The sequence below is a fragment of the Asterias rubens genome, chromosome 20, assembly GCF_902459465.1.
Source record: "Asterias rubens chromosome 20, eAstRub1.3, whole genome shotgun sequence".
Taxonomy (NCBI): domain Eukaryota; kingdom Metazoa; phylum Echinodermata; class Asteroidea; order Forcipulatida; family Asteriidae; genus Asterias; species Asterias rubens.
In genome coordinates this window covers 4402895-4691252 of record NC_047081.1, presented here as the reverse complement: position 1 = coordinate 4691252, position 288358 = coordinate 4402895, and the positions used below count along the sequence as shown (strand labels likewise).

Here is a 288358-nt window from a genome sequence, read left to right as displayed (position 1 = left end):
CATTTATGATAAGATAAAACCATTCAGCCCCAGCTAGCTGGTTGGATGGCTAAACACCGATACCATACCTTCAAACTTACTCAACTCACTTGCAGTGAGCTACATTTATGATAAGATAAAACCATTCAGCCCCAGCTAGCTGGTTGGATGGCTAAACACCGATACCATACCTTCGAACTTACTCAACTCACTTGCAGTAGCGTTCAGTTTCACTCAACATGTACTAATATATTTACGATAACAACAATATTTAAACAGGTGCAAAGGAGGTGGCATTAGGTAAAAACTTACATCTCAAAATCATACGTCAGTCCAGTTGAAGAATTGTATCATAACGTAGTAACAGCTTCCAGTTTTAGTCTCCCTGGTCATCAAGTTGCAGGGCAAGAATAAAATAATACCATCGTTATTGTTAAAGCAAGCAACATTTGAACCGTAGAGGGCGGCATTCCTCTCATTACAACCTCCAGTGGGCGCACCATACGAAATAAACTCCCTAATAGTATCCAATGCAAAATGCTTAATTGTACGTATACAAACTCACAAAATTATTGAAGTCTCGCAGCCTTTTGAAATTCATCAGATACATTTTCAGATAAATTAACTTCAGATTTCCTTTTCAACTTTTGGTAGGTCGGACATTTGGATTTTTTGGCTAGTTCCCCCAGAAAAAAGGGAAACAAACCGAAACGCTTATTTATTTTTCCGAAACAGAGTTGCTGCCAGTTTTTATGAAAAACTCCTCCAATTCCCAAAGAAAATACAGACCTACCAAGTCTCACGCATTAGGCGTGAGAGACTCACGCATTGGGGCTCTGTCTCACGCTCACACGCACAGCAACCTTTTTCTCACGCATTGGGGACAGACTGGGAAAAAAATAAAAACTAACGACAATGCATTGCCAAATCGCGCTCGTGTGTACAAAAACGCAATCTACAATGTTTGCACAATCTCAGATTGCACGCAGTTTATCAGAGTCATCAACTTGAGCTGCCGTACAAACAGAGCGCAAACTTGCAGATTGCACACACTTTCGCTCTCCCAGCAGGTGAACAGCTTAAATTCGGCAGAGCGCAAACACGGTGGTGAGCTATAAAAAATCTCACGCATAGCTGGCCTCTGGACTTGGCATCTCTGCAAATAGGACCAACCAAATCAAAATGTACCAAATCTCCTCAAAAGTCGAAGCACAGAATCCATAGGGCACACTAATTATGATTATCAGTTTGCCGCTTGAATTTTTGCCTAGTTATTGTGGTATGCCAAGCAGCAGCAATGTCAGTTTCTAGCGTTACCTGTGATTAGACACACACAAAATGTACCAACAGGGTTCACAGCAAGCCTGTCAGTAGTCTTGGTTCCAAGACCATTGGTGTTGCGCGGTCACACACAACCAACGTTCCGATTATGCACGGCAAAAACTGTACACGCTTGTAATGAACGAACGCTAGCGGGCGCTCTGTTTCTCTGTTAGATCTCGCCAGAAACAGAGCGCCCGCTAGCGTTCGTTCATCAATACAAGCGTGTACAGTTTTTGCCGTGCATAATCAGAACGTTGGTTGTGTGTGACCGCGCAACACCAATGGTCTTGTAACCAAGACTAGCCTGTCAGATGAGTAATGAACCGTAACAGTTCATAGTTGTATGACAATGCTCTGGAATCGCAAAGTTCGTGGGTTCGAGTCCCACCCAAGTAACATGCCTGTGATATTTTTTTCTCAGGACTTTGGAAAGTACTGATTATACAGTGTGATAACGCATATCGGTGTATGGGTCAAATCAAAAATCATTCTCAAAATGCTTTATACTATCAAAAGCTGGTGTTCTTCTAAGCAAGCAAGTTTTGATTTCCATTATTTTTTAGAGTGATTTCCAACAAAGTTCCCTTTAAATATGGCATGAATCTTGATTTGTCTATGGCATAGAGCTTGAATTGTCCGAGTCAGTGTCATTCACTATTGAATAACAGTATACTGAGCTGTTACAGCACTGTAGTCATTGCTAAGAAAACGGACAAACCAACCAAAACATTACAAAACTCTATAAATTGTGGGCAATTTGTATGATGAAATTTGGATGTACATGTACTTGTAGGCCTATATCACAATGTTTGACTAAAACACAAACACACTTCAAACTGATCAAACAATCATGACACAATTTGTAATGGATGTCTACAGAACCTTTTGTTTTTATTATACTATTGGCAACTCAGTAAAGCACGTATGGCATTACATGTCATAGAAGGTTCTACAAAGACCAGCCACTCAAGTGGCTGCTGGTTTAAGGAAGTTTGTCCCGATAACTAACGTAAATTATGTTTCCAAAAAATGTTCACCATCAGTTTTGATTTTTAAATAAAATGTTACAGGGGTAAGATTAGAGGCTTGTGCATTAGGCGCTTTACAAATGTTTTATTATTATTATTACTATTATATCTGAAATTTGAATACACAATCTGAAAAACGTTTCATGCAGAAACGTTTCTCAGATTGAAATGTGCTAGAATCCCTCTCTTCTTTTCTTTCTAAAACTGCCTTCCCTTGAAAGGAATTATTCCTCAACATGTTTTAGATTATCAACAGCTTACCAGATGTGATATTTTAGTTACCAAAGGTATACCTATCCCTTTGTAAATTGGTCAAACTTTTTGGGAAAGTCTTGAATGACAAGTAACCCTGAAATTTCAAAAATACAGATTCCTCTTTAACTGAATGATTCCTTAAGATAATACAAATTCAGTGACGTCAACATAATGATCAGGTCAGGGGTTAAACATTCCAAAAACCAGCACCAGGCTAACTCGACATCTTTTAGTCTCCCCCAAACGTTTAGTTGGAATCACGACACTGAATTGACACTAGGGGCGTCCTTTGTTCTTCATAACAAGGACCTTTTTATCAAAAGCATCTGTGGGACATAGAAACAAAAACTTAAATCTTGGGTAACATATAATAATGACTATCAACAAGATGTTGGGATTTTAAAGGGAACAAAAAATTAAGGAAATTTGAAACTATTTTGATTAAACTAAAGGTAGAAGTTGAGGTATCCCCAATAAGAAGGGGGAACAATGCTTGGTCTATTACATTTTCAGTAATGATTAGGCACGGAATGTCATGACGAAAATGTAGGAAAACTAAGTTAGTATCTTGTTTTCGCTGCCAACAGTTTCTCAGATTATTTTTGTTTTTGTTCATTTAATAATTTTAACAAAATTTTCAACGTACAATAACAAATGTGATATACCGATATTATGTCGGCAAACGCTTCACCCTGATCAAAACAGCAGACGGATCTAACCAAGACATTATGTGCTTCTCAAATTTTAACCAAAACAATAAGACTTATTAAATAGCTTATTCTTCCCTATTTTCTTAAAAACAACTTATACAGACTGAGCCCAATCGGAACTTTGAGCTTCAACATTACATTAACGTCAACTGGTCTAAATATCGCCACGAAAACCATGGGACAAAACATCACTTCAACAATTCATCAATCTTAATTAACAAAATGTTTACCCAGCAGTGGTGTTGATTGGCTAGGGCCATAAAGCAGTTGAACACTTGACCAATCACTGTCGTCATAAGTGTTCTCGCTGAAATTTAACTCTTAACCAATCATTTCCACTGCTGTACGAGATGTTTGTGTGGATTTCACTGTTCTATTTTACCAGTGCAGTACAGACCATCAAATTAAAGAAACAACACTTTTTTTAAACTTACATTTCTCATCTAAGCCAGCTGCACTAAATGTTTGACAGTTTTCTGGAGTTGACTTACGATTTGTAATAAATGTGATTAAAAATTCACAGTATGTTTATTATGATTCCTGAATGCTGCAAAGTTAACTAGAGTCGGCAATGTTAACCCACAAGTAATTCACAACAACCCATACAAGTAGAACTACAGTTGAAGTAACTGTTTGTTTTGTTCATGGTAAGGGGTCTTTCATTTCACAGGAGAGACATTTGAACATTCCCTACTGTCAGAGTGCAGTCCAAACAGATAAGTGCAGCTTGCTTTGCATTTACCCCCTTCTAAATTAAACAGTTTACTAAACCAGTACAAACAACAAACAAACAAACAATTACAGAAATGTTACTTTGGTAGAGTGACAACACAGACTAATGTCTGACATACCTCTGAGATCTTAGACCAGCATCAAGAAATTTTCCATCGTTGGTGATTTTCAGTTTTGTAAACAGCTTTCCTTAGAGCTTGGTAATTTAAATCAACCACCAATAGTTCACCTACAACTTGTTTTTTCCTTGTGAATAAATGTGTTCTTAATTTAATTTTCTCACTAGTGTCAATAACTGACACCACATTTGAAAACTTGGGAATTCAGCCATGTGATTGATTGTCATCAATGATACTATTCCTTGAAGCAACATGCTTTCACCAACTAAGAACTCTCTTGAGAACAGAGTCAATAAACATCCCAAGACATGTCCACATACAACCTGTAGAACAGTTCAAGGTATAGAGTGCAACTACAATAGGTGTATAAATAACAAATCCATCAACATTTGTGTGACATGGTATATAACCTGTACCAGATAAACACAGTCATTAAGTAACAACTTCACTTCCTTCTGTTCAATTGTCACATCAATACCCAACAAAAAATTACTTTTTTTTATCATACAAAATGAGTTTGTTTACCATGACCAATCTTGATTGTTTCCTGTTCTTGTGTTTTTAACAAACTTTACAATAGTGCCATAACAAGCCAATCCCTCCGCTGGGATCAAGTCATGTGTAACTCTCTGACGATGCTCCCCTGTGCACAAATAAAATTTCCAGCCGTTTATTAACATTGTTTCTAGCCGAAAGTAAGAACAGAACAAAGGTGTAGATGTCCTTGCCCCCTGACTTCAATTTCCCCGCCCCTTACAAAACCCCACCCTTTCACAAAATAGAAAAAATGAAATTTACCATTTGACTGCAAAGATGCTACCACAGCAAAAATGTTCCACTCAACCAAAATGATACCCCGTTGGGTTTGTCTTAAACCCCCATCCCTTGATGTTCATAAATTAACCCCCAAGTTACTCTCCCCATCCCAACCGACTTCAGGCTTGCCTGATTTCTAGATTCCCCTAACCTTACCGCCAATAACAGGCAAAAAGGTAAGCCAACACGTTGCTCATATTTTGTCCACCACCCTCCCCCTGCAGTTTTCTTCACATCCATTTTCTAAGCACCAGAAATACATTACACTTCATCATTACAAAATAATTCTAGAACAAGGAAATCCTTGCCAGCATACAAATCAGAAGAAAAACAAAACCTTCCAAATATATACTTTAAAAATGCTTTGTGTGAGCTGAATATTTAAATCATCTTTCAGGGGAAGATACAACATCAAACATTTGTTATCTTGCCCTTCCCAATTCTCTAGTGTTCATCGTCGTTAATAAATAATTACAGAGCAACAGGCTTTGTAAAACAACTAGGGTCTCCGATTTTTCCACAACTATTGACACATATTTGCTCCTTTTCATTGAAGAAAAGTTCAAAGATATCTTCTACAGAAATACGAGCGACCAGAATTTGTTATATCTTCCCCCGTTACCCCTTTTAGTCCATGTACTCTTATCCCGTCTGTATAATCTACAACCCAACACAAGTCCCGTCTGATCTTGCAATTTGTGTACCTTAATATAAACTTCAATTTTTGGTTCTAAGAAACTGAACAACTGTACACAGACTTTATAGCTGCTACACAGCTGAAAGTATATCCAGTGCACACACACATCACATGTTGGTTGGGTAAGGTTGACTTGGTTAATTTCAGTAGCATGCAAAACATCAAAAATATACTTTTATTTTTAGGGGATCTGTATCGTCGTTAATAGATAAACTGCTATAGCGATGACAGCATGCTTGATTGAAAGTATCTGCTTAACAATTGCTGAATGTACAGTTCTGAAACAAAGTTAACCCACCTACTTATTCCAGCATCATTTAGTCTATGACATTAGTGCAAGTAACCAAACCAACCCATCTCAGTCATAGTTCAAAAACAAAGTTAACATGCATTTTTAAAGTCTTTGTCTTATATTTATAATAGAAAAAACAAAAACAAAAACAAAAAACCATATTACTGACAATTTGACACGATCACTCTACTATAGATTTCATCCTGAACAACTACACTGTGCATCTGAAATCCAATCAAACTATTGGATTTGCCAGAAACTGATTTAGTTTTTACTTTAACGTTGCCTTTGAAAAGCCTTAAGAGTAACAATAATGTCTTTAGAAATCTGCAGGAGCAGACAACTCTTGTTGCTAGAAAAATGTATTTGTCAGGAATAAACAAACAAAAATATGTTATCACTATCTAACAACTGTGCTGAAAACAGTACAGCATGTACAAAAAGAGAACAAAAATCAAGAAAAGGATAGGGTTCTAAGTGTACTTTAAGGCATGCAATTCTGAATGCACAATAATATGAGAAAACACAATGCTCTCTCTCCGAACATAAGTGGTTCGCATAATTTGCATTAAAACAGTGTAAGCAAGTAAAAGCAAGGTATGTTACATTCAGCAAATACTTCAGAATTTGCATTTTAAGTTTCCCTAAAAAAAACCTGAATAAAACATCTGATATGAGAACCCCAAACTGATACAACTGTTTCTATTTATAAATACTCAACTCTTGCAACCAATCTTTTGTCCCGATGTTTTGTCCCTTTCTGCAAATCATCAGTGACCTCTGAATGTATAAATATCTTGTATAAATATGTTCATTGAATCTTGAAGGTTTCCAGTCAATGATAAAGAAGGCACTGTAATACATGTACAACCCATCGTCATGGATATGTAGTGTCAGGGAGTTCATCCAAATAAATTACACAAGAGAAACTCAAAGAAAAGCTTCCAAAATAAACATCTTTTCAATTTGTCTGGATCTTTTTAAGTGTGAGAAACACAAATCGAGAACACTTTTTATGTAATAATTAGTAGTGCTTTCAGAATTGCATACAATGATGTAGATACTCAATATCACAAAATTCTACTCCTTCCAACAATGGACCAAAATCAAAACAGATCGTAACAAGTATGGATTAATATTGTACATGCAGTTTGGACAGATAAACATTCCTTTGCATAGTGAACGGTAAAAGCAACTGAATGCAACTATGCGAAAGTGAGGTTAGTTATTTGGTTTCATGTTGTTTGCTCCTCTCATTCGTCCATCGTGTTTTGATTTTGGTCCAGTCAGTTAGATACCACCAACACACATAAAGCCTTTGCCATTAACGTTGAGGGTTGTAGCCACGTCCAGGTCCGCCTCCTTTATTGACTCCGCCTCCCATTCCACCACGAGAACCCCCTCTCCCAGAAGCTCCACCCCTAGGTGGGCCACCACTTCCTGGCCTGGTGTTCCTTGGGCGTACTTCTGTACCCCTAGCTTTCTTCTCCTCCACATTAAGTCGATGTTCACCTCGCAACAAGATGGGCTGCATGCATAAAACCATTCAAATAATTCAATCTCAAAATGTAATTCTTTTCTAGATTTAGTAACATGATTTTTTTGTGCTCCATATTTACTTTGCAATTTTTTCTGAATCAATTATTACTAGGCAAGCTTTAAGAATTGACAATGCTGTAGTCGAGTTCCTGTAAGTCCAATCCAAGTCCAAGTCTCTTATGTCTATGGAAAGGTACACCCGTTTCACACAGATGCGCAAAGAGTAGGAGCGACTCTAAGTTGACCCAAATCAATTTTGGCTTCAGACAGGAGAACTTATCTTAACATTAATCAATTAGGTTCGGCTCATAACAAGATCGACGTCTGAAACCAAGCAAGATTCATTCCTATTGGCTGCACCAGTCGAATTTTTCGAATTCTAGCACGTTCAGTCGCTCCTAACTGTTTCAGTAGTTGAACTTTTTATGTACTTAACTAAGGATTTGGTTGGGCGCGACTCTGGAGCGCCTGTCTGAAACGGGTGTTAGTGCTGTTGGTAAGTCATTGCATCACAAGTTAGCCATCTGATGCATGTCGTTACTTGCAGCTCCAAAGCTGGCAGAGTGTAATTTTGTACTGTTTAAAATCACCCATTTCATCATTTTAGATCAAAAGCATTTCTAAATGAGAAGCTTTTAACTGTGACGAAACTAGCTCACTCCTAAATGTTCCTGGTAATCAGTGAAGCCATTTTCTGTTAATAAGGCGTGATTAACAGTAAATCTTAAATCCAACAGCAGGGTTTGTGATAACTCTAACTGTCAATCCTCACAACTGACACTCATATGGATCATTTCTGAGATACAATTTCAGCTATTTGTTGGACTAGTGACCAGATTAGCTCAATTTGTACCGTTTAAAAAGTCAAAACACCAGGAAATGAGATTGATCTCCATTGATGAATACATTTGTTCATTTTAAACATCTGGCATGAAAAAAGGGGAACAAAACACGCAAAAGCTACAAAAACCTGGCCATTAGGCCTATCTTTTGGCAATCAAAAAGACAAATATTTGTTGATAAATTTCAAACTGTTTAGAAATGACTAGATGAAATACATACCCCTTTCCTCTTGAGAGCTAAGATCTTCTGCACAGGGATATGATCCGCGAAGACGATGAATCCAAAGTAGGGTAGAGGCTTTGGTCCAGTACTCCTGTTAATCCGCATCTCTACAACTGAACCATACACTGTAACCAAACATACAATATCCAGCAATCAATCAATCAATCGGGACGTTGGCTCCACAAATATTCACTCTCCACTCTTGCATATCTTGTGCCCTTTGGTAATGTCGTTTTCCCATCTCTTCCGACAACACTATTAGTTAAGTCATTCATAATCTATCACATGGTATTCATGAACAATAGGTATTAAGTCTGATCCCAAAGGGACACAATGTCATCGTTGACAGACTTGTATGCTTTTTAACCAACTCAGATCGCATTACTTTTGGAAACTTTTCAGAGCTTGTAGAGTTTATCACTTTCTGCTCTGACAACATTGTCATAGTGAAACCCTGACCGACAAAGGAAAAACAACAAGGGTTCTTTTAATATGCACCAAGGTTACTTTGAGAAAACGTGAAAAGGCATAAAAGGCCAGCCACAGTATGCTGGTATCACAGAAGACTCCAACTTCAACATTGGTGAAAGTCTGTCCATTCTGGTAAGCCTTATTTGTAAAACAAAAAGGTCTGGAACCGGGAAAATGAGGCTTAGAATGGCCTTTACACACTACACCATTTGATAAAAACAAAACGCGACCGTGGATTTCAGTCGAAAAAGGGCAATAAAAAGTTTTTTGTTTTTTTAAAAGGGAATCAATGTGTGGTGAAGAGGTTTTCAACTAGTGGTTTGATCCCAACGAGGCCTGGTTCTTGATAATTTACCGAGGCGAAGTTGAGGTAAATTATAAAGAACCAGGCCTCAGCGGGTTTAACCCACTAGTTGAAAACAGATTCAACACACTTTGATTCCCATTCATAAATCCCTTTTTCGGTCAAAAACATCATCAATTTTTGGTCAAAAAGTAAAATGAATGCAAAAATTATAATTGTTAAATGATTTCTTTCAACACAACACCCCTCCAGCTATGAAGTGGTAGAGCCTTTCGCTGCCCTCGCGTAAACAACTCCTTATAAGGGAATGCTGTACGCGTCGCGCATATCGCGTGATGTGGCACAACTATTTCAGCCGTTGCTCTCGACCAATAGGAATGAAGAAACTGTCTTATAAGAACAGGTGCAAGGTTGCGTGTCACGTCCATGAATTAACACTTTTTACCGGTCATTAACAAAAGGTTTATGCACACCCACGTGACACGCTCTCGTTTAACATTCATAATAATTTACCTGAAAAGAATTCTCTCAGCTCCTCATCATTGACGTCCTGAGGCAGGTTACCCACAAATAACTGATGACTGTCAGGAATCTGAGATGCGCGTGGTCGATTGCCAAGCTCTGGACCCTCCATTGGTCTGCGCCCTCCAGTAGGACGACCTCTCTCCCCTGGTCTCTCACGTTCACGATCTCTATCCCTTCTTGGTTCTCTCTGGGGCAGGGGTTCTGTGTTTCCTCTTGGAGCCACACCCGGAGCATTGACGGAGGCAGAAGGTTCAGCCTGCTTCTGAATGGGGACTGGTTGTGACTGCAGAGAACACACAACAATCATTTTTCATTACAAACAGACAAGAGCTACTTGGAGTACAGTTCATCAGTTTTAACTATTGTTGTCATTGGAGTGAAGTTTCTTAACCATGACAACCGATTATGGTGCCAAAGTGCTTCACTAACACTGCTTTAGCCTTAAGAAGTGTCAGGTCTCATGGATTTTGAAAAGCACAAAAGAGAATCAAAACAATATTCATGCTGCTCTACATGTGATAGCATTGATCCATTGCACTGATGATACATAAGGTGAACTGTCTGCCCATGTTCAGATACTTAGGGAGTCAAATTAATCTCAAAGATATAGTGAGTTTGTTCCGAAGTGCTTTACTTTGTACCGAAAGGTTTACGGTTGCGATAAAATCACAACAAAGTTTCTAAATAAAGCAATACTACATGTATTAAAGGAACGTTACAGAATTGGTAAGAAGAAACAAAATTGTGAAGATCACAGATTTACATGAAACTTACACGGTCTAATGATGATGATAGTAGAAAACATGCCTTGAAATATTTCTGTCTGAAATGTCATATTTGATGAGAAATAAGTCATCTAACTTCACCTTTGGAGTTTATCGCTCAGTGAGCGTTTTATTCATTTTTAGTTTGGCATTGATGCAATGCGAAATTTGTTATTGGTTTTTCTCTATTCTCTCGTGACCCAGATGGCTGATTGATCTCAATCTTCTACAGGCGTGTCAGTTTATGTATATATGGTGGATTACATAAAGTGCTTACACTACCAGCAACTGTTTTGTCAGCAAAAACCAATTCTGTAATGTTCCTTTTAAGGAAAGAACCAGAAATAACAAGACATGATGGTTACCTGCATTGGCTGATAGGTAGCTGCTGGTGCACTGGATGAGGCAGTAGGCACACTCCTAGCTCGATCAGCCCATGATGGTACTTTAGGACCTGCAAGTGCAAATACAAATAAAATCATTTGAACACAATTTTGTACTAAAAGTCATTGATATATTTGATCTGGATGGGAATGTTTCGAAAAAGAGTAAAATCTTCCTGGTCTTTGCTCCAAGGTAAAAACATGACCTAATGGGTCCAATAAAAGAGATTACCTGTGCCAAGATGGATGATTTTTCAACCCTTTAGAACTCATACACTATTAAACATAAGGTCCTTCACACTACAGAATATCTGTGTTGGACACAGAGCAGATCCGTGTTAGTTTCAATACAGATTGAATATCCATAGCATTCAGCAGAGGGTGGGTTCGGGAGTCGTGACACTTGCGTCTCTGAGCACGACACTCAACTACATGCTTCTCTCGACCCAGGAGTAAATGGGTACCTGTGAGGGCAGAGATGGTTCTTGTGATTGCCAAGTAGCGCATATTTTAACAGGCTGTATACTCCCCAGGGAGCTGAGATGGTTTAAGGAATGAATTAAGGCCCAGTGACCAGGGGTAATAATGTCGCTTAAGAAAAAGCGCTATATAAAAACAGGTTAATATTATTATCATTAACAGGACTAAGTATTCATTTACTCAGTTTGCATGCAGATATTGAAACTATCCACTAGGCTTAATGGTACGTTACCTTTGTCCACTGGTTCCTCAGGTTCAGGTTGCTCTTCCTCAGGTTCAGGTTCTTGGTCTTCAATAACAGGAGCAGGAGGTTGAACAACCTCATCACTAATTGGAGAATCCCTTGTTATCTCAATCCCAACCTCTACTCTCTCTGGAGCCTTAGTTGGAGTGGTCTCAGGGGACTCCAGATGAGCAGTACCATTACTAAGCAAAAATAGACAGAAATACATCTCAAACAACTTCTCTAATTATTCACAAGGGAATAAATGAGTTCTTAAACAGCTCATTAAAGCCGGCAGGGCCTTTGTCTCACGGCCACAACCTAGCAAGGTTTTTAACAGCCCGGGCAGGGCTCGAATTTGGGGAAAAAATCCACAAGACCGCAGGGCTTGTTGCTCAGAATTTTTACTGGACCGGAAGATTTTTTACAAGACCAAAATTTTATTAGAAAAAAAAAAGTTAACACGATAGAACAGCAGGCCTTTTTCATCTTTTAGGAGGCTTTTTTTTTGCTGTGAAACCCAATCAATAAAGTTCCATATACCTACTTCACGTCATTCTCGCCGCCTCAAAAAAAAATCCGATTTGACAGGCAAATCACCAACAAACACTACAACGTGCAGCATTCATAAAAAGACCGTAATAAAAAAAGATTGACCAAAAATTTGACAGCAGTAGTCAGAAGCTCATCACTGTTGGTAGCCATACTAAGCAAGACGTTTGGCAACAAGACCTTACTTTTAATCCATGCAACACAGGGATGTGTGGTATTGCAACCAGACCTTCTTAATGCAAGTTCAACACTCCTTTGTAAGGTAACAGACTTTACACATGGTCAGTGGTAAACAAACATCGCTGTACTAAGGTGTGCCGCCGCGCCGGGTACCAACACATCACTCCCTCGTCCCCGCTCGCTCAATCCCCGGGTGCATAAACATAAATGGTTTGAGACTACATGTACAAGGTGTGGGCATGAGTAAACTGAATGGAAAACTTGTATGCAGCCTGATGCACGTGAAAAAAGGACGGATTGACATTCCGCAAGGGTGCTCAGAACACTGATTTGACGACAAGTTTCTAAATGAGATTGAAATACATTTTTTAATGAAAGATAATATATTTCATATAATTATTTGTAAAAGTAACTATATTAGTATGCATAAAAAAAACACAAGACCACCGGACTTGTTCGGCATAAAGTTTACTGGACCGAAGCTAAAATCACTGGCCTCGGGCCTGCGGTCCAGCGTGAAATTCGAGCCCTGAGCCGTTTAAGAACAAGTCACTACTCTTTTATTCCCATTCAAAAATGCCCTTTTTGTTAAAAGGCGTAGGAAACTCTGTAAAACCTTATCTGAACCGTTAGAATTTGCACACGGAGTAATGCATGGGCTAACCCGCACAAATGAAATACGAAAGCAACCGGTTATTAACAGACGCGCTCTCCAATATTAGGAATAGCGAAACTGTCTGGGGTATTTATGAATACTATTTTATATTATAAGCAGCATTTGTAAACTGCTTTTCCACCCTTAAAAAAGCAAATGAAAGCCACAGAGTAAATGTATCACACAAGTGAGATTTAAGATGCTTTTTAAACTGGGAAGTGGAAGTCACATTAGCTAATAAATGAGGATTGAGTTCCAGAGTGTTGGAGCAGTGCATGAGAGTGAATGGTCTCCAGGCTTCTTATTTCACTTTGGCCAATCCAGGGTATTCCGCCATGATGAGTGCAGATTGAAGGCAGAATAGTAACTCTGTGAGGTATAGTGGATCCTTGTTTCAAAGAGAGTCTTCTTACGATTTGTTAATTATGATCAAATTATGCATTCATGAAAAGATAAATACTACCCTTCAGTTGTCGTTTAACACTCTTGCAATACCATTCACTGTGGTTTTAAATGATAGATGGAACTATGCCAGCCTGCAATATGATACCATGAGGGAATGCATGTATACAGAACAGTTAGTTCTGTGCAGAGTGGAGCCACCATACACAACCTTGGCAGTCAAATGGTTTCAAATGGTTGGTCAACTCACTGGAAAATGTTGGCAAGAGTCACTGACGGTAGGAGGGTTAATTTAACATATTACCACATCACAGACCAAGGTAAACAAGTGGTGAAGCCTGATAGTTACCTGACAACAGTTGAAGGATGCTCATAGTAGGTTGTTACAGAGGGCTCTGGAACCGTGATCTCAGCAGGAAGTACTGGCTCCGACACTACATCATCACCATCAGATGCTGATAGAAACAACAGACAAATAAGGATAAACTAGGATTGAGTACGATTGCATAGACAACATCTAGGCCCAATGTCATGGCTCTGCTTACCGCCAAATACTGCGCTTATGATTACGTTTCCCCGCTTATGTGCAAGTGACGTATTTCTGCGGTAGCCTTGTAAGCGTAGAATGCCCAGTAATGTGGAGTGCGCATGCGCAGAAGCCAAAATTCCCCGCTAACCACTCAAATATGCTTGCCTTAAAGGCAGTGGACACTATTGGTTATTACTCAAAATAATTACTGGCATAAAACCTTACTTGGTGACAAGTAGTGGGGAGAGGTTGATGGTATAAAACATTGTGAGAAACGGCTCCCTCTGAAGTGCCATAGTTTTAGAGAAAGACGTAATATTCCACGAATTTGATTTCAAGACCTCAGATTTAGAACTTGAGGTCTCGAAATCAACCATCTAAACGCACACAACTTCGTGTGACAAGGGTGTTTTTTTCTTTCATTATTATCTCGCAAGTTCAATGACCGATTGAGCTCAAATTTTCACAGGTTTGTTATTTTATGCTTATGTTGAGATACACCAACTGTGAAGGCTAGTCTTTGACAATTACCAATAGTGTCCACTGCCTTTAAGCCCAGAATTATCTGCTACCGTAAGCACAGAATCCCGATTCTGTGCTTACGGTAAGCAGAGCTATGAAATTGGGCCACAATCAACAGATTTGTTTTTATGGTAAACACCATCATTCAGTGCATTGCTCCGATACATCTTTATTTTTTTAGCAATTTTCGATGCATCTACTGATGTAACCAGACATAATATCTGATCCTCAGAAAAAGTAGGAACATTTTATTGAGTACATGGACAGACCTACATAACCAAAAATTATATTAGGCAATTCCAGACAATTTTCCTCCTAAAGTCGATGGTCCCACGTCTTGTATAACGCATGTAAATGAACCCAGTGCACTTTTCAAAAAGAAAAGGGGTTCGCCACGGTGGTCCTGGCTGTGACTGCTAAAAGCGCCATTGCTACATAATTGGGTCTTAACTTTCAATAACCTCTCTTTCTGTATAAATGTATATTTCTAACTAAATTTACTACCTTGTTGTTAGAAATGCGTGCTATAAAAGACTTTGATATTCTTATTATTAGCTTGAAAAATTATTTGCCGAGGGCATAAACACCAGATATCAGACTAAAGTAGAAAAAATATCTATGAAGTACAAGAGGTTTTACAATTACATTACCTACTTCCTATAATAAGTGTAACAACTTCAAATTTCTACAAGTACAGGCTCATGTTTAATGTTAACATACCACTTGCACACAAGTCATTCTCAGGCTCAGAATCAGTATCGTTGAAGACTTCATCCTGGTAACGAAAGATGTCATTGCGCACGTAGTACTTCTTAGCAGACTGAGGTGCCAGCACGAATGTCTGCATGAAGCGGCGCATTGGCTCTCCATTGTTAGACAGCTCTCCTGTCACCTGCATCAAATCAATCATTACATCATCAACTAATAATATTAATAACAAACTATTATAAAGCGCATTTCACAATAACCGTCTTAATGCGCTTTACATTAGTCCCCTGGTCATTGGGCTAATAACAACCTGGGCTATTGTTTAAAGCGCTCTAAAGGTTTTTTCATTCACAATATCAACCTCAAGCCTTGCAGGCATTACTGGGTGAAGAGAAACAATTATAGTAGAGCATCTTGCTCTAGGACACAAGTCTTACAACAGGGAATCAAACCCATACTCCGGTGACTTAACCACCAGAACTTGAATTCGACAACTACAGCAAAGACTCTAGTGATGGGGGACAGGCAGAGGAAACAGCTGATCATATCCTAACCGAGAGAAAGAGTCCACTTAACTGTAGAAAGGGTCATTAACAATGCTTGCTTTAAGGGCTCAACCTTTGTGGGGGGAATCCACAAGACCACAGGACTTGTAGCTCAGAATCTTTACTGAACCAGGATTTTATTTACAAGACCAAAGTCAAAATGAGACTAGAATCAAAATGAGAACACAGCTTAATCATCTAAATTGTTTCATTTGAACAAAACACTTAGAGAAGATTATCTTTTCTGTTTTACATGTATTGGTGACACTCAACTTAAACTCAACTAAAACATCATTATTTTGAGACAGAGAAGTTGAATTGAGAAAAAACTAAGACCACCATCCTTGTAGTTACATACTTGTCCTGTCTGGAGCCTACTGACCCAATGCTGAAAACCACTGGCCTCTAACACTGTCTATGTTGGATGTGTCTGTCAGATGACAAGAGTATGTGTCGTTAAAGGTCAGCGTACTATACAATCTCAGATTCCATAACATACCTGAACCACAACACCATCTCCCAGGGTGGCATGGCTATCCACCTGCCTTATCTTGGCGTGACAGTCACAGAAACAAAGGGACAAAATCTTCTCATTGATGTCCTGTAAAGAAAACGGAAAGACACCAAATAACAATGGGGCTTAACTTCACAAGATTTGGTCCAATAAGTTAGCTTGTACATGTACAAAAGAAGAACACTGTTGTGATCAACTTAAAGCATCAATGAAAATAAAACCCAACAGTTTGAGGCTGCAGAAAATCCAGGTCATAAACAAGACATTTGTTTTGTGTGGCCCAACCAAGTTAGTGGGTTATGGCAGAACATTGTGCTAATAGTAACACCTGTTTTGCCTACTTGCTATTATATGAGCATACATGGTTCTTTCTTTATACAAGTGCAATAAACACTTTGAAAATTTGAAAATAGGAATTTTACATTGTTTTTGTTTACAAACAAAGTAGGCTATAGCAAAAAAAGCTTCTTGATACATACCCTTATCTGTACCCATATTGAAAGCCACTTCCAAGTTGACATGTTGCTTTTACGAACTACTAGGACAATATAATTTGTTTATAAGATAAAGAAGAAAAGTGCTCATACCATTTGACCATAGACAGGCTCCTCTGGGTTGCCATCAGGGTCCACACCACCATGCACAAAGGAGGAGTTATTCAGATAAAACCTGAAACATAAATACACATCATATTATTACAAGAATCTGTTGGAATTCAGATAGGATAGCCTCAAATATGTAAGAAATTTGTTTAAAGGCAGTGGACACTATTGGTAATTACTCAAAATAATTATTAGCATAAAACCTTTCTTGGTAACGAATAATGGGGAGAGGTTGGTATAAAACATTAATAATAATAATAATAGTAAGACATTTGTAAAGCGCCTAATGCAAAAGCCACTAAGCGCATTAAAGAAACAATAAAATAAACAATTAGAGAAAGATACAAGATACAAATAGGCAAATTACAAAAAAGAAGCTTTAAACAAATGAGTTTTCAACAAGGACTTAAAACATTGTTAAGTATTAGCTTGGCGAATATGCACAGGAAGACTATTCCAAAGAAACGGTGCGGCGTAAGAAAAAGATCTGTGGCCATAAAAAATGGAAGAAGCTCTAGTAGCAGAAAGCAATGACTGTTGAGATGATCATAAAGTCCGAGTAGGGGAATAATGATGAACAAGTTTAGATAAATAAGCAGGAGATTGACATGTTTGAGCCTTGAAAGTTAACAGAAGAATTTTGAAAACTGTTCGAAACTTAACTGGGAGCCAATGCAATTGCATTAGTACAGGTGTAATATGGTGAGAACCAAGCAGACAAGAAACGAGGCGAGCAGCAGTGTTCTGTACACGTTGAATTTTAGCAAGATCTTTATCGGGGAGTCCATACAGAAGTGAATTGCAGGAATCAAGTCTAGTAGTGACGAAGGCATGAACAAGACGAAGAGTAGTTGCTTCATCCAGGTAGCGGCGAATTTGTGATATTTTCATTGAGAGAAACGGCTTCCTCTGAACGACGTAGTTTTCAAGAAAGAAGTAATTTTCCACAAATTTGATTTCAAGACCTCAAGTTTAGAATTTGAGGTCTCGAACACAAACATCTGAAACCACACAACTTCTTGTGACAAGGGGTTTTTTTTTTCTTCAGGTTTGTTTGTTATTTTATGCATAAGTTGAGATACAGCAAGTGAGAAGACTGGTCTTTGACATTTTACCAATAGTGCCCACTGGCTTTAAAAGACACTGGACACTATTATTGGTTATTGTCAAAGACCAGTCATCTCTCTTGGTGTATCTCAACATATGCATAAACTAACAAATCTGTGAAAATTTTAGCTCAATTGGTCGCTAAAGTTGCGAGATAACTATCAAAGAAAAAACACCCTTGTCAAACGAAGTTGTGTGCTTTCTGATGCTTGATTTTGAGACGTCAAATTCTAATTCTGGGGTCTCGAAATCAAATTCGTGGAAAAAAAAGTTCTTTCTCAAAAACTACTTCACATCAGAGAGAGCCGTTTCTCATACTGACTTATACTACCAACCTCTCCCCATTACTTGTTACCAATTATTATTTTGAGTAATAACCAATATTGTCCACTGCCTTTAAAACTCTACCTCATTCATCCCTCACCCAGAGTTGAGTTCGGACTGGTCCATTCTTTGTCACCTGCCAGGTGCTATCTTTATTATTTACCAAGTACACACTAGAGTATTCAGGCACATGGTAAATGCGCATGACAAGTAGACTTACGCCCGAGTGTTGTACATGTACATCTTGTCACATCGCTCTAGCGACATTCGACACATGCACAAACTTATCATGGTGCACTTTATTTCACAGTCGTTATTTCCCCTTGCTCCAAATAACATTGTTCTGGTAACTGAATAAGTATGAAGTATAGTAAAGCAAATAAAACTTCTTCTTTTTTTCCAGTGAATAGTCGATATGAGCTCCCCTCCATTTTCAAAGTTGACAGACTAGTTCCCTTCTCCTCAGGAACTAGTTCGCCAACTTCCAACATGTTCAATAACCTATCTGCGTAGTATGTTGTCCAATATACAGAGATGCCAACATTGAATTTTAAAAAAGAGTAGCATCTCCCAAATGTTAAGGGCGAGCGCAGCTTGGGCTCCCTAAACCGATCTTTCTATTACTCTCTACAATGCTAATTAGCTCATTTTCAGGCATTGTTGTGAAATAACACTTACCTGTATGCATCAACAGAACAGCTACAAATGTTTATAATGGCCAGTGAAAAAAAACTTGAAAAAACCCTGATTTCCCTCATCTTCTGACTATGTTTCAAAAATAAATGTAACATAAAAAAGGGTGGCCTTACTTAAATGTATGATAAAAAAGGGTGGCCTTACTTAAATGTTTTTGTTGTAATGATCAGAAACGCAACAACAAGCTATTGGGAGAGAGAGAGGGAAAAAAAAAAAAAAAAAAAAAACGTGTCCGGATTTTGGGCAAAAAATACGTGTCCGTATTTTGGGCATTGTCTGGACATCGGCGCTACAATTACTGGTAGGAAAACATGACAACTGTCTAGCTTAGACCTCACAGGCCACTCAGTTGAAGGTATTTTTGTTCAGAAGGTCTCCTTTTTTTGTTGCCATTATTTCGTACTTTTTTTGCCAAGCTTCGATACAGTACATGTACAGCCAGCGTGGGCACAATAATAGTGGATACATGAGGAATGAGGTTACTGTGACACGTTAGCTCACACACAACCTCAATTCCCCACGCACGTGTGCACTATTCCCCATCGTGTAATAGAGATCAATGGGTACGATCTTGCAGAAATGCACTAGCGTAAAAAATGCACACTCAGCCGGCCAGCCAGCGGGGGAGGGGACGCAACAATCATTATGTCGAGACACGTACATTGTTCGAGTGAATTCGCCGCTATTATTCAACACTGCGTTCTAAAATTAAAAGTGTCTTTTTCTTTTGTTACAATTGTTTTGATATTTTTCTTAATTTTTATTTCCACTTAATAGTTCATTAGTTGTTTGCATGTATTGTACAATTTAATAAAATTATATTGGGCGGCTTGTTTAGCGTGTTTTATTGAGTATTATCGTAGCGTCGTAGTCACGGCTCGAAATCGTATTTGCTACGCCCAAATCGTGTATGTTGGTATCTCTGAATATAGGACAACATACTACTTATATCTCTACTGTTGAGCTGGAGGTTATTACATGTACCATAAATGAGCAGTGTAGAAATGTGTTACATTTGGTGTCACACATTGAAATGTTCAAGGAATGCTGATACACGTATTTAGTTTGACGTGACAATTTCTATCATTTCATTAACTTCCCCTCCAAATAATCGACTTCCCTTCCTCTTGGTTAAGTCAAGGCATAAAAAGAGTCAACCTACATGAAGTATTTAACACTCTCAAATGAGCCTGCATGCTACATGTATGTATTTAGAACCATGAAATCATGACGCTTTAAAACCAAAATGTATATCAGCCACAAACTTTTCAAACCAAGGTGTATATCAGCCCTACCTGTGTAAATGCTCCGGCCCACGATTCAGCAACGTGTAATACTGGCGCACAAACTCACGGCCGACGGACTCGGGACTGACCACGGCATTATTTCCTATAACAGTAACATCTGAGGTGTTGGGCGCCGCAGATCTATGCGCACTCGAGGGTGCAGCCAAAGGCGCAGGCTGAGGGTTGGTGGCCATTACCATGACTGTCCAACTACAGAGGGAAACATAACAAAGGAAACAACATTTAGTTAAAATCTGTATCAGTATCATACATGTACCTTGGGGTATGTACACCAATCATGCCTCAATAGAGAGCTTCATTTCTTTACCGTTTCATCACGTAGTTGAGAAGCCTGATCATTACGAGTACATGAAATTGCTATGATTCAGAACAACCATTTAGCAGTAACCTTTTATTTATTCAAGTAAACTTTTAACCTGTTATTCAATCTTTGTGTTCAATTACATTCATAAATACCTCAGACAGTTTCGCTATTCCTATTGGTGGAGAGCGCATCACGTGGGTGTGTATAAACCTTTGTTTATGACTAGTAAAAAGTGTTGAAACATGGGCGTGACACGCGAGCTTGCACCTGTGCTTATAAGACAGTTTCTTCATTCCTATTGGTCGAAAGCAACGGCTGAAACAGTTGTGCCACATCACACGATACGCGCGAAGCATTCCCTTATAAGGAGTTGTTTACCTGAGGGCCTTACCATTTCATAGCTGGGGGTGTTGTGTTGAAAGAAATCATTGAACAATTATAATTTTTGCTTTTTTTTTTACTTTTGACCAAAGTGTTCATGTATTTTGACCGAACAAGGTATTTATGAATGGGAATCAAAGTGGGTTGAATTGGTGTTTTCAACTAGTGGTTTAAACCCACCGAGGCCTGGTTCTTGACAATTTACCTCGACTTTGTCTCGGTAAAATTATCAAGAACCAGGCCTCGTTGGGGTTAAACCTCTAGTTGAAAACCTCTTCACCATACATTGATTCCCTTATTTATGTACCTCTAGGTGTGTACAAATAAGAAGGTCAGAGGTAGTCAGGGCATGGTCAGGGGACCAGCAGGGCTGTAACTACTTGTTTTAATAAGATCTACATGTAGTTTAAGTGAAAACTGTGCCTTCGGTGCAAGTATTGTGGAAAGGTTCCTTAATTTTATGTAACAAAACCTTTCTATGGAAATGATACATTAAATACAAAATTAGTTGATACAATTAAGTTTACACCATACATGTACATGTACATAATGTCAAGGGCCATTACAAATGTAAACTAACCATACAGTAATAGTTGTTTCTACCTTTAGCAGAAACCCACATACTGAACTATTCATCTGAACATCACCACAGCAATGACTGGACAACACATCTATACCAACTGTGTGTAGCTTCATGCTTAGTTACCTTTTCCTCAAATATTGAGGGGAAAAAACACAAATATGCTGCTCATGCCTCATAAATCAAGGACTTCTCTTTGTTCTCCCATTGTTTTTGTTTTTCAGTGCCATTCCCTATGGTTTTGAAAGCAAAGTAAGGATGTTCTCTTTCTGTCCAAACACCTGGATCTTTTTGTTCACCCTTGATGACAATGGGTAGACAGGCTCACAGTCCACACACACAAACGGTTTTAAAACAACTACTCTTGTGAAATGTATTCAAGAATTATTTTTTCTGCTGAAATAGTTTGTGTTCTTTTTATATATATTTAAAATCACTAGACAGTTTGAGAAACAACCTTGCGGATAATTAGCTGGCATGTTTGTGTGAATCTGCGATTGAACTCTTAGTCTACACTGTAACGTTGCGTTTATTTACAAAGATTTTGTTCACGCCATGTAATAAAATTGTGCTTTGTTTTGCATATAAAAAATTTCGTATGTAGTATGGAAAATGAATACAGCTTGGCAAACCTGTTGCACACCTGTCCAAAACAAAATATGGATGCAATGACTTGAAAGGACCTGATTTCTCTGACATGATGATGAAAACACAAATAAAATTAAAATGCCGGGACATTCTCAGCTTTTTGGATGAATTTGTAGCACTCATTACAAATGACATTCCGAAATAACTCAATTTTCATCTGAGCTACTGGCTCAATATTGAAGCCACTAAGTCTCTGCACTAAGCTTTAAGCAATTCATCATCGTAGTCCATCCTGATATAATTTTATTTCATCCTGAGGCCACACTCACTTCCTTCATAACGATGCTTAACACCAATTCCATAACAACGCATTTGATTATACTCAACACAGAGCTGAACTTCAACAAATTTTCATGTCGCGATTTCTTAACTGGATATCCGCAATGGGCGCGAATACCTATTTATAAACCGGATAGTCATGTAATTACAACCAAGTAACCGGATATTCTTTAATATCCGAAGATCCTCGGACGTCGGGCGACAACTGAGAGGAATGTTTTGTCTGAATCCTGATGTAATTTGTTCAAAGAATACGAAAGTTTTCCTTCACGTAGAGTCAATCACAATGAAAAGAATAAGCAAATCGCCATCTTTAAATTAGATCCGGTTATTTTTCATGATTGAACCGAGTGACACTGTCTAAAACCAATATCAATCCGCCCATAAGGTCTCATTCACAAACGAACAGCACCCTTTTTTTTTTTTTTTACTAGCGCCCTATAGCAGTGAAAAAAGACTATTCGAATATCCGGTTAATTTCGGATAGTTGGCCAGCAGTAACCAAATACCAAAATTTCACTATTCGCCCAGCACTACTTTGAATGGTCGCAACAGCGCAACGTTTTGCACTCAAGGGTTGTCTTTTTAACCCTTTTTGCAAATTGAGTGATTTCCTCAATCATCTTCACACTTCCTAGACAGGAGAATACAAAATTATGTAGAATATATACTTTAATTAAAGAATTTGATATTAAACAGACAGTGAATACTGAAATTCTGTTGAAAAACCTTGCCGATGTAACACATTTCAGAGACCATAAAACTGTGTAGTTCCAGCGTCTATTTCATTTATTGTCTGCTCAGTTTTCAGGATTCAGTTCCGCTTAATGTTTAAGCAAATATTTGTGGTCTGACCATCAGTAGAGCCTATTTAATACATCTTAATGTCATGCTGTCCTGTCAGTGTCACGAAAATTGCTTAAAGAGTAAAAACACAGCGATTTGTACATGTGAATGTAGTGTCATAAAACATTCATGACATTGTGCAACCGCGATCCATCCATGGTGACGCAACATCTAGCAGTGTACAGCACCTGCGGCTGCGGGCTGAAATAAAAGACTTAATAATAAAAGTAAAACCATACAAATTATGGTATAAATGAAAAAAAACCATCATCAAATAAATTTCCCCGCAGAAAAAAAGACAAAAAAAACAACAACTTTTTGGACATAAAAATAGAATGACAAAGCTGCAAAACTATGGAAAAAAGGTGATGTTGTGGTCACTTAGTCCGGTTGCCACTTCATCCTGACGTGCCGACAGCTTTTGGCTAAAATATTCTCTTTGTCACACACAGAGATTGACCAATCATGAAAAAAGAAGACTGCCAACAAAATAGTTTTTTGAAACATTTTGCAATCGCCGGCTAAATAAATTATTTTTACATTAAAAAATGCCCTTTTTGTAAACATTCATGACATACAGAAGTTCAGAAACAAACATGTTAAATAACAATCACAATAAATATACTTTTTTTAGTTCACTTTCAAGTCAAGTCCAAATAACTTAATACAGGGGGTATTTTTAACAGAGAAAATAAACTAAACAGGTTCGAACATGCAGCATGATGATCAGAAAGTGGACCTGAATTATTGTTGAGTGAAGTTATGGAGTGAAATTATGGATGATTTTGCAGTCATTGTCTCAACAGGAATGCAGTTTTTACATACATTCTTCTTATTATAAAAGATAGCCTAGATAAAATTAAAATGCGACACGAACAAACATGGTAAAGTTAAAAAGACAAGATCGTTATGACGTGATTATTATTATGACGAGTAGGAAGTGTTTCACGTCTCGGCACAATGGTTTAAGAGACAGAAGGTTCCAACAATTTGGGTTTTAAAAGAACCTCAAATTTCTTCTTTTCCAACTCCGATTTACATCACCTACCTTACACAAGTTTATCAGGTCCTCTTTTCCCCTACTGTATTAAAATGTCATCGGCATACGAAAAGAAGTCCAATTTTAAAACGAATTAAAAAAATCTTGGCTTTTATTTTCTTTTTCGTCAGTGGGAATCCCGCGTGCACATGCACACATAATGCATGACATGCATGATGCGCAATGTCAAACGCGATCGCAACAGGTTTGCGCAGTTTTTGCTCCTTAGGTACCAATCGTGAAACCCATCTTATGCTTATTATTCAAAGCACGCCCTCTACTATAACCTCTCCGATCCATGGACGGTTGTTAAAAAATCTTTGGGCCGCAGGCGTGTATGGTGGGATTGTTCTGCTCTGTGTATCATAAAGTTATTTCAAGGTGCAAACTGTGTATTAATTTTGATATAATAAAAACATACATTTTGCGCAATCTTAGGGAATAATTCTCTACCATTCGTAAAGTGTCATATGTATGCAGCAGCGTAACAGTTACTTTTTTAGGGGGGAAGGGGGGGGGGGGGGGGCGGCACACATTTTTCTAGGGGGCACTTCAGAAAATGGCCTATCCAGACCAAGCTTTTAGGGGGGATCTGTCCAAGATAGAACGCGTAGCCTTTGCGGCTAGGGCTCCGCGGTTGCATTCTAGTGCTCTGGCGCAATCTAAGAACAGAAAAAAAAATCCAAATTAATTGAGCTTGATGTGGTCGTTTTTATTTGAGCAATTCTTAATTTTTGTAACAAAACATAGAGCAGTATCAGATTCTTTCAAATGCATGAATCACACAATGAAAACAAGTTGAGTATCCGTTTACATCACCAAAGCATTCAAATGCATGAATCACACAATGAAAACATGTTGAGTATCCGTTTACATCACCAAATCATTCAAATGCATGAATCACACAATGAAAACAAGTTGAGTATCCGTTTACATCACCAAAGCATTCAAATGCATGAATCACACAATGAAAACATGTTGAGTATCCGTTTACATCACCAAATCATTCAAATGCATGAATCACACAATGAAAACAAGTTGAGTATCCGTTTACATCACCAAAGCATTCAAATGCATGAATCACACAATGAAAACAGTGAGTATCCGTTTACATCACCAAAGCATTCAAATGCATGAATCACACAATGAAAACAAGTTGAGTATCCGTTTACATCACCAAAGCATGTTTTGCAACCCCCGCCAAAAGATACTACAAAATAATCTCAGAGCAATGAGCGGTTTGCCAAATTTCGTCTCCGATCACGCTTAGATTTTACCAGGCAGAGAAAAGTCCAATATTTTTAGCTAATAATAATTCAAAAAACTATTGCCCTTTAGTCTCGCGTGCACTTTTTGAATGAATTTGAAAAATGTTCATCTCCGATCACGCTGATTTCAACCAGTAGCAACCAGTAGCTTCAAAAGCCCCACAAAAGTAATGTTTACAGAAATAATCTCAGAGCAATACAAAAAATTAATGAGCGTTTTCAAATGTGTTCATCTCCGGTGACGCTGAGATTGAACAAGTACCTTCAGAACACAGTTTCAATCATTGAGTTATCCGCCGCCAGTGCGTTCCATAAAAGTTTATAAAACTTTACTTAATATTAATAACTTAACTTAAAATTCAAGGGGGGCGGGGCACCCAAGGGGCAGTTGCATCGGGGGCCGGGGTGACGTTAAGCTAGCTGCCGTCATGATACACAGCCGGGGGCTTTGCCATACTCTTCGGGTGTCACCATGATGTCACCCACTTAAGCGTAGACACATCTTGAAATCATGCAGTCCACAATAGGCACTGCTTTGTTCCGTCTCTACTTCAAGTTGACGGCCCATGAACCAGTCCGGTTTTTAGACATCGTAATGGCCCAAACCGGATCAATTCGAGCGCCTGCTGTGGTCTAAGCTCGGTTAAAGGCAGTGGACACTATTGGTAATTACTAAAAATAATTATTATCATAAAACCTTTCTTGATACGAGCAATGGGGAGAGGTTGATGGTATAAAACACTGTGAGAAACGGCTCCCTCTGAAGTGCCATAGTTTTTGAGGAAGAAGTAATTTTCCACGAATTTGATTTCAAGACCTCAAGTTTAGAACTTGAGGTCTTGAAATCAACCATCTAAACGCACACAACTTCGTGTGACAAGGGTGTTTTTTTCCCCATTATTATCTCGCAAGTTTGATGACCGACTGAGCTAAAATTTTCACAGGTTTGTTATTTTATGCATAATTATATTGAGATTCACCAACTGTGAAGGCTAGTCTTTGACAATTACCAATAGTGTCCACTGCCTATAAGGCTTTCCCCAAGTCCAGGCTCTCCCTAACTTCAGGATGTCACAAAACCCAAGCTGGCAGAGATGGGAGGTTATGTTGAAACATAGAGAAAGGGTTGAAGAGGCGACCACCGCCGCCCCGCGTGTATGACCCGGTCATTCAACATGTAGTTTTGTTTGTTTTGGTTTTTTTTTTTTTTGGGGGGGGGGGCAGCTTCCGTATCCGGTGTGGCGGTTTCAACTTTCCGCCGTGTTCAGTTTTCCGAATGACCAAATACGGTAACATTACGTCATGCGATGCCTGTGCACAGCAAGCGAAAGTAGTCCATTTTTAGTGCCGTATTGAGTCATCCGTGTTACTCTCCGGTAGCTGTCATGGCGGCGTCCACGAGTACAACGAGCGGCGAACGCGTGGATCGTATGAGAGAATTTGGTGTGAAGACCAAGCAAATTATCCTGTATTTATACCGAACGAGCGTCAGAGAATCAGAAGAATTTTTTATTATTCTGGTTTAGTTTATTACATTTATTTATTACCGTTTTTTATTTTATTTTATTTGTTTAGTTATTTTTTTTATTTCACTGAACTACAATACTTGCCAGGGTACTCGCGGCGGTATTTTTGTCTGGCTACGTCACCCGGAAAACTGAACACGCCGGAAAGCTAAAACCGTTCGAACAACGTGTTGAAATGTCCGGCAACGTCACCCGAACACGGCGGACGACTGAAACCGCCACACCGGCCACCACGGTGACTTTCTAAGGAGTTTATTTGATTAATGTGCATGATGGAAGTTTGACTTTATTTCTCTTTGTTTAATATTCATCTTGAGGAATTGGTAGCTAAAAACACTTGACATTTAAACAGGTAAATAATTCAAGGGCATAATCGTGTGTATTATACGGAATGGAACTCTCAATACTCATGACAAAGGAACTTATAAATGGAACTTGTAGCGAATAGTGTTGTCAAGACCACATACCCGAAAGTTGCTTATTTCACATGAATTCGAATCTGTAAAAGTTAAAAGCAAATTGTATAATAGAGAGCGTGTGCCTCTGCTACATTCTGATGGCAACCCTTCTGGACAGGGTAAGGATACAAGTTTTGACCTAAATAAATCAAGGGAGACAAAGTGATGGGCGGATACAGAAAGTATCAATGGCGGGAAAAAAATTCTATTAAAAAACGTTTTCGCTGATTTTGAAGAAAATTCCTTTACGGATTAAGTGTTTTGTTGAAAGAGGTTAGAATTGTTAACGGTTGCCGACACTATGAAAAGAGCGTATATTTTGGGGCAGTGATTTAAGAACATAGTTGATGCAGAAATATTGGATGGTTATGTTGGGGAAAAATCTATCAATGTAGATGACATTTCAGATTAGACAACTATTTGCAGCTAGTTTAGTTGGAGCAAAATTTTATTTTTAAAAGGGCTCAAGAGTTAGAACTGTTTTAACTGAAACAGGAGCAGTGGCATACCTAAGGGGCACGGGGGCGTGCCCGCCATCCATTTCGATGTACAAGCACCCTTCCTGCCCAATTCGAATTTCTTGACTTTTGAGAATGCACAATTCAAGAGCATGTTACATTTTTGTTGAAAGCACGAATGTTATAACTTCAACGTTTTAACAACGATTATTAACGTTTACTATACAAGCAGTCAATGCTTTCTTGTTTGTCTTCACGTCAAAATTATATTAAGAAAGAGTAGTACATAGGCCTTAGATATGATGTGCAGCCCCTTATTGAAGTTTCGGCGTTGACAACCAACCACACCCAATATTTAGCGATCAGGCGCTATTTTTTATACCGTTCAAAGTCTAAGCAAAAGCAACGAAGTTAAACAAAGAAAGAATTAACAGATTTTGAAGGAAGCAAGACGAGGCAATCCGATGCATCAAGTCACAATGGAAGCAAAACAAGCCAAGTCAAGGCATCACGTCACAAGACGCAAAGCGAGGCAAGCCGGGCATCAAGTCACGAAGAAAGCAAGACGAGGCAAGCCGAGGCATCAAGTCACAAAGGACGCAAGACGAGGCAAACTGAAGCACAAAGTCGAGGCAAGCCGAGGCATCAACTCACAAAGGAAGCAAGACGAGGCAAGCCGAGGCATCAAGTCCAAACGCAAGACGGGCAAAAAAATCATGAAGGACGCAACACGTGGCAAGCCGAGGCACCAAGTCACAAAGAAAGCCGAGGCAAGCCGAGGCAGGCAAGCCGAGGCAAGCCGAGGCAAGCCGAGGCAAGCCGAGGCAAGCCGAGGCATCAAGTTTCGAAGGAAGCAAGCAAGGCGAGCCGATGCATCAAGTCATGAAGAACGCAACAACAGAGCATAGCTACTCACAGATCTGTACTCACCGGAGTGTGAGGAGGAGGAGGACACAATGTTGGCGAATCTTGGACTCAGACCGGTGCATGGGGGACTTGGTTTTCAGTCCCATACACTGCCTTATTTCATGTGTGGGTTTTTGAAACAAAATAAATGCTCAAGATTACATGTACACAGTAGTAGTGAGTAGGAAGGTACGGTGAGTAGAGTAGTGGATGAGTACTGGCTCACTCAGTTTTGCGTCGATCAGGTAGGGCCATGAACGTTTTAACGGCAAAAAAGAGCCACTATCACTGGCGGCTGGATAAATAGCGCCCTCCATTGCCTAAGTCGCATCATAAAGTATCTTGTAGGTCGAAGTAGTTCATCACAATAAGTTAATTTTTCTTTTACTGATATTTATAGCATAAACATCCAATTTAATATCTTCTAATTTAAAACCACGTTTTTTAATACAATAGTTTCATACCGTCGGGTTTATTTATTGTATCCAGAGCGTTAAAAGCGGTGCCACAAAGCATCAAATCTGTAACACCAACTGTACGCTTAAAAATAGTTACTGGTTGCCATAGAGAAAGTCGCCGATCTTCGCGCGACACATCACACAATGTACACGTAAACACCAAAAAAGTCGCCCCCAAAAAACCGGCCATACACGTTAACACAACAACACACCGAATACACACTACACTACGTTTTCATACTGTATTTTCATGTGCGTTGATTTATTTACAGGATTGAATCACGAAATAGTTTGATGCGGCCTTGGCGAGTGCGAGTTTGACTGTTCTCCCCCTTGCTTGGGATATAGTGCAGCGTGCTGCAAAAAGCAATACAGCAGTGACCCCAAGTGTCTGAGTTATATTTCAAGTCTCTCCTTCCGCACCACTGCTGTGATTGTGAGTTTTAATTTGATCATTTTAATAACATCAAAATGAGTCAAATGGCGTACCATTGGGAGGCAAGATTCCGCCAGCGTCAAATGGACAAGACGCACGCATTTAAACAACGAGAGGCTGAGAAAGAGGTGAGTGCAATTAGATAATAACAATTTCAATGCGATGGTGATTGACTTGTTGAGGTGGCTGGAAAATTGAAATAAAAGTTTTGTCATCATGAACATCATGAATGCCCAAGAACATGTCACATTTGTACACGTTTTTTTGGACCAATTTTCAAATCAATCACATCTGGACAAAGTCATCATTTAGTAACCCCTGTTATGTGTTATAGTAATTCCACAGATGTAAGGAATAAAATGAGGTATGTTGGAGTAGTATAGGACTTTTTTAAATGGGAGAAATTTGCAATCAAACTACCTCGCATTTTGCGTCTTTGAAAACTTAGCGTTTAAGACATGTATCGAAGGTGGGCTGTAATGGTGACAGTGATGAGACCGATGTTAAAAATAAAAGCGGAGCCATTAACAGCTCAACAAGGTGGGCTACATGAATGCCCTTCGGAAAGATTTCCGTACACATAACCTGCCACCACCTTTTCAGTTTCACGATTGAAAAAGTGGTGGCAGGATACAGACATTTTTCCAAGCTCAAGCTGGGTTAATAAAAAAACACCATTCATTTTGTATTTATTTTGTTTGTTTGACCATGGAGTTCTTCCTCGATGGTTTGACTCATTATTTAAATTTTGTAATTGACATCTCTAGCACCTTTGGGTTGGGCTTTCGTTAACTTTGTAATGTTGGGATGTACCAGGTATAATTTATAAATAAAGGGTGAATGATTAGGGTAACTAATAGGAAGAATAGTAAAGGTAGACAAATGACAATGTAAAAGAGAGCCACACATTACAGCCTGCTGACAGCCCAAACGAAGTTGGGCTCAATATGTACATTTTGCACTATACAATCTGGAGTTCTGATTTTAAAAGTATAAAGTTGAAGGGAAATGAGAAAAAAAAAAAAAAAAACTGTAGGAGTGTATGGCCTTTAATTACTCCTCAAACTATTTCGGTTTCGTTCCGCTATCGTCTCGTGGAACGAAACTGAAATAGTTCTAGGAGTAGGAGGGCATATAGTACACTGAGCAAAGGAAAAAAATAGAAGGAGGTGGATCCAAACTTAATAAATACTTTGTGTGTTGTTTGTTTAACTACTTGAGTTAGATTTCAATTTGAGGTACCACAGCATCTATTCTGAAGTTTTTATCCCGATATTTGACAAGAATATTAAATATTTAGGATTTGAAACTTTGCATGGTGGAATACGATATAGAAAGGATTGCAGTAACACCATAATGATAATCTCTAAATGAGTTGGGGTGGTTCTGAAAAGAACCATGGTTTCAACTCGACGTTTCGATGCTCTGATCGTCTTCTGGAGAAAGCTGGACTCTGATGATTTAGCTGCTTTTAAGTACTGTGGATGGTGGTGAACGAAGACGGGAAATGCGTGGTAAAACAAATATTAAAAAAATGTTTTGAGAAATTCGTTTTTTGACTAACTTTGCAGGCTGCTGAAGAAGCAGCAAAGGCCGAGTTGGCAGCTCGCCATGCGAGGGAGAGACAAGATCTAGATGATGCTCGAAAAAGAGCTCTGGATGAACAAATCCGAACAAGAGATAAGAGTGGAATGAAGAAGTCTTACAAGGAAAGAGAACAGTAAGTTCCAAACGTTGATGCAAAGCACCCATAATTCTCACCTCTAATAAAACATCCATCCATGGACACTAATTTTGTTTTTGAGTAGAGAAACATTTATGGAATATAACATTACATGTATTTAAAAATGTGGAATCACTGGGGGGGGGGGGATAAATGGGGGGGGGGGGGGGGGGGTGGGGTCTTGACATTTGAAGGAAACATTAATAAAATGAAATGAACATTCAACAAAATTGAACATTTATAACTTAAAGGACTAAGACACAAACTGAGTGTAAACTGTTTGCAAGGAAGTGGTAAAAGGATGTCAAAATTTGCTGAAAATTTTAATTCTTATAAAGTAAAAGACTGATAAAACAGGGTGTTTAATCATCAAATCAGCTTAAAGGAGCACGTTGCCTTGGATCGGACGAGTTGGTCTATAAAAAGCTTTTGAAAACATTTGTTATGAAAGTGCATGGTTAGAAAGATGTTTTAAAAGTAGAATATAATGATCCACACAAGTATCACTCAAAATTGCATGGTTTTCCTTTTACATCGGGAACTAACATGAACGGCCACTTCCATAAATGGCCGACCGTGTTAGTCGACGAGGTAAAAGGAAAACCATGCAATTTCGAGGCATAATTGTGTAGATCATTGTATTCTACTTTTACAACACCTTTCGACCCATATGCATTTTATTACAAACGGTTACAGAACGCTTTTTAGAGACCAACTCGACCGATCCAAGGCAACGTGTTCCTTTAAAAAACACCCTCTTGTAAAATTTAACAACGAAGAACTTTGCCCTAAGAAGACTGCATCTCAACTATATAAAAAAAATGTTATGAGGTAATTTTGTGTAGTCCATTTACTTCCGGGAACACTATTTTGAGTTCACAAGCTTATAAATACATTAATCAGCTGATAAAACACAAATAAATAATCAAACAAGAGGGTATGGGTATAACTAAACCTCTCACCAAGTCCCTTCACCAAACCCAAACCATCCACTCTTTTACTTCACCCTCTGACTGACACACACTTTCTCCCCTTTCCTCTCTCCTTTCTCTCTCCCATTTCAATAGGTCATCACACAACAAAGGGATATACCACTATCAACAAGGGAACAAAACTCTTACCTTGGAGATGTAGTAACACCATGCTATCTGTAACCAACAACTAATCAAACACTCTTCCATTACTGACAGTGAGCCTTGAACATTTTTAAATTCTACAACAGAGAACTATTTGTAATGTTTGTTGCTTACAATTAATTTGTCCTGATGATCAAAACAGATTCTGAACTTGTCAAGGACCAAACTGTCTGAATTTCAATTCGTTTTACAGTATTTAAAAAACCAAGAATACCCAATCCATTTAGCATCATGACAAGTATTATAATAATTTTGTAAATAAAACAATGTGTCTTTTTAAATCCTAAAAGGATTGTACAACTTCCATTTATATCCTATTATTAACTGCTCCTTTTGTGTAATTGTAGTTTTTTATATTATATTAACTGATAAATTAACTCATTGGAAACATAAATTATTATGACAATCGATCATGATTTTGACAACACTCAGGCAACTCTTTTGATGTGAACAAATAAAAAGTGAATCATTAATTAGAATGAACTATCAAGTTAAATGAGAAATATTGACTTGTTTGTACTTTTGTATGCATTACTGTACATAACGGCACCCCCTCTAAGCACATTCATCATCAAGGATTCACACATGAAACAGTTATTGCCTCATGGGTGAGTGTTCCTTTATCCATACTTAAAGACACAGGACACCTTTGGTACTTGTCAAAGTCTTCTCACTTGGTGTATCTTAACATTTACATGCACAAAATAACAAATCTGTAAAAATTTGAGCTCAATTGGTCGTCAAAGTTGCGGGAAACGGCTCCCTCTGAAGTGGAGTAGTTTTCGAGAAAAGAAGTAATTGTTCACAAATTTGATTTCGAGACCTCAAGTTTAGAATTTGAGGTCTCGAAATCAAGCATCTGAAACCACACAACTTCTTGTGACAAGGGTGTTTTTTTCTTTCGCAACTCCGACGACCAATCGAGCTCAAATTTTAACAGGTTTGTTATTTTATGCATACATGTATATATGTTGAGATAAAGCAAGTGAGAAGACTGGTCTTTGACATTTTACCAATAGTGTCCACTGGCTTTAAAAGACACTGGACACTATTATTGGTTATTGTCAAAGACCAGTCATCTCTCTTGGTGTATCTCAACATTATGCATAAAATAACAAACCTGTGAAAATTTGAGCTCACTTGGTCTTCGAAGTTGCGAGATAATTATCAAAGAAAAACACCCTTGTCATACGATGTTGTGTGCTTTCAGATGCTTGATTTCGTGACCTCAAAGTCTAATTCTGAGGTCTCAAAATCAAAATTGCAAAAAGTTACTTCTTTCTCGAAAACTATGATACTTCTGAGGGAGCCGTTGGTCACAACGTTTTATACTACCAACATCTCTCCATTGCTTGTTACCGTGTAAGTTTTTATGCAAACAATTATTTTGAGTAATTAATAGTGTCAAGTGCAGTGCCTTTAACTCTCTTAACATGTCTGTCCTGATTTTCAAACGGGGTCAATTTCTCCTAAATTATCCCAATATGGATCTACATTTTGAACATTTCAATTTTAAATTCTCTTGTGTGATGATGATTCTCATTCTCAATCTATCATCATTAATCTATCACTTTTGTCTCCACACAACCATTCTTTCCTCGCCTTTCTGACTTGGGCCTAATTTCATAGAGCTGCTTAAGCAGAAAATATTCCTTAACATTTTTCTAGTAAGCAGAAATGAGCAGGATACCAGTCACAAATTGTACTTATGACATGGTATTTTAGCTGGTAACCTTTTTCTGATAAGTGTAATTTTGTATACTTTCTGTGCTGGAGCAGCTCTATGAACTAGGGCACATTGAGTGCTTGTTCAAGATGTATGCATTAACATAACTAAAGGCAGCACTGCACTGAAACTTGAGTATCCCATCTCAGCTTGTCTAAGTTTACCTCGTAGGCAACTAGTTAGAGTGATTTCATTTTCACTACCATGTGGAACACAAAAGGTCTCCACAAGACAGGGTTGCTCCACAAAAAAGTTTGTGTACATGAAGGCTACGAAGGTTCTTAATAAGGAAAGAACAAAGATGTCTCCACAGGGATGCGAGAAACATGTTCATGCCAGTAGTTTTAGGAAACTGGCTCAATGAACATGTTAACAATACCTTCCAAATGAGACGAATTGGGAGGTATAACTAGAATGAAATAGACAAGGTTTAGTCCCATAGAGCAAACACAAATAATATGTCATTTCAGAAAAAGATGAGTCAACTCACAGCAACTTTTTAGTTTGATAGTTTAAACATATATGAGAAAGTTTTCTTTCCATTTCCCTTTGTATTAAAATTTTGAACGTACTCTGTTTTTTTTATTTTTTTTTATTATTATTTTCTTTAACAAAAACGGCAGCATTTGTCCATTTATCTTTTTTTTATGAAAGGGGTGCATTGCAATTAGCTGATCCATCAACAAGTATTTGTCACATTATTAACAATTAGTTTCTAGATTTCTTTCAGAGTAGCCTTTTTTTGAGAACCTTCATTTCATAAAAAAAAATGAGACAATTGTTTGTAACTATTTTTTCAGACAACTTCAGCGCTTGATGCAGGAGCGTCGTTGGCACAATGAGATGATAGGGAGGATGGAGAAAGATGACAAAGAGCGTCTGTATACAGATGCCATGAAAGATCATAAGAGTAAAGCTAAGGTGTTACGAGACCATGGGCTATATCGTGGAGACGCAACCTTCTTTCTTGACCCTGAGTACTCTTAAGAGGTTCCTGCATCAAGCAGGACAGATAATTCTAAGATGAATCTTGTTGGGGATGGGTGTCAAAGATAGATTTTTTTAGCCGGTATGATCAACATTATGTTAACAAACAACAGCTGATACGCAGTGTTAGACTCCACAAGATATAATTCCATATAATTTGTGCTAACGGTGTGCCGATAAATATTCAAGACTTTCATGAAGTGATGTGTTCTGTAGTCTTTTGAATTTGTGTGAAATGATACTCTTGTTTTGTGGTAAACCACAATTTTAGCACTGTAACTCACAAAGTGTTCCAGTCTTGATTTTGATTTTGTTTGTTGTAACTCACGACTGTAAATTAAAAAACTATTGAGTATTGTTTGTGTGTACTATGCACTATCACTTTTATATGACATTATGAAAACCAGGGAAAGCAATTAGCAGGCATGTATGCACTTTTATAGAATGTTCAAGATTGTCACTTTTCCTAGAAATTATACATAATTAACTGTTTATTATTTGCAACTAGTTTTGCACTGTTTTTATACTTGAATTAATATCATCTGGAATGATTATTGAACATAATAATTGGTTCCAAAGGACAAACCTTCCAAGTTTTTACAAATTCATAAATATTCCTGTTGACTGACCCAATTGGCAATTTGATTTAGAAATACCCTTTCCTGGTCCTTGCGTTTGAGTGGAATGTATTTAATCTGTATTAAAGCATAATAGGATTTTAATTTCACAGCTTGTTTCGGAGAGTTTGAATTTGCTGAAACAATTTAAGACTGGGTTGCTGTAAAAATCCAAGAAGTAGTGGCAGACTTTCAAAAATGGATTTCGTTTATACTTTGCACAAGTGAAGGCCATCAACCAAAATGTAAAAATAAAGCATAATGTTTGCTTTTACACATTCGTTTAGCTCTTTTCATGAGTAAAAATTACCGAAAGTTGAGGGCTTCACTGTGTGAAAACCAAATAGTGGACCTACCTCTCAGCTGGATATGGTAAATATCCATCCATAATCTTTCCAAAAATGCATTTGAGAAAAGTACAGTTAATTGTGAATGGAAGATTCCATTATTTCAAAAAGGGGTGTTTTGAGGAAAAGTCAACTTGGGAAATATAGGGGGTTGCTAAAATTGTCCCAAAGTCCCAAAGTAGCATATTTAGGAAAGTTTTGCTTTTAGGCTTGAAAGATAAAATACTGGTCTGTAAGAATTAAAAAAAAAATTTTTTGGTATTTATTGTACTGGGGAGCAGTGCTGCCTCAAACTTTTGGGGGAAAATTTTTCAAATTGTATAACAAAAAAATATTATTTGTTTTAAAGGATCTTGTTTACTTTTTGCACATGTTAATTCTTTCAACCAAAGTGTAAAAAGAAAGCATAGTTTTTGCATCCGCACTTTGGTTGCCATGGCAACGGTTAAAAATAAGAAAATTGCCATATTTCACCTAATTTAGCTATTTTCATAAAGTAAAACTACCCAAAGTTGAGAGCTACACTGTGTAAATACCAAATTATATGACCTGCCTCTCAACTGAATATGGTAAATATACATCATTGGTATTTCAAAAAATGCACCTGACACAGGTACAGTTAATTGTGAATGGAACAATCCATTATTTCAAAAAGGGGTGTTTTGAACAAAGGGCAATTTGGGAAATAGAGGGGGTTGCTAAGTTTGTCAGAAGTCCGAAAGTAGCATATTTAGGAAAGTTTTGCTACCAGGCTTGAAAGATAAGATACTGGTCTGTAGGAATTTCGAAAAAATGTTTTGGTATTTGTTGAGCAGTGTTGCCAGAGCTTCATGCTTATTGGCAATTGTATAGATATAAAGTTGTAAAATAATGCTCTTTTTTATGAGTTTCTACATGCTTAACAATGATTGAAGACTGACAAAATATAATAAAGCATTTTATGACACTCTAACTCTCAGTTGTATAAACATGCATCACAGAATTAAAAAAGAAAGTTTTTGTATTTTCTGAACTGTGGAGCAGTGTTGCCAGAAACTTCATGCTTTTTTGAAGAAAACAAATTTGCAAATTTCATAATCATATGAAAAAAATAATGCTCTTTAGTTACTTTTTACATGCTGAACAATGATGTTGATTGAAAACACAGGCACACAAAATAGCAAAGCAACTTACAAGTATACAGATATAACTTTCAATTGTATAAACATGCATCACAAAGACATTCTGTTGTATGTTTGTGGTCATTTACGTTTGGCTATAGCAGCTACAATCATCACTAAAAATGAAATATCAAAAATGTCTTACACGTCATTAACGCGGCGCACGCTATCACATAATCAGTGACTGTTCAACTAATGGTTACGAATATCAATTAATTTCCAAGTTCCTTAAAGACACTAGACACTATTGGTACTGTCAAAGACAAGTCTTCTCACTTGGTGTATCTCAACATATGCATAATATCAAATTCGTGGAAAATTACTTCTTTCTCGAAAACAATGAGGGAGCCGTTTCTCACAATGTTTTATACCTTTAACCTCTCTCCATTAATCGTTACCAAGTAAGGTTTGGTGCAATAATTATTTTGAGTAATTACCAATAGTGTCCATTGCCTTTAATGGAACATGGCCGGATAACACTATACCAGCCGAATTAGCTGGGGAGAGTCTTCGAACTATACACTGTATACAATTGAGAGTTGCTTTATTTTATCCTGTTTTTTTTTAATCAACATCATTGTTCAGCATGTAAGAAAATGCCATTTTAGAGAATTATTTTGATCTTGTTTTTGCAAATATTACCATGTTTAAGACCGTGTCACTACATGATACAGTTGCCCATTTTGTGCTCCCCAGACATGAAAACACAAATAACCGCCCAATCACAACCGAAAGGGAAATATTCTCTGAAGGAAACTGAAGACACTTCAAACTTTCCTACTACTAATTATGTGCAATTGGAATTTAAAAAGGGACTTTCAACAAAGGAAAGCGCTGTTCACAGCGCTTTGTAATGCATTGTCAACAAAGTTGAGGGGGGGGGGGGTGTATAAAATCCAAAACTTAGGTCATTCAAAATATTCTTGGTCAATGTTGGCTAGTCCACAAGGCTACAGGGTGCTAATGAAAGGTACCCGATTGATGGAAAACTTAAAAAATAAAAGTATTATTTTATTAATGTTATTATTTCAATCTGAAGAAAACAACTTCAAAATGCATGTTTTTAGGCTGTACTGTTACAACAAAATACAATTGTAATTCTCAAAAGTTTTTCTCAAAATGGAAGGACCAATGTTGGCCCAAAATACAACCGAAAGGACAACATTTTGAGAACCCTGGCAAATTGTCATTTAGAATGTTGAAATGCTGATTTTGCAATTTTCTAAAGACATGCGCTAATGCTGTTCTAAAAATAGCATAAGGGTAAAAGTTAAAGCAATTATTGTTTGTCTCAACTAAAACAAAGGACGACTCGTTGTATTGACGTGAACGGTTTTATAAAAATTTATAAAAAACAGTTTTTCAGACACAAAATCGGCAAAAAATTGCCAAAACACAAAATGAGCTGTTACCATGGCAACGGGCTATGTGGTGATTTCAAAAGGTTTTTTTTTAATGTACCTCAAAGCCCTTCCACCCATAAGGTTAAAAAAAAAAAAAAAAAAGTACCTGATATTTTCCACTCATTTATTTGGTCATTTATTGCGTTTTTTCCCCTGAAAAAGTGCTAACTTTCCGGCAAAACTGTGTTCGCGCACTTAAAATACCAAAACATTTTATTGCATTTTTATGTAGGTCGGTACCTTATCTTCCAACTATAAAAGTGGCAAAATCCACAAAGTGCCACTTTCTGACTTATGGCCCAATTCAACACCCCTATTTTTCGCTATTAGAAAATATGACAAAAACACCCCTATAAATAGTGGTTCGATCCAAAGTTGATCACACACTTAATTTTTAAAAACATTTTCTGAAAGAGTAAACATGGTTGTGCAATGTGTGTGAAAGAAAAACTTCAACGTTTCCCCATTTAGACGTACCAGTACTTTCAATTCACCTATATTTCAACACTTCACCGTAACCATGGCAACCAATGTCTGATATAACTTTTTTTCGATTTTTGCGTTTTGTGTAACCATACCTACTCGTACATGGAGTTTTGCCAAAATCCATTTTTTGAAGTCAACATTTCAAAAATATCTTTGATTTTTACAGCAACCCAGTCTTAATACCAATACGATCCACAGTACCCATAGTCTGTCTTCACAATGAGCGCTTTAACCGATCGCAACTACACGCGATTTTTATGACGGCTGTCGAAGTTAGACTCCTAATATAATAATGTTGAGCCGACTAAATTGTTATACGGGGTAATAACAGAAAGGATAAAAACCTTAAAGCGATTTCCCTATAGCATGTTTTATATTGAAAGAGTATGTGTGTGCAAAATAATTGAAATAAAAAAGTCAGAATGTTTAATAATATCGAGTGCTCATGTTCACTTCTTTATCGTTTTTTTGCAGTATGTAACTTTTTATTAGATCAACAAATTTGTGTGTATGCCATAGAGCTATAGCTCTATGGTGTATGCACATTGTTCTTCTATACATAGTGGGGTTAAAAAGGGAAGGGGTGGGGCGCTTTGTCAGGTGAACCTTATTCAAAATGCATTATTTTTTCCTAAAAACAATTTGAACAACCTGAGAAGGATTTGGGTACTTCTTCTAACACAAAACACAATGTCCACAGATTTACATTAAACTTACACAGTTTGAAGATAAAGATAATACAAAGCTTCATTAGTTGCTGAGGTGCTGTAGTTTTTGAGAAATAAGTAAAACAATGGCATAATTTTCGTCTCAAGATCAGTGAGACGAAAATTATCTTCATGACATTGTTAACTCATTTCTCAAAAACTACAGCTCCTCGGCAACTAATATTTTCAGGGAAGCTTTTTACTATCATCGTCTTCAAACTGTGTTAGATTAGTGTTAATCTGGGGGTTTTTTTTTTTTTGGGGGGGGGGGGTAGTGTGGGGACGGTATACCGGCTGTAGCGCCAGCGGTGCTTTATTCGATTGTCTCCAAAGTATAAGACCGTCGCTTTAATCAAATTGTTTGTGATTTACCCAGTGCTGTGTAAAGTCAGGCTGAATACTCAATATCCAACTCATTTTGAACAAAATGTAGCCTTCGAGTTTAAATAAAGGCGCAAATAAAGTTGATTTACAAATAACCTCTGAGCCTTAAAGTCGAATTAAATTGGAAAAATGACCCAAGGTAGCGAGTTTCTATCCCGATTCAATTGCGTTGGGCCGGGTAGTTTCTTCCATTTGGTTTGTGGTACTTATAGTAGTTTGCGGGGAGGCCTTGAAGTTGTTGAAAAGCGATGGACTCTGTTGGAGTACTCATCGGCTGAAGTCAGGAAACATACAATTTTTGTGACCCCAATCACTCCGTGGTCATTATTCCAACTGATATAAAAACGTATCACAGAAAAACACACACACCAAGTGTCGTCGTTCACATAGGCCTAATGACACTTTTTTGTTTTGAGGGGCCAACCATGGAGGAAGACAAATTTTCTTCCTCCATCGGGCCAACTTAAGATTTTTGGAGTATAACGATTTCAGATCGAGCTTCATTCACCATCCCGTGTGCCAGCTCCCCCCAAAACGTTGTTTGCATGCAGTTTGGAGTGTTTGAAAATAATTGCTTCAGAGGGTGTGGCTCATTAAAAATTCTAATTTTCTAAAAGTTTCGTCAGCGCCCGTTTTTCGGGCTCAGAGACCGGTATAGGCACGGGGCGTAATTGTGTTATCCCACATTCATATGCGATTATCGTCCCATGTTTACCATACGTTCTGTTACTCTATTTGCATGTAAACAGACACAACACGGATCGATCAGTACCATTATGTCTGGCTTTAAGTGGCACTCATCCGTAACTTGAATGGACTTTTCATTGCAACTGATCTGGCCACGGCGGCATTTGAAAAACAGTTTTATATCTGAATCATAATCGTAACCCGATGAACATTATTGTGGATAAAGATACATGTTAATGAACTGTAGCCAATTGAATTAACCTTATATTCAGTATATTAACTGATAATTATGTTTTAATGTTTATAAGTTTGTAGAACGGTTTTCAAGCAGTCCGCCATGCGTTAAATACACTATCTAGTTATTGATGCATGTTGCCCCTAGCAACTGCGTAATGGACGCACAGTGCATGAATGGTTGATCATCGTTTGATCGGTGGCGGCGCTGGCTCCCCGCACTGCATGCAATCAACGAAACCATAGTACACGTATGTATGGTGTGTGTGACGTGCGTAACGAAGAATCTCATCAAACGGGGGTACACCGTTGTTACACACTATGTAAAGTTTGCACACGTTTGTTGTGACACTCATATTATTATACTCATAGTACCCGTCAATCAGTCACCATAGAACGTGGAAAGATAATTTATTTTTGAAGTAAGACTTTTGTTAGTATCGTCATGATTCTAGTTGAGTTCTCCCTTCGTGGTCTGGGTGAAGATTCGAGGCCGTTTAAACAGTGACAACGTTCGAAAAGTTGGGTCCAAATTTAATCGGCACCGACCGGTAAGTGATTAAAGTTTCGTTTGCAAATTACATGACTTACGTACTGTATATCAATCGGATCATGGGTCACACGTTGGACCTACTAGAGTTTGTAGTTTACCTCAAGCTTGTTTCGGAAAAGTTTCCGTATGGCGCCACCACTTTTTCATTCGAAATAAAATAATATAGTATCTAATTTACCTGATTGATATATCCCTTTTTGTAAAAATGAGTGAAAAAGTGGTGGCGGCATACGGAAAGTTATCCCTTGTTTCTTTCATATTGTGTTGTTAATTGTATGTGTTGAATGAATGTATATGTTTTTTTATATTAATTAAATCGAAGCTAAGTGTAACTGTTAGTGTTATTGTGTTACACTGCACTGTCCCTGTGTTTTTATACTGAGTGTATCAAACTTTGCACATTTCGTATTGAACTCAAAATCCAATCTCTCTCTACTGACTGTCCTGTACAGTACGACATGGTATGACCTTGCAGCCCCCACCAGTACCGTGCGATTGGGGCAGGCATGTCCATTTTATTTATAGCCTTTAAAGGAACACGTTGCCTTGGATCGGACGAGTTGGTCTATAAAAAGCGTTTGAAACCGTTTGTTATAAAATGCATATGGTTAGAAAGATGTTTTAAAAGTATGGATAACTTTCCGTATGGCGCCACCACTTTTTCACTCATTTTTACAAAAAGGGATTTATCATTGAGGTAAATAAGATACTATATTATTTCATATCGGATGAAAAAGTGGTGGCGCCATACGGAAACTTTTCCGCACGGTCGGCCATTTACGGGAGTCCAAATTTTGACTCCCATAAATGGCCGACCGTGTTATTGGACGAGGTAAAAAGAAAACCACGCAATTTCAAGGCATATTTGTGTAGATCATTGTATTCTACTTTTACAACATCTTTCCAACCATATGCATTTTATAACAAACAGTTACAACACGCTTTTAAAAGACCAACTCGACCGATCCAAGGCAACGTGTTCCTTTAATTATTTTGTCTGCTAAATTGTCTTGTAAAGTTGTGCTTGTAACTCTTTTGTACTAAGAATTTAAGATCATAAATTAATGAAGACATTTGAGTTGGTGAACATCTACTCTCATAATTATAGGGCATAGAATCACATGCAATTTTTTTGTCAGTCACATGCCAAATAAAAATTAACTCTAAGTCAATAGGTTATGATCTTTGGGGTTTTTTTTCTTCAAAAAAATACGGGAGCATGAGGGAATTTAGTTTTTTTACTATTTTGTTTGAAGGGGCAAGAGAGTCAGACTATTCAGTGGAATGTTCTTTTTTAGAAACCATGGTAGAACTTGCTTGTCTAGAATATGGTGATTTAATAAAAGTTGGTGCCAAGGCCAAGCTCAAATTAAAATACATAGCAAATAGTATTTTTTGTTGCAGGGGACAAAACATAAAATATATTACTATACTATTAGGATGCAGCCTAAAAAAGGATCAGAGGGCAAGGACGATCAAGTGATTTTTGCTGTTAGTTTTTGTACTTTAAATTTAATACTTGCTTTATTTATTTAAAATTATATGTTTATTTATTGATAACCTATGCTGGCTTAAAACCGGTATCATCAAATAAGATCCCATTAAAAGCATTACATTAAGGATAGGCCTATTGATTGTGAATATGTTTGTTGGGACATGTTGGGTTTAATAGGCCTACTTGAAATTAAAAGTCAGTTGCATCTCGTATCGATCCCAGGTAGGTATGGTGACACTGGGATTTTATTAGTTGCGATAACGTAACCCTCCTCCCGACCGACGGCAGGACTGTGCGGCTGTCCTGTAGAGGGTTACATTATCGCAACTAGGATTTTATAAGCCAGTGCTGCTCACCTGTGCAATCTGAGGCATTCTTAATGATTATTGTGGGGGAAAAAAAGAAGTGTGGTCTCTGATTATATGGATATCACAAAATTCACAAGTTAAATGACTTCTGACTGCAGCACCCAAACAAAATTTATTGACAAATTTGAGAGACTACTAACATAGGGCTACATGTAGATCCCAGCACTACGAGGTTCGTCCCGATAATCAACTCTTTTGGAGACTTTTGTCAAATGAGCGCACCTCATAGTACTAAGAGTAAGGGCTAGATAAAACTGCAACTTACGACAGTGTGTGAAAATAGATTCAGAGCTCATAATATTTAGAGAACTTGAAGATTAAACATAGGCCTAGAGTTTTACTGAACCAATAATTGAGCGCACTTAGCTAACTATTAAAAAAAATTATTAGCATAAACCCTACTTGGTTACGAGTAATAGGGGGAGGTTGATGGTATAAACATTGAAACAAGCGGCTCCCTCTGAAGTAACGTAATTTTTGAGAAAAAAATATGTTTGCCCTGATTTTCATTTCGAGACCTCAGATTTAGAGGTCTCGAAATCAAGCATCTGAAAGCACACAACTTTGTGTGACCATGGTGCAACAAGGGTGTTTTTTCTTTCATAATTATCACACAACTTCGACGACTGATTGAGTTCAAACTTTCACAGGTTTGTTATACACCAACTGTATATAAACATTGAGTGGCTCAGAGTGGAATGGGAGGAATAATATCTCAAGGTAAAATTTGGACTGTTCCATTTCAGGAGGCGAAGGTGAGTGAAATGGAACAGTCCAAGTTTTACCGAGCGATAATATTCCTTCCATTCCACGAATTAAAGCCTCTCAATATTTGTATTTTATATATAACTGACACATTATAGATCCTTGTCATTTGATGTATTTTAGTATAACACTATGAAAAATCACACAAATTACTGACAACCACCAAAAATCAAAATGCTCCTTTGTTTTAGCAGCGGCGCGGCGGCGCTGTACTGCTCATAAACATTGGGAACAAGGATGATCATTGGGAACAAGGATGATCCTAACTGTTGAATGGGAAATGCTATTCCCCATGGGCAAATAGGTTCTTTTGATCGCCGGTGCGGATGGGAATAATAGTGAATGTCACGTGAAGTAGGTTCCACCAATCAAATGACAAGGATCTGTATGTTATATAATGAGCACTAGTCTTTGACAATAACCAATAGTGTCCAGTGTCTGTAAAAGAACCTTTTAAAATAAATAAATAAAAAACACACATGGTCTTGGACTTGCTTTTGAGTGTACCTGTTTAATTATATTTCATTTCTTTAACAGAATTGCGAAGGTGGCTTTTCCTACGCCAGGAGATCATCATGTGACGTGTGGGAGATCTGATTTGCTTTTGAAAATCAATCACATCATAGGTTCAACGCTCACTGGAAGGATCCATTTATATGACCACATTAGATGTTATCAGACAATGTTGGAGAAATTGTGTTGTTGTTCAACTAAATTTTCCATCACAGAGTATCAACTTGGTGTTACTTGTGCATGGTTTGGAAAACTTTAATTAAAGGTGAGTGGGGTGGCTACATGTATGTTGGGCGCAAACTTCATTTCTCACGAAAAACTTCAGCCTCCACTGAATTTACATTTGTGCACGCATGTTTAGGCCTGTGCACATTATTCCACACAAATTTCAAGCCTTGCCTAAATTTGGTGAGTGTCAAAATCCTTATTTTTTTTCCGGCTTTTGCAGTTTCGAACCATGAATCAAAAGTCATTCCTGCATCTTTTATTCCACATCATACTTTTTCAAAACAGGGTTCTTGAGAATTTAAAAAGTTTTTTTTTAGTTAAGACCGAAACTAAGGTACAAATGGTGATGTCCAGGAACTGGGAAAGAAAGCGTACCCATACGCGGCACTGTATCTGTTAATTTATGCTGTGAAGTTCATATTGAGCTAGGGGCAATTTAGCGTTCAAACTTCATCCGCATGTGCAAATTTGGAGCCCGCAAGTTTCGCTCACAAAAGCTTAGAGTTTGTGCGGCGCATCTTGAAGATTGTTTCATATGTGCGGTCAGCTAGTTTGCGGAATAGTTTGCGCTCAACAGCTATAAGGACTATAGACACAATGTATGCTTGTTATTGCAAATCCAATGCTCTTGGTCACATTCCTATTCAACTATTGTAGTTGAACCATGTTAAAACTTGGCAAAATTATTGACGGCTTAAGCAGTTTCTCAATGAAGGATTAAAAGGAAGTTTTTGCAATCAACAATAAAATGGTTCGAAAAACCAATAAGTTAAAACTAATCAGTAAAATTCATTCTAAAATGTTGTAGTTTTGTTATAGATATGTTCACGCAGCAGCCGATTTCACAAAACTTTACGCAACTGCTTAAGTTCACTTGCGCAAGTTGCTCCATAAACGTTGCTCAAGAAGAACAATCGGTAATACTGGAACTTCCAATCTGAGATGCTACCGTCAGTAACGCTTCTCAGATTCAATTGGGGGATAAAAACTGAGTTTTGTTCCATATATAACCACATTAATTCAAAGGGAAATGATTCTCAAAATACTTTATCCTTTCTAAACCTGTCTTACTTTAAACCAAGTAAGTTTTAATAGCCATGAAGAGTGATTACCAAATGTATACCTTCCCTTTAATCCTCAGATATTAATTTCAGTAGGCATATTGTATGCCTGTCTGCCTTTGAACCTACATTGCATGTGTGATCACCATCACTTAAAGGGAAGGTACACGTTTGGTAATTACTCAAAACAAATATTAACTTAAAAACTGACTTGGCAACGAGCATTGGAGAGTTGTTGATAGTATTAAACCTTGTGAGAAATGGCTCCCTCTGAAGTAGCATTGGGATCATTTTTGAGAAAGAGGTAATTTCTTACTAAAATAATAAAAGACTTCTAGCTAGAAGTCTTTATTCCTATCTGAAAGCACACAAATTCAACCAACAAGGGTGTTTCTCCTCTCATCATTTTTTCGCAACTTTGATGATCATTTTAGCTCAAATTTTCACGGCTTGTTGTTTTATGCTTATGTTTGGATACACCAAGTGAGACGACTGGTCTTTGACAAGTACCAAACGTGTACCTTTCCATTAAAGGGACACGTTGCCTTGGTTCTGGGGAGTTGGTCCATAAAAAGCATTTGAAACTGTTTGTTATAAAATGCATCTAGTTAGAAAGATGGTGTGAAAGTAGAATTTAATTATCCACAAACATGCCTAAAAATTGCATGGTTTCTTTATACGTCGTAAAAATAACACGGCACGCCATTTTGTGGAGTCAAGTTTTTGACCCCTGAAAATGGCCGACCGTGTTTGTGTTTGTTTACTAGCTAATAAAAGGATAACCATGCAATCCGAGGCATTTGTGTGGATCATACATTCTACTATTTAAATATCTTTGTAACCACTATGATTTTATAACAAATGGTTCCAAACGCTTTTCATGGACCAACTCGATTGATCCAAGGCAGCAAGTTCCTTTAACTGCATAACAAATCCATGTCTTTTTTAAATTCTTGTGATACCTTAGCCAATGGTATCTTTGCACAAAGTTGTCTGTAAAGGCACTGGACACCTTTGGAAATTGTCAAAGACCAGTCTTCGCACTTGGTGTATCTCAACAATGCATAAAATAGCAAACCTGTGCAAATTTGAACTCAATTGCTTTTGGCGAAGTTGGTAGAGAATAATGGAAGAAAAAACACCCTTGTCGCACAAGTTGTGCTTTCAGATGCCTTGAATTCAAAGAAAAAAAAGGTCTCAAATTCAATTCAAATATTTTAGTGAGAAATTACTTCTTTCTCAAAAATTACGTTACTTCAGAGGGAGCTGTTTCTCACAATGTTTTATACTATCAACAGCTCTCCATTGCTCGTTACCAAGTAAGTTTTTATGCTAACAATTGTTTTCAGTTATGGGAGACTTTGGAACGCTAGGTGGCAGCAGACTTTCTAGGTAAATTTCCATTGTCTACGTAGTTCTGAGTATGTACACATTAACGAAAACAATGGATTTTACCCAGCAAATCTGCTGCCACCAAACGTCCCAAAAGTCTTCCATTACCAATAGTGTCCAGTGCCTTTAAGCATATTTTTGGCAAGGTTTGGTACCCACAATATTATACTCGCTATGTGTTTCATTACACATGCTGCACGTAAATCACGAACCAAACATAACAGCTGACTAAACAAATTGACTTCGAGTGGAACAAGCTCAGTGTGCTCTGTGAATGCATTACATATAGATGTGAATAATTAGGTAGACGCTGATAATTTTAATAATGATTTGCAAATGTAGATAAAAACTTCCGGTAATTCAAATGATAGAAAGGGGAGAGAAAAAATTAAGACAATAAAAAAATGAATCATCTGTACATCCCTCAATAATACTGGAAAGCGTATGTGTTGTAATTGGGAAATTTGTTATTTTAAAGAAGCTGCTAGATTTTAATGGCATGCATATCATCATGTTTCCCTGAATCTTTCATTTGATTGATGATTATTATTTGATTGAGCTTTGCATGGCTTTGCCTGTCAAACATGGTCCAGGTTGTCTTGTATACAATTGTTTAGGGTCATGTTTGGACGTCCTCAATATCACTGAAAGGTACACATATCTCCACTGGGGCTCACTCCTATCCAATCATAGTTAAAGTGTATTGTTGGTACTTTTGGTACAAAACACAAAAACACCGTTTGAAGATAATGACGGTAGAAAGCTTCCTTTTAAAGGGTACTTGCTGAGGTGCTGTACTTTTTGAGAAATGAGTAAAACAATGTCATGAAAACGAAAAATCATTTTAGCAATGTAACAACGTATTACATGACTCTCGTGAAAACATGGCTCTGTGGTTTTTTTGATTTTTTTTTGGTTTACAAAAGGTACCAAACCCTATGACATGTTTAAAAGGAGGTGAACCTTTGGTTATTACTCAACAATTATTCTTTCTGCGTGAACATAACCATTCCAGGTATTAAAAGCACCATCTCAAACAACTTACCAACCAAATGGCCTGATGGTATAATGGCCTGACGTTTCGACCCTAGTGGAGTGTTTGTCATCGTGTCTATAGGTTTAAAATAAATGGAGCACTTCCAAAATACAAATGTACCGTTAAGGTCCCTACATTCAGCATGGTTGATATCCCTTTAAATGACATTTAAAGGGATATCAACCATGAATGCTGATATCAAAAGCCTTCAAACAATATTATTTAAGCGTCTCTCAGTCTTTTTGAAATTAAAATCAGAAGTACTTTTCTGTTCTTTTCACCTTTTGAATGGTTACGTTGAAGTTTTTAGCTGCATGTTGTGTGCCTATTCAAAATACAACCATCTCTGAATGAATAACTACTATACATGTAGGCCAGACTCCATCTTGGAAAAAGGACAAACAAGGAGCTATTTTTTGAATGCGGGTTTTATTTGGAATGGTGCCAAAATGCCCTATAAAGTCAAACTTATTGTAGGCCAACAGATTTGATCCCTAAAAGCCATGACCTTTAAATCTTTGATTTACAGATAAAGTTGTGAACATTACTTAGCGTTCTCTTTTTCATTTGACTTGGTGTTTGCCGCATGATTGGGTCGCTATATTGTTGGGTTCAGATAAATAAAAAACTGTATTTTCAGCGCAAACCTAGCAACGAAAAGGGAATGAAGCAAACAGTGTATGTTTTAGATTATATCTAATACATTTCTACCCACTTTTTTTCGCGCTTATTTCATCAGTTTAACATTGTAGCTAGCTTGCAAAACATGCAGGAATTACAGAATTTGTAGGTCTCCATAGTGTGCGATTTTGCTGTTAAAAGCTACACATTTTACTGTTTTTAGCTCAAGAACTACATTAAAATTAGCATGGACAACCTTCAATGCGTACTGTGGTTCATTTTGGCAGCATTGATTTTATAAGTGATAATTCATGACTCATTACATTGACCAGAATCAAGGATTCATGACCAAAAGTTCTCAAAAATGAGGATTCAAGTTTGGATTAAAAATTGTATTGAAATTTGCATGTACACCAGGTTACACTATGGTACATACATTCATAAATACCTCAGACAGTTTCGCTATTCCTATTGGTGGAAAGCACGTCGCGTGGGTGTGTATAAACCTTTTGTTTATGACCAGTAAAAAGTGTTGAAACATGGGCGTGACACGCGAGCTTGCACCTGTGCTTATAAGACAGTTTCTTCATTCCTATTGGTCGAGAGCAACGACCGGGACAGCGTGTCATCATCACGCGATACGAGGCCTGGTTCTTGATAATTTACCTCGACTTCGTCTTGGTAAAATTATCAAAAACCAGGCCTCGTTGGGAACAAACCACTAGTTGAAAACCTCTTCACCACACATTGATTATCTTAATAATATGCACACAAAATTACATGAATCCCCAGGATCATTACAGCTTGAAACATACGTGTACATATATTGTATAATGTATTACCCTTTTTTTTACTGAATATTCACCCTGCCTAGTGCCTACTGAATCATCATGAATGTCTTGTTTGTGTAAATCTCAAGACACACTGCACACAATATGGTTACTAAGGTAACCCATTCCATGGCCCAGAATGAAGGACCCTACAAATGACCCCCAGGCCCCAATAACCAGAAGCAATACACACTTGAAGCAACAATCCGACAATCAAACCCCCATGCACTGTGTGGTCCAAGATTCAGAACATACAATACACAAAGCTTTTCACTCATTATTCACAAGGGTCTTCTAATTCTTGGGGGATGAAAGTTGCTGGATTTGTTCAGAAGCTTTTGAAGAGGATTTGCTATATTTGGATAATGAGAACCCATTGAGATAGGCATCACAATGTTTGCATAGTTTATTTTCATTTGCGTTTATTGGGTAAACGATTTGTAAACAAAATTGATATTTAAACAGCCATCAAACTTTACTTTTAAACTGATCGTGATAACTGACTGGTCTATGTATAAAACTTCTTAGTACAGCTAAGCACGACATGTAGAACATGTACCAACCTTGATACTTACCAAATTTATCTAACAAATTTATAAAACAAGTTTTAGATGTTTTAAAATGTGACTGGGGAAAATTGCCTATTTTGTTTAAAGGCACTGGACACTATTGGTGATTACTAAAAATGATTGCTAGTATAAAAACTTATTTGATTTTGAGACCTCAGAATGAGATTTTTAGGTCCCGAAATCAAGCATCTGAAAGCACACAATTTCGTGTGACAAGGGTGGTTTTTCTTCCATTACTATCTCGCAACTTCAACGACCAATTGAGTTCAAATTTTCACAGGTTTGTTATTTTGTGCATATATGTTGAGATACGCCAAGTGAGAAGATTGGTCTTTGACAAACCAAAGGTGTCTAGTGTCTCGTACAAAATGTACCCTGTTGTAAGCTTTTGTACACATTTTTTGTAGGCACCCCCCCCCTTATTTCTTGCTTTTGTTTTGTACACAAATACTCTTGATGTAGTAGGCCTACCATGTAAGTGAACAGAAATTTTATGGCCCTTTACTAGTTTGATGAACACCTGTCTTTTATTGATTTTTGGTTCGCTGTACAATTAGGTTTTTAATAGCAGGAAATTAATTTGAAAATCATCAGCACCCTCAAGCAGTAACAATTCTGAAATGTTTACTCAGTGGTCAGTGTGTGCTATGGGTTTCTATTTCAAGCTAGGCGAAGCAGTTAATCAATTCAAATTGGTCTGTATGTAATTCTATTAAATATTAAATGCATTTTTATTTTATTTTTCGGTTCTTCAGCTTCTCTGTGTAAAAATTGAGCTGTCAAAACACTGAATTTTATTATAAAAAAAACAGTCATTTAAACCAATTGCACAACATGGGTTCAGAAAGTGTCCAATGGCTTTAATAGAATGTGGTATCTTGCCAACTTTATCATTAGGTCTTAAAGTTAAAAATTATGAATTTTATCAATCTATAGGCCATTTTGTACAATCAATTAATAAAAAGTTGCTGCTTGGTAAATGGTTCATTAAACTTGCTTTATAAAAGTGTCATGGTAACATCGTTTAGTTTTGTCAATGTAGTAGGAAAAAATATCAAGAAAGATTTGCTGAGTAAATAACAAAGTATTTTCACACAAGCGTTTAATGAACTCGGGTTTAGCATTGAGGTAAGTGTGATTCCCACCCACGTCTCTTGCTGCAGTATTCTGGAATGGACATCAACGCTCAAAGTTGTGAGAAATGATTCATGCATAAATCATCGCAGATTCAAAAGTGTTTATTGTTTTATTTCTAATCAACGAAATCATTTTAGACAAATTAATTTTGCAGGATGTTTTTACTACTAGTACCATACCATGGTTATAGCGAGTACAGTAAGCATTCATGATACAATTTCATTTCAGGGTCATTACCAAAGTTTTATTCTACCTTCAAGGACGCATTTGTACCCAAAATAGCTTCTCCTTGAGATTCCAACTCAAGTTTAACAAACTAATAGGCCCTTAGCTAAGTAAACAGTGAAACCTGCTAGATGTAGATGCAGCAGTGAATGGTTCTGTTAGCTCGAGCAAAGTTGAATGCAAAGCATATTTTGTTTGCACAAAATTATAATTTTTTAGTAGCAACTTTATTAATAATAATAGTAATAAAAAACACACCTTTTCCCAAGGTTGCAAGTGCTCCGAAAATGATAAGTAAAAAAACAACAACAAAGGGGAACTATGACCAAGCAAAGCCCGCAGCATTGAGGCAAAGAAAGTCCAGCAAAAGCCACTCTCTCTAGAAGCCGCTCTCTCTAGAAGCCGCTCTCTCTAGACGAGAATGTGCTAGGCAAGCTGGGCGAGAGTTAATTGGGAGGTTTAGCTGCACATTACACGAGCAAATATTTGAACGTTTACGTAAAAAAATGGTTTTGTAAAAATCTCACCATTTTAGCATAATGTGAAGTTACCATTTTTCACGTCGGGTATGTTTGTGCAGGCGTCATACGTGATACGAAATAAGCCCAAAGTGGTAATACCACCTAGAAACACGCACTTTTTTGGCAGCACATTCTCGAATTTGCTCCCATAACGTGCAACTAAACCTCCCTACTTATTATAAAGGTATGTTTTCAATGATGTCCTTTTGAACACAGTAACAGAGCTAGGACTTTGATGAACTAATTGCTTATATTGTCTTCCACTCTGCAGTGAAAGTAGCTTGCCATTGGTCCCATGAGGACCCTCACAGCTATGGAGAAGTATGAAAACCTCGGTTTGGTCGGGGAGGGCAGCTATGGCATGGTCATGAAGTGTCGTCATAAGGAGACCAATCAGACTGTGGCTATCAAGAAATTCATTGAATCTGAGGACGATAAAATGGTCAAAAAGATAGCCTTGCGAGAGGTTCGAATGCTCAAGGTAAGGCAAACGGCTCTGATCAATAATCGATAATTATATAGACATTGTTAATTATTGTAAATAATTAATTGTAGTGAATTGTATAATTTGTCATGTGCTGCTGGTAAATTTCATTTTAAAGGATTGGGGTACTTTTTGTATTACAAGCACAATGTCCACAGATTTACATTAAACTTACACAGTTTCAAGATAATGATAGTAGATTTATAATGTAATAGAGTAGATGGTCAAATTAGGGGAATCCACACAGAATGGAATTTGCAAGGGGCAGTTTAATCCACTTGCAGCAAACCTGTTAAAAATTGTCTGAGTGTTTGTATCTTCTTTTGTTTGTCTGTTGGTCATTGTGGTGCTTGGGCCAACAGGATTCCAACTGCCTCTAGCTACCCGGCATTATCGTTAGTCTAGGGAGACACTGCTTTAGAATTGCAAGGGTCATGGGTTCGATTCCCACTCGAGTAACATGCCTGTGATATTTTTTTCACAGGACTTGGGAAAGTACTGAGTATACAGTGCTCACACACAACGGTGTATGGGTAAAAACAAAAATTAATACTATTGGTTTTTGTTATTTTATAACAATCATTCTTATAATTATTACAAATTCATAAATATTTAGTCCTGTAAGCACTTGATTCGTTGTATTGAAGACTAATTATTTCTGAAATGAACAGACTCAATACAGCCAAGCAAATGAGAGAGCATTGTTGGTTGTCATAGCAATTAATGTCTAAGTGAGGTGAATGTGTATGAAGACTGAAGGCTTACTTTTATAGGCCGGGATCGACTGATGTCATGAGAAATGATTGAAAGAATTGGTGCTTATAGTCGTTCATAGTCGTTTGGAGTAGTTTACCAGAATGAACATGCCACATGTTGATGAGTTTCAAAGAGAAATAGAGTATTCAATAATCAAGATGGCCATTCCAGTAGTCTAAAATGGGAATGCTAAATGCTGCAATCTATAAATGTAAGGCATTTTCATTTCCTGCGCTACTGAAATTAATTGATTAAAGCCGGGGGGGGGGGGGGGGGGGGTGAAATGCCGGTATAGCCTGCAACAAGACTCTACCCTGAAATTTACAGCTGGACTTTTAATATTTCGTGTTTGATAGCACGGCTGGCTAGTGGGCGAAGCAAAAATGCATTCATAAGAAGTAATAAACTGTGTTTTAACAATGCATTCATTGTAAAATAAAACACTTTTGGGAACCAATTTGTGATCGCAATGTATGACAATGCACTCACTCACCGTCACACTCAATTAGGCTGATGATGTAACAATGAACTCACTCACAGTCACACTCAATTACGCTGATGATGTAAACAATAAACTCACAGAGCACTCACGTACTCACCCATAACGCGCTGCGGGTGTGGTTAGTCAGTTCCAATAAATGGGCTATAAATCTTCATTATCCGCTAATTTGCATACATGATATACAATACAGGCAACACCATTAAAGCTAAAAAAGAAAGAAAATATACTTGTTTAAAATACACATATTTTTAGTGCATACATATTTGACAGAAAATGATGCCTTAGAATTAATATTTTAAAATGTATCGGGCCAATCCATTCGATTAAAGTTCAGATTTAAAGGGGGGGGGGGGCTGGAATTCACAATTTTTTAAATTCAATTCAAAATATTTTCTTTTTTAGCATGGTACATACACATTTTTCACAATACAAAATTGAAAGATGCACATGTACTGTAGTTAAGTTCCGTTGTCCAAGTATGCATCAGTTGGTGTTCTTGCTAGGGGAAGTTGGTGTTCGATTAGATCATCTCGGGGGCTTACATGGATGAGTAGGTTACAATGGGGTTGACCCAGGAAAGCTAATTGAGCGCACCCACAACTGTCTTGAAGTTGAAGTTCACTCTGGTCCTCTGTACTTTGATTTCCATGGCAATAAGAATGTACTAATGGATTTAGATTGACCTTGTGCTCAAATGGTGTTGGAATATTATTATTCTCGTATTTATGAAAGATTAGATAGTCATTAGTGGTATGAATTATAATATTTCGCACTCATTTGATCCGTCATTAGGACCAACTTGCACAATAGTTTTCAAAGTAAACATGAGATAACAGTACAGAATTGTGTGGATACGTGTATTAATGCAGACACAAAGAAACAAGAAAATCACACTTTAAGTGTAGACAAACTTATCATGAAGTGCAAATATGTATTTTGATAAAGTAATGTTAGACATTTGTACAATTTAGCTGAAAACATCTTTTGTTGAGGACATTATTTGAGTCATAGATTGTTGAGGGTCATATCTACACTTGAGATGATGTTAATGATTAAAGAAGTTACTATAGAGATATAAGATTCTCAAGGATTCAATCCAGTGATGACTGTGTTAGGCTTGACACTGACGCTGGGCCAAAGCCAAAAGTATCGTTTGTGTGACAGGACGGAATTTGATGTAGTATTTTCAGTGCATCTAATAATAGAACCATTAAAACACAAATTAATTTATGGTGTGTAAACAAGGGACCAACTGACCCAAGCAAGCGCCAATTTTTTTTTTATAGTATTTAGTTTGTTGCCATAGTAATACAAATTATTCGCGCGACAGGACGGATCGATAGAAACATGTGTTTGAAACATTCAATTATCTTTTAAATTATTAGCAAATTTAATGCAACTAAATACATTGTTTTATTTTATAATCAAGTATACCCTCATATACTCTAACCTACAGAAAAAGAAATTTTTGCATGTTTCTTTCTTTCAATTACTTTAGGATTAATTATGATATACATGCGACAGGACGGAATTTCATTCACATGGTTTTAATCAACTATAACCATTATAAAAATGGGTCTAATTAAATGTTTTTTATCCATTTTAAGCCAGTGTATAAATAACCATATAAAAACAAAACATACAATGGGAAACTGACTTAATAATTCTGTCCTGTCGCACTTGTTTTCCGTCCTGTCGCACTTGTTTTTGTCCTGTTATGAACACTACGGATTGCCTCATTAAGTTAATTGGAGGAGTTAATTGAAAGCAAAATATGCTTAAAGTGTCAAACACACTTGTCATTGATAGTTTGGAAGAATTCATAAAAATAAATACAAAATTAAGCATTTGAATATTAATTAATAGATTAAAAAATGCGACAGGGCGGAATTGATACCTTTAGATTTACATTTTCGCATAAATTAAAAAAATTATTTTAAGTATTTGGTTTAGATACATGTGCTCTACTTGAAAATTTAGAGCTCAGGATGACCACTTTTGGCCTTTGCCCTGCTCAGGTACAGGGCTCTCCCAGGGCAGCCGGGATTTTTCAATACTGTGGAGTCTAGACCCAACTTTTGGGAAGTTTGGTCAAAGGATGCTGAATAGAAAACAGGGTCTTTGGAAATTGTTCTACATGGTTTTATTAGCCTCGATGCTTATCTTGAGCAACAATTAAATGGTAAAATTTTGATGTTTTTTGTGAATTAGTACGTGTTTTTTTTTTTTTTTTTTGCTTATTGGCCAAGTTTTGCTCACATTGGCAAACAATTTTTATGTGCCATCAATACACCTAAGCTTGTTCATATTATAAGGAGAACTCTGATGTAAATACAAGCCCTGTCTGTCATGTCTGAACATTCCATACCAGTCAAGGAATTGATTATTTACCATGTATAAGTTTTAATAGTTTGCAAATCATGTATGTAATCGGGGGTGGATTTCACAAAGGTAGTCCTAAGAGATAGGACCAGTCCTAAGTTAGGACCAGTAACTCATCCTAACTTAGGACTGGTCCTATCTCTTAGCATTGCCTAGGACTAGTCCTTAGTTAGGACTACCTTTGTGAAATCGACCCCTGAAAACATTTCATACACTTTGTACAGGTAACTGCACTTTAACTTGATTGCATATAAATAATAACGAGCTGCGTCTGTGCAAAAACATTGTATCTTGATTTTGAAAAAAGCATTGTATCTTGCATGGAAATGCTCCATGCAAAAATGAAAACCTCCTCCGAGTGTCAGGTATGTGTACACGTACATCCAGGCTATTTATTTAAAGCTAAGATACAATGTTTCTACAATTTCCTCCACCATGCTGTTTTTGGAGGAAGATGTTTTTGAAATTGAAACAACGTAATGCAGATCTATAATATATTTTTACAGTAATGAAAAGAAATGAATGGGATGTCATGGCTCAGTGGTTTTAAAGCATTGAATTCAAGTTCTGGTGGTTCAGTCACCAGAGTGTGGGTTTGGGTCCAGAGATACTACATGGCTCCTCTTCACTTAGGGGTATAAATGGGTACCTGTGAGGGTAGAGGTTGATAATGTGAATGGAAAAAACGCTTGCGGAGCACCATGGCAGGTCGGGGCTGTATACTCACTTGGGAGCTGAGAAAGATTAAAGGAATGTTATCAACCCAATGACCTGGGCACTAATGTAAGGCGCGCTTAGACGGTTATTGTTTATTGCGCTTTAAAGGAACGTTACAGAATTGGTAAGGAACAAAAATCGTGAAGATCACAGATTGACATAAACTTACACGGTCTAATGATGATGATAGTAGAAAACATCCCTTGAAATATTTCTGTCTGAAATTTCATATTTGATGAGAAATAAAAAATCTAGTTTCGTGTTTTGAGTTTATCGCTCAGTGAGCTTTTTATTCCTTTTTGTTTTGGCATCGATGCAATGCAAAATTTGTAATCGTTTTTTTTCACTATTCTCTTGTGACCCAGATGGCTGATCGATCTCAAACTTCTGCAGGTTTGTCAGTTTATGTATATGGTGGATATTGGAGTTCTTGCACTGCCAGCAACTTTTTTGCTAGCAAAACCAATTCTGTAATGTTCCTTTAAGAACTAACTTTATTATTTATATGATAATGACTAACTTTATTTCTTATTTGTTTTCATCTTCTGTTTCCTATTTCAGCAATTGCGACATGAAAACCTTGTGAATTTAATCGAAGTCTTCCGACGTAAGAAGCGCTTGTACTTAGTCTTTGAGTTTGTCGATCACACAATACTGGATGAGTTAGAGCGCTATCCAAATGGACTGGAAGAAAATGTTGTTAGACGCTGTATGTGGCAGGTCTTGAAAGGAATTGACTTCTGCCATAATCACAATGTAAGTATAAAAGGATTAGAGACTTAACAGAGACATTGGAAGTGGAAGTGTCGTGGAATTGTCGTGGCCGAGCAGTTAAGAGCACCGAATTCAAACTCTGGTGTTTCTGATCAGCAGACTGTGGGTTTGAATCCCCCAGCCGTGACACTTGTGTCCTTTAAAAGCAAGACACTTAAACATTGCTTCGTCCTTCGGATGGGACGTAAAGCCATTGGTCCCATGTGTTGTGTAATGCATGTAAAAAAAAAAACAGTGCACTTATCAAAAAGAGAAGGGGTTCGCCCCGGTGTACCTGGCTGTGGCTGCTGTACGCACCGTAGCACCTTGTAAACCCTTATATGAGGTGCTACATAATTGGGTCTCAGAATTCATCACTTCAATAACCTATCTTTCTGAAAGTTTGTATATATACTCAGCGCCTTGAGTACCTTGTTGGTAGATACGTCTGCTATATACATGTAAGACTTCAATATTATTATTATTATTTGTCAGATTGTTTTTGATCAATTAATGAATATAAGTTTACACACGTCTACGATAGTCAAGTGATGGACCTTGCTCTATGATTCATAAATCTACGTTTTTCTATTTCACAAACTTTTGCAACAATATTACAATGTGTTCGAGGTACACTTATGTACATGTACACTAATTTTTGTTTATGTAAACGTGAGGCGTATCCTGTACGAGGAATTCTAAAGAATTCTAATGCATTGACGTTAAGATAGATTGTTTCTTGCCAATTTAAGATTGATTCATAGGCAAAATTATATAGAAAGGTAGAGAAAATCACAGGTGAAACAGAGTTGGTGTCTACTAGCTGTATTTTGACATGACTGCCATATTCTTATTGTGAAGTGAGGTGACTGCGGATACCATTCGCCTGTTCACAGCATTCACAAACCAACACCAACCTTCAAATATCTGAGAAATGATCTGATGCAATAAATCAGTTCTCAGATTCAAATGTTTTAGGATGAACAACTAATACATTTGAAGCATATTACAGCAATGGGATTCCTTTCTCAAACTAGTTGCATGGTACATGTACATGTATATGCAGCTGCAGTGCTTTTCACCAAGTAAGTTTTTATGGTAATTTATTTTTGGAGTACTTAGCAATCTATACGCCTCTCTTAATATTTATGCATACGTCATAATTCTTACCCAAAATGAGATATGGCGCCTGTCCCCCATCACTTGCAGTGGCTGCGCCCATCGATTAGCGTTGTGACGTTGCATAAATATTAAGAGAGGCATATGACCCTACGATTAAGGGACATAAGATTTTTTGTAATGTGTTTTCTGATGAATATTCAAAAGTTGTTTTAAATGGCAGTCTTCTCTCCAGTGTAAAGTTGGTCAGCCTATAGATGTAATTGACATAATCTTGAAAAGTGTTTAATCTACCAGAGTAAAAAGGTTGTCAGCTTTTTGTTTTTTGTTTCTTGCAGATAATTCACAGAGACATTAAACCAGAGAATATTTTAGTTTCTAAATCTGGTATTGTGAAGCTGTGTGATTTTGGGTTTGCTCGGACGATAGCAGGACCGGGTGAAATCTACACAGATTATGTTGCTACTCGGTGGTATAGAGCACCAGAGCTGTTAGTGGGAGACACTAAGTATGGCAAGTAAGTATCATAAGTCAGTTTAGTTTCACTTTTGTTGTTCAAGGCACTGAACACGTTTTGGTAATTGTCAAAGACCAGTCTTCTCACCTGGTGTATCTCAACATGCATGGTTGTCGAAGTTGCGAGATAATGATGGAAGAAAAAACACTCTTGTTGTACAAAAAAATGTGCTTTCTGATAGGAATACAAATCTTCTGGCCAGAATTCTTTTGATATTTTACTGGGAAGTTACCTCTTTCTCGAAAACAACGTTACTTCAGAGTGAGTCATTTCTCACAATGTTTTATACTATCAACAGCTCTCCGTTGCTCGTTACCAAGTAAGGTTTTATGCTAATTTGAGTAATTACCAAATGTGTATCATTTATGTACAGTGCCTTTAATTTGAAGTGTTGTTGCAACCTTGTCAGGCTCCTCTAGAATACATGACTTGACTTCTTTACTCGTTCAGTTTCCTCTTTTTGTTTTGCGTTTTAAACTTAAATGCCAAGCTTTTTCAGGTTTTCAAAGTTTTGTATAACAAATAAACAAATATGTGTTTCTAATCAAACAAACATGTATCTTGTTGATTTGTGTTGCCTTGGTACATCCCAAAGCCAATAGTATACTTGAGTATATCTTGTGACTATGTGAAGTATGGGTTGTACAATAGACCCTTCCCGTGAAATATGTAAATTGCACGTAGCGTGCGCGCACTAAAGTTTTGGTTGCCAAAATGAGGGAACATCGCGCTGTTTTGTACGCGGCTAATTGGTGCGTGACGCAGACACGACTGCGCGTCTGCTTAGTGCACAACTCTATGGCGTTTGCCAACCAACAGGGTCTGTACGCATGGGTGAATGTAATTAGCATATTTGATGGGAAGGGTCCATTGTACCATTGATGACACTTTTCAAGTACATAAGAAAGATTGTAATGTACAACTATTTGTTATTGAATCCTCTATATATATACACTATCCAATGTTCCTACAGAGCTGTAGATATCTGGGCGCTAGGTTGTTTACAAGCTGAAATGTGTACAGGAGAGCCTTTGTTTCCAGGAGATAGTGATATAGATCAGCTCTACCACATCATCAAATGCTTTGGTAAGTCACAGCTACTACTCCTAGAAAATCCTGTTCTATCACACCCATTCTGAAACAACTACACTGGCTCCCTATCTCTCAACGAATCATCTTCAAGCTGCTGCTCATTCTCCACAAAGCTCTTAATGGCAAGGCTCCCCACTATATTTCTGAACTGCTTCAAGTTTACACTCCTTCAAGGAATCTTTGATCAAGTTCCATGCTTCTCCTCATTGAACCCAAGTCTCGACACTCGTGGGGTGACAGGTCTTTTTCTTCAGCTGCGCCACGCATCTGGAAATCTCTACCACTTAATCTTAGATCTTGTCTTTGTATCACAAAATTCAAATCTCTTCTCAAAACTTATCTTATGTCACAGGTTTTCAAGGGCTAATTTTGTTGTGTCTTCTTTTTTTTTTTTTTTACCCAGCAGGGTGGATATGTGCTGCGCCTTGAACACCGAGCAGGGTGGATATGTGCGCATTACAAGTCTTATTATTATTACTCAAATGACAGTTTATGGGGGTTGATATTGGTAAAGCCCTCAAAAAGGGTTTAAAGATAATATACAGCATGAAGATGAGAATTTTGTTTGTCTTGGATACACTATTTATTGTCCTGTGCTTGAAGCGAGACTTAGAGAGTACAGTGCCATATAACGCAAAATATTACACCTTTCTTTAAAGCCTATCTCCTGTCTAAAGATCTGAACTTATGCATAAATATATTCCTGTTCGTGCTTTTTGTTCTGCTGGCCAATCCCTACTGACTCAGACTACTTTTTCAACTAAATGGTCAAAGACCCTTCCACTTTATTGCATTGCCTTCATGAAAATTGATTCTTCAGATTTTCAAGGGACGTTAAATGACTCATTTGTTTGAATCTTTAGTTTTGTAACAGTTGCTTTATATATTTGATTTAATTGTTTGGTGTTTTGTGTTGCTCATAGAGGCTCTTGCATTATGCACTATATAAATGTTTCATATTATTATCATTAATATAAAGGAGGGGGGGTATGTAAATACACCCGTCATGGAGTATCTTGATTTTTCAGTGTCGGTACTGGTGATCTCTCTTGTCCATCTCTTAATTTTTTTTTGTATTGCCCAAGGCTGTCTTATAGCATTACTATTTAAAAAAAAAAAAAAATTAAAACCCAATTTTTATGCCCTAATGCAGATTTTCTCCTTTTGTATAGAATGTGTAATTAATCTTTTATTTTGTGTGATTTGAATGTCTTATAGAATTTTAAATTCATCATGCAATTCGATCGTTTGACTGCAAATTTTTGAATGTTTTTAAATAAACCTGAAACTTTTTTTTTTTCATTTTTTTTTCTTCATGTATTTTTAATAATGTAGTGAATGCTTTTTGTTTGGCAGGTAACTTGATTCAGAGACATAAGGAAGTGTTTATGAAGAATCCTTTGTTTGTTGGGATGCGTCTTCCTGAAGTTCGGAATGTAGAACCATTAGAAAAGAGATTCCCAAGACTGACGGGTCTGTCAATCAAAGTCATGAAGGTACGTCAAAGCAATTCATGTATCTCTTGATGCGTGTCGAGTCTGAGCTGTCATGTACATGTAGGTCACAGGACTCTGTTGTTGTCAGCAGCAGAGTGTGAGTTCGAGTCTCGGCCATGACACTTGTGCACTTGAGCAAGACACTTTACCAAATTGCTTTGTAAAAAGTTTGGAAGGTAGTGCAATCTGCTCTACCAGCCAGGCTCCTAGTGGATGATACCCATGCCTACATCCTAACAGACTGTGAAGAGGGTAACCCTGTTTCAGCCCCAGGAGTAGGTGGCTCCTAGTGGATGATACCCATGCCTACATCCATACGGACTGTGAAGGGGGTAACCCTGTTTCAGCCGCAGGAGTAGGTGGCAACGTGCCCCTGGTGGCAGTTTCAGCCCTAGGAGTAGGTGGCAACGTGCCCCTGGTGGCAGTTTCAGCCCCAGGAGTAGGTGGCAACGTGCCCCTGGTGGCAGTTTCAGCCGCAGGAGTAGGTGGCAACGTGCCCCTGGTGGCAGTTTCAGCCCCAGGAGTAGGTGGCAACATGCCCCTGGTGGCAGTTTCAGCCCCAGGAGTAGGTGGCAACGTGCCCCTGGTGGCAGTTTCAGCCCTAGGAGTAGGTGGCAACGTGCCCCTGGTGGCAGTTTCAGCCCTAGGAGTAGGTGGCAACATGCCCCTGGTGGCAGTTTCAGCCCTAGGAGTAGGTGGCAATGTGCCCCTGGTGGCAGTTTCAGCCCAAGGAGTAGGTGGCAACGTGCCCCTGGTGGCAGTTTCAGCCCTAGGAGTAGGTGGCAACGTGCCCCTGGTGGCAGTTTCAGCCCTAGGAGTAGGTGGCAACATGCCCCTGGTGGCAGTTTCAGCCCCAGGAGTAGGTGGCAACATGCCCCTGGTGGCAGTTTCAGCCCCAGGAGTAGGTGGCAACGTGCCCCTGGTGGCAGTTTCAGCCCTAGGAGTAGGTGGCAACGTGCCCCTGGTGGCAGTTTCAGCCCTAGGAGTAGGTGGCAACGTGCCCCTGGTGGCAGTTTCAGCCCCAGGAGTAGGTGGCAACGTGCCCCTGGTGGCAGTTTCAGCCCTAGGAGTAGGTGGCAACGTGCCCCTGGTGGCAGTTTCAGCCCTAGGAGTAGGTGGCAACGTGCCCCTGGTGGCAGTTTCAGCCCCAGGAGTAGGTGGCAACGTGCCCCTGGTGGCAGTTTCAGCCCTAGGAGTAGGTGGCAACGTGCCCCTGGTGGCAGTTTCAGCCCTAGGAGTAGGTGGCAACGTGCCCCTGGTGGCAGTTTCAGCCCTAGGAGTAGGTGGCAACGCGCCCTGGTGGCAGTTTCAGCCCTAGGAGTAGGTGGCAACGTGCCCCTGGTGGCAGTTTTAGCCCTAGGAGTAGGTGGCAACGCGCCCTGGTGGCAGTTTCAGCCCTAGGAGTAGGTGGCAACGTGCCCCTGGTGGCAGTTTCAGCCGCAGGAGTAGGTGGCAACGTGCCCCTGGTGGCAGTTTCAGCCCTAGGAGTAGGTGGCAACATGCCCCTGGTGGCAGTTTCAGCCCTAGGAGTAGGTGGCAACATGCCTCTGGTGACAGTTGATGTGGGCTGTTGGCCAACAGCCCACATCAGTTAAGTGTAGCCTTCATCTTGAATATGCCGTCCATGGCCATTCCAGGCTAATCCTATCTGCATTCAGCCAATATCTTATTATTTTTTGAGAACAAAATATGTCATTCAAAAGGAAAAATGTATTTTTGTCAAAAGCATTTTTTTCCCCTTCATTTTTACTTTTCCTGTGTGTTGAAATGATCTAAAATCTGAAACATTTTTGTTGACATTCTTTATTTCATTGACATTTGGAACATGTATAAAGTACTTTAATATAGCCTTGGACACCTAAACATTTCATAGTTTTGTTTTAGTATGATTCTTAAATATTAAGAAGGTTAACAATTAGGACACAAATAGAGATTATTAACCAGGGTCTTAGCGGTGGAAGGAGAGAAAAGATACCACCACACTAGCCTGTCCACCCTGGAGAACAATGACTACTCGGTATCTTCCCTCGTTACCTCTCTAAGATATAGTAGGCATCTGTCCGTCAATACTGACAATGGACTGCGCCCGGGGGGGGGGGGGTGTAATTGTCCTCTCTCTTGCAGCTGCGGCTGTGGCTGAGAAGTCTGATTCTTGCATGGCAGTCTCTGCCACTGTTGTTGCAGACAAACAGGGAGGGGGGCTGCTACTCACAATTTCCCCCCTTTGCCTTTTCCCCCGTACCAAGGAAGATAATACATTTCCACTTCTTCTATTCCCATTCACACCTACAGAGCTGTCTCCATTTAGACCCTGATGAGAGGCCAACGTGTTCTCAACTCATACGCCATGAGTTCTTTCAGAAAGATGGCTTCCATGAGAAGTTCCCAGCAGAGCTGAGAATCAAGATTGCAAAGGAGTTTGATTGTAATCCACTTCTCAAGTCTGGGTCCGAAGAGAAGGAAGGGGGTGGGGAGGAGAAGAAAAAGAGTAAAAAGAGCAAGAAGGTAACGACAAACTCATGATCTTTATATACACCAGTCCACTTGTGACTGTTAACCTGGTGTGTCATGGCTGAAAGGTCTTAGAGCACTGGATTCAAGCTCTGGTGTTTCTAATCGTCAGAGTGTGGGTTGGAGTCCCTGTCATGACACTTGTGTCCTTTACCTTTATTGCTGCGTCTTTTGGATTGCATGAACTTAACGCTGTTGGTCGCGTTTGGTGTGTAATGAAAGAACCTAGTTACACTTAGCGCTAAGAGAAGGGGGTATGCCCCGGTGTTTCTGGCAGTAGCTGCTGAATGTGCCGCAGCACCTTGTAAACACTCACAGGTTGTTACCAGGGATGTGATTTCTTTGTTTTAAACCACAAATCTGATTTGTCTTTGTATCTCTTAATTGTGTGCTACTAGAATATCACATTTTAACGTTGTGCAGTTGGTTGCTCCAAAATTGTCTGTACATATTTTAATCTAATTTTTGATTTCTTTGCTCGTGGAAAAATCTGAAAATTGTGATGAAGTAGCCTGAAAAGTCTTCTAAAGTATACATCATGTGTACATTATACAATTGTTGCACGCTGTGACGGGGTCTGTTTGTTTGTTTGTTTGTTTGTTTGTTTAGATGATCTTCCCCTCAAGGGAACTCGGTCCATGGCGTTTTGTACACTCTAAGGGGGAAAATGGAATGCGAGGTGAAGCCGAGGGTGCCATTTTCCCTCGAGGGTGTACAGAACTCATAGACCCCAGTCACAATGGCAACAATTGTTTTGTTATACCTTTGTATAATTGTTATTCCTCTTCTCGAAGTTCTGTTGTCATCTTCAAACATTATTATTACTCCGGACTATTCATTGTTTAATAAGCAGACAAACAAGAAACAATTCCCTCGAACCCGCGGTTGTTTGGTACACAGCGCGAAATCGACCAACGCTGGGAACGATCAAGGTGATGTACACCGGTGTACATCACTTTTCATGTTACCCGGCCCCCCGTCGAGCCATGTAACATGCGTTTTTGTTGCGCGTCACATGATTGGTTCTCGACCAATCAAACTTCACAGTTTGTTACCGAGGTAAAACAACATCCCTTGTGCTCCATTAAATGTTCCTATTTTTCCATGGACGCCTTGCCACATGACCCTCAGAGACAATTTGAAAATTGTAGTTTAAACATAACAGTGGAACTAATGTTGATATTTTTTGTCTATAGGAGAGTCACAGTCACTCCGAAAAAGAGAAGAATAGAAAAAGACATTCTGATGCCGATAGACACAAACCATCAACAACACCTCCAGAGACGAGTGATAGACATATTAAAGCTGCATCAGATACAACAAGGAAGGTACAGGTACTACCAAATCAAAACTAAGTATAACTGCTAAGTAATGACTGGAAATTATAGGATGGGTTCACAAAACACTTCAATCAGGGCCCAATTTTATGGCCCAATTGGTGCTTACGGAAGCAGGGTAATCTGTGCTTACATTAAGCGTATTTCTTAAGTGAGCAGGGAAATTTTGCTTGCACATGTGTGTAGTCCATGTTACTAGGCATTCTTCACTTACACAGCTAGCACAGAAATTCTGGACTTGCCTTGAAAGCCAAGAATGGTGATCGCAAGCGTAGAATGCGCCAGGTAAGCAGAGCCATGAAATTGGGTCCAGATCTTTTAAATATAGCTGATGATTAATTTCGAATGTATGAATTTTTTTTTTTAGTGAGTATCGGTTTTTATTCTTTCTCATTCACTAATTAATTTTCCTTTTCTCCCTCTTTCCATTGTATCTTTTGTCTTTCCAACCTCTGGTTAAACCAGCCCCTTTCCTCTAAACCCCCGCCCCTTTGTCTTCTTCTTCATTGTTCATCCCTTGTTGCATCCCTGGTTATTTGCAACTTTCTCTCTTTTCATTTCTGTGCACTGACTGCTTCATAAACACCAGTATGCCTGTTTATTGTTGTGTGGTCATTTAACCTTAAAGCAGGACTCTAATGGTTGAAGTGTCTGGCTATTAACTATTTTTTTGTTAATAAATGTTCAACAAATGTATTGTAAACTATTATACAGTGAATTACCTACATGTTCATACCTTTACCTATGCATATCCGAAAACTGTCTCATAAAAATGAACCACAAGTACAGAGCTCAAGAGCGTCGAAAAACAGATAATTTGTTTACAGAGTTTCCTACTTTATTACGCCTGTTAACCAAAAAGGCATTTATGAAAGGGAATAAAGGAGTAGTGACTTGTTCTTATACCGCCGTTTAAAACCTAGCAGGGTCATAGCCGGCTCAGGCCTTTATCACATTGCCATGACCCTGTCGGTTTTTAATGGCCGCTTAAGACCTCACCACTACCCTTTTATTCCCTTAGCTAATGCCTTAACAGAGGCTTCATTGCGAATTTGTTTCTTTCTTTCCCAGAAGCAGTTTTTGTAGCTTATTAAATTTGTTGCAAAAGTATTGCTTATAAAATATTAATATTTGAATGTTTCCTTCAGTTATCTGATGCATCGGAGTCTCATAAGAAGTCATCTGGAAGGACCGGCTCTCCTAATCCTACAAGTAAGATGCTCCCATCTACTGTCAGTCATAATGGTGCATCAAATGCAACATCACAGTCACATTTAAGCCAGACGACCCCAGCGCCCATCAGTACCATAACCATGGGTAGTATAGGTGCATCATCCAAATCAAGTCACTTATCCAGTAATACGTCAGGCCCATCTCCTTTAAGGTATGTCAGATATTCCTAATTACCTGAATTAATGGAATCAATATTTGTTTGTTGTTCTCATCATCCATCAATGTGAGGGTAAAGCCCGGTTTATACTTCCTGCGAATTTGACGTGAATTTGACGTCACAACCCTCCTTTCGCAGCGATATTCGCAAGTGAGTTGAGCAGAGTTGAACTGCTGCAAATTTTTCGTTGCGAATTTGTGACGTCAACATTCGTATGGCATTTGCATTCGCAGGAAGTATGAACCGAGCTTACGGGCGTGTCCAAAACGGTGAGTGTGGCTACAGCTATGGCTTAGTTGCGAGCTATTCTTCAACACTGACAGATGCACTGAGTAGTCGTAGCTGTAGTCACCGTTTGGGACACGGCCTGAGATTTCAGAGTACCATGGTTGGCTTTCACCTAGAGATAGCCAAGTCGCACTGAACAATGAGGACCTCCGTCTGCATATTTTCTCAAAAACAAAACTGTAAATTCTTCAGCTGATTTTATCTTTTAAAATTTTTTTTATGGATAGTTGCTGACATGCCTGCTAATTGTTTGCCATTTGAAAAATCTTAAAAATTGTGATTGAATAGCATGCAATGTCCGTTAAAGCCTACATCATGTGTGTATGCAGGTCAGCTCTTGTACTACCAGTACACAATGCCTGTATCTATTGTGGGTGGTATTTAACAATTGGAAACAATCACCATGGTTGGGAATAGATTAACAAGGGATTAATTTTATGGCTGTGCTTACTATGGAATTGTGCCCTTACTGTCAGCATTCTCTAAGGTTGGTGCAAAATGTTTGTGCTAACTGCAGGCCTGGAATTACAATTTTTTTAGGGCAAGGCCACTTTGGCCTTGGATATAGGCAAATTTTGAAGGGCATCAAGGCCAGCAGAAAGGGCACCAAGGCCAAAAGTTTCAAAATATAGAAGGCGCGAAGGCCAGTAAGGGTCATGAGCCTTATTAAACAAGTAAATTAAAAAGTTTGCTAGAGGTTTCCCTATGGGTGGTTAACCCAATGGAACAGTTTTTTATTAATAAGATATTGATAAATCATATGTTATTCAAGATATTGATAAATCATATCTTCATAAAGAAACTAAATGATTTTGTAAAAAGAAGAAGTAAAAAAAAAAATTTTATGAAGACAAAAATAATCGTAAGTTAACTTTCTTGCATTTGGGGGCATAGTTCTCAAATTCATCTTTTACATCTTCCTCCAAACGCTCTTTTTGCGTCTTTATTTTGGCAAATTCCTTCGTAAACATTTCCAAGAGTCATTTTATTCACCAACAATATTTCGTCCGTTCACAAACAGAGGATATACCATATGGGCATTTTAACAACAGCGCCCTCTGTTGATCAATGGATTGTGTTAGACTGGTTCCTTGTTAAATCAGGACGTCAGATAAACGAGCGTGTGGATTGTATGGGATGCAGGTTAACGCTAGCGTGTGCGATGACTCAGGAGGGGTCCTACTACTTGCCGTCAACTCGCCGTCAACTCACTTGCGCCGTCAACTCGCCGTCAACTCGCCGTCAACTCCTCCAATATACATTTAAAATCCACAAAAGAAGCATAGAACTGTAAAGTATCAGCTCAAAGAGCATTCGTGTAAGTTTTAGGTCATATTTCGGAATAAAAATTTATTTTTTTTCTCGTGAAAAAAAAATTCTCGAAGCCAAAAAACTGTCGGCCGCCATCTTGCTTTTTCACAATGATTAGTCTTGGCCCAAGATGTCAATGATTGGTACTTTTTTTTTATCAACACAAAGTCGTTTTTGTGAATGAATTTGTACCGAAAACCATGAGAAATATGTAGTGTAGCCCAGACTTAACACTTCCGTGCCCCCTTTTTATAGATTTTTCATGTAAATTTAATGAGTTGAAGGCACGAAAATGAGTTGACGGCGAGTTGACGGCAAGTCGGCGAGTTGACGGCAAGTAGTAGGACCGCTCAGGAGTGGAATCTCCGTTGCGCTTGTAACGTTTAATACCATGACTGCTATAGAGTTCCCTGGAATAATATTGTCGGCCGTAAGTAGTCAGCCAAAAACAAATGTTTGTGTCAATAATAAAATTGTGGGCTTGGGTAAAAAAAAAAAGGGCACGACGGCCAACGGGAAAAAGGGGCATGGCAGTTTTGGATGTGAAAATGGTATTTTTTCGAGGGGCATCACGGCCAGTTGGAAGGGCATCGACGGCCGTCGTAGCCGCCGTTTAATTCCAGGCCTGTAACTGTGTTGGCAAAGAGTGTCAAGTAATGTGAAGTATGCACAGCTCAAGTAGAAGTGAATTCTGCACTGGGATACATGTATGTCTGTTTCCATATACACTTATCTTATGATTTAATTAAGCAGAGTTGTAAACATTTAACTTCACCAGAGAGTTGTTCAATATATTTTGTATACCACACACTGAACCACACATATCTTAAAACCTGGAAGTGGTATTTTTTCAAAATAAAGCTTTTGTCACTAATATATGTGTTTTGATGAGTAAAATGTGAATAAACAGTTAACTAAGGTTTAAAAAAATCAGTTCTTATGTTATTTACAAATTTAAGAGTAGACCCCGACCCGAGAGGGCGCTGTTCGTGACGTCAATCGAGGCAGACTTTGCCTGTAATGCGTAGAGTAAGCACAATTGCAAAGTACATGTACGGACCAAGTCGTGAGTTTGTACGTTTAAAAAAAAAATAAAAAATTCCGGCAATGCCAACCAGGTGTATTGCTGCTGAATGCAGAAAAACACTTTTTGAAATGTACCAACTCACGACTTGGACGTACATGTACTTTGCACGTGTGTTTACTATGCGCATTGCAGGCAAAGTCTGCCTCGATTGACGTCACAAAAGGGGTAGGCGGAGTCAACCCCCCAAACAACTTTTTAGATATTTTTTAAACATATAAATCGTGACAAACAATAACTAAAAAAATTGTTTTATTGTTCGTAAGCATATACTCTTATGTTTGAAAGAAAAAAAATTCTATTTCCAGGTGACTTTCAGATCTTTGTCATTTATTGGGTCGAAAACAATGATTTACTTTTAATCCTTCATTTGCCTATGGTTTAAGAAAGGATTTAAAAAACTTAACTCATTTCATAACTTTTTTGGTTTCAGGGGGTCAGAAAAAGTGAAGAAAGGCACAACGAATACGTACTTCAAGAAGCCAGCCCAACCTCCATCAGTGCATCATAGTGGTAGTATGCCAACACCAGTCCAATCAGAGAAGACTTTATTACATGAAAGACCATTACAGTTTGATGTCTTGATGGCTAGTCAGCGTAAAGGCAAAGGCGCATCATCACCTAAACTAGAGAGAGAGATTACACACTTGCCAAACTTAGCTGGTGTTGAGAGTAAGTCGTAAGAATAGTACTCTAAACTATTACATCTAACTGACATCTCAAAGTGCTCATTATTTTTTCAACAGGTATGAAGAGATATTTTTGATTTATGATAGCCATTTACATGTTTATTGCACCTTGTAATGGTTAACGAGATGCTGTGGCGCAATCTGCATTTGACCATACTAGGCAAATCTCTGCTCTTAACATGCTAATAAGTGCACAGGATTCTTGAATGTACATTACAAAACACACTGTACCTTGGGCTTTATATCACTTCTGAAGGATACAGCAATTATGGTTAATAATTGCTGTATCCTTCAGATAAAGAAGTGTCTTGCTCAGGGATAAAATTGCCATAACTGTGACTCCAAGGCTGAAAACACGAGAACTTGAGTGGTTTGCGCTCGGCCATGAATAATCCCAGTAGTAGTCCTTTTTATACCTTGTCCAAGCAATTATTTTGTAAGTTTTTCCAGGTTTTTTTTATTATGCAATGAAAGTATGATACACCAAGCCTGAAAATACTGCATTATTATAGTACACTTACCCTTGAGGTTTAGAAATAGTCTAATGGATGATGAAACTCTTGCTCTGGCCTTAGAGTTTACTGTGGAAATTTGATCTGATATCACTTGAAGAGGGCTGCTGTCATTTAAGATGAAAAAAAAAAAAAAATATTTTATAGAAGAAATATCTGGATGATGTTAACCACTTCCCATCGCCAAAACTTGTATTTCTGCTAAATTTTTAAGACTGGCTAGTTACAGATGTTTTTCCTTACCAAGTTTTGCAATGAGTAGGACATATCTTAAACTTTCTTGAAAGGGCTCAACAAATTCTGGTGTTTATTATGAGAACCTGCATTGATAGTGATATTTATATTATAAAAGGGGAGCTATTATCTTTTTGTTGCAATAATTTCTTGAAATATATTTTGTGTTTTCTTTGATAATTGCCCATCAGTTTCAATTATTGCTGCATTCTGGTTTTATTAGTAATGAATAGGTTGTTCATTAACTTGTTCCTATTTTCTTTCTTTACTTAGTTGACTCCAACAGAAAGTCAGAGAAGAAACACAAGTTGAAGAAGAGTCAGCATACCCCCATGCCCCACATTGGCCATCATGATGCGACTCATAGTGGTGCTAATAGCTCCCATCTCAACCAATCCTCATCAACAGATGACTTCAGAGAACATAATCTGCCTGCTGTATAGCATCGGATCATTCATGTACAGTGCTTTTATATTATAGGATTGTATGATAAAATGGAGTTAAAGAGAAGAGACTATTGCTGGTGACTCGATTAGACCATGCCATACTTGGGCTGTGCATGCTTCGATAGACCACGCCATACTTTGGCTGTGCATGCTTCGATAGACCACGCCATACTTTGGCTGTGCATGCTTCGATAGACCACGCCATACTTTGACATTGGTAATGTGTGCCTAATACAAAGACACGTACAGTGAGCTTGTATGCCCAATGTGGCACTGTTTAATTCTTGGATCGGGAAAAGTAGCGTTTGAATGGCAAGGTTTTCATTCAAACTGTTGAAGATGGAAGACACCATTGATGCAATGAACATGAGAAATGAGCCATTTGGAAATGAGAAATAAGCCAGATGTCATCTTCAGATTCATACCAAACAGATCTTGATGAACAATCTTCGATGAAATGATGATTTTCATATGTCCGTTCCTGCAGTGCTTCCTTTCACTCAGCTCGCTAGGTGGCTGGCTACATGTAGCTAGGTGTTAATTGAAGAGTAACACTTTAGTAATGATGATGATGATTGTTTGTGCTGACGTGAATAGACCATCCAGTAGGCTCCACCCAAGACGAACGTGTGAGCAAGAACACATGGGGCTCTCCAGTGCCTTTCTGCACAACTCTGCCGCGCACGCCAAGATATGCGCACGCATGTCGGGCCTTAGTGTCGGACCTTCGTTGCATTGTGATTGGTCAATATGCAATGGGGCGGAGCTTAATGGATCGGTCTATTGAACAAGAGGTACAACTAAACAAACTAAAGAACAACTAAATCCTACATTTACATTTAGGTTGGGTAGAGTTTGAAGAACGTTGAACTGCTCACTATGATTAACTGTGGTTGTACAGTCTTCAGCGTGTATAGACAACAATGGTCTGCCATTTTGAGTGTCGAAATGCATGTTAGGATGTAGTGAGCGTATGACTGCAGACACGTCACCTAAATTGTTTACTGCCCAGTTTAATACTTCATTCATTCATCCCGTGACTGTTGTGCTGGGCTTTAGGATGCCATGATGGATGCACCTGCTGTTGGGATCGCCACAGATCTCAGTCCTCCGTCATCGTATGAGGGCGGTAATGTTTCAGGCTGTCCAGGACATTCTTGTGTCTATCTCTTCATCGCTTGCCCTCAGCTGCAAACAGTGTGTCAGACACTCTGTGGACATTCATCCTGTTCTTTAACACTGTTACACTGTGTGGGCGTGTTAGTCCACATAGTGTGTCAAGTCCCTACAGTATGTGGACCTCGTTTGTCATCAGGTCAACACTTCATGTGTAGCGTTACAACATTTGACACATGCACCGGATCTTTACGATCGTTTTGACTCCCAAAATGGCAGACTGCGAACAGACAGAAGCCGTTTGTGACTTCAGTGCCTGGTGTTAATACTGGTGTTTTTGGAACATACACGCATCGCTACCCAAAATATTGGTCTTGTTTGACAAACATCATAGGCACTTTTTGTATGTGACACTGACGGTGTTTCAGTGAAGTTTCCATGACATACCCTATGTATAGTTTAAAAAACAATTTTTTGTATAGTGTATAGTATGCATGTCCTTATGATGTGAGTTTGGGGTTTATGCTTGATTAATTTCATAGCACTGCATAGTATGCATAGTTTACTTTATGTCAAGTTTTACATAAATGAATTTTTCATTTGACTAAGAAAGTGAAGTTTTTAAAGCTGTAATGTGTAAAGAATCACATTATTTTCTGTTGGAATGTGATAAAGCAAACTTACATAAATACACATGCAGAATTAATCAGAACTTTGTCCCCAAAAAATTCAATCAGGTTTTTGAGGCAATTTCTTGTCTTTTTCTATGCTTTATGGAAAAGAAATATTTGGATGTCCATATTTATTTTCTACCTCAAGTTTATTCTGAATAGGCGAAGAAAATGTTGCACACAGAAAAAGTAGAAGCCATAGTTTAGATCTACTTATAGACTGTATCTTTATATGTGTTGATATGTAATATACAACAGTATATCATCATTCCAGCTGTGCTATGGGATTGATCTTATATTATATATATCATGACGTTGTGTACATAGAACGATGTAAATAGTTGCAAATATAAGCACATTTGTTGTTGTTATTTGATGAGTTTACAATGTTTACTGTTTCAGCAATTGGTTGTTATAACTAACCATCAGCATTTATATTATGTTTGGTTGTGGCCTGTAAATTTTGACTGCAGTGTCAAGTGCATGGTTTGCGCAATTTATATTTACTTAAGCTTTGAAATGTTTTGTGGGTTTCTTTATTAATGGGAGTTTCCCCCCTTTCTTTATTAGAGGAAGTTTCTCCTTCTGGGTTTTTCTCCTTGGGTACTGGTACTCTTTTGGTTTTGTTGAGTCATCAGCTCAAACTGTGGTCATTTTATGAATGAAAAAAACCCAGTTGACATCGGTCACTTAGTGCAGGAATGTAGAATTAGATAGTTCTACCTCTATGCTTAGTGGTATCATCAAAAGAATGCACCTTTTCATTGACGTCATTAGGCTGCCATTTTTAGGTAAAACGCTGATAACATATTATTGGGCTGTCTCTGATGTGGGCGCTGATGAGCAATCTTCTTTTGACCTTTTGACCTCTGGCCGAGGGCGCCCTACTCAAATGACATCATGTTTCTAAGGGGAGGTACATGATAGTTGACTGTACAGGTACTGTTGTATAAGGTCAAGTTGCAATGTATCTGAAACCTAACTTTGTAGGGAGATAATGTACACTGATGATGATGGAAAGTTAGCATCGCTTTTTTGTCACACTTGCATGGCTACATGTTTGTACAACTTGGTCATGAATCATGATTTGTGACCAAGCCGTACATATTCTTCATATATTTTGGTTGAATTACAGCATTGAAATATTTGTAAGGAAGTGTCACAACTTTAAATAGCTGCACAACAACAGATCTTCACATGTCTGTGAGGAATATGTTATCACAATATTTTTTGAGTATCACATAAAATTATTATGTTTTGAGTATTTTTTATAATTTTATTATTTCTAACAAATATGTGAGTTCAAAACTCATTCATGGTAGGATTTCCCTTTATGAAATAGAAAGTTTTCTTTTTCTTGTATGTCTTTTTCAGTGTTAGTAAGCTGACAACACAATACTGGTACAAATAGTATGATTTGGCAGTTTGTTGGGTTGATGCACATTATATGAATGCATGACTTTTTGAAAGGAGATAGAGTCGACTATATGATGCCTCAATACAACAATCATCAACTACAATGTACTTGAGTAGAGTTTACTTTCTATACTGGACCAAATACTCTATGTTTTTGATCAAAATTGTGTGCATACGTGTATATGTACATGATGTTAACATTGCGTCTGAGCCCATTTATATGTAATTTTATGTAGAGTCATTACCCATAATGTGTACTATAATGAGAAGACTGTTTCTTCAGTGACAATGATCCTCTTTGATTTTTTTTTTAGCAAAGACAAACTCAATCTGTATTTGAGCAGATCACCTATTAAATCCCTTGGGTGGATTTCACAAAGAGTTAGGACTAGTCTTATCTCTAGGTAGGAGGAGTTACTCGTCCTAATCTTAAGACTCGCCTTAAGTTTTTAATAGCCCCTAAAGAGTGCTACATGTAGGACTAGTCCCAAGTTGTGTCAATCTTTGTAAAATTGACCCCTGACTTATGTTGCATGCTGAATTACAAAATACAGTGTAGATTGATTGTGTAGATTCACATCTTTTCTCTGGTGTTTGAATCAGTGAAACGTGTTGCTAATTGAGCTTGTGATTCGAACACACCTTCAATGCCTTGTTAAAAATGTGCCTTCTTCAAGGAATTAAGTTTTTGTTTTGGAGAGTTTTTGTAACAGAATCAAATTAACTTGTTAAGTAACTTCAATGCAGACGTTTTTGTTTTCTGTTCAATATATTTTGCTTTTGGTCCTTGTGTAAAATAGACTAAAGATTTTTAAAACAATTTGGTGTTAAAAAAAGAAAAAATTCCTAGAGTGGGATTTGAACTGACGACCTCCGGAATAACATGCCGTTGCTCTATCAACTGAGCAACCTAGCCCTTTGGCGATCCTCCTGTTATTGGGGGTGCCAGTCAGAAGCCATAAACATGTCACCTCCTGTTTAACAAGGGATCACACCCAAGTGTTGATACAACCTGGGAATCGGCAGACAGGGAGTTACCTTTTATTTCAACCTGGGAATCGGCAGACAGGGAGTTACCTTTTATTTCAACCTGGGAATCGGCAGACAGGGAGTTACCTTTTATTTCAACCTGGGAATCGGCAGACAGGGAGTTACTTTTCATTTCAAATGTCAAATAAAAAAGGGGAGACTATCAACATAAAGTAGAGCAAAGTACAAAGTACCTTAATTCAGAGGTTATTGGTTTAAGATCCCTCTCTTGTCAATTTTGCAGAACCCCAAATTATTTAACATTTACCCAGCCAGTTTCCCTTTGGGCTTATTACTTAAGATTTTTTATTGAAATGCTTGCTTTAATATTCTTAAATTTATTTACTACTGCAATCTTTGTATTCACTGTTTTATGTCTGGTCTATAAATGTTACAGAAAGACAATAAATTATATAAACTTATTCACACAAACTCCTGAGTGTCTTTAGTATTCATTGGATATCTAAACTAGTAATGACCTTTCACCAAATTGTCTTGTAATTGAAGCCAGTCTAGATATAGATCGCTCTTCTTTACGGGCAATTTGGAACACACAGCCTTGCATTTTGCGCGAGACAACGTGCAGCACGAGCACATTTCACATTAGTAAACAGCGTGGCTGCGTTAATAAACTAAGCAGTTGATGCACCTGCAAGCCAAAATGCAATTTGCCTATTAAGATGGCATCTATTGCAACTTATCTATAGAGACTGAATCAAATAGCCCCAGTTACTGTTATTATTATTTTGCACTGACACGAATGTTACACTGATCAAGGCATCAAGATCATTATTTGTTTTTTGCCTTTACACTGATGTGTATTTTAGGAACTGTACACTCGGTACTTTTCCCCGAGTGCTGTGAAAAAACACAGGCATATCACTTGGGTGGGATTTGAACCCGAGACCATTGCCGATGGCAGAGCAGATGTCTTACCAGCAGACATCTTTTCTGCCATGTGTTGGTCTAGGGTTCAAATACAGCGCTTAAAATACACATCAGTGCAAGGGCAAAAACCAATATGATATTGATGCCTCGATGCAAAATTATTATCTATTTAATGTATAAGACTACAGTACTAATTGTCTATAATGGTAGCGTGTAACTCGAAGATGACTTTCAATGAGCCATCTGGAAAAAATAAAATAGAAATACACACACACACAAAAATTGCAGAGTCTGTCCTCTCGTCTGAAGCCCTGAGCGCATACGCAAAGCGAGCGCAATATTGTCAAAACAAACGCAAAGGGCCATAGTCTTTCCTTTCTTAAGAATGAAAAACTAACGAACTGAGGAAAACAACTTTGATTTTAAAAGGGTCTCTACATTAAAAAGCATTCATAAATACCCCAGACAGTTTCTCTACTCCTATTGGTGGTGAGCGCGTCACGTGGGTGTGCTTAAACCTTTTGTTAATGACCGGTAAAAAGTGTTAATTCATAAGCGTGACACGCGACCTTGCACCTGTTCTTATAAGACAGTTTCTTCATTCCTATTGGTCGAGAGCAACGGCTGAAACAGTTGTGCCACATCACGCGATACGCGCGACGCCTAAAGCATTACCCTTATAAGGAGTTGTTTACGCGAGGGCAGCGGAGGGCTCTACAATTTCATAGCTGGAGGGGTGTTGTGTTTAAAGAAATCATTTAACAATTATTATTTTTGCATTTAGTTTACTTTTTGACCAAAAGGTATTTATGAATGGGAATCAAAGTGTGTTGAAACTGTTTTCAACTAGTGGTTTAAACTCGCCGAGGCCTGGTTCTTGATAATTTACCTCGACTTCGTCTTGGTAAATTATCAAGAACCAGGCCTCGTTGGGATTAAACCACTAGTTGAAAACCTGTTCACCACACATTGATTCCCTTATTGGAAGTTACTTTGTTTTAGCGATCCAGTGGAAAAATAGAGGGCAGTTGCATGGAGATGTTGCTATCTCTACAAATTGAATGTAAATGTGTATGTAATAGACTACAGTCATACCAGTAAATGAAACCATGCAAACATATCTTCTGTAAATATCAAACATATCTCTTTATTGTTAATATCAAAGTTCACCGAGTACTGCACCTATTAAAAGGACTATAAATCTCATTCAAATGTACTTTTCATAATATTATTAGAATAAGGCACATAACATAATGGGCACATTTGGGTCAATCTGAGATAAAATATGTGGAAGTAAAGGATCTCAATGGAGTTTGTTAACATCAATATCTGGGCCCAATTTTATTGCGCTGCTTAATGGTGAAAAAAATTTCATGCTAAACATAGCAGAAATATTTGTTAAACGCATTTCACAGGTCACCAAGGATTTTAAATGGCCAGATTACCTATTACCAGGACTTTGCATTGTCGCGTCATTCATTTTCATACAGTAAGCACCAGACGGCTAGCATGCCTTTTTGTGTGCTAATTAGCAGCATTAAGAAATTTGGAAACTCTCGCAGCACAAAATCGGCGGTTAGGCAGATCTATGAAATTAGGCCCTGGTTGCTACCGTTCCAAAGAGAGAGTGAGATCTCAACATAAGACAAAGAAGACTGAATCCAACATGTATGCAAAGAAATGCAGCTTTTCTACCTTGTCAAAATTTACACAAATACAATGCAAGAGTGGTGTTAAATGTCTCATTTGAAACTAACTCTGAACACTATCGGTAAATGTAAAAACTCTCTGGTATGAACCAGTACTGGTTTTTGTATAAGTCTTCTTTATATGTTAACAAAGAAAGCACCAGGAAATCCTTCTTCACAGTGACATAGTTTTATCAAATCATGTATTTCATTGATTTGAAATAATAAGGATAAAGGAAACAGATAACAATCTCTACAAGGTTGAAACTTAGTACAGGTTAAAGTACCGGTAAATGAAATGCCCATAAAGAATTTCATTTGAAAACTCAGTGCTACACAAAATACAAGCCAGAATGCCACCCATCACTACCTGCATCCAGAACAATAGAATCTGTTTATGAGCAGCACCGATAATAACCAATAACTCCCTGTCACAACACTTCATGAACCTTTCAAATGTATCCCAAAAAGCTGTTTGCTTTGGGTGTACACACACAAGTTTATCAAAGCCTAATAGTGTTGTAGTATTGCCCGCCATTACTCAAAAGGGCTTATCACCTGAACAAAAAATTAAAAATCTTGAGGTTTTGTTTATTTTAAGTTTATACTTTTATCTTCAAGCAAACTTGATTTCTTGATACTGATTGGTCGATCCATGGCAATAGCAGTGTGATCTTTCACCGTATTGAACGGTCCATATCGCACCTCAAGAATTGCATAGTTCTAAATCTGTGTACTGCTCTATTTTAAGCCAGGCATCAAGTTTGCTTGATAAATTTGTTATAAAAAGCACCCTCATGGAACACAGAAATATGCAGCACGGCCTTCCGCCTCTTTTGGTTTGGGATGCAGAGGCGCTATATTTTCCCAAATTCCACTCACGCTGGTGATATCTCAATTGTTGTATAGGCACTCATGATAAGGTACATTAGGCGGCCATGTTGGTATAGTGGTTCTATAAATACAAATTTTGTACATAATTGTAAACAAGTTTTTGAAGTAAAACTGGCAACAAAACTCGTCCTTGATAATGCAAGAAAAAGAAAAAATTGCAAACGAAAAATTTAACTTAAATTTTAAAATTGTATGATATGTACATGTAGTACATAAAGTAACTCTTGGAAGAATCGGTGGATTGGTATTTACTTGAGGACGGTTAAAATAAGAAAAAAAAGAATCAGAAATGCAGCTAAAATACTACCCTGGACAAAATATTGTTTGAACCATACTTTGATTTGAGATACAGGATAAAAACTAGCACAGATAAAAAAAATTAAAAAATTATGGTGAAAAAAACCCAACATATTCCCACAATGAAGTGATGTGCAAAATTCAATTACAAATATTGTCAAAGTAACAGTTTCGAGTATCAGTTGAGTTAAAACAAAATTGTAGCTTTAAACAATAAACATTGTGCTCCACAGAAAGATAGTTAACTTAGAATCCTCCATCACAATTTATGAATGAAAGATTACGTTGCTTTTAAGATTAAGTAGAGTATGGAACCCCAATTGACAAGTACTGAAAATGTTGACCAGTCAGTCGACATCATTGTTATGTAGGATTTGAAACTTTGCATGGTGGGAGTATAATCTGGGCCCAATATCATAGAGCTGCTAAGCAAAAAAATTTGCTACGCATAACATTTCTTCCCTGATAAAAACAGGATTACCAGCCAAATTTCCATTTGTTACATAGTCCTTGTTACTGGTATTCAGCTTTTGTTTGCTTATCCTGAAAATCACATGAAAATTTGGTTGGTAAACATGTTTTTATCAAATAAGAAATTTCATGCTAAACAAATTTTTGTGCTGAGCAGCTCTATGAAATTGGGCCCAGGTGAGGTTTGCAGAAGCACTGTGTAAATCTCTATTGACTACAGTGGTTCTGAGATAAACTGGTTGTTGGCAACTGAATGTTTCTTTCTAAAGACGATCAGAGCATACTGCTTGAAACATTGAGTTGTCCATCAGAAACATCACTACTCAAAAATAACTTTTTCAACCACTGGTTCTTCTCGTTAGAACAACCACTAATCAAAAGAGATTTACATGTTGTGCTACCACAAACAAAACCTCATCTGATCATTGTTATCGCAATCTGTACAAAAAACAAAGGTTATAGAGCTACACAATAAAAGGATTTGGGGTAGTTTTTGTATTTCGAAACACAACGTTCACAGACTTACATTCAACTTACAGTTTGAAGATAATGATATTATAAAGTTACTCTTAAAATATTTCTTACTGAGGTGCTGTAGTTTTTGAGAAATGAGTAAAACAATGTCACAAAAATACGTTTCACATGCAAAAATAGATTTTGTCTCCTGTGACATTATTTTTGTGCCTTGTTTTACTCATTTCTCAAAAACTATTGCACCTCAGTAAGAGATATTCCAAGGAAAGCTTTCTAAAACCATCATTATCTTCAAACCTTGTAAGTTAATGTAAATCTGCGGACATTATGTTTTGCATCATGCGAAAAAGTATCCAGACCCTTTAACTCCTTCGGTACATTTATCGATATACTTTAGTTTGTTAACTTCTTGACATTAAATTCTATTCAATATAAAACCCTTTGATATCCTGCCCCGACATATTTAACATGTATTCTTAGTAAACCTTCTTGAGTTCCCGTTTCATAAAAATTACCACAACATCTTGTTGAGCTTTGGTATTTTATATCAACTTAACATTCCTTAAACCATATCACTGCAATGTTGCTTTTAAACCAGTTACATGCAAAATAAGAGGTTATTCAATCTAACAGTAAATGGTATACCCATTTGATACTTACCAACTACTATGTTAAAATCACTCACTCTTCTGCTAGTGTTAATACATTGCTAGTACTGTCAATTAGTACTACAAATACCTAATCGATATCAGAAATAAGTTTACCTTTTTTGCTTAATACTCATAGATTATTATTGATATATTTTAAAATAGTTACTGTACAAAAAAGTGCTGTTTAATGTCCGTCTGTTTCCAAACAACACACTGTAATATTCTATTCATCAAATTGAAACAGATGATTTCTCTTCAGGGTATAACATAACAAGTTAAAGGCAGTGAACACTGTTGGTAATTACTCAAAATAATTATTAGCATAAAACCTCACTTGGTTAAGAGTAATGGGAAGAGGTTGGTGGTATAAAACATTGTGAAAACAGCTCCCTCTGAAGTGGAGTAGGTTTTGAGAAAGAAGTAATTTTCCACGAATTTGATTTCAAGACCTCAAGTTTAGGTCTCGAAATCAAGCATCTGAAAGCACACAACTTGTGTCACAAGGGTGTTTTTTTCTTTCATAGTTATCTTGCAACTCCGACAACCAATCGAGCTCATATTTTCACAGGTTTGTTATTTTATGCATATGTTGAGATACACCATGTGAGAAGACTGGTCTTTGACAATTACCAATAGTGTCCACTGTCTTTAATGATAGACACTCAGAATATAAAAATCAGAAGATAGAAAATCTGAACCTCCCTTTCCAGGAATTGGCATAGTTTGATCTCAGCTAGATAAATCTGTAGATGGGATTTGAGGTATTGCATGGTGAGGTATCAATGTATAGTTGGTTTGCGGTACCATGTATATATCTACTTGCCAAGTAGAGTTTGTTCTTTAGAGAACTGTCTCTCTATATATTCTACTACCGCAGAGTAGATTTTCAGAATTCTGACAGATAAATCCGACATGTTTAAATTCATCCTCATGGTCATGTTTTAAAATACAAAAATCATTAATAATCTTGCAGATTAATAATTTTAACCTCGAAAATCAATCGATTTAATCCTGTGGATAAATCATTTTAATCTGTAGGTAAAATGTTTGGGATTTAATTTTGCTTGCGTGATGATTGCAATAACAACAACACTTTAATTGGTACCATTTTGAATTAAAAAACTAATTTAAACTAACAAGTGAAAAGCACCTTTTGATTCTCTGGCAATGTAACAGCAGACAATATGGGCAAAAATAGTCAAAACGTTTTTCTGTTTTACATTTGATAAAATCAAATTGTCTTCATTGTGGCAAATGAACATAAACATCATCTCCTAATGTAGTAACACAGCACTCTCTAATACAACAACATCCATCTATAACATAAATATACACTGGTAGCAAAATTAAACATTTGTGTCTGAGCTGTTAAAATAAAAGTAAGTGCAAGCTACATGTAAAGGAAATGAAAAAAATATAGTACATATACTAATGAATAAATATATGTATTGAGTTGTACGGGAATATAAAGTATTGAACATAGTACTATAAACAAATCCTAATGGGACTTGTGCATCTATAATGATATATGGATGTGAGTTAAGTGCCTTCAGAACTATACACACGATATCTTAAATAAATTTCCAAGTTATGTGCAGAAATGTCATCATTCTTGCAGGACTCTTATAGGCCAGTCACAACACAGCGATAAACAAAGACGATAACGATCACGTTAACAAGGCACGCCCTCGATTGGTTAAATAAGCACAAGCGTATTCTCTGTGGAGCAATTCAACCAATAGAATGCATTCTTTTTGCGTCGTGATCGTTATCGTTTTTGTTATTGCAAAATAACAATGTTGGGTGGTCAGTTTCTATGTATATTTTGCAGTTTTTATGAAAATAAATCCAAGATACCAGGACTTATGTTGGAGTTATATAAAACATACAATGAATGCATTTCTTTCTTTGTTTCAATTTCACTCAGCGAGAACATTGTAAATCTCTCATCATGATTATATTCTGCTACAATACTTTCATATGCATCCAATACATTAGTTGTATAACAACTTCTTTAAGGCAAGCAAAAATGACTGTTGAAAACTTATCAAGATGCATGCTTGTATGCTTGATGAGGCATTGAGTGAATATGGCAAACGTGTCATGCCAGCATGATGACATTAAGCCAGGCAAATCGCAAACTTGTGGCAAAGTATTGTAAAATTAACTTTATTATAATCAAGGCAAATGGTACAGTAAAGACGCTTTTGTTATATAAAAGTAATTAAATTAATTGGTATTTCATTGAATGTGGACACTGACGACCGGGTTGCACAACACAGGCATAAAGTGTCACCTGCAAAGTTTAGAATACTCTAATTCTAATTACAATTACTTCTGATACTTATGCTTTCTTTGAATGACACAAAGTAAAAAAAAAAAATGTTTCGCGTCCCCGCCCGCTTCCTTTTTACAGGCCGCCTCCTTTTTTATTTTATTTTTTTTTATTTTATTGTATGCACATTATTTTTTATTTTTTTTTAAATAGGTTTTTTTTAAATGATCTCAGCAAAAACAATCTGAATGTCTTGTCTGAATGCCTCGACTAAATTGTTTCATTTATGTTTTGTGTATTTCAGCAGTAAAAAAAACAATGGATATTTGACATTTTAACAAAGAATGGCGGCCATCTTGAAATAAAAAATAAAAAATAAAAAGCCCCTCTTCCTCCTTTTTTTGAAAAACCCGGACGTGAAACATGTTTTTTTTTTTACTCGGCCTAATATGATGCACTGAAATCTCATCACGGACAATGTAGGACTGTTTTTCAAGTAAAATATAAAGTAGCACATTATTACAAACAAACTTACGCATACCAGATGCATCCTATAATTTGGTTGCGTCATCTCATGCTTTATCTTCAAAGAGTTCTTTGTAATCCGGGATAGGTCCTTCCTGTCCGACTGGGTCTTTTAGAACCTCCCTGCCACGCTCTGAAACTGGTATGACCTACAAAGAAAAACAAATCGAATAATTCAGATAATCAAATTGTTTCAGTTAAAATACATAATGTCTGGCATGGGGTGCCTCCGGTTATGCAACGCTTTGTGCTACCGGTTTTAAAATGTGTACTGGTTTTTTAACGCATTGTGTTAAAAACTTATGTGCACGTTTGACGTTTTTTAAAACCTTGCTACAACCAACCTGATTTGTCTAAGATTTAGTTCACATTAGTCTGATATCCATTGCTTTTTTACCGTTTTGCGCTATTTTCCACCATTATACTTTTATTGACAAATATAGCTGACACCTTCCCAGAGCATTTGCAAAACTTAACGCATTCCACTTTGAAAACATACCCATAGTTTACATTTTGTTTGCATTGTTAGCCTGAGTGGAATACACCCAAGGCCTTAGGTCAACAGCATCCTCCTGTTTATTCCCCATACTTGACTTGTGAGTGTAGAGGACAAGTAAAAGTCTTCACAAAGTCTATAACCAACATTTACTACACATATTGAATGATGATAGTTTTCCAAATAGCCCTAGATAGATCAAGAGATGACCATACCTTGTGATATGTAATGAGATCTCCAAGTCTATTATGGACGGAGTGTTGCTTGGATGGGTCTGCACCAAAGAACTGATAGGTACTCCCAGACGCATCAATCAGGAAATGTTTGATTGCTTCTACATCTCGGTAGGATAGTACGTAACCCCAGACCTTCTCACTGACACGAACCAGGAAAGATCCAGGCTTCTTTCCCTCCAAGATTTCTTCTGCTTTCTGACGAGGGATAATACCTGCAAGGGGAAAGATTGAAGAGTCATAATAGATTTGCTTGTAAAGAAATACATATGACACTCCCTGGGGTGGATTTCACAAAGAGTAAAGACTAGTCTCATCTCGAGTTAGGAAAAGTTACATGTCCTAACTCCTCCTAACTTAGGACTAGCTAAATGTTTTTAATATCGCCAAGGACTGGTCCTAAGTTAGGACTAGTCCTTCTTAGGCCTAGTCCTAACTCTCTTTGTGAAATCGACCCCTGAACATAAGTCGTAATTAGAATCATCATCAGTCAACATCATCCAGGCCTAATACTTGACGGAGGCAATAAAGGCGATTGCCTCAGCCTCTTGGTACCCTGCAAACTGTTGTATTTACAATTTCCTCATAGGGTGTGCGTTACCAAGGAGAAAGTGGCCTTGGTGCACTGCCCTTTCAAATGAAGCACACAGGCCTGATCATGCATTTCTGCCTCGGCTGCCTGACTGGTGACAAACGTCCAAATAGACTGAACTTGAACTTGTCCTAGGGCGACCTCATTTACCTTTCCCATTGATTGGTGACCAGTTGTAGAGTTGCTTAGAGATTCGCTTCGTTGGAGGTGACCAAACCACTGCAGTCTGCTATTTCTTATGATGATGCTTAAGAGTGGAGGCTGCTTGGTCATTGATCTAACACATTAATTTGTGACATGTTATGCCATGCATTGTGCAGGATCTTTCTTGAGCATCTCATATAAAAAGGGCATCTAGCCTGGCCTCATATCTTTCTGTCAGACTCCAACACTTGGCATTTTTTAGAATTAGAATACAGGGTGTCAACATAGACCATCAACATTTCTCCTTAACAATACTTTTGCAAATGTACAGACATGAGAGAAATTGTACACATTTATCTGGTTATAGAGCTTGAGAAATTGACTAAAGCCCTAATACTTACCTACATGTATACATATTTCAAGTCCGGCATGCACTTCCATTTTTTAGTACAAAACCTATTTTAACAATTTCAGTTTACTAAAGACCCTTTGCACAACGCGCAGCGCGCATACATGTGCTTCGAGTCCTGTCCGCCATTTTGGGGGTCAAAACATGGACAAAAAGGATGGTACACATTTTTACAAACGCATTGGTGCGTCAACACGTGTACCATCCTTTTGTGCATGTTTTGACCCCAAAATGGCTGACAGGAGACGTGCGTGTATTCGGGCTGCGCATTATGCAATGGGTCTATAGACAGTTATTTGAATATCAGTGCCTTATTCTTATCAGTACAAAATATCAGGAAGACTCGCTGTCCAAAGTCATCTGAAATTACAGAGCTGCCAACATTGGTTTTTGAAAATCAGGAAGATTTTATTTTTAAGTCAGAAAGACTCAATCTCAGCACGGGTCACGACGATTTTTGCGGACATAAAAACCAATATTCATGTACAGACATATACATTTGAAATATTACTAAAGAATATTGCTGTTTATGTTTTAAATGTTTTGCACATGTTTCTAGTTTTGAAGCACTGTGGGGTAACATTCGTCTAAAAAGAGGACCAGCATGGTCAGAAGATGCAACGTTTAAGTTATGTTCAATTATAAACCCTGTGAATAAAGTTTCCGCCTTTTTTATACTGCTGTCATCAGAGCCCGATTTCCTAAAAAAATCTGCAATGCCTAGCGTGTTGGATCGTGCTGTTGCACTACTGCAATGTTTGTCGGAATCTATGTGTCTCAATATGTCGTTTCGTCCGCCGTATTTCACAGATACCTCTGAATAGCACGTAGTGCAAAAGGCATGGTTTTCATCCTTTGATGATTTCTTTATACAAGGCCATTCTTTGTGGTAGTCTTCTTTGTATTTTTGAGCGTATTTAATTTTCTTCACCGACTTACCAGTTGCTCTGCTGGGCGGCGCCATTTTGCTTTACATTCCCAACCACGTTCCCAGTGGTGTACGATGTAGCAGCGTCATTTGCTCGATCGTGGGCAGTGCGTCGTAACGATCCCACACGAGTATACGCCACTGTAAGTGCAATCATCTATTCCAGGGGTTAGTGACGAGAGGTATCGATATAGCGCGCTACCCATGGTGGCGAGGTTGATCAGTGCATGCACATGTATGGATGCGAGAAGACCAAACTACGGTTAGAACAACTTTTTCTGAACATCTATGCAATTAAATATGCACGCGCGCAAACGTTATACACACACGGGCCACGGCGGAGGGCTAGGAAATTCGTCAATTTTATTATTTTTTTCATTAACAGGTTGGGGATCCGGGAGATTTTGACTGCTTGCGGGATGACGGAAGATTGCCGTCAAATACGGGAGTCTTCCGAAAATCCGGAAGAGTTGGCAGCTCTGGAAATTAACACCCCTCACGCACATAAAATTAAAATATAATATACATGACAGATTTGAGTTCATACCATGGAACCACTTGCATGGCTTCTTGCCATTGAAGTCCACACGGATCCCTGCTTGTTTTGGTTCTTGGTTTTCTCTATACCAGCATATAACATCATCTTTAGATACAGGTTGGGATGGTCTCGGCATTCCACTGGCTGGCCTGTGAAGTAAAACGACAAACAAAAAGCACTCGTAAACTTTCAAGTGATTAAACAGTATGGTACAGAATGAAAATCGTTTGAAATAGACAATTACACAAAGCAATCAGTGAAAACCAGAGTCTTCAGTTGGTAAAGGAACGGTGCGTTAATCCAGAGGGCTTTGGTTCAGTCCTGCTCCAGTCAATTATGTTTTGTTCAAAACCCATTTGATTTGAATATTGATTGCAAAAGTTTGCCGGCGCTGGAAGAGAGATGGTGTCATCATCTTTATCCTTTTTCAAACTTGTACATGTAGCAGCCAGATTTTAAAAATAATTGTTCGAATTCAACCTGTTTGGGTCTTATCTCTGCAACCAATAGTCTGTGAAAGTATTTTTTAAAAGTTGTCTTTTGTTCCCCAAACTACGGAACATTGTTGCGCGTTTACCCAAGGTTATTTTAAGTGCATCAATTGTGGTCATACAGTCATTAACTGTCCGCTACATTGCTTAATAGTTTTGCTGCTGTGTTGTCAGTTATCACTAACCACGATTACGATACAACCTGGGAAGATGCAGCGGAGGGATCAGCTTTAGGGGATGTGACTTTTATTTCTAGTATCAAATAATAAACCACCAAGAAACCTGACTGGGTAAATTTGAAGTACTTTTGGGATAAAGACCCTGGACACTATTTGTAATTAATCAATTAGCATAAAACCTTACCTGGTATCAAGTAATGGGGAGAAGTTGATGGTATAAAACATTGTGAGAAACAGCTCCCTCTGAAGTAATGTAGTTTTTGAGAAAGAGGTAATTTTCCACGAATTGTATTTCAAGACCTCAATTTTAGAATTTGAGGTCTTGAAATCAAGCATCTGAAAGCACACAATCTCGTGTGACAAGTGTATTTTTTCTTTCATTATTATCTCGCAACTTTGACGACCAATTGAGCTCAAATTTTCACACGTTTGTTGTTTTATGCATATGCTGAGATACACCAAATGAGAAGACTGGTCTTTGACAATTACCAATAGTGGCCAGTGTCTTTGAATGAAGAAATCCATAATGACTGCAAGTTTAGAAACAATTCTATTTTGTTAAAAGACTTATGAGATTACCTCATCAAGAATAAATGTCATCAACAAACAACACCTTTACAATGATGTCGTCACAACTTTCAAACAAGTCTGTTTTTTAATAAACAAAATTCCATTTAAATAAACTGCTGTAGCTTCCTTGAGATAGACCTTAAAACTTTCACATTGTTGGTAAATTTACACCCGTTTCAGAAAGGCCCGCAAGAGTCACCCCTACAAAAATAGATTAGGAGGGACTCTAGGTCAACCTAAATCAATTTCAGACATTTAACACTAACATCTACATTGGCTGGACTCTTGAAAATATCAACATCTGAAAACAAGGCGCTCCAAACGGTTTCAGACGTCAAACTTTTCATGTATTTATTTCAGAATTTGGTTTGGCGTAACTCTGGAGCGCTTGTCTGAAACGGTTGTTACTCTTTGGAAGTGCTAGTAAGGTATACTACCACAAAGTTTAGAAACAAATGTTTTGGATGTGAAACTTTTTATACAGGTACTTAATTCAGAATTTGGTTTGGCGTAACTCTGGAGCGCTTGTCTGAAACGGTTGTTACTCTTTGCTAGTGCTAGTAAGGTATACTACCACAAAGTTTAGAAACAAATGTTTTGGATGTGAAACTTTTTATACAGGTACTTAATTCAGAATTTGGTTTGGCGTAACTCTGGAGCGCTTGTCTGAAACGGTTGTTACTCTTTGCTAGTGCTAGTAAGGTATACTACCACAAAGTTTACAAACAAATGTTTTGGATGTGAAACGTTTTATACAGGTACTTAATTCAGAATTTGGTTTGGCGTAACTCTGGAGCGCTTGTCTGAAACGGTTGTTACTCTTTGCTAGTGCTAGTAAGGTATACTACCACAAAGTTTAGAAACAAAAATAAGAGAACTACCTGATAGGAGGAGGTTGCTGTTGACTGTCTCCCTTCATTCCTTCATTGTAGATTTCATCTAATGTTAGGTTCTCAAAGTTACCGCTGAGTCTAGATCGACGGACTTCTTCTCTAGCCCAGCGAGCTCTCTGTCTCCGCTCATTGTCAGCATTCTTTGATCTGCGTACTGAATACAAACAAGACAGAATTTAAAAGATCTATTAAATTTGCATCAGGGATAAAGAATATAATTTTTTGGTTTTACTCATATACACTGATGTGTGTTGGCACCGCACGCGCATACTCGGTACTTTCTTGGGTTCTGTGACAAAATATCACAGGCATATTAATACTTCGGTGTGATTCCAACCCACAACCTTTGCAATTCTAGAGCAGTGTCTTACCAACTAGAACACTGAGACTGCCCGGTAGCTAGAGGCAGTTCGAATCCAATGTTTTAGCAGTTGGTTCCGCAATATTTTAATAGATGTTAATCTAGCATCTGCATTAAATAATAATCAGTAGTAAGTTATCATTGATGGTTCACTATAAGAAAATATTCAAATGTAAATTAAATCAAATACCCAATAGTTTAAAGTTTGCATTTTGTTGTGAACTTGTTCAGTGTTCGTCAGTTCTCATATGTGTATATACTATCCTATACATAATCACTCAGTTTTCCAGCCAGCAATATTTTAGACTCTTGTCTAGTACATGAAGGGACTTAGATAAAATAAATTGCCGTTTATTCATTGTAAAAAAGTACAAATGTATGGGTAACCTTTGGACCTATTATAGGGCAACAGCCTGAACCAACGTATTAGAACAAATAACCCATGCTGTCACATCTGCAGTTTACTGCTGACTCACTTTCAATCGCAATCAGACATTCAAAACTAAAGTCAACCTAAATATCAGAGGGAACAATTGGTCTGCGGAAGTTGACCTCTTTTGGTACGTGTTAAATCTATACACACGTTTGTAGTCCCTTGTTGCGCTAGTCATTCCATTAATTCCTTACATAAAATACATATTTGTACTTCACAGATTTGTCCCATGAAGGTCTGACCATAAAGGCACTGGACATGTTTGGTGATTGTTAAAGACCAGCCGTCAATTTCACAAAACTCTTCCTAACTTAAGACTAATCTTAGGACTTAGGACGAGTCCCAACCCTGCACTGTAGCATGCAGACCTTAAGATTAATCCTAAGTTAAGACGAGTTACTCGTCCTAACTCAAGATAAGACGAGTCCTAACTCTTTGTGAAATCGACAGCTGTATTCTCATTTTTTATGCATAAAATAACAAATCTGTGGAAAAATTAAGACTCACTTGGTAATCGAAACTGCAAGTGAACAGTGAAGAAAAAAACCCACCATTGTTGCACAAATTTGTATGCTTTCAGATTGAATGCTTTGACAGGCCTGAAGTCTTTTAATATTTGAGTGAAAAATTACCTCTTTCTCAAAAACTATGTTACTTTGAGGGAGCCATTTCTCACTATGTTTTATACAAATGTAACATTAGTTCTCCATTGCCTTTAACCATACAGTAAGCCTACATCGTACATTACATATTTAATGAATGATGATTTAGATTCAATAGAATGGCAATAATATAAAGAATGATGCTGTGAGTGTGATCTGTGACACACTGTAAGCGTGAATGAATCAAAGGTATGTGTTATTGAGTACATGTAATACCGCACATTATAAATAACACAAAAAACAGCCTTTTTGTAAATAAACAGTATACTATCTGATAGAGAAATTAACAAACAAGTTCATGTAAGACCAAAGAAATAGAACCCGGAGAATGCTGACCTCAGTCGCCCTTTGTGCTGCTGTGGGCGTCGGTATCGATACCGAGCGATACACATACAAGTACAGGGCAAAATGATCATCGCGCGTGACACCCACGTGTGGCAAAATGACCATCACATGACTTGTATGGCAAAACTACAAGATAGCACATGAACTGTTCTAGCATCTAGTGTTTTCATTGGTCAATGTGGCGTCTACTGTATAGCAAAACATCTTGCCATACATGCGTTAAAAAAATGACATACGCGCTTCCATGAGAATGGTCTAACAACCAAACAGCACACTTAATGACACACTCAGCCTTCTCCGAGTCTTATTTCTAATCTCCGAGTCTTATTTATATGTGTAAGACAAACAAACAATTAACTTTTGTTGATTTACATAAATGTGTACTTTAAAACTTTTCATCCAAAACACAAACTGAAAATATTCCGACAAACAAAGTTTTTTGGATTATTTTTCCTATTCTTTAAATTAATTGAGTAAATATAATATTGATCAGATGCAAATTAAAAAACGATTATATCAATTCAACAGATTTATAAACAAATGTGAATCTGGTACCTGTGAGCTTACATGATTGCACTTAGTAAGGGAATCAATGTGTGGTGAAGAGGTTTTCAACTAGTGATTTAAACCTTAACAAGGCCTGCATGGTTCTTGATAATTTTACCGAGACGAAGTCGAGGTAAACTATCAAGAACCAGGCCTCGGCGGGTTTTAACCACTAGTTGAAAACGGATTAAACACACTTTGATTCCCGTTCATAAATACCTTTCAGTCAAAAACATCAACATTTTTGGTCAAAAAGTAAAACAAATGCAAAAATTATAACTGTTCAATGTTTTCTTTCAACACAACACCCCTCCAGATATGAAATGTTAAGGCCCTCGGGTAAACAACTCCTGCTAAGAAGATTGCTGTGCGCGTCGCGCGTATCGCGTGATGTGGCACAACTGTCCCGGCCGTTGCTTTCGACCAATAGGAATGAAGAAACTGTCTTATAAGCACAGGTGCAAGCTCCCCTGTCACGCCCATGTTTCAACATTTTTTACTGGTATTATATCATCCGTGCAAACAACCCCTCGTGATGTCCTCTCGACCAATCAGAATGGATAACCTGTCTTAGGTATTTATGAATTGTCAAAACCACTAGTTGAAGAAATAAAATTCATAAATCATGCATTTCCCATGTAGTGCAATACACATCACAGAAACCCAGCTACATACACCTTGAATTATCTTTTACCACTCAATAACTTGGAAAGAAATTTTGTCATAGTATGACAAGGAAATGTATGACCAGCATACTAAAATAAACATTTATGTTGGCAAATGACCTGGCATGGGTTGAGGGACTAGGCTGCTAAAGATGTGATCTATATATCAACCAATGCATGCTACATGATGTACAAACTCTCCTATTTGATGTGACAGTGGAGTGTTCTTGTAATGCTGTCATTGCTTTTGCTGTCTTTGTCATCCCCTTGGTTCTATTTCCTTGGTATGTCATTCACCTTCAAAAGCTATTCCCAAGGAAGTTGACCATGCTTGGCAATATTAGGGTCAATATGTAATGTAAGTTATCTTCAAGAATTATCAATATCCACCCCACATATTACGTATTAGTTTGGACGACAATTCAGAAGTATTTGAAAACTTAAAAGCTCCCAAGATGCAAATTACTGTAAAATGTTTTACAGTAATTCTGAAATCAAAATCTTTGCCGTAACTTTAATTGAATAAACAAATCCCCACTATATCAGCATTAACCTTTTGTACATTCTGTATTTTTTACTTTGGGGTTGAATAAAAAAATAATTGACTACAGCCAAATTTGAACCAACGACCTTAAGCTGAAAAAGTTGGTCACGCACTGTGTAAAATGCCTTCTTAATGAAGTATCCTTACGTGTCAATTTAAATAAATGTCAAAAACTTGGGTTTTCCTCGCAAAAAAACAGAAAATATCAACAACTTCGTGTGACAAGGGTGTTTATTCTTTCATTATTTATCTCGCAACTTCGAAGACTAATTGAGCTCAAATTTTCACAGGTTTGTTATTTCATGCATATGATGAGATACAGCAAGTGAGAAAACTGGTCTTTGAGAATTACCAATAGTGTCCACTGTCTTTAAAAAGGGCCTACTATTAATTTCAGCCGATGCATTATGTAGATGTCATTGTTTTCAGAGGTCTTTCTGCCAGTCTTAACCACAATCGCATCATTTGGTCAAGTTACCCTTTCCTTTTCCTGTATTCAACTAACTCACTTTCCAGAAATATACCACACTGTATACAGGCAGGAAGTACAAAAATGAACAACCTAAAGTTAACCTTTGTCATGTCCTACTTGTTCTTGCATATTTTCACTTTAACACACTAGACACACAAATTGTGTGTACATTTTTGTTCAAGTTCATAAAGCTAGGCTTTAATGACTACATGTAGTATATAGACTACAGCCATGAAAGCGTTGAAGTCATTAAATGTACCGGTGGTATTTGTTAAGCTTAGACCCTTAAATCATGGAGGAATAATTAAATGTACACTTAACATATACACATTAAAGGGAAGGTACACAATACATTTGGTAAACACTCATACAATTAATGACAATAAAAATCTAACTAAGTACAGCAGCTTTCGATAGTATAAAGCATTTTGATCATTCCACTTTGAATGAAGTAATGTGGTTAAATGGACAAAATCTGGAAGCGTCACTGATACTAACGCTTCTAGATAGTGTTTTCCAATTACAAATTATTCTTCCTGCGAGAACATAATCGTTTTGGATTTCGTGCTACATCTCAAAAATGCGACCACTATTTGAAATGATATATTCACAGGTTAGTTTTATCGTAATACGATGATACAGCCTCACATTTAATATACTTGTAGGATTAATTCAATTAAATGGTTCCAAAAACCAAAGGTATACTTTCCCTTTAAAAAATGTACATGCATGGCAATGTTTACTTTATACAGTACATGCAGACATGTGGCTGTTTCAATATAGAGTAAAAACACTGTTAATAATGATCCTTACAGGTAGTTCATAAATTCAACATACATGTACAATAACTGTATTAAACCCATTTAGCACAATTGAGGCAAACTCTAACTCAATGATACAATGTGTATTTGTAAACACTGTTTATAATGAAGTGAGTTCAACCATGGTTCAACCATGTCATCGGAATGTTAATAACAAGGGTCCATTGTGCTGCCATCCATAACTCTAACCCCACACAATACCTACAATCAAACAGTGCACATAACAAGGAAATAGTCATACATCCTACTTCATTGTACATGTCCTAGGGTCCACACTTACTAGCACACACATAATGTCATCCCAAATTGAATAGGGGGAATTTTTAAATTGAGGAAGTTGAAACGGATGGTACATAACTATTTCTATTTGGTGGAGTGTTGTGGCCGAGTGGGTAGAGCACCGAACTCAATCTCTTGTGTTTCTGTTCAGAAGAGAGGACGTTCGAATCCTGGCCGTGACACTTGTGTCCTTAAGCAAGACACTTAACTATTATTGCTTCTCTCCACCCAGGGGTAAATGGGTACCTGTTAGGGCAGAGTTGGTTCTTGTGATTGATTAGCCTTGACTGCACAACAAATTTGGCAGCACAGGCTGTAATACTCCCCAGGGAGCTGAGATGGTTTAAGGAATGACTTAAGGCCCAGTGACCAGGGGTATTAATGTGGAAGCGCTTTGAGACATGGTGTATACCAGCGAGAAGTGGCAAAAGACAGCCCGAGTTGGGCTTCAATTACATACATTTCAAATGTACCAATAACATTCAAAAAGCCGTTAATAAATGCCAGTTTGAAACCAAACCCAAAAACCTTGCATTGAAACCCAACAGAAAAAAAAGGATTGTTAAATACTTACATTGAACCTTCCAGAATTCCTCAATATTTGCTCGATCCGTCTCGGCCATCTTCATCTTATTCTCATCAGTTTTCTTCAAGACAACGTACAACTCTTCAGCTCGGTGTTTCTCCTCTTCCTTCAACTTCTTATCCCTCTCCTCCTTGGCTTTAATGTCTTTCTCCTTCAAATGGTGATCAATGCATAGACAATCATACAATCTGTTAACAAGCTGATTAATTGCTGAATTATTATTGAAAGTTTTGTCAAAATACCTTTATATCACCTCAGACTAATGAGGAATTATGTGGCATAAACACCCCCCCCCCTGATAGTCAACTTTACAGGCTCTGGAATTACAGGTCTGGAATTTCACATTTCCATGGCCTCTGTTGCCCTGGTCTTGACCTTGGTGCCCATTCAAAAGTTTCACAGAGACTTTTCAAGATGAATATGGCCTTGCCCTCTCAAAGATGAAATTTCCAGGCCTGACCTGATCAATTATTCAAATTTGATCTAACTTTATTTTGAACATGAACTTTCTACATATTAGTTTGAAGCTTGCTCAGTTATCAATAGTGAAATTAAATTGAGGCTGTTCAATTTTTTGGGAGGAGGGTGGTGGATTGTTTTGGAGAAAAAAGGAGATATTCAGCCCCTTTTTTAATAATAAATTACTTATTTAGCACTACTTATTTAGCACTCAAAGCTGTCACTCAGTGACGCTCATGGCGTTTCATTTTTCTGTTTTTTTCCTGCAAGGTATGTAGAACTGTATGTTTTGAAGTATGAGACCTATTCCTTACCATAGCATCATGTAATGGTTTACAAGGTAATTTACCACAATATGCAGCCAATCAAACCAGGACCACCTGGGTGAACCCCCTTCTCTTTACTACAAGTGCACGTGGTTCTTTTACGTATGCAATACACAAAACAAAAGACAATACGACTTGATGTTCCATCCGAAGGCCACACAAATAATGGATTTATAAGTGTCATGACCGGTACTTGAACCCACACTCTGCTGATCAGAAACACCAGAGCTTGAGTTCGGTGCTCTTATCCGCTCAGCCATGACACACCGCCCCAGGCTGTGCCATTTTCATAAAGGAATCATCAAAATATAAAGTGAAATCATCTGCATTTTTGTTGCAGATCTTAAATTATCAAAACTTGTGGACAATTCCTTATTGTTTAAAGTTACATTGAATTTTGAATTCACATCATGAAGAAAATTAATAGTCTTCAGCACAGCACACCTATATGTATGAGTCAGGTTTTAACTTCAAATCATCCCACTGCTATTGAACTCACCCGCTGTTTTTTCAGTCTCTCTGCTTTATGTAAAAGCTCCAATTCAATCTGTTCTTTCTTCTTTTTCTCTTCTTCTAAGCGTTCCTTCTTCTTCCTTGCTGCTTCCATTGACGCCTTGAGAGCTTCTTGCTCAGCTTTCCTTTTCGCAAGCTCCTTCTGTCTCTCTACTTCCAGCAACCTCTTCTGCTCAACTTCTTTCTGTCGTCTCTCTTCTTCGTCAGCAAGACGTTTCTTTTCTTCTGCGGCAGCTTTTTGCCATTTGGCTTTCATCTCTTGAAGTTTCTGTTCTTCTTCCTCGACCTTCTTCTTTCTCTCTTGCTCCTCAGCCTGCTCCTTGGCGAGCCGCTCTTTCAGTACTTTCTCTGCAGCTTCCTTTTCCCTGAGGATGCGTTCTTCTTCTAACCTGGCACTCTCTAGTACAGCTTTCTCAGCAGCAAGTCTTGCCTGTTCCTCCCTTAGATTGCGCTCCTCTTCTGCACGTTTCTTGCGCCCCTCCTCTTCCTTTGCCCTATAAGAAGGTTTAAGAAAGCAACACCAAACTCCATGAGGCAATACTTGGTATTGGTTTTATTTTTGTCTTGATATTGTTGCTATCACTGTTATGAACATCATCCTCGAGTACACACAAGCTAAAATATAGTTATTGGCCTTTCGTTTCGACCCTGGCAGAGTCTCAAAACTTCAGGCAGTAACGCCTCTAAGATTGTGAATTCCTATTACATGTAATAATAAATAATAATAATAAGACTTGTAATGCGCACATATCCACCCTGCTGGGTGTTCAAGGCGCAGTAAAACCAAAAACAAAACAAAAAACAAAACACAACACAAAGAAAAGCAGACACAACAAAATTAGTCATTGAAAACCTGTGACATAAGATAAGTTTTGAGAAGAGACTTGAATTTTGCGGTACAAAGACAAGATCTAAGATGAAGTGGTAGAGAGTTCCAGATGCGTGGCGCGGCTGAAGAAAAAGACCTATCACCCCATATTAGGGATTATTCTTCCTGCATCATGGACATACTTCACTCTGGATTTGTAGCAACATCTCAGAAACATGACCAGATGCTACTTCCATTGTACAAATCTACATTTAGATAGGATTCTACAAATTTAACAAATCCAAAAAACAAAGATAATTACTATAAATTTCACAAGTTGATTGTAGTACTGACTTCACTACAAGTTTTAAAAAGATGAACTGTTCCAAACACACTAATATTTTCAAACAGACATCTTCCTTTTCTGTATGAATTGTTGGTACAGAAAACAAAAGTGACCTGCATTTTGTTGAGAAGGAGGGCTTATTTCATTGTAAGAAAAAAACAGCATGTTCTGTTTACCAGGCAGACTTCTAAAAACGCCTAAATTCAGACAAACAGTTTAAAATTGTTCATCCCCGTGTATGTTCTAACCATCCTAAGCATGGGAATTTAAGAATGTTTTAAGACATTGAAGTTATTACCTCTTGGCCTCTGCTTCTTGATGAGCAAGCTGATTGGCTTTTAGTTGTCGTTCTTTGACCAAGATGTCTTCAATTTGTTTATCACTGTCATGGTCTCCCATCACCCACACCCACTCCTTGCTGTCCCTGCCTAACAGCCACTCTACCGTCTTGCCACCTACGCACAACCAAGCAAATCAAAACAGGCAAAGTTCAAATAACATTGTGGGCAAATACTTCAAACCCTTCATTGATTTCAAGACCTCAAATTCTAAACCTGAGGTCTCGAAATCAAACTCATGGAAAATAATTTTTTTCCTGAAAACTTCTCCATTTCAGAGAGGGAGCCTAATCTCACAACGTTTTATACTACCAACCTCTCCCATTACTCGTTACCAAGTAAGGTTTTATGCTAATCAATATTTTGAGTATAAATAATGAGTAATTACCAAAAGTGTCCACTGCCTTCATTATAACCGTTTTAGTCTTACTTCCAGCAGACAGCCTCCCCAACTACATCCCACATCATGTATGAAATGTTTGTACTAAATGCTGGCACTGCCCACAGGTCCGTCTCACAAGGAAATCTATCCCAATGCCAAAATCCAATTCAGGTAAACATCAAGCTGCTGCTCGTCGGGCCAACTTGTTCCCCCTACACTTAAGAATCCCTTGCCCCCTACTGAAGCTACTGAAGTTTTAAGACACAGTACTAAAATTTGAGATATTAATAGGTGGGGCATGTGGAGCTTTCCCTGGTTGGTCAAAACTTTAAGTCTAATTTGTCATTATTCTACCAGGGTTTAATCCCAAAAACTGGGCCTTTACCTTAATTTGGCTGTTATCTTTGTTTATGTTCTCATCAGTCATTTTCTTTTCACAAACAGTAGGGCCTGTTTTAATATAAGGGAATAAAAGGGTAGCGGCGAGTTCTTAAAAGAACACGTTGCCTTGGATCGGTCGAGTTGGTCCTTGAAAAGCGTTTGTAACCGTTTGTTATAAAATGCATATGGGTAGAAAGATGTTGTAAAAGTAGAATACAATTATCCACACAAACATGCCTTGAAATTGCATGGTTTTTCGCTTACCTCGTCAACTAACACGGTCGCCATTTATGGGAGTCAAATTTTTGACTCCCATAAATGGCCGACCGTGTTAGTTAGCACAGTAAAAGGGAAACCATGCAATTTCGAGGCAAACTTGTGTGGATCATTGTAGTCTACTTTTAAAACATCTTTCCAACCATATGCATTTTATAAAAAACGGTTACAAACGCTTTTTATAGACCAACTTGTCTGATCCAAGGCAACGTGTTCCTTTAAAGGGCCTTTTAAAACCGGCAAGGTCGTGGTAGTGTGATAAAGGCCCATTCATTGCCTTTTTGATTAAAAGGCGTAATAAATGTTTGCGCATAGTAGTCTTGGTGCAAGACGTTTGTCATTTTCCTTTCACACACAGCGTGGCAAACTCACCAACAGCGTCTGCATCGCCCGTACTGAGAAGCGTCTTGCACCAAACTGTCTGAGGTATTTATGAATGTTTGTTTTTAAAGCTGCTGGGCACCTGGAAAACAATGTTTTGCTGAGAGGTCTCCCCAGGGTTTAATAGATACTGACCTTTCTTCTTCTTTTTCTTGGTTTTCTTCATTTTCTTCTCATACTCCTCGTCATTGATCTTCCATTTTCTGATCTGCTCCTCTCGCATCTTACAAAAGAGGATTTCCTTCTGCTCATCCGAGAGTTCAGCAAGGATCTCTGGATCAATATACATGTCTCTAAGGATTTGTTGCAACATCTTGATGGTTGTTTTTACTTCCTCAGTAATGAAAACAATGAAGTTTAATACAATGAAGCATCATCAAGTACATCTACAGTACGTGTGGCATCTGTAAACTAAACAAGAAAAGGCTATTGCAGACTGCAAAATATTGGCGTATAATGTATTAAAACCTGTGTGTGGGTGAACTATTTTATTGGCCTTTTGTATTGAACATTCAACGCATTGCCTGGACCAATTTAGGAAAAGATTGCCACACAGCAATGTCTTGCCAGTATGTAGCTGGATTTGTGTGCATGTTAAAATAAGAGTACATGTAGAAGTTAACACCCAATAGTCCTAACACCCAAGGACATCCATGCTGTATGCATGGCTACTCTGATAAAATGATACTTAAATTAATGAGTTCTCCTGCACTATTGCAGGTACTGAGGTACTGATACATAAAACGTGTACACAGTCATGTACCATCAGTCTCTGGCAGACATGTATAAAGCTCTTGCAGTCTCAGATTTAAAGGGCCCTCTCCCAGTCAGATTATAAGTAGGCCCTAAGTTCTCAGTCTCAGCCTTGGTCTCAGGGTATCATGGGTATGGGTACTTTATGTTACACGTCCTCACAAAGTTTGAAGATAATGACAGCAGAAAGCTTCCCTAAAAATATTAATTGCTGAGGTGCTGTAATTTTTAATATGAGTTAAACAATGTTTGCTGTGATTATACAATGTAATCTTGATTACTATCAAGATTCAACACGCTTTCATTAAAATGCCAGTAACAATGTTGTTCTTAGTGTTACACATTCGTGTTTGTAATCACTAATTTGCAAAAATCCAGGAATTAGAACACTATAGGCCTAAATAATGTATTTTAGTGTGTTGTGTCAGAGTACCTATTGTTCCATGTTTGTCTGGCCTTTTTTTTTCTGGGTTGTTGTAGTTATTGAGAAATGAGTAAAACGATGTACTGCATTATGACTGCATATTGATGCACATCAAGATTCAACATGCTTTAATTAAAATGTCATTAAACAGTGTCAAGTCCCTACTTTTAGTACAGAGTGTTCATCCATGTTTATAAGCACCAATTGCAATTTATGCATGAATTAAAACCCTATAGGCCTAAATACTGTATTTTATAGCACGTTGTGTCAGAGTATGGTCATGTTCCATGTTTGTTTGTCCCTTTGTTTGCACTTTTATTTGTTAGTGTTGGAGTGTTTGATTCATGCTCAGGAAAATAGCCCTATTGTATCCTGCTAATTTTTTTATTTTTTTATTTTTTTTAAATTTTTTTTTCATAGAAGAAAATGAACTGGAAATAAGAAATAAATAAATAATGTAAGTTTGTATTGTTTGTAACAACATAAACTTTGACAGCAAACAATCTTAGAAGCTCTCAACTGACTACAGCATTCCAAACACTAGTGAGTGCAGGTGACCTTTTCAACAGAATTAAGAGAGAATCCGATTAACATTTGCTGTCATCAATACAATAGGCCTTTAATGTACTTAAGTGACTTAATTGCTTGACGCATCATACTAGACTGTAGTCATCAACATTAGTAGTAATTATAGAGTTATTGGTGTCAGAGGTTGGATAGAACAAACAATGTTATATTTGGGATATGACTTATTATTTCAGATCAAACAATAAACCACAAGGGAAAATGACTGGGTAAATTATAAATGATTTGGAACTGAACAACCCAAAATAATATGTAGTAAAAGCACAGAGTAACATTGCTTAAATTACGTTGGTGATTGAAGGTTACCTGAGCACCAAAACCCACTCCTTCCTCCATGACTATTTTATTAAAGTCACCTGGAAGTGGTATTTTGTGAAAATAAATCTTTTGTCACTAATATATCATGTGTTTTGATGAGTGGAATATGAATAAACAGTTAACTAAGGTTCTACAAAAATAGTTTTTATCTTATTTACAAATTTAAGAGATAGGCCCCGACCCGAGAGGGCGCTGTTCGTGACGTCAATCAAGGCACGATATTTGAGGAGAAAATGCTGCACAGCGCTGAAAAAGATGTCGGACCAACCACTAGGCACTATTGCTCTTGTGAGTCTGACCAGCTATGCAGACTGACCCCATCTTTAGTTGTTTTGCTGCATCTCAGCAATAAGCTTGGTCGTGATGCCGGCAAAATGCAAGAATTTTTGTTTTCGAAATGTACAAACTCACGACTTGGACCTGCCTGTATTTACACGTGTGTTATCTCTACACATCAAGGCAAAGTCTGCCTCGATTGACGTCACAAAAGGGGTAGGCGGAGTCAACCCCAAACAACTTTATATATTTTGTTAAACATATCAATCGTGACAAACAATTACTCAAAAAATGGTTTTATTGTTACTAAACATACTGTAACACTCTTACATTTGAAACTAGACAGCGAAGCTGCCATGGCGAGCTGCCGATCGCCAGATAGAACCAATGACTGACAGAAAAACCAATCATTTGATCAACTGATGGTCACAGGGGTGGAGACATTGACAAGTTTGAAGTTAAGACCATTTAAGGTTCTCATCTTTTCATATTATCTACATGTAAGCAGCAATATTTGATTGAAGTTTTAAATCTGTACATCATTGCAACAAAAGGTGATGACCATTTAAAAGGAAACGTTGCCTTGGATCGGACGAGTTGGCGGTATAAAAAGCATTTGTAACCATTTGTTATAAAATGCATCCCCCCCATATGGTTGGAAAGATGTTTTAAAAGTAGAGTACAATGATCCACACGAATTTGCCTCGAAATTGTGTGGTTTTCCTTTTGCTTTGCGAACTAACACGGTCGGCCATTTATGGGAATAAAAAATTTGACTCCCATAAATGGCCAACCGTGTCAAGTCAAGGTAAAAGGAAAATCATGCAATTTTGAGGCATATTTGTGTGGATCATTGTACTTTACTTTTAAAACATCTTTCCAACCATATGCATTTTATAGCAAACAGTTACAAGCGCTTTTCAAAGACCACCTCGACCGACCCAAGGCAACAGGTTCCTTTAAGGTTTTCATTGTTTTAGCTCATTCAACTTGAACCAGTGATAAACTCTTTAAGTTTTATATTTTCGTGTGAAGCTTCATGCAAGAAGTAATTTGATTCAGATGTTTAATTTCCAGAAGAATAGTTTCAATTCAGTACATCGTTGCAATAAGAAGTTATGACCATTTAAGGTTTTCATTGTTTCAGCTCATTCAACTGGAACCATTGATGCACTCTTTGAATTTTATCTTTTCATATGTATCTATACGACAGAAGCAATGTTTGACTTAAGTTTCAAGTCAGTACATCGTTGCAATCAGGAGTAATGATCATTTTATGTTTTTCATTGTTTCAGCTCATTCAACTGGAACCAGTGACAGAGAGATTGAATTTTGTTTAAACAAATTATTTCAAAACTTTAAGATTTAAGTTTGAGTTTGTTTCTTTAAAATCCAGATGTCAATGTTTGACTTTGAGTCTGAAAAAAAAACTTATAAAATTTTTTGTATTCCAAAAACTTTAACATTTTCTTATTCCAAAATCATTATTGGAAAACATAGCTAAAAACTACAAAAAATGACTGACCTGTATATAACAATCTCACTTGGGCTTGTAACATACCAAAAACAACTCAACTCAAAGACTGAAACTTAAACCAAAAACTTTAAAATTTCCACTGAGTGCGGACGGCCGGATGGACGGACGGACAGACAGACAGACAGACGGACGGACAGACGGACGGACAAAATTGGTATTACATAGGCTCGCATACTGCTAAAGCAGCTCGCCAAAAAAGAGTTCTATTTCCAGGTGACTTTAATGACACAACATTATACAGTGAACACAAAAAAACACCATTATGAAGCCCCATTACAAGTGCCAAAACACTGGACTGCTCAGTCCGCTTGGCCCTACGCCCACAACCAGGGACTGCCATGACTTTATGAAAGAGAGCTTTTTGTGCCAGTTTACGTTTTGCAATCAGCTTGTTCTTGTGATCATGAAACTTATCGACCGATTGCTACTGTACTTACAAGTACTTGTAGATCACCCAACTGCTGGAATTTGTTAGGAAAACATCACAAATTCTGAAAGTAGATTTTTGTTCACATCTTTGTAATCCAACTTGCTCCCTTCAGAAATAATGTTTTCATGTTCTCATAATGATTCAGCGCACCGAATACAATCAACTTTACGGCTGTTTAGTGAAATCATTTAGTTTACATCTGTGAGACACGGCAGTGGGATTATGTGTTGCATGATTGTTGCATGAACGTTTTCACAAAACAGACCATGTAATCTTAAATGTAATTTGGTCCCAATGAAATTTTATTAGCATAATAGCTGTTAAGGGAACTTGACAAAGTACGGTTTATCAAACCCAAATAATATTGCTTGGGACTGGTGCATAAAGCCATTATACACTTTCGGTAAACAGTATTGTCCAAGTCCCACACTTCGTGTATCACAACTTATATAAAATAACAATCCTGTGGAAATTTAGGCTCAATCGGACATCGGAGTCGGGAGAAAATAACGGGAAAACCCACTCCTGTTTTCGCGCATTTCGCCGTATCATGACATGTGTTTATAACAAATCCGTAATTCTCGTTAACGAGAATTTATATTGGTTTACCGTTTTCTCAAAAAGTAAAGCATTTCATGGACTAATATTTCAAGAGAAGTCTTTCACCATTACCGTCTGTAAACCCTGTAAATTATTTGTAAATCTGTGAACTTTTTAATTTTTTTCTGTACCGAAAGGGTCCAATGGCTTTAATCCTGGAGTAATAATAGCGTTGAAAAGCAATGTTTTGACCTACATGCAACCTATGGGACTTCTCAAAAAAACAAGTTGGAATTTCATTAAGATTTGAAAAAAAATTCACTCCCAAGAAAAAGTAATTGATTTCCCCCAAAATGTGTGGTTGTACCTCATCATCTCATGACCATGTGAATTTCAACATGAAGTTAGTTATTTGTAGCTTTCATGATTCAATCAAAAGTTCTAGAATTAAGCCGATTGAAAACCATGACAGTGGACACATAGACCATATTATATAACACCCAAGCAGATCCTTGCCATTTGATTGGAGGATTGTCCGTCACGTGATAGCAAATAAAAGTACCATTGCACGCTGAGTCACTCGCCGTGCTTTTTCGTTCCATCCGAAAAGTACCATTGCACGCTGGCACGCTGCCAGCGTGCAATGGTACTTTTCGGATGGAACGAAAAAGCTGAGTAAAAACATCACTGCGTGCGCGTGTCTTTGGTAACGCAGCAGGTGTTACTGCAAGAAGGCATAGTAAAATTACTAGCATTCGGCTTCTACAGTTGAAATTGTTTGTTTTGAAAGTTGTTTCTTTCAATCAAAATGACAAAGTTCTACTTGGATGTTATATAAAACAAATAATGAATGTTTTTCATTCGTGCAATGGTGCGAATATGTTCATTCGTTGAAAGCTGGAATGTTCCATTCAACTCGGCTCCGCCTCGTTGAATAGAACATTCCATCTTTCAACTCATGAACATATTCGCACCATTGCACTCATAAACATTCATTATGTGTATAATATTGACATGGATTGAATTACATTCATTGGTGCTAGTACTACTACTAGTATAGTAGGGTCAAGGCTCAACGAACAAGCATGTCAAGCAATAGGCACCAACCCAATCAATTGGGATAAATTGTCAATTTTATGGGGCTAGCCTGGTTTATTTAAAACAATATGCTAAAATAGAACCAGCAGTAACCCGGGCGCTGTCTCACTTGTACCACAGATGTCAAATCTTCGAAAAGGAAGTTCAACTTCAACATGATTTATTGGGCAACTCAACAAAAAAGAAAACGGGTCATGACAGTTCTAACCCCTCCGCCCCGTCTCTCAACTCAACATAATTTGCCAAAAACCCTAATCATAAAATTTGACTTCTTATAATAAGACAAACCACTTACCAAGCTGAAACTCTGCTTCTGAAGCGCAATGAGCGACGCGATAAAATATCCGAGCCTGCTATATATCCGTACTGATGTACAGACCTCAACAATGCAGTGTTGTGACCACTTCCGGGTTTACAAAAGCACCAGGGGCAAAAAGCCAGCCCGCGCCTGCTGCCTGCATGAGCAGCAACAACAATGAACAAACAAGTTAGAAATACCTAAAAGAACGAAGTAGTTGTCTTTGCTCACATGATTTGCACTGGTTATAAATAATCTTGAGAAGTTACTCTCAGCTTGGCACCAAAGTACAGACACTGCCCATGCTCAGAATGAAAAGATATGCTCACTTTCTAGAGAGCAGATTTCATGAGGTCGGCAGTTCCGACTGTTGAAAAAAGCACCGTGTATTTTGCACGGAGTATCACCGGTCTTGTACCCATCGAAGCTACACTATAATACCCAATGTACAAATAAGTCTGGTGCGCATGGTTTGTGTATAAAAATAAGTGCTAAAAAAAGTTTTACGCTCGTCCAATGAAGTCTGTTGTCGTTTATGCGTCCTCAGCCCCGCCCCGCCTAAAAAGTGTTGTTTTATTTGCATAATCATAAGAAGGGTGGTTTGGTAACTGAATTGTTCAGTCTACTGATTGAGTTTATGTTGGTGACATGAAAGGAAATAAAATAAGGTTTTGTCCTATTTCAATATTAAAAGGTATCCGGATTTACTATTTACTTCTTACGGTTTAATGGGTATATTAATTAGGCATAGCCTTTGTGACCCCGGATATCCTATCTTTTCCTCATTCCAGTGAGTATCCAGTTTTGACTTCAATCTTGCAACAGTTTTGGCATCCACTATAGCTTGTGGAAGGGAGTTCCATGTTTATTACTCTTTGGGTGAATGGAGCATGGAGGAAGAAAATTAGATCTAATTTTCTTCCTCCATGGAGAGAGTGACCTCTTGTTGTGGTTATGTCTGATGTTCTGAAATAAACACTTTTTTGTATTTTTTTTTTTTGGGGGGGGGGTATTTGGCCCTTACAGTGAGCACATACATCAACAAAAAGTAATTGTTATTTGCCGAGAAAATCTGGCGTCAGAGAGTGTAAAAACTCACTGCGGGTAAATGAAACACCTCTCCAGATTTAAAATTGAGGGGATGGGGCGGGCGCCCGACGGGGTCTTTTTCTATGGTTGGGAGACAGGTGCCTTACCCAAAATAGTTATCAGTGTACACGAGAAACGAAAGGAGATTATACCATGTGATGTTTTAGTTTTGCCACATTTGAACTTGATGATAACCACACATGAGCCGACAGGTGACACCCTGGGACCCGTTTGGTTATCCAACCAACGTGCAACAGCGCCACCCTGTGTTTGTCCACTGACTTGAAAACAAAGATTCAAGATGGCGGCTCCCACAGCACTGCGAGCAGGAATACCTTCACCAAATTCTGCTGCAGATAAAGATGGTATCGTCTTTACGGGTAAACGCAAAGGTGCAAAGGATTCTAAAAATTCTCCAGCACGGCGTGGTATATTTGATCGTGGTGGAAGTGGTCAGGGAGATGTCAAAAAGACGGGCAGAAGAGCAGGTGGGTACTGATTTACAATTTCATTTATCATGTTTATTTATTTACAAAAATGACGTAATATATTGGGGTTTTTTTTGTGGTGGACGTCTCAGCATGCCCGACCATGCATGATGCAGTCAACTCTTTTTTTGGATAACTTTCCGTATGGCGCCACCACTTTTTCACTCATATTTACAGAAAGGGATATCTCATTGAGGTAAATTAAATACTATATTATTTCATATCGAATGAAAAAGTGGTGGCGCCATACGGAAACTTTTCCCTTTTTTTTTCTTTCTTCTTTGCCGTTGCCATGGCGTCAGCACTCAAGAACTTAAGCAAGACAAGTGAATTTCAATCAAGTATAATAATAGGCCTACTTGAAGTATGACAGCAGTAAAAAATCAAATTGGTTTTAGATCACCAAGCAATTGCTGTTTTTAAATGTTTGTTAAAGATTCTGTTCCTATTTCAAGATTGGATTGATAGGCTTTCGAGTCACAGTGGTTAGGTTCACTTTTATTAATCCTGGCCATCTTAGAATGGGCTTGTCCTGTCTGTTTTTATAATTGTCTTGCTTGATTGCCATTGCTCTGTCTCATTCAATCATTGGTTTACAATTCTTTTAGGTGTCATGACATAAGTTTACATTCATTGTTTGTTATACGTTATATTTCTTTAGTATGGTAATATTGTATCTTGTACTGTTTGTTGAAATCTTGGCCGAATAAATAACAATAATAATAATAATTGGCTGGATAACTTTCCGTATGTATGGCACCACCACTTTTTCACTCATTTTTACAAAAAGGGATATCTCATTGAGGTAAATTAAATACTATATTATTTCATATCGAATGAAAAAGTGGTTGCGCCATACGGAAACTTTTCCAAACGGCTTTCTACAAGTACAATACAAACATTTGCTTCGCCACCACTTTTTATTAAAAAAGGGGATTTATTATCCTTTTTGTTGTTCTTTGTTAATGAAAAGATGCCAGTTTAATGGATATGCTGGACTTTCCCTTGTTGGACTTTATTTTTGTTTTAAAAGTCATGATCTTACTGATTTTCATGTGAGTGAGCTTGATTGTATTCTTCATCTGTTGCCAGATCTTTTCACAGTTTGATTTTTCACAATTTTTCCTGTAAGAGGAGGCTATTGGAATTGGATCTAGTTCTAATAATTCTAGATCCAATTAACAATACAAAGTGTAGTTGCGACAACATAAACCTCCTCCCGCAGCGAAGCCGAAGGATCAAGCTCCTGTCCTTAGTTAGAATTTGTGTCATGATTTTTGAAAGTGGTTGAAATGGGGCAAATCTGGTGACTAGCCGTCGAATTTGTATGTGTTGGACCAAATTCCGTTTGCTGACAATACTTGATCGCCGGCTTCGCCTTCGGGAGGAAGGTTCATATCGCAAAGTCAAGACATTTTAGAGCGCCTATTGCAAAAGTGCACGACATTTAAATATACAGTCAATCTGTCAATGAGTGAGAGATAGATTACTAGAGTAAGCAGATTATAAATAAGCAGCTTCAAACCAATGAGTTTTTCTCAGAGACTTATAAAAACAGTGTAAAGAATTAAACTAGCCAAAATTCATTGTCGTAAATTGCGTTCACTGAAAGAGGTTCATTCCATTTCAAATCAACCAATGGGGTGCAGGTCACCTCTCAGATTTGGCTGAAAATCATTCATTTCTGAACATGACATAAAATGCATCAAAACAAATCCAAACTGCAAGTCCTTTCAAAATTTGGGTCCCCTAAAATGGGCGTGGCTACCCCCTTTTCATTGAACACGATTTGTGACAATGAATATTTTGTGGTATGTAATGCGTTTATAAAGATTCAGAGGTGTAAATTGGTACGGGGTAACTGTCACCCAAATAAATCAAGTATGGCCTCAAAACAATGGTAGCCCATCCCATTTTCTCTCTACAGGCTGCTGAAAACACTAAAAAATCTTAATTTCCATTTTCAGACCCCCCCCCCCCCATCGTACTCATGATTGATAATTTGAAAGCTTCATACTACTATGTAATGTACACGTATGTATCTAGGCGCATTTGGCTGTCCCCATTTAAAAAGGGGCCCTTGTTCATTTGAAAAGTTGTTTCTGAGCAGAAAATATTAAACCAACACTGTTACTCTTGGTGACATTTGACCTTGGCAACAGTTACTTACCAACAGTTACCGACAGCGGAGTGATGCCGATGCTAAAGGCGCTTTATAAATGTTTTTAAATTTTTTATTATACAGTTTAAGTTGCTGAAAACCGTATGATCATAAAATGCAGACAATTTAATGGTATCATATTGCATGTTTATTTCTTGACAACGCAAAAGCACCCAAAATATTACCAAAATATGTAGTTATGTATGACCTTTGACCTTCATTATATTTGTGCGCCAACATGATCCCAATCTGTTTAGCAACACTTACTTAATAACCAAATTCAAGAAAACATTGGTGGAGTCTTGTTGGCGCAGGTACAAACAACAATTAGAAAAGTGAATGATGTGCCATTTCTATAATTTCTAGACTAATAGGCAGAACATTGTAGAATGGCAATTCTTAGAAGAAAACAAAATAAATTGTTTGATTATACAAAAACTGTTTCTACACCTGGTTGTTGTTCATTTTTGTTACGTTGGGGCGTGAGGTTACAAAGGTGCGAAAATGCATTGGTAAAGTTTGACCTTTGACCTCTATTTTCTCACTGCGCCAAAGATCCAACCCACTTGCACATGTTTTACTTATGGCTGCAAGTTCTTTCATTTGAACTTGTTTGTTTCGTGGGATCTTATATAGGCGCAATGTTGGGTTATGAAGAATTCAAAAGTGCATGAGGGCGCTGTTAATCAAAGATGTAGCTATTGATTATCTCGGGACTGGAAATGAGTTCATCGGTGCAGGTTTTCCTCTACTGTTTTGGAGCTAAACTTTAAAGATACATTACTTAACCATATTAATAACCATCTACGTACCATTTTTACAACATATTTAAAGGTACATGTTGTGCCAAGTTATGGTAGTGGGCCACTCAGAATAGTTTTAAAAGTTTAAATTTATGATTTTATTATCTTCAAAATTGTGGTTCAGGCCCTATCAAAAGAAATAATTGAAAATAAAATTTCAGTTTGTGTTTGAAAACAAATGTAATAATCAACAAATGAAAAAGAAAAAGAAAAACCCAGCTGGCCAAGATCATAAATACCACCCCTGATTGATACAAAGTTGTTTGTCTATAAGCATGGAGCTAAAACAACTCCATGGTGGTCTAAACTAGACAAAGCCATTGAAAAATACTGATGTTGAAGACCTTTGGTCTAAAATAAAAAATCTTACATATTTTTTTTCCCTTTATTTACCCAGGGTTAGCAAAATCGGTCAACAAAAAAGTGGTTTCCATTTGGGCCCTTTAAAAAAAATTAACATATTAAAAAGTAAACATAAAATCACATAACAAAATTATGATATTAAAATTATGTAATGTAAGAATGTTACGGAAAATTAAAAGTAATATTTATAAAAATAAAAATGAGGAGTAAAAATATTAATGAATTTGGTTCATTTGAGGCATTACTTTTTTTTTTAAATAGTGTTGATTACATGTATGATTTCATTCAATATTTAAAAATCTATATTATAAATATATGAACATGTACATGTAGTGTAAAAAAAACCTGAATGTGATTTGGAGATTTAAATTTTCTTTGTGCCATGTGATTGGAGCACTTGTTGTAATGCCTCAATACAAGCCAAAATGCAATGTGCCATTTGCCAGTAAATATGGCGTCTTGTGACATTCTATAGGCCTAGTGTGTACATGTACTTTCGATTCAAATGCGAAACATGGTTGAAAGTGAAGCTTGTATCACTGTGATCATTTATATTTCAAGCTTGATTATTTAAAGACTATTTTACATGTAAACATACGTAGGATTGTTTTAAATACAAATTGATATTGTAATTTATTCCCTACAAGTCGGCAAGAGTTATTCAACATGTTTTAAAAGAAAACAAGACCTGTGTTTTTTTCTGAGAATTTTTTTTTTTACAGAATTCACATTTTAACATTTTCAGAATGCACTGTCCCTCTAAACTATGCCATGCAAACCCACAGTGGACTCATTAACAGTGGCACTGTTAATGAGTCCACTGTATCCTCGTTTCAAACATATGGTCAATATGAAGTCTTCAAAGTACTACTCAATAAACCACCCCTGTCTCTTCAAATGGTACAGTCCTGTCTGACAAGGCAAGAGCTCAAGTTCAAATCACGTGTTCATTTCATAAATACTGAATTACAAACATAAAGACAGGTAGTGGTATTGTTTCCTCTGTAATTGGTTTTCCCTTTGAATGCTGCCGATGGGCAGTCACATTAAATTTGGATGACTTGTGTCCTTGAGCTACTATAGTGATCCAGTGTCTATAGGGCAGGCAGCGTAAGGGAGGAAACATCTACTGTTACTATCATATCAAAGATCTGTGGTACAACCTCCACCAACATGATTAACATCATACATACACGAAGTGTACATAGTTTTAAAGCATTACAGTGGTGATTCCAAACCCTCGTGATTCCAACTAAAATTAACCATTGAGAATAAATAATTTCAGTAGGAGTCACACAATGTGTAGAATTTATTCAACCCTTCGTTGTCTGACGTGATCATAAGTTTAAAGGTGTACACGTTTATTCATGAATGCAACTTTCAGTTGATCAGCTGATCAGCTATTATCTTCTTTTATTTGTCTTGTTTAGGGTCTCAGAATACTGAAAAACACTGTTAAAAAATTGAATCAGAGGCAGTTTCCTTTTTGATACTGTAAAATGAGTGGCACGCCTTCGTAAAACTAGTGTGTAATACAACCTGTGTACAAGCACATTAGCGCCTCAACTCAATGGATATATGGAATGCAGAGATGCGCTTTATTTTATTTTATTCCATGAGGATGCAAGTGAAAACATTCATTTTCAAGCAAACCTTACGCGTAGCTCAAAATAGCGTGACACTTGGATTTAGAACAGCGCATTATAGAACAGGGTTTGGCTAACATGTTTGGGCTGTGCAGTATATTGCAGATCTGTTCATATCACTCTTGTTGCTATGGATTGACCAATCAGAATCAAAGATTCAAGTTTGTTTGATGATAATGTACAGTTTAGTGTGTCTGTGCATTTAGTTTTTTTTAGAAGTTTGATTCATCCATTAAATGAGAATCCAAAAAATTAATTAATTTTTAATAAAGAAAAGGACAAAATGAAACGCTTGTCACTCTGATGAAATGAAAGTATTGACAATATAGGGAGACCACCATCATACATTGCTACATATGACATTTAGAAGGAAGGTACATGTTTGGTAATTACTCAAAACAAATATTCACTTAAAAACTGACTTGGTAACGAGCATTGGAGAGCTGTTGATAGCATAAAACTTTGTGAGAAACGGCTCCCTCTGAAGTAGGATAGATTTTGAGAAAGAGGTAATTTCGCACTAAAATAATAGCTAGAAGTCTTTTATTCCTATCTGAAAGCACACAAATTCGTCCAACAGGGGTGTTTTTTCTGCCATCATTTTCTCGTAACTCCGATGACCAATTGAGCTGAAATTTTCACAGGCTTACATTCTGTTGTTTCATACAGGGCCTACTGTATTAAACTACAAGCACCTTAAATGAATGTAAATTGATGCCTTTTACAGGTTTTAATTTCTGATGTTTCAATATCAACTTTCATTTTCTGACATTCACAAAAGGAACTTTTGTTATGCCACTGTAAACATCCCTTCACCCTCGAAACTGTGAAAGCTTTCAGCAATGTACATTTTGTTTTGATGCTATTGCAAAGTCATGTTTCCTTTTTTGATGAGGATACATCTTTGTAACAACCCCAACCCACAAAAGTTGAAAAAGTATTAAGTCTGCTAGCAATGCACAGTATTTAATCATGATGTACACAGGAAGAATGCTTTAAAATATCTGAGAGACTATTGTCAGTTGTAGGTGAAATACATTTGCAATACACACCTTTAAGAAAGATACCCCCTTTAATATCAAAGTGCACACTTAGTATATTCAGCTCACGCCATGTATTAAGATCAGCTCTTTCTCTCTGCCGACCGTCGTCGTTGCAGCACCAAGCTGGCTGTGGGGAATGATAGTTAGCTGCACAGTACCCTGTTCTGACAGGCAGCCGTATACACTGCTTCTCTCAAATAGGGAGCACACATTTCCAATTTCCTCCTAGTTGGTTCTTCTGAGGCGCCATCTCAAGCTGACTGCTTTCTGAAATAGAGATGACAGTGGATCTGTGGGATGTAGTTTTCCAGATGGGTAGCAATGACACTGCATCCTCAGCGATGCATGCATCTTAGATGCACATGTAGGAGATTGTCTTGGGATAGGAAGTTTCATGTACGTCCAGTAGTTTAGCCAGTGACATGATTGGATTGATGGTTTGCTGCATCACCTGATTGTTTGAGAGCTGTTTATTCTGCATGACATCTGAGCATCAATCCTAACCTTCAATGCTGTGGATGCTCCTAGTAGTCATTCTTATAGTGTTTGTCTTCAGTGTGTCTACAGTTCTTCACTTTGCAAGTAAAATAATCCATCTGCGTCTTCAAATTTGGGAGTATCGTGGTCATTTGGATTATTCCTCTCGTCCCTTTGTTGACAGCCAATACCCACCCTAATTTACATTTAACTTGTGTTTTAGAGCACCAAAAGGTGAAATACCGTACTTGTTACATTACATTTCTGTGCACTGCTGTGTGGAGTGCATCATTTCTATCAAACTGTTCCCACCATTTTTATTATTTCTGTACGTTCATTGAAGTTTCACTTCAACTTCAATTTGTCGTTCTAGAGGAAGTGAAGTTCACATTGATCTTTAGAAAAGGAGTCACAATATTCCCTTTAAAGATATATGAGATGTTGTGTATGAGTATCGTCCACTGTACATTGTTCATGACATTGCACATAATCTGATCTAAAATACAAAAAAAAAACTTGTTTGCATGAGTACAAATGGTGCATTTAATTTTTGGAACTATCACAAGTTAAAGCAAGGGCTGGTTCACTAAAACACAACATCAAACTGATTGAGTCGTGCACATCTAAACTGACAGTAAATTAAGGAAACCTTTCCAGCATGGATGTGAATGCCTCATCTTGTGATGGTGAACAGCAGGGCGGGGCAATGGCTGAAACCATCTATTTGTGTAATTTTCGGGTTTCTGTGGATGGAGAATGGCTGTGTTTACGTGAGCTTGCTGACATGACAACCAGCTCACCAACGACACCTAAGTTACAATCACCCGCAGAGGAAGACGAAGGTATTTCATTTAGCAAAATAATAAGCGCAAATAAAACTAAAAGTTTACAAAATATCTACACACGTGCTAGCCCTAAACACACCAACATCCTGGCCAAAATGCTTGGGCCATGTGACAAATAGACGCATACCCTTTCTCGCCCCGATCGCCTGTCCCCCTGCTCCCTTGCTCAATGTTGTTAGAAGCGCACACTGCGCAATGAGATCTTATTGCGAGCTTACATTGCCTGGGGTGGGGGGGGGACCCAATGAGGTGGCAGGGATATTCTGAAATGTATGTTCAAAAATGCAACAACATTCAATTTGAAAGACTGATAAGTATCTTGCCTGCCAAGACATGTTCCTAATGATCTTTTTTGCAATGTTTTTAATTGTCTACATTTATACAGAAAAACTCTGGTTAGCTATTGGAATTGTTTTTTCCACCCATACCCCAAATTCCACCCATACCCCAAATTTATGTGTACTGCATAAAATATGCGTAGTGTAGTTATTTCATGTGTCTGTACAAAACACTGTGTGCAAACTGTATTTTCTGGCAGAATTTAATGCAGAACTCATTTTGTGAAATGTCTTTTATGACAATAATAGGCTACACAGCCTACATAAACTACCTTAAATTTGATTCCAAAATATTCATTTGATTATATTACATCTCAAATTGCAGCATTGATTATTTCTTTGATTTGTTACAATGGTCACTTCAAATTTATGGAATTGTTGTTTATGGAATTTATGGAATTGTTGCACATTTTGACGCCACATGTGTCATGTAAAATATTGCACTGGTAATGTCATGAATAGCCTACAATCTGTATTTTACATGTTTTAATCCTAACATGTTTTGTTACTCTGTACATTGTGTAGAAAGAATAAGATATCTCAAACTAGAGTCTTGTCACATTAGCATTAAATTAGTGATGGATGGAATTATTCATTACTTCCATCACATGAGTGTTGCCTTCTGACATGTCTGATGCATTCATTGATGAACACATTTACTTCATGATTGGACTTGCATAGTGTTAACTGTTTATGCATTTTGAGTTTGCTGAAAATATCTGGAATTCAATTAGTGAACTGAATTTGTTTAGTGTGAATCATTATCAGCTTTAATGACTTTCTTTTGTGGTCAGGTGTGCTATTGTTTTTGTCTTGCCATGGGTGTCTCACTGGACTTCCATCAATGTCCCAATGTCACTGCTTTTATGTATAGTCCTTTATCACGCTGTCACCATCTTGGTCATGTTCCCTGTTTCCAAAAACAGTAATGAATGCTAACATTCAACGCGCAAACATGGCACCAGACTATAGTTTTATCCAGCCTCAGTTTGGTTACAAAGGTCTATTGACTTCCCTTAGCTTAAATTAATTCTTTTCTTCTCAAATGTTTCTGTTTTCATTTATTGTTGTTGTTGTTGTTGTTGTTTACCCTTTGTTGAGACAACAGCTTGAGTTTCTTCATTTCTTGTAGAATCCTCAATGCAAAAGTTTCACAGAGGAATGACAGTTGAGAGCAAACTTGTATTAACTGCTGGTTTGGAATGTAATATAGAAGACGATTTGTTCTATATTATATGTAGAAACTCGTTTAAAACAATACACAAATATCTATTCATAAATACTTCAGAACGTTTCTCCATTTTGATTGGTTGAGAGGACATCACTTGGGGGTGTTTAAACAGATGATATAACCTCAGCAAAAAGTGTTTAAACATGGGCGTGACACGCGAGCTTGCACCTGTGCTTATAAGACAGTTTATTCATTCCTATTGGTCGAGAGCAACGGCTGGAACACCTCTGCCGCATCAAGCAATATGCGCGACGCGCACGCCAATCTCCTTACAAGGAGTTTTTACCAGAGGGCCTTACCATTTCATAGCTGGAGGGGTGTTTTGTTAAAAGAAATCATTGAACAATATAACTTTTTGACAAAAAATTTTTGATGTTTTTTGACAATTTTTTTGAATGGAAATAAAAATGTGCTTGGACGGTATTAAACACTCTCTTTAAAACCGGTTGCAGTCTGGATTTTGATAATTACCTTCCGGCTCGGGTAATTATCGCATCCAGACTGCAACCGGTATTAAACAGAGTGTTTAAAACAAGACAAGCACCTTATTCCCTTATGCATTAAAAAAGGAATTTGTTTTACAATTTTTCTCTGGCAATAATGTAATTACAGTAAATAATAATAATGGGAGTGAAAGTCCCCTTGAGCTAACAGAGGTTGTGTTCAAATAGCTTGAACACTGGATGCTCTTTTGATGTTGATTGTTAACTATTGATTAATTGACTGCACGCAGGAGATGTAAAAGCATCCTTCCTGTTGCATCCAGTAGGGACAAATCGTTGCACAGTTTGTACGTGGTTCGGTCTAGGCCTGCAGTGTACATAATTATGTGTGTACATTTTGCATATATACATGTAATGTCTAGTATGAACTCGCTACAAGTACGTAGGCCTATTTTATGTTTTGGTGCACATACTGGTAATTAATTCTGATATGTAACTTTCCAATACCCTTTTTTTGCATTTTGAACCTAAAATCCCTCTAGGTGTTTTTTTTTTACTTTTCAAAATTCTGTAAAAAATGAAATAATTAGGCCTTTCTCACCAAACTACATTCTTGGTTATAAATCAGAGCTGACTAGAAAAAAAGAAGGAACTTTTGCAATGACTTTTAACAAAATATTGTGGTACAGTTAACAAACTGCACCGTGAGCATTTTTATCACCAGACTCAGATGAATGTTGCTTTTTTATTTTGGAGTGTTTTAAATCCGTTTAGAACCCTATTGGTAAACGGTAAAAACGATAGCATAGTAGGCACCTGCTATGAAATTAAATGTCTTGTATCGTTATTATATTCTAACACATAATGTGCTGTCATTGACATGACTTATACAACAGGTAGAAATACAGTAGTGCGCATGTACTGTATCACACGATTATAATAATGCATAATGACAGACTTTTAGTTGCCCTTTTAGCTCTTGCAGTGTTTTATGCATTTGATGGCATTCTACAGTTAGACCATGGTATGAACTGCATTGAATTAAACAGTCTGACAGTGCCATCATGTTACAATGTGTAGTGTGACTGATGTTTTAAAAAGTTGCTTTATTTTATCTGGGATTTTTAACAGATGCAATGATTTTTAAACTGTGGCACCTGTTTCATTTTTGGTGTGTTGTTAATAATAAGTAAATACACCCCCAAAAATATATTGCACAATGCATTTACAATGTAGCTATAAAATTATAGTTTTACCTTAATAAAGGATTGTGGTACATTTGCGATTGTTAGATATTTAGTAACCAGAGTTTTAAGCATCAGAATTGTCTACTTTGTCGTGGCCGAGCGGATACGAGCATCGGTCTCAAGTTCTGGTGGTTAAGTCATCGTGATGTGGGTTCGAATCCTGGTCGTGACACTTGTGTCCCTGTGAGGGCAGAGGTGTTTTTGTGAATGATTAGCTTGGAGCGCGGTAACTCGCAGCACCGGCTGTATACTCTCCAGAGAGCTGAGAAAGATTAAAGAATTCTTATAGATGGATTGCAATACGCGTCATCGACCGCCATCTTTGATGAATTAACAAGGTACGCGTTCACACGCTGGGCGGGTGCGCTTTTCCCTTGTTAATACATCAAAGATGGCGGTCGATGACTCGTATTGGCCCAGTGACCAGGGTACTAATGTTAAGCGCATTGAGACGGTTGACCAGGGTACTAATGTAAAGCGCATTGAGTTGGTTATTGTGAATGTGATACATAATAATTTGTTGTTATTAATGATCTTATTTCTTTTAATGTTGTCACAATGCAGAAAACAGCGTGATTAAGAACCCTATGCTGGTTGAAAGAAGCAACCTTGTGAATGTGGCTAAACTGTGCATCAAGAATCTGATAGAATCTGCATTAGCCGAGTCCAGAACGCTGGATGATGAGCATGTACCCCTACAACAGCTCTTTGTTGTCATGGAACACATCTTTAGCCATGGATTAAAATGTAAGCGGTTTGGAGCTAGACTTAGGTATATTTTGTTTAATGAGATGAGGGGAGATACAACTTGGGAATGGGTGTAAGTTTCTCTCTACTAGCTTGGCGAATATGCACTGGAAGACTACTCCAAAGAAATGGTGCGGCAGAAACAAATGATCTGTGGCCATAAAAACATTGAAGAAGCTCTTGTAGTTGAAAGCAATGACTGTTGAGATGATCCTCATGTAGGGGAATAATGGTGAACAAGTTCAGATAAATTAATAAGCAGGAGATTGAAACTGTTGAGCATTGAAAGTTACCAAAGGTGTCTGATGCTTTTAACAGCATAATGTAAGTTGTCTTCTTTATTTTGGTCTTTCAGCTAAGAAGACATTTTTAGAGAAGAAGAAGTCCTTCTGGGGTGCTCTTGAGAGTCTTGAAAAGACCACTCCAGATGCAGAAGACATCACGGACAGTGTCCGTAACCTGCCTGGCATCAAGTAAGATTCACTTGCATTGTCTTCTTGTTCTACATTAAATGGTGTTTGAAGCTTTGCATGGTGTGGATAATAAGAGTTACTATAAATATAAATATGAATAGTAGACATGCGGGTACCAGCCTGTGTAAAATCTCTTTAGAGGGAGTGTTGGCTCTGAACAGAGCTGGTTTGGTCTTGACGTTTAGAACAGTATACTCTGCTCGTCTTCTGGAGAAGACTTCTGAAGACGAGCAGAGTATGTTCCACGACATAGGCACTCATTTAGCAAATCTAGAAGTTGATCATGACTGCTTGGATTCCTATGTCAGCCAATATGAGAGTACAGTCAGTGACATCTTGGATAAATACGCACCTTGGAAAACGAGATCAGTCAAGGTCCGAACTAAAGTCTCTTGGTTCAATGATGATATTCGTACAGCGAGAAAGATCTGTCGTCAACTGGAGCGGAAGTGGCGGAAAAATGGCAAATTGGCAATACAACGACAAGAATATCGCAACCAATGTAAAGTAGTTAGGAATTTGATCAACCAGGCAAAGATCATCCATTATTCATCTCAAGTACAAGAATCCTCAGGAGATCAAAAGAAGCTCTTCAAGATAATTGGTAAGTTGTTGCTCAAACCCAAAACCCCTGTCCTTCCATCCACCTACAATGACCAGGACTTAGCAAATGAGTTCCAGAAATTCTTTGTCACCAAGATTTCAGACATCCGCTCATCATTTTCATCAGTCCCTTACAACGTGCTGCAGACATTGCCACATCTTCAACCAGAGTGTAGACTACATTTGTATCTGTGTTTGAGCCTGCCACTGTTGCTGAAATTCAAAGGGTTATTATGAAATCTCCTTCAAAATCCTGTGACTGGATCCAGTAACAACATCCATGATAAAGCAAAACATTAATATATTTGTACCCTACATCACTAAGCTTGTAAACAAATCTCTCAGTTCCGGTTGTTTCCCCGATAGCCTCAAAGTTTCCTACATCAGGCCGCTCATCAAGAAACCAAACCTGGACAAGGAGATATTCAAAAACTACAGACCGGTTGCAAACTTAAAATATCTTGGAAAAGTCATCGAACGAGTAGTGTCATCGCGTATTTGTGATCACATTCATACTTTCAACCTGTCCGAACGTGTTCCAGTCAGCATACAAGCCTTTCCATGGGACCGAGGCTGCACTAGTCCGTGTGAGCAACGATATTCTCTTTTCTATGGACAATGGTAACCTTACAGCACTAGTCCTGCTAGACTTGAGTGCTGCTTTTGACACTGTTGATCATAACATCCTTCTCTCTCGGCTCCAGAATCACCTTGGCATAGAGGACACAGCCCTAGCATGGTGCAAATCGTATCTCCACAATAGAACTCAGCATGTATGTATTGGCACTGCGATATCCGACCCTGTTGTTTTGAACTACTCTATGCCACAGGGGTCGGTACTCGGCCCCCAGTGGTTTATGCTGTACACTTTACCGATTCGTGACATCATCCTTAAATTTAATCTGAATTACCATGTGTACGCAGACGACACTCAGCTATACATCACGTTTAAATCTTCTCAAAAAAACGCCAACGCATCTATTGCAAGACTTGAGAAATGCATCCAAGAGATTCGACGTTGGACACAACAAAACTTCCTGAAGTTAAATGATGATAAGACAGAGTTCCTTTTATTTGGGTCACGTCAACAGTTAACTAAGGTTTCAGTACCATACATCTCCATCGGTGATGCTCGGATAGCTCCCTCGCTGAAAGCTCGGAACTTAGGGGTTATTTTTGATTCATTGATGACACTTCAGCCACACATCAACAACATTGTTAGTTTATCATCATATCACATCAGGAATATAGGTAAGATTCACAAGTACTTGGACAAAAGTGCCACTGAAAAGGTCATTCAGGCATTTGTTACTTCTCGTCTTGACAACGGCAATGCTCTTCTCTACAGTCTTCCTAACAACCAGATTTCCCGACTTCAACGGCTCCAAAATACTGCTGCCTGCATTGTGACACTGTCTAGAAAATCCTGTGCTATCACCCCCATTCTGAAACAACTACACTGGCTCCCTATCTCTCAACGAATCATCTTCAAGCTGATGCTCATTGTCCACAAAGCTCTTAATGGCAAGGCTCCCCACTATACTTCTGAACTGCTTCAAGTTTACACTCCATCAAGAAATCTTCGATCAAGTTCAATTGTTCTCCTCATTGAACCCAAGTCTCGACACTCATGGGGTGACAGGTCTTTTTCTTCAGCCGCGCCACGCATCTGGAACTCTCTACCACTTAATCTTCGATCGTGTGTTTGTACCGCAAAATTCAAGTCTCTTCTCAAAACTTATCTTATGTCACAGGTTTTCAATGACTAATTTTGTTGTTCTGTTTTCTTTGTGTTTTTTATTTTTTTTTTTTTTTTTTTTTGGTTTTACTGCGTCTTTAACACCCAGCAGGGTGGATATGTGCGCATTACAAGTCTTATTACTATTATTATTATTATTATTATTATTATTATTATTATTATTATTATTATTATTATTATTAGAGAACACCAATGGCTAGTCCCAAACAAGTAATTGTCACTGTGTTTTAAAAAAAAATGTTCACAGATTGCTTGTATGAAGTGTTAATTACAAACTAGAAGATAGGAGTTTTGCCCAGACACGATGGTGTACTTACAATGCAAAGTTCAATGAGTAGTCCTTGTTGATTTCCTACCTTCTGCCAAGGTACTAGTTAATACGCAGAACATTTTTTTTCAGATTTGAGTAGTCTCCTGAATTCCAAAATCTGCGGCAGTACTATAAAAACTAAGACCTAGTTCCCAAAGAACAAAATCTGCGCAGCAAAGATACATGTACACATATGTGGTTTTACTGCAATCCGAATATGCATTGACACCTCACCATACAACGCATCAAAAACTTTAACAAAGCAAGTGTTTTGAGTTTCTGTCACAGTATGAACACTTTTTATTTAAAGTACCGGCTACCGTTTGGCAAACCAACTTCATCCAAAACCAATATCCAAACAGGCAAAATAAAAAAGTGTATTGTATGTAATTTATATATTATCAGTACAAGCAAAAGGTTTGTACGTTGAACAATTTTCATTACAGCTTGATTCCACGTACTGCATCCCCATGGAACTCCTTGCCTGGTGGATGTTTCCCCCCATCTTGCAATTTGGATTGTTTTAGAGGACTATCAATTCCTGCCTCCACCTCTCCTGAGTTGTTTTCATGTTTATTCATTTTCTTCTTGAAACCTCTTACCTAGAGTGGTTTTTAGCCTTGTTTGGGGCAAACTTGCATTAAAAAAAAAAACGAAAAAAATACTACCGGTAAGTACACTTGCGTTTCCTGTGATGCATTGTTTGATTAGAATGATAGCCTCTTTGTTCCCATGAGCGCTATGGCAACATAATAACAACTATGTAATAAGTAATGAATAGCCCTCATCAAGCCCCCATGATAAAGTGTGTATTGACTGTCTGACCAGAAATAGATTGTCCTATGCATTAATACCTGATTGCTCCAAAAAAACTCAATATATACACACTGTCTGCAGGAAATGTCTGCGTGAGCGTGTCTTTGGTAATGCAGCACGGCACAAACTAAATTACCGCGCCCGCGTGTCCCAAAATACGCAGTCCAGCGGTACAGAACACACTTAATCACTGTTAAATCCAAAGAAGCCGAACCAAAAGAAATTGGATTGTGATGTCACATTAAATAGTGTATGTTTTATTTTATTAAGGTAGTTCTATCCTCCAATAAAATAAAAAATAAAAATAATAATAATGAAAACTTATAAAGCGCACAAATCCATAAAAGTGCTCATGGCTCTAAAATACAAACAATAACATTAAAATGATATACAATAACAAAAATTTAAACGACAATTATTATTATTATTATTATTATTATTATTATTATTATATAAAACAAATAATGAATGTGTTTTTTATTCGTACAAAGGTTAGAATATTTTCATTCGTTGAAAGATGGAATGTTCCATTCAACTCGGCTCCGCCTCGTTAAAAATAACATTCCGTCTTTGAACTTATCTTTCACCATTGCAATTGCACTCATAATCATTCATTAGTTGTACAATGTTTAATGTTCTTCCCAACCAAATGAGTGATGCTCAGCCCGCCATTTACATGTACATGTACCTATATACAATGTATGAAAACTAACGTCCCCCTATAAAGCGTATCGTGATAATACAGTCCAGCTTAAAGACACTGGACACTATTGGTAACTACTCAAAATAATTATCAGCATAAAACCTCACTTGCTAACGAGTAATGGGGAGAGGTTGATAGTATGAAACATTATGAGAAACTGCTCCCTCTAAAAAGATGTAGATTTCAAGAAGGAAGTAGTTTTCCACGAATTTGATTTTGAGACCTCAAGTTTAGAATTTGAGGTCTCAAAATCAAGCATAGAAAAGCACACTACTTCGTATGACGAGGGTGGTTTTTTTGTCATTCATAGTTGTCTCACAGCTCCGACGACCAATCAAGCTCAAATTTTCACAGGTTTGTTATTTTTTGCATGTTGATATACACCAAGTGAGAAGACTTGTCTTTGACAATTACCAATAGTGTCCACTGTCTTTAATGGAACATTTCACAATACACCCTGGGAGTGACAATTAGTTGTTTCTTCAAGTAAGCTTGAATCCTTGATTCGGATTTGTCAATTTATAGCAATAAGGAGTGTAAGAAAAACTTATGTTTATATCGCCCATATCCTACCCTGCATATTGTGTGTTCTAAATCTGCATACTGTGCTTTTATAAGCTAAACGCAAAACATACAGCTTATAAGAAGTTTTAAATGTAAATTCAAAAGTGGTGCATTTGCGTCAAATGCTGACCGTCACATGCAATTTGTTATCAAACGCGCTTGTGGAATCTGAAAAAAAGTAACTTCATCCCATACCCATTGGCCTCAGATTCCTCAGACCCGCAATATTTTTTCTTATGTAACTGACATACAGATCCTTGTCATTTGATTGGTGGAACTTACTTTATGTGACATTCACTATTACTCCCATCCGCACCGGCGATCGAAAAGACCTATTCGTCCATGGGGAATAGCATTTCCCATTCAGCTTCGCCTCGTGAAATGGAACAGTCCAATTTTTACCTTGCGATAATATTCCTCCCATTCCACTCTGAGCCACTCCATATTTGTATAATATTCCACCTGGGCGTGTGTGGTAACTTATAGTATTTCATCATAAAACCATCAATAGACATTGCATTGCGAGACTTGATTATGGTGAATGCAGATTTGTTGATAGAGTGGGATTCGAACCACTGACATTCAGATTAACATGCCGGCGCTCTACCAACTGAGCTATCTAGCATTATGTTGGCGGTGTCCCTATTTTGTCAATATCTTTGTTCGGGGTGCCAGTAGGAGGGGATTCGAACCAACGACCTCCGGATTAACTTAAGTCAATTCTTTGTTCAACCCCCACAAACATTAAAAAATTTACCCAGTCAGTTTCCCTTGTGGTTTATATTGATATCTGAAACAAAAAGTCACATTCCCTTAAAGCCATTGGGCACTTTCTGAACAGAACAAAAATTAAAAGTTCCTAGATTGACAAATAACTTACAGGGTGTACAGAAGGTACATGTAATGGTGAAAGACTTCCCTTGAAATATTATTCCATGAAATGGTTTTTAATTGGTTGTCGTGTGAAGGGCACTTATGTGTACCGTGTTGGTCTCATCATGAACACCCGACGTGTTAAATGTAAGCACACTACACATTCACTGGTACAATGTTTGGCTTTGTGAAACATCTGAATTTTTCTGAAATTATTTTCTTGGCTATTTGACGAAAGGATGCATTAAACATACAGTAAATGAGCCCATTGAAAAAACTATTACAAGAAGCTAACCATACTAATGTGAAATGAAGCAAGTTGATGTCTGACTTAGTTCGCTGAAGAACAAGTCTGTACACCAAGTATGGTGTATAAGAACAGGAAAATACAATAGCAGCCGTTAGGAAAGTCTTAACAGCTTTGTTGTCCATAACACCTTCATTTGGGTCCCCATTGCGCAATTCATGTTTACGACTTACTTTGATTATTGGAAAGTAAACACAAGTTATTATAGGCACTGGTAATACAACAGCCGCAACAAGGAATAAAATATTGACAATGTTTGGGTTGATATCAGCAAAACACAGTGCTTCAAATGCAAAATACTTTGCTGGTGCTTTCAATATGAACTTGAGAGATATGACAATTAATGAGACGAAAATCCACGACCCAACTACAAGAATGGTCACACGATGATTGATGCACCACATTTGGAATTTAAAAGGTTTTGTGATAGCTAGGCATCGTTCAATGTTTATAAATACAATTGCAGTTATTGTCATCATATAGACTATACATTTTGCAACTGCGACAATTTCACAGCCGACTGCACCAAAAGGCCATCTGTCTAAAGCTGAAGGAAAAAGATCCAGTACAGTAAAACAACCAGCCAGGAGATCTGAGACAGCAACTGATGTCATAAGAACTTTGGTGCTGTCTGCTGCAGTTGTGATGCGGCGTATCACAGCAAGACAAAGAATATTCCCAGATATGATGAGTAGTCCAATGATTGCAATAATCAAAGTACGAAGAGCAAGGAATGGTGTAGATATACCTGAGGAGTCTCTATACTGTGTGAAGTTCATTATTACAGCTTTTTATCGCAATGTTTTTTTTATTGCGTACATGAGATGTTAATTACTAGTTCTTTTCAGGACCATCACTACTCAAAGAGTTTTTTTAACCTCTCTTAAGTATACTTCCACCATGGAAAGTTTCAAATCCTACTTACGTATAGATGAAATCAGTCCCTGGATCAGATGTTTGAAGTGATATTTGAAAGTCATCCCCGGTTGAAAGAAATTTGACAAACATTTTCTAGAACCAGAGGGTGATGCATTTCTTGGTCATACATGTATTCACATGTACAAATGTACGTATCATCTTTTATATCAGGCGCCTTTCTCCTAAGGTTACAAAGCGCCTACAGAAGATGCAACAAAAAGTCCAACTTCAAGATGTTCCAGAGTGTAGTAAAAAAAAACAGTCAAGTTTTTCAGTATAAATGAGTCTTTAAGGTAGTTTCTTGAGTTGTCCAAGTGTAGTTGCATGGCAAAGATGTGATGGTAATGAGTTCCATACATTTGGAGCAGCAGCGATGTTCGGCCAAGAGGTTCTCTGAGGAAGAGCTTAGGGAACGCAGTGGGACATTGGATCTAAAATGCCAGATAGTATGACGTTAATTCTGTACAGTCTTCAGCAATGTACATCTACCATTGTCCACATCTACATTGTTATGTTTTATTGCCCAAGCAGAAGATGAAGCACTGACTTTAAAATATACTCCTTAAGTGCTACACATCATGGAATTACACCAAGGCCATGGAGGCCTTAGTTGTCTTGGTGCCCCTTCAACTGTTTCTCTTAGACTTTATGCTTTTCCAATCAAGGTGCCCCTTGTCTTGCCCACTCAACGATGAGATTCCAAGCGCTTGTAATCAATGAGGGACATGGACACATTTAATAGAAGAGAGCAAGATCACTGTAAAGTCAGTGTTTGTGATCAAGTTCATGAAGTTGCAAAACTTATTTATTGATGTCTCCTTTGAAGTGATCAAGATGCAGAAGTTTCCCTTTGGAGATCAGAAAATGAAACCAGCCTCTTGAACATGTTCACATTACAAGGATTTAGAGATTGTTATACACATGTAGGTGCTCTTTTCGGCCACATTTCCCACGTTGACCACAACACGCCGGCAAAGAAGGCACTCAACATGGCAGTAAACTGCAGAGGCAGAATCCTACCCGCGCCGGGTTGGTCAAGATCTAGAGGCCACCTGAAGACATCTTGGATCGAGCAACTGGGTTAACATAGGAGATCAGCGCGACAGATCGCAGCTGTCTGTGCGGTAGAGTGAGTGAGTGAAGGATTGGTCGCAGCTGTCTGTGCGGTAGCGTGAGTGAGTGAAGGATTGGTCGCCCAAACTGCACTGCCTTTTTGTCAAGTGTGCATTTACACCTAAATCAAATGATGTTGGAGCTTGGTCTGCGCATGATATCAGGAGTTAAATGGTTTTGTGTTTGGTTGGTTTTAATCATTTCTTCTTGTCAGTTCGTCTGATGAGTAAATAGTTGCGTGTTACAAATTGCCTCTGCGTGAGAGACTTCAATGGACACCATCGTTTGAAACTAACATTGAATGATGATTACAAGTAATGGAAATTAGCACTGGAAATTGGTGGTAACGATCAAGGTAATGTACACCGGTGAACATCACTCAGCCATGGTACATGCGTATTTGTTGCACGGCAAGTGATTGGTTCTCGACCAATCAAACTTCACAGTTTGTTACCGAGGTATAACAATCATAGTTGTTTGATGTTTTCTACATGCTGCCACCTTCTTCTTTCGAGTCCATCATCTATCTACTCTTCAATTGTTGGCCAGTATTGGGCACATCTCACAGCCCTCTCGTTTGCTCCCATCAGGGCCCAATTTCATAAAGCCTGAAAGCACAAAAATTTGCTTAGTATGAAATTTCTTCTCTGATAAAAACAAGATTACCAACCAAATTTTAGTTTGTTGCATATTGCTTGTTACTGGCATTCGGCTGTTGTTTGCTTATCCTGAAAATCACATGGAAATTTGGTTGGTAATCCTGTTTTTATTAAGGAAGAAGTTTCATGGTAAGCAAATTTTTGTGCTTACAGGCTTTATGAAATATATTTATTGGTTTATTTCATAAAAACATTACAAAGAAATGAACAGTATGACAACGGATATGGTTGAATTGCACTAGAACATGTACAGTATAAAAATTTCCTTAAAAAGAGCAAAAGGTTAAACAGTTAAAACATACAGTAGATAATTAGCAAGTATTACAAACAATCAAAACAAACAATCAACCAGCACTTAACCAAAAAGAATGCGACTTACAAAAATAGACAAAATCAAAGGGACAAGTTGTGGATAAAAAGCCAGCATTAAAATCCATACAATTAAACTTAAAAGAATCAAAATTTTAAAAAAGCACACCAACAACATTGAAACTAATTTGGCACATAAGAAAGGGATACTACTAGATCACAATTGCACATTCAGTAATCTTGTTCAATTTGGAATGCAGCTGTCTCTGTACCTGTTAGTTCTACATTTAATGGCGGTTAAGTGGTTCGCATTCCTTAAGCTATTGTTCCTGGTGGATGGGAGCCACTCCCGAAACCTGTTTGAGTTGAGGAGTGGTGTGCAGAAATTTATTGTCAACTTTTCAAGTCTCTGTGATATGGGAAGAATATTTAATTCATTGCAAATCTGCTCGTAAGGGTGACTCATACAGTAATCATAGGTGAGAATGATGCGAAAGGCCTTCTTTTGTAACCTTTCCAATAGAGGAGTTGTTTCTTGTTAGTCCAGAGAACCAGACAGGAGACGCATATTCAATGGCAGGTCTAATATATTAGACATACAATTCTCGGGTCACTGGCTGGTATATTACAACGTTTCAACTGTCTTAAAAAATAAAGTTTACGGTTAAAAGATTTACACATAAAATCAATATGAGTGTCCCATTTCAGATTTTGTTGTATGTGAACACCAAGGAGTTTAAGGCAAGGACTCTGCCGTCGATTTCACAAAACTCTTCCTAACTTAAGACTAATCATAGGACTTAGGACGTGTCCCAACCCTGTACTGTAGCATGCAGACCTTAAGATTAATCCTAAGTTAAGACGTGTTACCCGTCCTAACTCGAGATAAGACGAGTCCTAACTCTTTGTGAAATCGACCCCTGGTTAATAAGCACATCATTTATATATACAATATGCGGTTCAATGAGAGCCCGCTGGAAACAAACAGTCATAAAATTACACTTGGTTGGATTTAAACGCATACAGTTCCTGTCAGACCACTGTTTGAGACTGTCAAGTTCGTTTTGCATGACAGCTTGTCTAACTTCCCAAAATAGTAATACAAAAGTGGCATCATCTACATATTTATACTGAGAAACTTCTGCACTGGTTGGCTGGCAGTCATTAATCATAGCAAGAAATGCAATTGGTCCGATCTTAGTTCCTTGCGGGACTCCAGCATTAGTAGTTTGCCAGTCTGATAGGGCACCATCAATACGGACACACTGAGAACGATTAGATAACAAATCACAGATCCACGGTATAATTGAAGGTCGAACGCCAAGACTAATGAATTTTTCAACAACAATTAGGTGATTCATTCTATCAAAAGCTTTAGAGAAATCTGTTGCCATGATAACACCTGACTGATTTAATTTATCAGTTTCACTACCTACATCATTAAGTAACTTAACTAAACAGTGTGTGGTCGAAGAACCCTTTAAATTGGGCTCAGGGGTCGACTTCACAAAGAGTTGTATACAGCTAGTCCTAAGTTAGTACCTCGTCCTAACTCGAGATAAGACTAGTCCTAACTCTTTGTGAAATCCACCCCTGGTCTTCTTGGCAGCACTGCTCCTCAAGGGCTGGGCATCGTAAAAGGTGTGGCATATAATCGGGTAATACGCACCAATGGCATTTGATGTCATCATCGTCGGTTACCCCCATTTCTTCATGTTTGTCTTGCATCGTACCACCTCTGTCATGTCAATAATTAGTCTACTGAGGGACCTCCATACTTCTATCACAAGATGATAACTTGCTTTTTGGCTGGTTCCATTATACCTACATTGCAGAATAGCAGCAATGGCGCTACACAAGGGCTTCTGCCACCAGGGCTTGAAATTAACACTGGCTGGCTGGCTGGCTGCACACTGGCTTGCTGCACATGGTATAATGTCAATGTTTGAGTAATATTTTGTTGTTGATTTTTGTTTCTTACCTCAGGACCAGTCTTGGGAGAGGAAGAGCCTGGCTAAGGCTTGCTCTGATGCAGAAGAACCTTGCAGACTACTTCAAGGCACTCCTAGAACGTAAAGATATCTTAAGGTATTTTTGTTTGGGAATTTTCTGACGGTTGAAAAACTTAAGAACACACTCTACTCCGCATCAGTAGAAAAAAAAGCAAGACCTATTTCCCAAAAGAACAACGTCTACACAGCAATGTACACATGGTAGTTACTACAAACCAAATACCCATTCTTATAACTCCTTTATTACTCTGAAACTAACCTGAACTAATTTGTTTCTTATGGAAAGTATAAGTGGCTAGGGTTATGTTCAGACAGCAGACTAAGTTAGACCCGAATTGGTTAAGTATCAAGGTGGTCCCCTTGCGTTCAGACAGCACTGAGTTAAACCTGATACGGTTTAACTTTGGTTTGAAGAGGTCAAAGCAAACGTGACCCCATTACTCTAACATCTGGTTTATTGTCCTGTTCATTGGTCACAGTGTGTTTACCTAATGATTACAGAGATCAATGGGTCATCTGTTGAGAGTATAACCAGATGTGGTCTTTTTTATTCTGTCCACACACAGTGTTGAAAGTTAAACCCGAAGCGGTTTAAAGATAAACCCCCTCGCTGGACGGTTTATCTTTTGTGGGTTGAATCCGATTCGGTCTGAGAACCGTTCAGACACACAGAGTTGAACTCGATCGGGTCAAACCATGAGTTAAACCAACTTTAGTACTGTGTCGGAATGACCTCTCTGTTGAATAATTCTTATCAAATTGACTAGAGCAGGATTTGAACCTGCAATCTCGGGTTTATGAGAAAAATTTGCACCCCCTTCAGGGGATCCCCTTACAATCCTGCTTCCCAGGTTGTTAAGTAAACTTCTGTATAGCAACAACAAAGGCCCTTTTTGAAACCACAGCTTCAGCTTTGGCTCCGTTCTCTCATCTGAAGCCCTGAGCGCGTGTATGTAAAGCAGGCGCAAATTGTCAAAACAACTGGTGGGGCCAAGCTAGCCTGAGCCAAATCTAAAGCCGAAGCTGTCGTTTCGCAAAAGGGTTATAGTCGTATGAATTCTGAATGACTCCCCCAACAAAGATATTGACAAAATAGTGAGACTGCCAACATAGGTTAGTTTACTCCAAAAATTTTGTGTCTCTCCCCCCCCCCCGCCCCCAAAAAACCCCCAAAAACCCAACAATATCTAAACAACTTTCAAATGTTGCTTAAATATTCAAAACAGGAAGATTGATGTGGATGTACAGATTATCTGTTCATATTGCTACCTAACTAAATTGGACAACAATATAAGTGCATGATAAGTGCATTGTTAATGCCCTAGTTAAATTTTCCAGTCAAATGAAAAACTTTAAAATGGAATTGTTGTATTTGAACTATTTGACTTCTTTGTTAACAGTGAATGGTACGATCAGAACGCCCTCCTACTTGAAGAAGAGGCTGCAGTAATAGCTGGGCTGCTGGTTGGTCTTAATGTCATTGATTGTAACCTGTGCCTGAAGGGAGATGATCTAGACTCCGCCCCCTCTGTTATTGACTTCAGTTTGTATCTTAAAGATGGCAACTACCTGGATAAGCCACAAGCATCAAGGTAAACTTACACATGTACAGTCTCATATTAGTTTATCAACTCTATTAAAATTGCAATCATGACAACCCTTATCATGAAAGGGTTTGGGTGCTTTGTGTAGGACATAAAACACAATGTCCACAGATTTACATCAAACTCACACAGTTTGAAGATAGTGATGGTAGAAAGCTTCATAAGTGAAACAATTTACAAAAATAATTTTCATCTCAGGAGACAAAAATTCTTTTAGCATGTAAAACGTATTTTCGTGACATTGCCACTTTTGAAACTTTGCATGATGGACTAAGAGAGGTTTGCGGTAGTACCATATAAATATCGTAGTGTTAGTTCTGAAAAGAACCGTTGGTTAACAACTCCTAAAAAGAACTGGTAAAGCCGTTGGTCCCATTTGATGTGTAACGCATGTAAAAGAACTCAGTGCACTTATCGAAAAGAGAAGGGGTTCGCCCCTGTGTTCCTTGCTGTGGCTACTTTATTCACCGTAGCACCTTGTAAACCCTTAATAAAAGGTGCTAAATAGTTGGGTCTCAGAATTCATCACTGCAATAACCTATCTTTCTGAAAGTTTGTATATACTCAGCGCTTTTGAGTACCTTGTTTGGTAGATATGTGCGCTATATAAGACTTCAATATTATAATAATTATATTAACTTGACTTGGGTTTTGTTTTCAGTAGTGAGACATGTGATGTGAATCTAACTGCAGTACTAGATCAGAAGAACTACCTGGAAGAACACAACAGACACCTGACGTCACAGGTTACCGTCTTACAAAACAAGATTAAGAATCTTGAACAGTCCAGTAATCAAGCTAAGGAGGAGGTGAGTATCAACTGGGAGGGTAGCCTTCAATCAAGGCACACGCCACGGCGGCACCCCTAGATATCACACACGAAAAAAGACCAGAACGAGCGGCGGCACCCCTAGATATCATGCACGAAAAAAAGACCAGAGCGAGCGGCGAAGCCGCAAAGCGATTTTAGCAACTCGTTTATCTAATTAGTTATTCATTAAGCACCTTCTGTGTGTTGCCCTCGGCATGTGACTTTTTAGTGCACCACCTTGTGTGTGTGGGTCATGGGGCGTGCATGCGGCGTGTGATCTATGGTATTGCATCTTCTTATAGGCTAACAACTCATCACACTCATGCATTATGCATTACATTTCTCCTAACAGAATCTGTGGCTAAAAGTAAAGAAAAACATAAGGCCCCAAAACGAGTTGCTATAGGCACTTCGGCGCTCTGCCGCTCGCGCTGGTCTTGTTTTGTGCGTGATATTTGGGGTTGGGTGATATTTGGGGTTGGGAGGGTTACCATGGTTACAGGAAGGTTGATAGACGGCAATTTAAATGGTTTTGCTACCTTTTGTAGAACACATTTTTGGCCATGACATGAATCGCTACTCACTTTGAAAAAAGATGTATGTAACGTAATTTACCTGTAGTCATAAATTTGTTGAGGAAACAAAAGTGAAATCACAGACCAATGTTTTCAGGAGAGTCTCGTTAATACTTTGTACATGCTAAAATAATTTTTGTCTCACTGAGATGAAAATTACTTTCGTGACTCAATTCTCAAAACTACAACACCCCAGCAATTAGTATTGTAAGGGAAGCTGGCTACCACCATTGTCTTGAAACCGTGTAAGTTTAATTTAAATCTGTGGACGTTTGTGTTTTGTGTTGTAATAAAAGTACCCAAACCCTTCTTTAGTAGATCATTGGACTCAGTGAAAATACTCTTTCATTATCAACTGGTGAAGACAAGCTAATCATTAGATACATTAACCGAATGGTTTTTTGACTGAGCGCCTGTCAGCGGCCACTCAAATCAGCTCTGTGTTTGTTTGCTAATTTCTTAGTATACTGCTCAATTTGTGTTTTTATTCTTATACAACTGGATTTGTTACTACACCTGGAATCTACAGGACTTTTTCTGTGTATCCTGGAGTCATCTGAATTGTGAAATTAGTGTTTTTCTGTTGGAAATGTTCACTGTCTCAGCTGAGAATTCTGGTGTATAAAGCTTACACACACTTAGGTGGCTGCATCCTGTGCAGTCATCCACCTAGTCCATGGACATTGTTCGCCCATCTGGGGACAATGGAGGTAAGTATCCTTTTCATTCTCTCCCTGCTTGCTAGACCATTGTACTGTACTGACTCATCTGTGGTCAGCTTTGTTCCATCAGCATCAATTGTGTCTGGTGCTTGCATCTTGCCAAAGACACATCTAGGCCTCATCCACCATCGAAGATATCTGAAATGCCCTATTTCTTACTATGACAACTCCCCAGCCACTTTTCATTTAGAAATTGTGATTTTTGGTGACATTGCTGTAAATCCCGGCCCTGAGGGTGTAAATAACTCAAACTCAGCAGAAGCTAGTCCAAACTCTGCAAATTCCTACTCACGGAAACGAGCTTCTCACTCTCCGCTATGCCCCATCCACACGTGCTACAACTCTGCTGCCTTCCTGTATATTATCATTACAGAACCTTGGCCTTTTTGTAAATCCCAGCACTGTTTACCGACCTACACATCGTGGTAAAAAAGCTGGTCGCCGTAGAACTGTTCATAAACCCCCTGTACCCGAAGTTACACTCCCTTCTCTTCCAGTACCAGTGACTACAGCCAAATCTCAACTCAGCCTTTGTGTTCTAAACACACAGTCCATCTGTAACAAGTATGACGATTTTGCTGATTTTGTTCTGCAAAAAGATCTGGACCTTGTTGCCGTTTCAGAAACATGGCTGAGACCAGACGACAACTTAACATGTCGTCAGTGTACCCCTGCTGGCTACTACTTTCATCACATCCCAAGACCTCACAAGACTGGTGGAGGAGTTGCAATACTGTACAGATCTACTTTATCTGTCTCTGTGAAAAGTAATGACGTCCAGTACACAACTTTTGAATCTCTTCATGCTGAAGTTTTCAGAAACTCTAAATCTGTTCGACTTGTCATTGTATACAGACCTGAAAGGGACTCAAACGGCCAACATGGGACTTTCACAAGTTTTCTAAGGGAGTTTGAGATTTTGATTTTGGAATATCTGCTTCATCCATCGGAAGTCATCATCACCGGCGACTTTAACATTCATGTTGATGACGTCCACAACACCAATGCAAACCAGTTTAAGCATCTACTTCAAGCTTTTGGTCTTACCCAGCATATCAAGGAGCCGACTCATCGTCTCGGTCATTGCCTGGACCTTGTCATAACTCGTGAAATCTCCCCACCAATTGTCTCAAACTGTTATTCTACCTGGATTATCTGACCATTATGCAGTCATGTGTAACTTGAGTCTGTGCAAGCCCAAAGTCCCAACCGTCACTATAAAGAGCCGACAATGGAAACATGTGAATTCTCCCGAAGTGTTCCACGACATAGGCACTCATTTAGCAAATCTAGAAGTTGATCATGACTGCTTGGATTCCTATGTCAGCCAATATGAGAGTACAGTCAGTGACATCTTGGATAAATACGCACCTTGGAAAACGAGATCAGTCAAGGTCCGAACTAAAGTCTCTTGGTTCAATGATGATATTCGTACAACGAGAAAGATCTGTCGTCAACTGGAGCGGAAGTGGCGGAAAAATGGCAAATTGGCAATACAACGACAAGAATATCGCAACCAATGTAAAGTAGTTAGGAATTTGATCAACCAGGCAAAGATCATCCATTATTCATCTCAAGTACAAGAATCCTCAGGAGTTTAAAAGAAGCTCTTCAAGTTAATTGGTAAGTTGTTGCTCAAACCCAAAACCCCTGTCCTTCCATCCACCTACAACAACCAGGACTTAGCAAATGAGTTCCAGAAATTCTTTGTCACCAAGATTTCAGACATCCGCTCATCATTTTCATCAGTCCCTTACAACGTGCCGCAGACATTGCCACATCTTCAACCAGAGTGTAGACTATCTGTGTTTGAGCCTGCCACTGTTGCTGAGATTCAAAGGGTTATTATGAAATCTCCTTCAAAATCCTGTGTGCTGGATCCAGTATCAACATCCATGATAAAGCAAAACATTGATATATTTGTACCCTACATCACTAAGCTTGTAAACGAATCTCTCAGTTCCGGTTGTTTCCCCGATAGCCCCAAAGTTTCCTACATCAAGCCGCTCATCAAGAAACCAAACCTGGACAAGGAGATATTCAAAAACTACAGACCGGTTGCAAACTTAAAATATCTTGGAAAAGTCATCGAACGAGTAGTGTCATCACGTATTTCTGATCACATTCATACTTTCAACCTGTCCGACGTGTTCCAGTCAGCATACAAGCCTTTCCATGGGACTGAGGCTGCACTAGTCCGTGTGAGCAACGATATTCTCTCTTCTATGGACAATGGTAACCTTACAGCACTAGTCCTGCTAGACTTGAGTGCTGCTTTTGACACTGTTGATCATAACATCCTTCTCTCTCGGCTCCAGAATCACCTTGGCATAGAGGACACAGCCCTAGCATGGTGCAAATCGTATCTCCACAATAGAACTCAGCATGTATGTATTGGCACTACGATATCCGACCCTGTTGTTTTGAACTACTCTGTGCCACAGGGGTCGGTACTCGACCCGCAGTGGTTTACGCTTTACACTTTACCGATTTGTGACATCATCCTCAAATTTAATCTGAATTATCATGTGTACGCAGACGACACTCAGCTATTCATCACGTTTAAATCTTCTCAAGAAAACGCCAATGCATCTATTGCAAGACTTGATAAATGCATCCAAGAGATTCGACGTTGGACACAACAAAACTTTCTGAAGTTAAATGATGATAAGACAGAGTTCCTTTTATTTGGGTCACGTCAACAGTTAACTAAGGTTTCAGTGCCATACATCTCCATCGGTGATGCTCGGATAGCTCCCTCGCTGAAAGCTCAGAACTTTGGGGTTATTTTTGATTCATCGATGACACTTCAGCCACACCTTCAACAATATTGTTCGTTTATCATCATATCACATCAGGAATATAGGTAAGATTTGCAAGTACTTGGACAAAAGTGCCACTGAAAAGGTCATTTACGCATTTGTTACTTCTCGTCTTGACAACGGCAATGCTCTTCTCTACAGTCTTCCTAACAACCAGATTTCCCGACTTCAACGGCTCCAAAATACTGCTGCCCGCATTGTGACACTGTCTAGAAAATCCTGTTCTATCACCCCCATTCTGAAACAACTACACTGGCTCCCTATCTCTCAACGAATCATCTTCAAGCTGATGCTCATTGTCCACAAAGCTCTAAATGGCAAGGCTCCCCACTATATTTCTGAACTGCTTCAAGTTTACACTCCATCAAGGAATCTTCGATCAAGTTCCATGCTTCTCCTCATTGAACCCAAGTCTTGACACTCATGGGGTGACAGGTCTTTTTCTTCAGCCGTGCCATGTATCTGGAACTCTCTACCACTTAATCTTCGATCTTGTGTTTGTACCGCAAAATTCAAGTCTCTTCTCAAAACTTATCTTATGTCACAGGTTTTCAATGACTAATTTTGTTGTGTCTGTTTATCTTTGTGTTGTGTTTTGTTTTTGTTTTGTTTTTGGTTTTACTGCACCTTGAACACCCAGCAGGGTGGATATGTGCGCATTACAAGTCTTATTATTATTATTATTATTATTTCTGTAACTCCAGGCAGACATACTTTACATGTTGTGTCTGTCCCATGCATAACTACATGTACATGTACATTGTACTTCAATGGTACTAAAATAAAAAATCAAGAATTTCTTTGTGCATGTACAGTACATTTACATGTGCATGTATGTAACCAATTATCCAAACTTTTCTTTTGCTCGATGCTGCATTATTGCAAAAGAATGACATGTAACTTGGAACAAAATGTATTTGACACAGCTTATCATGTTACACACATGTGCCTTGCTCATATTGAATGACATGAATGATCAATTAGGGAAAGACATTTGATTCTGTAATCCACTCTGATATTGCCTTATTACATGTATATCCTTAAGTAGTTATCTCTTAACAGAGTTTGAAATAGACAAATAGACACTCCTTCTGTAAAAAAGGTGGCTGATTATCAAATTCCAAAATGTACTGTTGATTTTGTTTGTTGTAAATGTTGCCGAATGGGAGACTTTCTTATGCCTGGTGGCAGCTCTATATTTAGCATGCACACGTTCCAAGAACAAATACATACTCAATACAGAGCGTCCATCTCTCCCTGGTTACGCGGAGTATTCCCTGCAAATAAACCAATCTTTCCATGTTCTGATGAACACATTTGACAATCTTGCTGATTACGGAAACTGTGTCCCTATTATGTGAATGTAATGTTAATATGTCCCTGATTGTTGTACAAAATCTCCCAGATTGCAAGATGCAAATAATATCATCTAGCATCTGAAAGACACTCGACACTATTGGTAATTGTAAAAGACCAGTCTTCTCACTGGATATATCTCAACATCTGCATAAAATAACAAACCTGTGAAAATTTTAGCTCATTGGTCGTCGAGGTTGCGAGATAATAATGAAAGAAAAACACCCTTGTCTCACGAAAGTTGTGTGCTTTCAGATGCTTGATTTGGAGACCTCAAAATCTAATTCTGAGGTCTAAAAATGAAATTCGTGGAAAATTACTTTTTTCTCAAAAACTACGATACTTCAGAGGGAGCCGTTTCTCACAATGTTTTATACTATCAACAGCTCTCCATTGCTTGTTACCAAGTAAGGTTTTATGCTAATAATTATTTTGAGTAATTACCAATAGTGTCCAGTGCCTTTAAATCTGTCATGGATTGAATTTTTTACTTACTTTTTGGTAATGAACATAGGCCTTAAGCAAGACACAAACTATTTGTTTAATTCTGTTTAATTTGTTTGTTTAGCTTGCCGTTGCCAACAATAACATCTTGTCCATTCAAGCTGAAAATGACAGACTAAGAGTGGAGAATGATTCAATGAAGAAAGAAGTCAATCGCAAACTGCAGGTAAACCAAATAGACTTGTTGTATCAAATCTGTTGTAGACCTTTTGGTTTAATAAAAAAAGAAAATAGTGTAGGACTAGTCAGGTGCGTCATAATATTGAGCAGAGTTTAGCGATGGCAAGCGGTAGCGGTGACCAGCGCCCTCAACGGTTGACAGCGTGGATAGCGTCATTCGCTCGCCTCCCTTGTCGTTGTCTGTGCACCGCTCACTATTTTCAGTTTCAATAAACTTGAGTATTCCGAAACCACGGTGTGGTGTGTTCGCTTATTCCACGTCTATAACGAATAACACCACTACCCCCCCTCCACAATAGAATGAGCTGTACATTCATTCATTCATTCATTTATTCATTTCTACCATACACAAAGAAAAGTGATGTATCATATTATAATGAATAAAGAAAAACACAAGCACAATAGGATCCTGTGTGAGGATGGAGGTCTCCAAGAAGCATCAGCTTGTCGAGTAGATTGTGTGAGGATGGAGGTCTCCAAGAAGCATCAGCTTGTCGAGTAGATTGTGTGAGGATGGAGGTCTCCAAGAAGCATCAGCTTGTCGAGTAGATTGTGTGAGGATGGAGGTCTCCAAGAAGCATCAGCTTGTCGAGTAGAGACCCCACTCATACAACAACAAAACAACAACAATAGAACAAAATGAAAACACTATTACAACTAAATTACAACTTAGATATTGGCATACATGTAGCTAGTTCATCATTGTAAACTCGAGGTTGGAGTAAAGAAAGTCCGCTTATAAATATTTGCTCATTAATTGAGTTTTTAGTTTCCGCTTGAATAAGAATAAACTCTGTATTTTTTTCAAAGAGGTAACCAGGGAATTCCTCAGCTTAGGCCCTTCATGTTTGAAACTTTTTTGAGTTAGTGTGGTATGAGTATATGGATGATGAAAAAGAGCCTATGTTATAAATGCAAAATAAATATTGAATGGCCTGAAGTTTCGACCCTAGCAGAGACCTTCTCGAAGGATGAAAATAACAAGCCTCTGCTAGAGTTGAAACGTTAGGCTGTTTTTAGCTTTGGTTTATACCAAAAATGAATGGAAGTGCCTTGTGAAATAGAGTGCTGCTGCGGGATTTGTGGGGTATAAGTTGATTCCGTTGTGGTATTGTTATTACAGAGTGTACGAGCAGACATGGACATTGAGAGAGAGACGTATAATACATCCCGTATTGGTTTGAATGAGCTTTATGGTGATGCTAAAGATAAACTACTGCATGAGTCCCAGATGAGAACGGTAAGTGCATCATTGGATACTCTTTACACTCTACTCTCTACCTATACGTACATATTAAATAATAGGACACGTATCTACCAAGGCGCTTAGTATATACATCATAATATCGAAGTCTTCTATAGGACACGTATCTACCAAGGCGCTTAGTATATACATCATAATATCGAAGTCTTCTATAGGACACGTATCTACCAAACAAGGTACATAAACTCAAGTTTCCTACATGGTGGGACAAATAAAATTGAATTGAATTGAATTGAAGGCGCTTAGTATATACATCATATTATCGAAGTCTTCTATAGGACACGTATCTACCAAACAAGGTACATAAACTCAAGGCGCTTAGTATATAAACTGCTCACAAAAAGTTAGGAAACTTTTTTCAATCAAGTATATTTTTATCAACTATTACTCTGTCTGTACTAAGTTATATATCAATGCAAAGCTGAGGTGTTCCTCTTTAAAATGATACTACATTTGCAATGATGACATGTTGCTGAAATCGGCTACATGAATGACAATGAGGCCAAAGTCACACATCAAATGTGCCACAATCACCGTTATCTGACTAAACAGTCAATAGGTAATGATCAATAATCAAACTGGTCAAGCTTCAGAACCATGCATGGTTTACACCAAGATATGTACCAGTGAGAACAACACACACAATTACCCCCCCCCCCAACTCTTGAAAAACACTTGTTTGGGTATTTGCAAGACTCGTTACTGAACTTCTTGTCTCAATATGAAGTGGATTAGGATCAGTAAGTTGCCTTGCTCGCTTGAATTACAGTGCGAATTGGTTGTTGATACAGTAACACAAAATTGCTAATTTTGGCACATTTGATTTGTGACTCTGTCTCCTTCTCACTCGTGTGGCCAAGTCCAGCAACATGTCATCATTGCAAATGTGGTATCATTTTAAAGAGGAACACTTCAGCTTTGCATTGATATTTATCTTAATACAAAGAGAGTCATAAATAATACAAATATACTTGATAGAAAAAAGTTTCCTAACTTCTTATGAGCAGTTTACATCATAATATCGAAGTCTTCTATAGAACACGTATCTACCAAACAAGGTACATGAACTCAAGGCGCTTAGTATATACATCATACAGAAAGATTGGTTTTTGAAGTTATGAATTCTGAGATCAAGGTACATGTACAATGTGAGAGCATCTTTTAAGGGTTTACAAGGTGCTACCGCGCATGCAGCAGCCACACCCAGGAACACCAGGGCAAACCCCTTCTCTTTTCGTTAAGTGCACTGGGTTCTTTTACATGGGTTACACAACACATGTGACCAACGGCTTTACATCCCATCTGAAAGACGAAGCAATGGTTAAGTTTCTTGCTTAAGGACACAGGTGTCAAGACTGGGACTCAAACTCATGACCCTTGCAATTCTAGAGCAGTGTCTTACCAACTAAACTACCAAGATTGCCCGGTAGCTAGAGGCAGTTCAAATCCTTTGTTTGGCAGCGGGTACCAAGGATATAATAGATGTTTAATTTACATTGGGGATAAAGAATATTAATTTTGTGTAGGGTTTGTTTTTGGTACTCTTTTGGTGCAGGGAACGATGCACCAAAACTGCAACCAAACAGGTTGGTGTACATGTACACCAAAGTTGGGTGAGGGTACGGGTGGCCATTAATTCAGTATTCAATGCATAAAGATGTGGTGATCAAGACAAAGCCACAACGCTAGCCACTCACTTGGATTTTGCTTTAATAAATGCAATTTTCTTTTAATCAATCAGGATGCAGAGCAGGAGTTGAAGCTTCAAGTGAGTCTAAAGGAAGAGATGGAGATGGCGATGAGATTACTAGAGAAAGACATCCATGAGAAACAAGATACAGTCATCTCACTACGCAAACAACTAGAAGATATCAAAACCATTAATATTGACTTGTATAATAGACTACAGGTAAGGAAACTAGTAGGTAATGAGATTGCTAGAAAAAGATCCCCAATTTACCATCTATTATCGTTGCGGTACCCACTGCTAAAACATAGGACTCATCCTGCCTCTAGCTACCAGGCAATATCGGAGCCTAGTTGGTAAGACACTTCTCTAGAATTGCATGAGTATGGGTTGGTGGTTCGAATCCCACCTGAGTAATATGCCTGTGATTTTGTTTCACAGAACTTGGGAAAGTACTGAGTATACAGTGCTAAGACACAACGGTGTATGGGTAAAAACCAAAATTAATATAATTTGTAATGAGTTTTTTATATCCTGTTCTACCCAAGTCAAGCAACAGTTCACTTCAATACAAGTCGGAGCTTGTTGGGAAACTGGAAGAGAAGAATGAACAAATGACTGCTGCAATGGTCCAGATGGAAGAAAGGTTAGTAAATTCAGATGCCTAACTCAGTACCGGTACGTCCACACAGCTCTGTGTTGTAGTCACTGTATGGACATTTCTTTGTTCTGTACACTTAAAGGGTCTGTACATGACTCTAAATTAGTGGCAAGAAAGTAGAGCATATAGTGTAATGCATTTTGAGAAACATTTCACTTCAAAGTACTGCGGTTATGGAAAATATATCACTATTTGTCCTAAAAAAAAGGTTTGTCCTGAAAAATAAGAAGCGTTACCGTGGTAACACTTCTCAGATTGTGTATTCATAGACCTTACGCACATGACGTCATTTTAGTAGGGCGCCCTCACCTAGAGGTCAAAAGGAGGTTGTTCATTGGCCAATCCTGTGCGCCGCGCGTACAAATCTGTGCGTTTCGATTGTTTCGTCACCGTTTGTCCACTAAGATGGCCGCTGGATGACGTCAATGCATAAGGTCTATACTGGGATTATTTTTCCTGCGTGGACATATTCACTCAGGAGTTTCAGCGCAGTCACTGTGTAGATATTTGTTTGTTCTGTCCTTATATATTCAGTAAAATCACTTCTGTACTTTCGATGTATGTTCATTCAATATTGTGTTGTTAGTATTTGTATTGTGATTTTATTTTGACCGCATGCTATTGTTCATCTTGACTTCATTTCCTACAAGAGTTACATACTGTCCATAAATGTACAACTTTTCATAATATTTGTCAGTATAAATAAATCTGAAATGTCAAGCTGGTACATACGATTAAGGACGTTGTTTAGAAAATATTTAATTCCTGATGTATATATTAATAATGTTTGAATGTTAGAATGAGCAAAAATGGATAATATCAGTTTGAAGGCTTTAAAGGCACTGGACACTATTGGTAATTGTCAAAGACTAGCCTTCACAGTTGGTGTATCTCAACATATGCATAAAATAACAAACCTGTGAAAATTTGAGCTCAATCGGTCATCAAAGTTAGGAGATAATAAAGATTTTTGGGGTTGAACAAAGAATTGACTAGAGTGGGATTCGAACCAACGACCTCCGGATTAACGTGCCGGCGCTCTACCAACTGAGCTAACTAGCCCTTTATTGGCGGTGTCCCTATTTTGTCAAAATAATAATGAAATAAGAAAACACCCTTGTCACACGAAGTTGTGTGCGTTCAGATGCTTGATTTCGAGACCTCAAGTTCTAAACTTGAGGTCTCGAAATCAAATTCGTGGAAAATTACTTCTTTCTCCAAAACTATGGCACTTCAGAGGGAGCTGTTTCTCACAATGTTTTATACCACCAACCTCTCCCATTACTTGTCACCAAGAAAGGTTTTATGCCAATAATTATTTTGAGTAATTACCAATAGTGTCCACTGCCTTTAAAGGCACTGGACACCTTTGGTAACTGTCAAAGACCAGTATTCTCACTTGGTGTAAATAAATAACAAGTCTGTGTAAATTTGGACTCAATTGGTCATTTAAGTTGCAAGAGAATACTGAAAGAAAAATATACACTTGTTTCACAAATTTGTGTGCTTTCAGATGCCTTATAAATAAAAGGCTTCAGGCCTGAAGTCTTTTAATATTTGATTGAGAAATTACCCTTTTCTGAAAATGACGTTAATTCAGAGGGAGCTTTTTCTCACAATGTTGAGTCCCATCAACAGCTCTAAATTGCTTGTTACCAAGTAAATGTTTATGTTAACAATTGTTTTGAGTAAATACCGATAGTGTCCAGCGCCTTTAAAAGTATAATCCTGTTTTGTATCAAGTGTTCTCAGTTAATGTCATCTATTCTTCAAGTTATTCTTCAAAATATTATTTTTAAGAATGCTTCTACATATCAATCTTGACATGCCTTGCTCTCCTTGCCTGCTGTGAAACATTCCCATATTTTTCAGAAACTCACGTTTTTGTTTCCTCTTGATTTTTTTGTTCATACCTGCATAATGTCCTGCCCCTGTGCTTGTGTGGCAATTGATGTGTGGCTCACTCCCTGGTGGCGCACTTTTATGATCACGTGATCTGCATGCTCACAGATTGAAGAAGGCGGAGAAAGACAAACAGGCAGCTGAGGAAACCTCACGCAAATTGGGACAGCAAATAGCGGAGAGGGATGCCAAGCGGTAAGACATTGATACATTTGTGTGCCACCACATGCAGGATCCTGTGTCCCTAGAACCCCATGTCGCTGTTTCATGTCTGTAACCAATGGTGAACCATTGTGTAGTTTTGTTTTCAGAAGTGATTTTTCAGTGGTTATTTTTAATGTTGCCTTAACTTATGAAGTCAGGTTCTCTCACCAATCAACCCTGCGAAAATATTTGTTGGCAAAGGGGTGCTGAGTTTATCAAAGACAATTAGCATGGGCGAAGCCATATTGGCATCAGGTTCCGGCCCTCTTGAGGGCCCCGGAAGCTTTTGGTTCCTAGATGGTCTGCAATCAGAGACACTGATTGGCTCTACATGTAATAGAGGACCTAGACCACTCAACATACATTGTAGTGATCGGTAGAGATACGACATTGTAGTGATCAGTAGAGATACGACATTGTCTGACATTGTGGACCTTCCAAACATGATGATGGATAAACACCTCTGGCGTGACGTTGTGCATGGAACGCTAAATGATGATGATGCTTGGCACATAAATGTCCCTTTTTAGGAGCAGTATTACAATTAGTATAATTTGTATTAAAACGATTACTCCACAATCACTTATTTTACCAAAGTGAAGCTGGGTGAAATGTGAGATGTGAAATGCAAAGCCAGATTTCAGTGTTTGAGTAGGCAGATATTCTTCAACAATTTTAAGGCATGGGGTGAGGGACTCATAAGCTTTCAAGTCCAATAGATGCTCTGTCGTGCAATCTGAGCCACTACTTGGCACTTACATGTAGTATCTCTTTTTTGGGGTCAGATATTAATAATCTGTTTCTCAAAATAATAATCCCGTAGTAATTATGAAATAGATACAAACCAAAACTTTGTTCATAGTCTAGGCCATATAAAACGAAGTTACAAAGAGTAAAAAATATTACATTCAAATAATTCCTAACACAGTTCATATAGTAGGTAAGTAAATTAATTTAGACCATACATATTTATAAAAGTAACAAAGATATTTATATATTTCACAATTAGAAAATAATAGTATTCATGCTGTGTACATAAACTATTGAAAAATATTAATAACAAAACCTGATAAATGAAATTGAGTTTTACAATGAAAAGGGGAAACACCTTGAGTGATAAGCCCACTGCGTGAATCATGCAACATACTAGCAAAATCAACAAACAACTCAGAAATTAGTTAATGACTAGAATCGTGGTTAAAATTTCAAAAGATACCCAAGGCTCATTATTTATGTACAATTATTGTCCTTTTCATTACTATTAATCATTGAATAACAGAAAATGTTGATTCAGAAGTGATGAGTCCCTAGGGAACAATAACTGCTAATGGTAATTTTTGATGGCAATTATATGTTGTATGGATGAACAAATTAGTGTGTGAAGAGTTTTTCCTTGCATCAAATGAATATTTGATTGAAGCTAAATAATTTGCCAATGGCAGTCCTTCATACAGATCATGATTAATTTGTCAAATGTTGATGTCGATACCATTATTTAGCCTTTAGAAAAAATCTTCTTTCATGATCATGATACTTGAATCTTATGACTTGGCAGTTAATCAGATTGAGCATTTTATGTTAGCGGCCAATTTCATTGAGCTTGTTAAAGCAGAAAATACAATTTAAAAATTCTGCTTAGCAAAACTAAACAGGATACCAGCCACAGATAGTACATGTGAGATGATATTTTGGTTGGTAACCTTATACTGGTAAGCATAATTATTTTGCGCCTAGCTACTTTTTGTGCTAAGCAGCTCTATGAAGTTGGGCCCAGGTCAAAGCCTGTAAAACTATTCCTCGCTTACAGTGTTTTCACTTTTTTATCTGCAATGTAAAAGCCATATCATATACCAACAGGCAGGGCCAGCCAGCTGGCTGACCAACCAGGCACACACAAACAACGGGCGTATCACAGTCGTGATAATCCTGGTTGTCCAGGCACAGCTTGGTGTCAAATATGATTTTTGTAGTTTGTAAAAAATATGAAATGTTACACGCATTTATATATTTTGGACCTTTTCCTAGGTTTCCATTAATGTAAGGGTGACCTTATGAAACATATACATACTAACGCCCCATCCAACAATGTTGGAGTACAGCACTAATGTCTCTGGCCAATCCAATAACAATATGTATACCATACTTGGTGAATAACAACCAGTTCAGACAGGCGCTCCAGAGTCACGCTGAACCAAATTCTGAATTAAGGACGTGACATCTGAAAGCTGAATGAAAGCCGAATGATGAATTAAAGGCAGTGGACACTATTGGTAATTACTCAAAATAATTATTAGCATAAAACCTGTCTAGTAATGGTGACGAGTAATGGGGAGAGGGTGATGGTATAAAACATTGTGAGAAACGGCTCCCTCTGAAGCGCCATAGTTTTTGAGAAAGAAGTAATTTTCCACGAATTTGATTTCGAGACCTCAAGTTTAGAACTTGAGGTCTCGAAATCAACCATCTGAACGCACACAATTTTTTGTGACAAGGGTGTTTTTTTCGTTCATTATTATCTCGCAAGTTCGATGACCGATTGAGCTCAAATTTTCACAGGTTTGTTATTTTATGCATATGTTGAGATACACCAACTGTGAAGACTAGTCTTTGACAATTACCAATAGTGTCCAGTGTCTTTAAGGACGTGACATCTGAAATCCGAATGATCGCTAGAAGTCGAATGATTGACTGGAGCGCCTTGGTTTCAGACGTCGATCTTGTCATGAGACAAACCTAATGTAAATTTATTTATTTATTTATTTATTTCCAGGCAAACAGAACATACAAAGAATAGGCAATACAAATATGACTAAACAGAGAACAAGCCTGCAGATAACCAAAAAGCGAGAATAATCACTATCTAAAGGCGATCCAGACAAATGTTATGTTAAGTTCACCTGTCTGAAACCTTAATTTATTTGGGTTGCCCTAGAGTCGCTCCTAATCTATTTGGTTCGGTGCGACTGTCTGAAACGGTTGTAAGACAATTTGAGCCTTAGAAATCTTGTCCACATACTAACTATGTTGATATTTCTTGTTTTGTTTATCTAGTGCGGCAATTGAAACAGACCTAAAGATAGAGCGTGAATGGCGTTCATCTCTCCAGAAAGATCTTGCTAAGGAGACTGAATTGATCAATCAGCTCAAGGCAGAGATGCTTGACGCTAAGAAACTTCAGGGAGAGTTAACAGCACTCACTGACAAACATGAGAGGCTTAGAGACGAATGCATAGGACAAGAACAAGCGCTTTCTGAGATGGGAGATAAACTTAGCGAGTAAGTTAGTAGTAAATTTAGATTAAAGGCAGGGGACACTATTGGTAATTACTCAAAATAATTTTTAACATAAAACCTTACTTGGTAACAAGCAATGGAGAGCTGTGGATAGTACAAACATTGTGAGAAACGGCTCTCTCTGAAGTAACGTAGTTTTCAAGAAAGAAGTAATTTTCAACAATTTGATTTTGAGACCTCAGAATTCGAAATCTGAAACGGACAAATTAATGTGACAAGGGTGTTTTTTCTTCCATTATTAATCTCGCAACTTCGACAACCGATTGAGTTCAAATTTTCAAAGGTTTTCTATTTTATATATATATTGAGATCCACCAAGTGAGAAGACTGGTCTTTGACAATTACCAATAGTGTCCAGAGTCTTTAATTGGTGTAAACATTGAACTCAACAGTGCAAGTTTAAGCTAAGCCTGTTTTATACAATACACGAATTGCAAAAGCGAAGTGAATTTCTTTGTGTCAACTGGAAAAAAAACGCGTACCAGATTGTTGGCATCACAAAATTCAGTCCTTGAATTTGGCACTGGATTGCCGGCCCAGGCAAGCAATTAGATTCATGACCAGAAAAGTGTGAGAGTCTTGTGTTTTTCAGTTGAATAATAAGACCACACTGTTTAACATCTTTAACAGAAAGTGTTAATGTTGAGTTTTGTTTTACAATTCTTTTTGAGTATCAAATTAAACTAACCCCTAAGCCAAATGAGAGAACACTTCTCTTAGTTTTGGTTCAAATAGCGAAAGCCTTCTCATGAAGACTCCGGTTTTGTCAAATAAGTACTGGTCCTGTACACATTTTGAGCTACAAGCTTTTTGTCTTGTGGTATTTTACCCCAAATTCGAGCCGTGACGTTTCTTCGCATTTGCTTTTTGCATGTAGTATGAACATGGTTTAACATCTTCTGCTATGCAAGATTTGTGCTGCTTCTGTAATTATGACAAGGGTGTGATAATCAAGCCATGGTCAAATTATACATAGTGTAACTTGGAAGGTTACTGGTTTGATTCCAACCGGAGGCATTCACATAGCACTGATAATGTAGTGCTTTACTATCTACATTAGTCATGGACAATATGGAAAGGTTTGTGGTAACACCATGTATGTAATGATGATGTCGTATGCTATGTAGATCTCGTTTTGAAGTCCATAATCCAGTTTACGGCTGGGTCCTCAGCCAGGTGAAGGGCTTTAATGCCACCATCAAGGTGAGAGAGTGGGCAGTCATCTATCATGTGGCGCATCGTCTGTGGTTCTCCACAATCACAAAGCGGAGATGCAAGGTAGCCCCACTTGTGTAGGCTGCTGCGGCACGGCCCTGCGTCTGTACGAAACCGGTTTAAGACGCACCAATGGCCTCGCGGGAGGTCCATTCCCGGAAGTTGCATGGTGGGGTCAGCGACCAGGAACTTGTGGGGGACGTTGGTGTGGTCTCGCCACCGTGTTCGCCATAGGTCTTCTGCTGTCGCTGCACTGTCCGGGACATTGGACCAGATTGGGTTTCTCGACTTAAGTCTAGGCCTAGGGTGGAAGTCAAGGTCTCTGAGGAGAGGGAGCTCAGGGTTGGATCGGATCTTACAGACCAGCCTAGATGTGGCTACCTCTCTTCGGATGTCTGGAGGGGCAATGTTGCTCAGGACTGGGAGCCAGTCTGTCTTTGTACTGCGAACGGCGCCAGTGATGGTTCTCATGGTGTTGTTGAGTTGGACGTCGACAAGGCCGGTGTGGACAGAATTCCTCCAGACTGGAGCACAGTACTCAGCCACTGAGTAGCAGAGGGCTATAGCAGATGAGCGGAGTGTCCTTGTCTTAGCTCCCCAGGTTGTACCCCCGAGCATGTGGATCAAGTTGTTTCTGGTCTGGATTTTGGCAGCTACTTTCTGGAGGTGAGGTTTGAAGGTGAGTGTACGGTCCAGGGTGACGCCAAGGTAAGTCGGTTTGGGGGCGTGGCTCAAACGTTTTCCGTTGAGAAAGATGTCTAGCTCTTGTTGGCTTTTTGCATTGTGCAGGTGAAAGACACTGGATACTGTTTTAGCCACACTGGGCTGAAGTCGCCAGCGTTTACAGTATTCACTGATCTTTGCTATGTCATCATTGATAGTGGTGCCGAGGTCTTCAAACGTTCTTGCTTGGTGGGCGAGGCAGATATCATCAGCATAGATGAACTTTCGGCACATAGTGGCTGGGAGGTCACTTGTGTACAGGTTGAACAGGGTGGGTGCCAGTACTGATCCTTGTGGCAAGCCGTTCTTCTGCATTCTCCATGAGCTACAAGTGTCTCCCATATGGACACGAAACCGTCGTTGTTGCAACAGCAGTTCAACTATGTCAACGGCCCAGCGTGGTAGTACTTTGGAGATTTTGACTAGCAGACCTTTGTGCCACACAGTGTCATATGCAGCAGTCAGATCCAGGAAGACGGCGCCAGTCTTTAGGCCTTGCTGGTATCCGTTTTCGATGTAGGCGGTGAGTGCGAGAACTTGATCTTGAGTACTTCTGCCAGAGCGGAAACCTGCTTGTTCGATTTGAAGTACTTCCTCTGTGATTGGCTTGATGCGATGGAGGATGATCCGCTCTAACAGTTTGTAGCACATTGAGAGGAGGGAGATCGGGCGATAGCTGGAAGCCAGTTTGGGGTCTTTCCCAGGTTTTGGGATGGCGATGGTTTTAGCAGTTCTCCAAGTTTTAGGAAGACTATTCACCGAGACAACTCGTGAAAGGAAGGCGGCTAGCCAGTTTCTTGCTGCAGGTCCCAGATGTTTCAGGAATTCGGGGTGGATGTTGTCATACCCTGGGGCTTTACCACATTTCAGGTCTTTCAAAGCTGTATTTACTTCTTCTTAGGTGATTGGAGTTGCAGTTGCGGTTTCAGCTTCTGGTCTTGACTTTTTGAAGGAGCGCCATTCTTGTGTGGTCTCATGTTTAGTCTGTTTGTCAATCGGAGCTTTCCCCACTTTGATGAGGTGGCTAGCTACTGCATTTGGTTTGACTGATGGTCTGGTTGAGTTGGACGGTTGTTGGTTAGAGCCGAGTTGGCGGATGAGGTTCCAGCTCTTCCGGCTTGAGTGTGTGAAGTTCAAGTTGCTGGTGGTTTGCTCCCATCTTAATTGGAGGGCATTGTCAAGGCACTCAATGAGGTGGTCGGCAGTGTCTGGATCGCCTGAGCTAGTGAACTCTTCGAGAAGTTGTTGGCATTCAGAGTCTAGGCAAGGAATGTAGGTAGGCCGGAAGCCTCGCGGGATGTTAGCCTTGGCTGCTTTGAAGATTGCTTTGGTGAATCTAGTGTATGCTTCAGTCACTGAGGTCCCTTTGATGGGGATGCAGACAATGCTCTTTTCAAGCTGCTCGGAGAATTTTGTCCAGTTTGCCTTACGGAAGTTCCAGCGTGGTTTTTGTAGAGATCTGGTTAGTGGGATTCGTATCCCAACGTGGGTCACAATGGGCCTATGTTGACTCCTGGGTAAGTCATCCAGTACCTGTACAGCTGTTTGTAGTGGTTGGTCATTCTGTGAGGTGACCCAGCACAGGTCAGGTGAATAGTCACGATTCCAGCGTGCAGAGTGGAAGGAGCGTTTTTGTTTCAGGTCGATGACCAGGCTCAAGTTCAGTTGAGATGACCACTCCATCAACCATTCTCCATTGCTATTCGCGTTTTCATAACCCCAGACTGCGTGGTGGCTGTTGAAGTCTCCCACATATATAGCTGGGTGTTGATGAGCAGGCAAAGCAGTGTCAGTCCAGTCGATGGAAGGTGGTTTGTAGACGTTGATGATTTTGTAGCTGCCCACACGGATGGTATCGAAGACTTCAGCTGATTCAAGAAGTTCAGTGTCGGCTATGTCAGATCGGACATATGTAGCTCTTCCATACTGCTTATGACCTGTGAATGCCACAAGGTCGTAGTGTGCGATCTTGAGTCTGCTTCTTGGGTCATTAGCGCCAACGTGTACTTCTTGGAGGCAGATAACGTCAACTTTTTCTGTGGAGCAGGTGGTAGCTAGAATTTCACGCTTTGCAGCGGAGATGCCTTCGATGTTGAGCTGAAGGATTCGGATAGCAGGGCCAATATCTAGAAAGACATTGCCTGCTTCTTGGTGTTCGAGATCATGGCCAGGATCCGGTGCAGGATTTGGCAAGCTGGTTGGATCATCAGTTTCCCCAGGCGAACCTGGGTACTCACGGGGGGTGCGGCAAGAACGCTGATCCATTACTCCCCATGTAATGACTAACTCTAATGAGTTGGGGTGGTTCTGAAAAGAACCGTTGGTTTCAACTCAACGTTTCGATCAGTATGCTCTGAAACCAACAGTTCTTTTCAGAACCACCCCATCTCATTAGAGATAGTCATTACATGGTGTTACCACAAACCTTTCTATATTGTACTTCTACCATGCAAAGTTTTAAATCCTACTAAGTTAGGGACAAACTAAACTGTACTACATGGATTGCCTTGCTTCTAACATTGTATATTCAGATAACAAAATGCTTTCAATTACCAATAAAAAGTACTTAGGAAAAACCATTTAACAAAAATATGTTGACAGTTTCCATCAACCTAACCTTTTGAATTGCAGCCTTTGAATTGCAGCCTTTCAGAAACAGATGATAGGGTGAATAAACTTGGTCAAAAGACTGGTGTCTGTATTCAGCTTTGTGGATTTGTGAAGTCATGAATATACTTTGTCATCACACAAACATCAGAAGTACAACTCTATGTTTTTGTTGAATCTTGAGGTTTTTATATAAGTGTAATCTCCTAAAACACTTTAACAAGAAGCTGTTTGATATTTTGTTTATTTCTCAGGTCAAGATTGAAAATGGATAACATGCAAGAAGTTGTGCAATCTTTGGACAAGAGGGTATGGGCAGACGATAAGGAAATTACTCACTGTATGCAATGTGAGAAAGTCTTTTCAGTTGCAAGAAGAAAGGTGAGTTGGAATGGAACAGGAGTAACGTTTGCTGTGACCAGCTTCTTCTTTTTTTTTATAGATAATAGCAATATCGCTTCTTGTACACCCCCACATGACCAGTCTTTGACCAATCAGGAGTGCATAAACTCTATGGGGTGTTTATAATATGCTTTCAAGAAAGCCTCTGCTAGGGTCGAAACGCTTTGCCATCACCTGTTTTTTGCGACATGCATTATTTTCTGATGTACGATGTGAATGATTATTACATTTTGTGTTCTTGTTCCTCAGCATCATTGTCGTAACTGTGGAGGAATCTTCTGTAATGCCTGCTCAGAGAGCGTCATGCCGCTACCGGCCTTTGCCAAACCGGTACGCTGCTGTGACCGGTGCCATACACAACTCCTTCAACGATACTCGGTATCATAAGGTATTGTTTCGCTATGACGGTGCTCATGATGTAGTTTGTTGACACAACATTGCAATGTTATTCGACGAGGATTAAGTTGAAAACTTCTCATTAAGACTATGATGAATATGATATGCCAGGGCTGTATTTCACAAAGCACTAAGATTCTTAAGATGAGATTGTCTGTGAGATAGCCAAACGTTTTAAGAGTGGATGATTGAGTCGAAAGACGAAGAGACAATAGTCTTTTGTAACCTCACATCACTTAGCAGTTAAGAGCAATCTTAGCTCTTTGTGAGTGAGATCAGCACTGGGGTGGATTTCACAAAGAGTTAGGACAAGTCGTAACTTAGCACAAGTCCTAGTATAGGAGATAGGAACAACTTAAGGCTAGTCCTAGGTTAGGACTAGTAACTCCTCCTAACTCAAGATAAGACTACATGTAGTCTTAACTCTTTGTGAAATCCACACCAGGTCTGATGCTAGGAAAGTTGGTCAGTCTATGCAGTTCTGAGATTAACAATATTCAAGCCTAGCCTGGAATTGGTGCCCTATAGACATCACTGGATCAATGGAGTAGGGTGCCATCACACACAGGTCAAAAGGTCGTTGTTACATGTAAGCAGCCTGCCTACTGAGGTGCACCATGTGTACTTGTTATACCTCGGTAGCAAACTGTGAAGTTTGATTGGTCGAGAATCAACCACGTGCCGTGCAACAAGTGCGCATGTACCACGGCTGCACAGCCAGCGGGTAACATGAGTGATGTTAACCGGTGTACATCACCTTGATCTTTCCCAGCGTTGTTCAATTTCCAGCGCTTAGTACGAAACTAGATTCGAGGGAACAGTGAAGAATGGTTTCTTGTATGACTGCTCGTCTGCTATTAAACTTTGCATACTCGTCGTAATTAATGTTTGAAGATGACTACAGAACTTTGAGAAGAAAAGAGGAATAACCATGTTACCAAGGTATAACAAAACAATTGTTGCACGCTGTGATTTGGGTTACATGGGTTTTGTACACATGACGCAAGTACATGTAGTTCAATGTACACATATAACCACTTGGTGAAAAGGATGTATACTTTCCATGTTTTTGGTGGCAAAACTCTGATATTCTTGAATAGAGCTTTCCCGCAATGGGTCCATTGTTCAACTCTGATGTTGAGTATTCTATGATTCTCTACCAAAGCAAATTTTCTTAACTGCTAGTGCTGCAGAACATTTCCATCTGAATATATCTCTTGTACAGTTGCTTTACAAGTAAGATTTGTGTGGGAAAGTTAGAGTCGATTGGATGAGTCTTAGCCCAGACGATATGCATCTGCATTAAGTAATGAATGATTGTTGGAGATTACTTAATGAAATAAATCATTATTTATGTCGTGTGTACTGTGACTAATCCATTGTGATGCGCTGAATGGAATTGTATATATAATGTAACCTGTAATGTGTATATGTGGAAACATAGTGTCACATTCCAGTTTGTTGTATGTGGTTAGTAAATGCACACGCAAATATCCACAGTGTACTGTATCAGACTTATCATGTAGATAATGCTACCAATTGTAATTTGCTTCCATTAATGCCACATTTGCCTTTGGAAATTTAATAAAACAAATAGACAATAAGGATGTTATTTTGTGCCTACCTTGATGATCAGTAGTGGTTTTGTTTGTCAGAATTTAATCATTGTTCATTTGCTGCCAGTATTTGATTTCATCAGGGTGTTATTTTGTGTGCACAGTCACTATCATGGATACACTTATTTTTACAAAACAGACACCAAAACGAACAACAGATAAATATTGAGTATCTCTTTGCAGATCTTGTATTTGTCAAACTTGAGCACTTTATATTCATCATTGAAACAGCGATTGTTAATTCATAACATAGAGATAACTACTACATCAGTGTTTTTTCTTAACTTGTTCAAATATTGGAATGAACCCAGTTGTGTTTGACCATTACGTTAGAGGACACCTGTTCCAGGGCCCAATTTCATAGAGCTGCTTAAGCATAAAATTTTGCTTAGGCAATAAAAGCCTTGCTTAGTAAAATCAGTTTACCGGCCAAACATTCACTCAATTCTTATGGTAAGTTAACAACAGCTAAATACCAGGCACAAGCATTTGCCAGTACCATGTGTAGAATAAGCAAGCTGTTTTCGTGCTTAAGCAATTTTTTTTGCTTAAGCAGCTCTATGAAATTGGCACCTGATCTGTATTGAAGCAATCCTATTATATTGGTTTTGTACTCAAATGACTAGTGAGGACCCATGAAAACAAAGAACCAACTAGTGAGGACCCATTGTTCCTATTGAAAAAAATATCCTGGGAGGGTGGGCCATTCAAACCAACCTACATGTATGATTGTTGTGCTCTTGTACACGAGATGTTCCAATAAACACTTCAAACCTACAGCCACGTATAAGTTGCCACTATTAGCATTTAGGTCTATTCTCAGAGCTAGACTTTATCACAATCAAGGTTGAATCGCTGATTGTTTACTTTTTTGATAAACCTTTCATTATTCAATATTCCTGAAAGGGACTTGCCATCTTAAATTTTGAAACTAGAACAGATCATGAAATTTTGTTGTTATTTGCTTGATTTTTGGACTCCAGAAGACTTCAAAAATGGATGTGTTTCGTTCTTAAATTCTGCAGTTGGTAATACATGTACATGTATAAGTATTTTGTAAACATGTTGTACTGTCCAATGTCCAAGGTGATGACTTGCCAATATACTACAACAATATGCAAGTGGTTAATATGCCATGATTAGTCATTTACTAATGGGTGACTGTTGAATGAGGTGTATATATAGTAAACATGTATAATGGTACCAAAAAGCAAAAAGCAAGTAAAAAAAAAAGAAAAAAAAACTCACAACAAACATCACAATCCCAGAGAAAATAACACAATAAAGAGAAAACAATAAATTAAATATGAAGTAAAAACAAGAAATTTACTGTTACTGTGTACTCCAGGGTGTGTTTATTTTAATATTTTAACCAAATGCACGAACATGTACAGCATCAAACTACGCTTCTGATAACCTGTGTACAAAATGTATAAAAAGATGAAAATCAGAGATTTTAATTTTATTAAATAATTTGTAAGTAATAAAAGTGAATGTGAATGTAGGCAGTAGTGATTGTAGTGTTGTAGCCTATGAGTAACACTGGTGTTCTATTACTGTGTTATTTTGGTAAGAGTCACAAAACCTTGTAATTGCGATATTTATTTCCAACAGTATTTGTAGTTAATGGTTATAGATTAGTAGTTTAATACCTACACATTAGTATTATCTAACTCCTTGGGCTACTTCATGGAAAAGTTTTGTATCAAACCTGTTGATAAGAATCGACTTGGTTGATCAAAATTAAAACCAATTGTTGATGCTTAGGTGACACTATTGGTAATTAAAAAATGGTTTGTATAAAACTTACTTGGTAACAAGCAATTGAGAGCTGTTGATAGTATAACACATTGTAAGAAACAATGTTACTACAATTGGAGCCTCTGAAGTAACTTAGTTTTGAGAAAGAGGTATGTTCTCACTCAAATATTAAAAGACTTCAGGCCTGAAGCCTTTTATTTGGCATCTGAAAGCAAACAAAGTGCAACAAAGGTGTTTTTCTTTCATTATTCTCTTGCAACTTCGAAAGACCAATTGGGCCCACATTTTCACAGGTTCATTATTTCATTCACATGATGGGATACACCAAGTGAAAACACTGGTCTTTGACAAATTACCAAAGGTGTGTTTAATAATAGGTCAATATGGAACGCATCTAGATGTACGGCTAAAAATGGAAAGGGACAAGACAGTGTCAGAGCATTGTGAGAGACAGTTGAAACAAGTGCCCCTTCCCATCAGTGAGTACCTCAAATGATTGATTTCTGGTGTCTTTGGATCTCTTCTGCACATGACTGTCATTTGGTTTTTTGTATTAAAGATTTGTCAGCTAGTTCTAAATTAAGGTTGCAATTAATTGAGAAATTCAATTTTTATTTGATTATACGTTGGTTTTAGGAGAGTCCAGTTACTGTTCCCATGGTTACTGTGGATTGAATGTGGTGGTCTCTTTCACATATAAATTAAAATAGTGTTATTGTCAACACTCCTTAAATTCCATCAAAGTAAAAACCAAGATGTACCATCCAACTTGATGAGAACTTGAGATTATTTACTGCTGGATGATGTCATTATAAACACAAGATGATAATTACCTCGGGACGATGTTGTTTTCCTGAAATAGCTTTTTCTTTGGTTCTCGACATTTTCAGTAGTTACCATCCAATAATTAATTATGCCAAAACATTGTGAACGGCCTGACGTTTCGAACCTTTTTGCAACATCTAATTATATTTTCTCAATAAAGAATTATCTTTGAAAGTCTACATTCGACGTTCAGGATGTCGTCCATTCCGAGATAAATTATTTTGTTTTGAGATGTCAACAACTTGAAACTCTCTTGATGTCAACATCCTAAGATAAATTCGGAGCTCCGGATTCGGAGCTCCGGATGTCGACACTTCCACGATGTCGACACTTCCACGATGTCGACACTTCCACGATGTCGACATCCTAAGATAAACAATTTCGTCATCATGTTACGTTTATGACGTCATCATCCTGAACTAAAATATCTCAGGATGTCATTACGTCGGATGGCACTTTCATAACCCTTATTAAAGTAGTCTCCAATTTGTAAAGATTGGTTCCAGTTTATTGTCACGGTGCTGGAGGTTAAACACTTGTATTGTTAAAAAGACTTTCAGAGCGGGCTTTCGTGTATAAATTTTGGTTTAAAAAATAAACGCCTTGTGTATTATTATTTTAAATTATGTCATTTGTGGTTGTGTTGTTTTATTATATATGTATGACATTTTATAACAAAGTGATTTCATGTCCTAAGGGATTGGGTTGGAAGTGGCATTGTTGGAATGAACCACTTTTTGTATATTGTGTAGAGTCGTCTTTTAGTCAGCAAACTTAAGTCCGTTAGTTCCAGGTGAACAGTAGAAAGATAGTTCTTTGACATTATGGGGTTTGAACTTTTCAGGTTTTGGGTATAAATACACGTGTGCCAAGTTTCATGCCGTTACCACAAAGTTACCACAAAGTTACCACAAAGTTACCATCCATATGATATGTTTGCGTCAGTGGGGTATTGATGGTGTTGACCTTGTGCACACGTGTTATACGATTTTTTTTTCAAATGTAAATGAACGGTGCAAAGAGTTAGACCTTTTGGTGTCCGTTAGGCCTGCGCCAAACGCCGCACTTTTGCCGTGTCGAACTCAAAAGATTTTCCAAGGACAGAAGTGCGGCAATTAAAACGAATATTTTACCGCGCTTACTTAACGACATTCAAAATGGCGACGCATGAGAAAATTTATAAACATGTTATGCTTCATGATGACAAATCGAGTTGTGACACCCAAATATTAATGACAGAATCATAGTGACATTGTTCCCCACCTTCATTTTGTCCTTTGTTATTTTAGTGAGTGGCGTTCATCCTCTTCTGTTACATGTTGCAAATGGAATAGTTTAAGTGAAATCTACAGAATTATGTTTGTTCCAGCAGTCGGAAGTTGCTTCCCATTCCATCTTGGACTACTCCCAGCTATGGTCGTGGAAAAAGTTCACATTATTAGAAAATATTTTTCAAAAGCTTTGGGCATGCCAAAATTACAAGAGCGCGACGTTAGAACACGCAAAGGTACGAAGTGTCCTGACACTTGTAGCACGGCTGAGCTACTATTTTGTCGAATGTGAATCAAAAGTTTGTGGCCATGCTAAAAGCTTCACTCTTTTGTCGAATTTAATTCATCTTTTTTTATTGTTCAGACCGTACTTCATACTGGTACATTTCGGCTGACTACGAGTAGACCTATTATACGAGTATCGAGTCCTATAATGATTCCCTCTTTTCACGTCACTTCTTTGTTTACAAATTAAGCTCAGTTTCTCACGAGACAAACTTTGTATAGGCCTACGTCATGTTGTTTGCAATAATTACCGGCTTACTGTAGTGCCTGATTCGAGTAAATATAAATAACACACCAAAAACAGGATAGGAAAACCCATATACACAAATTGTGCCCTTTAGTTTGGGTATTTCGTTACCGTTTGTTTCCTGTTGTTCACGTCAGTTCTTTGTTTACAAATTAAGCTCAATTTTTTCCGAGCAAAATGATTAGTTTTTACGATTCAAACGGTGTACATGCCTTCATCTTGTTTGCAATAATTACCGGCATATCGCAGTGCCTGATTTTCATTCGAATAAATATAAATAACACACCAAAAACAAATAGTAGGTCACTGCGGATTATGGATAGGAAAACCCATATAACATATATTTTGGGTATTTTGTTTCAATGGTTTCCTTCTGTTCGCGCCAGTTCTTTGTGTTTACAAATTAAGCTCAAATTTTCGGAGCGAGACGAGACGTCATTTTTGTTTGCATATAAACATTCGGTTGGGTGGACTCAGTCATAACTGACCGGGGTCATACGGTGCCGCACAACTTCATTGCAGAGCACGGGATTGGGTTGCCAATTTGCTGCTAAGGAATTAAAATCCGTTTCTCTTGCACATTGGTGGCCCTTCTATGAACTTCTACATTTTGTAATTGTTGCTTATAGCAAATACTAGTCACTACAAATGTCTACACTGTGATTATTTGAGACATAGTTGGAACTTTAAAAAAAGTGGAAAGCGGTTAAGTTAACACATGTAGTTCTTGTAAGCTTATGTCGTCCACGCGTGGAGCTGGAATAAAAAAAGTTCTTCCTCACGAAAACTCAATTATTCAAATGCGAAACATAACTTAGTATATGTGTGGCTAGTCCCCCGTGAAGATCCCCCGAGCCCATTACACTGCACCCATCGGCCATTTAAATATCAATGCGGGTCCGGTCTCCCATAACAACCACCTTCCTAGTGACAAGCCGGGTGTACACAAATCCAGATAAACCGCTTCGCATGCTGTAATGAAATTACACACCGTACCGAACCAACAGCATTTAGCAATTCAGTGCTGTGGATGAATGTATTTGAGTTGCAAGTCACAACAAGTGGCAAATTCGGAGTGGAATTTTATCAATTTGTAGGTGGTCTTTGGATGAAATAAACAGTTTGTAAGAACATAAAATGTCTCAAGCTGTAATTTCCCGGCCAGCCTCTGTGCTGAGCGTGGGTTCCAAGCCGGGTGTACCCAACTTACCGGAGATTCAACACCCACTGTCCCGTCTGGGTAACCCGGACAAGTTGAACATCAGGGGGTTGTCGAGCAGCCAGGGCGGCCGTCCCATGAGCAATACTGTCGGCGAGCCCCAGGTTAGCAACTTCGCTCCAAGGCTGTCTATGTCAGCTGGATTCGGTTCTGGTGATGCTGCTAGGCGATCCTTACCGAGAATTCCTCGACCATTTTCAAACATTCCCGAAGGAGTGGAAGTCAAGGAGGCTGAGGATCAAACGAAGACAAGATTGCCAGTATTTGGTAAGAAAGTTTAGAAAGTCATTGTAATTTTAACTCCATTTCATGTAAATCAAATGATTAAGTCATATCCTTTTTTAATAAAGTCCACTTCTACAAAATAATGTCTCTTTCTGGCTTAAAAATGTTCACTTTCATTTTGTTTGTCCGGAAATTGAAATTTACTAAAAAACAAAATCCTATACTATGGCATTAATATTTGTCACAACCACAGTTATGATAAAATATTATTGTACACGTTCACACAGATTTTCTAAACGAGATGCTATCAACACTTTATTGCATTTTTACTCGTTCAAGGTTCAACAGTGCAATTAGGCCAAGTCAACAAAACGACCCCCCCCCCCCCCCCCCACTTAATCCTACCTACTGCGTTTCCAGCTCCTTAAATGGCCACCACGACGATCGTCTATTAAAATATTAACAATGAGAATACAGCTCTACCCAGCAAGTAGTTGTTATACACATTGAAAACGTAGTTATTATACACATTGAAAACATACCATGACAAATTTGTAGTAAAATTTAACCATGGCCATCCCTACAAAATGGTTCAGCACATGGACACATTTAATAGGTTTATATAGAATGACTTTTTCATTGATGTTGTTCACTGCAGATCATGTAAAATTTGTGTTCATTCATCTGTCATATGTTTTCACCTCCATTTTCAAATAAAACAAATTAAACATAAAACATTTTTTAAAGTTCCAAATATTGTAAATGATATCATATGTCTAGTATTTTAAAGTATAAATGACAATGTTTTGCTTCATTGTTTCCAACATTATTTAAATCATCAACAGAAACATCCCACACCATCACAAAAGCCAAAACTCACATACAATGTAAGACACAACCCCACACCTCATAGAGCTTCTGATGTCAAGCCCAACACCAATTACACACAGTCTGTCTCAATAATGTTCTTATTGGCTTTTCTGCCGACCACTCCGCATTTTATTGGCTTACCGAAGAAGTTAATAATTGTAAACGCTGACAAAATATTGATTTACCTGTCGCAGTGTTTAGTTTGTTCCTGTGACAGACCTAGTGATAAATTTGTTTGAGCCAATTTCATACTTCTCAACGATCATGTTATTGAAGACATACAAAAATCGACAATTACACTCAATACTGAGGGGAAACTGTCAAAGATCAAAATTCATTCATGATAAATCTTTAGTTAATACCCTCCGGTCTAATAAAGGTTTAGTGCATGAGTAATGGTTAGGATGGAGACACTTGTGTTTTTTTTAGTTTTTTTTATTGAACATTAAATTTGTTTTTTTTGGTAGTTTCACCAGTTTTCCTTTCCCTCTCTCTTAAAATATTTCCACTTTCATGAGAAAAACTGACACGAGGTTTCTAGATGACATGTACACTATAATGACTGACCAAACAGAAATCTGACACTAACACTTATACAAACGGTAGGCTAATAAAGTTAATATTCCAGACTCACCCTCACAGAAACTACACATAAACAAAATTCCGATTTTGCTGGGGGCTGTGTTTCCTCAACAACACATATTTCCACTGTGGTATTTTTGCAAGGTGGTTGTAATTGAGTTACATGGGTGTGTGATGTAAAAAGGTTAACCTTTGAAGTGGTTATGCTTTGGAAATTGCTTAAGCCATTGGGTCAAGAATGTTTGACCATTACTTAAAGCATCAGCAAGTCAGTCTAAATTAACCATAAACACACAAACTGTCCGTGCATTAATCTGATTAATCTGATCCGAGTTATCTTAGTATATAAATGTTTCTCTTCTTCTATAATGCTTAATCTCGTTTTCATGTTTGATATATAATATTTGACCGGGTTTATGATTTAAGTAATCAACAATTAAAACGACCATATCATTGATAAAACATAGAGCAGGGACTGTTAAGGGCATAGGGCATAGTATCCACAACAGCCAAAGGGCAAAGGGTCAGTTGTGAGGAATGTGATCTGAATAAACTCAATTAAAACAAGTCAAGTTAAAGATTCCAAAATCAAATAAAGTTTTGTAATTATTTTGTAATTTGTCTAAATTATCATTTGTTCTAATCCAAGCATCTATACTAAAAGTTCCAACAAATCGAAATGGATTATATGAAAATGGTACATTTTTACAAGAATCATTGTATGCAAATTTACTATTGGCTGGCAAATATTTATGACCAATTGCTTTAATTTTGTCTTTGGTTACTTTCCACAGGCTCTCGTGCTGATATTGCAAGCCGTGCTGAAAACCGGGCTGTGAGTGTAGCATCTCGAATGTCACGACCTGAAACAAGAGTCAGGCTTGAATGTGATGAGGTATGACAGGCTTTCTATTCTATAATGGGCAATTTGAAAATAAGAACAACATTTATAGGTGTTATGGAAGCACATGCTTAGATAAATAAATGGCATGCAGTTACCCAAAAATATAAGCTCATAGTTTAAAATCAACTTTTCATATGAAGAAAGTGGACAGGAACACAACTAAATGTTTCAGCTGACATTTAAAAAATTATTTCAAACAAAGTGATGTCGGATTTTGTTGTAAAACAGTGTTAACAGCCTTTTCTGACACAAAATGCCATAAAAATGTGTACCGGTAATCTTTCAAACAATGTTGTAACAACCATTTTCTTAGGTCACCTAAACAAAACTGGATTTCTTAAAAGGAACACATAATTCTATAGATTTTTTTCCTAATTGGTTAATTTACAACTGTTTTAACATAAAAATATAAGTAATGACTGTATTTAATGACATCTCTGGATTATTAGCATACTATTTCTTTTCCAAGTAGGATTTGGTATGAAAATAAATCCTTTATTTGTTTCATTGTGATCTAAAGAAATCAAAATAATAGGGAAGAAAAGGAAAACAAACACAAACAAATAAAACATTACTTCAAGTCTAGAGAATTTTTGTTTTATGTCTTCAACAGATTGAGATGATTCTCCGTGAGAAATTGAAGAAATCTTACTTTGAGCTCCGCAAACTGTTCATCTCTAACGACCCTGAAGGACGAGGGATTGTGAGCCGTGACGCACTCAATCGTATTCTCATCATGTTTGCTGGTCGCTTCATTAGTACCAAACAATTCAATCATATACTTGCAAGGTATAGTTTGTAATATTATTGTCTTGAAACAGTGTTAAAAATTCCTACTTTATCATTATTGTTTATTCGGCATTCAGACAACAATACAATCAAACAATACAGAGCAAGACAATAATGAAAAATGACACTAAAACATACAATATTTCAATAAAGCCAGCAACACATGCCAGGAATTAAAAAAGTTAATATAAAGCTGTGGCCTGGGTGCCTTTGTTTCCTATGTTGCTGGCTTATAAAAAAAACAAGGAGATATTTAAAAATTTACTATCATACTATTTTGTATACAGCAGAAAAGGGGGAAAAATAATTATTTAATAATTGCACAAGGATACATTAAAAAACAGAAGCAGCCAGTGGGGACCTACAGGTATTACACTTAGGATCAAACCAAAGCAAAGTGTAAACATTTCAAATAAATCACAGGAGAAGTAGCTCAATACATGGAGGGTCTGGGAGTTGCTGGCAGTGTAAGCACTTTATGTAATCCACTATATACATAAACTGACAAACCTGTAGAAGTTTGAGAGCGATCGACCATCTGGGTCACGAGAGAATAGTGAAAAAAACGATTACAAATTTTGCATTGCATCGATGCCAAAACAAAAATGACTGAGCTCACTGAGCGATAAACTCAAAATTAGATTATTTATTTCTCATCAAATATGGCATTTCAGACAGAAATATTTCAAGGGATATTTTCTACTATTTATTTTTTATTTTATTATTTATTTCTTGTTTTTCCTGGGAAATCCATTCAGTAAGAAAAACTCACTGATCTCCCATGGATCCCAGCTAATAACAAACTACAGAAGTGAACTTAAGATAAAAATATTACAAATTTACACAGAAAAACATTGCACATTCATTTAAAAAAAGCACTAGATCCAAGCACACATACATTTTGAAAACTACAAAAAAAACGTTTTTAAGAAGAAATTAAAAGGGGGAAAAATACACATCCATTAAATACACACAACCAAATACAAAAAAAAAACACAAAAAATCCAGAAGAACCACAATGGAGTAATAATAAAAGCCAGTAAAATTGGGATTAAGAAAGTCAGTAAAAATGGGATAAACTGAGCTGTTTGAGTTGAGTTAAAAATTGATTGAGTTCTTTTCTTTCATCATCATCAGGCCGTGTAAGTTTGATGTAAATCTGTGATCTTCAAGATTTTTGTTTATTACCAATTCTATAATGTTCCTTTACGTAGAGTTATGTTTTATTACTTTATTAATTCCAGCGAATATATTTTGCTTTTGGTTTTTAGACTTCGATTGCACGATAAGCAAGTGATCAAACTTGAAGAGTTTTACGCCTGCTTTAAAGAGCAAGTTATTCAAGATGTGATGCCGGCCTGGATGGATCCTGTCAACAGAGGGCCTGCGGAGAAGGTAGCAATGACAGCTACACAGGTTCACGCACAGCTCAAAGAGAAAGCTAGACAAAGGTTTGTGCGTCTCCAATGATTTACGTAGTTTGATAATATTCCAAAGACCTCCAAATATCAGGCGAAATATCCACCTAGTTGTACTTTCTAAGTTCAGAGCAATTTCTTCAATTGCAATCTTCAGTAATTGTTTCTTGAATATCCTCCTATGATTCAACTACTCATATACCTCATTTATGTACACTTTTTTTATTCATTCCTCCAAACATTAATGGTATTCATTATCATAATAATATTGCAATAGCTTAATCAGTTTTGAATTGAGCGAAAATGCTAGATCGACTGTCAAAGTACAGATTATTAAAACTAATATTGTTTAACCAGAAGGTCACTAATGTAAGTTCCCTACCACTACCATACCAGCCGTCGATTTCACAAAGAGTTAGGACTCGTCTTATCTCGAGTTAGGACGAGTAACTCGTCTTAACTTAGGATTAATCTTAAGGTCTGCATGCTACAGTGCAGGGTTGGGACTCGTCCTAAGTCCTAAGATTAGTCTTAAGTGAGGAAGAGTTTTGTGAAATCGACGGCAGTAGGCCTACCAATCCTCTAATCCCTTTTCAAACCAATTAAAAATTGTATTCTATATTTCCAGAAACTAACAGAATGTCAACAAATTGTATTGATATGCTATTGTTTCCTCATAGATTCATGGATGTAGCTGAGATGATTCCGCAGATGAATCCAGGAGGAACTGGACGCATCCTCAAACCAGAACTTAGAAATGTCCTCAACAAGATGCTCTTCTTTATGGATGATGATGAGTTTGAAAAGCTATGGAACAGGTAAGCAGAGTTGTGATTCGAAATACTGAAAAATAATACATTAGCCTACCCTTTCTATTAATTTCTGTATACCGGTAATCATCTTCTACACCATCAACACCCAAACATGGTTTATTGTAGAGTTTTTAGATCCAGTTTTTTTTTTTAAGTGTTTAAAAACTTTTATTAAATAAACAAGGCAGATATTACATCTTTAAATTATTAGAAAAATCATTGAAAGTTAACTGTATTAACACTTGTTGAATATATCCATTGGATATGCCCAAATATAATAAGTTGTTAAAGACTTTAATAAATCCTTTATTTGAGTTGTTTTTTAAGTCAAACATTCAAATCTCTGAGTAGATTTACCAAGGAAGACTAACTTATGTGTAATTTGCAGAATGTTTAAAAAGTTTTTAATCATCTGAAACAGGTGTTCACAATCTTATTGTTTAATATGGTATACTTTTACCAACCTCACTTGACCAACTTTCAATTGTTGATTTGGACGCGAAAGCCTTCAAACACTCAAACAACAATTCTGTTTTGTAAAATTATCTTGACTTATGTCACCTTCTTTTACAACAACACAATTTTTCTGTTTTCTTTGTTTAATTTGTGTATAGATATGATACTGAGAAACTGGGCGTAATTAAAGGAGAGAGACTGATGAATAAGTTAGGCATCAGTCTACGAACCCAGACAGCTATGCCTGAAGAGGCTGCTTATCGACAGGGTGCTGGTAGTCCAGAACTCAGCCCAAGAACTTCACGTAAGTTGATGATCAGAGAAAGACTGTAAATATACTTAATGAACTGGGACTCCTTTAGGATAAAGGGTGATAGGGAGGCAGTTAATGAGTCTCAAAAGACTTATTTAAACCATCTTTAGAGACCCTGGACACTATTGGTCAAAGACCAGTCTTCTCACTTGATGTATCTCAACACATGCAAAAATAATAAACCTGTGAAAATTTGAGCTCAATTGGTTGTCAAAATTGCAAGATAATAATAAAAGAAAAAACACCTTGTCACACGAGGTTGTGTGCTTTCAGATGCTTGATTTCGAGACATCAAATTCGCAGAAAATTACTTCTTTTCTCCTAACAATTCTGCATGATACTTTTAATGATGTTGACCCATTCAGGACAGCTAATAATCATATGGAGCACTCACATCACAAACATTGATTATACTTCTGCAAAAAGGGGTACAAAAAGTACTCAGTAAGACAGACATAAACCAGTGCTCCATGGTATAATCTGATGTTTTTCTAGAGTAGCATAGTTTTGAAATCTGCTGTCATTTGTGTATTTCAAGTTTTCTGATTTAACCGTGATGTATACTCACTGCCAATATTATTTTTTTTTTTCTTCGTAAGAATTTTCATAAATTTAGTTAATGGTATTAATTCTAAAGCTCTGTATTTTCTAAATTGTTCACTTTTTTGTTGACAGCCAGGAGATCCGGTCGCCGTTTAGACATTGAGAGAGCAAAGTCCATGGACGTTGAGCGATGGCTAAAGGAGAAATTCCGTCAAGGATTCCACAAGATGAAAAAAGACTTTGAGAAACACGACGTGGAGAAAAAGGGAGAGGTGAGATTCCTATAGGTTGATTCACTACGCAGTCTGGGTACTATACTATATAAATGAGGGTACACCTGCTCTGGATGTTACCTCCATTTTGTACCTTAGTTATTACATTTTTCTTCAATAATTCTAGTTTTTTAGTTACTCTTTGGTGCACAAGGCAGTCGCTTAGCGACCACCAAAAATAAAGTGGACTTTTATAAACAGTCATAACTTAAAAACTACAATCCCCATAGATAACCGCTCTTATTTGGTTGTTTAGAGCGATTGTTGAGCTTTCGTTTGGCGTGATGTTCGTAAGAGGGTGTGCTATTGACAAAATTTGAGAAAAGCATGGTTGAACATGCTCATTTGGGTGGGGGGGGGGGGTTAAAAATTAATAATGTGCAACAAAGGGTAACTGTGTGTTTTTCAAGTTGTTGTGCAAATGGAAATAAACCAAAGAAATGAAACTTTAGATTTGTGAGCTGGGACAAACTTTTGGTGGATGCAGGGAACTGCCTTCTGATGAAGAGATACTTGTCAGATAATCTTCTCTCATTTGTAGTCTGTTTTTAGTGGAACAGACATTATTGTACATGGAAAAAGGAAAAAAGGCAATTTTTTAACAGTTGACTTTGTACTGTTAAATAAGAAACTGGATTTCATACAATGGCATGCTAATTCCCCCTAACACTTTATACAATGCTAAAGTTTTGTTGGAGTTATTAAATATGTAATTCTTTTTTACCCTTACATTGTTTCACACTGTAAAATCAGTACATGTACTTACCAGAGTTCTGTGAAAATACACATCAGTAAAAGAAACTTACTCTTTATCCCTGATGTCTAATTTAAAACTGTTAAATAGACGCGTTACTCAGTAGTAATTTGATACTTGGAAGACCAGTTTTCATCAATGACAAGTGTATAACTTTCTGTATTCCTTTTTTTTTATAGATTGATCTAACAAAGTTCCGTGACGTTCTTGAGCGGTACGACCTGAAGTTGGACAAGCAGCAGTTGGATGCCTTCTTAGCTCGTTGTAACCTGTCTGTACATCCTAAGAGCAGAGCCGTCTCATACTTTGATTTCCTCCAGAGATTTCAAGATCGTAGTGACACTGGACTACCACACAAAATCTTGCTGAATCCAGAACACATGTAAGTTTGATTAACTTTACAGTTATTAGATGTAGGCTAGTAAAATCAGTGCATACAAAGAGATGAGATTTGACAAAGTATGAATTCTTGATCGAAAGATGAAACCATAATTTCAATTCCAACTTGAAGAGAATATCAAAATCACAATTCTGGCATAAAATGTGGACACAAATTTTACCTTTTTTAACTGACTTCACTTTTGCAAATAATATTTTGAAGTACAGTGGATCGGAAAGTAAGAAAAAAAACTTGAATAAAGGACATGAGGGACATCAAACCAATTGTGATTCACATTTGAATAAATAAGATAAGACACTTATAATAAATAGTGATCACGGTATGAAGAAATAAGACATCGATTTGACAACTTTTGTTTTGTTTCAATTAACAGCAAATTAGGATGAAGTTTAAGTTCAGAATATCTAAATGTTGAGAAAGAACTCCCAATGACATTGACATGTCCAATAACTCTCTCTAAAGGTATAACAGAAGCATAAGAGCAGACAGTCCTGGTGCAGCGTCTAATGTCACTGCAGCTGAAGCTAAGATGATGGGTCTCTTCCAGGCAGAGTTCCTCTCTCTTCTTGGTTCTTTCCAGTAAGTTTATTTTTCTCTTTATTTATCGTTTTTGTTGTCATGTTTTCTGACAACATTCTTGCACTTAAAAAAAGTAGCCTACATGAGGTAACGACAACTGCTCTGGAAGGAGCAGTTCTTGGACCACCGCGGACTTAAGAGGGAGAGTTGTCAGTTCTTGGACCACCGTGGACTTAAGAGGGAGAGTTGTCAGTTCTTGGACCACCGGGGATTTAAGAGGGAGAGTTGTCAGTTCTTGGACCACCGGGGACTTAAGAGGGAGAGTTGTCATGTTAAAATGTATGTCCTAATTGTTGCTTGAAAGATGCTTCTTCAAAATTGCTTGTAGTAACAAAATAACTTCCTTTTGCATTTAGAAAATGGATACTGCTTTTTATTTTGTTTGCAAATCTCTGTATCCTCACCCTAAAAAAAAACATTGAGTTTTCTTGAGATTTATAGACTTTTGCACCATGTTTAGGATGTGCTCCACCCTCTAAAACTGTTAATTTTCTTATTCCCCACAGTAAGATTGACAAGTTGCGAACTAACGTGATCAGCCAACAGGAGTTCAGGGCTGTTATAACTAGTAGATTTAATGTAGAAATGTCCGATGAAGAGTACACAATGTTTGTAGACAGACTGCCCCTAGATGAAGAAGGCAATGTCAAATATGCTGAATTCATGGCCGATTTTGACACAAGGTAAGTTTCAGTTTATTGTTTAAATTGTGGTTTGTTTTATTTTTCCACTTTAGCTAATAAGCCATGCGATGCGTTTGATGAAGTTGACTTTCTGAATTTAAATCTAAAATGTCTGAGAATTGTCTCTCATCTGCCATTATCCTATTTAAACCAATGAATAAATGCTAGTTTAAAACGACGGCTGGCAAATCTTTAAATGGCAAATTTCTTTGAAACAAATCTTTTTCAATTGGCTGCTAATTTGAATTTTGTAAGATTTACATAGGGCTGACTAACATTACATGTTCTGACATCAAAACCGAAATGAATATTCTTTATCCCCAATGCAAATTTAACATCTATAATATAAATCCTGTTTGTGTCTAGTTGCCCATAAGGTACCATGCACTCCCTATAGTTAAGTCAGTTTTGGGTCAAGACCTCCATCCAAGTTGTGATCTTTCTTTCACCCCTCAAAAAGTAGCACCTTGCAGTAATTGGCCAACATGGCTCTAGCTAAAGGAATGATAACCTATCTATACCACTGAACTGAGTTCAAGAATGTGGAAGGAAGTGCAACTGCAGTGCCATCCAATTATATTCATCACCTCACAATAGGTATCCTCTACAATTATTATGTACTTTTCTCTGCTTTAGGGGCGGAGTAGCACCTAGTCTGTTTGATGCTAAATCAGTGTACAACAGATCCTCAAGTCCAGAGGGGGCAGCCATGGATGTCGGTCAATCAGGAGTTAGAAACAGCTTTGAGGAGCCCATGGAATTCGATGATTTCCAGAAAGGCAGACCGCTGAAAGAAGTGAGTATTGGGAATTTGATTTTGGTCATTCATTTATTGGTTTTACAAACACATGCGAGGAGAGACATTGTCTTATTTTTCTTGTTGAGAAAAATATTGAGATAATGAGACACACTTGGTTCATGATAAACAACGATGAATTTTATTATTAATTACTATAATAAAAATATTTTGTTGCAGATGAAGCAGTTTGATGACATTTTCAGTGGTTTAGATAAATGGTGTGCTTGATGAAAACCAGAGAACCAAGGAAATAAATAATAAGGCTTCCAATGAATAACCAATAATGTTTGAAAAACTCTGGCATTATATTTAGGATCACAAGATCAATCAGGGTTGAATTTCGTAGAGCTGCTGAACGACCATTTTTGTGCAAGTTTTCATTTGGACCCTGATGAATTTAGCGCCCAGTTCAATGCTTACACGTTTCGAAACAATGTTCTATTATTTTTGTATTTCAAAACACTGAATGAATTAACTTGTAAATAACTAGTTAACTTTAATCTTTTGTTCCAGATTTCATCATTCGTCAAGAAACTCCTCCAGGATCGCTTTGCAGATGTCGAGGAAGCCTTCCGTGAATTAGATGAGCAAAACACAAAACACATGTCGCAAGAAACAATGTACAGAATGTTCAAAAAGTAAGTCACTTGTTGGATTCTTCTTAAGAGACCCATCAATTCTGTGTAATCATAACAGAATGACCAGACACTGTTAAACAGCCAATAAAGGAGGATCTCAAAGATATAGATATTACAGTTTTCTAACAGCTGTAGTCCATAGGAAACATACAAAATATAACGAGTCTCTTACCTCACGTTAAAACATGGTAAAAATGGGGTTTTTCTCCAGAACGCTCCAAGCCAAATTTCTGAAAAATGCGGGGTCAAACAAACCCGCGCGACAAAGGAATCGTGAAGTCAGTGGCGGCTATTTGATGTGGAAAATAGCGCCCTCAGTTTGCCAAAGCTGGAGACTTCTGTTCAAACCCAATTAAGGGGAAAACGTCACTGGCGTCAAGGAATCATTATAATAGATAAGCTGTTTTTGACCCTCGGCTGAAAAAGCCGCGCGGCCGGGTGCATTATTGACTCAAGTTATTTATTAATAAATGCAAATTTTGAGAGTAAAATGGTTATTAACCGGTATCTACGATGTCTATTTGGCAATAAAAAGGTAATAGTTGAAATATTGAGATCATCCTTTATTGGCTGTTTAATATTGTTCATTTCAAATTATGTCAGTAAAAATATCAACAAAAATAACATGAAACAAAAAAGGAATTAGGATGCCATGTTGACATCTCCGGACATGTACATGTAGAATCAAATTTGAATTAGCAAGTATCAGCTTGCAGTCATGGCATTGAAAAGAATGTATTTGTTTTGTTTTGATTAAAAAATAGTTTATGGCCTGATGTTTCTCGTTTCGTTTTGAATTTAAAACAAAACCAAGGGAAATGAAAAAACAAATCTAGCTCACTGGAGTGCTGTGGGAACTGTTTCACCGCTGATAAACTACAACAACATGACTGAGGTCTAATTGTAGAGTGGTGATTAGAGCTGCACGTAGAAAGTTCTCCTAACGACATTATTCTACTTTTGACAGAGTTGGAGTCCGACCTGAGATCACCAGAGGAGAGATCCGACGTCTCTGGGATACATTCATCATCTCTCAGAACAGAACTTATAGTTTCTTGGAGTTTGTTCGTCACTTTGGCTACTCAATGAAATCAGCCAGTTTCCCTAACGCTAAGCTCTCACCACCCAAACGAGGAGACTCGGACTTCTTAATCAGGTCCAGGAAGCTCAATTGTGCTGCTGATATGCTGGAGGATAACCTCAGGTCAAAGGTGAGGACTAAGGAATTAAATTAATGGCACAAAACTCTTGCTTTTCGTGGTGGGGCAACATTTGGTTTGTGTTCATTACAGATCAAGTCGCCTTAGTGGTTTCTTTCTCTGCCTTTTACAGTGGACCCCAATTTAAATCCTACCACAGATCGGAGCATGTGGATTGGATGCCCAGTTCATATCCCACCTCACGATGAAGCCTTAATAGGGATTAAGTTTTTAGTACCTGCCTGATTGTGGGTGTTTCCCCATTTCGGGTTTTCCTCAATCTAAAAAAAAAAATCCTGTCTTCTGTTCATGCGGTTGGATTGTGAACAAAAAAATTGATTAGGTTAAAACCGCCTAAAAATTCCACCTACTGAATCCTCACATTAACGTAATAGTCATATTCCTTCTTGTAGTTCGTCCCACTATGTTTTCAAAATAAACTAAGTTATTTATTAAAAGCGGCTACAAGTTCATCAAATGAACCTTTGTGACATTTTCTCACCTCCAGGTTGACTACATGTGGGATGATCTGAGGAAGGAATTCCTAGGTCTTGATGTTTATGGTACAGGCTTCGTTAGCAAGGAGGAGTTTAGGGACGTCTTGCAGGAACTGTGTGTTCATCTTAACCAGTATGAACTACAGGCACTATGTAATAGATTCGAGATCAAGCATGACGGCAGGTTGGTCATAATTCATATTGATAAAGAAATAAAACGAGTTGTGCATTGAATTGGTAACTTTGTTTGACCAAGAGGAAAATAAAGAGAGATGTTAAGCCCAAGTCTATTGCGCAAATTGGAGACTGTGGAATGCTAGGGGGCAGCAGACTTCCCGCCTAAATTCCATCGTTAATACATTTCTGATTTACCTGTTAAGTCTGCTGCCACCTAGTGTCCTAAAAGTCCCCCATTGAGAAGCAGGTTCACACTGATAGTTTTGCCCTTTACTGTTATGTGATTAAACTCTTCAGGGATCTTTCTGTTCTGTATAATCTTCACCATATGCCCAGACATGGCTGCTATTGCTTTTCACACAAATTTTTCTTGTAAAAGTGTCTGAAATAAAACTTGAAGCATCAATTTCGGTTTTGTGTTAGACACAGAGTCAGAAGATATTGCAGCTGTTAGTAAATTTGGGACAATTTGGTACAAGCTGTATCATGTTTGAATCCTATATAAGCAGAATGTAGCCAATGGCCCAAAAGCATAAATTAAAATATGTCTTTCATACAACAGTGTTACAAAAACCAAATCATCTTGTCAATTGCTATTATTGTCTCGAACGTTAGTGCAACAAGCTAGGCCAATATTTTCTTCAAAACTGCCTTGAACGTTTTAACCTGAAGTAAATAAAAACACTAAAAGCAGGACAGTTCTGTTCAAAACAGAGAAGTCTCCCAAACCCCCAAACATCTACTCCGCGGTAGAAGAATAAAGCAAGACAGTTCTCTAAGAAAAAACTCTACCTGGCAAGTAGATACACACATGGTGTTACCGCAAACCAAATATACATTGATACTTCACCATGCAATGCCTCAAATCCTATAAACACTAACATTCTTGTCTTGTTTTTGTTTTTCCCACAGAGTATCTTACATAGAGTTTTTGAAACCGTTTGCGCTACGTAAGCAAACCCATCGCTATGGTAACAACATGTTGAATCTGTTGACTCACCCACAAGCTGAAGTACCTATTGCACCTATAGTGAATGAACCAGTCAAAGGATTGAGTGGCATCACAGCAAGGCTCAGACAAAGGGTAAGTTATTTTGTTAGGACAGTTTAGCCATTATCTCCCCCCCCCCTTTTTTTGTATTCTTCAACAAGTTTTGTGTTAGGAAAGCAAACTTGCAACAATCCATGGACTGGACCAATGGAAATACTAGAAGTAGTGGATAGATGGATAGTTTGGTTTATTGTTTTTTAAACTTGTGGCCAATGGCCAAATTACAATAATAGTTACAATTTATACAAAAGTGGTTTACATTTAAAAAATAAACAGTAGGCATATTAAAAAATATAGCCATTGAGGCTACAAAGAGACGTAGATAAACCACCAGTTATTTATTTAAGAACTTAACAATTTGTGGGGAAGTTTGTTCAAATATGTCCAATTAAGTTCAGCTTTGTTTTACCACATTGGATCGAGGGGGACTTCAGATATTGTTATTTTCACTACCGTGGAGCGAGTTCTTAATTGGTCTGGACGTTTTGACTAGCCTGCTCTGTTGATCCTTAGCGAAACTGAAGAGTGCTAGACATGTTGGTCTGTTAATGAGGATTCAGAGGTTTCAGTGTAGAGGCAGTCACTGCTACGATTGGTTCTTGTCAAAGGAGAGCTGTGAAAGATAGCCTTTGCTCTGTATGAGCGTACCATGGCATACTTCTCCCTTCCACTTCCATACTAACCATTAGTTTATTTTGGTTCCATAGTTGGTTGGTGATTGGAGGACACTCCGTCGTGCCTTCAAGAAGATTGACATGGGTCATACTGGCTACCTGACCCTGCCAGAGTTCCGTAACGTTCTCCGTCTGTGCAGCATGGTCTTAGATGAAGATGAAGTCTATCACGTCATGTCAGAGTTTGATGAGAAGATGGACGGAAAGATCAACTATAATAAGTTCCTTAGCGAGACATTCAATGCTGACGTTAAAGCACCATGATTCGAAATAAAGGACAATATTTGTACATAAACATTTGAGATAATACTAGTGCATGAAACGGTTGCTTTAAATGGTGCAGGGATAGACCTTAAAAATGGTCCAAAAGTAGACCTTAAAAAAGGTCATGGTGAATCGTTTTCCAACATTCAAATCAATGTAACCATAGTGAGGCTAGGAGGCAAAGTAGTCTGGCCCCGATTGTTGTACAATGAGTATTGATGGTAAACTATTGATTAGGTTTCAGCTTGAAGGAGCTTCAAGAAGTGCTTCAAATAATACTCAATTTACTGAATGTGGTTTCATCTGATACAGCCAGCCCAACCTCCTGTGCCATGCTGGACTGTGGTGATATGTTACATGTATACTTAAGGTGATACTAAGAATATGATCAACTTTTTTCCCTCCAAAAATGTGAAGAGTAAATTTGTCTAGACTGAAATCGTGCATAACACGAGTTTTAAAAAAGCCAAAAAAAGTCATGAAAACTTTGACTAAGGGAATAAAAGGGTAGCGGCAAGTTCTTAATCGGCCATTTAAAACTAGCAGGGTCTTGGCCGTGCGAAAAAAAAGGCCTCGCCTTTGCTCGGGCTTTTATCGCTCGGGCTTTTATCGCACGGCCACGATAAAGGTTAGTTATTCAAACTGTGAAAAGACTTTTGTTTTACAGGAGAAGTCCACGATATATCAGACAATTAGTAACAACTTAATTTAGAGAAAACACCAAACCACCTCATATAAATCAGTTCAAACTTTTTATTACAAAAAGCAACATTATTTACAAATTAAATGAAACTATTTATATTAAATACATACAAACATCAATGGATGCAAAAATATTGATGACAAAAAATAGGTTTTTAATAAAAAATAATCTATTCCAAGTTTGTTTTTAAAAGCAACATGTATTCCTTGTACATAGATAATGCTTGAGTGTACACTGTATTTGACTCCACACAAGTAACATGTAATTAATTGTACATCATTAAGGTTTACTGATATTCTGTATGCGTGTTTTTAACTATAAAGCTGTTGCTTCAATAGACCTTATGCATTGACATCATTACTCAGCCATCTTAAAGGTAAAACAATAATGCAACAATGATAAACGCAGGTCTATGCACGTGCATCACACATCATGACCTTTATAACCTCTAGCTGTGGTTGCTCTACTCAAATTATGTCATGTGCGTAAGGTCTATTCTAAGCTGTGTTGCATCTATTATGAAATACATAGTAATACAAAAGCAAAGCTAGGTTTGATATGCTTTATCTCTAATGTCTAATACTAATTTTCACAAAGCATAAAATACCAAAACATTCGTGCCTATTTTTGACACTGATGTTGAATGTAAGTTACCTCGATCAAACGTTAGTGTGTGTTTCATAACAATATTCCAACGACATAACTGACATAAACTTCTGTAAGGCTATGTGCATAATAAAATATAACAGGTGATGAAAGTTTGATGATTGAAATTGTGTATTTCATCCTTGGAACTATAAAGCTGTTGCTTAGACTCACTTTTATACATACTTTTGCAAACAGAGTTGTACTTGTTTTAATAGACCTTTATCATGGTGCAGCCATCTTGAATTTCTCCCATTGATATCATTGAACCAAACAGAGGCTGGAAGAAACAAATAGTCTGGTTTCTAAAGTGTTTTGTTCCCTTTTCTAGAGAATCCCCTTCAAACAAAGAAAAACATTTATTGTTTAGAAGTCCCAAAAGCTGGGTGTACATGATTATAGACCAGGGTTGTAAGACACTTTTACTTTTTCTGCTGATGCCTCTAAATTCACAAGCTACATGTACATTAAGTGCATGTGTTTCAATGACCATTGCTGTACCTTCAGGGACATGATGATGTTTTTATTGAATTGTTTTTATTGACATAAAACGTTTTTGTGTCACTTTTTTTGCATTTCCTTTTCTCCCCTGACAATCATAAATTTTGCCATTTTAACCAATACAAATACTGCTGGAAATGAACTGGAAAAAAACTTGTAAATTGGTTGTGTCCTAAAAAACATATTAATGGACCATTAAAACACTTACTTCAATGACTTGGTAACTAAGGCAATCTATGCTAATATCAGCAATCTCCCACACTCAGCACCACAAAGTAATTGTTTAAAGCAAGTCTGTTAATAACACTTCTCAGTCAGAGATGCCAAGTCCAGAGGCCAGCTATGCGTGAGATTTTCCAAAGCTCACCAGTCCAACCCGCCCCCCCCCCCCCACACCCCGTTTTTTGTACACACGAGCGCCATTTGGCAATGCATTGTCATTAATATTTACTTTTTTCCCGGTCTGGCCCCAATGCGTGAGAAAATGGTTGCTGTGAGCGTGAGACAGAGCCCAAATACGTGGTAGGTCTGCTCAGTTGCTTAGTTACATGATATAATTAACAGACAGTTGGACACTAATTCAGTGTGACTGTAAATCTTCATTTCCAGTAGCACCCTGGAATTTGTTCTCGTCAATTAAATGTATACAAGCAAATCTGAAAGGCTGACACATAATGGGCCAGATAAATAAAAACTAGCAATTACTTATCAAGTTAAAGGTTCAGCATTAGCAAGAAGACTGAAAAGTAAAAGATCAGGCATGAACATTTTGCTCGCTGGATTACCTTTCACTTATAGACATATAAATAAAAACGACAATACGACAATACTCCCTGATGAGGTGATTGAAGGAGATGAACCCAGAGGAACCTCTCTAGATCACCCAGGGAGGCCATACTCCCTGAGGTGATTGAAGGAGATGAACCCAGAGGAACCTCTATAGATCACCCAGGGGGGCCATACTCCCTGAGGTGATTGAAGGAGATGAACCCAGTGGAACCTCTATAGATCACCCAGGGAGGCCATACTCCCTGAGGTGATTGAAGGAGATGAACCCAGAGGAACCTCTATAGATCACCCAGGGAGGCCATACTCCCTGATGAGGTGATTGAAGGAGATGAACCCAGAGGAACCTCTATAGATCACCCAGGGAGGCCATACTCCCTGATGAGGTGATTGAAGGAGATGAACCCAGAGGAACCTCTATAGATCACCCAGGGTGGCCATACTCCCTGATGAGGTGATTGAAGGAGATGAACCCAGAGGAACCTCTATAGATCACCCAGGGAGGCCATACTCCCTGAGGTGATTGAAGGAGATGAACCCAGAGGAACCTCTATAGATCACCCAGGGAGGTCATACTCCCTGATGAGGTGATTGAAGGAGATGAACCCAGAGGAACCTCTCTAGATCACCCAGGGAGGCCATACTGTTACACAAGTTAAAGCTGTCAATATTTCATTCATGACACCTTGAGTCTGCACAATTTAGTATTTAAAAATAGACCTGCTACAATAAATAAAACGCCATTAAAACAAATTGAAATGATGAAGAGAGAAAATGAAGCATCTGTTTACCAAATAATGCATCTTGACCCTTGGCCTTGGTGCATGCCTTATTGTACATGTATGGTAATAAACAGTGCTGAATTTTTCATATTAAACTTGTGATCGTGGGAACTCATTTATACTAAACCCCTTGTACATGTAGTAAACTGAATCAATTTCTATTTGGTTTATTCATAAAGGCCAATACATCTACATAAAAAAAGTTATTAAGTTGGCGGTAGCATTAAATCAGGCATGCAACTGAGGTTTGTAAGATAGACAGACCAGGAACAGCAAGACTTTGTACAAAGCTTTTTCAAACCGACAGCACAACTGACAAACTCCAAAACAAGGAAATCAGCTGAATACCTGAAAAGTTGCATGCCTGGTTTCATAAATCAAATACCACTGGCAAAACACGATGTACACATTGTATTGAACAAAACAAATTACTTCTACATCTCCTTTAAATCTCAATTGTGCTTAAAGATCGTTCAACTTTTGGCGCAGTATTAAGGCTGTCTTGACTCTTACTTGGAAGCATTGTCTACAAGCATGCACAGTGCACACTATGGACTTGTTTATCAAGTTAAGCGCATCGGCAGGCAGCACCAATAAAAGTGCTGGATATCTGGCGAAAAAAACCTAAGTTTTGACACATTTAATATCAGAACTCAAAAATGGTATGATGTTTGAAAAAAATTCACTCAGGACAGTTAAATTCAATTATTAACATTTTAATTCACATTGGACCTGTCAAACTCCTATTGAAAAAAAAAAAGGACTTTTGTTGGGTTTTTGTGTGAGATGTCAACTTTTAGTCTTTACTTTGCTGCCACATTCCCTTGAACTACATGTACACGTCAATTAGAAAGTTTCAAACTGGTTATGAAAGCTTGTTTCAAGCTCTTTCCATTGAAGTAACAATGAGTTTAATCCAGAATGCTGATAAAGACAAATTTTCTCCAATTATTCATGAACTAAAATTTAAAATGGTACTGAAGATCAAGAGGATAAAGGCCTTGTCAAATAGAAAGAGGTTGGAAGAAGTCAACATATGGGAACAAAGTATAAATAACCATGGTCCCCTTTACAAATAGGAACTTTCTGGAAATTTTGGATTCGATGCGCTATTGGTCATGTCAACATACATGTACATGCATACTGACCACTGATCCGGTATAACACAGTGTGTCTCAAAAAAAAAACACTATACACTTTTGAAATGGCTGCCGAATAAAAATGATTCTAAGGGAAAAGGTTTATATAATAATAGTCTTATAATCAAAGTCTTATATAGCGCACGTATCTACCAAACAAGGTACTCAAGGCGCTGAGTATATACAAACTTTCAAAAAGATATGTTATTGCAGTGATGAATTCTGAGACCCAATTATTTAGCACCTTACAAGGTGCTACGGTGCTAACAGCAGCCACAGCCAAGAACACCAGAGCGAACCCCTTCTCTTTTTTGCGATAAGTGCACTGGGTTCTTTTACACGGTTACACAACACATGGGACCAATAGGTTTACATCCCATCCAATGGTTAAGTGTCTTGCTTAAGGATACAAGTGTCACGGCTGGGGATTCGAACCCACACTCTGCTTATCAGAAACACCAGAGTTTGAATTCGGTGCTCTTAACCACTCGGCCACAACACTTCCACATGTATGGATAGCTTATGGATTCAACTTTCATAGACACCAAAAAGTCTGAAAATAATCCATGCTTGGGTGAGCACTGCTCACTGAAGAATAAGTAGCCGACATCTTGGAGTGAATTTTGTAAGCTGCAAAGGACTTACCTCTCACAAGTTGAAAAGCTAATTACTGCGCAACCTAATCTGCATACCATTTACAAAAGTGAGCAATGCTCAAGCAATCATAAATTATTTTCAGACTTTTTGGTGTCATACATGTATGACAGTCGAGTCCATAAGCTATCAATGCATCTAAAACTTTCCCCTCCAGAATCATATATTTTTTAATCGGCAGCCATTTCAAAAGTGAATAGTTTTTTTAATACACCCTGTAGAGATCAGTGAGACTTACAGTATGGAGGGGTAGAAATGTCAGGTGACAGTCGAGTGAGGAACACCTTATACAAAAAAGGAAACAAACAAAAATGTTGACGCTTGTCGCACAAACTAGGGGAAATGCTAGAAACATGACAGAGGAATTCTGACGTCCCAAAATATTAAAGAAACAAAATACTCAGCTTGCAAATATGGTCAAGAGTTCTGGAATCCTCTAACCACGACTGTTAGGAATATAAAGGAAAGAGGAATTCCGACGCCTCAAAATATTAAAAAAACAAGGCTCCAACTTGCAAATATGGTCAAGAGTTCTGGAAATCCTGTTACCACGACTGTTAGGAATATAAAGGGAAGAGGAATTCTGACATCTCAAAAGATTAGAGAATTAAGACTCCAGCTTGCAAATATGGCCCTTCTCATTGCTGAATGATCAACATGGAATTAAAGGAAAAGTTTCGCTGAGATGGCCACCTACTTCAGTGATTTATACGACTTTAAATTATGTGAGAAAATAGAAGCAGAAAAAGACGAACATTGGTCATGTTTTGATCCAACACCGAGAAGTAGAGACTTCACATCAACTCATGGAGGGTGTTTCGGACGGCGTTCACAGCAGTGTTTATATGCTTTATTGGTCCTAAACAACCATGATAAAATGGGAATCGTGTCAAAATCATTCCTTTTCAAAATGATTATTTATTTATATATTTCTGATTATGCACAAATATGTTATAAAGTTTTTACATAAGTAGGTTTTGTTATTTTTGTAAGTGGTTCACTTCAAAAGCAGTATATATGCACCTTCCACTCCCCTTTTCTTGTGCAATGGAATTGTTCATTATTGGCCATATAGACTTGAAGGATCAACTGGCCAAGACAGCTGCTCAAAAGGAACTACATTGTAAAGCAATGGCCTTCATTGTCGACCACCTGGCTGGGAAAGCCAGGCAAGAAATTCTTGGAAGAGGATGTTAACGTGGAAAACCTGAGGAAATCTTCCAAGTTCTGCTGAAGGTGTTTGGAGAGGGAACACACTACCCCAGCTTCAATAGAAATTCTTCTCCTACCACCAAGGTCCAAAGAACGATCTGTTGAGCTGCTCCATGGAGCTAAAGGAGCTGTTTTAATCCCCATGGTTCGCCTAGATGACTATTTTAAAGGAACACGTTGCCTTGGATCGGTCGAGTTGGTCTTTGAAAAGCGTTTGTAACCGTTTGTTATACAATGCATATGGTTAGAAAGATGTTTAAAAAGTAGAATACAATGATCCATACACATTAAAAGGAATAGGAAAACCACGCCATTTCGAGTGATAGTTGTATGGATCATTATGTTCTACTTTTAAAATATCTTTCTCATCATATGCATTCTATAACAAACGGTTACATACGCTTTTCAGAGACCAACTCGACCGATCCAAGGCAACGTGTTCCTTTAATGCTGCAAGACGGCAGACCCTCAAGGGCTGTTTTTTGACGTTACCCTTTAGAAATGTTGTTTTTATTGCAGCATCAATATGAAGTCGAAACCCCTTAGCACCTGATTCCCAAGCTCTGAATCAAAGATGTGTAGTGAATTGGGACATAACAGTTACGCAATAAACCACTAGGGCGTGACAGCTGACATGGCAGCCTCGTGTGAGCAATTATCTAATGTGTCTTTACTGATTAGTCTTTGACTCACAGACTCAACAATAGCCAACTATAGCAGCAAGATGCAGCAAAAAAGAGGAGGAAACTCAACGAAAGACAACTGGTTCACTTCTCCTTCAGTCAAAAGTGCTGTCTGGGAGAGTTACTGCCAAAGCCAGCAAAGCCCTATTAAATGACGTGTTCAGCATCATGAAAGAAGATAAAGTAGGGACTGAAGCACGACCAGATCCATTAATAGTCACCCGTGGCAATGAATGGATGAGAATTATGTTAGAATGTGACGTTGTGAGTTTAATTGTCTGACCGTTAAATGTTGTAAAGGTTTTAAAAGTTTTGGCGAGTGACATAAACTGTTGACCTAAACAGAAACTAAACTGCAACCGGAAAGAAATTGCAGATGCCATAGCAGACAGAAACGGTGACCAGTGCCATGACAGATGGACCTACCTTAAATGGAGCCATCAAAAAGAAAAACAACATGTCCAGCCATGGTAGGAGTACCTGCCCATTCTATGACGAATCCAAAAAAACACTCTTGAACTGAAACTAAACCTTCGACTGAGATCTCCTTATTAAGTCTAAATTACCTCCAGCCCCTGGCCAAACAATAGCTAATGACCCCACCCTAAATAGGATTAATGTTTGTAAAAAAAATGTTTTTTTAAGACATTTATACATATATTATTCATAGATCCTTGTGTTTTTATTTTATTTTCCATGCACAAAGGAGGGGCATATTGGGGGACAAAACAAAAGATAAAGGCTATAAAAATCATTGACTGGGCCAACCTCAAGAGAAAGAAACTTAATCTTCCAACAGTCCAGGACCAGGTATCTTCATCATCCTCCGAAAAGAAAACGAGTCAGTCACAGCCAAGCAAGACTGTTCAGCACGCCCAAGTCTTGAATCTTTGTCACAAAGATCAGATGTCAAATTTATGTTCCTTTAGTATTACACTGGTTGTGATGGCCACTATGTATGCATCAGAAAGATACATTTATGACAATACAATCCATGTTTAAAATCAGGGCTACTAAAACTTTCTAGGGGCAAAGTTAGCTTGGTTGGCTACTTAACAAAAAGCTTTCAAAGAGCAAAAGCCCCTTTTGATCTTAAAATATAACAGCTTAACTTTTTATAATAAATAAAGAGATAGGTGCTTGCAAGTCACATTGTCTCATGTGTGTGTTTTTTGTAGCTCTGCCAATAGATCCTGTTTTATCAAGAATGTTTGTTTGCTCATCACATAAAGAATTCAGTGTTAAGCAATAATTGTTCAAATGTTGTCTATTTATTAATTTGTTGCTTGTTTTGTTAAACAGACCAGAAGCGTCTGTGAAACTCACTATGGCAAAGGCCATTATACACGAGTTTCCACTCCTTCGAGATGAAGATGGTGATACGTTGTCTTAGCAAACCAATTCTGAAGCATAATCACACCCAAAATATAATCTATTTTATTTAATAAGGCAAACTTTATGCAAAATAGCCAAATTCAAATTTCACCCTTTGACCCACTGTTCTTTGCGCATGTATACAACATTTCTTTCTTTAACTTTTTTTGCCAGCCACATTTTCAATTTGAAGTAATGATAGAGTGAGTAATATAAATTTCATGTTGCAGTTTGTGTGTCTGGAATATTAACCAGTTGTAAAGTATGAAGCATTGTTGAATATAACTTTTTGTTTAATGGGAGGCGTGGTACAGTTCTTGCAAAGGTAGACACTGTGCAACTGGGTTTATCGAAGAAAGACTATGAAATGTTAGGAAACAATCAAAGAAAGATCCAGCTGATGCATGAGACAGATTACATTTTTGGGGCAGGATTTTTTGCATGTTCATGAACAATGTGTGATGTGATCCAAGGATGATGGTCGGAACACAAAAATTACAGATTGTTGTTCCTGTGGAAACTATTAAAATTCAATAGGTAATTTGATGGGGGTCGAGAAAGTTACAAGCTTTCATTTGAGCCATTGCTCGAAAAAGTTCGCCAATTATTAGTAGCAGTGAAATAAAGTGCTCAAAATTAGTTTTTGTCGGGATCCCGACAATATATCAGGTGACCAATTATTATGTGTTTTATAAGAAACGTTTTAAATTTTTGTCATGGTTCCTGACCATTTAAAGTAAAAGTTAAACTTTTTTTTGTTAGAGCGGGTGACACTCTTTGAAATACCATTTACTCAAAAAATGTATTTTTAATGTTTGGGGCCAAAAATCTGACATAGCATCTTTAAAGGATTGGATACAGTTTACAGGACACAAAACACAATGTCCACAGATTTATATTAAACTCACACAGTGCGAGATAATGATGGTAGAAAGCTTCCCTTAAAATATTACTTGCTGAGGTGCTGTAATTTTTGAGGAGTGAGTAAAACAAGTGACAACAATTATTTGCGCATGTAAAACTTATTTTCTTGACATTGTTTTACTCATTTCTAAAAAAATTCTTAAAACAACAACATCATTTCAGCAAGTAATAATGACGCAGAAGATCAGACCAACATCATGCAATGATCAAGCTATTTACATGTTTTAAGGACCATGACATGAGTACAAAAATAGAGGGCGGATATTTCTTCTTTACTGGTTGTGTTGTACTTTATTTGTGTTTGATAGTATTCTCGTCTGTTCTGCAATATACCACCAACCCCGTGTGTGGTATTTTCGATGTTTAAAAGTTAAACCTTGAAATTTTAGTTCAGACAGAGTCTTAAATTACATATTGTATACTGGTCCAAACTGTTAAAGAAATATTGTTTTCACATACTTTGTAATAAATTGTTTACTGTTCTGTGTCAATCAATTGTGGGGAGTGCCAATCCATGGCAACAGTGCCAGAGTCGAAGTGCTGCCACCGTTCACCCTATGGTGGATGAGTTTGGGATGGGTATTATGTACGCGCATCTTGCAGCATCCTAGATTTAGAACTGTGTGCCTGGATACAGGGGTATTATATTCAGCATATCTACAGTATAGGCAACAATATGGTGGCAGGGGACAGGAGACAAAACAGAACAAGTGAGTCTTAATACACTTTGGTCAAGAGGGTATGCGGCACCACCGATTTTTCCACTGTGACCTCAGTGAGGGGGAGCTGTTGTGTATTTGACAACAGCAAACTGTAACACTTTGACGCTTGGTCTTAAGAGATGTGTCCAGGGACAAACATAATAAATCGTCATGAAATAAACTTTAACAAATTTTCTTTTTTTTGATTTCCTTTAACAGCAAGCATCGCCATACGGCATACAGACAATTAACGCATTGGTGCTGGGGACACCTCGGAAGAATGGTTCGAGTGCCGCTTCCAGCCTGTGCTGTTCAGCGCATCAGGGAAACTTTTCCTTCAGAGGATGGGCAACATGTGGGATACAATGAAGCAGCCCCCGATTATTGATCTCCATCTGTTTAACTACCGTACCAGTAAATGCCATTCCAATTTTAAAACTGAACACCCTTTTAATTTCTCTAGTCTGTTAAGTAATTTTTCAAATTTGCTTAAATAGATCCCTTGCATGTGGCGTAACAAAACACATTTCAAGCATGGGCCATTTCATTCAAGTACAAATACATGTAGCTTCCTTGCATTTATGTGTTATCTGTGTTGTGGGTTTAGCATATTCTGTTTCGTTAGTTACACACTATTGCGCTTTACATTTAGTTTGTGTTTGCTTATCATGTACCATGTATATTCTAAATGTTTAATTTTGCTAATGACCACTGGCTACGGCTTACTGCGGTAGTTCCTTTTTACATAAGTTTTTGCTGTTGTGTATTCCGTACTCACTGTTGTATCTGTATATGAACTTTCTATACATGTGTACTTTATTCTACATGTATATGTAGGGACTTTGGACAGATCTTGTAAAAGTAAGTGTGTAAAAATAGATGTAGCCCCCCCCCCCAATCAAATTTTGGTTTAACAGCCTTTCATAAGTGATTTTTAACTGTTCCAGGCCGTGCAGAGTAAACATTACACTTACATGTATTACAGAGCCAGCATGAAACAGCAGTTGGGCATCATGGTTCACAGACCATCCCTGGTATGAGGCTACGTGTCTCAACCCCGGCACACTTGATACAGCATAGTAGCACACAAACAACAGTATGGTACAAGAGCTGTCTTCCTTGGTAAGAGTGAACATGTCACTAAGGGGGCATTCATAATTTTCAATGATTTTATATTTCGACCTTTTTTTTCAGTAACTTTATTTTTGTTTTCTCAAAAAAAAAAAACACAAAGGAAAAAGAAATTTGCTTTAAAAGACAAGTCAAAATTGTGTAAATCTTTTGTGCACAAACCAACCATGATGGTGCAGCTTTGCCTTGTATAACACTCATACAAATTTGCTCATGAATATCCTAATTTCAATTTAACAAAAAAAAACTGCTTAAAAACGCACAATTCAGAAAAGTGTAAAAACACCTCAAATTCAGTTATATATTTGTTTCAAGTCTTAAACAATCTTGATTCATAGGCCCTTCTTTTTAAATGTGCAGATCATACGCGCATATGATGACGACACTCTGAGGAATGTGGTGTCAAGGAGGCACATATCAGATTTGCTGCGTGACTACGTAGTTTTCATCAGTCCTGTCACAGTGACACTTGATCAGCGAGCAACAATTGTCACGGCCGTTGCATTGCACCATGCCATTGTAGGGGTTCATGCTGAGCTCACCAAATTTCAGCATGGGTTTAGTTTGAATGTCATAATGGACCTCCTCAAAAAGGACATCAAGCGAGGACAAACCATCATGTGTTCAGGACGTCAACTTCCATCAGCAGAAGATGTTTTTTTACCTCCATGGCACTACCAGATTATGCGATAGAAGGCAGCAATAGAAAGGAGAGGGAGGTTGACCACTCAAGCTACTGAAAATATATTTGCGACTAGTCGTGAATAAATTCACGGCGTCGCGAAAATATTCACAACGTCACGAAAATATTCACGACTGGCTGTGTCCCTTCAGGGCCACCATACATGTACCTTGCTCATGCTGAATGCTATAGAAGTGTTTCCCACAAGACATTGTGTAAATTAAGCATCAAGGGTTTCAGGCAGTGAGGGAGCTCAATGACACATGGTAGAGACAATCCAAAGTCTAAGAAGCTTAGGCAGTGTTGGGGGAACAAAGTGCCAAATATTGTAGACACGCCTACAGTTGTGAAGGACAACTGGAGATGTTATGATTACAGATGGCATCAAGCCGGGTTAGACTTTCGCCAAAAGATGAACCAAGTTTTTAACAATATATATCGAATCATCTTTGCATAAACAATTTGGGGGAAAAGACTAACAAATTTTGTAGACATGCCTACAGTTTCTGTGTTTCGGCGAAATTCTTGAAGATTTTTCACGGCAAAAGAGGAAGTATTTTTTTGTAGTCACCGGGACTACCCCGTCGCTCCCCGTCTTCTACAACCTGACCCATCTCAAGACCATCCAACGGACCTCTACATTAGTGGACATGCAATACTAGACCTCATTAAATGTTTTCAGAACAAACCATCGGACCTCTATAATAGGTTTTCAGAACAAAAGTTACATAATATACTGAGATAACTATTAATATTATACAAGGGTTCTCCATGGACGAAACGTTGACAAAAAAGCTGAGCACATTTTTCCCCATAACTTTTTTTTTAATAGTAGTGACAGTAGTGAAGGAAGTTCTGCAGGAAGTTTGGCTGTAAACTCAAATGAAGGCATTCTGCCAGAGATACCATGATGCCAATGGACAAATTGGCAGAGCTGGCAGATGGCATGTTGCCAAGGGGAATTTTGCATGAACATCTTGATAAACATGACGTAACATTTTTGATAGCGTGTTGTCTTTTGTAGCCTTTTTTGAGAACCATGACAGACAAAGAACATTTAAATGTACGCTGTACTCCAACCTCTACTGCACGTACATGTTTAATCTTTTTAGAAACATAAACTGTCTATAAATGTGATTGTGCTGTACATGTAGTTATTCCTCTGAATAAAAATGTTACTCATAACGTGTTTCATTTCAAATTGCTTACAGAGGACTCAAGAAAAAGGTGCTGGCTGCTGCAAAACCGAAGGGGTGTGAAACGATAAAGGATTGGGTGAGCTCAATAGTCAACAACCCCTACTGGGTTGCTGCGTCGACGCCAGGTTGTGACCCAGACCTGATGTGGGCTAAGTTTGAGAGCGTCATAAACCATGTACTAGATGTTCATAAGCATGGAAACCCACTCTACCCGAAGTGCATTCATGCTCCCTTGGCACCCCGAAGATGGCTAACAGACACATATGTAACTCTATTAATCTGACAATTGTTACATCCAGGAAGAAAGCTTCTGCTGCAAGGGATTCCAATGGGAAACGATCAGGCTGATCAGCCATCCTCAGAATTTGAAAGAGAGGTATGCAGGGGTCCTACAAGGAAAGGCTGTAAATACTTAAGGGCAATGACTTTCTCTCCAAGCGGCTGCAAGTTTAAATTACGGTGCTCAGAATCAGAGGGTCAATCCTGTGCCACAAGATCCCTGTATGTCTGTTTTAGATCCCCTGTAGAAGAGGGCTGTTGGGAGAATCAAGTTTTTCTTTCTACACTCCTTTTTTGGGGCCGCCATTTTGAACTAACTGGTTTGAAAGGCTTGAATGGAGTAAACAAGGAAGGAGCGTAACAATTAATCAAGTTAGCACCATGATATACTCACATGCTTAAAGGCATTCAATAACTTAACTTGCCTACAAGATCTGCTAAAACTAATAGCCACTGTTTTAGGACCAAATAATTGACCAAGTACTAATCCCATGCTAAGCAAATATGTCAAAAGTAGTAACAAACAGGTACTTATGCATTTCCATTGATCAACTTGTTGTCTTAACATTGGTGATGTCACTGAAGATAACACTCAGGTAACGTGTCAAATTGTCATGTGGAGCAAAAGAGAGATGATCTTGCCAGTACAGGGACCCTTTCATTTTCAATTCAATGAAATATCAATTTGAAAATCTTTAGTTTAAAATTCAAATATTCAAGATGAGCTTGCCAAGTATTAAATTAAGAGAGAAAGTTAATCTAGATAATGTTGAAGATCTTTGTGATGGTAGATTTTACAAGGCTGTTCCAGAACTGCATAACAATGGATGCAGGCAAAATGACCTATCAAATCATGACGACTATATTTTCAGCCAAAGAGATATCATCAAGTCTTGTAACAGGAGAGCACTTAAATACCTATCCTCAAACCAAGACAAGGTCAATTACATAATAGGTTAATAAGCTGACTTCTCCGTTAAGAAAGGAAAATGTTCTTTTAACTGGGTTTGTGTTTGGACGGGGAAAGCCGGAGCCATGTAGTTTTGTTTCGTACATAAGAACCTAAATTCTTCCAGTACATAACCTTTACTACGTGCCCTTAATATTGTTACGCAAGAGTAACCACAGAGTGCATGTATAAGGGCGATTTTACACTTTACACTTTCGCATTACACTTTTCTGTGTCATTTCTTGATCTTGGTGCTAGTAGTTGTATGTGAGATATTATTTCCACTAAGTTTATAGAATGATTTGTACTTGCCACCCAAGGATTTGAAGTGATGATATTAAAAATGTTGTGGGCGTTGTACTCTGGATGTTATAGCTTTGTAAAAAACGGTTAGTCGCATTGCACATCAAAGACATGGTAAAAAATACACTTCATTTCAAAAGTTTCCTCAAACTAAAAAACTTGCAAAAGTTTTACTACATTTAAAGGCCATGAAAAACGATAGCTTTGAGGGACGGAAACACATATACTTTATAAAACAAGCCCTACTGGTTCACAATAAAATATTACTTTACCATTATCTGTGTATTTGAACTGGAAAAAGAAATGACAACCCTAGCACTCACATGACCCCCTCCGCCCCATAACGTTAAAGTAGGACATTATGATAATGATATGCAAGTGACCCCAAAAACGTCATAAAGGAGATCGAGTCACGTGATGCGGAAGTACAGTAGGAGCTTCAACATGTGTGTGTATGCTGTGTTTTCGCCGTAGGGATGCGAGCTTCACAATTTTATAGTCTGGTTGTATCCAAGTTTAGTACCATTTAATCTTCGATTTGTGTATCAAAGTTTAGTGCCAATACTATCAAAATGCCCAAATCGTGTGTTGTAGGCGGGTGCACATGTAATATACTGAAAAATCCCGAAGTATTTTGGTTGTTGTTTCCCAAAGATAGTGCAACACAGCGAGCATGGGTTCGTTTCCTCAACAATACACGTTCCGACTTCACACTTGGTAGTTCATCTTTTGTCTGCTCAGCACACTTCACCGATGATTGTATTGATGAAACACTTAAGATGAAGCGAAGTCTGTGCTTGCCATTTCGGTTCAGACTTGAAGTTGGGTCTGTCCCAAGCATCAAAGCACCAACAGTATCGGTCATGCATCAACGTCCGACACCGAGTACTTCAACGGGAATTCCTTTGACGTCCGCCGACGTGCAGACGCAGTCGGATGAGCCCGGCCCCAGCACACGCACCGCAGATTCGGTAGCCGAGCGCTCTGGGGGAGCATACCTCAAAAGGGAAAGAGCAAGGGTATGTACAAACCACCGATTTCGTTTGTCCAATTATTCATAATCATGGTCATGGGGGAAAGTTTCCATGTGGTTGTAAATTTAACAGTAATTAATACAAAAATTTATCTGAAATTGTTTTCGATTTTTTTTAAAGTCAATGCCATGGACTTCATTCAGCTTGAGGTTTGCTTGAATTGATTTTGGACCATAATTTTTTGTCCTCGAACAGCATTAATAATAATTATAAGAGAATAAATAATTGACTTCAATGATAACGTTCTGTATGGCGCCACCACTTTTTCACTCAATTCTACAAAAAGGGATATCTCATGAAGGTAAATTTGATACTATATTCATATCAAATGAAAAAGTGGTGGTGCTATACGGAAACTTTTACCTCCTTGTACCAGATCAGTTAACTGTACACTTAATTAATCATTATATTACTCAGAATTTGCTAAATAGTACTAAGCCCGGGAAGGGACAGTGGAAAGAAAAAAATATGCAGGGGCTAATTCGTTCGCACGGTTTAGTAATCCGTTCGAACGAATTAATAATCCGTTCGCACGGTTTAGTAATCCGTTCGAACGAATTAATAATCCGTTCGCACGGTTTAGTAATCCGTTCGAACGAATTAATAATCCGTTCGCACAGTTTAGTAATCCGTTCGCACGGTTTAGTAATCCGTTCGAACGAAATAGTAAACCGTTCGCACGGATTAATAATCCGTTCAAACGAATTAGCAATCCGTTCGAACGAATTAGCAATCCGTTTGCACGGTTTAGCCAAAGCATGAAATGGCGCTGCACGCATGCGTAAGCGATCCCCTCATAACAACACTTTGCTTCAAGATGGCGGAGGGCCGCGACACAAGTTCTGACTCTGATGATGACCGTGTTGGTAAGTTTGTCAACAGATGCATTGCTAATTGAAAAGACAAGGTTGGACACTTAAAAGGTCCCGTAGAGATTACATAGAGTTGTCGGTATAGGTGTATATTTGTTATAATTCAGGGTAACGTCATTATCACTCTGGTTTACTGGTCTCTGTATCAGACCAGCCATCGATTCCACCAAACTCTTCCTAACTTGGGATTAATCTTAGGACTTAGGACGAGTCCCAGCCTTGCACTGAAACATGCAAACCTTAAGATTAATCCTAAGTAAGGACGAGTCAATCGCCCCAATTCGAGATAGGATAAATCCTAGTGTTTCGTGAAATCGGCTGCAGGTAAGAATGTTATGTTACATAATGCAAGTAGGCCACTTTGCATTGACTGGCACCGGCCACAGGATAGTTACGATTATAAAAACTATGGGCCTGAAAAGGCTTGTGTGTTGTGTATGACGGCAAAAAGGTTATGAGAGTAAGCATATCACAACATACCCAAAATCCTCCTCAAAACTTTGGTCGGATCTGAAGATTTCTCCTTCACAAAAGTCATTTTCATTTCTGCTAATATATATTTATGTGCATAAATAATTTAGCGTGATGATAAAATAGCTAAATGTCACCCATGTTGAGGTAAACACGTGTGTAGTCATTGTGTAAAGGTGTTATCAAGCACTCCACAAATTTGTTGTTCATATGCACTGGGCCGTTCCAGGTAGTGACAAGTCTTCCCCAGTGGCTTTCAGAACATAGCATTACCATAATTATGTATTACCCATGTTGCTATACAAAATACTGGTGAAATTGTTTCACTGTTGTATGAGGACATTCATAGTAAGGCTAGTATACTTTTGGCTGTTGCAATTTATAAAATGTATTGTCAACCGTGGTGATACACCGTTACCTTTTATACTCTGAGTCATTGGAGACACAAGACACAAAGTTTTGACGTTTTGCCACAGCTTCAATTAAATTTTGTTTTGAAGTTTCGCCAGATACCAAATCTTGTTTGGGCAAGCTGGAATCAACATCAGGGCTAACAGACTTTAATTAATAATTATAACATATCCAAAGGACACCTGCAGTCCAGTGGACCGCATTATTTTGTGTGCATTGCAATGGTTCAAACCATGACTTAAAATTGTGATAAAATCTCACATTAAAATTAAAACTAAATAAGTATTTACTTTTTGATGTTTGTAATAAAGAAATTTCTTAATGTTTTGTCTCAACATGCAGATTTCCTCAGTGACAACCTTGAAAACGTTCGTCCTTCTTCCAGCGAGAGGAATACCTCAACACCAGGAAACAAAATTCAAAGAATCAAACTCCATCGGGGTCAGGTTTTTGTAGAACTAAACAATGCTGTCAAAAACGGCACAGTATCATCGAATGATGCCGTTATTGAAGTCGAGATGATTCTACCTAATGGAACTGTTGAAAAAGGGGAAGATAATGGGGGGGTCTTCAGAGACGCTCTCGCCGAATACTGGGAAACATTCAACAAGAAATGTGCAACAGGAAGTATCATAACAGTTCCAGTAACCCGACATGACATGAAAGAAACGTGGAAATATGTTATGATTTATGATTATTGGGTATAAAACAGTGGGTTATTTCCCCATCAAACTTGCAAAACCATTCATGAATCATTGTTTTGGACATAAAACACAGGAAGACGAGCTTGTAAAGACATTCTTGCAGTTTATTCCGGACCACGAGAAAAAGATCATTGAGCAAGCTCTTACAGATTTTCAGAGTGTTAGTGAGGATGACGAATTTTTGGATATGCTGGATTCCCATGAGGTGAAACCCTGCGTACGTGAGGACAACTTCAAAACAATCTTGTCAGAAGTGGCTCATAAAGAACTGATCCAGGATACTGCATACATATCAGATTGCTGGCGGGTTCCTCTCAAACAACGTTTGACACAACTACTACCAAAAGGGGGTCTGGATGAGTTGTATAACAAGCTAAAGCCCACACCCCACAAAGTGACATCCATCCTGCAGTTTGAGGAACATCTCGAGCGAAAAGAGCAGAGCATCTCTACTTTCTTGAAGAAATACATAAGGCAATGCCCTGAGGAACGTCTTCTAAGGTTTCTTAGATTTTGCACAGGTACTGCATTTTTTATTTAGACGAAAACACTGACTCTGCTTTTTTAAATTCAAATAAATCATTAACATGACATTTTAAACTCCATGTTAGTGTAGTCTAACCTGAAGGAAAAGTCAGTTGTACACGTAGGTTTCACTTAAAAAAATGAAGGTATATTACATGATGTACATTCTATTATTGCGTTACTCGGTTATTTTCTGGGGTTTAAGATTAATTGTACATTAACATTATTTTGATAATTATATGTTGCAAAAAGATTGCTTGAACATTGATATGCGTCTCTCAAATGTAGTTTTTCAATTTGTACACTCAGTAGACGTTGTGCACTGTATTTGAGTAATGGATGATAAAATCGTTCTTCTAACAGGTGCAGATGTCCTGATTGCATCATCTATTAAGGTGAGGTTTGTAGAACCACTGAGTGACTTCTCAAGAACTCCTGTTGCACACACCTGCGGTTATGTGCTTGAGTTTCCCAACAGCTATGGCTCCTACTTAGAGTTGGCAGAAGAATTAACCGAGCTCCTTGACTCAAAAGTATGGGTAATGGATATCGTATAAATCAGTAAGCATGAGATAAAGTAAAGTAGCCATTGTAATAATATATGCATTTAGGTTTTATGCTCAACTCTATTTTACTCCTTTTTTTTTAAATGCGTCAGTGTCTTCCATCGTGTTCATATAAGAAGTTCTCTAAACCATAATGTTCAATTCGGCACAATTCACAGTGTGTCCATAGTTCATGCACAGTGCAAATTCATTAACAGTTTATGTTACCATAGTTTGACCATTATTACCATTGGAACAATCATAGGCTGTTTAGGTCATAGGTCAATTTAGTGTCACAGAAATGGATGGAAGACACAAATACTTTTCTCAGTTGAGAAATAATTATTTTTCCTAATTTTATTTGAAAGCTTATGTATCTTTTTTTTTGTGGTTGCATGATATGCACTGTGTACCAATCTAAGTTTCCGATCCAGCAGTCTAAGCCCCTTATTATTTAGAAAAATAAAAGCTTATAACTGATTTGCAGGGAGTGCTCTTATTACTGTTATCTAAAGGTAGTTCTTCATGAAGAATGACTGGGAATGGATGAAAAACAAAAAGGTTTGATAAAAATAACTGATATTTGTGTACAAAGAAGAAGAAAAATGCTTCATTGTAGATAGACAGTTACGTGTTGTTTTTTATACTCGACAAAGAAATCGATAGACAACTGAAAAACGGTTGACATTTATGCAAAGATACATTACAATTTAATGGTTGTTAAACAAATTGAACGAGTCATGCTTGCGTGTTCATAACACTAATTGTAAAGACCAACCCCCCCCCCTTACAAATTCGGGCATGTGAAAACATTTAATTGTTCTTTCTTTATTCTAAACAGTTGATGATGTATATTTTTAAAAGTATTGATAACAACAAATCATAGGCCTAGCCTGGAAAGTATTTTCCCAGCCAGTGACGCAAACGGTGGTTCAGCAGTTAAAGTACATTATACGACTTTATTAATGCACACAACATAAAATCGTCAAAACCTACATACACAAATTAGACAAGTAAAATGAAAGTATCAAACATTTCTGAGCTGCTGTAGGGGTAGTATAAATCGTTTTGAAAGCATTTTATACAGTTTAAGTGTTATATAAGTGTTGCAGTTTTCTTGTAGTTTTTAAGAGTTTTAACAGTATATCACTTTGTGTTTCTCCCGGGACATTTATGATTTGTTGGCGTATCTATAGTGAAAGGAACCTATAGAAAGAACATATTTTTAAGTTAATAATTATTTCAAGTCTGTTTTTTTCCTAGCTAGAATTACTTTGAAAATATTTTCTGATATTTCCAACAAAAACTTGAATTTCATTCCAATATTTCAAACTCTCTATAACTAAGATGGTCACACCAAATGGCGCACCCATTGCGGGAACTTAAAGGAACACGTTGCCTTGGATCGGGCGAGTTGGTCAATAAAAAGCGTTTGTAACCGGTTGTTATAAAATGCATATTATGGCTAGAAAGACATTTTAAAAGTAGAATACAGTGATCCACACAAATAGGCCTCGAAATTGCGTGGTTTTCCTTTTACATCGTGAACTAACACGGTCGGCCATTTTGTGGAGTCAAATTCACAAAATGGCCGATCGTGTTAGTTCGCAAAGTAAAAGGAAAACCGCGCAATTTCGAGACATAATTTTGTGTGGATCACTGTATTCTACTTTACTAACATCTTTCTAACATAGGCCTATGCATTTTATAACAAACAGTTACAAACGCTTTTTATTGACCAACTCACCCGATCCCGATCCAAGGCATAGTGTTCCTTTAAGCACCACCCCCCCCCCCCAACAAACACACAGGCAATAATGTCATTTTTACAAATGAAAACAAAAAAAATAATAACAGTTTGCAAGGGGGAAAAGCTAACTTTGTTACCGTGGTGGTGGTAAAGTAAACAGATGGTGGTGGTGGTGGTTGGGGGGGGGGGTATTATATAACGAGCACATTTTCTGTCTGACAAACTAACTAATGATACAAATTTAAATGTCAGATCCTAAGTTTACATATAAATAAAACATAAAAATAAAAACATTGTTTAGCAAGACATCCTGTGCGCCACTTTTAAACGGTGTATAAAGAAACACGTTTGTATTATACATTTGTAACTGTCCTAATAAAACTATAGCCTTACCATTGAGTTGTCATGCTGACAGGGCCCAATTTCATAGAGCTGCTTAAGCAGAAAAGAAGCTAAGCACAACAAAATTATGCTTACCAGAATAAGGTAACCAGCCAAAATACCATGTCACATGCACCATTTCTTAATGCCTGCTCATTTTTGCTAATCACACATTGTAAGCAAAATTACCTGCTTAAGCAGCTCTATGAAATAATTTGGCCCTGATCTTGTCTGAATGGCATACATTCACGGCAATTAATTTGTTGAACATTTTGCCACGATGCACTTTTTAAAAGATGTTTACACTATTTTGTTAATCTGTTTTCTGTATTCCATTGTTAGTGTTTACTTGCCGTTTGTTTCAATAAAAAAGAACACATCAATTCGCCAAGAACTTATTACTTGTCATTCTTATACTTAAACGGCGTCTTAAAAACTGTTGTCAGTTTGCACATTATTGGCGAAGTGGCTCAATATTGAGCATTCATCACTTGCTTAACAACACATGGCGGCCTACTTTATTAATTTTAGACAATCGGCTTGAAATGAAACGACGATCTCTTCTTCAGCTTTTCGATAACGTATACACTTTAGACTTTATTCACAAGTGTATGATTTATACTTACTTTTTAAACAGTATATTGACCGTAACTAAATTAGATCTTTAATAAAAACGCGCTAAATGTATTTTGTACTTGCACTTCAAGCCCACATGCACTTTTAATTTGAAAGAGTTGTGTGTGTATTATTTTGAAGTATTCATGTCAAAAGCTTTGACAGAGAAGGCAGAATGCTGGTTTGCAGCTCTAAGACCACAGTCAAACACTCCAAGATCTTGGCCCAATTTCATGGCTTTTCTTACCGCAGAATTCTGTGCTTGTGATCTCCATTCTTCGCTTACAGTGAAAATGCTGAATTTCGGCGCTAGTTTAAGCAAAGAATGCCTGTGAAACGTGAAGTACGCACGCGCCCAAGAAACATTTTCGTGCTAATCTGTGATAAACACTGCTTCCATAATCGCCGATTCGTTGCTTACGGTAAACAGAGCCATGAAATTGGGCCAGGGTTTTGGTATAGTAACATAATCGTACATAGGACGTGGAAGGCAGAGGTGGGTTGGTTTATCCCATGTTTTGCTAGATCCAATTATGTTCATTTAGTATTTTCACTAATCTGAAGATTGTAATAAATGTTATTCATTTAATACTGACAATACCTCTCTCAGAACGAGGTACAATTCAAGTCCACTGTAGGCATCATGTGACAAAGTAAGGTGTCTCTTTGCCATGATAAAACTGCAAAGACGGAAGACGTCCTCATCGCATGGAATCGATCCTCGGAAGATACATTCTTCCTCACATTCGTCTAAATCATCTTGAGTGATCCCCTGTGTGTAGTTTTTAGTGTTATATAATTCTGGCACGAAATACATAACATTTGGTCGGCCGTGTGGTACATTTTCATTCTTGGATGGGGAAATGATATGCGTATTCCACACATCAGCTGTCCGGTCAAGTTCATCCTGAAAAAAATAGTAATAATAAATTATAAAAAGTGTTAAAAAGATAATTATAATAAAAATAGATTTGCACACACATATGAAATATTACTGACTCGAAAACTTTCAACTATAAAACACCAAGTTTGTCATCATGAGACCTACTCACGTTTGAAATTGACAAATTGTCATAAAAATAAGGAAAACAAGAAAAGAAAGAGCAACACAAGCAGTATAAAACGTGTACCTGGATTAGGCCGAGGAAACAGAAGAGAACTAGGTTCACGTCAAGAAAGGTGCCATCAAAGTATCCCTCGTTCTTCATTCCATGGAAAAATTCTAGCCAGAACTCAATGCATTCTTTCCTCAAAAATCCCCAAAAACTTTCGATCCGTTGATTGTGGTTGCTTGAACCGTACATGAAACTCCTTTCTTCTGCAAAGGCATCACTTCCATTACGCCGTAAGAATCTCTGGAATTCCCGTACATAGCAGTTCTCTGTCCCACGGTCTGCTCTTACAATTCTAGGACAGCCTTGAAGACTTTTTACAGTTTCAACGAAGTAACCGCCGATAACTCTTGGATCACTGCTGGTCCTGTACGCATTGAGCCAGCATAGTTTTCTTGCAAACCCGTCAATGCATCCATTAATGCACAGACCGAAGGGACGCAACTTGTCATAGGAGTCCATGTGCCATATATAATTTGGTCCCTTTGAGAAGTAGGACCGTCTTGATAGTCTTCTTGCACGCCGCATTTCCGTTCCAATAGGATCGACCAAAGACAAGATAACCCTGACGTGTTCTTTTCTTACATTTAGACCATTCAATTTGCATTTTTCAAACATCCATCTGTATCCATGACAAGAACCTGACCCTTGGAGTTCTCGTCTTATGAAAGCAACCACTTCTTGAAGATTGGTATAATTTTTCCGACGAAAAAGCCCTTGTCTCTGTAAGGTCCTCTTCAAAGTTCTTTCACTTAAAAGTATTTTGTGTTTTGCAATAAGAATATTTACAATATCCTTATACTCCAGGCCAAGGTGAAAATATATCTCTATCAGTTTGTTTCGGTTGGTCATGTTCGTTCTTGTGGTTGAGAATGGCACAGACTATTTGATGAATTCTGATGCTGGTAGACTATTGAAGCTGTTAGGGGATGCCGTTAGACTTTGCTCAAAAGACCTAATAGAAACAAAATAAATATAAAGATGTAAAGTGCTATTTCTTTGAGAAGGAATGGAGCATAAATCCAACGTTATGGTGGCACATAAATAAAGGGAAATGTATGTACTCTCTTTCTAAATAGCATAATCAAAAGAAGCCTTCATTGGGAAGGTAGGGATGAGAAGTAGATGGCTCAGTAAGTTTGGTCATCTAATGAGTCTCCATTATGCAGAACCCCCCCCCCCCCCCGAAAAAACACATAAAAAAAAAAAAAAAAAAAAAAAAAAAAAAAAAACCAACAATCTAACAAACAACAAACAACAAGTAACTCGCGTATTTGGGAATAATTTCTCGCTCGCTCTATTAATACTAATGGAGTCATTTGTTCTGTAAATCGTTACATAGACATGACACTGTTTTGTAAAACAGCGCATTCTCTCCCGCCATACCCGTCAACTATGTCACCCTTTTGCCGTCAAAAGAGTCAACCACAAGCTTTTTTAGACCCACATTCAATTGTTATAATAATTATGATAGTGTGATCTTGTGGCCAGTGCCAGTCAATACTAAAGGGCATATACGTACAAAAGTAAGTAACATTAAAATTCGTAGGTGTTTTACACAGACCAAAGTGATAATTACATTACCCTGAATCAAAACAACTATACACACTACCGACAACTCTATATAGTCTATATGAGACCTATTAAGTTTCAATTAACAATGTATCTGTATCCAATCATACTGATCAAGATTGAAAAACTTACCAACACGGTCATCATCAGATACGTCAGGTTTACTTGCGTCGCTGCCCTCCGCCATCTTGAAGCAAAGTGTTGTTGTGAGGGGATCGCTTACGCATGCGTGCAGCGCCATTTCATGCCTTAGTTAAACCGTGCGAACGCATTACTAATTCGTTCGAACGAATTGCTAATTCGTTCGAACGGATTACTAATTCGTTCGAACGGATTATTAAACCGTGCGAACGGATTACTAATTCGTTCAAACGGATTGCTAATTCGTTCGAACGGATAACTAAACCGTGCGAACGGATTATTAATTCGTTCGAACGGATTACTAAACCGTGCGAACGGATTATTAATTCGTTCGAACGGATTACTAAACCGTGCGAACGGATTATTAATTCGTTCGAACGGATTACTAAACCGTGCGAACGAATTAGCCACTGCATATTTTTTTCTTTCCACTGTCCCTTCCCGGGCTCCGTAAAATAGCCTATTTAATAGTAATATTATCCTTTTTACAGCTACTTCATCAAGTGGAAGAAGAGTATGATCAACGACTTGCGGAAGACATGACGGTAGCCGTAGAAAGCATTGATCCAGACATGGAAGTAGTCGATGTGAGTAAATCTAATAATAAATGTAGTGTAATCCTGTTAGTCTTATTACTTTTGTAAGCATACTGTTTTTTTCATCTGTAATACCATTTGTGAAAAAAATAATCTTTCATTGAAACATGGTAATGGGGCGTTAGAGAACACTCCCACCATGCCCATGGGGGTTTCTTGTACCATTTTATTTATTTATTTAATTAAAAATAATTGTATCAGCATTTAACAAACTTTTAAATTTTGTATCTCATTAGGACACAGATCCTGCAGAAAAAGAAACACCAAGTCTGCTGCTAATGCACCCAAATATCATACTCCAACTGAATGTTGTCCAAGAAGTGTACTTTCCTCCTATATCGTCCACAAGAAAGACAGTTTTCCATCGATCAAAGCATACGCAGACCAATCCCAAACTGTTTCCTGTACAACATAAAGGTAGGTTTTCTAAGAAAGAACATTTTGTTTACATGAACCACACTGTACATAAAAATTAACATTCATAAATATCAAGACAGTTAATGTATTTATTTTGGTCAACCGTATGAAGTGATAAACATGGGAGTTACACGCAAGCGTGCACTGGTGCATAAGAGAGTTAAGTCTTTCTAAACTAAACAGCACATAAATGTTTTCAGGTGTTCAGACTCTTCGACGAAAAGAGTATTCAAGAGGAACTCAGTGTGAGCTTGTCAAAGCACCGCAGTTGAAGCTTTTCACTGAGAATGAGAGCCGTGAACCACCTGCACCAGCTCCAGTACAGGAGGAGCCTGATTCATACAGCGAGGAGGAAGAGAGGAATTCAAGCTCTAGCAGCTACCAAATGTCAAGTATTCCAAGCTCCGATACAGACACCAGGTTTGTTTATTATACATTTACTTTTGTATTTTACTTTAGGTGTGTACATGTTCTTGGAGTGCACTCACTACCAGGAAATGATGAGTCACAAATTTAAGATTTAAAATCCTTAAAAAAAATGTGGAGCAACACTTTAAGCAAACAAAGACAAATTTGCTAGAGCGGGATTTGAACCTGTGCCCTCCTGGTTGCATTAACGGTGCATTACCAATCGAGCTATCGAGCCCTTCATTGGAGGTTTTCCCATTTGTTTTCAATGTCCTTTGTTTGGGGTGCAAATATCTATTTTTACATTTTTCTTAATACCCCAATGTATTTTTTAAATGATGTGTCTAAACAAAATCCAACGGGATACTTATAAATAGTCAGCAACTTGAACTTTTAGGATTACGTGGCAAAACCATGGTTAGTCGCATTACAGTTAGTCGCATTACAGTTTGTCCGACCACTTAAGCCAAGCCCAATGGAGCCCAAACTGAGTTCTTGTTTGGCAAAATTTGGTTCATTCCTTATCAACAAACAAAATAAATTAGTTTCACTTGTTTTTACTAAAATAATAAAGCCTTATCTCTTAAAAATCATAGAAACAATGCTGAAATGTGTATTTTTAGAAAAGCAAACTTACATTTTTCTGACCAACTTCATTTTCAGAGTTGTGCATTTAACATAACATGTTGAACATCTTGCCGAGTATGTAGTTGAACAGAAATAAGATCGCAGATTTAAAGTGACTTACATACACAAACATATTGTCCCTGAAAAATCAAAGTTTGGGTTATTGTTTAAAGTCACCTGGAAGTGGTATTTTTTCAAAATAAAGCTTTTGTCACCAATATATGTGTTTTGATGAGTGGAATGTGAATAAACAGTTAACTAAGGTTTTAAAAAATCAGTTCTTATGTTATTTACAAATTTAAGAGTAGACCCCGACCCGAGAGGGCGCTGTTCGTGACGTCAATCGAGGCAGACTTTGCCTGTAATGCGTAGAGTAAACACAATTGCAAAGTACATGTACGGACCAAGTCGTGAGTTTGTACGTTTCAAAAAAAGATTTTTTTGGTTTTTTCCGGCAATGCCAACCAGGTGTATTGCTGCTGAATGCAGAAAAACACTTTTTGAAACGTACCAACTCACGACTTGGACGTACATGTACTTTGCACGTGTGTTTACTATACGCATTGCAGGCAAAGTCTGCCTCGATTGACGTCACAAAAGGGGTAGACGGAGTCAGCCCCCCAAACAACTCTATATATTTTTTAAACATATAAATCGTGACAAACAATTACTAAAAAAATTATACATAAGCATATACTGTTATGTTTGAAAGAAAAAAAATTCTTTTTCCAGGTGACTTTAAAAGTGGTCTGTGAATTTAAAATGGCCTTGTTGGTTATCACAGGTTCCTCAATGCAACAAACAATTTCTTTTGTGTCGAAAAAGTGTATAAAACAAACAAAAAACCTTCTTGATCACCTATCTCCTCGATTTTACCTGGATACATTTCACTGCATGTTACACACCACTGACCATGCATTGCTACCCTTGCATTGCTACCCTAGTTTGTAAGGCAGCATTTTGTAGTTATCATGTTTCTTCTTTCTGAAGGAAAATGGTGGCAAGAGGACATCAGCTTTTTGCTTTTGTTTGCTCTTTTGGGAGATTTTTCTGTGCTTTTCTTGAATTCCTTGTATTTTAACATCATTCTGCTTTTTCAGCCTAGGCAATGGTACAACATGTACATATGTCCACAATTTGTGGAGTAAATTAGTTCCATTACTTCACTTTTCTACTGAAAATTCTCAGAAATGTTGCTTTTCTTTATTTTGTTTCATATGTTAACATTAAGATTCTGTACAAATGATGAAACTAGAAGTTACAGATTGGAGTGGCACATGTACAACACATGTTATAGTTTTCAGCATGTGCTTTGGAAAAATGCATTGTGGGTAGGGCTTGAGTTCTTCCTACACTTACAAAAGGTTTTTAGATGCATGCTTCAGAACTTCAACCAGTTCAATAGAAGGTATGGTGGTGCTTGGTGTCTGCGTATTGCTATGGGTAGGGGGAATATGCAGGCCTGTGTATCATTTTCTTTAACAATCTGCAGAAAAAAGTCATGACCTAACACTAGAAGATGCTCAGATAGCACACATCCAAAACAAGGATGCACGGGGGGTAAGGATGCACGGGGGGTAAACGGCCCATCAATGCTTGTTACTACTTTCAATATCATACATGGTTCCACTGTTGATTACCTACACAGAAGTCTCCTACAAGGTACTTTGTAGGAGAAATTGTCAAAATTGTTTTAATTGAAAATTTGTTTTGTGTTCATTCAACATGCCTGACTGTTCACCAGAGCTTCATGTATTTGGTCTATTGTGGTGTAAAATGGAAGATCTGCGTCATACTCATTGCTTTCTCCTTGTCAGTGCAGACCCTGTGCATGCTCCCACAGACACGATAGCCCTTCCACTATACCAGACTGTCAACCATCTCACCAGTGTTTCACGCCAAAGACAAAGACAACCAAACTCTCCTTCTCATTGAGTTCGACCAAGCTATGAAGGATGTCACACTTCCGCATGATGGGAGGATCAGATTGGATATTTCTGATGAGCAAATTGTGTTCATGATTCATCAGTTTGGATCCCCCCTCCACCGTGAAAAGGTGACAATAGCCGACTTAATGTCCAGAAGTTTGCTGCCATCATCATCCAAAGACTTTAATTCATTTGCACCGAGTCAATTTGTGTGTGTGTTCACACCTGAAATCAAGGGGTTCGTAAATATGAACACATCAGGGTATTTTGTTCCTGGAACAAAATAAGATTCATGATTTCATACTGAAAATACCATATCATATTCAATATATTCAGTTTGGTTGTAAATGGTAGAGGAACTCTTTGTACTGTTTGGACCATATGGGAGATTTTAAGAGCTTCTTATGAAGGAGGTAAAAATAGGGTCATGCTTTGAATAAAATTTCAAATGTGTCATAATCCGTTTACAAAACCTATGGGAATAGGGCCAATGAGAATCATAATTAGACAAACGAAAAACAAATCATGACGAAATAAATAGCCATTTTGTTTTGGCTAAAGGCAACCAGGCCAAACCCCTATGAGTATTTAAACATTAAAAGTGCCATAAAACAAGATCAATGCGCTTCACAGCGATTCTAGAACATAAGACAGAAGCTAGACAGAAATAGAAAAACAGGAAGGTTTTGAAAAGTTTGTTATGTCTCTGATGTGTACAGGAAGTTTGTTTCAATCCCTGGAGCCAGCTACGGAAAAAAAATTGTCAACTGGACTACGAGATTTGATGTTAACATGTATATGTAATAAAAGTATGTCCGACCAGCCTAACCCCTTGGTTTATCAAGTCAGCCGAGTTGAACCATCTTTAAGCATGATTGAATTTATTGTCAGCCGAGTCAAACGATTTTTAGGCACATTGACTTTATTGGCAGCCAAGTTGAACGATCTAAAAGCTCAATTGAGTTTATTGTCAGCCGAGTCAAACGATTTTTAAGCACATTGAGTTTATTGGCAGCCGAGTTGAACAATTTTTAAGCACATTAAGTTTATTTGCAGCCGAGTCAAATGATTTTTAAGCACAGTTGAGCTCCTTGGCTTTGTTAGCGTGAAGTTCCTAAAATAACATATACAAAAAGTCATCAACCTTTCTGGAACCTTTGATGAGAGTTTTTGTTCACAGAGAACAAAATCATGCACTAACACATTAAAAGTTTTGATGGGAGAGACAATAGGGATCACATGATTGAGAATCATTAAGCAGTAAATTAATGATTAAATAAGTCAGAATCCTCTATTGTATTCTCCTATTGAAGGGCAAGTGCCCAAAATACAATTTTTCTTGAATTGCATATTGATTGTTAAAAACCACCCCTCCCTTGGAATCCCCTTCCCTTCCCCGGTCCGCCGCCTCTTCCTCTTCCACTAAACCCTCCCCTTCCACCCCCTTGCCAACCTCCTTGAGACCCACCTGGGCCTCCCCTACCTCCCTGTCCACCCCTACCTTGGCCACCACGACCCCCTGCTCCCCCTCTACCCCCATAGTTACCACCTCCTGGCCCCCCTCCTCCTTTGATCTTTGGGGGCGGTGATTTAGGGCGGAGCCGTTCAATCTCTTCTGTGCAGCCGGTAAGGAAGTCTGTCTGTGATTTGTTGAAGTATCCTTCGTAGGTTTCCGTGGTGAAGTTGCTGTTTGTGATCTTTGGACCAATGGTCAGCCACCCTAGACATGTAAAAATAACCATACTTGACTTTAAAAAAGTCAGAACTGGCGTAGAGCTCCATTCCAAAACCTTAAGTGGAAATAATAAACTTACCTTTTTATGTACATTTTTAAATACATCAACTTGATGCTTTTACAAGCACTGGACACTATTGGTAATTGTAAAAAAAAAATCAGTAATCTCACTTGGTGTATCTTAACATATGCATAAAATAACAAACCTGTCAACATTTTGACTCAATTGGTCTTTAAAGTTGCGGGAGAGTAATGGAAGAAAAACACCCTTGTCGCACAAGTTGTCTGCTTTAGTATTCTAGTGCACTTAATAACAATCCTATAAGCTTAAATAGTACATGTAGTACCAGCTGATTGTCTTTACTTTCCGACCAGGTAGAAGTTCATTTCAGAACTGAGAAGGTTCCCTAAAAAATCTGATAAATCTCCTCCGTGGTAGTAGAATATATATAGCAAGACAGTTCTCTAAAGAACGAACTCTACCTGGCAAGTAGATACACACATGGTGTTACTGCAAACCAAATATATATTGATACCTCACCATGCAATGCCTCAAATCATATAAAAGACAAGGGTGGAAGTGTCATGGCTGAGCAGTTAAGAGCACCGAATTCAAACTCTGATGTTCTGATCAGCAGAGTGTGGGTTCGAATCCCCAACCGTGACACTTGTGGGGTTAAGCAAGACACTTAACCATTGCTTCGTCCTTTGGATGCGACGTAAAGCCGTTGGTCCCATGTGTTGTGCAGTGCATGTAAAAGTGCACTTATCGAAAAGAGAAAGGGTTCGCACCAGTGTTCCTGGCTGTGGCTGCTGAATGCGCCGTAGCACCTTGTGACCCCTTATACAGTGCTACATAATTGTGTCTCAGAATTCATCACTTCAATAACCTTTCTGAAAGTTTGTATATACTCAGCGCTTTGAGTACCTTGTTTGGTAGATACGAGCGCTATTGTAAGACTTTGATACTATTATTATTTTTAAGGGCTATTTTTGCTTACCAGGTCTGATGGTACTGTCTGATCCAAAGACATGCAGCCTCCTACGACCCAGACAGAAATGTTGAATGATATGAAATATCTCTTCTGGTTTATCTAGAGATCCAGTCTCAGGATGTTCAGTGATGATGACGTCCAGATCAATGTTAGCGTGGATGAAATCTCCATCTGTTGAGCGTCGGACGGTTCCTTTGATACCCATCAAGCAGTGCTCCTGGTTATTGATATAAGAAATAGGGTTATTGTGTGCCCAGTCAATATAACACAACTGTTGCACGATGTGATGGGGTCCATAGTGTTTTGTACAACCGAGGAGTCAAATGCAGGAATGGTATTTGGCTTTCAGAAAAAAGGAGGACGATTTTATTGTGTACTAGGGCAGACCTACATGCACATATGGTGTAGGCTTTAATAGACTTTTCAGGCTACGTATTTAATAAAAAATTCAGATTTTCCAGGGGCATATTTTTTTTATATACCGTAATTTTCGGATTATAAACCGCGGTTTACATGTTGATTTTGACATTTTTTTGAACCCCTGCAGTTTATTCTCCGGGCGGCTTGTAGGCCGACGTATAAATATTTAAGAGAAAAAACGGCATTTTTAAAAAGAAAGATCGTATGTAAAACATTCTAAATATTATTTTTTTTTAAGAAACGAGAACAAAAACCTGCAAAACATGCCTGTGTGATGACAAAGTCCTGTTGAAAATCCCACCCCATTTGTATTCCGTGTTTCCTTTGTAAAACGTTAATCAACCGCCATCCGCGCCCCCTCGCTCAGCGAAACTCAGACTAGACTGGTCCCCGTCTATTTATCCTAGCAATATATATATGCTGACGTCAGACATTCAGGCTGCACTCGTGTGAGAGCGAAATAGACTGGTCCCCTGTCTATTTATCTTACGATCTCTACATACTGACGTCAGACATTCAGGCTGCACTCGTGTGAGAGCGAAATAGACTGGTCCCCTGTCTATTTATCTTACGATCTCTACATACTGACGTCAGACTTCCAGGCTACACTCGTGACAGCCAGCGGTTTCTTCAGCTCAACCACAACATCAGAATGGTGAATGAACGTACACAAAGAACTATGCAGCGCCTGGGATCAAACAAAACGTGTTCAAACCGCCCTCATTGTTGAGTCCATTAACCTTGAACATGAAGCGGCACTTGTGTAAACTCTCTGAAGGGCAGAGTTTCTTATTTATTACTGGTCTCACAATATTGGGCGTGATTTTAAATAAAGGGTTCTTTTAATGCTAAATCTTGTTGGGTTTTAAATAAAGGGTTTTTATTAATTGTAATGAATTGGGGATTTAAATGGATGCCAGAATAATCGGGCATGCTATACCGCTTATACTATTACTATTAATATTTTTAGGTTCTCTCTTTTTGTTTTTTAATAAATGGCTTCGAACGGATTTGGTTTATTAATCAAAGGTATTTTTTTGTAACTTTACAATTTATCGGGATTCAACAGGGGTTGTGTTTATTAAATAAGGGGATTTTTCTTTGTTCAGGGGCCAGGTAATCCACTTTGTTTTTAATATTTTATTATTTCACTTTGCACGGTTATCTCTTTTTGGAAGTAGTGGTAGCTCTGAAAAGAACTGTTGGTTTTGTTGGATGTCTTGATCTATCTGGTTTCTTACAAATTGAAACCCTCGAAGTCGCTGTCTTCGCTGTCGCTGCAAAACAGAGCGGCTAGCTCCTCACGCAAAAAAGATTGCAAAAAGATTGCTATCCTATAATAGATCTTTTCAATTACGATCAATAGTGTAAACTTAAATACATTTCAACTTTAATTACGACGCAACTCGCGCATTGTGGCAACTATACAAGACTGACTGATGTGCCACCCGTCCGTCACTGCACATCGCCACAAAGAGGACCGCAAACAAGCACGGCCCCTTTGTGCGCATGCTGTGATTGGCCGTTTGATGATTGGCCGGTGGTAGTTCCATTCATAAAATCTTGGCTAGACTTCGGACGGATCGGCTCCCTATTGTACAACACATAGCCTGAACGTCTGACCCACACTTCGCGGATTGTGGCCAAGTCTAATCAAACGTGAACAACTTTTGTCAACAGAGGGCGATGCGATGCAGGGCAAAGTTCAACTATTTCTAGGTGTGCGTTGTCGACCGATCTTTGATTCACGGAGATTTGTTGCCAAAGAAGTTCACAAAACATGGTCAACACAACCGATCATCAAAATATAAATTCAAATTCTGGAAAAGGGTTGTTGATGGAAACAAAGGATAATTCAGGACTGATAGTGTGAAATAAAAAAATCACCCGTAACGCGGCAGGTTTGCGTACTTCACTTCCGTGTTTTAGGTTAGTTTGTTTTCATGTTTTGTTTTTTTTTGGTCGCGGTTTATACTCCGCGCGGCATATACGCCGACATTAAATATTTTTTTGTATATTTTGAGGAAGTGCGGTTTATACTCCGCGCGGTTTATAATCCGAAAATTACGGTAAGGTTAGCCACTGCCTGAATTACTATGGTAATCCCCCTTTCTTAGATCAGTGCAACCGGATTGTTTTACATGTAATACACAACAAACGGGACCTAAGGCATTAACGTCCCAACCGAGGACAGAGCAATAATGGTGCAGAAATTAAGAAGCAACTATAAATAGTTGACTAGCAGGTAAAACCAAGGATACAAATCTCTTGTATAGGAATGTTGGCTCTGAAAAGCGCCGATGTACTCTCAGCTATGCCTTTATGGTATGAATAACGGTTATTGAGTTTATTTGAAAGAATTCCAATAGACAGCTTTATAGGGACTGTAAAGACACTGGACACTATTGGTAGTTGTCAAAGACCAATCTTCTCACTTGGTGTATCTCAACATATGCATAAAACAAACCTATGAAAATTTAGCTCAATTGGTCGTCCAAGTTGCGAGATAATTATGAAAGAAAAAACACACTTGTCACACAAAGTTGTGTGCTTTCAGATGCTTGATTTCGAGACCCCAAAAATCTTATTTTGAGGTCTCAAATTCAAATTCATGGAATACTACTTCTTTCTAACCAAACTATGTTACAAAGAGGGAGCTGTTTCTCAGAGTGTTTTATACTACCAACGGCTCTCCATTGCTCGTTACCAAGTAAGGTTTTATGCTAATAATTATTTTGAGTAATTACCTGTCCACTGCCGTTAAAGCTGCAATATTTACATGTTACCCTGATTAACAGTTCCTGTTCTAACCTTGGTTCTTTGTAGGATGGCATTGGGTTCCAGACCAACACTTCCTGGATTCTTAGCATTAGTCTTGATCCAACAGATATCTTCACATCTCCTGAAGCCCCATTCAGCTAAGCACTGTCGTCCCTTATCTAGACCTTCTAATGTACCAACCCATAGGAAGATGAAGGATCGATGGGCTGCTACAGCGGGAATCTCAAGACGCATAATCTACAATGAGTCAGAGAAATTTATTTACAATCAATGTCTCAATACAATCAAAGGAACATTACAGGAATGTTTCATGCTAACAAATAAGTTGTTGGCAGTGCAAGCACTTTAAAGCCATTGGACAATTTGGAAAAAGTTCACAGATTTACAAATAACTTACAGGGTTTAAAAAGGTACAAATGTAATGGTGAAAGACTTCTCTTGAAATATTATTCCATGAAATGCTTTTACTTTTTAAGAAAACATGAAAACAATTATAAATTCCAGAATTACAGATTTATTTTAAACACAAGTGATGACACAGCAAAACGTGCGGAGACAAGGGTGGGTTCACCGTTATTTTCTCCCGACTCCGATGACCGATTGAGCCTAAATTTTCACAGGGTTGTTATTTTATATGTAAGTGGTGATACACGAAGTGTGGGCCTTTGGCTCTACTGTTTACCGAAAGTGTCCAATGCATTGCAATGGCTTTAAGTAATCCACCATATACATGAACTGACAAACCTTTAGAAGTTTGAGATCGATCGGCCATCTGGGTCACGAGAAAATGGTGAAAAACACATTTTGCTTGACCTCGATTAAACAAAACAAAATTAATAAAACGCTCACTGAGCGATGAAAGTCAAACAAGAAATTAGTTTTATTTGCAAAGTCGCAACAAATAATTCGCATATAAGTTGATTTGTAATGAACTGCAAAAATAGCCCTACGAAGTCGAAAATCGTATCGCATACGCATTCACAAGAAGTATAAATCGGACTACAGGCAGGACGGTTATGCAAGGCATGTGAAGTATATATAACAGGCAGGGCGGCTGCAGGCACCTTCAGGCGGCTGCAGGCACCTTCAGGCGGCTGCAGGCACCTTCAGGCGGCTGCAGGCACCTTCAGGCGGCTGCAGGCACCTTCAGGCGGCTGCAGGCACCTTCAGGCGACTGCAGGCACCTTCAGGCGACTGCAGGCACCTTCAGGCGGCTGCAGGCACCTTCAGGCGGCTGCAGGCACCTTCAGGCGGCTGCAGGCACCTTCAGGCGGCTGCAGGCACCTTCAGGCGGCTGCAGGCGGCTGCAGGCACCTTCAGGCACCTTCAGACGGCTGCAGGCACTTTCAGGCGACTGCAGGCACATTCAGGTGGCTGCAGGCACCTTCAGGCGGATGCAGGCACCTTCAGGCACCTTCAGACGGCTGCAGGCACCTTCAGGCGACTGCAGGCACCTTCAGGCACCTTCAGGTGGCTGCAGGCGGCTGCAATCATTATGCTAGCTAGAAATGACTGGAGATAATCTTCACCTCATCCCAACTCCAGAACTTCTGGTTGGTCATAACTGCAGGTCTGTGGCGGTATTCCTCGAGGGGTGGATCTACTAGTATGACATCAAACTTATGGTTCAACTCCCCGAGGTCATAGGTCTCAAGGTCACAATGGAGGTACCTACAAAATAGAAACAGACGGTTATGTATAATATAGACCTTTATCATGCATATCACCTTTATCATAAACCACAATGAATGCTATAAATAATTTTGAAAAGAGGAACGAGACTATTTTGTTCTTCCAGCCTCGGTTTGGTAACATTGATATCAATGGGAGAAATTCAAGATGGCTGCACCATGATAAAGGTCTTAAGGCAGGCCTCAATGTTCACAGATTTGTTATTTTATGTTGGGATAAACCAAGTGTGAATACTGGTCTTCACAACCGTCCTGTGTCTAGTGCCATTAAAAGATAAATAGAGTCTGCATTGTTTGATAAGTATACGATTGTAGTGTACTGTGTTCTTAACACTAGATTGCACTTACATTGGAGGTGAGTTTGTTTGGGTAATTAACTCATCCTTTAGATGGATCAATTCCTTCAGCTTTGGGTATTCCTCAAACCTGTCAGCAAGCCCTGGGTAGAGACAAACACACAATACTCAGTAAACAATAATCTTGTCAATTACAAAGCATAAAAATAAATCATTGGAACTGATCTTTTTTTTTCCAAACATTGTAATGTGTGATAACCTGGATTTGTGAACTTTTTCAAAATGTCCATAGATTTACATTAAACTTACACGGTTTGAAGATAATGATAGTGGAAAGCTTCCCTTCAAATATTACTAACTGAGGTGCTGTAGTTTTTGAGAAGTGAGTAAAACAATGTAATGACAATACGTTTGTAAATGCTTTTCTTTACATTGTTTTACTCATTACCCAAAAACTACAGCACCTCAGCCGGACGTAATATTTTCAGGGAAGCTTTCTACTATCGTTATCTTCAAACTGTGTAATATAAGTTTAGTGTAAATCTACGGACATTGTGTTTTTTTGTCCTACAAAAAGTACATACACCCTTGTAAGTCAACCTGGTGAGAAAGGCCTTTAAAAAAGGGTTCTGTTTCCGGTTACCAAACTTACTATAACTTCACGGTGCAACCCTACACTTTTTATTCAGTTAACAAAAACTTTTATTCAGTTTAGGACAAAAATTTAAAAAAATCATTTAAACACACTGAGAAAGAAACAAAATGAAAAGACAGCAGTTCCAGTGCAAACAAATTTAGGACTTATTTAGGTGGAAAATTTAGGTGGAAAATATACCCAAACCAAGGAAAATTTGAGTCTATTATTGACCTTGCAATGGTTTCCATTCATGTGGATCATGAATGTAATCAAATGTGCATGTAATAAAGCTATGGGAACCATCATGATCAACAGGAATGGTAAAACTTACAAGATCAATGCAGGTATTTTCAGTTTAGGTGGTGAAGAAAAAAATACTCTGCATCAAAAAAAGTAATGGTGTGTATGCATTTCATACTATAGTTTCATATGTACCGCAGTGAAGTATTGAGGATTTGAATGTTGCCGAGTATTTAAACTTACCCACATCACGAATAAAGTTCTGGGGTCGTTGACCTGTGTCGACAAAATGTTGACAGTAGTCATTGTGAGGGTTAGCACTCTGTGTTCCCTGCAAAGAACATACAAACCAGAACTACATTATACGGTTTGCTGCAAAGAACATACAAACCAGAAATACATTGTACGGTTTGCAGCAAAGAACATACAAACCAGAAATATATTGTACGGTTTGCTGCAAAAAACATACAAACCAGAAATATATTATACGGTTTGCTGCAAAGTATGGTGTTCCATAGAGGACAGCCTACGTCGTAGTTGTGAGTTGTCCGTCGGAGTTGTGAGTTGGGGCGTCGGAGTTGTGAGTTGGGCCGTCGTAGTTGTGAGTTGTCCGTCGGAGTTGTGAGTTGTCCGTCGGAAGTGTGAGTTGGGGCGTCGGAGTTGTGAGTTGTCCGTCGGAGTTGTGAGTTGGGCCGTCGGAGTTGTGAGTTGTGCGTCGTAGTTGTGAGTTGGCCCGTCGGAGTTGTGAGTTGTGCGTCGTAGTTGTGAGTTGGGCCATCGGAGTTGTGAGTTGTGCGTCGTAGTTGTGAGTTGGGCCGTCGGAGTTGTGGGTTGTGCGTCGTAGTTGTGAGTTGGGCCGTCGGAGTTGTGAGTTGTGCGTCGTAGTTGTGAGTTTGGCCGTCGGAGTTGTGAGTTGTCCGTCGTAGTTGTGAGTTGTCCGTCAGAGTTGTGGGTTGTCCGTCATAGTTGTGAGTTGTCCGTCGGAGTTGTGAGTTGGGCCGTCGGAGTTGTGAGTTGTGCGTCGTAGTTGTGGGTTGTCCGTCGTAGTTGTGAGTTGGGCCGTCGGAGTTGTGAAATGTCCGTCGGAGTTGTGGGTTGTCCGTCGGAGTTGTGGGTTGTCCGTCGTAGTTGTGAGTTGTCCGTCGGAGTTGTGGGTTGTCCGTCGTAGTTGTGAGTAGAGCCGTTGGAGTTGTGAGTTGATGGGCCGTCGGAGCTGTGAGTTGGCCGTCGGACTTTTTATTTTGTTTACTAAACTGCAATGGCCAATAGGTGGCGTATGTCTACTTCAGGGTTCTTCTACACATGTGATTGAGTTCCGATTGTGATGAATTATACCTTGCTGAATCCATCGATTCGTCACCGAGAAGGCAAAATCCTTTTGAGTTGTCGCTTTTGCTTGCCTATGCCTACATGAAATGGATGGACCCATGTGTTCGATGCTTTTATTGGGAAATTAGGCCTATGTTTTGTTCGCACAGCACTATGTTGTCAGTTGCAGATCTGATATTTTATATTTATCTACGCCCCTTCGAAATGTTGTTTATGAATTGTAACATATTCTTTAATAACTGCAGGTAGGATGCGGGCCTTATAACGAACTAGCATTAATCTTTCACTAAATTCTTTTTCGTTCAAGGCACCATGAAAGCGTTATATGTTTTTACACCCCGATAGCAATTTAACATTAAATAAAAATTAAATAAAATTTAAAGTGTATGCCTATCATTAAATTAGTCCAAAGATGGTCAAATCATCCTTTATTATTATTTATTATTATTATTATTATTTGGCAATTCACATAAAATACAAAAAATTACAAAAATTTATACGAAAAGGAAACAACTCTTTAAAACATTAATTATATAAAAACATACATCTGTATTGGAAAACAGTAACAAGGGGGATACATCAAGATATATAAAAAGGATGGCAGGCAGTAAAAGAAAAAAAAAGAAAGAAAAAAGTACTACACGACTGAGGACAACAGAAAGACATCAACACTACAGGTTTGCCAGGACTGACAATAGTGCCTGCACTGTCACCAAGAGGTGTGTCAGTCCAACCAAGAGACAAAAGGACAAACAATTTCACTCAACGAACAGGTTAACAAACAAACACCCCAACAAACAAACAAACAAATACAAACACATACTAAAACTTTAGTATTTGAAAGTGTTATGTAAGTTGGATTGACTAGGTATGGATGAATAGTGTTTTAATTGGTTAACTTGAAATAATTTATATGTTGTTTGTTGTAAACGGAAATATGAACGCATGAACGCATAAGCCAACGGAACTATGCAAATTTTCCTGATACCCGAGCTGTGACCTGTGTGTATGCAAGCTGTGCTTCCAAATAACAAATTATAGACATAAATCTGACGATGCCTTGAGTTTGTTTTATTGACTTGTATCCTTGGTGGGTTTATTTGCTGTTCAAACAAAAACAAAAACTATACTTCTTATGGATCCCCCGGGAAACTAGTAGCAATTTACAGATGCATTGCCAGATTTTTAGATGATCTGAAGGCCAAAATATGTTAAATTGCAATTATCCCAGGATATAGAGTTGTTGCCACTTACTTTATATATACTTCAAAGATTACAAAATACAGTGAATAGCTGGATCAGCCTTTTCATTTTCCTGTATTATGACGTCAATTTCAATAATTGACATTGGGCAGCAGTCTGGTGCTTGAATAGTATGTACTTCTGTACACAAAGTGACACATTATAGCTGACAATTTCGCAGTGTGCGCGAAACGAACAGTCATGAATATTCAGTAAGTTGCACATTCTCCTGATTGACCGGAGCTCAACCAATCAGAATGAAATGGTCTGGATAAAAATCGTTCTACCTACAGTTCCTGGCGTTAAAAATATGTAAATATTTTGTTCTTTCATTTTGTTGAGGAATACGGGCTAACCATCATCTTTAATTCCTGCGAACCGGCCTAAACTGTAAGGTATCTTTAAAAAACGTGTTCTCTACGATGTTATAAAATAAATGAAAATAGGAATGGGCGTTTTCACTATTAACAAAAAATGATAGAATGTCAAATAACTCACAACTACGATGGCTAACTCACAACTCCGACGGCCAACTCACAACTACGACGGCCAACTCACAACTCTGACGGACAACTCACAACTACGACGGCCAACTCACAACTCCGACGGCCAACTCACAACTACGACGGCACAACTCACAAGTACGACGGCCAACTCACAACTCCGACGGCCAACTCACAACTACGACGGCCAACTCACAACTCCGACGGACAACTCACAACTACGACGGCCAACTCACAACTCCGACGGACAACTCACAACTACGACGGCCAACTCACAACTCCGACGGCCAACTCACAACTACGACGGCACAACTCACAACCAGACGGCCAACTCACAACTCCGACGGCCAACTCACAACTACGACGGCACAACTCACAACTCCGACGGACAACTCACAACTACGACGGCCAACTCACAACTACGACGGCCAACTCACAACTACGACGGCCAACTCACAACTACGACGGCCAACTCACAACTACGACGGCCAACTCACAACTCCGACGGCCCAACTCACAACTCCGACGGACAACTCACAACTACGACGGCCAACTCACAACTCCGACGGACAACTCACAACTCCGACGGACAACTCACAACTACGACGGCCCAACTCACAACTCCGACGGACAACTCACAACTACGACGGCCAACTCACAACTCCGACGGACAACTCACAACTACGACGGACCAACTCACAACTCCGACGGACAACTCACAACTACGACTGCCAACTCACAACTCCGACGGACAACTCACAACTCCGACGGACAACTCACAACTACGACGGCCAACTCACAACTCCGACGGACAACTCACAACTACGACGGCCCAACTCACAACTCCGACGGACAACTCACAACAACGACGGCCAACTCACAACTCCAGAAATATATTGTACAGTTTGCTGCAAAGAACATACAAACCAGAAATATATTGTACGGTTTGCTGCAAAGAACATACAAACCAGAAATATATTGTACGGTTTGCTGCGGTTTGCACAAGAGAGTGACACATCGATTTACAGCTACCAATGCAGACATAAAAAGTTTTAAAAATCATAATAATAATAATAACCCATCCTAACTTCACTAACCCGAAGTGAGTTCTTAATTTTTTTAATTTTCGTTCTAATGCAAGTCGTCAGACACACAAGGCCTGACTAGTAGGGCTAAAACAGGGTTACCCCTTTTACAGTACATACGGATGTAGGCTTGGGTATCATCAGTCCCAAGCCTGGCCAGTAGAGCAGAGAGCACTACCTCTCCAATTTTACGTAGCAAGTGTCACGACTGTGATTCGAACGCACACTGTGCTGATCAAACACCAGAGCTTGAATCCGGTGATCTTAACAGCTCGGCATTTCGACAAGCTTACTCTAGTCATCGTCAAATGTGGTTATTCATCAGGGCTTTTTAAATGGGCCTACCTTGAGGAATGTACTAGAATCTTTGTAGACTTTCTCAACGAGGCTGTCATCTTCATCATCATCTTGACTCTCCTATAAGTTGAAGCAAAAGGATTCATTGCATAAAAATCTTTCTGAATAATTGTTGCCAATAAATCAGCATTAGTTAACCACAGACAATGACCCTTCTTTAAAACAACAATTTTGATTTTCAAGCGCATGCAGCCAAACCATTTCAAGTGACTCTCAGAAGGACGCTGAGCATTTAAACTGGTTTAGCTGGTTGCCCGCTTGATAAATTTGATGGATTTGTGTGGACTTTTGGTGAAATAAGTCCCAGCTTTTCTTTCAAGGCATTTTGAAATTGATGAATTGTATGTTAGAATTTTTTGAACCTGCTATGGTGTCAAGCTTTGATGTTTTATGGATTTATAGATGAAGAGGTTAGGGCAGCAACACTGAAATAATATTTTTTCTAATCGGGGTTTGGGTTAATGATAATATGTAGATGAATGTTATGCACATTATAGTTATTCGAGAGATACCCGACAAAATTTTATAAATAAAGAGGAACTTGCACAGTGTAGCACTTTTATGCCTATTTTAATTATTAAATTGCGAACAACGTAGGATACAAACTGCTTCTAGCCTCCAGGCTAGCTTATTAAACTAAAACTAGTATTGACATCTGTTCTAGCAATGCAGAGGTCATGGGTTCTAATCCCACCCAGTGATTTGCCTGTTGATCTTTTCATCAAACTCTGGAAAGTACCGAGTATATAGTGCTCTGTACACATTGGTGTCAGGGTAAAACAAACTATATTATATCTCCATGCAAAACCAATAAAGTCGTTGCAGCACCCTCTAGCCAGACATGCCAACCTCTGGGATCACAAAACTGTATTCTGAAACCCCAAAACCTGTATTTTGGATCAAAAACCTGTATTTATTTTTAAACACGCGTAAACGTAGTTTTAAGCCCCGAGACAGGCAAAATAGAGAAGGTGTGAAGGCCATTAAGTTATCAAACAGCCTAATTAAACCAGTTAATTAAAACAAAAAAATTAAAAAAAATAAAAAAAATAAAAAAAATAAAAAAATAAAATAACATATAAAAAATTTACAAATTGGGCAGAGGTTTCCCTACCGGTGGTTAACCCAATGGAACAGGTTTTGTATGAAAAAAAGATATTGATAAATCATATCTTAAAGACATTGATTAATCATATCCTATTTCATATAGAAACCCTTGTCAATTAATTAAATATCATTTTCTTTGTCAAAAGAAGACAAGTACAAAACAAAACCAATTTAATTTCAATGAAGAAGACAAAAAAAAAATCATCCCAAACAGTTTCGTTTGTTGTATTTAGGGGCATAGTTCTTAAATTTATCTTATAAAAATCTCGCTTCAGGCGCTCTATATCTTTTGTGTCTTTATTTTGGCAAAAAATTCTTTTGCAAACTCGATTCGTCCGTTCACAAAACGACCGATACCATATAAGGGCATTTGACAACAGCGCCCTCTGTTGTTCAATGAATTGTGTTAGACGGGTTCCCTGTGAAATCGGGACGTCAGATAAACTGGCGTGTAGTATGCAATGCAGGTTTGTGCTACTAGCGTGCGTGCAATGATGGATGCGAGGGAATCTCCGTTGCGCTGTGGTGAAAGAAAGTTGAATACGGACTACCCCCGTGGAATAATAGAGTTCACTGGATAATCATTATCGGCCGTAAGTAGTCGGCCGAAAACTTATTTGTGTCAATAAAAAAATATTGAACTTGAGTTAAAAAAGGGCACGACGGCCAACTGGGATAGAATTGTATTTTTGCGGTGGCGATGCTCAAAACAGTATTTTTTTTGCAAAATCCGTATACCTGTATTGTTTACAAAAACCCGTACGAAATACGGGAAAAACGTACTAGTTGGCATGTCTGTCTAGCGTCCACTGACTACAAAACATCAGGGTTGAACACCAACAGAGTGATTTGCCTTTGGATTGTTTTTACAAAACTCGCCAAAGTACTGAGTATACATTGGGTACTGAGGATAAACTGCATACTGAGTATCCACTACGTACTGAGTACACATTGCTTAAAACACATACCATAAAACCAAAAGGGTAAAATCAAAATATAAATTGCGAAGGAAACCAAGCACAAAAAACATTGTACATGATTGATTGATTGATTGATTGATTGATTGATTGATTGATTGATTGATTGATTGATTGGTTGGTTGATTGGCTGATTGATTGATTGATTGATTGATTGATTGGTTGATTGGCTGATTGATTTACTTTTTTTTACTTTTCAAAGCAAACACTTTATTCATACACAAAATATACAGAATTTACAAAAACATAGAAACTAAAAAGTTACATTGACTGATTGATTGGCTGATTGGCTGATTGACTGATTGATTGGTTGATTGACTGATTGACTGAGATTGAATGATTGATTAATTGACTGACTGATTGACTGATTGTTCATGACTCACCTTGATGGGTGTCCGCTTTGCTGTACTGAGTGCTTTGGATGGGTCATCTACGATGTGACGTTTAGGTGGGATACTGGTAGTGGTTGCTGAGCTGAAATATTCAACAGGAAATAATCAAACTGTTAATCCAGCTGGTTATTAAAGGGAGAGTACACCTTAAGATTTGGGAAGTTTTTAATTGTTTTATTTCGATATACAAATCAAGAGATTTACAACAAAACTAACCTGTAAAAACTGAAACTAAAATCTGTATTTTAAGTAAGTCTGTGGACTGCATCAAGCAGATGTTTTTAATAATAAACCTGTAATAATATAAGTAATAACCTAAGCAGTTCCAAAATATTGCTGAATTCCTGAATGGTTAGGTCCACCCAGAAATAATAATACCTAATTGGAATACATACCTGAGAGATTTTACTTATCAAATTCAAAGTTTGGGGGATAACACTGATCTAAACTGCTCACAAAAAGTAAGGAAACTTTTTTTAATCCAGTATATTTGTTATTATTTAATACTCTCTTTGTATATGGTACATATCAATGCAAAGCTGAACTATTCCTCTTTAAAATGATACCACATTTGCAAAGATTACATGTTGCTGAACTTGGCTACATGAATAACAATGAGGCAAAGTCACAAATCAAATGTGCCAAAATTACTGTGTCTGTGAATGGTAAATAGGTAATGTTCAATAATCGAACCGATCAAGCTTTTCAGAACCATTAATGGTTTACACAAATATATTTGCACCAGTGGGCTCATCGGACATAATTAACCCTCATCTCATGAAAAACACCTTGTTTGATGGGTATTTGCAAGACGATATTCTACAGCCGAATGCAGTCCCATACTTGCAGACTCTTGTACCAAATGCCATCTTTCAAGATGACAACACTCGCCCCCATCGAGCCCGACTGGTGACTGACTACCTGAAAAATGTTGGGGTGCACCGGATGGATTGGCCTGCTAACAGTCCAGACCTGAATCCCATGGAACCTCTATGGGACCAGCTTGGCCTTGCTGTCCGCGCCAGAACCACCAACACATAAACTGTGGCTGACCTACCCAGGTTCCTTAATAAAGAATGGAACGCCATCCCTCATCATCAGCGCATCACAAGACTTGTGTGCAGCATGAGAAGAAGGTGCCAGACTGTCATCAACGCCTTCGGATCACCCACTTGTTAATGAACTTTTTGGCTCAATAAAGTGTATTAAGATCAGTAAGTTGTCTTGCTCTATACCAAACTTCTTGTTTCAATAAAGTGGATTAAGATCAGTTGATCAGATTAAGTTGTCTTGCTTGTTTGAATTACAGTGTCAATTTGATTGTGCATACAGTAACACAAAAATGCAAATTTTGGCACATTTGATTTGTGACTTTGTCTCATTCTCATTAACATGGTCAAGTCCAGCAACATGTAATCATTGCAACTGTGGTATCATTTCAGCTTTACAATGATATATACCATATACAAAGAGAGTATTAAACAATAACAAATATACTGGATTGAAAAAAGTTTCCTTACTTTTTGTGAGCAGTTTATATCTTTTTTATAACCACACCATTTCAAAGTGAAATGATTTTTAAAATGCTTTACCCTACTGAAAGAATAAGGCATGGTTTTAAAACACTATGTGGACTAACACATGTCAACACAGGGTTTTCACCAGCGATGAAAAATACATATAATGTAGGAATGTCCTGGGCTATACACTGGACACTATTGGTAAGTGCCAAAGACCAGTCTTTTCATCATACTTTTTTCTTGAAAACTACAGTACTTCAGAGGGAGCAGTTTCACATAATGTTTTATACTATCAACCTCTCACCATCGCTTGTTACCAAGTAAGGTTTTCTTGCTAATAATTATTTTGAGTAATTACCAATAGTGTCCACTGCCTTTAAGAATCTGAGTGAGGGTTTCTCAACTGACCTTATGGAGCTGGTACTTGTATGTGTTTCTTTGGGTGAGGAATGAGCAGCTCTGTGTTCTAGCTCCTCCTTACTGCTAAGAACACTCCCAAGCTGATCCCCATCCGTAACATTCAGCTAGAGCACAACAACAATGAACTTGAGTCAAATGCATAAATCATAACATTGATGAAATTAATTTCTTTATGGGAAACCATGTAAACCTTTGGTAATTGGATTTACTTGATAATTTTCATTCTTTATAATAGAAATATAAACAATACAACTAACCAGTGAAAATTTCATTTCAAAAGGTGGTTGCATTTTCGAGATACATACATGTACATGTATCGCCGGAAATCTGTAATTACATGTATGTCCACTCAAGAAGAGTATTATCCATAATCTGAGAGATGTAACTGTCAGAAATGCTTCTCAGATTCAAATTAATTCATCTATATAACATCCCAAATCATTAGATCACAGTTTTGTACTGTCATACCTGGCTCAAAGTCGTTCAGCCATTATATTATGTGACAGGTGAAACTGTATTGTTTTGTTTTCTCTGTTAAATTGTTTAATTCCCTTTTGATTTTAACATAGAGGTAGATTTCCATGGTTTGACTCTATATTCATTATTTCTTTGTCTTTCATGGCATTAGATTCCATTTTACAGTTAATTGCATCTGTGGGAAATGTTCTTCAGCCAATCCTAATATTAATCTTTGCATCACATGCATTGTTTATTGGAGTTGCATATTCCTTTTAGAGCACCAGATTTAGACATTTTTTTTCATGTTGAGTCACACAAACTGCAAAAGTTTGTTTTATTGTTGATTCTTGTTTATTGGGTGGTTATTGATGACATATCCAAACATCGGACAAGAGTTTCAAGCCAGAAGTGACCTAATTTGCATATTTTTATTAGGTGGTAATTAGCAATCTTTAAGGTCAACTATCTCGATAACTATTCATTTTATGGAAAAGGTTTGTGTTAGAGGTGAATAGAAACCCGACCTTGAGAATCTATAAAACATATTAGCGGTCGCCCAGTCGCCAAATGCAAGTGAAAATAGCGGCGGGCGAGTGAAAACCCTTAATCACTAGCCCGCCGGGCGAGTCAAACAATTATTCCTTTTCACATATTAATGAGCAGCCCTGATACTTCAGCTTTTAAGGGGCAAGGCAGTTTTGCCTTGACTTTTTGTAAAAATTTAGGGCACCAAGGCAATTTTCAAAAATTTCAAAGGGCATCACGGCAATCATAAAAAGTTAAGAAGGGCACAACGGCAATTTAAAAAAACAAAAAAAACAACTCAGATTTTTCCATTTCAATCGACGATTGCTTCATATACCCATGATCATGCACTAACTAACCCACTGTCACTGAAAAAGAAAGCATTCATATAACTCGACAAAATAAACACAATAAACAAATATTTATGTTCATACGGAATCCTGCTATTGGTCACGCACGTTCTGTAGTTTTTCGTAGAGACGCTAAAAGCTCTTTAAGATAATTGGTAAGTTATTGCTCAAACCCAAAACCCCTGTCCTTCCATCCACCAACAATAACCAGGACTTAGCTATTGAGTTCCAGAAATTCTTTGTCACCAAGATTTCAGACATCCGCTCATCATTTTCATCAGTCCCTTTCAACGTGCCGCAGACATTGCCACATCTTCAAGCAGAGTGTAGACTATCTGTGTTTGAGCCTGCCACTGTTGCTGAGATTCAAAGGGTTATTATGAAATCTCCTTCAAAATCCTGTGAGCTGGATCCAGTATCAACATCCGTGATAAAGCAAAACATTGATATATTTGTACCCTACATCACTAAGCTTGTAAACGAATCTCTCAGTTCCCGTTGTTTCCCCGATAGCCTCAAAGTTTCCTACATCAGGCCGCTCATCAAGAAACCAAACCTGGACAAGGAGATATTCAAAAACTACAGACAAGTTGCAAACTTAAAATATCTTGGAAAAGTCATCGAACGAGTAGTGTCATCACGTATTTCTGATCACATTCATACTTTCAACCTGTCCGACGTGTTCCAGTCAGCATACAAGCCTTTCCATGGGACCGAGGCTGCACTAGTCCGTGTGAGCAACGATATTCTCTCTTCTATGGACAATGGTAACCTTACAGCACTAGTCCTGCTAGACTTGAGTGCTGCTTTTGACACTGTTGATCATAACATCCTTCTCTCTCGGCTCCAGAATCACCTTGGCATAGAGGACACAGCCCTAGCATGGTGCAAATCGTATCTCCACAATAGAACTCAGCATGTATGTATTGGCACTGCGATATCCGACCCTGTTGTTTTGAACTACTCTGTGCCACAGGGGTCGGTACTCGGCCCGCAGTGGTTTACGCTGTACACTTTACCGATTCGTGACATCATCCTTAAATTTAATCTGAATTACCATGTGTACGCAGACGACACTCAGCTATACATCACGTTTAAATCTTCTCAAGAAAATGCCAATGCATCTATTGCAAGACTTGAGAAATGCATCCACGAGATTCGACGTTGGACACAACAAAACTTCCTGAAGTTAAATGATGATAAGACAGAGTTCCTTTTATTTGGGTCACGCCAACAGTTAACTAAGGTTTCAGTGCCATACATCTCCATCGGTGATGCTCGGATAGCTCCCTCGCTGAAAGCTCGGAACTTGGGGGTTATTTCTGATTCATCGATGACACTTCAGCCACACATCAACAATATTGTTCGTTTATCATCATATCACATCAGGAATATAGGTAAGATTCGCAAGTACTTGGACAAAAGTGCCACTGAAAAGGTCATTTACGCATTTGTTACTTCTCGTCTTGACAACGGCAATGCTCTTCTCTACAGTCTTCCTAACAACCAGATTTCCCGACTTCAACGGCTCCAAAATACTGCTGCCCGCATTGTGACACTGTCTAGAAAATCCTGTTCTATCACCCCCATTCTGAAACAACTAACTGGCTCCCTATCTCTCAACGAATCATCTTCAAGCTGATGCTCATTGTCCACAAAGCTCTAAATGGCAAGGCTCCCCACTATATTTCTGAACTGCTTCAAGTTTACACTCCATCAAGGAATCTTCGATCAAGTTCCATGCTTCTCCTCATTGAACCCAAGTCTCGACACTCATGGGGTGACAGGTCTTTTTCTTCAGCCGCGCCACGCATCTGGAACTCTCTACCACTTAACCCTCGATCTTGTGTTTGTACCGCAAAATTCAAGTCTCTTCTCAAAACTTATCTTATGTCACTGGTTTTCAATGACTAATTTTGTTGTGTCTGTTTTTCTTTGTGTTGTGTTTTGTTTTTGTTTTGTTTTTGGTTTTACTGCACCTTGAACACCCAGCAGGGTGGATATGTGTGCATTACAAGTCTTATTATTATTTATTATTATAAAATTCCAACGTAACTGCTCCATTTTGACACGATGTTGACAGAATGAATGCATGCGGTGCGCGACGACTATGCTGTACATGATGTACATTACATGTACTAAGCATGCAATTTTTGGGGAAAACCACATGCGCAGACACGTCGAGTCTTCGTCTCAAGGTGTGTGTTGGTGGTTCGCGTAATTTAATCAATAGAGGGCGTTTAATCTCACGCTATCGCACTGTTCTGAAACGCCCTCTAGCGTTCAATGTTTCTTGTAATTTTTTCGCTGACGACTAGCGGGCCTGAAATCTGCTGTTGTGCATTACGTGCGTGCAATTTGGTTCTATTTCTTTGCGTAAAATTAACACAGACATCGGGACTTTTTGGCCTATTTTCGAACTTGGACATCGTTGAATATAATTTGTTTTTCGTGAGGAAGGGCACGGCGGCAATGATGAGAAAAGGGCACGGCAAACATTGCCGTGAAAAATTGGGTTTTTGAAGGGCATTGCGGCAATCGGTAGGGGAAACGACGGCAATTGCCGTCATTGCCGTCGTGAAGTATCAGAGCTGAATGAGGGTTCAGTGGCAAAATCCCAAAGAAACTTTTTACTAAAGCTTTTAAACTAGTAAGTTTGACAATTCTAGATACTTGCTAGATTTAATTTTGCCGTGATCGGGACCGGAATTGCTGTCGTTTGTTTCAGAAAACACGTACAATCAATTGAAAACACGATGCACAAACCACATGGTGCTGAGTATCCTTACAGTACATGTACACTTTTGCAATCAGTGTGACTCAATACATGTAGTCTAAATCTGGTCCTCTATTTGTATTGATAGTTGTTTCAGGTTTATTTATTAGCTTAGTCATAGCCCAGCAATGCACTACACTGGTTCCTGTGGGTCTTTTTCATAATCTTAAGCCCTTTTCACGCTGCAAAGTTAAAAAACTAACAACCCTTGTGCGACATGAGAATGATATGATGAGCATTGCTCTGTATGGGCATTTTCACCAAGGACGTCGTTCAATAAACAAGGGTTCCTGTCACAAGATGATGTAGCCCCTGTCCTTGGTAAAAACTTCCGCTAGTGTAAGATTTTGTCCTAGGTCCGGACCTCCGACAAAATGTAGCAATGTTGGTCAAGATTTTACAAGGGAACATGGACACTCCAAATATTGTTGCCTTTTCACACCAGGTGCATTTTGTAAAATCTTTATAGGAGTCTCATATTTAGGGCCTCCTTAACGTTATACGTTTTTCAAATCAGCGTTGATGAGTGAAAGTTTTATGACCGTTACCCAGCCAGAACTGAAGTTTCCTGTGTACTGTACACCTAAAGCTTTCCCCACCCTACTCAATACATTCATAATGCTTGTATTTCCATTGTGCAGCCTACTACATGTACATGTAGATCGTCGAACTGCCGAGCCGCGGCCGAGTCGAACTAAACCATTGTGTGAGAGGGGTATTACAAACCCGTCTGGCAGTGCGTGGACCCTTTGTGCGTGAATGGCGGGTATTATATTGTAAACAAACAGCGCACGGTCGTGGCTAGGCGGTTCGGCGAGTAGGCTGGTGTAAGCGTTGAGCATTATTGAGAAGTCAAAAACGTGCGATGCGGCAGGAAAACAACAGTGAGTACCGAGCAGAAAATTGTATTTTTTGACGATGTTTTTTAATTTCACTCAACAAAAAGGAAATACAAGCATTATGAATGTTTATTGAGTAAGGTGGGGAAAGCTTTAGGTGTACAGTACACAGCAAACTTTAGCCCAGGTTGGACTCCTCCGTTGCAGGCAATGCGACGGAGTCCAGGGTAAGCTTGGGCGATATCACGATATTATCGAATACCGCGATATTAATTTGGAAACGATTTCGATATCGGATGGACTTGGTTTTAATCCAAATATCGACATATCGCGATATCGATTAAATATCGCGATGTATTTGCTAGCTGAGACATCTTGCACCCCATAGATTTGGAGTAAAACCAGAACAATAGGTCATTAGAACACCTCTCTTATGCTATGACTGTCTCTTCTACAACTTTCACTTGGAGTTTGAAGACTGATGACGTCAAATTTAATTAATCGCGATTATATCGAATATCGCGATATATTGTCGGCGATATATCGTGAATAAAATAAATCGATATCGCCCAAGCTTAGTCCAGGGTATAAAGGTCCCGTACCATTGCAAAAAAAATTCAAAAATCTGTTTAAAATATTTCTACCTAACTCGGGAGTCTGAACTTTTACTCACATATTCCTTGTAGTTGGAACACAAAGTTCGCATTATTTAAAATTGTTGAATTTTCTCCTTTGGTGGTAATATTTTGTGAAAAGAAAATTAAAATTAGCGTGTTCCGATCCCACGTTGGCATTAACTTCCGTGTAAACACTTTCTTGCACTGATCACTGGCGGCCTACTATTTGAAGCCAAATTGCTGTCAACAAACACTAAGCAGATGGATAATAGTTGGTGAGCAATTCATACAAAGCTCAGAACTATGCGATACCAAGCATTGACGTCTTGTGCCAAGACTTCATGAGCCGGAAGCGTATTTTTTTTCTAGGACAAATGAGGCCACTTTTTAGCACAAATTAGCGCATGCTAACCGTCCCAAGAAAAAAAATACACGGGCGCAGGACAGCGCCCTCTGTTGTCCGCACATATACAAGAAGCACTGTGAAAAAAAAAACAGCGGCAGACGATTTTGCTGCACGCTTAGAATTGTTTTTTTACACGAACAAAAACTTGATATTTGTAACCGAAATTCAACTGCAAATTTATGAAAATTCTATTTGAGCTGGAATATTTTATGCCTCCTGGATTTTAAAATGTATATTGGAGGAGTTGAAGGCGAGTTAACGGCACCTATCCTGTTTTGACTGCGAATAGCGGCAAGATAATGCACTGTACTCAAAGCCATGCGCACTTGGGCTCACACTATCAAGTAGTACACGATGATCAACATCGCCAGTGCAAAACTTCAACATATTTTCGGATATAATTTCTTCCATGGATATATTTGTTAGCTGTGAACTCATCGAGAATATAGTAAGGGACACTATTATGAACGGAATTTAAGCTTCTCAAATCAGGTAAAAAGTAAAGAAAATTGTAGTCAAAATTGTGTTCGCATTGTAAAGAACCTTTATACCCAGGACGTCAGTGCAGTGCTGACTGAGGATAACTTTCCGTATGGCGCCACCACTTTTTCACTCATTTTTACAAAAAGGGATGTATCAATCAGGTAAATTACATTGTAGATACTATATTATTTTATTTCGATTGAAAAAGTGGTGGCGCCATACGGAAACTTTTCCCTGACTGACGTCCTACCAGGGCTAAGGAAACTTCAGTTCTGGCTGGCTAACGGTCGTAAAACTTTCACCCATCAACGCTGATTTGAAAAACGTATAGCGTTAAGGAGGCCCTAAATATGAGACCCCTATAAGGCTCACAGGGGAGCCTTATAGTTTCTAGAAGTACGAGTTGACTTGGGTACAGAGCGCCGCCAACAAGTTTTAAATACCTCAAAAATGGCAAATAAACCACATATATTTTAGAACTATGTGTGTCTTGTAATACAAACATAAATTTAATGGAAAAACTTCACGAAAAGTGTGTATTTTTAAACCAGAACAAAACTTCACTTTCACGGAAAACGGTCTATAAACATGACGCCCGCCCTCTATTGCTAAGTCTGACTCAAGCAATGGAAATAAGCTTATTTTAGCTTTTTTGTGTTATCCTCGACAATTCCTCAGATTCAAATGTCTTTTCCCTTGTATTTTTTATCTGTTTTTGTCCAATTGTTGTATTTTATAGAATTCTGTGGAGATTGTCTAATAAACAAACAAACAAAACAAACAGACTCACCCGCATCATAATGGACTGGTCCGAACACGATTTTAAGCCAAGATGGCGTCCGACCGTTTTCCGTGAACGTTCAGTTTTTTTTCTGGTTAAAAATTCACACTTTTCGTGAAGTTTTTCCATTAAATTTATGTTTATATTACAGAGCACATATAGTTCTAATACATCTATGGTATATTGGCAATTTTCGAGGTAATTAAAACTTGTTGGCGGCGAGTTGTCGGCGCTCTGGGCTTGTTGTCGGCGTTGTCGGCGAGTTGTCGGCTTTTAGTAGGACCCTACGGAAAGTTATCCTATTTGTTTATGGTTTTTCTAATCTAGCTCACATCTCTTATAATATCTCAATATATTTACCGTTTGCGCGAGCAAAGCCCTTCGCTGTTTCGACCTCTCCTTCAGGGCTTTTAATCTGTCAGACATGTTTAAAAAGCTGGAAGAATTGTGAGAGCAAACCGCAATTTCTTCTGTCCAAGTCTCGTTCACGATGTTGAATGACCAAAGAAAACGAAGAAAAGACTGGATATGTGGAAAAGACTGGTCACCTTTGTATATTTTGTATTACTTGCGCTTGATATCGATTGAGACGTCTGGGAGTAGTCTAGTCGCGTGCCGGCGGCAGAGCCAGGGACAAGAAGCGCCCTCAAGAGGGTGCTGCTAAATAACCTCCTCACATGGTGCACAAACGAGCTATGCACAAAACGACAAGGCTTTGATTCGGCTCAGGCCAGCTTGGCCCCGCCGATTGTTTTGACAATTTTTGCGTATGGTTTTACGCGAGAACGGAGCCTCAAGCCGAACCCAAAGCCGAAGCCGTGGTTTAGAAAAGGGCCATTATAAACTCCCATACTTTAAAAATTATAATGAATGAATGAAATATAATTGTAATTCTATGAATAATAATGAAGTACAAGTCTTCAGAGGGATTGCATTCCTTCCTACGTGATGGCATGCGGATCACACAATACATTCAAAGGTTGTATTGTTATTCAAATAAAGTCCATGGGGCGATGCCCGTATATAAAGGCCCAGACACAAGTCCTGAGCCATCTTTTCTGAGGTCATACAGTTTTTTGACCAAACAGTATTGGGAGGGTTCAAAACCCAGCAGCGGGCGGGACCCTCTTCGACTTGTACTTCATTATTATTCATAGAATGAATTATATTTCATTCATTCATATCATTTTTAAATTCTATTTCATAACATTCGTACAAGTCTTCAGAGGGGAAGTAGATAAATAATCTGTGATGGTCAACAAAAACCAGGTCAACAAACCGTATGAGGAACTCTTATTTATTATATTTAACATAAAGTATACATACAGGTACTAGAACTAAGCACTACTTTACCGAAGGATACTTCCTCGGTTGGCTTATTATAAAACTTACCAAATGTACTTGCATTTGACCAGTCGGCTGTTTTCAGAATTTCTTGGAGCTTTACCCCATGCTGTCAGACTCGACAATATAGAAATCGTGTAACTGAAAGACGGACACAAAATAACGTTCACTCGACACGAATTAAACTTCAAATATTCTAATTAAATAAACCTTAGGGGTATTTACAATATTTACAACATAATCAAGGTATAAACTGAAATGATGGCTTCTGGACTTTCGGGTCGCCAGTAACTATTGGTTGTATTAGCTCACAACATCAAATAAACTTATAAATAATATGCTTTACAGAATGGTTCTTGTGCTCCTTCTCACATCAAGGTCTAATTATCGCACCACAGTTACAATAAATAAATAAATGTATAATCGTCTCTCTTTGTGCGTCACTTCTCAACTTATAGGCAACGTAAAACAAATAAATAATCTACGAATCGGGTTCTGCCAATCTGGCCCAAAGCCTTAAACTGGAACAACTTAAGCTTTCATAAATTAACACTGTTCAAAATAATCGTTGCGTCGTTAAAAACCTTCACCGGCGGTGGACCTCCGTCTTGCGGGTGAATCCCAATTATAGCGCCACACTCTTGTGTCCCTGCCGTGGTCGTCCTTGCGATCCAGACTTCGGGTACGGTAAGAGGGGTAGCTGATTCCAGGGGTTAAATGGTCATCTATAAACGAAATTAACCAAACTGTCTAATACTGGGTTTTCCAAACCAAAAGCACATCAGATAAAATTTAATACATTCTTGATACACCATAATTTCGTTAACCACTTCAAACACTTTCGTTGATGTTTTTCATCACGTCTAAACTTAAAAGTTTTTGAGGGAAATTCTCTCTATCACTGAAACTGTTAGCACAACAAATTAATTGACTAAATCATCAAGCACTTGAATGATATTAATAAACCAGTTCATCATCGTAACATTGTAAAACTTCGTAGCCGTTCCGACATTTCTAAGTAACTAATACAATTTTATCAAAACACATTAATTTTAGTTCTCAACTTTCGTTAAAACTACTCAACTTACGGTAATTAATTGGAGAGGAGTCTTTGGCTTCACACTGCCGTTGCTGTAGAGATTGGTCAACTCTGACGTACACGAAGGTGGCTCTCGGCCATAACTTTGGCTGACCGGCCCAATACCGATACGGTGGCTGTATCCACTCGCCTGCTGGTTTGGTCGGCAACCCTAACATTCACATTCAACACGTCCTCTCTCCTCAAGCTCACATTGCTTTTTAACTTTCACAACACATTCTCACACTCCACATTAACTTTCCTTTATTCAACTGTTTCAATGCAAAAATACAAAGGCATTTGCCAAAAAAGGAAGGGGGTTCTTAATTACCATGACCATAGTTAACTAAGGGTGGCACGCAAAGTATGCCTACATAACATAGCTTAGCAGGGCGTTTCCTGAGCAGTCGACGCGTATGACGTGACAGAAATGCGGCACTGCGCGAAATATTTACAAACCGCAGGTTTGGGGAATTTACACTATGTCAGATCGAGAAAAGTAACAATAAAACAATTAAAAACAAATTATCAACAATCGACTCTGACACATGCGCAAAAGCTGCCGATGTAGCTGCACTACGAAAACTATGAGCAGTGTAAACAGAGGGATCTATTCCCGCTGCACATAAAACGGCTTTCATCCATCGAGCCAATGTTCCAGTGGTTACTTTTTTATGTGGCTTTTTGGTTGATATAAACAGTTTAGTTTCCTCACTAACTGTTCTAAGCGACTCAGTATACGATCCAAGTAATCGTTCAATGTGCGGAGAACACATAACTTTAGGTTCTCATCAAATTTTGGTATAACTATTTTGTTATGTCCCAATCCTCTTTTTGGGCAGTTCGTTTTCAATAAATCCAAAACGGAAATAACACAGGAATTAACTGATATTATTCAAGTGACTAGTATCTATTCTAGCCAGCGTTTGGGTTCTTTGAGCTGATACAAGAGCTATTAGAGTTAAAAGTTTCTGACTTAAAACTAATAAAGAAAGTTCATTGTTAACTGGCAATGATTTTAAATAATCTAAAACAATTGAAACTTTCCATGTTTTTGAGTATCTCGGTTTCGGGGGTGTTGTATTAAATACTCCCCTCATTAAACGTACTATTATAGGGTGTTGTCCCGCTACATGTCCCTCAATTCTAGGTAGGGCTTAAGACAGAGCTGATCTGTAAGTGTTTAAAGTGGAATATGATTTTCCGTTTGAATGAGCCTTGGCTAAGAAATTTACTAAGTCTGCTACAGTGGGAGATAATGGATTAACTTGTTGTCCACTACACCAACTAGTCCAGCTTTTCCAAGCTGATTCATATTGTAGCGTTGTACTTGACCGCCATGAGTTTGCGATGAGGTTGGAAGCTTCTGCCGAAATGCCTTTTGTTTTCCAACATTCCCTGAGATGACCCAAGCGACCAGGTGCAGGTTTGGAACCGGCAGTAGTGGTTGATGCATCAGACAAAACTCTGGTAGTTTGATTGGGTTTGCAGTTACCATCTGTAGCAACTGTGGAAACCACGGTTGGGCCTTCCATAGAGGGGCGATGAGAAGGCAAACAGGAGTTTGCTCTCGTGATATTTTGTCCAAAATTCTACAGAGCAAACAGAAAGGTGGAAAAATGTAAGGTGTTATACAAAACCACTGCATTGAGAAAGCGTCAATGGCCCATGCGTTAGAGTCTGATTTTCATGACACATAACAATCTATCTTATTATTAATATAAGATGCAAACAAATCAACATCTGGGTATATTTGTGTTTTGTTGACAACATCCCAGAATATACATGAGTTGAGACTCAATTCTTTATTCAATTTCTTACGAGAAAGATAATCTGCAGTGGTATTATCTACTCCCGCGATATGGGTTGCGGATAGAGTTATATTTATTTCTATACACCAAAGGAACATTGTTGATGCGAGGTCATTTAAGGGACCAACAGTTCCCCCCATTCTCGAAATATAAGACACAGCTGTGCTATTGTCTGATTTGATCAGAACATGAACATTATTGAGAGTTTCACAGAGAGTTAGCAATGCATTTTGAGCTGCCAATAACTCCAACATATTTATATAATATGCAACTGTTGTTGTGTTTTGGACCACTTACCCTGTGTGTAAGAGTTGTCCGTTTCGGAGACTGCACCCCAGCCGGTATTACTGGCATCTGTACAGATAACAATAGTAATGGGTGGTTTTTTAATTGACGATTTTACATCATCGCATGGAATATCCAACCACCATGTTGTCTCTTCTCTTATAGTTTGGTTTACTGCAATATTTGCATCATAATTGCCATACTCATTTTTTAGGGTATTCGATTTGGCAGATTCGAATTTCTAAAATGCAATTTTCCTCTTGGAAAAGCATCAAATGTGACAATAATCATGCCTATGAATTTTGCGAGATTCCGTGAAGTCAAGAATTTCTTTTCCAGAATTTGTGTTCCCTCCGATTTTAACTTGTGTATTTTCGACTTTGGAACATTGATCGTCATTGTTTTGGAATCGATCTCAACGCCCAGGTAAGTTGAATGGGTCTGCGGTTTCAAGCAGGATTTTCCCTTGTTTATCTGGAATCCCAAATATTCCAATAACTGTACCACAAAGGTTGTTTGTTCATTGCTTTCATTCTCCGATGAAGCCATGATCAGAATATCGTCAATAAAAATTACCAACCGAATTCCTTTACTTCTTGCTGCTGCAATGACTGGTTTCATCACCTTTGTGAAAATTCGAGGGGCTGAGCTCAGCCCGAAAGGTAAACAGGTGAATCTATAGAACTGATTCTCCCATGAAAAGCACAGATAAGATTGATCAATCTCACACATTGGGATTGCGAGGTACGCATCTTTCAGGTCAATGGAAGTAAGGAAGTCATTGGATTGAATAATTTCCTTAACTAGTTTTATATTTTCCATTTTAAAATGTTCATATCTGACAAAAGTATTCAAATCTTTCAGATTTATAACCGGTCTCAGTCCACCAGATTTTTTAGGAATGAGGAAAATGTTCGATACGAACCGACAGTTAGACCTTTTAGTGGGCTGAATTGCACCCTTTTGAAGGAGTTCTTTTATCTCCTGATTTACAGTCTGGATTTCCTCATCAGAAAACATTATTCTTTTTGGTTTGACTGATTGTACAGGGCGTGCAATGAAATCAATTTTGCAGCCTGATATTGTGTTTAGAATCCACCTGTCGGAGGTAATCTGAGACCAATTATAATGGTGAAACTTTAACTGCCCGGCACATGCCGAAATTGCAGTGGAGTCATGTTTTACATATCAGTTTTTTGTTTCAGTAAATTGCCCACTTGTAGCTATTGCTGTAGGTTTATGGTGGGAAAACTTCCCACTATCATTTCTCCCGCCTCGGCGGTTGCCACTTGGGTAGTAGGATTGCGTATACCGCGGTTGAGTTATGTTTCCAGAGGTACGCCCTGTCGTGAAACCCTGGCGAAATCCACGGGTTCTTTGGGAGTAAGGCTCAAACCGACGGTTTTGAGTACTTCTGTTATTTTCTGAATAAGTCAGCTTTCTACCGGCTTTAAAAGCCTCGGCAACCTGTTTCATTGATGAATTTAGATCTTGTCCGAATAGTTTATCAGACACAGGTGTACATAGAGTTAAGGCAGGGTTTCAAATCATCCCGTCGCTTCATACTCAATTCATATGATGCATTTCCCGATAGTGTAATGCCATCAAGGGCATACTGTTTGATTTTTTCGGTGTCTGCTACGGTACCCGCCTTGGCAGTGTCCTGTAGTTCATTTAGAATATGGAAGTATGGAATCATACCTTTGACCACATGTTTCTGAATTTGCTGAGTGCCCACGTCTTTGGAGCGGGCCGATGCAGGAATCGTGCCCCACAAGTCTGCGTCCACTCTGGGGGGCGCATTAGCCGGTGTCGCATATTTTTCTGCGATCTTTGTATATATCTCCTTTTTGAACGGTAGTGTTACCGCTTTGGTTGCTCTATCGGCCAAATTTGAGAAAATTTCTGCGCCTTTGGCTTCAGAAGTCTCATAAATGTCTTCGCAAGACAATAAATCAAAATCTTCCTCCTGTTTGGAAGGAGAACTGGCTGCCACGTTACTGGTCAGCTCGAAATTTTGGTTTGGGTCATAACAGTTACCCTGTTTTCCAACGAAATCATCAACATCAAACATATTATTGTCGACTGGGATTGCAGACGACTGTTGGTTTTTTACCATGTTCGTCAGCATGTTTTGCATGCTGGCGATGGAGAGGGAAAGCTTATGTATTCCCGTTGAGTTTGCCTGAAGCTTCGCTTCTAAGCTTACATTTGGTGTAATATCTTCATCACCAGCGGCTTGGCCGCATTGAAACTCAGACTCAATGTCTGACGGGAGCTCTAAATCAATCGAATTTTCCATTTCGATGTCTGCAGTGCTATTAAACACACGAAGAAAAGATGGCTCAGGACTTGTGTCCGGGCCTTTATATATGGGCATCGCCCCATGGACTTATTTGAATAACAATACAACCTTTGAATGTATTGTGTGATCCGCATGCCATCACATAGGAAGGAATGCAATCCCTCTGAAGACTTGTACGAATGTTATGAAATAGAATTCTATTTTTCCCTGGGTCGACCCCGATGTGGCGTATTTTATTTTTTTTCCAGGACGAAAGTGGGCACACAATTACCACACGTTCGTCCCCTCGAACCTGGAAAAAAAAAAAAAAAAAAAAATCATCACGTGAGCCTTCCCGTGGTGACGTCAGTGCACCTCGGGCCAGCCTCAAGAGCCCCGGTTGTGGATAGGGTCACTTGGGGCTGACCAGAGGTGCACTGACGTCACGACGAGAAGGCTCACGTGATGATGAGTCTGTTTTTTTCCAGGTGGAGCGTGGGTAAATATCTGCACACGTTTGTACTAGAAAACAAAATAGGCGAAACAAAATTGTGTGCCCACGTTCGTCCTGGAAAAAAATAAAATACGCCACATCGGGGTCGACCCAGGGAAGCTAATCGAATGCATCCACTATTAAAGCCGTAACCCGCGCCATCTTGGATTGAAATTAGAAGGTCCAGTGGCATGGCATCCTTGTGGAATTCAACACGGTTGAGTCGTTTCAGACGTCGGGTTGCAAGTCTACAAAACCCTGACCGTCCGAACTCCCTCTTACGAGTTGTCTGATTGGTTGGAGTCACGAGCGATATCTCCTTACGTGTGTGGTTGTCTGGTTTTGATATGGATGGGCCACCTGTTGGTCTAAGGGGGGAAGCCGTAGGCTGCACACAGAGCCACCTCTTTAGGTTTGAAGTGGGTGGCAACCTCGGACTCCCATTTCCAGAGTGACTCATTGATGTTTCCCAGAGGGGTAAAAGTGCGTTCGTTTAGCTTCCCTGGGTCATCCCCGGTCTGCCCCGGTGCGTTTGAATAGCTTTTGACGTCATTCCAGGGGCTCACCCGGGTCAGCCCCGAGTGCCCTGCTTGTGGAGTGGGTCACTTGGGGGCTGGCCCCAGGTAAACGACGTCACTACGAAAGGCAGCGGTGAGTGGTCGTTCGTTTAGCTCTTGTAAATGTCAGGGGCTAACCCGAGTGAGCACCGCGGAGAAGACCCACGGAAGCTAAACGAACGCACCCATTGCGTGCGTTCGTTTAGCTCCCCTGGGTCGACCCCGAGGGAAAAAAAAAAAACGCCACACACCGGGGTTGACCCAGGGAAGCTAAACGAACGCACCCATTGGCATTGTGTATGTACCATTTTGTACAGGGGGTTTAATTTCGTGTGTTAAATAAAAAATATTAAGGTTTTATGAGAAAAAAAAAAAAAACGTCTGTTACAGATGTGTTCATTATAATTAAGTCACTCATGTAGGCCTACCCAATTTTCCAGCATTTTTTAAACGCATCAAACAGCAACCCGGTTGTTGTGTATAACTTTATTTTTCCATTTAACCCTGTACCATTGCTGGTATACAGTCCATAAAATTGTATGTCATCGCTCACACACACAGAAAAGAAGAAAGTGAATACATAATACTGATTCTTTTCATTAGATTTTGCCAGTTAAACCAAACCTTCAAAAGGGTACATGAAGTTACCGTTTAAGAATAGTATGCTTTCATAGTTACGAACTTTGTGAAACATCAACGGCTGTTTTGAAGCTGTAAACGAACATTCCATTGGTCAAAGTTCTCAGAAGCAACACAATAATTGTTAGAACGCAGTTTGGTCAGGACTCAGGATGAACATTGCCAAATCCGTTCTGCATTAAAGCCATTATATACTTTCGGAACAGAAACAAAAATAAAAGTTCACAGATTTACAAATAACTAACAGGGTTTACAGAAAGTAATGGTAAAAGACTTCTCTTGAAGAATTTATCCATGAAATGCTTTACCTTTTGATTATGATTTTTTTCAAATATAAAGTTTCAACTTCCGTTTTGAACCGGAAGGTACTGTCAAATGAGGTCACACTTGGTAGCGTTGGTGATGTCTTTTGAGTTCTTTCTTTTGACGTATAGATGATAAAAAACGAAAATGGTCCCTTTTCAACTTTAAAAACCTTGTAATTTGACACCTAATGACGTCATCATGACGTAATGAAAACTGTGCCGTCTTCGTATTGAGGTTCAATTGTCTGATGAGTTTCGAGGTTCAGTTTGGCTTGAATCTTGAGTATGCTGTAGAGAAGAGTTGACGGTGAAGAAGAAGGAAGATGGAGAAGAAAAAAAACAGAGCAATAACAATAGGTGTTCGTGCTGAAATGCACGAACACCTAATTAGTCAGGCCGACGCTCTGTTACTCCCCAAAAGCGGTGGTAAAAACAATAGATTAGATATCTGTTGCACAGCATGTTCCGAAAACTCGTTTTATTTGGTGCTCCGACAACTTTGTATGCGTCGTTGGACACGTACGCTCGATAAATCACGATGAATGGGGCCTTAGTTTCTAAAATCGTTTACACGTTATTGGAAACAAACCAAAAATCATTCCACAGTTATAGCAACCAATCATTAAATGTATTTATTTTCCATACAATTTTGCAGAAATTGACTTTGTCGTTAAAGTCCATTCCATGCCAACTGGCGCGTTTTTTTGTCTGCTGTTTACCAGAACTTCTTCCTTTTCAGTCAGATATTACTCCCCGCGGCTATTGAGTGGCTGTGATTATGAGTTTGTTTTAAAGGAGGGTACCACTTTCACACAAGCTTTTTTTAGTCGGATATCTCCTCTGCTATTGGCAGCGGTGATTATTGTTGAGGGGGGAGACCACACATAGACCACTCAGATCCGTGGCTATCGGTGACTATGGATTTGTTGCGGAGGGAACCAAATACCACTGCTGATTCCAAATTCATCGTGTTGTACAATTGTCTGATTGGCCCATCTCCATACAAATTAACCAAACTGGAAGTACAAACTCTCAGAATAACGAGGCAAATGTTTCACAAAGTTCGTAAATATGAAAGCAGTTTGGGCGGGACTCAGGATGTACATTTTGCCAAGTGTAACTGAATTATACTATGCGCTCAACACAATAAAATAAGTGTAGTGTGTCGATAGAGCAGTGTACGTGCTATATATTTTTTAGTCGACTAAGCATTATTACCCTTACAGGCATCTTAGCTGGGAAATACTCAGTGCAGTGAACAAAATTGATACAATGACAAAAGCCGATTGAATTAAAACTATATGTAAAAGAGGCGAAAAATAATCCACATATACGGGTAATGCGTTGGCCAACTCGATCAACACTAAAATATCACGAAATAACCTACATAGCATGCCAAGTACCATCATTGCCAAGTATACCCATCCCCAATATTAAAGCTCAATTCCAGAAACAAACACAAATTCCTTCAGTTGGAGAACGCGAGAGAGAAGGTGACGCTCAACAGTTTATCAAAATACAACATTAATGACAATTTTACATACCGATTATAAACATAATTTCTAATCCAATCCTACGAAATGATTATTACCTGTAAGAATACCTCCCTTACCCCCACATTACCTTTTACAACATTTGTATACTAGAATCCTCCCCATCTAGCGGGGTGCCGAGCGAAGCGCGAAATCCCATTAGTAAATGCTAAGGGTGCGTTCTATCATGGAGGAAGGAAGACAAGGAGCTCGAACGACCGGCAAAACCGCAGAGTAACAAAGGAATACTCTGACAATGCCCCTGTCTGACCAGTGGAAAAAGATAGGAGACCTCCAGCTGGACGGCCGATTAACGAGCAGGATTAGATCTTTATACAGAAGGTGTTATATACCGTCAGTCTGCCCCACTGCCTACGTGTAAAGTTGAGACAAGAATTGTGAATAATATACACGTTTTCATGTACCGTTTGTGGTGTTTCACGGAAATATCATAGCATATTTTTACATTTTGTGTGACTTTCCTGTCACATAGCGCACAGTGGGCCAGGTCAAGGTCAAACTGCGCCAAAATAGGCAACTGGTGATTGTTTCAAAAATCAGTACTTCCATTTTGTTATTGTTCTTAATAGTCCAGGGGTATGTTAAAAGAAAGGATTAATGAAAAAATCTCTTCAAAATTCGGGTTATGACTTCATTTAGACACAAAATGGTAAAAAAGTGCGGCAAAACCGTTGCACTTAATGGGTATTTTAACTTGCTGCCCTGAACGGCTCATAAAAGATAATGCCATGAAAACCGTGTCGATGGTTGTTTATAGTCTATATTTCATGAAAATTACATTAATAATTAGTTTAATTTCTGTTTACTGTTTGAAAAGGTCTGATGAATCCCATAAAATGTCTCTTAATTTTCATTCATTTCAATCAGAGACATAGGAAGTATAAAATGCCGCCGATTGCCCCTTTAATTCTAACTTTTTTTCAGTAGCCTGAACCTTCAGGAACAGTCTATAACCAAATTTGGTTGCGACTTTTTGCGACTTTGGAAATTATTCAATTTTGAAGTTGTAAACCCCTATGATAAACGCCTGTTTTGACTCAACCACCTGTAACGACTCGTGCGTGTGTCAACGGTCATATTTCTCTGTTCAGCATCAAAGAAAGACCACCATTTATGAGTACCGCTTTTAGAAACCCTTATGAAAACACTTTGCATCGCAAAAATTGGTTCACCAACTGTTTCTTTGATATGCTTACGTTTAATTGAAGAAAAAAAATGAACAAAACGCATATTATAGTAGTTATTAAACTCTTGCCGACCAATCACGATTCAGGACTATGATGACGTCATAGACCTTTAAAACCATGACCATCAAATTGTACGTGTCAGAAAACCCCTTACAACCAACTTTCCATCATAAATATGTTTAAATATGTCGGACTCTGTTATAAATTGCATATTATAACATAATTTGTATTAGTCCGACGAAGAATTCTTTCTTTAGTTAATAGTCCGACGAAGATTATTTTATTTAGTTTAAGTTGTCCAACGAGGATTCTTAAGTTTATTATAGAGTCATTGTTTCAACTTTCACCTCCTGTGTGGGTGTTATTTTCTCTTAGTTTTATAATTCTGAGAAACATTTGTTTATAGTACCACATCCTTGAGAGGAGTGGCCAGAGTCACTGTCCAGGAATTCCTTGACCATAAGACATAGCAGTTGGTTGCCCCCAGGGACATGACGTAAGGCTATGTTGCAATGACTGTTGCAAGGTCAGTAGTTTCCTTGCATTGTGCCCGGATTTGATTGTCTTTAGCTGCCCACACGTTTTCTTAAGAACTTAGGCCACTAGTTCTTTTCTCATTGGTCAAGCCCAACCAGAATGTTATTGTTTTAATATTTCTGGCCAATCATAGTTTAACTTTCCTGTCCGAGTGCGTGACCAGCTTGGTATATCCTGGCTCGTTTTCCTCTGGATCCTCAGAGCGAAAATCGGCCTAATGCAAGGAAGACTTCTTGAAAGTGTTTAGATAGTTACACTTTGCGTAGATTTTGTTTGGAACATTATTTTGTTACTTCCCTAAGTACGTTCCTAAATCCCCTTCTTGCATCTTTACCACGTGCTCTGTTGATACAGGTAAGCTTTGATTATTTCTTTCATAAGATTTATCACTTGTGCATTTGCCGTTTGAAAGATTTGTTCGACAAGGTAGTTGGAGTAAGACTCAAGATGGATGGTACAGTTCAATATGAGTTTAAACCATTATGTTGATTGTTCGAACAATGCTGCTAAGATGTATAAATTCCTTGAGTGTTTTATTGTGTAATCCTTTTTGTTGTTTATCATGTGTACGGAAAAGCTTTAGGAGTTCCGTCTATTTAATCGTATATTCCTCTTACTTTCTATTGCCGACATGATTACACCTGTTACTTTATATACCGTGATTTCACTCATAGCGCCTTCCATGTTCCTACATTTTTGCTAAGCAATACCATGGCAATACGTAACTTTAGTTGTGCTGGACAAGCATTGTCCTTAGATAACCCCTTTTCACACTTGAAGATGTCCGAGCACATTCCTTTCCATTTAAGTAGGCTAGACGACTGTTTGCTGTTACGCACGTAAACAGTTGTGACCTTTGATCTGGATTGACCACTAACGTGTTGTACACATGCACGCACAGAAGTTTCTTATCGTTCCCTTATGTTTAAGTTTCATGAAGGTTGTCAGTATGCACTGGAAGAGTGTTCGTTTTATATTTAGTTGTATGTTCTTTATATTTGTGTAAGTTATAGTTGAATTAGTTTATGATGAGTTAAGACTTTTAATAGAGCGAAAATCGGCCTAATGCAAGGAAGACTTCTTGAAAGTGTTTAGATAGTTACACTTTGCGTAGATTTTGTTTGGAACATTTGTTACTTCCCTAAGTACGTTCCTAATCTTGCATCTTTACCACGTGCTCTGTTGATACAGACTAGCCCACAGGCCTCGCTTGGGAAGTTGACCCGGTTCAACTTTTTGCCAGTCCCGCTCTCAACCACCCTTCGTCGTCTTCCTGGAATTCGTCAGAGTCACTTCTTGGACTTCGGAGCCAATCTGATGTCGACCTCCCAAGACAGAGTCTCTGCCAAGTCCAGTTGAAGCGCGGAACCAGCTAAGACCTACACTGTTAAAAGAGCTGGGCAAAATATCGCCGGGTAAACGCCATTTGTGATTTGTTGGTAAATTTTTGTTCAACTATTGAGTAAACTTTAGGGTTGGTTAAGATAAAAAAGTTACCAACGTTGAGTATAGTTTAAACAACAATTGTTGGATAAACATTGTCCAATTAATTGGTATTGTTTATTAGATCTATCCAACCACGAATTGCTGGGTAGAAATTGGAGAAACACTCCTGGCAGATGGGCATTATGGCGTGAATAGTGTGACGTTAACCATTTTGTTGTGAAGTTTGATGTCGTGCGCACACACGCTCATTACCAAGTCATGAAAGTTATAGCGCGACGTCGATGATGGCTGACCACCAAGTGTTGAGATTAATGGAGGAGTGTGGCGTTAGCTCCCTAACGGACGTTTTCTGAGGTGAGAATTGAAAAATGTATCTCTAAAGTTTAAAAGTACATGTTCTTATTATGATTTAGATCAAGAACGTGTGGGCCTGTCCAAAAACTCGGCTTGAGCTGTGAATGCATGGCCTACCGCACGTTATCGCAAATTCAGGGACATCATCGACACACAACACACACACGACGCCACACGCAGAGCCATGCCTAGCCCTTGTGTAGTAGTAGTAGTAGCCTATATATAACGTCCAATAGTGTCCTTAGTTAACCCCCTTATCATTAACTTTGATTGATAATATCCCTTGATATAAAACATGTAGATGAACTTGGGTGAACATGTAATGTATATAGCAATTAAAACAGCATGGGTTTGGTAGGCCTCTTCTTCCCAAGGAATGGGAAAACTTTGTTAATTATCTCCAAAGATTTGGTATTTTCTCCTTAGAAAATGTGTAATCGGTTCTGTTCTTCCAAAACGTTGAGTACATGCTATTATCTTCCCCAACTGTTTGCTTACTGATCTAAAAAAGTTGGGTTACATGTTCCTGATCTCCCCAAGGGTTGGGTACATGTGCACCGCCAATTATATTCTCCCTAAATAGTGGGCGCATGGGCTCCTATACCAAGCAGTGGGGGTACGTGACACTGTTTTACCTGGGACCGGGGTATGTCCCTATTTTTCCCTGATGCTGACAATTTGGAAACAAAATGACCACTTCTTGATAAAAAGGGAACACAAAAATCAAAGCAAAAAAAAAGGACCCTTAAATTTACCAAAATGACACTAGTTTTAAGAGTATTGGAAGCAGTGCACAGTAACACCATGGAGGAATAAATTTATTCCTCCATGGTTACACACAGCTACTTATAAGATAGGATAGCTATGCCCATGCGTAACAGCTTTGCAATTAAATTTATTTTTGTTTACAATTCATACAGATAATGAGATCGACATGCAGGCAATGAAGGTGCTGCCCGAGGCAGATAATTTGCAACTTATTCCCAAAATCATCCATCGACTTTCAACGGGTAAGTGATGAATTTCTCTGAAAACAAGCAGCCTTGCTTTTGTCTTCTATTATGTCACTGTTATCTGAATTTGTTTTATTTAAATGACTCCAGTATGTTTTGAAAACCCAATTTCATGAATCATTTGTTTTCAGAAATAATTACAATTCTTACAAACCCAACACAAAATAATAGTAACACACATGTCTCTAGTAATTTACTGTTACTCTTCTCAGTATACGGATCTGTCCTGGTGTTCGTGCGTGGTTCGTGCGTCTTCAGTTTGTGCCGTCACCTTGTAAACCCTAACAAGGCGCTGTAAACAGTTCTCATAACTCAAAAAATAACTCTGTATTATCCTCTTGTAAAATAAAATAATAATGATCACTTTCTTTGACATTTGATTGTAATATTAGGCGCTATGACTTAAGAACCGAGTTTTAGGATATTAACAAGTTTTATTTATTATTCTTTTTATGCCACAGGATATCATAATGCCACAATACCTGAAGGATATGACACAAAGCTTCATCCCCAGCCCTTTGTGCTATCATTAGGCAGCGCTGATCTGGAGTCAAGAAATATTTTCCCACAAGCATGAGTCATGAAAGCAGTAGATGTGTTCTACAAGGCACACTATGTGCTGGACTGCAAATACCAAGTTCAGTGCCAGGGGTATGGACTTTTTTGAAACGTGTGTGCTCACCCAGCAAGGTGTGCAATCGAGAGAAACCGCCACACTGAGAGGTCTAAGGGCTTAACTTGCACATAAAAACGTGCTGTAAGTCACTGCAGTAATGCTGAACCCATCTAAAATCATAAAAGGCTACCTAACAAGTCATAATTATTGTAGTCGGTGTGTAAGAGGGGTGGTATGTGTATAAGTTAGCAGCTTTAAAGGTTTCATTAGTAAACATCGTTTCACAACTAAGTTGTGCACGCTCAACGATTAATCTATCAAAATACCACATTAATGACAAATTTCCATACCGATCATAAATACAATTTCTAATCCAATCCTACGAAATGATTATTACCTGTAAGAATACCTCCTTGCCCCCACATTACCTTTTACAACATTTGTATACTAGAATCCTCCTCACGCGCGGCATCCCGCTAGTACAATTTAAAGGTGTAAGTCCCTGTTACATCTGACTGGTCTAACTTGTCATTCAAGTGTCAAAAAACTGACAACTCTTTTTTGTATTTTGCTTAGAAAGTACTTTGCTTTACAAAATAACTCCCTTTGTTTTGAAAGTCACTGCAGTATCTGCTATAAACCCATTTAAAATTATATAAGGCTACCTAACAAGTTGATCCTTAGGCAGTCTTATTATAGTTGGTGTGTAATAGAAGCAGATTCTTAACTTTGGTATGAAACAATGTTATGATTAAACATATTACATTTTGAAAGTGTACATCCCTGTCTAACTTGTCATTCAAGAGTCATCAAAATAATTGACAGTTCTTTGTTGTATTTGCTTAGAAAGTACTTTGCTTTACAAAATACCTCTCATTGTTTTGAAAGTCACTGCAGCAATGTCTGCTGAACCCATTTACAAGTATATAAGGCTACCTAACAAGTTGATCCTTAGGCAGCCATATTGTAGTCGGAGAGTAAAAGAAGCAAATTCAAAAAAATCTGTTTTAGTTTGAAACAAACAGGCTTTTTCAGTTGATTTTTTTCTGGGGGGGGTGTTTAAGTCAGCAGCTTTAACGGTTTTATGAGTAATATATAGCCTATGTATGTATTTATTTGTACAAAAAAGTTGTTTCATTGCTTATTTGATGTTCACAAATAAAAAAGGAAAAGCAAAGAAGTACTTTCTGAAGTCTTTCATTAATGTTTGTGCTAATTACTCAACTGTTGGATGAATAATTTGGTTCAATCTAGTCTCAACGACTGAGCTTTAGTAATGGATTTGTGCCCAACAATTTACAAAAACGAACGGAAATTTACCAACAAGTGGTCATTATCATGATACACGGTTGCCCATCTATTGCATAGTCATATTCCAACTACTAAGCAGTTATTCTAAAAGGTTGACCAATATATGAGGAAACATGGTTATACAACGTTTGTGTAACTGTTACTACCCAAGTATTGGGAGACTTATTATTACCAACCCTTGGACGTACTAAACAAACCAAAGGTTGGGCAGAAGTAAATTCCCAACTTGTGTGTAGGTCGTTTGCTCAATCAATAAGCAATGACATTGACCAACGACCGTTGGGCTATAATTGCCCAATAGATGTTGAAGCTGACTATTGTACCAACGTTGGGCAATAAGTTGGGAAATTTTTTGCCCAAAGTTCTAACAGTGTAAGAAAACACACAACTTCGTGTGACAAGGGTGTTTTTTTCATTCATTATTATCTCGCAAATTCGACGACCGATTGAGCTCAAATTTTCACAGGTTTGTTATTTTATGCATATGTTGAGATAAACCAACTGTGAAGACTATGTCTTTGACAATTACCAATAGTGTCCACTGTCTTTAAAGACGCTGTACACTTTTGGTCATTGTCAAAGACCAGTCTTCTCACTTCACTTGGTGTATCTCAACATTATGCACAAAATGACAAACCTGCGAAAATTTGAACTCAATTGGTAGTCGAAGTTGCGAGATCACAATAGAAGAAAAAACACCCTTATCACACGAAATTGTGTGCTTTCAGATGCATGACTTCAGGACCTCAAAATCTAATTCTGAGGTCTCGAAATCAAATTCAAATATCTTAGTGGAAATTACCTCTTTCTCGAAATCTACGTACTTCAATTCAATATACTATCAACAGCTCTCGAATTGCTTGTTACCAAGTAAGTTTTATGCTAACAATTATTTTGAGTAATTACCAAAAGTGCCCACTGCCTTCAATCCATTTCATCAGGACAAAGTGTACAATACGCGAGGGTCAGGGTTCCGATTGATGAAGTTTCGAAGAACCATTACACAACATTCAAATACCAAACATTGTAGAACAAAACCCACCAAGACATGTGTCCATCACTTTGCAAAAGAAAGCACCAAGTTTTCAATCTATCGTCACTAAAGTAATTCTACTGTTCGAGAAGCTTCCATAAACGTTGTGATTCAGCCAAGAAGTAAAATAAAAGTTAGTGTAACTGACAGGAGAAATATAAACTTACTTGAGCGGGATTTGAAGTTGCAACCTCAATGTTAAAGCTACTTGTCGATAATCTACGAATGAATTTAGCTAGTAAGTTTAAAATAAATTCAAAGGCACTTGAATGCTGTTCCAACACTAGTTCATATCATGTCCAAGGCACCCATCTATCATAGGTCATAATTTTCGGTCCTTTCATTGGTCGATGAAGGCAACTTTTGAACATCTCCGTATCTTTAACAGTCCGAAACGGAACCGGGTCGTCATTCATCCATGGAACCATTCTACACATCAAATTACTGACGTTCAGTGGTACGAAGAAATGCTTGAGATGACCCTTGTATCTCCACGCAAAATACTCGTTATCTCTGCCCGTGCAACGGCAGAGATATTGTCCTTGTGGTGGATATTATCTCTGCCCGTGCAACGGCAGAGATATTGTCCTTGTGGTGGATATTCTTATCTCTGCCCGTGCAACGGCAGAGATATTGTCCTTGTGGTGGATATTCTTCTTCTTCTTCTCCTTCTTCTTCAGCTTGCATTTGCAAAACCGTGGCCACATATTGGGCTTGGGCTTAGGCTCCGTCAGTTATTTAGAAAACATGTGCTTTTCTAACGGGGCTTCAAACAGGCAGACGAAGCCCAAGCCGAAGCCCAAGTGACATCCCAAGCTAAAGCCGCGGTTTCGTAAAAAACGGAACCAAAAATTCCAACCTCGTACCTAAAGCTTGTAAGCCGATCAGAATTGCAACGTAAAAATATAACGAGGTTGTTTTATTTACGTGATGAGTGAATCCTCTACGCTGCGCTGCGAGACGATCACCACCGAAGCTTTTCCCCACGTTATTGCAATGGGGAATTTTCCGGTCGCAGTGTGACCTGCACCGTGAACGTTAAAAACACTCTGCCGTGGTCTGGAGCTTATTCACGGCATACGGGTTCGGTGAAAACCCGGAGAGCCAACGGATGTTAACCGTGCTAACCGTGTATTGTTGTTAGTTACATGAGCTTTAGTTTGAGTGAGGAAACTTCGCAATCGTCACCGTTAATCCGTAAGTCAATAGTCATTCAATAACGGAGCATTTTTATAGAAAAATTGTTTTAAATTAGCTTATTAGCTTTTACAGATTATTCTTTTCACAGTGCATCTTAAGAAAAGGTTTTGAATGTTTTTGGAATTTATGTGAGATTCATTACCTTGCCAAATGTCTTTGCAATGAAATATGTTGTAAAACAACTGCATGATACTGTTGGTAACAGTACCAAACTTAAGTGTTTCTTAGTAAAAGTTGGACACTTGATATTAATAGTGTTATCACTTGTCCATGTAATAATAGGCAGCTGACTTTTACCTAATCAAAAAGGTACGGTGGCCCAAAAGGACATCGCATAACTGTAAACTTGTCGGCATACGTATGCCGTGAAAATATTTGGGAATATGTGCGCATGCTTACGTATGCGCTTGCGTATGGTGGGATTTCGTTAAGATATTCGCGAGTAACGTATGCGAATATGTTTGAGTTGTCGAAAATTTTATTATACTTTGTCGCATATGTTTAATTAAAATTTATAATATATATCTGTGGATTTTTAGCATCCAGTCTGATCGCGACATCATACTTATTCGCGAATAATTTCTTGACACCGCATACGTATGCGCAAACATTTGCGAATAAATTTGTGACATCGCAAACGTATGCAATCAAAAAGGTACGGTGGCCCAAAAGCACATCGCATAACTGTAAACTTGTCGGCATACGTACATGTATGTCGTGAAAATATTTGGGAATATGTGCGCATGCTTACGTATGCGCTTGCGTATGGTCGGATTTCGTATTCGCGAGTAACGTATGCGAATATTGTTCTGTATCACCCCCAAAACACACACAATTTTCATTTCTCCAAGTGCAACATAAACCATGCAGAATATTATGCTCCACCCCCCGCCGGGCAGAGATACCCGTATTTGCTCAAATACAGCTACCGTGCTTTCTAGTTCTTCTTCTTCTTCTTCTCCTTCTTCTTCTTCTTCAGCTTGCATTTGCAAAACCGTGGCCACATATTGGGCTTGGGCTTAGGCTCCGTCAGTTATTTAGAAAACATGTGCTTTTCTAACGGGGCTTCAAACAGGCAGACGAAGCCCAAGCCGAAGCCCAAGTGACATCCCAAGCTAAAGCCGCGGTTTCGTAAAAAACGGAACCAAAAATTCCAACCTCGTACCTAAAGCTTGTAAGCCGATCAGAATTGCAACGTAAAAATATAACGAGGTTGTTTTATTTACGTGATGAGTGAATCCTCTACGCTGCGCTGCGAGACGATCACCACCGAAGCTTTTCCCCACGTTATTGCAATGGGGGATTTTCCGGTCGCAGTGTGACCTGCACCGTGAACGTTAAAAACACTCTGCCGTGGTCTGGAGCTTATTCACGGCATACGGGTTCGGTGAAAACCCTGAGAGCCAACGGATGTTAAGTGTGCTAACCGTGTATGGTTGTTAGTTACATGAGCTTTAGTTTGAGTGAGGAAACTTCGCAATCGTCACCGTTAATCCATAAGTCAATAGTCATTCAATAACGGAGCATTTTTATAGAAAAATTGTTTTAAATTAGCTTATTAGCTTTTACAAATTATTCTTTTCACAGTGCATCTTAAGAAAAGGTTTTGAATGTTTTTGGAATTTATGTGAGATTCATTACCTTGCCAAATGTCTTTGCAATGAAATATGTTGTAAAACAACTGCATGATACTGTTGGTAACAGTACCAAACTTAAGTGTTTCTTAGTAAAAGTTGGACACTTGATATTAATAGTGTTATCACTTGTCCATGTAATAATAGGCAGCTGACTTTTACCTAATCAAAAAGGTACGGTGACCCAAAAGGACATCGCATAACTGTAAACTTGTCGGCATACGTATGCCGTGAAAATATTTGGGAATATGTGCGCATGCTTACGTATGCGCTTGCGTATGGTGGGATTTCGTTAAGATATTCGCGAGTAACGTATGCGAATATGTTTGAGTTGTCGAAAATTTTATTATACTTTGTCGCATATGTTTAATTAAAATTTCTAATATATATCTGTGGATTTTTAGCATCCAGTCTGATCGCGACATCATACTTATTCGCGAATAATTTCTTGACACCGCATACGTATGCGCAAACATTTGCGAATAAATTTGTGACATCGCAAACGTATGCAATCAAAAAGGTACGGTGGCCCAAAAGCACATCGCATAACTGTAAACTTGTCGGCATACGTACATGTATGTCGTGAAAATATTTGGGAATATGTGCGCATGCTTACGTATGCGCTTGCGTATGGTCGGATTTCGTATTCGCGAGTAACGTATGCGAATATGTTTGAGTTGTCGAAAATTTTATTGCATACTTTGTCGCATACGTTTAAATAAAATTTCTAATATATATCTGTGGATTTTTAGCATCCAGTCTGATGGCGACATCGTACTTATTCGCGAATAATTTCACGACACCGCATACGTATGCGCAAACATTTGCAAATAAATTTGTGACATCGCAATTGTATGCGCACCTGTTAGCGATATGTCCCTTCAGGGCCCCCATGCCTGCCGGAGTTATAAGCTTCATGTTACAGATTGTTCTGTATCACCCCCAAAACACACACAATTTTCATTTCTCCAAGTGCAACATAAACCATGCAGAATATTATGCTCCACCCCCCGCCGGGCAGAGATACCCGTATTTGCTCAAATACAGCTACCGTGCTTTCTAGTTCTTCTTCTTCTTCTCCTTCTTCTTCAGCTTGCATTTGCAAAACCGTGGCCACATATTGGGCTTGGGCTTAGGCTCCGTCAGTTATTTAGAAAACATGTGCTTTTCTAACGGGGCTTCAAACAGGCAGACGAAGCCCAAGCCGAAGCCCAAGTGACATCCCAAGCTAAAGCCGCGGTTTCGTAAAAAACGGAACCAAAAATTCCAACCTCGTACCTAAAGCTTGTAAGCCGATCAGAATTGCAACGTAAAAATATAACGAGGTTGTTTTATTTACGTGATGAGTGAATCCTCTACGCTGCGCTGCGAGACGATCACCACCGAAGCTTTTCCCCACGTTATTGCAATGGGGAATTTTCCGGTCGCAGTGTGACCTGCACCGTGAACGTCAAAAACACTCTGCCGTGGTCTGGAGCTTATTCACGGCATACGGGTTCGGTGAAAACCCGGAGAGCCAACGGATGTTAACCGTGCTAACCGTGTATGGTTGTTAGTTACATGAGCTTTAGTTTGAGTGAGGAAACTTCGCAATCGTCACCGTTAATCCGTAAGTCAATAGTCATTCAATAACGGAGTATTTTTATAGAAAAATTGTTTTAAATTAGCTTATTAGCTTTTACAGATTATTCTTTTCACAGTGCATCTTAAGAAAAGGTTTTGAATGTTTTTGGAATTTATGTGAGATTCATTACCTTGCCAAATGTCTTTGCAATGAAATATGTTGTAAAACAACTGCATGATACTGTTGGTAACAGTACCAAACTTAAGTGTTTCTTAGTAAAAGTTGGACACTTGATATTAATAGTGTTATCACTTGTCCATGTAATAATAGGCAGCTGACTTTTACCTAATCAAAAAGGTACGGTGGCCCAAAAGGACATCGCATAACTGTAAACTTGTCGGCATACGTATGCCGTGAAAATATTTGGGAATATGTGCGCATGCTTACGTATGCGCTTGCGTATGGTGGGATTTCGTTAAGATATTCGCGAGTAACGTATGCGAATATGTTTGAGTTGTCGAAAATTTTATTATACTTTGTCGCATATGTTTAATTAAAATTTCTAATATATATCTGTGGATTTTTAGCATCCAGTCTGATCGCGACATCATACTTATTCGCGAATAATTTCTTGACACCGCATACGTATGCGCAAACATTTGCGAATAAATTTGTGACATCGCAAACGTATGCAATCAAAAAGGTACGGTGGCCCAAAAGCACATCGCATAACTGTAAACTTGTCGGCATACGTACATGTATGTCGTGAAAATATTTGGGAATATGTGCGCATGCTTACGTATGCGCTTGCGTATGGTCGGATTTCGTATTCGCGAGTAACGTATGCGAATATTGTTCTGTATCACCCCCAAAACACACACAATTTTCATTTCTCCAAGTGCAACATAAACCATGCAGAATATTATGCTCCACCCCCCGCCGGGCAGAGATACCCGTATTTGCTCAAATACAGCTACCGTGCTTTCTAGTTGTACTTGTCGTCATTTGTGTCAAGGTATCGGATGTATTCAGCGAGTTTCTCACTGGATTTGAAGTCGGAGATGTGGATAAAGGAGTGGGGTGGTGCCACGCGTTCGTACGCACTTTTTCTACCGCCATAGACTATCGGCACTGAACCTGCTAAAAGTGAGTTGTCCCAGAATTTAGCCGTAATAAACTCGTCACACTCTGTGTTTTCAAGAGCAAGGTAGAACTTATAGTTTGCCATGGCTTCCATGCAGCCAGTATTGGCTGATGTAGGTCTGGACACATTACGTTTACCACAATTAAGAGTTCCGCACCTACCGTAAATATCAATTGGTAGAAGTTCTTGGAGGTGTTTAACGTACGACATTCGCGGCCATGGTACATCGTTACAATTACTCGCCATCCACGCCACAAGCTTCGTTTTATCCTCACTCCAATTCTTCGGTTCGTTATCCATCGGCTCGTTCAGGATGTACTGGCTGAATGGATGTACTATTTCGGATTCTGAGTGATACGTCATGGAAATCTGATAGGAAAGAGTGTTGAAGTCTCTTTGAATTAGCTGGTACCTGGCTGCAGCTTCACATGCAAAGAGGAACCACTTTGTCCTGTTGGTCACTTCTTTAAGCGCAGCTTTCTGTAAACTTCGTGCGCCTTGGACGTAGTCAACGTTGAGAATTACTCCGTCGCATTGTTTTAACACGTTAGGTTTGAGCGTTGTTATAAGTTCAATGTCACATTGATGCTCTGGGCAAAAGAAATGAGCTGTGACTGGTTGCTTTGATGGATTCTGTCTTCTAGCCTCGTCGAATCGATCGTCAAGATCTTTGAATTCTATCCAGCGTTTGAATTCAGGAGCTTTCCTAAAGATTGCGATTCGTTTCTTGCAAGGTTTACTCGGAACAGTTGATTTAGGTGGATCTTCCGAGGTCTGATTGTTTCCAGTTGGCTTGTTCAATTGCTTCACCATTCTAATTGGTGGATAGCTACCTTCATGTACTACAGTAGTTGTTTTTGAATTGTACAGAAGGTAACCACAGCAAATGAGTAGGACCATTTCAAGAAGCAGTAGGAGCCAAAACAGCTTCATGGACGACACGGGTACCTGAGAAAACAATAATTGCTATTAAAATTATTGTGACAATGTTATAGTTCTTAAGCTTACAAACCCCAAAAATCTGCATGGATTGTGGTAAAAGTCCGAGCATTGATTGAATAACCTTATCACGTTTCAATGTGTTTTCGTCTTGGCCGAGAGGTCTAACATCAAACTCTGTGTATTGTTGTGATGGACACATCGCCGGAGTGTGGGTTTCCTGGTCTTGATACTTAGGTCATTTAGTCAGACACTTAACCATAATTTCTTCCCTTTACCTTGGTGTATAAATGGGAGCGTCAGAAGATTCTGACAGTGCTGTGGTGGATTAAGAGCGAATCGGCTTGGGATTGAATGAAGACCGAACTGTTCGGAGCTCATTAATTTGTTTTTGTCAATTCTCTGTTGGTTCAGCGCCCATGGTCTAGTGTATAGGATAGGTGCGGTAAGGTAAGGATAAACAATAAAAGGAAATAAATAAATAAATAGAAAGTAAACTTGTAGATAAATTAAAACGACTTAAAATATTGCAGAAGTGAATTGGCTTAAAAGTAAACTATTAAAGTTATCTAGTAACTAGAAGGGTTCAATAGTCTTTGTAAATACATGTACATGCCAATCGTTGTATATACGGGCAACACGAAAGTGTACAAAGTTTTGCTGTCTGTTTCCACATTTTAATAGCTCAAAATCTGAATAAAATCACCTTTAATCTGAGCTTCATGTTCGAAGTTCCCACGACGAGTTGTATAGTATTGTTTTTCTGACGGTATGCCTAAACGTATACTGCTGCCCGGTTAATAAACTCCCTGTGGTTTTCCTCCAAAAAAGCTCCCAAATTAACGAAACAGAACGTCCGTTGCAGAAAAAGACAACATGGCACATGTATTGGGCAATATCACATCTTCCTCAGTCTCATGAAAGCAGTGTACGTCCCATCTACATGTATCTAGTGTGATGAGTGGTGGTCTATGGCCGGTAAGATGGGGGATCAATAGGTTGGATGATCGAAGATTGTCAGCGCTGTATTGTTACTTCACCCTTCACACGCAACTATACTATTGATATGCAGGACGTCCCTCAGGGACGCAAAAGCTTTATTTTTCAATTCGCCATTGTCACCAGTGATAGTCTAGGCAAGATTTGTAAAGGAGGCTGTAATTATTGCATCAAAAGGATTACTTGCTGAAGCTGACTCCAGTGCGACAAGTGTTCATGCGTTTTGCACGTACGTACAACGTTCATTAAGCTCCTGGCCAATAAAAAGGTCTGCTTTGAAGACTCCATCCCAAGCCCCTCCCTCTACGACTGTCTACATCCTTATAAATCCCACAACGAACCCCGGTGTTTCATTGTTCGTTTTTTCACCCGCTTGGTTCGTAAGGAAGGCCGTCGAGATGCTAACACTATACTCTTATACTAAAGGAGTATTCCAATCCCAAACCCACATCCCCAGTCGTTACCACTCTAATTCAGCCACCAGCAGTGGTGCAAAGTCTTTAAACCCCGTAAGAGAACCCGTTGAATGGCTGCATTATACATGTATATATAAAGTATACTTGTTTAACACGTTTCTTGTTTATTTTCAAGACAATCCATTATCTTGATCATCTATAGAAGACACATCTCTAATTGTTCTGATATAGTGTTATTGTAAACAATGGGAAGGTTAAGCGAAAATAGTAGTTGTTCTTTTTGGGGGAGGGGTCGGTGAATTAGGAGTCCGATCCCAAAACATGATATTGTGATCCATATTGCTTGTAGGTCTTCCTCCATGCGGTGTCCATAGTGTTGTTGGTGAACAGACAACATTATCATTGCAAACTAGTGTCTCCCAATCCTTTAGTTACATCTTTTATGTTACATTTTAATAGACAAGGTATCGTTTGAAAAGACACCTAAATCCTTTAGGTACATCTTTTATATTACATTTGACAGACCAGGTATCGTTTGAAAAGACACCTAAATCCTTTAGGTACATCTTTTATATTAGTTGAACAATCAGCTATACTGGACTCATTGTTAAACTCTATAGACGTCAATGGTTAAAGTGTGTTGGATCTTCCTGGATCTTTGGGCGGAGTCAGCAAAGCAGAGCTTTTTATTGGCCAGGAGCTTAATGAACGTTGTACGTACGTGCAAAACGCATGAACACTACTTCACATCGAAGCCTGGGTTTTCCCAAAGATAGTATCTTTGGTTTTCCATTGTGTCTTCAGCGCTCTATAAATCTACATAACCTATGATCTATACAAGAACAGAATGCGAATCAAAGGGCGTTTCGGATCAAAAAAAGATTCTGTTGTGGCATTATAGTCCTATGAGTCCTAACTATTAAGGCCCGTTTCGGGGCGGAAAATTTTCAAAGTTAATATTCATAACTCAAATCTTACCTGTAACAAGCCACTAATTTCAACAGATTCACATTCCATGGCGGCAAACATTTTTCTGCGGTGGGTTTTGGTCCTCATAATATTCCTCACAAATCCGCCATTTTCGTGAACTAAATGCAGCTCCCAACGTTAAAAAATTCCCGTTTTTATCGTTTTCTCACAGTGTTGTCTGTTGCCGTGCGTACGCGTATACTTTCGCGTGCAAGACGCGTGATGCAAGACGCATGAATTATTGGTCACCGTTATCTTGACTGCACAGCGTTAACACGCAAACGCAACGCAAGATTTGCGCGTCGTGCGTCGTACACACGGCAGACTGTGAGAGTACGAACAAAAATGGGAATTCCTTAACGTTGGGAGCTGCATTATTTCATGAAAATTACGGATTTTTGAAGAATATATGACGATCAAAACCCAGCGCAGAAAAATATATGCTGCCATGGAGTGTGAATCTGTTGAAATTAGTGCTTTATTGCAGGTAATATTTGAACTATGAAGCTTTGAAAATTTTCCGCCCCAGAAATGGATCCTGATATCCAGGACGTCACACTGTAGTAAGACTGTGCAAGTCTCGCGCGTATTTCAACTTCCGGGACCATTATGGTCCCAACCTTATGGAGTTTTACGTTGGGGAGATTTTGTTTCGTTTATTACTTTAGTTTAATGTAGTTTATGGCCATAAAAATGACATATGTTGTTAATGTAATACTAATTAACATCATATATAAAAGTAAAAATGAAGTCAACATAATAACGAAGAAAAACCGATATTTCAACTTGACATAATGTCAGGTTACATGGTAAAAATTAAGAATTTGTGCCATTTTTTTATAGACCTTTAATTTGCAACGTCACAGCCCGAGTTATGCCAACCCAGATTGGAAAACTATTGAAAGCCATAAGTGCAAATCAAGAAAAGATCGCTATTTTTTGTAACAATATAACCCAATTTGTCGATTTTGTTTAAAACAAAACAACTAATAATGAGAAGTACTTTATTTAATTGAAAGTTTGCAGAAAATGTTGAATTTTGTTAAAACATCTGTTGTTACGATTTAGTGTTTTACTAACATTCGGCCGACCATGCCAACCAAGGCGGTTTGTTGATCAACAAAAGAAAGGTCTATATAAGAACTAGAGGGCGCACGAGTGATGCTTCGTGCACAAACGCCACGGGACCCCAAGATGACAAGCGCGTCATTCTGCACGCGCGTTGAATGTGAAATACACGTTTGAGGTTTTTTTTATTGAACGCTCACGCGATGCCGTTTGTTCAACTTAGAAAATGGCTGCACAAACACACACGCTGTGAGATGCCAGTTTTGTCAACTTAGAAAATGGCCGCCTGCGCGCATGCCGGAGCGCGTATATAGGCCAGTGCGCCCTCTAGTTCTTATATAGAGAGGTTTCTCGTGACGTCACCGGATGGCACGCACTCAGCCCCAAAAATGTAACGCACGAAAAAAGACTACCACCGCGTTTTGGGGGCCATATGTTTTTTTTACATTTTATTTTGCCAACGATTTTGGTGGGAGAAAATGTAATGCATAATACATTAGCGTGGTGAGTTTTCTGGCCAATAAGAAACCACAATTACTTGCATGACGTCACTAGAACGTTCGATGCAAATTCGTTACATTTCCTCCCACCAAAATCGTTGGCAAATGTAAAGAAAAACATAAGGCCCCCGAAACGAGTTGGTAAAGGCGCTTCGCGACTTCGCCGCTTCTCGCGGTGATAGTCTTTTTTCGTACGTTACATTTTTGGGGTTGTGCGTGCCATCCGGTGTGCCGCGTGTGCCTTGACTAAAGGCTAACTATAACTCGGCCTCAAAGGAACACGTTGCCTTGGATCGGACGAGTTGGTCTATAAAAAAGCGTTTGAAACCGTTTGTTATGAAATGTATATGGTTGGAAAGATGTTTTAAAAGTAGAATATAATGATCCACACAAGTATCACTCAAAATTGCACGATTTTCATTTTACGCGCGAATCAACACGGTCGGCCATTAAATTTTATGGGAGTCAACTTTTTGACTCCCATAAATGGCCGACCGTGTTAGTCGACGAGGTTAAACGTAAACCACGCAATGTTGAGGCATATTTTGTGCAGACCATTGTATTCTACTTTTACGACAGTTTTCTAACCATATCAATTGATATTTATTTTGAGGAATTGTCAACAGTGTACACTGCCTTTAAAACTGCCGCGTACACCCTAGCCTTTTGTCAGTGAGGCCTTTGTGGCTTGGACAACCTCGTAGATCCTAGGCGAAACCACGAACCGAGCAGCGAAGTCACGAGGGTCGTTTTCAACTCGTTTACAGTTTCTTCGTTTTTACAAAAACAAAATAAATATATCAGAGGCGATGGGGGTCAGGCATACATTAATAAACTATGCACAGCACTGCCTGTGAAAACAACAATCACCCACATAGCATTCGTTTATGTTCTTAAGTATGATGTATATTGTTCCATCACGCTTCTTTTTCCAGATAAGGTCGGAATAATTGGCACTTTATTCTCTTCTTCATATTGCATATTGTCTGAATTGATTTATTGTATTTATTCCATTAAGTCAACCCTTACTTATAATAACAAAATGAGAACAAAATAACAAAAATACGCAAACAAGTTGCAGCGATCGCCACTCAACTCGCGCGCGTGGTCTTCCCTTCCAGTCACTTGGGATCAGCGCTGCAAGCTTTCCAAGCCAACGAAGGGGCTATCACGTTTAATTAGTCACAGCCCGAATTTTCGCCAACCCAGATTGGAAAACTGTGGAAAGCCGTAAGTGCAAATTAAGAAAAGATCGCTATTTTTGGTAACAATGTAACCAAGTTTTGTTGATTTTGTTTAAAACAAAACAAATAATTATGAGAGGTATTTTATTTAATTGAAAATTTGCAGAAAATGCTGAATTTGGTTAAAACATCTGTTTTTAAGATTTAGTGTTTTACTAACATTCGGCCGACCATGCCAAGGGCGCGCTTAATAGCGAGTTACAACTGAGCGCAGTACACTACCCAATATCGAGCGTTATCGTTTTGGGGCGAGACTAGTAGATCGCGAGAACAGTAGTCCTGTCAGAATTTTCAGGGATTGGGTATGCGGGCTAAACTTTTATGGCTGAAGGAAGTTGGTTCACTAGAGAGGGTGAAATTTCTACTCAATTCACCTTTTAGTTGGGGCCGGTGTCGCATGCAATTATGTCCTGTATGCAATACTATCCGGAGGACATTATTGCATATGCAATAATGTCCGCCGGACGGTTTTGCATTATGCAATCGTGTCTGCCCGGACGCTGCGGGGCTGCATATTGCAAGTGTGTCCACCCGGACACATTTGCATATGCAGTTGTGTCCGCCCACGTGCAAAACCGTCCTTGCAGTGAATTAAACACCATTTGTCGACGGAATACGTTCGCCATTTTTTTTTACAAGATAAGTGCATGTCATGACTGACATGGGCAATGTTCGGTCGTTGGGTATTCGCTGCATCCATAAAATAAGTGAGTATTCATGCTGCTGATAGATTCAGTGCATACACGCTCATTGTATACAGTCATGTATTTTTTTGAAAAGCCCCGGACACGATTGCATACGCAAAAGTGTCTGGAGCTGACAGCATAGCATGGCGGACACAATTGCATCTAAAACCGGGACAAAATGTCCGGGGACAGCATCTCATCCGCCAACACGAGGGTTTAGCCTGGTTTTACGGCTCTGGTCAGGTTTTCGTAACAGCGCCCGCTATCGTCCGGTGGCTCTCGTTAAAAACTTTTTATTGCCAACCTTTTCTTTCAACAAGCCTAAAAAGTAGGGCAAAACAACCATTATTAAACCTTATTCATCTTTAAAAAAACTCTACATTAACAAAAAAACACGTAGTAAAAATAGTAGACCTACTGACTTTAAATAACAGTATAGACTGTAAACTGCCTGTTCCTGTCTTGAGTAGGAGACTACGTTGTAACGCTTCTTAAAATAATCCTCCAATGGGGGAGGTGTGCTTAGCAGCGTTTTAGAATAATAATGAAGGACCAAAAGTGGACAACACGACGCTATTGTCAAATTATTTGATAGTAGAAAATGATAATATTTTCTTTCAAGTAAACCCATTTTTTTTTTAAATCTTCACCTTCTGCTAGCAGAAAATAATTTGGAATTTACTTTTTGCCAGTGACTGGCGGTCGAAAAGTAAACAACTCCAAATTAAATTTGATTTAATTTATACTTTGCGCCAAACCAAAATTTCCAGATTTCAAATTTCTGCTAGCAGAAAATGAAGATTTTGAAAAAATGGTTTTACTTGAAAGTAAATGCTCATTTTCTACTGTCGAAAAAATTGGATAATTGCGTTGTCCACTTTTGGTCCTCCATGCACGTTTTAGAATAATTAAATGTAATGTACATAAATATTGAATTCAGGCTTTCATTAATCCTAAAGTATATTAATAACCATGGACGGTTTCAAGTCTCTGATTGGTCAAAACCCGGTCACGTGTGGGAGTGTTGTTAACGGTGGTATAAAGACCGGCTTTGGAACATAGCGAATAAGTGGCCACTAAATCAGCATACATTGTGTAAACCTTGCGCGTTGCACTGTATCGCACGCTTATTTATATCCCTGTTAGTTTCATTGCAACTTCGCTCACTACGCGTACGCGCGCTGAAAATGTATAAATTTTGAGTGCGCGCGTGTAACATGTGCGCGCGTATAAACTGACGCCGAGCTCATGCGCGCGTTTTAATGCACAAGGAACATAGAGTTATATATAAGAACTAGAGGGCGCACGAGTGATGCTTCGTGCACAAACGCCACGGGACCGCAAGATGACAAGCGCGTCATTCTGCACGCGCGTTGAATATGAAATAATCGTTTGAGGTTTTTTTTATTGAACAACTTACAAAATGGCCGCACAAACACACGCTGTGAGATAGCTGTTTTGTCAACTTAGAAAATGGCCACCTGCGCGCATGCCGGGGCGCGTATAGACCTTTCTTTTGTTGATCAACAAACCGCCTTGGTTGGCATGGTCGGCCGAATGTTAGTAAAACACTTAATCGTAAAAACAGATGTTTCAACAAAAATTAATTCAACATTTTCTGCAAACTTTCAATTAAATAAAGTACTTCTCATAATTAGTTGTTTTGTTTTAAACAAAATCGACAAATTTGGTTACATTGTTACAAAAAAAAGCGATCTTTTCTTGATTTGCACTTATGGCTATCAATAGTTTTCCAATCTGGGTTGGCAAAAACTCGGGCTGTGACGTTGCAAAAGAAAGGTCTATATAGGCCAGTGCGCCCTCTAGTTCTTATATATAACTCTATGACAAGGAACAGCTATCGTCCAATCATTTGCCTCCTTTGACCCCAGTGAAGGCGCTGAACAGATCATTATTCAAAAGAGTCACTGGTCTCAAAGATCAGTAATTATAATTATTGCAGTTTTTGCAGTTCTTACCCTTTCAATTTGTCTACAAGTATTATTTTTTTTATTTCCTAACTGGTTATGTCCCTTATTTTCTTTTATCAGGAAATTTCTAATGTCAAATTTTAATGTAATTTGTAAAACTTTTTTATCAAATGTTGTATTGTTTACCCTTTTTATTGTAAATTGTTGCAATTCAGCATGTGGCTGCTTATGACATTTTTTTAATAAACCATTCTATATAATGTGATTAATGCACGAAAGAGATGGGAACCATCAAAAGCTCAAATATGGCCACTGAACATGTCTGGAAGTACCACCGAGAGAAAAGTCACACAATTTGGACAATTTTAGCCGTTTAATTCGCTAAAAATGGTATTTATTAATGGGAATAACAGTGCGAGTACCCGGTCTTCACTGCGTGGTAATTTGACCGGGTTGGTGGCTGGCGCTGTTAACGGGCTCGGTCCGGACAAATTAAATCCAATATAAAAAGATAAGGTAATAAACCATATGACCGGTTTGAAAAAGAAAGAAAAAAAAACACAAAAATCTCCCCCCCCCCCACCCACCCACCCACCCAAATAACCCTAAAATAATAATAATCTTTGGTTTACATCGAGCTATTTTATAGATCCATTGTGTTTTTACTCAGAACCGTTTACAATGAACAGTTTATAACGAATTCATCATATCAATTGACAGAAGCAGACATTCTCACCGAAAAGTGAACTACCTCCATGATCAAACAGACAATAATTATACCAACAATGCTACAACACGGAGAAAGAGTAATAAAAAAAACAGATGTTATTTACAAACATTTCATTCATAAAAAATTCCCACGTTTTCCCCACCCTCTGTGTTCAGGGGAAAAACTCTTTTAAAAGAATGTGTTATTTAAAACAGTAAAAATAATGGTTTCTTTCTTCTGCCTTATAGTAAACAATTATGGATTGATGTAAATTTGTATTATGTTGTAAACTTTGAAGATTAGTGATACACTATTAAAAGAAAAATACAACAAGTGTAGATAACGGCACATAGTAGTGGCTACCCTTAATGTTTTAAACATGTTGAATAATTTAATAAAATTACCGCCTGTGTGCGACCACTCACTGACTGCGTGATCATAAGAATGCATGCAGAATGGAAAGTCAATAAAATTTTACTACAACTACTAGCTGTACACGCGCTGAATGCACGGTACGAACGGATTTTGTACATGTGTATGCATTGTGTAAATGTAATGTACAACACAATCGAAGCATCACATGCTGTTGTTTGATACTCGGGTGGGCGTGCAGAGAGCACTGAGAGTTTTTGGTGTCAAACCTACGGACATTTGAAAGGATATTCCTAAAAAACTGTCCTGGTAAGTAAATCATATCCTTATCATCTCTGTGAAGATCACTAAAACGGGCCATGAACGGACTAACTAAACACAACTCCTGCCCTCTGCTCTGCGCATTTATTACGATATGTCACTCACTCACTGTAGTCTAGATTATAGATCTCAACTCAAGAGTCACTCAAACTCGGCCATTAATATGATTAATATCATATTAATAATCATATTTAATTGAATGTTGTTTGATGACATGGGATGGAATGGATTTCTACCTCCCCCATGGATGGAGGAACGGTTTGACTATGTTGCCACCACTTTTTCATTCGATATGATTTAATTAAATAGTATCGAATTTACCTCATAATAATCATATTCATAAATACCCCAGGGGCCCAGACAGTTTCTCTACTCCTATTGGTGGAGAGCACGTCACGTGGGTGTAACCTTTTGTTAATTCCCGGTAAAAAGTGTTAATTCATGAGCGCGACACGCGACCTTGCACCTGTTCTTATAAGACAGTTTCTTCATTCCTATTGGTCGAGAGCAACGGCTGAAACAGTTCAGCCACATCACGCGATACGCGCGACGCCCACAGCATTCCCTTATATTTATAAGGAGTTGTTTACGCGAGGGCAGCGGAGGACTCTACCATTTCATAGCTGGAGGGCCGTTGGGTTTAAAGAAATCATTTAACAGTTATAATGTTTGCATTTTTTTAATTACTTTTTGACCAAAAAGTGATGATGTTTTTGACCGAAAAGGTATTTATGAATGGGAATCAAAGTGTGTTGAATTGGTTTTCAACTAGTGGTTTAAACCTGCCGATACCTGGTTCTTTATAATTTAACTCGACTTTGTCTCGGTAAATTATCAAGCACCAGGCCTCGTTGGGATTAAACCACTGCATGTAGTTGAAAACCTCTTCACCACACATTGATTCCAGGCTTAGTCATGCTCATCGAATGAGAGTAGGCCTAACTCCTAGAACTATTTCGGTTTCGTCCGGCTATCGTCTCCCGTATTCCTCATAGGTTTATATATCTCACGCGTAAGACGATGATGGTTCAATCATTGAGGTAGAAATAGATCATTGTTCAATGAATTTTGGAATCACAAATCTCTCTTCATTTTGTTTTTAATCTCGCCAAAATTAGGCTCTATGTGTCCTTTGATATCTCAATGTCCGAGGGGATGACCAGAGAATCCACTCCGCAATCTCAAAAATTGTAAAAAATTATAAATTCGTACCAAAACATATAGACACGCGTCTGGGAATCAGACGTCTGGTTCCCAGACGCGTGTCCATATGTTTTTGTACACAAAGCACGGATCAAGTGTTTTTTAATTCTAGGACGAACATGTGCAGATAATTCTCCACTTTGGTCCCCTCAGACATTGAGATATCAAAGGACACATAGAGCCTAATTTTGGCGAGATTAAACACAAAATTAGAGAGATTTGTAATTCCAAAATTCATTGAACAATGATTGAACCGTCATCGTCTTACGCGTGAGATGATAAATACCTATGAGGTTACGGGAGACGATAGCCGGCCGGACGAGACTGAAATTGTTCTAGGAGTAGAATGAGAGTATCGCATTGTTTGTTTGTGTTAATTATATGACATAATTATTATAATAAGGTAAGGTGAGATGATTGGGTACTGGTGACAAATTAACACTTGCTTTGCAGAATGCCAGTAAATGGGTAAACACAGTTCCACCAAGTAGGAAATTTCACGCGATTGTTCACACGATGTCATGTGTTTGTGCACGTAAAGTGTGGTTTTACATCGCGTGTAATTAAAGGACCACGTTGCCTTGGATCGGACGAGTTGGTCTATGAAAAGTGTTTAGAACCGTTTGGTATGAAATGCATATAAAAATGGTTAGAAAGATGTTGTCAAAGTAGAATATAATGATCCACACAAGGATCACTCAAAATTGCACGGTTTTCATTTTACGTCGCGAACTAACACGGTCGGCCATTTATGGGAGTCAAATTTTTGACTCCCATAAATGGCCGACCGTGTTTGTCGACAGGTAAAATGAAAGCCACGCAATTTCGAGGCACATTTGTGTAGATCACTGTATTCTACTTTTATAACATCTTTCTAACTATATCGATTTTATAACAAAGGGTTATAAAATGCTTTTCATAGACCAACTCGAGCGATCCAAGGCAACGTGTTCCTTTAAATAAACTAAAATATTAATATATTTTATTATTAGCCTATCCTAGGCTAGGCAGCTAGGTCAGGGAACCATTAAAACAAGAAGAGCTTTGTTATTATTTAAGAATAATATAATATCTGTATTATGATTGATTGTGTAAATGATGCATTTAAAAATTTGTACTTGTCTCTATAAATCAATAACCAGACAATATTGAAAATATCCCTTGGAACCGGAGACCCAAAGTAAACCTTTTGGAAATGTCTGCCGTTGTTTCCTGTCCCCCTGTAGACTCAGCTGTTAGAACTGGGTCATTTGGGGGTTCTCCTTTCCTGCTTTTCAAATGTCAAAGTATCTCTGGCTCATCTGAGCTGTTGTGTGCAACTCTGCATTCTGGCATTTTAGTTTGACTTGAGTGTAAAAGAAGATAGGTTACATCCATTTTGACATTGTTTTATTTAGAAGACTATTGCAAAAGTACGCAATATGATTCCATGTATTCCAATATGATTTCATGTTTTCCAGCCCTGGAGAAAACATATGTATTTGATTTTTTTTTTTTTGAACGCACCTGGGGCCGATTTCACAAAACAATAAAATTCATCGCAAGACAAATTTTCAGTATCACCATAGAGATTTTTATTGTGACATCACACTTTACTTAGCAACTACGATTGATTTGAAGTTACGATCAATTTGAGACCTTTGTGAAATCGGCCCATGTATGTATGTATGTCTTGAAAATGTTTAAATGTTTTGTTTTCTTTAAAAGTAAAATTCATACCAGAAATACAACTGTGTTTAATGCAAACATTGCTTCCAGGTATAATTTGTTTTAGTAAGAAGACTTACAACAGTTTTTGATGCTCTTTTCTTATAGTATGTTAGGTAAAAAAAAATTGTTTAGCTTATAAATAATCTTTTAAATTCTGAAGTATTGCAGGGTGCATTACATGTATCAACAATTTCTATTTTTAGATCAGTTGTTGATGGTACAAACAATTGTACCAGTACATGTAGGAAGTGTTGCTATTATGTTGGTTTTGATGTTTAGTTACAAATCATTTCACAAGAAAAGTGTTTTTGTCAACCTGATTTGTCCCCTTTATATAAACATGCTCTTTAGCTTTAAAAAAGTGAACATTTAGGCCTACATCCTTAGGTTTTTGGAATCCTTCAATACTTCTAAAGTAAGTTTTTATTGCCATTAATTTTAAGGGTGACGAATACCAAAGGTATACCTTCCCTTGAAATGGATTTGATTACAGGTTACTGCACTTTACATCATGTACTACGTGTAAACAGTAATACCATTAACCCATCACTGATAATACCTGATACATAATCCAGATACATTGACCCATATCACAAATTATCAGCTCACTTAATATGTCAGTGTAAATGTTGATCGCGAGTGCCAGCTTACAATATGACACCTCATTGAAATTAACAATCCTTAAAGGGTAGGTACATGTTTGGTAATTACTCAAAATAAATATTACATTAACTTAAAAACTGACTTGGTAACAAGTATTGGAGAGCTGCTGATAGTATAAAATATTGTGAGAAACGGCTCCCTCTGAAGTAACATAGTTTATGAGAAATTACGAGAAATAGGTAATTTCTCACTAAAATAATAAAAGACTTCTACCTAGAAGTCTTTTATTCCTATCTGAAACTAAGCAGACAAATTTGTCCAACAGGGGTGTTTTTTCATCATCATTTTCTCGCAACTTCGATGACCGATTGAGCCCAAATTTCCACAGGCCGGTTATTTTATGCTATGATGGGATACACCAAGTGAGAATACTGGTCTTTGCCAATATATTACCAAACGCGTACAGTGGTGCCTTTAAAATCACCTGGAAGTGGTATTTTTTCAAAATAAAGCTTTTGTCGCTATAATATGTGTTTTGATAAGTGGAATGTGAATAAAAAGTTAAAGTTCAAAAAAATTAGTTCTCATTTTATTTACAAATTTAAGAGTAAGCCCCAACCCGAGAGGGCGCTGTTCGTGACGTCAATCGAGGCGCGATATTAAGCTTGGGGGATACCACGATATTATCGAATATCGCGATACTAATTTGGAAACGATTTCGATATCGGATCGATTTGGTTTTAATCGAAGTATCGATATATCGCGATATAGCGCGACATAAGTATCGCAATATCGCGATGTATTTCCTAGCTGAGACATCTTGCATCGCATAGGTTTGGAGTAAAACCAGAAGAATAGGTCATTAAAACACCTCTCTAACGCTATGACTGTCTCTTCTACAACTTTCACTGGGAGTTTGGAGACTGATGATGTAAAATTTAATTAATCGCGATTATATCGAATATCGCGATATATTGTCGCCGATATATCGTGAATAAAATAAATTGGTATCGCCAAAGCTTACGCGATATTTAAAGAGAAAAGTGTAGTCTGGCCCCTTACACTACGTCTGGGTGCCTGATGGGTATGATGCCTACGTACAGAACTATGCAGACTGTACGCAGTACGCACTATGGCTGCTGTGCGGACGGTCCACTCGGATTACCCTGCATGGTGAATCGCAAGCTAAAACAAGCCCTCATAGTTTGGCATATGCTCCTCTAGGTCTTTCAGGTCTATCAGGTACCTTCTTTGACTTCCCACTCTGAAAAAGTTGTTGGGATGGCGTCATGTTTTAGAATAACTTTTCTCTTCATGTCAAATGTGTGGTGTATTCCGAAAGCACGAAGACTCAAAGTATTCGCTGCACAGCGTTCTTGTGAGTCTGACTTTAGCGGCCCACAACTGCCTATACAGTACTTGGGATCTGCAGGAAACACGCAACCTGAACCCATCTTTAATTGTTTTGTTGCATCCAGCAGCAAATCACCTCGTCGGCATTGCCGGAAAATGCAATAAAAAAACTTTTTCAAAACGTACAAACTCACGACTTGGATGGTGACCGTACATGTACTTTGCAGTCGTGTGGTTACTCTACGCATTGCAGGCAAAGTCTGCCTCGATTGACTTCACAAAAGGGGTAGGCGCAGTCAGCCCCCCAAACAACTTTATCTATTTTCTTTAACATATAAATCGTGACAAACCATTACTTAAAAAATTGTTTTTGTTGTTCATAAGCATATAATACTCTTATGTTTGAAAAAAAAAATCAATATGTATTTCTAGGTGACTTTAAAACCTTAATCCCCGCTGTATAATGTACATGTATATCAACCGCTATATGTACATGTACTTGACATCGGGAGTGTTATTTATAAAGCAAAGGCAGAAGTCTAATATCAGGGTACTCTTCATGCACATTGAGCTAGTGTATCGGGATGATATGTGTTAACTGCATCCTGATATCTGTGAATTAGTGGCAATACGCAAATCACAGCCAATACACTATTTAAATAATTTTCCGCCACACAAATCATCTAGAGACAACCATTATAGCTCAAGTAATGCTCAAGTTTCCACAGCAGTAGGGGCTTCTAAAACCAAGATAAACACCTGGTAGTAAACATTTTGATTTGACCAAACATCCCCCAAATTTTGGTCCAGATTGCCAGTTTTGGAAATCCTGTACTACATGTACAGGTAGGGTCAAAATTCCACATTGAGAAGTGTTTACGTGCAACTATGGAGATACGTAGTTCGTTGACGATATAGTGCAAAGAGATAGACTGGGAGGCCAAGAGGTGCAGAGTATTATTGTTGGCTTGAAAAGTTTGCCTCCAGTACTTATAGTTGGCAAATATTTGCCAACTGCTATGCACTCAGAGGATCATCAAACTTTTACCGTCTGTTCCCAAGTATTGATTTTGAGATTGGAGAGGCTTGCTTTAACTATTGATGTAGAAAATGTCTCATAACGGTCCCTCCATTGGTCTCTTCAATCGCATTAGGGACTACCGGCACGCCATTTTGTTGAGTCAAGCTTTTGACTCCATAAAATTGCCGAACTCACAGTTCGCAAAGTAAAAGAAAAACACGCAATGTCGAGGCATATAGCGGAACATGTATGTTCTGCTTTTAAAACACCTTTGTAACTAGTGCATTTTATAACAAACAGTTTCAAATCTTTTCATGGACCAACTCACGCAGCACCTACTGTAGCTCTCCATAATAAAAATTACAAGATTCAAGGTAAAGTGTACCACTAGTTTTAGAAAAATATTAACTTTCCCCAGCAAATTTCAAAGGCAACACTGCAACTTTGTCAGATGCATGGAGGCCCAATGCCAATTATCAGGTTTGGCAATGTTGGATTGGAGAAGAAAAAAACTGGCTTTCCAAAAAGTGAGGATAAGCTTGATAATGGAAGAGCTATTGTTTAGTGGTATAATATAAACATTGACCATGGTCAGTAAAAAGATACCATTCTCTATGGATTGTCATGGTTGGTAGCTTTTCCTGGAAAATATTTTTATATCAGGCCAGCATCTTTGGATGGGATTAAAGGAACATGTTGCCTTGGATCGGACGAGTTTGTCTTTTAAAAGTGTTTGAAACCGTTTGTTATGAAATGCATGGTTAGATAGATACTTTAGAAGTAAAATTTTATGATCCACACAAGTATCACTCGAAATTGCATGTGTTTCCTTTACCTGGTCAACTAACACAGTCGGCCATTTATGGGAGTCAAAACTTTGACTCCCTTAAATGGCCGACCGTGTTGGTTCGTAAAGTAAAAGGAAAACCATGCAATTTTGAGGCAAGTTTGTGTGGATCATTGTATTCTACTTTTAAAACATCTTTCTAACCATGTGCATTTTATTACTAACAGTTACAAACACTAATTTTAAAGACCAGCTCGACCGATCCAAGGCATAGTGTTCCTTTAATAACGGTCCAGTGAATTGTGCAAAGCACACATAAAAATACTAACAACACTTTAAAATCAAGAAAGAGATGGGGTGTTTTGGCCACAGTGTGTTTAAATGTACAAGTAGATTTCTGAGCATTTTATCTTTTTGAAACAAGGAGTTTGTTCAATTTCAATCATTTCATAATAATTATATTACCACCTGTAATGTATGCAAGCAAAACTATGGTTTTCCTATGATGAGGTATGAGGTATAAGGACAACAGGTTGTGCTGAAGTGGCTGATATGCAAGGCTCTGGTCTGAGATGACATTTTGTAAAGGTTGAAGGTTTAACACTACAATGTATTTTTGGTGTCCCAGATACGTACAAGTCTTATTTTGAAAGAGAAATTTTGCTTTCAAGGATGGTTGTTTTCTTAGCCGAATTCCTGCAATTTTGCCGACTCAATTTTTATGTAAATATTGAAAGTCCAGGTAATTCTCTTCACAAGTAACAGCAGTGTGTTTCTTCTAGACCCCAAGGCGTATTCTTTATACATGTATACATGTAATAGTCATACAGTACACTGTACAGGTATGTAGGAATGCACATTCACTTTGTTTTTTAAGCATTGTGTTTATGCAGACTTCTTGAGAAAAGTCCCTGGGCCATATCATTTGTCCTGAAATACCTACTGATTGAGTTACTTACTCCATATTAAGATGATGAGTAGTATTATCAAATGCTCGCCATGAGAAACGCTCTTCGCACTCTTTAGAATCCAACTTTACACTAAAGTCTGAGAGTGATCATTTAAATTAAAGGGTTTTGGGTACTTTTTGTAGGTCACAAAACACAATGTCCACAGATTCACATTAAAAACTTACTGGGTTTGGATGTTGGTGGTAGAAAGCTTCAATTAAAAGTTTACTTGCTGAGGTGCTGTACAACTTTGAGAAATGAGTCAAACAATGTCACAAATTTTTGTTTTTTCTCAGGAGACAAAAATTATGTTAATAGCATGTACTGTGTATACCAGTACTGGTATTTTTAAGCGGGTATGAAATGTTGGTTTACACTTGCATTCACTTTCACATGAACGCACATGACCGAAAAGGGTACCCTTGGAAAGAATGTTTGTGAGATTCCTTTTAAAATAAAACTTTTTGATCGCTCGACTACTGTCTTTTCTGTTTCGGAGAAGTCAAAATGACGCTTGGTTCACATCATTGGAATAACATAAATTCGTTTCAATACCATTTCATGATTTAAAACGACTTACGAAACTGAAGAGAAAAAAACCCACCCAGATGGCTCAGAGAATAAAACATGCCTTGTTCTTCTCCATGGAGCTTCTTAATGTTTACACAAACAACCTAGACAAATTCCTGGAACCGGAATCTAGAATTTCATAACAGCGGCCCATTTATTGAATGTGAGTCAAATGTCAAGACATCTTGATTAGTGTGATCAACACATCCACTGCTCATTTGCATTTATTGTATTAATACAGCATTATTGATTGTTTGTGTGTCAGTCTGCGGGTGACTCTTTGACTTGACAGCTGTTTGTTTGGAATCTTGAAGGGATACGTATAACTCTTACTCCGGTTGATTTATCTTGTTTTAAAATATGCATGGATTTTCAGTCTGCCCATGGAAGTATTTTGTTATCAGAAATGTTCATTCATTCATTCAAACTGATATTTATTTCCATACTTCATGAAAACAGAGTACAAACAATGTTTTTAAGGAATAACCAATAAACAAAGCTATTTAATGAGGGTGAGAAAAATAAATACATAGAGTATGGAGGCATCATCTGGAAGCCGAGGCTTATGTAGGGATGCCTGGGGACAGACAATTAACGGGGACAAGAACGAACGGAAAACGAACAAAGACAGACATGAAGAAGACAACAATGATGAGAACACTAATTGCACAATAATAATAACAATAATAATAATAATGATAATAATACCAATAATAACATAAGAATAAGAAATCGAGAAATAATAAAAAAGCGTTTGCTGACGACTTAGGCAAAAGTAAAATGAGAGCGAGAAGGCAAACTATGTCAAATACTGGGAGAGGAGAGCTCTTTTATATGCGCGTTTAAATTGACCCACAGATGATTGTGATCTAATCGACTGGCTTAAACCATTCCAAAGACGCGGCCCAAAGAAACGAAGTGTTTTTAAGTGGAATGATGAGCGGGTGAATGGCACATAAAGGTGTGATTTGTTATGTGATCTGGTAGAGTACCCATGAGTGTCACGGACAAAGGTAAAGAATGAACGAAAGGAGGTGGGTAAAAGGTTGTGGGTGAATTTGTACATGAAGATACCCGTATGAAGTTTATTAATGTCTGCAAGTGCTAGTGAGTGTAACTGTGCGAAAAGAGGTGCGGTGTGCTCCCGGGGATGCGATAAGGTGCATATCCTGATGGCCCTTTTTTGAGTGGTTAATAGTGAATGGAGTTTGTTTTTAGAAACTTGTGCCCAGATGATATTACAATAGTTAAGATACGGAAGAATGAGGGTATTATAAAGTAATACCAAAGATTTGGGAGGAAGAAAAGCACGAAGTCTAGACATAACACCAGTGTTGCGGGAAATGGTTTTAGTAATGGAAGAGATGTGTTCAGACCAGGAGAGTTGATCATCATTAATGACACCTAGAAAATTAGTGGAATGAACTTGAAGGATAGGATTATTGTCGATACGAAGAATAGGAATATCTTCTGAGAGATGAGAGGATTTACTGAAGAGCATGAACTTAGTTTTGTGTTCATTGAGGGAAAGTTTGTTGGCTTTAAACCAGGAAGAGACTTTAAGAAGTTCGGCATTCATAATATTTAAGGATTTAGCCGGATTGGAGTCAGAGAAAGCAATAGTTGTGTCATCTGCAAAGAGCGTAAAAGACAGAAGGGAAGAAAAAGAATGCAGATCATTAATATAGAGCAGAAAGAGGAGTGGGCCAAGAATAGAACCCTGTGGAACGCCATGATGAATTTCTTGCCAAGGAGAGTTGTGATTTTTAAAAGAAGTGAACTGTTGTCTATTGTCAAGATACGAAGAAAGCCATTTGAGAGCAACACCTCTTATGCCGTAGAAATTAAGTTTGTCAAGGAAAATGGACTGATCAATGGTGTCAAATGCTTTCGAAAGATCAACACAGACACCGACAGTGCTCAATTTATTATTTAGAGCAGTGGACACTTTATCAACAAATTTAATAAGCGCCATGTCTGTAGAGTGTTTAGCTCGAAACCCGAACTGAGAGTCAGAAAGAAGATGGAAGCGAGAAATAAAAGTATTGAGTCTGTTGTAGAAAAGTCTCTCAAGAATTTTAGAAAAGCAAGGAAGAATGGAGATAGGTCTGTAATTGCTGATGTTATGTTTATCACCGTTTTTGAAGACGGGAATGACTTTAGCAACCGTTAGATTAGAAGGAAAGGAACCAGTAGTAAAAGTAAGGTTGAATATGTAAGCAAGAGGGCGAGATATAAAGGAAATGACAGATTTAATCACAGAAGAATTTATGCCATCGAATCCGCAGCTGGAGCTGCTTTTTAAATCATTGCTTATTTTAATGACTTCAAGAAAGTTAGTAGGAGTCAGAAAAAAAGAAAAGCTGTTCGGGTTATGAAGAAAGTCTGTATAGTGTGAGTTAGTACTAGGGATGTTATTAGCCAATGAAGCACCAATGTTAGAGAAATGTGTGTTAAACGAGTTAGCGATTTCAGGAGGGTCTCGAAGAGTTTCTTCGCCGTTGGTGAATTCACAAGGGAGGTCAGCCCTTTTGCCCAGAATGCTGTTAATTTCACGCCAGATATTTTTTAAGCTTGCTTTGTTGTGATCCAGCTTCTGGGCAAAGTAATTCTTTTTAGCAGCACGAATGACTGAGGTGAGACGATTACGGTAATCCTTATACAGACGCTCGTTAGCAGCACTTGGATTACGTAAGAAACGTCGGTACAACCTGTTTTTGTGCTCAGAAGAGTTGGCAATAGAGTGATTAATCCAAGGCTGATTTCTCACAGAACGACCCCTAGATTTTACTGAAAAGGGGAAATGAATATTGTAAAGAGAGTTAAAGGTAGAAAGAAAAGCATTGTAGGCAGAATCGGCTTGGTCCGCCGCATAGACTTCGCCCCAGTTCAAATTGACAATGTCTGCAGTGAAAGAACGGATTGTAGTTGCATTAATGTCCCTTGTGACATAGGTATTTCGAGCAGAGGCCGAGTTGTCAAGACAAAAGGGAGTCACCTGAAAAAGTGGTAGGTGATCGGTGATATCCGAATAAAGGATCCCTGCAGACATATCTTGATCATTGTTAGTAAGGATGTTGTCTATTAGAGTGGCACTGTGAGGGGTGATACGGGTCGGTTTGTCAAACAAAGGGCGGAAGCCATAAGCGTAAAAGGTATTCACAAAATCATCTGTAGGTCGATTGTTAGAGCAATTAAGCAAATTTACTACTACGTATGTATTAAAGCATTTGGAATTGATCTTCTTTGCCATGCAATTTTCTTTTTCTTTTTTTCTTTCCCACAAATGAGCCAATACTGTGGCGTGTCGTGGCTAAGCGGATTTAGAGCATTGTGGGCTCAGGATGTGGTGTTTCTGATCAGCAGAGTGTGGGTTTGATTTGTGGTCATGACATTTACACCATTATTGCTGTGTCATTTGGACACTATTGGTAATTACTCAAAATAATTATCATCATAAAACCCTTCTTGATAATACGAGTAATCGGGAGAGGTTGATAGTATAAAACATTGTGAGAAACGACTCCCTGTGAAGTAACATAGTTTTCGAGAAAGAGGTAATTTTCCACGAATTTGATTTCGAAACCTCAAGTTTAGAACTTGAGGTCTCGAAATCAAGCATCTGAAAGCAAACAACTTCGTGTGACAAGGGCGTTTTTTTTCTTTCATAGTTATCTCGCAACTCCGACGACCAATCGAGCTCAAATTTTCACAGGTTTGTTATTTTATGCATATGTTGAGATACACCAAGTGAGAATACTGGTCTTTGATAATTACCAATAGTGTCCAGTGTCTTTAAAGCCAGAGGTATTGTGTGTTGCGTCAAATTATCCATTGAAAGGGCTCAGCTAGCTGAATAGTATTGTAATGAACATGGGACTTTTATAATAAACACTGTTGTATTATGTCTTCAACACAATTTCACTAAATAGTTTCAAGATACTTTCTTGAGATAGAAACAAGATGGTTTCCTTACACTTTCGTATTATTATACTACAGTGACGTCCTGGTTACCAGGGTCCATATCTGGGACGGAAAATTTTCACAGCTTCATAACTCGAATCTTACCTGCAAGAAGCCACTAATTTCAACAGATTTCACATTCATAAGATTTGAGTTATGAAGCTTTGAAACTTTTCTGCCCCAGAAATGGGCCCTTTTATGTAGGACTCTGTATGTGTGTACAGCACAGAGGAAGAGTTAGGGCTAATTTGAACGTTTGAAGGAGTACCTCTTCCAAAAAATGCTAAACTGTGGTTGCTGTTTAAGTGTGTCCCATGGTCCCACGAATCGATGTGCAACCTGGTGTGTGCATGAATAAGAGATGGGTGTTTAACAACACGGCGCTTAGCGATCTTTTGACAGTGTGATTGAGACTGACTGGATCAATATTAAGAATCAATAGCAACTGCCAAGAGTTTGATCTGTAACAACAAATTTAATTTAGAAACATCTTTCTTATTTTCCTTGTAGGCCTGGCAGTTCATCTTTGAGAGGGCAAGTCGGTCTTCATTTTGCAACGGGCTCTCCCGTTGGGATACATGTTTGTCCATCATGTGGAACATTTGAATTGCCACCTAAGCCAAGAACAGGGTCCAATTACATAGAGCACAAAACAAGCTAAGCATAACAAAATTATGCTTACTGGAATGAAGTTAATGGTCAAAGCACCATGTTACGTACACAACTTGTTTCTGGTATCATGCTAATTTCTGCTTACTTCAATTATTATGCCCTATTTTCTGATTAAGAACCCCTATGAAATTGGGCCCTGGGCAACAGACCTGTGTGTAAATTCTCACTGTTCTTCTGTTTCTTAAATATGGGCATGAGGCAAACTAATATGGGCATGAGGCGAACTAATATGGGCATGAGGCGAACTAATTGGCTGAAATTGTAGTTCAGTTTGCACATGTACCTGTATGGAATAGGCCTACATTGTGGTTTATATTATGAACAAACTTGGTTGAACACAAGAAATTATTTTCCATTGACGTGAAATAGGGCAGACCAACACTTTAACAATTTAAATGCGACGTTTCTTTATGGAGCACTTTGTGCATCAAAACTGTTATACATCATTTGACACTGGAAGGAAATAATCTGTAATGTAAACTACTCCTGATGCAAACTAAGTAATATGCAAACATCTTTTAATAAGCTTGACAATCCTGTAAAGTGTCACCTGTAAAGTATCCGCTACCTTGTTTGTATGCAAATACGATTTCAATATTTCTGTCAAGAGTTGTCCTTTCCTCCACGTTATTATGGAAGGATGCTCCTGCCTTCTTTCCTCTGTTCTGTTTTTTTCCTCTCCCCCCCTCTCTTGCCAACCTTCATCTGTCAGGTGAAGCTACCCAGTCTTTTCATTTTGAAATGTCAGTTTGGATGTACAGGGCTGTTTAGTACATGTACTTGACAGTCAACTGGAAAAGTAGTCTTGGTGCAAGACGTTTCTCGTTTCCCTTTTCACGCACACCGCGGCCAATTCACCAACAGCGCCCGCACCGACTCAATCCGCACCGACTCACGTGACTTAGTTCACCCACCGCTCCCCTCTCCGGGGGAGCGGTGAGTGAACTAAGTCACGTGAGTCGGTGCGGATTGAGTCGGTGCGGGCGCTGTTGGTGAATTGGCCGCGGTGTGCGTGAAAAGGGAAACGAGAAACGTCTTGCACCAAGACTACTGGAAAAGTAGAGATTGAGCAGGTGATAAATCGTTCCTGTTGATTCAGCTTGAGGTAGACCCCTCAACGATTCAAGTGAAAGTCCCTGCCTACAAACAACACAAGCTCGGTCACAAGCCAACTTCGATTGTTTCTCAAGCAGGAGTCCATAGACACATTTAGACTCTTTTTCTTCTTTTCTGTTTTAATTTCCCCCAGGTTTTTCTAATTACAACGCTAATGCACTAGCCTGGGTATGGTGAGGATTGGTGAATACACCCCCATAATTTCATTTAGTGTCTGGCTTTAAAGGTCATCTTCATTTGATGAACAAGAATTACAGGGGTTGTTTGCGAGCATTTTTTTTCTACCCCAAAAGCCTAGTGCCCAGTAATTAAATAAGGACACTGATCAATTTTTCAGAGCGGTTACTGTATGAATGCAAAATATGTGTAGCTCAGAAGAAGTTCTTTTACAGTGCACTTAATGCCGTAAACATCTTAGGGTGTGCACTTTATGCAGTAAATATCTTGGGGTGGGGTGTTTTTTTTTCTTCCAAACATTACATACATCTACTGTGACCCACCCATGGCTTATCATCCATGATTCATCGATCCAACATGTAGGCCACCTAAACTTGAAGTTGAACCTAAACTTGAAGTTGAACCATCCTCTGCCTAACGTCTAAAAACAATCAACCCAAAGCCATTGTGTGCTAGCATTGCTAACTGCCTTCCACTACGTAGCCCAGGGGATATACGTTATGTGATTACCAAATAAGGATGTGTGGTTTACAAGGTCCCTAGTACTGACATGGAGGTACTAACTTCCTGATGAACATGTGCATCATGTGCCTAGTTGTAAATCTATACAGCAGATGCTTTCAGGCACATTCATGACAAGGGTTATGTTGCGATGTCAAATCCGGTTTATTTATTCAAATGACAGAGGAATGTGTCTGAATGAAGTCGGACCTGGAGGGTGTACTTGGTTCCTCATTCAATTTAATGTTATCAAAGAAGTGCCCAAACTCTATCAAAATCCAACGACTGTGTTTGATGAATTCTGTTCACTGAAAACACAATAATGTCTGGCTCTAGCGAAATGTCTTTCCAGGCGCGGATCCGGGGGGGGGGGGGGGCAGGGGGCACGTGCCCCCTGGGTAAAAAATAAATAAATAAAAAAAAAACTGGGGAAAAAAACTGGGAAAAAAAAAGACAGAAAAAAAAGGCGAGAGGAAAAATGCCTCTTTATTTAAATTTTCTGTATCAGAAGTATCACAAGGCCCCAACAATTTTTTGGACAAACTCTTACTGCATTATTTGTATTACTTTAACAAGTCATTTCAGATGAAGTTAGGGGTCCAAGAAATGTCTCTGAAAAGGACTGAGATTGCACCAGAGAGCATCTACGACATAAAATTTTTCCCCGGGCCCTAAAGCGGGCCTCGGACTCCATGCCTTAATTGCGTCGCGCTCGCATTCAGATTATCTAATGCCCCATCCCCGTTAATTTTGTTCTGGCTAGAACCCTGCTTACAATATACAATTATCGGGCGGACCTGGGTTAACCGCCCACTTTATATTCATGGAATTGGCCGCCCAGATAACAGAAAGTACATGTAGGTTTTCACCCCCCCAGAATGTTATTTAACGTCAGCAGTAGGCCTATTTAATAATCTTAAAACAAAAACGCTTTCCGACGATGTACAGCCTCTTCATTTCACTGAAAGACTCAAGAGATGTGTGTGATTAAAACCTTCTAGGAGTCCCATGTTACTGTACATAAATGTTCCAGTAACATTAGATGACTGTTTGATCAAAAGTGCTTAGAAAGTGTTTCTTGACCTCTGTATTTAGGCACATGGAGGCTTGATTTTTCGACACAAAAACTCCAAAAGCTCAGGGCTTCGCCCCTGGATCCCACCCCTTAAATTTCCTTGAGCAAAAAAAAAAAAAATTATGACTACAAAGTTGTGCCCCCCTGGTTAAAAAAATCCTGGATCCACGCCTGCTTTCCTATTAACATACACTGCAGTGGAACCCACTGATCTGGTACAGGAGTTTTTTTCTGGTTCAGAGTATGAAAAAGATGGATTTGGTGAGGGTTTTGGAACCGGTTAATAGAATGCCAGCGCAATCGGCATAAAATCGCCCGACGCCCTAGGCTCAATTATCACAAAGCAATAAAACTCATTGAATTTTTGAAGGCAAGTTTTCAGTGTTACCATGTAGTGATTTGTATTGTGACATCACACTTTACTTTTACAAACTAGCAACTATGATTGATTTGCAGTTAAGGTCAATCTTAGTTCTTTGTGAAATTTCCCACTGATCTATTTGAATATTGTTTTTAACCAAAATTTGGTTATCTCAGAAACCTTGGAGCTACAACAATGACGTTCAAAGCATAAATTGACCGTTTCCATGTCAATTTCATTGCCCTGGTTCAATATCAGATAAATAATAACAGGCACTGACTTGAAGAATTCCAAGCAACCTTGAACTGGTTTTTTTACATGACATTACAATGGCCAAAAGAGCATGTTATATATTTTCATTTGGTACCCATTAGGCCTACATGTAAAACATATAGTTCTTGACAATTACATACAGTTTGTACATTTCAGCTCCGTCTCATGACAATAATTTTGTGTCACGGGTCCTGTTAGGATAGAACCTTTCCTATGAGATGAGATGTTTTGGAACACTAGGTCTATTCATAGTAATTACGTGATCAGTTTTAAGATGGAAGATGAAACTGGACTGAAGATTCCCCAAGGGGGCGGTATACAGCGTTATGATCTTCAGAGCCCGGTATCACCGTCCCTCTGTATGGACTGGAATTAGTGTTTGTTGAGAACGGCTATAATGAGATTGATTCAGTTCATGGGGACTGGGAATCGTGTACATTTATTTTACTGTCACTGCAGCAGGTTCTTAATGATGAATGCGACGCTGTATATTTTTTGGCTCATGATTAAGCCAGACTAGCCAATTTTCTTGAGTCTAAAGTGTCTAGAGAGTCACTCCTACTGCATTGAAGGGGGGGGTGTAGAGAATTTGATTACTGGGACAAAGGTGCCTAGTTTGGTCTGGAATTGGTCTAGATGTTTGTGACTGATTTGGCAAGAATCAAATTTGGGTTTCTGAAAGTGGGAAATGATGGTGACATCGTAAAGATACATGTAACCTGCCGTCGATTTCACAAAGAGTTAGGACTCGTCTTATCTCGAGTTAGGACGAGTAACTCTTCCTAACTTAGGACTAATCTTAAGGTCTGCATGCTGCAGTGCAGGGTTGGGACTCGTCCTAAGTCCTAAGATTAGTCTTAAGTTAGGAAGAGTTTTGTGAAATCGACGGCTGATCTGTTTTACAAAATAAATGTATGAAAAAACAAAATCTTCAATGTGAAGTTCTCACTTTCTGGGTACAAAAGGATTGATGTTGTGATGAGTGAAACTGGTTTATAGTTACTACATGTACATGTGACGAATCGGTCGTATATTTATTTTGATCATTTCTCTTTCCACACTATTCAAAATGTTGTAATGAGTCAGACATTGCTGTTACATTACACGCCAAGGCCTCTCATTGGGCCTGAATTTATTGTTTTAACATGTGCAAAATATCGCTGATAAAATACTGTTTATTGTCAACGACTCCACACGGTAGTTTTGTAATTGAAGACATTCCTCGTTGATGAGTTTGGCTGGATGGATCAGTGCATATCTCTGGGTAGATTCAAATGACAGATGAACACATGCCAAGCTGTGATGGTCTCGCTTGCACGCGACTCTCTGCCAGAAATGACACAAATATATCACCAAGTTGTGGTGTTGAATTTCATATTGCGCTCTTAACGTTTCCCTGCTACAAGTCTTTCCACACATTTCTTAGGTTCTGGTGAGCTATCCTATTAAAACTAATTGTGTCCATAAAGAATCATACATAGTTTAAAAGAGAATGTCATGGGAGATGATCAGATAGATCCTATAATAAGATACATCCAACTGGATTTGTTAATCTGTAAAAGGGATTCCACTCCTTACCAGATGTGCGCAAATTACCCACAAAGCTTTTTGTTTATTCCATACCATAGAGTTATTATAAGAACTAGAGGGCGCGCTGACCTATAATACGCGATCCGGCATGGGCGCAGGCGGCCATTTTTGTAAGTTGATAAAACTGGCATCGCTCAGCGTGTGTTTGTGCGGCCATTTTGTAAGTTGACAAAACAGCATTGCGTCAGCGTTCAATAAACACAAACTCCAACGTGTGTTTCATATTCAACGCGCGTACAGAAGGGCGCGCGCGTGTCTCCTTGCGTTTCAGTTACGTTTGTGCAAGAAGCATCACCCGTGCACCCTCTAGTTCTAATAATGTATAACTCTTTGTTCATACATGAAGAGTGTAGATTTTAGGACAATCTATAGCCTTGGCCTGAGCATGCCTGAGCCTTGGTTGCTACTGAGGCAACAAAGCAACTGCCTCCAAGCCCCATGGTCATTGACTTGGGGCCCTGGAAATTCTTCAACAGTAATTACCAATTTCCTCATAGAGTGCCCTTTAGCAAAGAGGAAGTGCCCTTCCTTGCCCTTTCAAAAAAGCATAATAGGCCTGCCCTAGAACATTTATTTGGATAGCCGTTGAAACAATTTACCTAGGCATTTCCAGTAATCGAAGTGCCTGCTTTAAATTAAAGGCAAAGTATACCTTTCAGTTTTTAACCGTTTTATTTGTTTTAATCCTCTATTAACTGTTTTGTATTTGAAGCTATTCACAAAGGGCTCATGTTTTTAAGTTACAGTCTATTGCCAATAATTCAGAGTGAATGTCCACATAGGAAGAATAATCTCTTAAAGGAATTCACAATCTGATACATACAACGTATGTTACTGAGTGACAGTAACGTTTTCAGATTCAAAGTTTGGGTCATAACTAGCCCTAATAGGACTCTTCCTCGTACACAGATGCAGAGTCCTAACTATTAAGGCCCATTTCTGGGGCGGAAAATTTTCACAGCTTCATAACTCAAATCTTACCTACAACAAGCCACTAATTTCAACAGATTTACATTCTATGGCGGCATACATTTTTCTGCGGTGGGTTTTGGTCCTCATATATTCCTCACAAATTCGTCATTTTCGTGAAATAATGCAGCTCCCAACGTTAAAAAATTCCTGTTTTGATCGTTTTCTCACAGTGTTGTCTGCTGCCGTGCGTACGCGTATATTTGCGTGCAAGACACAAGATGCATTATTGGTCACCGTATCTTGACTGCACAGCTGCCTTAATGGGCAAACTCAACGGAAGATTTGCACGTCTTGCATACTACACACGGCAGACTGTGAGAGTATGAACAAAAATTTGAATTTCTTAACGTCGAGAGCTGCATTATTTCATAAAAATGACGGATTTGTGAAGAATTATGATGATCAAAACCCACCGCAGAAAAATATATGCAGCCATGGAATGTGAATCTGTTGAAATTGGTGCTTTCTTGCAGGTAAGATTTGAGTTATGAAGCTTTAAAAATTTTCCGCCCCAGAAATGGACCCTGATATCCAGGACGTCACTGTAGTACAATACGAAAGTGTAAGGCCGCCAGGGCTAGGTCATAACCAACTTAAAGCACGTTGCCTTGGATCGAACGAGTTGGTCTATAAAAAGCGTCTGTAACCCTTTTTTATAAAATGCATAGGGTTGGAAAGATGTTTTAAAAGTAGAATATAATGATCCACACAAGTTTGCCTCCAAATTGCGTGGTTTTCTTCTTTTTACTGTGCGAACTAACACAGTCGGCCATTTATGGGAGTAAAAAATTTGACTCCCATAAATGACCGACCGTGTTAGTCGACGAGGTAAAAGGGAAAAAAGTGCAATTTCGAGGCATGTTTGTGTGGATCATTGTATTCTACTTTTACAACATCTTTCTACCCATATGCATTTTATAAAAAACGGTTACAAACGCTTTTCAAAGACCAACTCCGGATCCAAGGCAACGTGTTCCTTTAAACAATTGTCCTTGATAACCACATGGAAGTAAAAGTGAAATATTTCTCAAAATACTTTAGATACTATAGGAATGGGAAGCTGCTATAGGAATGGGAAGCTGCTATAGGCTTCTAACCAAAAGGTTTTATTGAGAGTAGTTTGAGAGTGATTTGCAAACGCACAAACATGTACCATCCCTTTAAGGTTCCCATTAATGTGATACAGCCAGTGGAACCAGGGTGAAGTCGTACAGCTTGATCTGCTTGTTACAAGAGATCTGGGGGAAGGGAAGGAAAACGAGAAGTCTTCTCAACCCAGCAGGAGTTCGATAGGCCTTCCACAAGGATCTGTTTTCGGGGCCGATTGGCTACACCATCTACACTCTACCTGTCGGAGACATCGCTCGTCATCATAATATATTCTACCACACTTATGCTGATGACATACAACTCTACATAACAAATGATCCTAAGAAGGCTTGCAGCCTAGATGAAGCACTAAAGTCACTTTCTTATGTGGTAGACATCAACACTTGGATGACACATAACAGACTGAAACTGAATGAAGAAAAGACTGAATTTCTTGTAATTGGTTCTGTTCATAGCCTTCGTTGCCTTGGAAATGTTACTCTCAATGTAGGTTCCACAGTTATTGTACCTTCTAAATCAGCCAGGAACCTTGGTGCTTACTTTGATTGTAATATGTCTATGTTAGAGCAAGTTAATCATTTATGTAAGTCTGTTAGGTTCCATCTAAAAAGCATCTCAAATCAGGAAGTACATAACCCAAGATATCTGTCATAGTGCTGTACGCTGTCATATTTTGCCCAGATTAGACTATTGCAACTGCCTTTTAACATCTGTTCCCCAGGCATACCTGAAGCGGCTTTAAAGTTTACAGAACTGGGCAGCTCGCATTATCTTTAAGCTAGATCGTCATGACTCCAGTCCTCTACTTAAATCTTTCCACTGGCTTCCCGTAAAAGAAAGAATTCTCTTCAAATTTCTTTTGTTTGTTTTTAAAGCCTTCCATGACCAGACGCCATTATATATCAAGGATTGCTTTACTTTTCATAACCCATCTCACCCTAATCTTCACTCTTCTCGAGACCCATTTTTGCTTACCATTCCTAGGACCCGTAGCAAATCTGGCAGTCGCACATTCACTGTTACTGCATCCAAAGAATGGAACAACATCCCTTCTTTCATTAAAGCCGCTAAATCCACTGACCAATTCAAAAAACTTCTGAAAACACATCTCTTCCCTGTTTAAGCTTTTCTCTTTTTCTCATGCTTTTCAAACATTGTGTATGTAGCTTTTTCGATAAGTTTTTGTACCGGGGTAATTGTTTTATTGTGCTTTTATTTTTCAGTTTTTTGTAAGCGCTGTGATATAGTTTTCTATGGGGAGCGTTTCTAAATACTTGTTATTATTATTATTATTACTATTATTAACAAGAATATTAAAACCCTAAAGCCCAGTTCATACTTCTTGGGAATGGGATTGCGAATGTTGTTGCACAAATTTGCTTAAAATATTTCGTAGGGGTTGATTTACGCGCATTTCTCTTGCGAATTTTGCAGTGAAAACAGAATTGTGATGTCAAGTTTAAAATAAATTTGCAGCGCATTGGCAATCTCAGAAACTACAAACTAGTTGGCTTAACGATCCTATCATCTCATTAACAGTGTCGCTTGAATTTGATTGATTTGGTAACTGCACTATTTGGTAATTGGTATTTTCACATACACTGAGACAGGGAATTACCAATCTCACCAGAGTCTATTTACTTGGTGCTGATTGGCCACACATGGCATTAATTTGGTTAATTTGGTGCAGTCAGAATGACAGGAAGTTTCTTTTGCTATAAAGTAGTATAAAATATTCCGTACTTGGCACAGATTTAGGCTTTGCTGTGTCCTATAACACTTTGAAGAAAATAAGCAAGTGAAAAACTTTCTGATGATTCTTGGAGCTTCGTTTTACTACTGTTGAAATCCACCCCTGGCGTGACGCCAGATAAAACAATATGCTGTCTGTTATTTGCAGTTTTAGTCAAAATATGCAACTGAAATATATGGGCATCGCGTGCAGAGCTGTGTCATTGACAGACATGCAATGCATCTTGAGCACCAGGCCATTCCTTTCAGAACCTGTTGAAAAGCAAGGTGATGTTGTTTTGTCATGTTTCACCTCCAAGTAAGGAATGTAAAAGGCGTAGGAGGCCTACACTTTACGGAGACCCTAGGGTAACAAATAAAGAATCAAAGTTTCATTGTGTGCTGGATAAGCAACCAATAAATCATCCTAAAAAGCATTGGGTCAACATTCGCAAATGTGGCTTTTTAACAGATACCAGCCAAAATACGTGTCACATGCACCATCTTTGATTGATACCTCGGTAACAAACTGTGTAACAAAAAGTTTGATTGGTCGAGAACCAATCACGTGTCGTGTTTACAAAAACGCACCTACCACGGCTGCACCGTGCGCAGGTAACATGAGTGATGTTAACCGGTGTACATGTACATTACCTTGATCGTTCCCACCGTTGGCCGGTTTCCAGCACTTAGTACAAAACATCCGCGGGTTCGAGGGAACAGAAGAAGAGGAAGGTCTCTGGGGTCTATGGGTTTTGTACCTTCGCCTCGGGTGCTATTTTCCCCCTCGGGTGTCTAAAACGCCATGGACCCCGTCACAGCTTGCAAAAGTTGTATACTGGTGTCCTCTTAGAATTTTCTGCAAGTTTGTCTGTGGAAGCAGTTCTGTGAAGTTGGACCTTAAGGTTAGTTGGATCATGCAATACATTGAAATAACAAACCTAAAATAATTAGCTCAACCAGTCATCAGAGTCACAAGAAAATAGTGACAAACACCATCGCTGTTGTTTCTGAGAAAATTCAAATATCTGACTTTGGACTCTTGGGATGAAAAATAAAATAAAAATCACAATGAATGGAAATGTACTGTAGTGTACGTGTTTTGGGCAAACAAGAAATCACCCCTAAAATACAACAACAGTAAAATAAATATTTTCTTTTTGAAAAATGAAAACAAAGGCTCTATCTCTTTCAAGATTTTAAAGTATTTGAAGATTTACACGATTTACAAATGAATGTTGGCATTGACTTCATGAGTTTTTTAAAACCTACCATCAATCCTAAAGTGCCATTTAATAACAAACACGAAACACTTTTAAAAAAACAATCACAAATATTTTCCTGTGGACAAAAATGCAAACGCAGGTGAATTCCAAGGCGTCTAGCCATGCCTGCAAGAAGACGGGGTATTAATGGAGGTGTGATTTTCACTTTCACATGATCTAGACATGTTCAACAAGTTCTGGGAACGAGATACCCCTCTGTAGTGAAGCTGGTTAACTTATGCTGACCTATGTGTCTGGTTAGTTCAGATATGAAATCCTGTGATTCTCTCTGTGGGGTACCTGCCTCCCATGGGAACGTTTAGTTTCAGTGTCTTTGTTTTTAACTTATCGGATCTGGGATTTCTGTTTTCCGCTGAAAATTGTAGTTTTACCGAAATCAGGTATTGGTATCCTCAAATAAGAAACGACAGATTTGGGGTAGATTTAATTTTCATGAAATCCAAGGGTTTCTTTTAAGAGGAGGTATTGTTAAAATGTGCCACCACCCAGCAAGTTTTCCTGTATTTTGTCTAAGCATCAATTAATATCGGCTCAATGTCAGGACAGGACTGTGAGCGACTGTATTTGTAGATTATTTTACTTGGCTATTGCCCCTTCCCCCCACACACATCGCCCAACATCAAGGAAAAGCTGGTTGGCGAATTGTTCGTCTTCCAAACACCCCCCCTCTCCTTTAAGAAAATGTCCTGTCTATAAGTATAAAACCCCTGGATGCCATTTTGGATGTACCTGTATGTAAATGTGCAGTACATGTGTACATACAACTTTGCCATATTGACTGTCACACCTCAGCCTGTCCATCCCATGAACATGTACATTGCAAAGTGACCGACTTCAAAGAAGGTCTCAGTTTGAAAGTAAGAAAGTCTCTTTCCATCTTTAAAAAACAGGTAAAGTAGATTAATAATAGATCATGCTATCTCTAGAGTCCTTGTAGAGTATAATTGCAGCCTGTAAGTACATTGCCCGCCTCCTCCCCCCTTGCTTAACCCTGGGATCACCCTTAGTGATCATCTACTCATGATGTATTTACGCATTACAAACCCCAGTGCTTTATCAAGAGACGGCGCGGTAATGTAAAGGCCCCTGAAATCAATATATTTTTTTTCTCCCGAATCCTGCCTGAAGGGCTCGAAGTGCACTCCCTTAGAGAGATATTGCATCGGGGCTGACTTAATTCAACACGTGGGGAAAATATCTTTGCCCTTACATCTTAATTGATTGTAGTTTATTACCTGTACATGTACATGTAGGCTACTGCTGATAAGTACCGCTTGTAATTGGGATGTACTATTTGTACGTGAACAATTTGCAGATCAGTCTGATATGCTAGTGTTATTGGCCATTATGGAACTACAGCACACAATCATACAGCATATTGCCACAAAAGTAGGCATTCGTGCACAAAATTTAAGACTCAAAGAATAACTCAAAAATGTCCATTTGCTGCTTAGAATTGAGCATTCAGTGCGCACAAAGCTAATTACAGACTGAACAAATTGCTGCGTTAACCATAATCAACCATTGTGCGTCTTTGCTCTTGCTGTTTTGCCAAGGGTTTGAATCACACTGTAGTGATTTGCCTGTGTTTTTTTCCCCCACTTGTATCTTAGGAAAGGGCTTTTTAAATCACTCATTGGTGTACATGTAAGGGTAAAAACAAGTTAAATATTCTTAACCCGATGCAAAACAAAAGGTTATTCCAAGTAAACATGTAAAGGCCAAACCAGTAGTGGCACACTTGTAGGCTACATTTTAGCGTTTGTTACTGTGTGTTATGCATAGCCCAGATACAAAATACAGGACAGACAATGTCTACGAGAAGTGTGGATAGTTATCTTGAAATGCCTCATTAAGTGTCATAGATGAATGGCTATTCATAATGTGTTGATGATTAATTGTAATTGAAGGCATTATGATTGATACTTTCCACTTGGCATAAATTGTACACCATTGGCTGCTGGACACCATTGGCTGCTTGCTGTATGATTGTGTATCAATCAAACATCATGTAGAAATTTTTGACGTGAACACATTTTTGGCTGCTTGCAACTTTATACAATATTTCTTTACAGTACATGTTGTAGGAACCAAGGTTAAGAGCCCATCAAGCCTAATACTTCACAGAGGCAATTGAGGGCATTGCATTGGTGCTCTTAAAGTAT

The 288358-nt window shown here is 38.4% G+C and overlaps 13 protein-coding genes and 1 long non-coding RNA gene across 23 annotated transcripts; 8 read left to right on the top strand and 6 right to left on the bottom strand.

The window, feature by feature from the left end:
- Positions 1 to 3086: 3086 nt before the first annotated feature.
- On the bottom strand, positions 3087 to 24602 carry LOC117303678 (ras GTPase-activating protein-binding protein 2-like). Its single transcript, XM_033787937.1, has 11 exons — positions 24435 to 24602; positions 20337 to 20537; positions 16900 to 16981; positions 16298 to 16399; positions 15266 to 15437; positions 13844 to 13949; positions 11715 to 11908; positions 10985 to 11073; positions 9844 to 10138; positions 8553 to 8680; positions 3087 to 7479 (listed from the first exon to the last, which is right to left on the bottom strand). The coding sequence occupies exons 2-11, from the start codon at positions 20525 to 20527 to the stop codon at positions 7276 to 7278; spliced, it is 1563 nt and encodes a 520-aa protein (XP_033643828.1). The 5' UTR covers positions 20528 to 20537; positions 24435 to 24602; the 3' UTR covers positions 3087 to 7275.
- Positions 24603 to 28614: 4012 nt separating this feature from the next.
- LOC117303965 (octapeptide-repeat protein T2-like) lies at positions 28615 to 29043 on the top strand. The gene has a single exon (XM_033788434.1). The coding sequence runs from the start codon at positions 28615 to 28617 to the stop codon at positions 29041 to 29043; it is 429 nt and encodes a 142-aa protein (XP_033644325.1).
- A 604-nt stretch (positions 29044 to 29647) lies between these two features.
- Positions 29648 to 35867, top strand: LOC117304039. Its single transcript, XM_033788516.1, has 3 exons — positions 29648 to 30063; positions 31507 to 31655; positions 35321 to 35867. The coding sequence occupies exons 1-3, from the start codon at positions 29971 to 29973 to the stop codon at positions 35505 to 35507; spliced, it is 429 nt and encodes a 142-aa protein (XP_033644407.1). The 5' UTR covers positions 29648 to 29970; the 3' UTR covers positions 35508 to 35867.
- A 5946-nt stretch (positions 35868 to 41813) lies between these two features.
- Positions 41814 to 73155, top strand: LOC117303810 (cyclin-dependent kinase-like 4). Of its 2 annotated transcripts, none has more exons than XM_033788173.1 (12): positions 41814 to 42083; positions 45251 to 45491; positions 53118 to 53327; positions 58249 to 58443; positions 59898 to 60076; positions 61050 to 61162; positions 62525 to 62664; positions 64957 to 65169; positions 66372 to 66503; positions 67661 to 67896; positions 71019 to 71257; positions 72294 to 73155. In XM_033788173.1, exons 3-12 carry the CDS (start codon positions 53142 to 53144, stop codon positions 72461 to 72463), a joined length of 1803 nt encoding a protein of 600 aa, XP_033644064.1. In that variant the 5' UTR covers positions 41814 to 42083; positions 45251 to 45491; positions 53118 to 53141; the 3' UTR covers positions 72464 to 73155. The 2 variants fall into 2 exon arrangements, with proteins under 2 accessions (XP_033644064.1, XP_033644063.1); XM_033788172.1 differs by having other exon boundaries at positions 66372 to 66509.
- A 3522-nt stretch (positions 73156 to 76677) lies between these two features.
- Positions 76678 to 77141, bottom strand: LOC117303809. The gene is made up of 2 exons (XR_004520545.1): positions 76825 to 77141; positions 76678 to 76785 (listed from the first exon to the last, which is right to left on the bottom strand). It is a non-coding gene; the product is annotated as an uncharacterized LOC117303809 (long non-coding RNA).
- A 7571-nt stretch (positions 77142 to 84712) lies between these two features.
- On the bottom strand, positions 84713 to 106883 carry LOC117303885 (SH2 domain-containing protein 4B-like). 6 transcript variants are annotated; one of them, XM_033788317.1, is made up of 9 exons: positions 106514 to 106883; positions 100393 to 100668; positions 98798 to 98954; positions 97332 to 97839; positions 96036 to 96198; positions 90322 to 90487; positions 88210 to 88349; positions 85572 to 85804; positions 84713 to 85009 (listed from the first exon to the last, which is right to left on the bottom strand). In XM_033788317.1, exons 2-9 carry the CDS (start codon positions 100568 to 100570, stop codon positions 84908 to 84910), a joined length of 1647 nt encoding a protein of 548 aa, XP_033644208.1. In that variant the 5' UTR covers positions 100571 to 100668; positions 106514 to 106883; the 3' UTR covers positions 84713 to 84907. The 6 variants fall into 6 exon arrangements, with proteins under 6 accessions (XP_033644208.1, XP_033644209.1, XP_033644211.1 ...); XM_033788318.1 differs by having other exon boundaries at positions 100393 to 100661; XM_033788320.1 differs by having other exon boundaries at positions 100393 to 100587.
- A 1012-nt stretch (positions 106884 to 107895) lies between these two features.
- LOC117303696 (RUN and FYVE domain-containing protein 2-like) lies at positions 107896 to 156697 on the top strand. Of its 3 annotated transcripts, none has more exons than XM_033787963.1 (14): positions 107896 to 108093; positions 119255 to 119437; positions 119793 to 119910; positions 130831 to 130932; positions 132257 to 132448; positions 133122 to 133269; positions 139315 to 139416; positions 140554 to 140670; positions 142436 to 142603; positions 142930 to 143027; positions 145053 to 145139; positions 148200 to 148424; positions 153242 to 153368; positions 153639 to 156697. In XM_033787963.1, exons 1-14 carry the CDS (start codon positions 107907 to 107909, stop codon positions 153774 to 153776), a joined length of 1992 nt encoding a protein of 663 aa, XP_033643854.1. In that variant the 5' UTR covers positions 107896 to 107906; the 3' UTR covers positions 153777 to 156697. The 3 variants fall into 3 exon arrangements, with proteins under 3 accessions (XP_033643854.1, XP_033643857.1, XP_033643855.1); XM_033787964.1 differs by lacking the exon at positions 107896 to 108093 and adding an exon at positions 114197 to 115428; XM_033787966.1 differs by lacking the exon at positions 145053 to 145139.
- A 4079-nt stretch (positions 156698 to 160776) lies between these two features.
- LOC117303792 (EF-hand calcium-binding domain-containing protein 6-like) lies at positions 160777 to 178127 on the top strand. Its single transcript, XM_033788154.1, has 16 exons — positions 160777 to 161276; positions 163481 to 163581; positions 164204 to 164379; positions 165651 to 165830; positions 166478 to 166615; positions 167224 to 167369; positions 168054 to 168193; positions 169127 to 169329; positions 169810 to 169926; positions 170433 to 170609; positions 171246 to 171405; positions 171922 to 172046; positions 173014 to 173257; positions 173754 to 173926; positions 174832 to 175003; positions 175678 to 178127. Exons 1-16 carry the CDS (start codon positions 160928 to 160930, stop codon positions 175906 to 175908), a joined length of 2832 nt encoding a protein of 943 aa, XP_033644045.1. The 5' UTR covers positions 160777 to 160927; the 3' UTR covers positions 175909 to 178127.
- Positions 178128 to 185394: 7267 nt separating this feature from the next.
- On the top strand, positions 185395 to 187568 carry LOC117303617. The gene is made up of 3 exons (XM_033787835.1): positions 185395 to 186021; positions 186232 to 187134; positions 187504 to 187568. Exons 1-2 carry the CDS (start codon positions 185876 to 185878, stop codon positions 186398 to 186400), a joined length of 315 nt encoding a protein of 104 aa, XP_033643726.1. The 5' UTR covers positions 185395 to 185875; the 3' UTR covers positions 186401 to 187134; positions 187504 to 187568.
- Positions 187569 to 191117: 3549 nt separating this feature from the next.
- On the top strand, positions 191118 to 206015 carry LOC117303615. The gene is made up of 5 exons (XM_033787833.1): positions 191118 to 191574; positions 201180 to 201275; positions 201521 to 201701; positions 201902 to 202121; positions 204559 to 206015. Exons 1-5 carry the CDS (start codon positions 191128 to 191130, stop codon positions 204686 to 204688), a joined length of 1074 nt encoding a protein of 357 aa, XP_033643724.1. The 5' UTR covers positions 191118 to 191127; the 3' UTR covers positions 204689 to 206015.
- On the top strand, positions 194054 to 196553 carry LOC117303616. Its single transcript, XM_033787834.1, has 2 exons — positions 194054 to 194568; positions 194936 to 196553. Exons 1-2 carry the CDS (start codon positions 194091 to 194093, stop codon positions 195127 to 195129), a joined length of 672 nt encoding a protein of 223 aa, XP_033643725.1. The 5' UTR covers positions 194054 to 194090; the 3' UTR covers positions 195130 to 196553.
- Positions 197677 to 200731, bottom strand: LOC117303614. Of its 2 annotated transcripts, XM_033787832.1 has the most exons (3): positions 200680 to 200731; positions 198994 to 199930; positions 197677 to 198770 (listed from the first exon to the last, which is right to left on the bottom strand). In XM_033787832.1, exons 2-3 carry the CDS (start codon positions 199825 to 199827, stop codon positions 198441 to 198443), a joined length of 1164 nt encoding a protein of 387 aa, XP_033643723.1. In that variant the 5' UTR covers positions 199828 to 199930; positions 200680 to 200731; the 3' UTR covers positions 197677 to 198440. The 2 variants fall into 2 exon arrangements, with proteins under 2 accessions (XP_033643723.1, XP_033643722.1); XM_033787831.1 differs by lacking the exon at positions 200680 to 200731 and having other exon boundaries at positions 198994 to 200136.
- A 7-nt stretch (positions 206016 to 206022) lies between the features above and the next one.
- On the bottom strand, positions 206023 to 230117 carry LOC117303964 (N6-adenosine-methyltransferase non-catalytic subunit-like). Its single transcript, XM_033788433.1, has 10 exons — positions 229988 to 230117; positions 222380 to 222495; positions 220443 to 220533; positions 217964 to 218035; positions 213703 to 213790; positions 212635 to 212725; positions 212125 to 212266; positions 210626 to 210832; positions 207401 to 207611; positions 206023 to 206384 (listed from the first exon to the last, which is right to left on the bottom strand). Exons 1-10 carry the CDS (start codon positions 230051 to 230053, stop codon positions 206023 to 206025), a joined length of 1446 nt encoding a protein of 481 aa, XP_033644324.1. The 5' UTR covers positions 230054 to 230117.
- A 17179-nt stretch (positions 230118 to 247296) lies between these two features.
- Positions 247297 to 254958, bottom strand: LOC117304122 (galactoside 3(4)-L-fucosyltransferase-like). Its single transcript, XM_033788622.1, has 3 exons — positions 254661 to 254958; positions 252861 to 253963; positions 247297 to 247980 (listed from the first exon to the last, which is right to left on the bottom strand). Exons 1-3 carry the CDS (start codon positions 254676 to 254678, stop codon positions 247767 to 247769), a joined length of 1335 nt encoding a protein of 444 aa, XP_033644513.1. The 5' UTR covers positions 254679 to 254958; the 3' UTR covers positions 247297 to 247766.
- Positions 254959 to 288358: the final 33400 nt, after the last annotated feature.

Bases quoted from the DNA above. Each gene is read 5' to 3' on its own strand.
- LOC117303678 (XM_033787937.1), bottom strand. From the start codon at position 20,527: ATGGTAATGGCCACCAACCCTCAGCCTGCGCCTTTGGCTGCACCCTCG. The intron at 16,400-16,899 runs GTATGAGCACTT...TTTTCTTTACAG, and splicing joins AGCCTGTCTATGGTCAAATG to GACATCAATGAGAAGATTTT. The intron at 8,681-9,843 runs GTAAATTATTAT...GTTTGGTTACAG, and splicing joins GCTGAGAGAATTCTTTTCAG to TGTATGGTTCAGTTGTAGAG.
- LOC117303965 (XM_033788434.1), top strand. From the start codon at position 28,615: ATGGAAGCAAAACAAGCCAAGTCAAGGCATCACGTCACAAGACGCAAA.
- LOC117304039 (XM_033788516.1), top strand. From the start codon at position 29,971: ATGAGTCAAATGGCGTACCATTGGGAGGCAAGATTCCGCCAGCGTCAA. The intron at 30,064-31,506 runs GTGAGTGCAATT...CTAACTTTGCAG, and splicing joins AACGAGAGGCTGAGAAAGAG to GCTGCTGAAGAAGCAGCAAA. The intron at 31,656-35,320 runs GTAAGTTCCAAA...CTATTTTTTCAG, and splicing joins TCTTACAAGGAAAGAGAACA to ACAACTTCAGCGCTTGATGC.
- LOC117303616 (XM_033787834.1), top strand. From the start codon at position 194,091: ATGAATCATTGTTTTGGACATAAAACACAGGAAGACGAGCTTGTAAAG. The intron at 194,569-194,935 runs GTACTGCATTTT...TTCTTCTAACAG, and splicing joins GTTTCTTAGATTTTGCACAG to GTGCAGATGTCCTGATTGCA.
- LOC117303964 (XM_033788433.1), bottom strand. From the start codon at position 230,053: ATGTCTGACAGATTAAAAGCCCTGAAGGAGAGGTCGAAACAGCGAAGG. The intron at 220,534-222,379 runs GTCAGTTGAGAA...TGAATATTTCAG, and splicing joins ACAAGTACCAGCTCCATAAG to CTCAGCAACCACTACCAGTA. The intron at 213,791-217,963 runs GTAGGCCCATTT...TGTTCTTTGCAG, and splicing joins ATTCTAGTACATTCCTCAAG to GGAACACAGAGTGCTAACCC.
- LOC117303614 (XM_033787832.1), bottom strand. From the start codon at position 199,827: ATGACCAACCGAAACAAACTGATAGAGATATATTTTCACCTTGGCCTG. The intron at 198,771-198,993 runs GTACACGTTTTA...TATTTTTTTCAG, and splicing joins GTTTCCTCGGCCTAATCCAG to GATGAACTTGACCGGACAGC.
- LOC117303810 (XM_033788172.1), top strand. From the start codon at position 53,142: ATGAGGACCCTCACAGCTATGGAGAAGTATGAAAACCTCGGTTTGGTC. The intron at 53,328-58,248 runs GTAAGGCAAACG...TTCCTATTTCAG, and splicing joins GAGAGGTTCGAATGCTCAAG to CAATTGCGACATGAAAACCT. The intron at 71,258-72,293 runs GTAAGTCGTAAG...TTCTTTACTTAG, and splicing joins AAACTTAGCTGGTGTTGAGA to TTGACTCCAACAGAAAGTCA.
- LOC117303792 (XM_033788154.1), top strand. From the start codon at position 160,928: ATGTCTCAAGCTGTAATTTCCCGGCCAGCCTCTGTGCTGAGCGTGGGT. The intron at 165,831-166,477 runs GTTTGTGCGTCT...GTTTCCTCATAG, and splicing joins AAAGAGAAAGCTAGACAAAG to ATTCATGGATGTAGCTGAGA. The intron at 170,610-171,245 runs GTAAGTTTCAGT...TCTCTGCTTTAG, and splicing joins ATGGCCGATTTTGACACAAG to GGGCGGAGTAGCACCTAGTC.
- LOC117304122 (XM_033788622.1), bottom strand. The intron at 247,981-252,860 runs CTAGAAAGCACG...GGGCAGAGATAA, and splicing joins ACAAATGACGACAAGTACAA to CGAGTATTTTGCGTGGAGAT.
- LOC117303615 (XM_033787833.1), top strand. From the start codon at position 191,128: ATGCCCAAATCGTGTGTTGTAGGCGGGTGCACATGTAATATACTGAAA. The intron at 201,276-201,520 runs GTGAGTAAATCT...GTATCTCATTAG, and splicing joins CAGACATGGAAGTAGTCGAT to GACACAGATCCTGCAGAAAA. The intron at 201,702-201,901 runs GTAGGTTTTCTA...AAATGTTTTCAG, and splicing joins GTTTCCTGTACAACATAAAG to GTGTTCAGACTCTTCGACGA.
- LOC117303885 (XM_033788317.1), bottom strand. From the start codon at position 100,570: ATGTTGCAACAAATCCTTAGAGACATGTATATTGATCCAGAGATCCTT. The intron at 88,350-90,321 runs GTAGTTCTCTTA...TTTACTTCACAG, and splicing joins CAGCAACCTCCTCCTATCAG to GCCAGCCAGTGGAATGCCGA. The intron at 85,805-88,209 runs GTATGAACTCAA...TTCCCCTTGCAG, and splicing joins GCCATGCAAGTGGTTCCATG to GTATTATCCCTCGTCAGAAA.
- LOC117303617 (XM_033787835.1), top strand. From the start codon at position 185,876: ATGAGTTTGGGATGGGTATTATGTACGCGCATCTTGCAGCATCCTAGA. The intron at 186,022-186,231 runs GTGAGTCTTAAT...TTCCTTTAACAG, and splicing joins CAGGAGACAAAACAGAACAA to CAAGCATCGCCATACGGCAT.
- LOC117303696 (XM_033787963.1), top strand. From the start codon at position 107,907: ATGGCGGCTCCCACAGCACTGCGAGCAGGAATACCTTCACCAAATTCT. The intron at 143,028-145,052 runs GTTAGTAAATTC...GCATGCTCACAG, and splicing joins ATGGTCCAGATGGAAGAAAG to ATTGAAGAAGGCGGAGAAAG. The intron at 153,369-153,638 runs GTGAGTTGGAAT...CTTGTTCCTCAG, and splicing joins TTTCAGTTGCAAGAAGAAAG to CATCATTGTCGTAACTGTGG.